The sequence below is a fragment of the Ovis aries genome, chromosome 1 (assembly GCF_016772045.2).
Source record: "Ovis aries strain OAR_USU_Benz2616 breed Rambouillet chromosome 1, ARS-UI_Ramb_v3.0, whole genome shotgun sequence".
NCBI lineage: Eukaryota > Metazoa > Chordata > Mammalia > Artiodactyla > Bovidae > Ovis > Ovis aries.
This window is the reverse complement of record NC_056054.1, coordinates 197,960,372-198,204,164: the sequence shown is the minus strand read 5'-3', so window position 1 is coordinate 198,204,164 and position 243,793 is coordinate 197,960,372. Positions and strand designations below refer to the sequence as shown.

At 39.3% G+C, this 243,793-nt stretch overlaps 1 protein-coding gene across 1 annotated transcript; it reads right to left on the bottom strand.

The window, feature by feature from the left end:
• Positions 1–24,811: 24,811 nt before the first annotated feature.
• Positions 24,812–202,142, bottom strand: P3H2 (prolyl 3-hydroxylase 2). Its single transcript, XM_015092503.3, has 15 exons — positions 201,505–202,142; positions 74,304–74,456; positions 71,935–72,124; positions 58,305–58,436; positions 55,864–56,006; positions 54,971–55,060; positions 53,097–53,137; positions 50,639–50,733; positions 43,287–43,414; positions 42,396–42,491; positions 41,682–41,832; positions 40,672–40,789; positions 39,158–39,233; positions 33,423–33,563; positions 24,812–25,813 (listed from the first exon to the last, which is right to left on the bottom strand). The coding sequence occupies exons 1-15, from the start codon at positions 201,976–201,978 to the stop codon at positions 25,727–25,729; spliced, it is 2,115 nt and encodes a 704-aa protein (XP_014947989.1). The 5' UTR covers positions 201,979–202,142; the 3' UTR covers positions 24,812–25,726.
• Positions 202,143–243,793: the final 41,651 nt, after the last annotated feature.

Sequence of the window (243,793 nt, the reverse complement as noted above, 5' to 3'; positions counted from 1 at the left end):
TCTTTATGATATCACTGATGAGTCAAAAAACTTAGAATTGCTGTAATAGCTACTCTAAATTCAATGTAAAAATGGACCAAACAGCAATATCCAGTTTTAAAGCTAATTCTCTATAGTGAAGAGCAGAGTTTCCAATGGATTTTAAGGGTATTGAAATGATATAAATTTTAAGTGAAATACTTATCTACTATACAAACAAAAGAGTTAGAAAATATAGTTTGTGGAGGCACTGGATTTGGGATTTTTCTTTTTTTATATTCTTTTGATCACTCAATTTAATTTAATTCTTTCCTTCTAGTCAACCACCCCCTTCACCACTAACACTTATCTGAATTTCAGAGTAAAAATGAAGTGGGTACTTAAAACACAGGGAAAGTACTGGTTAGTGTATTTGCAGTAACAAGGGTAGGACACACATCTGCTATTGGCTTTTCCATTCAAGTGCAACATAGAACTTAGTCACAGGAATCTGAATCATAGAGGCAGAAAGAAAGTAGTTAAGAATTAAAAGAATATTGGGTGGGGCTAATCATCTATAAACATATTCTTTCATTCATGATGTGATTTACTGAACAAATATTTACCAAGTTCTTATTATGTGCTAGGCCCTATGCTAAGTATATCGGCGATGAATAAACTGTGGTCTCCATGTCTTCAAGCAACACACAGTCAATAGAGAAAGATAAGGGATGTACGTAGATAATTCAAGCTCAGCACCTAGCAGTGTAGATACTCTCTGAACAATTATTGAGATCCATCTCCTGCCAGACATCATTCTAGGGGCTTATAATATAGCATTGAACCAAACAGACAGAAGTCCCTCCAAGTTACTTATATTATAACAGGGGAAGAATTTAACAGTATTGACAGAGAGAAAAGCTCCAAGTACCCTAACGAAAAACACAGATATAAAGTTAGTAACATCCTGTGCAAATAGGGCTTCTCCAGAGGTTCAGTGGGTAAAGAATCTGCCTGTAAAGCAGGAGACACAAAAGATGCAGGTTTGATCTCTGGGTCAGGAGGATCTCCTGGAGAAAGAGATGGTAACTTCAGTGTTCTTGCCTGAAAAATCTCATGGTCAAAAGAGAAGCCTGGCAGGCTACAGTCCATAGGGTCACAAAGAGTCAGACAACAATGAACACACATATTGACTGTGCAAATAGAGAGTGGTTACATTGGATTCAGGAGAGTCAAAGAAGGTGAGCTATAAATTATGGTTCTATTTTGTTTCATTATATTTTCTTTTTTTGAGATTCAAAAGAAATGCAACTCTAGCAGAAAAGAACAGGTGAGTCACAGTCTCCAGTGAGGCAGGCAGGTGTGTGTACTAGATCCTCAAGCACTTTGTTAGTCCTGTATTGTGGCCAGGTTGGTAGGATGTATGGTTGAGATGATAGGTGGAGAATTAGATGAGACTTTAGGAACTTTAAGTGCATGGCTATGTAGATTGGATTTTGTCTTTAAGGCAGAAGAGACCTAATGCTAATTTTAGAACAGAACGATGATAGTATCAGAATGGTGTTTTCAGAAAGCTGGATGTGTGAGTTGTCTTTGAGGACTAGAGAAAGGAATTAGAAGCAAAGGCTATGTTGATTTAAAATGGCGAGTAAATGTATATGGACCAGTATTCACTTAAGAACAGAAGCTGAAGTTTATCTCCATGAACTATGCATTAAAGTGTGTTATCTTGGAGAAGGACACCAAGATACTGGAAAAGATTATTCTAGAAAGACATAGCTGATCTCTCAATGTCTACCCTGAGACTTATGAAGCTTTTGAGGAGATTCTACTTTATCTACAAGGAAAATAGCAATGATTTAGGAATATGATCTCAACATCCCCACCATATGCTGAGTCGGGGGCGGCAATGATGACTCCAGCTTTGCTCATATCTGCCTCCAGAAGGAAGGGCATTCTGGTCTCCCTAAAATCTAATCCCTTTTTGCCACTGCAGTAGTGTTCCTGCACCTTATTTCTTATCTCTTTAACATAAAAAAAATAACAAAGAAGAAAGGGGAATGAGAAGATACGGCAACTTTGTTTATGATGTTATTCAAAGGAAAGGGAGAAAAGTGAGGAACATAAACGGTACGGAGATGATACAGACAAGGCAGTGGAAGGCACATAACTGTCTCCCAAAGATACCAAACAGGAAAGTTTACATCTCCTCATGCACCCAAGACCATATATTATGCTAGGAAGTGAGAAAACAAAATAAAACATAAGACATGAGGAATGACAGCATTAAAAAATACATATACACGCAGATAGACAGTGGGTGGTTCCCAGCCATCATAGTATAAAACTCTATCAATGGTGGAGTTAGCAAGTGTAATGTAAGATCACCCAGAGCCAGCCTCTGACTGCTTCTAAGACAAAGTGTTCTGAAGTCTTGAATGAAATGACAAGGGCTATTTTTTGAGTTTCAAATTATTCATTTCCCACTTGTTCACTCTTTTCCCTCTCTCATTCGCTGAATTGCTTTGGGAATACCAAACTTCTTCTTACACATGGGTGCAACTTCCATAACTTCAGAGAATGACATGGCTATGTCCATGTTATTAGTGAGCTATGGAACATTTAGAATGAAATTAAATTCCAGAGCTGAATCATTTACTTTGCCTTAATGGTTCCTATTTACTTATGTAAGTCCATTTGTCCTAACTAGCATACTTTTCTCTGTGTGGCAAACTCCTTGTCATTCTTTAAGACACAGCTCAGATTAATTCCCATGTGAAACTTTCACTTTCTCCCTTAGCCTAAAGCTTCACTGGACTTTGTAAATCCATGTTTGTTTGTTTTTATTTCATTTATCAAAATTATAAGACCTTTAACATTTTATGATCTATGTTTCCCTCTAACCAGACCTGAGGCCAGGGCTCTCTGATTCATCAATATTTGCCCCATGGCAAAAAGCACAACCCTTGCTACATTAGGGGCAGACGATATACACTAATAAAATAAACACGAGTCGATTGGACTCTTCCCATCTCTTCCTGACACTGTAGGTATAACTAGGACTTTTTCAATACTTTGAGGACCTGCCACTCCCATGCACTATCCTTGTAGCTGGCTCCGTGGGAATTTGCCTGGCCTTTGCCATGTAGGTGATCCCTTTTTGGACTGGAGAGTGATCAGACTGGGTGTTAGGAATGAGCGCTTCCACTGAGTCATGGTGCCTCTGGGCACTGTGGTTCTACTCCGTGTGAAAGGTCTCTCTGCAACATTCTTGCAAGATGATTTTTCTAATTAGCGTGCCCTTATAAGGTGCCAGAGGGGATGGCTGGTCATCCGCGGGGGCCCATGGGTGGGGAGACAGTGGTCAGAGACTTTGCCTAAGGCTTTTGGGTGGCTGAAGCCTCCCAGTTAACAGCTAGTGAGAACACAATGACTCAGCTCTCTACTCCACACCCCAGGTTCCCTTGCCCGTCAGCTCTTTTCCTTCTGCCTGGCCTGGACCTCAAATGCATGACATGGTGATGTGATTCTAGGACTGAGCTCCTGACTACATCCTGCAGTGAAGCCAGAAAGCACAGGCTTAAGGGACTTTGTCTTTAAATGGCTACAAGACATCATGCTTCACTGAGTACCCTTGAATCTGAGGCCTTCGTTTGAGGCTTCCTTTGGGGCAGGAAAAAAGGTGTTATAAGCCCCGAGAATGTACAGAACGTCAAGAGACTGATAATAACTGAATAGCGGTAACACTCAGATGTATTATTCCTTAGGACTGCTTAAAAGACTTGTATACTTCTGTATGTGTTTGTGTGTGTGTGTATGTGTGTGTTCAGTCATGTCTAACTCTTTGCAACCTCACGGACTGCAGTCCACCAGTCTCCTCTGTCCATGGGATTTTCCAGGAAAGAATATTGGAATGGGTTTCCATGCCCTACTCCCGGGGATCTTCTGACTCAGGGGTCAAACTTGCATATCCTGAATCTCCTTTTTGGCAGGTGAATTCTTTACCACTCAGCCACCTGGGAAGCCCATATTGCTATATACAGGCTTATGAAGTATGTAATTTAAGAAATACACCTTTTAAGATAAATTAATAAATTGTTCTGGGTTAAAAATTGAAAAATATTGAAAACACAAAGCATAAGTATTGATATTTTTTTTTATAATGCCAGTTGTTTGGTTTAGGTATTTTTCTTTATATATATACATGTGTATATACTTATAAAATATATAAATAAAATATGTGTTTATATTTTTATATAAATATAATATAAATATATTTATTTATAAACATATTCCTCCTTTCCGCTCAGTTCCGTTCAGTCGCTCAGTTGTGTCCGATTCTTTGTGGCCCCATGGACTGCAGCACATCAGTCCTCCCTGTCCATCACCAACTCCCGGAGTTCACCCAAACTCATGTCCACTGAGTCGGTGATGCCATCCAGCCATCTCATCCTCTGTTATCCCCTTCTCCTCCTGCCCTCAATCTTTCCCAGCATCAGGGTCTTCTCAAATGAGTCAGCTCTTAGCATCAGGTGGCCAAAGTATTGGAGTTTCAATTTCAACATCAGTCCTTCCAATGAACACCCAGGACTGATCTTCTTTAGGATGGACTGGTTGGATCATCCTTGCAGTCCAAGGGACTCTCAAGAGTCTTCTCCAACACCACAGTTCAAAAGCATCAATTCTTTGGCGCTCAGCCTTTTCACAGTCCAACTCTCACAGCCACACATGACCACTGGAAAAACCATAGCCTTGACTAGACAGACCTTTGCTGGCAAAGTAACATCTCTGCTTTTTAATATGCTATCTAGGTTGGTCACAACTTTTCTTCCAAGGAGTAAGCATCTTTTAATTTCATGGCTGCAGTCACCATCTGCAGTGATTTTGGAGCCCCAAAAAATAAAGTCTGACACTGTTTCCCCATCTATTTGCCATGAAGTGATGGGATCAGATGCCATGATCTTCGTTTTCTGAATGTTGAGCTTTAAGCCAACTTTGTCACTCTGCTCTTTCACTTTCATCAAGAGGCTTTTGAGTTCCTCTTCACTTTCTGCCATAAGGGTGGTGTTATCTGCATATCTGGGGTTATTGATGTTTCTCCTGGCAATCTTGATTCCAGCTTGTGCTTCTTCCAGCCCAGGGTTTCTCATGATGTACTCTGGATAGAAGTTAAATAAGCAGGGTGACAATATACAGCCTTGATGTACTCCTTTTCCTATTTGGAACCAGTCTGTTGTTCCATGTCCAGTCTGAACTGTTGCTTCCTGACCTGCATACAGGTTTCTGAAGAGGCAGGTCAGGTGGTCTGTATTCCCATCTCTTTCAGAATTTTCCACAGTTTATTGTGATCCACACAGTCAAAGGCTTTGGCATAGTCAATAAAGCAGAAATAGATGTTTTTCTGGAACTCTCTTGCTTTTTCGATGATCCAGTGGATGTTGGCAATTTGATCTCTGGTTCCTCTGCCTTTTCTAAAGCCAGCATGAACATCTGGACATTCATGGTTCATGTATTGCTGAAGCCTGGCTTGGAGAATTTTGAGTATTACTTTGCTAGCATGTGAGATGAGTGCAATTGTGTGGTAGTTTGAGGATTCCTTGGCATGCCTTTCTTTGGGATTGGGATGAAAACTGACCCTTTCCAGTCCTGTGGCCCCTGCTGAGTTTTCCAAATTTGCTGGCATATTGAGTGCAGCACTTTCACAGCATCATCTTTTTATCAGTGTGTGTGTGTGTGTGTGTGTGTGTGTGTGTGTGTATATATATATATATATATATATAAATGTTTATCTTTCTCCTTTATATGTATGTATGTGTACTTTTTCAACGTGGTTCCTGACACTGTACGAAAGGGAAGATTATGATTTTCATTTAATAGATGAAGAACTAAGACTGGAAGTTATCTGAAAGGGTAATTTAGGAATGGAAATATTAGGTAGTCTGACCATTTACTATGCAGTCTTGGCTACATCTTAAAGTTCCTCCAGATCTCTACTTTTTCCCGCAAAGAAAGTAAGGGAATTCAGAGCTACTGACACTACAATTTTAATGCCCTGAACTAAAAGTTGGTCTTTAAATTCCAAGTATTACTTTGATAACAAGTTCATGTACATTTAATGGTTAAAGACATGAGCTAAATTAGCCTTTAACTTCAGATGTCCTGCTGAGTATACATTGCTATATTTAAAATGGATAACCAACAAAGTCCTACTTTATAGCACAAGGAACTCTGCTCAACCTATGTGGCAGCCTGGACAGGAGGGGAGTTTGAAGAAAAGTGGATACATGTATCTGTATGGCTGAGTCCTTTTGCTATCCATCTGAAACTATCACAACATTGTTAATCAGCTATACACTGATAAAAAAATTAAAAAATAATTAAAGATATTGTCTTATGAATTCATTATTTACCATTATTAATTTTCATTCTGTCCATTTTTTTTAAGTTCTGAAGTCAAAGGAAGGAAGGGGTGATATAGTTCAAAAGATAATGAGATGAGGGAATCAGGCATCATTTTGATCCAGGAAATCACCAGTGAATGAACCATAATATCAACCAACCCCACACTAGTAATTAGCTATAGTCTAAAAGGCATTTTTCTGCATTCAAATGATCTCACGTCTTATGAGTTAAACATACGTATTCTGTGTGGCTCACATCTTCTCCTCTAAAGCCAGACATCATGACAAGGGAAATCCATCTAAAATAGACAAAGACTGAAGGAGATGGGGAAATGCCCACCCTTGGTCAAAGAATGGCACAGAGCTTCAGTACATATACCTCCTGACTGGAAAAGCTGCTGGGGCAGGAAGAGAAAAGGATTCTGGGCTTTCAGTTTTGCATTGCTGAACTGTGATCTTAAGATTTCTTGTTTGTTTGTTTTACCATGTCTTTATTTTGATTAGAAGTTGCCTTCTATTTTGGAGAAAAAACTTGGATTCTAGGGGCAGAATGACCAGGGCAGGATGTGGAGGAAAAGGGCCAGAGCTGGAAGCATTGACTTTGTCCTGGCCTCTGGTTTCTGGGTTCAAGGAAAGAAAGGATCCTTCCATCTACAATTTGCTGTAACTCCAGATTTGGAATGGAAAACAAGAGACTCTCAGAGCAGAAGTTCCTTTTAAAAATAAAGACTAGGCATTAGCTGGAGCCTCCCTCTTATCATAACCTGGATGGGCAGCAAAAGGCAGAGAACATCTCAGGTATATAATTTACAGAAATACCCAAACACTGTTGTTTAAACTAAACTCTGTTGAGTAATGGAGATGACGATGATGAGGTTGATTGTAATTACTCCTGTGGGGTGTGTTCGGTGCACCACGTGATGTGCATTATTCTCTATACAACCTTGTAAGTTAGGCATTATTTATCCCGTTTCACAGATGAAGATAATGTTCATATAGGAAGTACACAGCTCTTTCAAGATCACCCAGCTAGTTAGTAACCAGGCCAGAAAGTGGGGTTTGTAGTCAGTGAATTACTTTCACCACCTACCAGCCCCGGTGAAAGCCTTGGATTTGGTCCATTATCATGACTGCAGCCCCTCAGCAGAGGATGCAGGGAGCCAAGGCTGGGTTCTCTGGAGGCTTCTCCTCTAAACTGTCAGGGCTACTCATTTAAAAGGCCTTCACCAGTAGATCCATCTTCAGTAGGTGGTAGGGCGTGATGGCATTTTGTAGTCAGGACTGCAGCCTGAAGGGGAGGATCAGCACTCACAAATTTCAAATGACTTCCTAAAATAAGAAAAGAATGATATCCTAAAGAAATACAGGCAGAGAAGTGAGGCCTGAGAAGGATGGAGAGAAGGAACGATGGGGCCTGGGAGGGATACAGGAGGCCTGGAGCGATTTCCTATTATCTGTCAGGGCAGATCATACATTCACATCTTCCTTCAGCTCTCCCCAAACAAGTATCTTTTTTATTATTATTTTGAAAAGAGATTACGTTTAGACAGTGGCACCAATATCCTGCCAACCTGATTAAAAGCAGGATGAAGATAAAATGATTTCTCTATTCCTCATGGCCCAGGAAGCCAACACCTCCCAGGGAAATGGCCCTCTCCCAGCGGCAGCCTGCTCTCTACTTTTGAAGCTGCTTCTAAACTTGTTTGCTTTGGGAGCCCGGGTAAAATCTGTGCTCGCTGCCCCCAGGCTGGCCCTGTGCGACTGCTCCTGCAGAGATCATGGCTGGCTTCCCAGATGAACAACCACGACAGTGAATGATATCAAACCAATTAGAAGCAGGGCCCACCTTGTGCCAGCCAGGCTCACCTGTAGTCTTACCCACTTCTGGAAAAGGACCCCTGGGCCTTGGATGGGGGGATGGGGAAACTGTTAAATTGAAAGACTAAATGTTTAGTAGTGACCTCCTCTCAGAACCTCTTGTCTTAGAGATAATCGAGGCATCTGGAAAGAGACCAATCTCTTACACCATCATCTACTAAATAGGCTGTAGAGAATATGGTTTTCAGATTCTTCCACTGGATAGGAACACAGTCTTCCCTTAGCACCTTGTGAATGATCAGAGGTGGAGGTTTATCAGATCTGGCCCCAGTAATGAGGCTGTGTTTGCCCTGCCTCTCACAGAACCCGCACTAAGGATGGGCCACCTCTGTGGAAGGAGGGAGGGAGGCAGGGGAGTGGGGCCAAGCATTTCCCTTGGCTCCATGCTCTCAGTTCCTACCTTTAACAGAGAATCAGAAGTCTGGATTCAATGGTGAAGGGCTTCCCTGGTGGCTCAGAGGTTAAAGCATCTGCCTGGAATGCTGGAGACCTGGGTTTGATCCCTGGGTCAGGAAGATCCCCTGGAGAAGGAAATGGCAACCCACTCCAGTACTCTTGCCTGGAGAATCCCATGAAGGGAGGAGCCTGGTAGGTTACAGTCCATGAGTTCACAAAGAGTTGGGCACGACTGAGCAACTTCACTTCAATCACTTATTAACCCCTTACATTGTGTGACTTATGTAAATTCTGAGTTTTGGTTTTTTTACCTACTAAAATATGATTGCAAAGACTATAAGGATGGAGAACAAACCAGGGATGGCAGGGACCTGGGGGTAAGGAGAGAATGACTATAAAGAAGAGCTCGAGGTTGATACAACAGTATGGTGTCCTGATTGTCGTGACAGGATGCATTTGGTCAAAACTCATACCCTGAAAAGGGCGTATCGATTTAAAAGTAAATAAAATTTTCAAGAGTGAGTAACGTAACTTTTCAAAGGTTTGTTATAAGAATAAATATGATAAAAAGATTTGAAAAGACCTAGCACATTGAATGGCCCATACATGTCTTAAATATAAGTCAGGGATTTTTTTTGTTTGTTTGTTTTTTGTTTGTTTCTTTTTGAACTTATTGCTGTCATCCATAAAATGGGCATGAAAATATTATTTCTTATAAGCATAAAAAGTTTTATCTTCCTCATAAGTTTGGTGAAATGATAATATGAAATGGTGAGTGTAAATGCTTTATCAGCAGTTAAGATATAGCAGGGGATTCATTGATTCATTCATTTACGTTTGAATGCCTTTCCTGCATAGGTCCTCTGCGACAGGCGTAACAGAGCTTCCCCTGCTGTAGCTCATAGCCTAGGGAGGATGGAAACACCAGAGCAGTGAATGCTGCATGTGTGAAGTTCCAGTGGCTGAGAGATGTTTCTAAAAGACGTCTCATGCAGGCTCTTATCTAAGCATTTTCTGAAATAAGACTTGGAAGACGGGTAGCAAAAAGGGCCCCAGATAACAGGAAAAGAGAAAGGGTACTGCAGCCTGAGGAAACTACGTAGAAATATCTGGAAGTGGGGTGGGGGGAACCAGTGCTCATTTAGGAACCAAAGACCTTTCAGTCTGGTTGGAGTCAGGGATTCTTCATTTTGAAGATTCAAGTCTTAGACGGGAGGCTGGGCCAAGTGAAAATTAAGGGCTCTTGTAGCCTCCTAAGTATAGAATTCTAAGGCCATCCTTGGCTCCCTCTTTATATGCACTTGACAGCCACTTTGGGGCTTCCCAGGTGGTGATAGTGGTAAAAAACCTGCTTGCTAATGCAGGAGACATAAGAGATGCGGGTTTGATTCCTGGGTCAAGAACATCCCCTGGAAAAGGAAGTAGCAACCCACTCCAGTATTCTTGCCTGGAGAATGCTATGGACAGAGGAGCCTGGTGGACTACAGTCCATAGGGTTGCAAAGAGTCAGTCATGACCGAAGTGACCAAAGCCCACACCCAGCACACATGAAGGCAGCTTTGAGCCTGGTCCTTTTCTTTCCATTGAATATCTGGACCAGAACCTAGGGAAGAAAGTCTTTCCCTTAAAATTGAGCTCCAGGTGTCCTTGCATCTACTTCAGGATGATCACTCAGCTCCCAACCTGAGGTTTTCACCACCAAATGGGAGGAGGTGGAGCTGTGGAAAGGATTCAAGTCCTCCGAGGCTGTTCGGTGATGTCAACCCAATTACCAGAGACAGCGCTATCTGCCCGGCAATGCCCTTCAGGTATCTGCACCTGTGTGGCTCTGGGTGGAATTCTTGAATGTGACACTTGGCTGATAGAAATTCTGCCACTCCCTGCCTCTTTTTTTCCTCTCCTGAAAAGGAAGCAGAATCAGCAGTGGAGCAAAGCCCCAGCTGCCTTAAAAGAGTTTCAGCAACTACAAGGAAACCCTGCAACTTTGGGTGTTCTGAGAAACGATATTTCACTCTTATGTACCTGGATGGCTCTACCAGTTATTAAATAATTCCACCCACCCAACACCTGTTGAATCAGCCTAACACCTAGGACACAAGACACCTCAATTCCTCCTCTAGAATCCCTGGGACATCTTCATAATCCAGTAACTGACACAGTAAAGCCTTGTACGATGGCCTCCCTGGTATCCCGCCCCAATGCTTCATGTGTTCTGATTGTTTAGAATGTACTGATCGCTGTATATTGTAAATATCACCTCTCCGGAAGAAAGACAGCTGACCAACTGACTTCCCCAAGCAAATAATTTCTTCTTCCTGGGCTTCTATCAGTCAATAAAAACTAAATTTATTATTATTTTATTAAAAACATGGAGTTTTTGGATTTGTTGATTTCTTGGGTCTCCTCTGCCTTTAACATGCTATGATTTCATAAACAATGATGTTCAAATTTCTGTATCCAAGGTCTGGTTAGTTTGCATACTTTTTCAGAGGAAGGAGTTGATCGTACTTGTCTGATGTGAGTAGAAACATCTCAAAATCATAGATTTAAAGCATTTTAGAGTTGGAAGTGGCTTAGAGTTCACTTCATCCAGCAAGTTTTTTGGAATATGTTCCACTGAACTATGGGGAGACCATAGAGGCTGACAAAGAGGGAAGAATGGACAGGGCTGCACAGTTTCGGCTCCTGATTCAACCCAAGCAGACATAAACTATCTGGTTTTATGCAGTGACATTCTTCCCAAGGTTTTATGTGTCTTGGGGGGTAAGATGCTAAGATCCTTAAATCCTGGCTTGCTTGGCAGCTTGCTCTCACTAGGCCTAGAGGAAGTTACTTAATTCCCTTGAGCTCAGTTTCTTTATCTGGATGGCACGATTTGGCAAGGTTTACAGCATGACAAAGCACTCAATACAACATCTGGCAAGAACTAGGGGTCTGATATCTATTAGTTGGATCTGAATTCAATCCATGGTTACTTCCTTGAGGTGGAATCTAAGTTCCCAGAGCCACTTTGAAAAGATGGTAAACACACACATACACACCAGGAACTGCCGAGAGGATATTTCGACAGCAACAATTACACTTGCAACACTTGCTGGGGCTGTGTTACCAAACAAGGTGACAGCAGCAAAATCCTCTTCACCCACAACTATGGAGGGAGATGGCTGTGATAATCCCTGCAACACCACGTTTTGGTTACCGCCGAGCAACTCACTGACCTTACATCCTTACGGTATCGTACATCCTCACGGTAGCTGTACAGGAGAAGTTGAATAACCGGTCCGGTCCCTTGCACTCAGGGTGTGGCACCTGTAGCGCTTGAAATGGCTCCTTTCACTTGACTAATCCATTGTCTTCCACTCTCTTTCCAAGGACCCGCTCTAAGATGGGAGCTAATAGATTTCTCCCACCTGAGACAGGTGGGCAATAGAAAGCTGGGGGCATCTCGAATGACTTCCCTTTTCTGAAGGGAGAGTACTTGCCCGAATGGAAGAGTCTAGAACAGCCTCCTTGTGTTAAACGGTCTGTTCTCATATGACTAATTTGAGAATCCACCCACTCTGGGGGCCATTAGGTGGGTGTGCAGAAAGAATTTCCAAAGTAGCATTCTAATCACACATTGTATCAGCGCAGGGCTTTGTAATCAGATGGGGACTGACCCACCTTTGGTGTCATTTTCCAGACTGCTAGGATAATTTATCCCTGGGCTGAGATTCAGTCTTAGCCCGATGATAATGAATTGTCTCTGTCATCTTGGCTCAGCCACCTGCCTCCTTCGCATGGAATTCTCAGGTCTCTGGCACATATTCCCTGCCCCTCTCCCCCAAATTGCAATTTCCACTGTGGTTTTCTTTCCCTTCTTCCTTGTGGGCCCTGTTTAATGACAAAGTTGGATTCTGGTTCTTACACACCGTTGACTGGTGGACTTTGAGAATACCATTGCTTGGAGCATCCATCCTTAAAGAGCTCTGAGTCTGAGGTTTTCATTTTGCAGTTAGAGAAAATAAGAACTAGAGGGAGAAATTAGTTTGCTCAAACTCACCCAAATCCTATGTGGCTGAACTGAAACTTGTGACTCTCAGTTAATTGTCCTTTAATTGTGTGTCCATCCCTGCCTGTAATCATGTATGCATGCTTTCAGTTACTGTTTCTAGATTTCTGCTCTCTGCCGTGTCCTCCTTTAAGCCCTGGAACTACAGTAGTGAATAAAATTACCATCCTAAAAACTATATTCTGAGTGGAAGGAGATAGGAAGTAGACAAAATTTATTAGGTAAAATGTTAGATGGTGGTAAGTGGTATGAAACAAAAAGGCTGTGAAGGGAAGTGGAAATGGCAGCTGCAGGAATTCAAGTATAGAAAGAGGTCATGGAAGACTCCCCTAAGAAAGTGTGCTTTGACCTCAACCCCTTGGCCTGAGTGGTACACCATGTGCACCCCTGAGGGAAGAATGGTTCAGACATAAACAACAGTGTTTGCAAAGACCCTGAGGCAGGAGCAAGCTGGGTGTGTTCTAGAGTAGTCATGAGGCAGTGCCGCTGGAGCTGACTAGGTATGTAGGGAGTGTATAGACCCAAGAGTAGAGAGTAACTGGCTAAGCCAGTGAGATGGAAAACCCATCAAAGATTCTGAGCAGAAGGGTGACATGGGCTTACTTACATTTCGGAAGGATGACTCTGGCTTCTGTGTGGAGAATACACTTAAAGGAAACAAGGATGGAAAGAAGGACAGAAGTTTGGAGGCTTCTGCAATAATTCTGCAGAGAGACGGGAGACGGTGGTTGCTCGACCGAGGATGGGAGAGTGGAGGTACCACAAAGACATCTGCTGTGGAGAGCAGGGGCGATGCACCTCAACTCCGTAATCAGGAGAGTGGGAAGGGTGGCAGAGGGGAATGAAGGGTGGGGTGGACTACCCAGGAGGGAGTTGGAACTTTTAGCCCGGAGCTGTAGTGAATCACAGAAGGCTTCCTAGAGGAGGAAGGATGCAAGATAAAGGTTGATTCAAATGTAAGGTCAGTTTTTTATTTTACTTCCCCGTCCAGGTTTGCCAGGGACTGTCCTGGTTTGAATACTCCTCGGTCCCAGAGAACCAGGGACCATTGGCTACCCTCCTGTGAGAGTTTCCTGGTGAAGCTGGAGAAGTTTGGGGATGATGAGGGTGTTCTGGGAAGAGAAGATAGAATGTAGATACCTGAGCAGCATGAGCAGGCAGTGTGGGGTAGACTCAAGGAGAGGAGGAAGTCCACAGGGCTCCAGTGTGCATGGTTCTTTCACCGTAAGAATGGTGACACTGGTTTTTATGTCAGTGGAAGAGTCTTAAGTGAAGAATGATAACACTAATATCTTGGCAGTTTTATCCCTCATTCCAGTCTCCTTGTAAAAGAGCTATATGCAACCCCCATCACTTATAAGTTTCAGATGAAAAGTGGGATTAAGAAAATCAAGAAACAGAATAGAAAATATATTTGTACCAAAACATTCCCGCTGAGTTACTTCTTGGGAATCCTCCTGTCCAGTAAGGTCACATTCCCTTTGAAACCAGCTTATTTTTTTCCCCCTCATTTTCCTATTTGCATTATTTTCCTAGGCTCAAAATCTCAGAATCATGATTTTATTTTCTTTCCCAGTGATTCTGTCAGCCACCAAGTCCCTACTCTTCTTTTCTTCAAAATAGGTTTCCTCAGTTCTTTACTCTGAATCCCACTACTGCCAACCTGACTCAGGCTGTGCTTATGTTGTACCTTGGCAGTGGTGGACCAGAGGGTGTAGGGAGTGGGGGCAAGAGAGTAGTGGGTTTAGATCCCTGGGTTGCAGGCAATAAGGGGATGTGTTGTCTGTAGGGAATTTAAAACCAGTCAATGTGAAGTTAATCTGCTTTGCAGCACTATTTACAATAGCCAAGAAAAGGAAGCAACCTAAATGTTCATCAACAGATGAATGGATAAAAAGATGTGATACATATATACAATGGAGTACTATTCAGCCATAAAAAAGAACAAAGCAATGCCATTTGCAGCGACATGGATGCAACTAAAGACGGTCATACTAAGTGAGGTAAGTCAAAGTCAAATATCACGTGATATCACTTATATGTGAAACCTAAAATAAGACATAAATGAACTTATCCATGAAACAGAAACAGACACACAGACATAGAGAACAGACTTGTGCTTGCTGAGAGGAGTGGGGGACTCTGGGTGGACTGGGAGTTTGAGGTCAGCAGATGCAAACTATTATATATTGAATTAATAAACAACAACGTCTTACGATATAGCAAAGAGAACTATCTTCAATATCCTGTAATAAATCATCATGGAAAAGAATATGAAAAAGAATCTACCTATCTATCTACATATATATATATACATACATTTATGGGAAGATCCTCTGGAGAAGGGCATGTCAAACCACTCCAGTATTCTTGCCCGGGGAATCCTACGTACAGAGGAGCCTGGCAGACTACAGTCCATAGGGCTGAACAGAATTGAAAACGACTGAAGTGACTTAGCATGCATGTACACACACACACACACACACACACGTGTATATATATATATACGTATATAAAACTGAATCACTTTGCTGTACAGCAGAAACTAACACAACATTGTAAGTCAACTATATTTTAATTAAAATATTTTATTAACATATTTAATAAAATAAGTTTTAGAAACTGTAATGTCAATCTGCTTTGTATTATTATTTCTATGTGCCATCAATTAAAGGCAATATTAAAATTACCTCCCACCAGGAGCAGAGTACTTCCACTTGTTGCCACCCACAGCCTCAAATCCTGGCATATTTTCTTTTTTTATCTCAGTTTCTCTCCTTTTCTTCTATTCCCTCACAGGTCAGCTTTGCAATGCAACTGCAGTCAAAAACCACCCATCTCTAGTTTCCCCAAACCTCAGAAGCCTTTCTGAGGTTTACAGGATCAAGACCCAATACCACAGTCTAGCTTTCGGTCAAGCCCTCAGTAACCCGAAGCCAGAATGACAGCTGAAGCTTATCCTGTTACTCTGGATCCCCAAATCTCTTTGCTCTGAGAGTCTGTGTCATGAGAGCCACAGTTTCCTGCTGTATTTGCTGGGAGAAAAACTTGTTTGGGGATCCTAGCCCCAAGAGAGACCGTGACTCTAAACAAGTCACCTTTCCTCTAAGGGTCTCAATGTTTTTATTAGTCAAATTAAAATAATACCTATAGAGCTGAAGTGGCAGGATTTCATTAAAGGCCAAACAAGGTCATGGTTGTGAAATCCTCCAAGCACGTGACTGTGATGACTGTTTTTCGTTGTTGTTTTTAATTAATTTATTTATTTTAATCGGAAGCTAATTACTTTACAACACTGTGATGGTTTTTGCCATACGTCGACATGAATCAGCCACTGATGTACAGGTGTCCCGCCATCCTGAAACCCCTACGCACCTCGCTCCCACTGCATCCCTCTGGGTTGTCCCAGAGCACCAGCTTTGAGTGCCCTTCCTCATGCATCAAACTTTCACTGGTCATCTAGTTTACATATGGGAATATATGTGTTTCAATGCTCTTCTTTCATATCGTCCCACCTTTACCTTCTTCCACATAGTCCAAAAGTCTGTTCTTTACATCTGTGTTTCTTTTGCTGTCTTGCATATAGGGTCACACTCCAATGTTCATTGCAGCTCTGTGATGACTATTTTAAGAGGCAGAGGTAATACTCATCAGAGTAGTAGTTACTATGGTTATGGCGTCGATGTCCATGGCAATGCAAGACTCTTCACTTTTACCTTCTGCTTCTCCCATCTTTGCCATTCTATGTCCGACTCACCTTTTAAGGTACAACTCTAGACCAATCCCCTCAAAATTTCTTCCCAGTCTGTTGAAGCCTTCTTTGAACTCTGCTCTCTTCAAACCCACCTCCCCTGAACACCTGTTCTTTGTGTCTGTTCAGGCACCTTGCATATCATCTTTCACTATATAGCTTTCCCAACCGAACTATCAGTTCCCCTGTTGCCTTAGCTTTCCTCATAATACTGAACACACAATAGATGTTAAATCAAGACTCGTCAAACTGAATGAATGAATGCATGTTCAGAAGCGTATCTTTTTTTTAACCCCTTAAAGCAAAGTATGCTGACAGTGCCCTCTGCTGCTAAGCAAAGATTCTGTATTTTCTGCACAGTGGAAAAACAAGGCAGAGAATGTTTAGTAAAAGGAATACACAAAAATTATGACTTTCAACATGCTGGGACAGAGAGGATGGGGCAAAATCAGCAAGAAGTCTCAGTGCAAGGGAGGCTAGGAAGTCAGAAAGGTCAGACAAAGGGGCTACAGGAAAGGCAAGAATATCCTTTCTAGACTGATAACTGAGAGCCAATTTGGAATTAAAACACCCTCTTGATTTTGTATAACAAGTTTCTCTTCTCTTGTGTCCCTGCCCCATCAATAAGTATGTTATTTTTGGCCAGAAGTGAATCTTAAATCTAATTGTATGAAAGTTAACTTTGGCAATTCTGAAATGCCTCATGGGAGAACACATTAAAAAATGTTGTGATAGCTGGGAAAGTATTGCTAGAGAAATCATAGTCCAATCCATTTGTCTTCTGTTGAGGTGATGCAGTAAAAGTAACAACTGCTTTTGAACAAGAATCATTTTCCTTCTATTACCTCAGTTAAATTTCATGACAACGCATCACATAGGTATTACTAGCCCTTTATAGATGCAAACATGGAGAATGAGATGATAATAAATGCGACCATTATCAGAGACCTGGTAAAGTTAACAAGGGTTTCCAAGTCTGGGAGGTATAAAATCTGAGCCTTCCTTTTTATGGCACACTGTCTCTCGATATGGGGCTCTGGATGAGGGGTTGGGCTACCTGAGACTTAAGGTCAGATTTCAGCAGTAACTTTCATAATAAAGTTGGGTGAATAACTTTCTCTGGGCCTCAGTTTCCCCAACTCTAAAATAAGGGATGTGTGAATGGATGCTCTCTAAGGCCCCTTTCAACCTATGATCTGTTATTTGCAGCAATCTTCATTTGCTGTAATATCAGTACAAATCCCTATTTTGATCATGATTCTTCCTTGTGTTTCTGCTGCAGGCTTGACCTCCCCAGTCTAACCAACTCTGGACAGTTCACTGCGGACGGAATGGTGACTATGAGCACTCTGTGCTGAGCTTTGAGGACCTTTCAGTTAGCTTTCTGCACAATTTGTAAATCAGTCTGCATGTAACTGATGCATTTCTTTTCCCCATAGAGTTCAAAGCATGATGGATATTCTAGGCTGGTTTTGAAGGCAGGATGGTTGAAGTTTTCAGCATGTCAATTTGTCACATTTGATGTATCTGACACCTGGTCTTTAAGAGTCTTGGCAGGCAAAGTGTCCCAGGCTGGTGGGCACACTTTGGTAGAGCAGAGACCCAGGAACAGCATCTTCCTGTCCGTGTGGTGCTGAGCCTTTGAAGTGGCTCACTGGTGCTTCAAAGAGAAGTTCATGGTACAGGGAGCAGCATCAGATATACTTTTATGACCCTTAGAGACAAAAAACATTATTCAGAAGCCAAACGTCTGGAAGAAAAATCTATATCCTCAGCCCTGCGGCTTGAAAGTTCAGAGAAGACTCAGAGTGCTCCCCGTGAGGAAACCAGAGCGTGTTGGAACAGAGCTGGAATCAGACCTGGCACCCTCCCTGTGCAGTGGTATCAACCATCTTACTGAAGACAGGAACCTCCTTCTGGATTTCCACTGGAGTTTGGAGGAGTGAGGAGACCTGGAATCAGATCAACTTACAGTAATTCCTCCTGCCTCCTGACTTTTCAGAAAAAAAAGTGATCAGAACTGCAGAGCATCCTTAGTACACTTATTGTTTATTTGGGAAACTAACATCTATTGTGAACTGAAGTCAATTTGTTCATCTATTATGGGTTTCTTTTTCCCTCTGTGTGAATAATGGTCCTGTCTCCTGGGAGACCGTGGAACACTTAGTGACCACAATGCTAAACAATGAAGGAAAATGGAACACCCTCCAGGAATCTCGGCACTGTGGAGTCCATGGAGGCCCCGTGATGCCTTAATGCCTGTTCTTGACTAGAAGTAACTAAAGGCAGAATAAACTGCAAATTAAGACTTCTCAGAACCCAATTCTGCTACAAATATTGTTATAACTTTCTCTGGGATTATTGTTGTTGTTTAGTCACTAAGTAATGTCCAACACTTTTGAGATCCCTATGACTATAGTCCTCCAGGTTCCTCTGTCCATGGGATTTTCCAGGAAAGAATACTAGAGTTGGTTGCCCTTTCCTCCTCCAGGAGATCTCCCTGACCCAGGGATAAAACCCAGGTCTCTGGCTTGGCAGGTGGGTTCTTTACCACTGAGCCACCAGGGAAGCTCTTATCTGGGATGCTGAGAAGAAGAAAAACATCTGAATAGCATTTTTTTTTTTTTACCAATAATGACTCCAAATAAATATAATTCTAATTCATATTATCTCATGAAAAAAACGTGTCCTGAAACACTGAACTTCAAATACCACAAAAATCCTGGTGTATCTGTTCAGTAAGTGTTGCTAAACGGTAGAGTATTATGAGAGCTCAGAATATTATTCTGGTGACCAGAAGTCTTGAAGTTGGCTTCTAAGCCTCAGGTATTCTATAATTTATTCTAAAATCAAGCAGTATGATTGAGCTTAAGACCTTCAAAAGCATTTACAAGTTTTAACAAACCAAAAACAGGTACAGAGAACAGACACGATAAGTGCGATTGGACAATTTATTGCATGATGTTTTACTGGACTCTGGCTTTAAATGAGGTAGAAGGTCCCCAGCAATGTCTGTTGGAGACAGTTTGCTTCCAAGGAGTCCCAAAGCTGCTGAAACTCTGTTCCCTGCATGACAGTGAAGGAAAGGTCCTTACTAAAACATCCCATAGTTTTCTGGTTTTACAATAAGCTTGACTGATTTTACCAGATGCTTTAGGCTTTGCAGAAAACACACCTGAATATCCTCAGATGGGCTGCGATAGCATCATTTTTCCCATTTGTGAGATGAAAGGGTAAGAATTTGAGAGAGTGGCTGCCCCAAGGCATATGGAATGAGAGGTTTCTTGGACCCATGGACAGAGGGAAGAGCCACTGGGCCACTTCACGGATCTTGACCTGAAAGGTGAGGTTCCCCTCAGCTTTTTCTGGCACCCGCTGGGGCTCTACTTTTAATCAAGAAGCCTGATCCTTAGTGGCTTTGCTCCACCCACTTAAATAAACCTCCTGACAAGGGAATAAAATAAAGCCCCCTTTAAATTGGTATTTATTTGGATTTTCACAGCATTCATTCACTTGCATTCCCAGGGCAATTTGTAGTAAAAATCTCATCCCTCCCCACTTTCAAAACACCAACGTTAAAATAAACTCTCCAGGGACTTCCCTGGTGGTCCAATGGTTGAAATTTCACTTTCTAATGCAAGGGGTGTGGGTTTGATCCCTGATTGGGAGTTAAGATCCCACATGCCTTGCAGCCAAAAAACATAAACAATATTGTAAGAAATTCAATAAAAAGTTTTAAAATGGTCCATGTCAAAAAAAAAAAAATCTTTAAACACATAAAATAAACTCTCCAACTCTTCTGAAAGGTTAGTATTTTAGAACCCAAGAAACCAACAAGCTCAAATTAAACCCCCTTTTCAGCTGAGGCCATCGTGGCTCGTTTTTGCTTATTGGTGACAGACAGGCACTCAAGACCCAACGTAACTGCCACCTTCTCTGTTAAGCTCTCCCTCCCTCCAGCCACTCCCTTCTCTGAACTCATATGGCCTTTTTTGTACCTGCCTCTATTATAGCCCTCCTATCACCACACTTGCCTCATTTTATATTTTTCATTCCTTTACATCTATTTTTTCCACTTTGAATTTCTTAAAGGAGGGGATAAAATCATACTCATTTTTGAACCTTCTCTAAACCCACTACTAAGTAGCTGCTCACAAGGAATCTCAGGAATGAATTCCTAAATGACCAGAGGTTTCCTATACCTCCTTTCCTGTGCCTGCTCCTTTTCTCTGTTTACAAAATGGAGATTGCACTGATGTGTCTCTCGGGATAATTATGTACTTTCATTTGACTGCCAAGTGCTTCAAGACCATAAAAAAAAGCTTTGTAAATGCCACCCATGATTACAACCCTTTGAAACAATGGGACATATGATTTACAAGTGGAAAAAGATGAGACTTTACAGGTAACCCTACTTGTCTGGTCCCCATCTTTCTCCCCACCTACCATCAGATAGCAATTCAGAGGTAACAGCATTAGCTTGGGAGAAACGAGGATAATTTATGGGGGTCTAGGTAGGATTTCCAGGGCCTTGTTAGGTACCTCTGTCATGAGGGAAATTACCTGAATCTGATATGGTGGACCAAGGGCAAGTGTTCCCAGAAAGGTTGGATGACCCTCAATTCCCAGTTTCAAGAGGACACTCAGATGAACGGAGCTGATTGGAGTTTCCAAAGCAGAAGATGGCTTATAGAAGGGCTGTTAAGGTAGAAAGGTTGTCAAACCCATCTCTAGCCTCAATCTCTAATAGCCTAAACAAGGAAAGAAAGGGTGAAGCTCGTTTTGTTCACCTTCCCCTCAAGGGTATCATAGCAAGTGACCAGAAAAAGGGGGTTGTATATTGAATTAACAGAGCATTCAGATTTTCCTCCCTAGCAATGCATGTCAGGAGAAGAGAGAACAGGAATCTTTTGTTTGGCTATCTGTCTTGTGAGCCCTTTATAAGATCTTTCAATGCAGAGGTGAGTGACTCAGCCAGGTTTTCACATGGGAGATGCCATCTATTGTAGAGAAAGCCAGGATATAAGATCAGATTGTTCCAGACTTGAGGTCGTCTGGCCTCCGAGATCAGCAGCGGGGAGAGAAAACACCGTGACTACCTGGTGGGAGGTGGGAAGGAGGAAGCTCTGACACCATGAATCTGCAATTCCAAGCCAGCAGCGAGCCCAAACAGTGGTGGGTGTTATGTATCTCGGTGTGTCTGAAGAAATCATGCAGGTCTGGAACAGCAGGGGCCCTTACATCTCATGTTGGAAACATCGAATTATCTGGGAGTAGATTTGTGGGTGGGAAGAGGGACTGTGTGGAGGAGGTCACTTCACATCACAGATTTCTTGGCAGGCTGCAACCAGGATCATCCCAAGGGCCAATTTAACTTGTGGTTTGGGGGCGTTTTGCCAAATGGTTCCTGTTTCTGCGAAGAGCTTTGGATGTGGGACCAGTTCCACCTTTCCCCACTTCTCCACCCTACCATTGTCAGTCACCTCAGCATGCCTAATTCTTGGCATCAAGATCTAGTGAGGTGGCCCTCATTACCTTTCTTGACGTCAGTGAGGGAGATTTTCCCCGTGGCTGTCTTATGTGAAATAATTTAGCATTTGTACTTCAATTAAAATTCATAGATACATATTATTAAATGGCACTGACTCATTCCATGGCTTCTCCTCAGCTGAAAAAGTGCCAAAAAATTCTATGCACAAAGCAGTGACGAAAACCATGTTAAAACTAAAATTTCCCTGTCAAGCAATTCACATTCGGGGCTCTGAGGAAAGGACCCCCCACTTCTAAGAAAACGGGTCTGTTCTGAGTCGGGGTTTTCTCAAGAGGAAACAGAAGTTCCAGATCCTTTCTGCCTTGGAGAGGGTGGAGAATGGCACCTGACTAGAACCTTCTTCCCCTTTGGTGAGCGTCATGAAAGCAGGGCCCGGCACCTGGTGTTTCACTGGATTTTGCAACCACATTCAATCCCTCTCCAAGGAGAGAAGGGGAAATATGCCTTCACACATCAACGGGAAAATAAGAAAGGAGGAAAAGTTTAGGTTTGATAAAAATCTAACTCTGTTCTTTACATGAATGTACTACTTCAGAGGAGGCATGCCTGGAAGCAAACAAGCTGGCACTTGTTTTTCTTCCTGTTCAAAAGACTGCTTCTGCCTCAGACCTGCACCCTCTAAGCCCAGTGGGCATAGGCTCTGACTTCACTTCACTGCCCTCTGTTTCCTCTTCTGCCAAACGGGCCTCATAATCTGGACCCCGAACACCTCCTGGGGTTTCTAGTGTGAGAACCCGTCCTGTGTCTTAAGCATTCAATCCAACAATACAGGAGAAAGCAGAAGCTTTGTAATACCGTGAGCTTTTTACACAAGGCAGAGTCATCAGGGTGAGAGGTAGCTCCGCATGAGACAGAGATGAAGAGTCCTAGACTTGGAGTCATAAAAACTGGGCTTTTAGCCTGGGCTGTCTCAAGCACATATAGCACTTTTAAGTGAATTAGAGAAAGACATCACTTCTGAACACAGTCCTGCAGGTCCTCACTGAACTGCAGGTCCATCCATGGACTTATGACCAAGTACCATCTTTGGCCAAAGAGAAGAAGTTACCCGTCTTCTAGAGGACGCTGCCCTGGGCCAGTATTCTTGTACAAGCCAATTCAGAAGCCCCAGCTCTTCCTGCTCGAATTATGCAACCACATAAACATTTCTTCAACCTCTGAGTCTCAGTTTCCTCCCAGACAGAAAGACAGAACTGAATTGCAATTTCTACAGCCTCCTTTAGCTCTGAAAACTTAAGAAATTCTAATGAACTTTCCCATCCTTCTACACAAGGGGCCAGACATCACAGAGAAAGTGATTTCTAAGCCCAATCTTCTAAAAATCATCTGATGACACTCCCTAATATTTGAATGAAATTATGTATGGTTTGATGTGGGGCAGATTAGAACACAAATGCCTGAGTGTCTACGTGATGTCCCAAGTAGAGAACCCAACCCCGGTAGCCTGTACAACAGGAATAACAACTCTGTGTTGTCAGGGATGGTACAAGATGGGGATTTACCCTGATGCCCATCTCCTGAGGCCTCTGCTCACTGCCTGTGGGACGGAAAGGCAGACTCGGTGCTGGAGTCCTGGCCGCTCCCAGAGCACCAGGAGCACCCAGGAAGCGGGGACCACACTGAGCCAAAGACGGTTTTCTTTGTTGATGCCTTGTTGCCAGAAAACAGAAATTAGATCCTTGGCCAGAACCTCCTATTAGCAAATCTGAGCGTCAGCAAACACTTCTCAGTAAAGGAGCAGACAAATAGCAACCTCCTGTTCCAAAAGCTCAGGGAATTTCAGACCTAAAATTAGATTCCGGGTTTTAAAATCACATACACACATAATGAACCCATTCACAATTCTCCGAATGTTAGTAGAAGTAAATTTGGTATTTGTGAATATTTCTAAAATCAGAGTTTTAGGTTTGTTTTCTTTTGGCTTTGTTTTGTATTTAGATCAAGAGGGACGGTTTCTGGAAACAATTACTGGCAATGATGTCATTTTCAGAGGAGATTAAAGCCCAGAAAAGGAAAGAGACTAGCTCCGGGTCACACAGCAGAGCATATTTGATCGGGTTGGGATTATAATCTAATGTTCTTTCCACTGCCCCAACCAGAGGGTTGGGTGAAAAACAATTTTTCAGTCTCAAAGGATGAATGTTCTTATCACTACCCAAGGTCATAAATGGCAGAAAATAACTGTGATTTTTATCGATTTTTAAATAATGATTGAATATCTTGTTGCTATTTTTTAAAAAGTATTTATCTGGCTGTGCCGGGTCTTCATTACAGCATGTGGGAGCTTTGATTTTCACTGCAGCGTGTTGCAGACTTTCTTGCAGAACTCCTAGTGCAGGATCTTCATTGCAACATGTGGGATCTAGCTCCCTGACGAGGGATGGAGCTTGGGTCTGCTGCATTGGGAGTAGTCTTAGCCCCTGGACCACAAGATAAGTCCTTAGAAAATGCTTTTATCTGTTGGTTTTCTTAAGGGCTATAGCCTCTACCACTGCCCATCAAAAAGGTAGGTGATCTCCCCTGGCTTAGTGGAGCAGACTCTCTCGGTTAGAATAACCTCATTCCCCACCCCCGCAAAACACTCTCTTGGTAGTATCTTCCATAGAACCAGCATCAAGGACCCCAGAAACTCTCAGGATTAACACATTTTTGCTAACTATCCCTGTTTCTTCAGAAGGAATGTTCATACCTTCCTTGCAGCCCCAAGCCCCTGCCAACAAAATGAACCATGACCCAATATTATCCCTGGGTGGTCCCCAAAGCTCCTGTTTGGATTACCTGGAGATAAACCAAACATTTGTGAGAAGAAAAACAAATGCTGGATATTAAAACAAGCCTCCCTTTATTAAACAAATCAGATACAAACACTAAAATCCATGAGCTGGAGAGCACCAAAGGTGGGAGAAGGGGAAGGGAGGGGCTCAAAATACACTCAGATGAAGAGCAGAATCAACCAGAAATCCATTTTTTTCTCCCTGAAGAACAAAACATCCCTCTGTCGGGCAATGTAGCCATGGTGCCCACATTCAGATTCTTTCAGAATCTCTGGGATGAACAGCCATCCTACTTCAACCCTTGGACAATGCTTTTTAAAGACAACACTCCTAGGGCAGTCCTTTCTGGACTAGCGCATAGTGGGGGCTGAATCAAAGCTTCCAGTGTAAGAGTGCTATATGCTAAAAACACCAGAATCAAAAACTCCACCCAGGCCTGGGAAGGCTAACCCCTCCATCTCACAGTCTTCATCAGAGCTGTTCCTTTGCAGAGCCTGGGGGGCCCTCAGGGCAGTGACTTGAAGCAGTTGTGACCTCACCATGGACTCTTCAGAGTCACAGCCATCAGCTCTGGGAGACAGTGGCTGAAAGGCACGGAGCCAGAAAGGCCTTCTGAGTCCGATCACATTCTAACTTTAGATCTGGGCATGCATGGGAGTTGTTGTTTCGCCAGGAATGGACTTATTCTTTTTGCTTGAGTTTTAGGATCTGCAGCAAATGAAGTCTGTATGTGTGTGTGCAGGTGCACGGTGGGGAAGGGGTGACTGGGGTTTGAAAGACAATCTGCTGAGAAAACCAAGACAGACAGACAGACTGAGGCAAAGCAAGCATCCTTAGGCACAGAAGGGAGATCTGCTGACTCATATTAACTTGTTAATTTATACCGTGGCTCTGTACAAAAATAAAAAAGTTCTCATAAGATTAACAATTTAAATAAATATTTGATAGAGACTCTTTTTCTCGTTTTTATAGCTCATCTTTGGGATTGATATTGTGCTTCCCTTGCCGTTCTTGATCCAGGATTGCGATCACTTCATCGGCCTGTATTCGCTCCTATAGAAAAAAGACAATATAAACATCACTGTTACAAGCGATGCCAGTGCCAGATGCTCTCCCAGCATTTCCAGGCATCATCTGTACATGAACGGATGCTAAATCCAGCCTCATTCCATCCCTATCCAGGTGCCTTCTGCTGACTTCCCTGTGTACTCAGCAGTTACCTTCCAAGACTCCTCTCATGTCAAGAAATCTTATATATTCAACTGCAACTTCCATTTCTAATTTGTGGTCCCACAGACATCTCCAACTCAGTTCTCCAGCTCAGTGCTCAAGCTGAATTCTGCAGCTTCTCCCCCGCAGACCTACTCTGTCCTCTTCACAGAATTCCTCTCTCATTAAAGACCACCATGACTTCCACACTTACCCCAAAAGCCTGATGATGGTTTCTTGGATCTGATATACCACTTAGTCCTCTCTGTTCTGCCCCTTGTTTCTGCCCCTTTCTTTTCAGTGCACTTACTGTTGCCTAAGAGGGACCAGAGATCAAATTGCCAACATCTGCTAGATCATTGAAAAAGCAAGAAAGTTCCAGAAAAACCATCTATTTCTGCTTTATTGACTATGCCAAAGTCTTTGACTGTGTGGATCACAATAAACTGTGGAAAATTCTGAAAGAGATGGGAATACCAGACCACCTGAACTGCCTCTTCAGAAACCTGTATGCAGGTCAGGAAGCAACAATTCAAACTGGACATGGAACAACAGACTGGTTCCAAAGAGGAAAAGGAGTACATCAAGGCTGTATATTGTCACCCTGCTTATTTAACTTCTATGCAGAGTACATCATGAGAAACGCTGGGCTGGAGGAAGCACAGGCTGGAATCAAGATTGCTGGGAGAAACATCAATAACCTCAGACATGCAAATGACACCTTCCTTATGACAGAAAGTGAAGAACTAAAGAGCCTCTTGATGAAAGTGAGAGTGAAAAAGTTGGCTTAAAGCTCAAGATTCAGAAAACGAAGATCATGGCATCTGGTCCCATCACTTCATGGCAAATAGATGGGGAAACAGTGGAAACAGTGGCTGACTTTATTTTGGGGGCTCCAAAATCACTGCAGATGGTGATTGCAGCCATGAAGTTAAAAGACATTTACTCCTTGGAAGGAAAGTTATGACCAACCTAGACAGCATATTAAAAAGCAGAGACATTACTTTGTCAACAAAGGTCCGTCTAGTCAAGGCTATGGTTTTTCCAGTGGTCTTGTATGGATGTGAGAGTTGGACTATAAAGAAAGCTGAGCGATGAAGAATTGATGCTTTTGAACTGTGGTGTTGGAGAAGACTCTTGAGCGTCCCTTGGACTGCAAGGAGATCCAACCAGTCCATTCTAAAGGAGATCAGTCCTGGGTGTTCATTAGAAAGACTGATGCTGAAGCTGAAACTCCAATACTTTGGCCACTTGATTCTAAGAGCTGACTCATTGGAAAAGAACCTAATGCTGGGAGAAATTGAGGGCAAGAGGAGAAGGGGACGACAGAGGATGAGATGGTTGGATGGCATCACCGACTTGATGGACATGAGTTTGAATAGACTCCGGGAGTTGGTGATGGACAGGGAGGCCTGGTGTACTGCAATCCATGGGGTCATAGAGTCGGACACAACTGAGCGACTGAACTGAACTGAACTGTTGCCTTAGTTTAGGCCAGTGTTTCTCAAGCTTGGCCCTGCTGACATTTTAGAGCAGACAATAACTCTTTGTTGGGGGGGGGGGGCGGGTGCAGGCGGTGGAGAGGTGTCCTGTGCATTGAGAGTGTTTAGCAGCACCTCTGGCTCTGCCTACTGCGGGTAGCCAGTGGCTACCAAGTCCAAGTTGTGACAACCAAAAACCACTCTAAATTGCCAACTGCACAGTGGCAGGAAAAATCGCTCCTGCTTGAGGACCCTGTTGTCTCTTAATTTAATTGCTGTGGTAGCTTTCAAATTGATCTGCGTCACACCCCCTCCCACATGCTCCTATTGGACCCTCTGCACTGGAATCAGGACCACTTGCCTTTCCAGCGCACTGCTCACAGCCCTTGCATGGGTTCCCATTGCTGGATGCTCTGGGTCCACCTTTCTCGATGCACTTGTAAGGACTCGGACTTCTCTCTCTTCTTCAATTCACCTTGTCGTCTCCTTTCACCTCCCCTTACACTCTACCTTCCTGATTTACCTTGAGATCTCTGAATATAGCGCTCTGAGAAGGCCTTCCTCATCCTAGTCTAGGCTGAGTGTCCCTAGGATTTAAACGATGCTTCCATCACATCCTGTGTTTCTCTTACCGCTCTGCCACCATTGACCCAGTCGGCCTACTTCCAAATGACATCTCCAGTCCCCCACATCTTTTCACCTTCTCTACTATGACATGTTAGCTACAGCAGTCTTTCCTATCCTGTAATTCTCAGGACTGGGGGAGGCAGGGGAAAGGGTAAGGGACATGGCTTCTTTCCCATTGGGCAGGTCAAAAATTTTGTTCAGATTTTCTTCTATGCCACCTTACAGAATACATTGGAAGAGAATTCATGTTTCCTAAACAGCTCATCGAGTCTAACTGCTGCTTGTTCTGTGTTCTCCTTTCAGCCCATTCTCTACCTCGCATACCATGTTCTGGCCACCTTGGCTTTCTTTGCTTCTTGACCATTCTGTGTTCCTTCTTATCTTTGGGCCTTTACAACCTCTTCTCCCCTGGAACACTCCTCCAAAACCTTTATCATGGTTGGCTTCTTCCTTTCATTCGTCTGGAGAGCCCTCTCACACTTTGCTACCCTCTCCATTTTACTTTCAAATCAGTTGTCTTATTTTCTTTCCCATACATCATTTCTCACTACCTGAAAATCCTTCAGCTGTTTATTCTTTATTTACGTGTTGCCCTTTTCCACTAGAAGTTAAGCTCCATGAAACCAGGGAATCTTGTCATTGGAGGGGCACTGTTCTATTTCCTGCGCCCAGAAAAGCAACAAACATTTATCAGGATGGCTCAGTGGTAAAGAATTGGCCTGCAATGAGGGAGACACAGGAGACACAGGTCGTATCCCTGGTTTGGGAAGATCCCCTGGAAGAGGACATGTCAACCCATTCCAGTATTTTTGCCTGGAGAATCCCATGGACACAAGAGCCTGGTGGGCTCTAGTCCACAGGGTCCCAAAGAGTCGGACATGGCTGAGTGACTGGACACAGCACAGCACAGTATAATCGTTGATGAATAAATACATGGGTAGATGTCTAACATGCCAGAAATGTCTCTCCCCTAAGAAATCATGCTCGTCCTTTAAGGCTCCTGTTAAATGCCATCTCCTCCATGAAACCTTTGCTGGTTCCCTCTTTCTGCTCCATGAACACCATGCATTTTTGGCTCTAAGAATTCTTGCTGAATTTTGCCTTGGGTTTTAATTACTCAGGTCCCTGTATTGTCTCTTCACTTTGACTTCAAGTTCCCTGAAGATAAAAGTTATGCTTAAAATAATTTGCATCTCCTATAGGTAGTCTCCAGCACAGTTCCCAGCAAAGTAAGTGACACAAAGAACTTGATTATTTTATGACTTGGTAATAAAATCCCCTTTATTCAAGAGTTTATAATTGAGCATAATGTTGATATAAAAGCACCTACAAGGACCAGTCATGTCCGACTCTTTGCGACCCCATGGACTGTAGCCTACCAGACTCCTCTGCCAATGGGATTTTCTGGGCAATAGTACTGGAGTGGATTGCCATTTCCTTCTCCAGGGGATCTTCCCGACTCAGGGATCGAACCCAGGTCTCCCGCATTGTAGACAGACGCTTAACCATCTGAGCCACCAGGAAAGTCGCTCCAGATATACTAAAGAACAGAAGACCAAATAGTTGTCATAATGTCCAAATAAAATGTGTGAGTGTGTGTGTGTGCATGCTCAGTTGTGTCTGACTCTTTGCAATCCCATGGACTGCAGGCTGCCAGGCTTCTCTGTCCATGAGATTTCCCAGGCAAGAATACTGGAGGGGGTTGCCATTTCCTCCTCCATGGGGTCTTCCCAACCCAGGGATTGAACCTGCGTCTCCTGCGTCTCCTGCATTGTAGGCAGACACTTTACTTCTGAGCCACTAGCGAAGCCCCTGCATGAGTACTACTTTATTAATGCAGGGAAAACACCTCGCTGATTAGCAAATGGATGTAGATACAAAATGCTCCGATCTGACTGCACAAGAGACTGTTGCAATTTTGTCTCTCTTGAAAGAAAAGAAGTTGAAAAGAGAGATGGAACTCTCTAACAAGGAATCAAAGCTTCTAATGTTGGGCATCCTTAAGAATTTATGATGCTTAATACTCCTTGAGAATGTAATGCCTTTAAAGTAAACTCTAATGAGCATGTAAGTCTGCCAGCTCTGATGACGTCTTGAAAGGCAGGCTTTCTTTGCTCAAGGATTTAACCTGAAAGGAGGTGCCTAACTTCTGGTTCAAAATTGGGAAAGGAGTACATTAAGGCTGTATGTTGTCATCCTGCTTATTTAACTTATATACAAACACATCATGCAAAACCCGGGCTGGATGAAGCACAAGCTGGAATCAAGATTTTGGGGAGAAATATCAATAACTTCAGATATGCAGGTGACACCTTATGGCAAAAAGTGAAGAGGGATTAAAGAGCCTCTTGAGAAGGTGAAAGAGGAGAGTGAAATAGCTGGCTTAAAACCCAACATTCAAATAAATGAAGAGGATGGCATTGGGTCCCATCACTTCATGGCAAACAGATGGGGAAACAATAGAAACAGTGAGACTTTGTTTTCTTGGGCTCCAAAATCACTGCAGACGGTGACTGCTGCCATGAAATTAAAAGGTGTTTGCTCCTTGGGAGAAAAGCAATGACAAACCTAGACAGTATATTAAAAAGCAGAGACATTACTTGGCCAGCAAAGGTCCACACAGTCAAAGTTATGGTTTTTCCAGTAGTCGTGTAAGGCTGTGAGAGCCGGACAATAAAAAAGGCTGAGCGCCAGAGAATTGATGCCTTCGAACTGTGGTGTTGAAGTCTTTTGAGAGCCCCTTGGACTGCAAGGAGATCAAACCAATCAATTCTAAAGAAAATCACCCCTGAATGTTCATTGGAAGGACTGATGCTGAAGCCGAAGCTCCAGTACTTTGACCACCTGATGTGAAGAGACAACTCATTTGAAAAGCCCCTGATGCTGGGTAAGATTGAAGGCAGGAGGAGAAGCGGACAAGAGGATGAGATGGTTGGATGGAATCACCGACTTGATGGACATGAGTCTGAGCAAACTCCAGGAGATGGTGATGGGCAGGGAAGCCTGGCATGCTGCAGTCCACGGGGTCACAAAATATCAGACACGACTGAGCGACTCAACAACTCAGGGACTCTCAAACTTTGTTACACATTGAAATCATCTGGGGAATTTTTAAAACTTCCTACACCTAAATTAATCAATCTAGGATTTTTAAATGTGGGAGCCAAAATGTCAATAGTTTGTAAAGATCCCCAGTTGACTACATTGTGGAGCAAAGTCTGGGAATCATGTCATAGGCAAGATTTTCCTGGTAGCTGCCATAGAAGCTTTGGTCATTTTCTTCTGTGACCACTAGATGTCGCCACAGCCTGGAAACTGGAGGATTTTCCCTAGTACTTTCCAGGTTAGGAAGGACAAAAGAGAACTTTGTGTTATTTGTGTGTGTGTGTGTGTGAGCTTATTTTGATAGAAACAAATATCTTAAAGGAGAGGCTGAGATACTGAATAATAAAACAGATTAAATGTTTGTTTAACACTAAAGATTAAAAAACAAGAGACAATTCTCCAACAATGCTGTTATCTCCACTGTATACTCGTGTACCTAGATTCTTTAGTCAAGAAGGGGTGATGTGGGGAACACTGGCATTTTGGCCTTGGAGAGGTGAGAGGAGAGAGGAGTCACATGTAAAGGCGACTATTCAGTCCCTTGTGATGTTTTCAGATCTCTCCCTGCCCTGCTCCCTCTGTCCGGACTGTTCTTTCTCTCTTTTGTGCCCAGCTGTCATCCTCTGCTCTTTTAGGGTTGCCCTATGCTAACAATCCTGGAGAAGGAAAGGAAAATGGCACTCCAGTATCCTTGCCTGGAAAATCCCACGGATAGAGGCCTGGTGGGCTGCCCTCCATGGGGTCGCAAACAGCTGGGCGACCAACTCTTTCTATGTAAGTAAGTCTCCTTTGATATCTCCCTGCAAATCAGATGGCTGCTTCTCCCCATCATTCTCCTGTTGGCCTCTCCAAGCTCCTTGTGGTCAAAGCTCTGCCTTATTCAACCATGTGCCCCCAGGGCCCACCTAGTAGAGCTTTCCAAGCACACAGTAGATTTGTTATAAACATTTGTGAAACATGTGAAAGAATGTTTAGAAATGAGGCCTAAAAACTGAGTTAGGTTTGGATGGCAAAAATAGTATATAAGAAAGAGAAATTCACTTTAAATTCTTTCTGATGCAATTGGATCCAATTTAGGGGTCTAAAGAGGAAAACTGGTTTGCATGCCAGTTTAAAGACTAGAATTTCATAGCTTCATTAAGGCTCAAGGCTGGAGGAGACTTTGAAGTCATTTGGTGTAGCCCCTGCCATGAAGATCAGGTTCAGGTTCAGGCTCAGCTTTCCATGCCAAGAAGTTGCTGAGGCTGTGATTGGAGTCATCCAGTGACAAGTAACTCTGTGCTTCCAAAGAAGAGAATTCTACCAAATGGTGGAGATGGTTTGAAAGTTATTCCTTATGTTGAGCCTAGATATTCCTCTCAGGGGCTGTATCTACAGGATTTAATTCATTCCTCTATAGCTTCATGTGCTGTGCGTGCCAAGTCATTTCGGTCATGTCCAACTCTTTGCGACCTTATGGACTGTAGCCCACCAGGCTCTTCTGTCCATGGGATTTTCCAGGCAAGACTACTGGAGTGGGTTGCTATGCCCTCCTCCAGGGGATCCTCCCAACCCAGGGATCAAACCCAGGTCTCTTATGTCTCCTGCATTGGCAGGTGGCTTCTACGAGCGTCCCCTGGGCAGACTTACAAACACTATAACCTCTGCTCAGAACATCCAGAAGGGTGAGATCACAGTCTCTTATCCAGACTAAGTGTCCTCAGTCACTTCTAAGACAATGACAATATTTTAATATTTACTTAATGGTAGTAAATAATAAATTTTCATGTCCCCTCATTGTCTTTGATAAATGTTTCATAAATGATTCTGTGAACTTTTTAAGGGTTTGTTGAGACAACAAATCAGTCTTCCTGGTGGCCAGTGGAAAATGATTGCTCTCTCCTGATGCTACAATTTGTTAATAAACTCTGGGCTAATTTAGGAGAGTGCTGAATATCCCTGAGATGTCTATTTCTGCATTTTTAGAACTGCATTTTTAGCCCCTTTTCCTAAAACTTACAGTGCAAAAATCAGATGTGTATTTGCTAAGTCATGGATCTGATTAAGAAAATGTGTTCTTGCTTAGAAAACAGAGCCAGTATTGGAAAGCAGACAGAAAGGAGTCTGTAAAAGATTTTTCCCCCATGATCTCTAAGAAGGGTTATGAATCAACTCATAAGAATTTTAAGATCAATTAGTTCGAGAAGCAGTTCTATAGGGTGTCTCATTGACTTTCTGAGGGCGAGGGGTCAGAAACTCACCAATTCTCTATAAAGGGGGTCCAAGGTAAACCACAGAGCTACAGCACACCTCTGGCCCTTGGTGACTGCCTTCACCCCATGTGGGTTCTCTCCTCCAGACGAGAAGCTGATCATGCGCCCGCACTTTGGTTTTATAGAGGCCTGAGAAAGAAAGTGAAAACATGCCTCTCAATTTCAAAACTGTGAACATTTCTACAATCCCCCTTCTCTACCCTTCTACTCAATTACTTGAGTTAAGTTTTGTCAAAGAACAATGGAATCCTGGGGCTGAAGAAGACATAGACTGTTTCCAATTTCGTCATCTATAAGACAAAGATAAGGTTAAAATAACACCTAATTCAGGAAATAAAGTTATCAGGCGAAATGGTCATCACATTCTATGGAGAGAATGGAGAGAATCACCTCTCATAATTCAGGTATGTGGAGAAACAAACAAGTTCCACTGATAATGTTGCTTCTATGAGAAAATGTATTCTGAAGTTTAGCTAAATGATTGTAAACACACTTTTGGAACACAGCCCCAGTGAGTTTAGTTTTTCATGAAGCAAATGGAACTCATTACATTTTATCTTTTTCAAACTTGCAGAGAGAAACTAAAGTTCCTAAATAACTCTGTTTCACAAATATACTGCTGTTCAAAATAATCCACGTTTCTTCCAAGTATGATAAAAAGAAAGTTCCTTTTGCTTTATATCTAACTGATGATTAAAGTCAGAGAAGGCTCTGTGCTGTACTTGTCTTCAATAAATGTAAATCTTAAGCTACCAGTCAGTAATTATACAGCTTTCAGATTTTTCAATTTTTTTTTGGCTACATCACACAGCTTGCAGGATCTTAGTTACGTGTATGGACATGCTGCTAAGTCACTTCAGTTGTGTCTATTTGCAACCCTATGGACTGTAGCCTGCCAGGCTCCTATGTTCATGTGATTCTCCAGGCAACAATACTGGAGTGGGTTGTCATGCCCTCCTCCAAGGGATCTTCCCTATCCAGGGGTCAAACCCATGTCTCTTACATCTTCTGAATTGGCAGGCGGATTCTTTACCACTCAGTTCAGTTCACTTGCTCAGTCATGTTCAATTCTTTGCAACCCCATGGACTGCAGCATGCCAGGCTTCCCTGTTCATCACCAACTCCTGGAGGTTGGTCAAACTCATGTCCATCGAGTCGGTGATGCCATCCAACCATCTTATCCTCTGTCGTCCCCTTCTCCTCCTGCCTTCAATCTTTCCCAGCATCAGAGGCTTTTCCAAAGAGTTGGCTCTTCACATCAGGTGGCCAAGGTATTGGAGCTTAGGCCTCAGCATCAGTCCTTCCAAAGAATATACAGGACTGATTTCCTTTAGGAATGACTGGTTTGATCTCCTCGCTGTCTAAGGGACTCTCAAGTGTCTTCTCCAACACCACAGTTTGAAGGCATCATTTCTTTGGTGCTCAGCTTTCTTTATGGTCCTACTCTCACATCCATACATAACTACTGGAAAAATCATAGCTTTGACTAGATGGACCTTTGTTGGCAGAGTAATGTCTCTGCTCTTTAATATGCTGCCTAGGTTGGTCATAGCTTTTCTTTCAAGGAGCAAGTGTCTTCTTATTCCATGGCTGCAGTCACCATCTACAGTGATTCTACAGCCCAAGAAAATAAAGTCTGTCACATTTCCACTGTTTCCCCGTCTATTTCCCATGAAGTGATGGGACTGGATGCCATGATCTTCGTTTTTTGAATGTTGGGTTTTAGGCCAGCTTTTTCACTCTCCTCTTTCACTTTCATCAAGAGGCTCTTTAGTTCTGCTTCGCTCTCTGCCATAAGGGTGGTGTCATTTGCATATTTGAGGTTATTTCTCCCAGCAATCTTGATTCCAGCTCATGCTTCATCCAGCCTGGCATTTTGCATGATGTACTCTGTATTTAAGTTAAATAAGCAGGGTGACAACATACAGCCTTGACGTACTTCTTTCCCAATTCGGAACCAGTCCATTGTTCCATGCCTGGTTCTAACTATTGTTTCCTGACTTGCATACAGGTTTCTCAAGAGACAGGTCAGGTGGTCTGGTATTCCCATCTCTTTCAGAATTTTCCACAGTTTTTCGTGATCCACACAGTCAAAGTTTTTGGAGCAGTCAATAAAGTAGAAGTAGATATTTTTCTGGAACTCTCTTGCTTTTTCTATGATCCAATGGATTTAGCAAGTTGACCTCTGGTTCCTCTGCCTTTTCTAAATACAGCTTGAACATCTGGAAGTTCTCGGTTCATGTACTGTTGAACTGAGTTTTATCATTTCTCAGGGAGCTTTACCACTTCCCAGTAGCTTTCCCACTAGCTGCCTGGGAAGCCCCTTAGTTCCCTGCTGCTGCTGCTAAGTCACTTCAGTCGTGTCCGACTCTGTGTGACCCCATGGCAGCCCACCAGGCTCCCCTGTCCCTGGGATTCTCAAGGTAAGAACACTGGAGTGGGTTGCCATTTCCTTCTCCAATGCATGAAAGTAAAAAGTGAAAGTGAAGTCGCTCAGTCGTGTCCAACTCTTAGCGACCCCATGGACTGCAGCCCACCAGGCTCCTCCATATCAAATCCCAGTTCCAGACAGGGAGTCCTAACCACTGAATCACCAAGGAAATTGCAGATTTTTTGAAAGTAAAGAATTTAGAACAATTTTTTTTCCTTGTGGAGCCAAACGTTGGGGCATTTCCCTGCTCCAGAAATAAATCAATTTTCCCTCCAGAATCAAAGAGGGGAGAGGTAAAAAGGAAAACTACCCATTTCCCTTTGTTATTGGCACTGGTTGTCTCAGAATTTTAATTAGCTACAAAACATCCCCTAAACTCAAGCATATGCAATTCATCTAAAGTAGAACTTATTTCGGCAAATATATCTCTTAACTTGGAACTTTTTCATCAAAATGTTGTTTAAATTAGTACTTTTGTGTATAGTTACACCTTTATATTAAAAATATAAATATCTAAAAGGGAAGTAGTGTCCGATTTCACATCTTTAAAAAGCAAAATTACAGTGAGCCTGCATTCAGAAACTGGTGAATTCACATATGTTAGTTATTCATAAATTAACGATTTATACATAGTATTCCCGGCTGGTTTACTTTCAAACATTGGGCATTTCCAACTTTGGCCACTAGATGGAGAAGAAGCAAAGAAATCTTTCAACCACCTGTTTGCTTTCCCTTTCCAATTGTGTGAGATACAAGCATTTCTGAACTTGTTAACAGAGCTCAGAAATCAAATAGGTTCTGCACAGAGGATTTTCAAAAGGTGATAGTCATGTATCAGGATTTAAACTGAGTCCAGATCATCAGTCTTGATTTAATTTCCCAGTTCATGAAATATCAAAATGCTGAAATGTAAAAAATTAAGCTTTTTACCAAAATTAAAAAAAAAAAGTTTGAGGCACCATGACCATTTAAATTACAGTATATTAAACTACATGGAATATTTTTCTTAATTATATCAATATTTATGGACAATTTTAGTCAGAATTCCCATAAGTTTTCCCTTTAAATATGATAATGCAATTTTTAAAATGTCATCTGCTTAAACCCCAGTTGGTATGGCATGAATGATCCTGAGAAAAGAGTACAAAATATGAGGGAAAATGCATAAAACTCGCATAAGAGTTGTGGAAATAGCCTATATAATGGAAAACCCTTGAAGTTTATTACATACATGTTTCTGTAATTTTAGCTTTGCATAAAGGAATGAAATGTGGCATAATCTATTTACAATTCAATTATCTCCTCAATCAGAAATTCTGTTTTTTCACCATGCATGTTTTCTACATGCTTGTTGGACTTAAAGACCAAAGATTCTGGCTATATGGTTTATAAGCGCTTAGTAGGCTGGTTTTCCAAAGGCAATAATTTATTTAGGAACATTGTGGCTGACTTTAACTTTTGATTTTTAGTCTATGATGATTTGCTTAGAATCTCATCCAAAGTGTGAACATGTAACACATATATGTCTGTGTGAATGTATATATATCAAGTGTCAAGTATAGGTTTACTTACCACCAGAACTATGTGAATATATATATTTATACACACACACACATATATATATATATATATATATATAAGTTTTTGACTGTGTGGATCACAATAAACTGTGGAAAATTCTTCAAGAGATGGGAATACCAGACCACCTGACCTGAGAAAACTATATGCAGGTCAGGACGCAACAGTTAGAACTCTGGACATGGAACAACAGACTGGTTCCAAATAGGAAAAGGAGTACATCAAGGCTGTATATTGTCACCCTACTTATTTAACTTATATGCAGAGTACATCATGAGAAATGCTGGGCTGGAAGAAGCACAAGCTGGGATCAAGATTGCCGGGAGAAATATCATTAATCTTAAATACGCAGATGACACCACCCTTATGGCAGAAAGTGAAGAGGAACTAAAAAGCCTCTTGATGAAAGTGAAAGAGGAGAGTGAAAAAGTTGGCTTAAAGCTCAACATTCAGAAAACAAAGATCATGGCATCTGGTCCCATCACTTCATGGGAAATAGATGGGAAACAGTGGAAACTGTCAGACTTTATTTTTCAAGGCTCCAAAATCACTGCAGATGGTGACTGCAGCCATGAAATTAAAAGAGGCTTACTCCTTGGAAGGAAAGTTATGACCAACCTAGTGAAAGTGAAGTCACTCAGTCGTATCCGACTGCTAGTGACCCCATGGACTGCAGCCTACCAGGTTCCTCCATCCATGAGATTTTCCAGGCAAGAGTACTGGAGTGGGTTGCCATTGCCTTCTCCGATGACCAACCTAGACAGCATATTAAAAAGCAGAGACATTACTTTGCCGACAAAGGTCTGTCTAGTCAAGGCTATGGTTTTTCCGGTAGCCATGTATGGATGTGAGAGTTGGACTGTGAAGAAAGCTGAGCACCAAAGAATTGATGCTTTTGAACTGTGGTGTTGGAGAAGACTCTTGAGAGTCCCTTAGACTGCAAGGAGATCCAACCAGTCTATCCTAAAGGAGATCAGTCCTGGATGTTCATTGGAAGGACTGATGCTGAAGCTGAAACTCCAATACTTTGGCCACCTCATGGGAAGAGTTGACTCATTGGAAAAGACTCTGATGCTGGGAGGAATTGGGGGCAGGAGGAGAAGGGGACGACAGAGGATGAGATGGCTGGATGGCATCACCGACGTGATGGACATGAGTTTGGGTAAATTCCGGGAGTTAGTGATGGACAGGGAGGCCTGGTGTGCTGCGATTCATGGGGTCGCAAAGAGTCGGACACGAATGAGCGACTGAACTGAACTGATACATATATATATATATACACACACATATAGTAATTTGGATAATGACGGGTATGATGACCAATGCTCACTCTAAGCACACAGGACACCAGGGTACATGAAAGTCATTCTGTAGAGACATGTGACTTATCCTAGTAGTGGGTGATTTAAGAACAAGTGTTTTTATGTCTCCATCAAATTACTTGAAAAAGAATCTGAAGACCTACATTCTGGTTCTAAGTCTACCACTAACTATATGATCCTTAAAAAACATTCTTTAAATCACCCACATGTAAAATGGACAAGATTTTTTATTGATTCCATTTCTAACATTTTATGATGTATAAATTTACTGGATCTCTGTTCACCTCTTGAATTCTCAAGCTCAGGAATATCTGAAATCCAGCAGCCCTTGGAAAATGGCAAAAGTGAGACTGAAAAATGCTAGATAAATCTGCAAGAACAGACTTGCTTACAGTCACAGTCTTGGCGTCCATCTCAGTGAATATGAATTCTCCTCCTTCAAAGTCATCATTCATATATAGGAGAGCACTGTAAGAAGAAAGGGAAACCATTTGTCCTCTCATATGCCTGCACAACATCATCGCAGAATACTGGACACTGGACACGAACCAACCAGCCTGATTAGTAAGTTTCCTCTGAACTAGAGATGAAAATGATTGACCTTCCTAAACTTCAAGAGTAAGACCAGATGTAGGGTCATATAAGGTGAAAGTGAAAGTCACTCAGTCGTGTCCAACTCTTTGCGACCCCACTCCATGGAATTCTCCAAGCCAGAATTCTGGAGTGGGTAATAGCCTTTCCCTTCTCCAGGGGATCTTCCCAACCTAACGATCCAACCCAAGTCTCCCGCATTGCAGGCAGATTGTTTACCAGCTGAGCCACAAGGGAAGCCCAGGGTCATATAGGAAGTATTTATTCATTCTTACGTTAAAATTTTAATTATATTTCAAACTTTATCTCACATTTCACTTTCCAAATGAAAACATAACTAGGTTTAATCTAGCTCTTCGATGTTGCCCACAGAATCTAAAACTCTCTTCTTTTCTTTTATACTAGGAGAAGGAACTGGCAACCCATTCCAGTACTCTTGCCTGGAAAATCCCATGGATGGAGGAGCCTGGTAGGCTGCAGTCCATGGGGTTGCGAAGAATCCGACACGACTGAGCGACTTCACTTTCACTTTTCACTTTCATGCACTGGAGAAGGAAATGGCAACCCACTCCAGTACTCTTGCCTGGGGAATCCCAGGGAGGGCGGAGCCTGGTGGGCTGCCGTCTATGGGGTCGCCCAGAGTCTGAGACGACTGAAGCGACTTACCAGCAGCAGCAGCAGCAGCAATGACTCTGAGGGACGCAATTTTTCCTTAAGCAGCTGGAGAGTTCCAAGGGGTGTAGCCCAGCCTTGCAGGCAGGGGGCGCTCAATAAACGTTTTTGTATAGAGCACAGCGTAGTAATGAACATATTATAGGCATGGTGACTACAAATCTTGACTCTTTGCTTTACACAGTAAAATATCATTCAATAAGAGAATACATTTTTTCCTCCTGAGCTTCCAGTTGCTTATTTACAAAACGCAGACATAGGTAAATGATGTGATGAAATCCCTCTGCATGTTGAGATGCATCCCCTCTGTTCTCAAACTGAGATGCATATACCACAAGGATATATTTAACTGAAAGCCAAGTGAGAAAAAAAAAACAAACCATAAACTTCAGTTTTTGGTATGAAAACAAAACGGATGTTCTGTGAAATAGGATGCAACAAAATGAGCAGGGATTTTTAACATAAAAATAGGACATGCTGAAGGCACTTCTGGGTTGTGGCAGCTGCTTAAGAAAATTATCTGAGCATCTCTGCTTCATCGAGATGAGTGTGATGACCGCAAAACAGATCAGCTTTCTAATTCCCGTGGAGTTTTGATAACTGTTGGGCAAAAGTTTTATATTGAAGCAGAGGCTGGTGGTACCTATAGTCCCGGAATGTGTAAGCAGGAGGCTCCTTCCAGCATTCATTGGCCTCTGGATCCAACAGGCAGTTGTCAGCATGGATGGGATGACTGAGGTCATTTCTTCTATCCTGTTGACCTGCCAGAAAAGGGAACAGGGAAGCATGAAAGATGGAGTGCCATAACCTCCAAGAGCAAAGCTGACAATCTAACTGTCTTCTCTTGTGGATGATGTCCCTTGCAAATCTGAGAAGTCAGAAGGCAGAGCAGACTAAGAACACTGGGAAAGCGCAGTCAAGTGATTCTGATCCTGTTTTGATATGAATTCGTTGTAAAAAACTGCAGACAAGTCGCACCTGTCTTCTTCAGCTATAAAAGCTCTCTATAAATATACATGTGGAAATTCCATGCATTTCATGTGCTGTGCTTTGTGTGCACCAGTAAAAGGTTGAGGATAACATGCCAATGTCAAAAAGAAAAGAGTTGATGCAGCTGAGAATTCACAAGTGGAAAGTCTACTTCTGTGACTTCTTTGCCCCTTCCTCCTTAGGAGGGTGTTGAAAAAAAGACGTGCAGAAGAAACAGTGATGCCAGGGAGTGAGGAGGTCTCTGTCTTTTTAAAGATTTCTTTTAATGTTTCCTTTATCTTCCAAGCACTTCCCCTCAATGTTTGTGGACATAATGGGGACTGTAATTTCCAGGTTCTTAAACCCTGAAAAGGGAAACCTAGAGCAGAAAAGGGTAACCTAGAGCAGAAAAGGGTTTTTTTTTTTTTTAATGTGATTGAAACAAGCAGAAGCAATGGATTTGGAAAGGAACTTAGACAGAGTGATGGCCTTCTAATAGTTTAGGGAAGAGCAAAGTAGAAAAAGAGGGAAGGGAAAAGTCAGAATGAGTAAGCTTTTTTCGTTTTAAAAATGTAGAATTCTTCTGTATCAAGTCTGACGCATTTCTAGAGCTTTGTTTCACATTGTTTTCTTTCTCATTTCACAGAGAGTAAAAGGGAACAAGTTCAAACTCTGAAATCTCACCAGACAGGGCTGTGCGGCAGACCATGTGTGTATAGGAAAAATACAGGGTTGAGTTCAGCATGAAATAGGATTCTACAATCTTTCGAGCCTTCTCGCTGATGTCATAAAACAGACGGGCACTCTTCAGGGGGACTCGGCCTTCATAACCAAACTGAAGAAAAGGAAGAATATTAGAAACCACTGGGTTGATTGGAGGGCTTGAGGAAATCAGACGCCAACTATTGAGGAAATCATTAAGCCAATATAGGATGCTCAGCTCTCTGTTGGTTTGTGGGAATACTACCGCAGACTTGTGAGTTTCGGTTAGGAAAATGAGCCCTTGAAAGAAGCCTAATCACAGAGGGGAAGTTAAAAGCTAATCACCCTCTTTTCTCTCAGAACACTTCCATCACTCCTTTCCAAAAACATTTCTAGCAGTACAGAATGATAACTTGAGTATGTTTTCACCATTGTACCTTGAGCTCCTTGAGGACAAGGGTGTTGTGTATTATTCGCCAGATGCAAACTTAGGAAATAACAGAGTTTGGTAAGTTGATAACTGAATGGATTGATAAATGAATGATTACAAACAATGAAGGTGTCATTTCACACTTGTTCCCTTCAATGACCTGATAGTTCTATATCCTAAACCCTTCCCTTTCCTGAATCTGGCATTCCTAGAAGATCTTGCATTAACACTTGGGAATTTAAATCCAAAAGAGTTTAAGACTTTACTTTGAGTGCTTTCAGGACAGTTGCACCTTCAAACTTTTCATTGGGTGTATGGGGTGAAGTTTTTCCTCTGTATCCATCACCAACGAGCATGATCCCCTGGAAGCGAAATACAAGATGCTCTATTAATGATGATTATGGATTCATCACAACCCCCTTTCTGCCTTGACTGCCAGAAAACTGAGAACCAAAGTCAACAGTCAGAACCATCCCCATTTTATTCCAGGATTCTGGTATCAGAAATCTTCCAATCAAAACAGGGATCTTTACTTAACTTTCACCCCACATTTGTATTATCAAATGCCACCACCACATGCTGTAGAAATAGCTAGAATATAAATAATTGATATATTGACTGTGCTGTGCTGTGCTAAGTCGTTTCATTTGTGTCTGACTCTTTGCCATCCTGTGGACTGTAGCCCGCCAGGCTCCTCTGTCCCTGGGATTCTCCAGGCAAGAATACTGAAGTGGGCTGCCATGCCCTCCTCCAAGGGATCTTCCCGCCCCAGGGATCAAAGCATCCTCTCTTACATCTCTTGCATTGAAACGCAGGTTCTTTACCACTAACGCCACTTGGGAAACCCAATATATTGATTAATTTCTGTCAAATATAAAGGGATTTCCCCGGTGACTTCATATCATAGCGGGACACATGCTGGATACTGAAGTCCTAGGAATTAAGCCTCTAGCTCTTCCAGACCCAACAGCCATGTCCAGATCTGGACAAAACAACAATGACCCAACCCAAAGGCTCTGAAAGTGCCTCCACAATCAGTGTCCTTCTCCTACAGAAAGTGGTATTTCAGGCCGGTTCCCTGGCTTCAAGTAAGCCCAGGACCAAAGCACTCCCAGGCTGAGGCCAGGCCAGCTCAGCATCAGGCTTGCGGTCCTCACACTGGCCACGCTGTGCAGCTCCCGGCATTGCTCCTCCGACAGGACGTTATCCAGGAGGACGCGCTGAGTCCCGTTCAGCTGCTCCGAGTTGTAGACAAACGTGATGTTCTCATAGAGCAGAGGGCCACCTGCAGAGACAAACACATGGCTGTTCTTGTTATCTCTGTCCCTAAGCTGGGAAGGCTGGAACACCCAGCAGCTTTCAATGTGCAGTTCAGGAGAGTCGGCTTCCTCACTAATATTGAGGAATGCAAGGGCACAACCACACACTGGGAAGCTCGAGAAGCTCAATATAGATTCATAAAAAAAGGCAGATGTCTGGCTATCAGGTTTCTCCATGATGTCATAATTAATACATATTATTATATTTGTATAGGAGTTTCTATTTTTTTCACTTGATTCCAGGGAAGATTCTGCAAAACAGATTGGGCATCTCATGGGATTCTGCTCAGAAAATCATAGAATTTTCTAGAATTTTCTCAGCAGTTGGCCCCTCCCTTCTCCACAGCCTCTCGGTTCCTACTTCAGCTACAACATCTCATGCAATTACCGGATGACACAATCTCAAGGCAGGTGAAGACCTTTAAAAAAGACAGCAGGGCAACCAAACACTTGAGAAAAAAGAAAAGCATTTACTTGATGCCATATTTGTGCTGTCAGTTTCATAAGTATCTAGAGCAGTGCCTTCACCAGATAAGTCAGGGAATACGTGCACATCAGGGGAGTCACAGCCAAGTCACCTGGCTCCTTCTCAGTCTTCTTTCCACCACCTATTGATTCCAGATGGTCTGGCTTTTGCAATACTTATTTTTATGCACATGCGCACGCGCGCGCGCACACACACACACACACACACACACAGAGTTTATAAAATTAGCCCCACATAGACTCTTCAAAATGTGGTGCTCTGGGGCTACGTTTTATGTGGTGAAATTACAAAATCTAGATCTGACATGGTCCTTTCCTTACAGAGAACAAGACTGAAGGACAAAGCCTCTTATAGTGAAGAAGTCTTCCACTGTAGCAAAGTACAACCATCTTGGACCAGAAAACTGAACAAAGCAGAACTTGTTTTTCTCTTCTTTATAATACTCCTAAAGGACCTGATGTCCATCAAAACAGCAGCAGCTTACTATGGAGGACACAGGGGTGGCTGGGGGTCCCACAGTTGTTTCAAACAAGAAAGAGACAATTGAAACTGACGTCCACCCTCTGGCTTTAAATTAGATTAGTCAAACTAGGGAACAGCACTGAATGTTACTAGTCCAGCTGGGATAAAAGAGTCACTACAGCCCATGATTAATGGAATATTAAAATAATGAGTCAGTGTTTCTCAGTCTTCAGTAATGTATGGTTGTCTCTGCTGACAAATTATTTGCACTGCGATTTTACTTTCAGATTTGCAATCATAAAAGTATGAGTACAGTATTTATTTTTATAGCTTCATATAACTATCATATCCAAACCAATTTACAAGATTAGATAAAAGCAGGACCATAAAACCAGCTAAATTCAAATTAACAGTGTTAATAAAATGGCTAATGTTATTTTGTGGAAACTAAAAGGCAATGTTCCACATGAATATTCTACTGAGCAGTCTGGCCCAGGTTCTTCTGAGCCAGCATTCCTCAGAGCGCTTTCGGTATGTAATGAGTCATTCCACTACAAGTTTTCTCTGTTGAAACTACTATGGAATCTTACTGGACCATGATGAATTTTGGCCTTCATCTGGTCCTTATACATTATTCATAAGTTTGTCCTACTTCATTTCTTATTAGTCTTTGACCACTGGAGTGTTATTAACAGATGCCAAAGTGACAGTAACAGCATCCATACCCACTGAGGTATGAAATCTCATGGCATCCTTGGCTAGAAGTGGTTATTCAGATGATCCACTAGTTGCCCTTCTTAATTTTTCTAACCGGCCAGCAAAAATTATAAATACAGAATTTCTTGGGATCCAGGAAATATCAATATACCCACAAGCGCCCAGTTTTAGTAACAATCTTTTGGATAAACCAAAAATATACATATAAAGTCAACTTTTCAAATTCAATATTTCTCAAACTTTATACTACAGAGAAGTTTTTAATGAAAAAGAGTTTCTTGATCAAATATGTTTGGGAAGTAGTGGGATAAACAACACTTAAGAAGATATCTTAGAACTTTTAATATATGAACAGCCATTATAAATATCCTAAGCATCAATATAATATGCAGCAGTTCTCACCCTAAAGTAAGCATAATGTCCACCCTTTCTTCCTCTCCTCCTTGGTCTCTTCCTCTTTCCTCCCTACCTCCCTTGCTCCTTCCCTTCCTTCCTCCCCCTGCCCTCCCCCTCTCCCTGCTTTCCTTCCTATAGCAAAGAGACTCTAGGTTGACCCCTAATTATCACTGCCTACTGGTACTCATAGGTTTGTGTACTTCACTGCCCTCAAGTGTAGGTGGGGCGTGGACTTTGCTTCTAACTAGCAGAATATGGCAAATGTGATGGGATATCACTTCTTTGATTGGTTACATAAAATTGCAACTCCTATCTTCTGGTTGACTTAACCTATCACCTTCTCAGCATACACTCTGATGAAATAAGTTGCTGTATTGGACAGGCTCGCATGGCAAGGAATTGAGAGCATCCTTCAGCCAAGCCTGCCAGAAACTGAGAACCACAGTCCAATTGTCTTCAGGAACCAGATTCTGCTACTGAACTTGGAAGAAGATAGTTCTTCAGCTTTAGAAGGGATGTCAGTCCTGATCAACACTTGATGAAACCTTATGACAGATTCTGAAGAATGGACCCAGCTAAGCTAAGCCCAGAGTCCTGCTGTCAGAGACCGAGATAGTAAATGTATGCTGTTACAAGCTGCTACCTTAATGCTTGGAGAAGGGCATGGCAACCCACTCCAGTATTCTTGCCTGGAGAATCCCATGGACAGAGGAGCCTGGAGGGGTGTAGTCCATGGGGTTCCAAAGAGTCGGACACAACTGAAGTGACTTAACATGCACACACATACCTTTGTGCAATTGTTTTTTCACAGATTGGAATGGACTTCTTAACAAAAAACACAATTCATTTGAGAAAGGTTGCATATAGTTAAGATTTATAGGCAGTTTCTCAAATATTAAAAAGCAAACTGCATATTCCATTTCCATTCAGAGATATAGAGAAAGATGTTCCTTTAACAAAAAAGACAAGCTACTTGTATATTCACTGGAAATAATTTTCTAGTATAAAATTCAAATAGAAATGGAAGACAGACCCAGGGTTTAGTGGAACAGGTTGGTTTGTACTTTGCCGTTTTCTCATTCTCTATATTGAGAGTTCAGTTCAGTTCAGTTCAGTCCCTCAGTCGTGTTCGACTCTTTGCGACCCCATGAATTGCAGCACGCTAGGCCTCCCTGTTCATCACCAACTCCTGGAGTTCACTCAGAATCACATCCATCGAGTCAGTGATGCCATCCAGCCATCTCATCCTCTGTCGTCCCCTTCTCCTCCTGCCCCCAATCCCTCCCAGCATCACAGTCTTTTCCAATGAGTCAACTCTTAGCATGAGGTGGCCAAAGTACTGGAGTTTCAGCTTTAGCATCATTCCTTCCAAAGAAATCCCAGGGCTGATCTCCTTCAGAATGGACTGGTTGGATCTCCTTGCAGTCCAAGGGACTCTCAAGAGTCTTCTTCAACACCACAGTTCAAAAGCATCAATTCTTCGGCGCTCAACCTTCTTCACAGTCCAACTCTCACATCCATACATGACCACAGAAAAACCATAGCCTTGACTAGATGGACCTTAGTCAGCAAAGTATGTCTCTGCTTTTGAATATGCTATCTAGGTTGGTCATAACTTTTCTTCCAAGGAGAGTATATTACTTTAAATATATTTAGCTTATTTTAGAGCATGACTTCAAAAGTTACCTAAAACTAAGACCTTCAGAAAAATGCCTACCATGCTCTGCATAAGTATTTTTGATGATGATGATGATGATTGAATTGGTAAAATATGCCTGGTATACTGTGCTAAGCTCTGAATGAGATCTCTCTCTAAATAAGCACATGACATACTGGGGTAATTTTAAAAGCAGGCTTATAGTTCAGGCTATTTTCAGGGAAGGAATAGAGAGGCAGATGTGGAGAATAGATGTGTGGATATGCTGGGGAGTGGAGGGATGAACTGGAAGACTGGAACTGACATATACACACTGCTGCTGCTGCTGCTGCTGCTGCTAAGTCCCTTCAGTCATATCTGACTCTCTGCAACCCCATAGACAGCAGCCCACCAGGCTTCCCTGTCCCTGGGATTCTCCAGGCAAGAATGCTGGAGTGGGTTGCCATTTCTTTCTCCACACACTACTATATGTAAAACAGATAGCAAGTGGGAAGTTGCTGTTTAGCACATGGAGCTCAGCTCAGTGCTCTGTGATAACCTAAGTGAGTGAAATGAGAGGTGTGTGGGAGGCCCAAGAGGAAGGAGAGATGTATATGTATACACACACATATAGCTGATTCGCTTCATTGCATTGCAGAAACTAACGGAACATTTTGTAGCAACTGTATACCAACAAATACATTTTTTAAAGTCAGTTAAAAATAAAAGATAAAAGAGGGCTACTGAGATATTGCAAAATTTCCCCAACCATGCCATAAGTAACATCACAAAGATCAAGTTAAGGGACAAAGTGTAACATGGAGTCTAAAACACCTAAGCTCCAACAGGTTCAGGCAGAATCTATACTAGAAATCTGCCTTTCATGTAGATATCACAATCACCACTAAGCACAGAGTTTCATACAGAGGTTTCCCACATATACATTTAACAAAAGACAATCAAAAACCTACCTACTGATCAAAAGGACAAAAATATAAAAGGAAAAATAAATCCTGCCATTCAAAAATGCACGTGGTAAAAAAAATTCTACCAGCCTATGAATGACTAGTAGCACACTAGACAGAGAAAAACATTAAAATAAAAATAAAAATATAGTCCAACAAATTGTGGTTCCTGGGATCTGATTTGATGGGTTCAGCCAACTCTTAACCACAGCCCAAGGAAAGTTAGTTGAACAACTTAATTCTTCTCTCATTCATAAAGTATGTGCCTGGCTCTGGCTCTCTCATTGCAATAAAGAAGAATCATCTAAGAAAATGCTTCTGTGTTCACTGCCCATGACATAGCAAGAAGATCTCTTTTATCATAATACAACAAGGTCATACAAGCAACAACAGGAATGTGCTATCAAGCTCCTATATGAGCACAGTCCCTCACAGTTTACAAAAGACCTTCATGTTCATCCTCTCCAAAGAGTTGCTATTTTTCTGTTACATGTGAGGATCACCAAGCTCAGACAGAATGAGTCTCCAGTTACCCATCACTCTGGACAACATCAGACTAAGATAAGCTTCCTGATTCCAAGGTCAAAGTTATTTCTACTATACCCCCACTGACTCAGGGATTATTATCAAGCAGGGTTTTTGGAAAACCAGTGGTTGAAAAAAGAATGGATAAGTGACAGATGTTTTTAATAAGATGACATGCAAATTCCACGGACTGGAGTCACTCTGGGATGCAGGAGCCCTGAGTCACTCCCATCTAAATGCCTGGGAGTCATCCAATATGAATACTATTAAATACTGTTAGATAACCAGAGTAGATGACAATATTTTTGTGGAAGATGAGAAAAGGTGAAATATATTCTACTCTGGAAGCATGTATTCTTTTGTGTTTCCCTGACACATGCTTTCAGCCAGACTGATGTTGAAAGTGTTTTCTGGTTGGGAACTTAACCTCTGTCTACCACTGTACTTAATTTAGATCTTATTTTGATCTCCAGTGACTGCACAGAGCCTTTCAAGTAGTTTCCCAGAGAACATTCTAAGATCCTAAGATTAGCTCATTCAACTTCAGAAATGATAGAATTTGATAACCGAGTCAGTCATGACCTTGCTCCATCCTGTGTAGGCTTCTGTTCGGCTCTTCCCACTAGCTTTCCTGGTCAGTTTCTGGACATCAGATCCCCTGGTAGCCAGGTGAAGGGGCAGGGGAGAAAATGCTCTGAAATTTGGCGACTGTCCTAAAGTTTCCCAAACTTTTACAGTAAAGTGCCCAGCTTGCTGGCATGCGTTTCCTGGGTGATCTCTCAGCTCTAAAAGCAGCGTAAACTCTGGCTGACCATGAAGCTCCCTGCCGCTTGTAAAACAGCCTGGCCTTTGTGGCCACAAACTGAGGTCCAGGTCAGATTAGATGAGCATATTATCCTGTTTACTGCCTCAAACTGACTTGGAAGCTGAGGAAGGAAAAGGGCTGGGCAATGTGAGAGGTGCACAGAGCCAGATGTTTTCAAATCAGCTAGAGGAAACGTGCTGACAGCTCATCTGTTAGGGAAAGGAGGACTGCACTTCTTCTCCATGCAGGTTTTTGAAAACTTCTTATCTTGCAATTATTTAATCAATGGGGGATACATTTTGGATATCTAGACATTTCTATGTTCCATCATCAGATAAAGAGGAGAAAATGAGATTTGGATTCAAAATCCTCCTCATGCTAATACGAGCTCTGGGGCTTTGAATGGGTGAGTAAGTCTCTGTGACCCTCAGCTTTCCTGCCTGTGAAGTGGAGGACACTTGTCTCACAGGAGATGCTACCGGTATTAAAATGAATTGTATATAAATTTTCTGGGAAAATTGGGAAACATATAGAGGTAGTAAAAACTGTAAAGGATTGCTACTGTCATTTGTACTACACTTGCCAATAATTTATGATAACAATAATGTTTAACACTATTTAAAAACTACTTTTGGCAACACTCCATCTATATCTCCATTCATTCTGAAGTCATGCAGGTAGACATCTAATATCCTGTTCTTTCCTTCTCAGTGCCTTTGTGGCCTTTGTTGTATCCACTTGAATGGCTCCCTCCATACTTCTGTCAATCTGATCTAAATTCTACTGATTTATCAAAGCCCTGATCAGATATATGCCTTGAGGATCTTAGGTTAACTAATCCAATATCTCTGTGACCTGTCTCTTCAAGTTCCTCCCAATGCACAGTCTATTCTGTGAGTTTAGCACTCACCTGCCATGTGAGAGAGGCAAGACAGGTAACCTCTGCAAGCCTGGGGTACTCAGCTAAGGACTGCACAATCATAGAGTCCCTGCCTAACTCACAGGACTCCTGTGAGTGAATTTGGAAGCCCTTCTGGTGAAAATCAAAGGTATTAATATACACACCTGAGACATTCTTGCTACAATTTGCTTTCAGAATTTTATGAACTGGAGTGGTTTAGTCCTATTCTTCATTTTTCAGTGAAGACGTATTCTGCCCTGTTCTGGGTAACAACTGGCCTCGTCAACACTACTTACCCTCTCTCAGGTCTCGGTCTATCTTGGGCAATGACTTTTTCCCCATTGACAATCCATGAACTTCTGCCGCCTCCACATTCACTCCTGAAGGGACCCTGCCCATTAAAAAAAAAAATGTTGATATTTGGCAGAAATCAACACAATTCTGCAAAGCAGTTATCCTGTAATTAATAAATTTAAAATTTAAAGAAGTTGAAATAGCAATATCCTAGTGAATAAAATTGTTCAAAGGCAAAGGATACCTTACCCAAGTAGTCTATAACTTCATACATTTATATCATACGTAAGTCCCCATCTTTCAAGATCAAATTAGATGTCATTGCTTCCATGAAGCTCTTCTCTATTTCCCCAAAGAATGTGCTCCATTTCACTTCTCTAAATCTTCTTCGCAACTTTTATATTCCTTGTATCCATAATGTAACTCCTTGACATTAGACTTTGAAAACCAATACAGCAGGAAAAAAAAAAGATTGTGTACATGTTTATAATGCTAGGAGCAAGGTGTGTATAATGCTCAATGTGTTCTATGTCTTGAACATAGAAGAATGATCAAACTGACATAAATCATGTTTGAGTGTAGTGGGTCTTGAATTTTCCAAGAAAGAAGACTCAATTCTGTGTCAAACTTTGTAAACACACTCATGATAGCACGTTGCCCTTTCAATATACACAAATTGAGCAAATCCAAGTATGCATATAGCATTCTTGGATCTGGCGTGTTGTAGTTCACATGGTCGTAGAGAATGGGAAACGACTTGGCGACTGAATAGCAAGGGTTGAGCTCTTGAATCTTAGAGGAAGACCATAAGATTTTGAATAAGAAGATCTGGATCTGCCAGTCAGTCCTTTGTGCTGAGACACTGAGTCCGAGTCCTTTGCCCTGTCAGGGCCTCAGTTTTTTGATTTTGATAATAGTCTGGACTTCATGATCTTGTGGATTAAGAATGTATGTGCTGACTCTGACTCTCTGTGACTCCGTGGACTATAGCGCACCAGGCTCCTTTGTCTATGAAATTTTCCAGGCAAGAATATTGGAGTGGGTTGCCATTTCCTATTCTAGGGGATCTTCCTGACTAGGGGCTAAACCTGCTACTCTTGTGTTTCCTGCATTGGCAGGCAGATTCTTTACCATCTGAGTCACAGGGACCTCCTAAGATAGCTGAGTGCATATCAAAGGAATGATTTCAATGAGCCCAGGCACTTCCATCTTCCCAAACAAAGGAAAATGCTAAATTATCTTGAGATGTTTTTCTTTACCAGTTGTTTTTTGACGTTCTGACAACCTGGTTTTTATAACAAAACTCCTATATATTCTGGTTCCTCACTTAGCTCTTTGGAGTAGTCCCTCAGAGCAATCTTAGAGTCTGTATCCTGGGCTTGCAGTCTTCAGAAAATTTGCTGAATAAAACATAACTTTCAACTTTCAGATTGCATTTTTTTTTTCAGTTGACAAAATCAAACATATAAGTCCAATATTCTATGAGTCCTCGAACTTCTTGGAATATGTACATTTTTGACATCTATCATTTTTAAAAAACGCATTTATTCATTTCTGATTGAGTTCATGACACTTAATATTTTAGCTTGCAGGAAAACTTTCTAAGTGTGATGCTTTCAAATAAATGCAGTGAGAAAATTCTGCATTAAGAAGATAATTTTGTTTCTTTCTTTCCTATTAATAAATCAAAAACAGCATCCAACTTTCTCTGATTTAGAGTCATAGAATGTTTAGCTATCAGAGATTACCTGATTCAATCCATTCACATAAGGAAAAACAGGAGACCCAGCTTTGTCTTTTGTTTGTTTAGTCGCAAGTCATATACAACTCTTTTGCAACCGGATGGACTGTAGCCCACCAGACTCCTCTGTCCATGGGATTTCTCAGGCAAGAATACTGGAGTAGGTAGCCATTCCCTTCTCCAGGGAAACTTCCTGACCCAGGGGTCTAACCTGAGTCTCTTGTATTAGCAAGCAGATTATTTACTACTGAGCCACCAGAAAAGCCCAGAGACTCAGAGAGGAAGATAAATTATTTAAGGTCCCTCAGTCTTGCCTGGAAAATCCCATGGATGGAGGAGCTTGGTGTGCTACAGTCCATGGGGTCGCTAAGAGTCGGACACGACTGAGCGACTTCACTTTCACCTTTCACTTTCATGCATTAGAGAAGGAAATGGCACCCCCCTCCAGTGTTCTTGCCAGGAGAATCCCAGGGACAGGGGAGCCTGGTGGGCTGCCATCTATGGGGTCGCACAGAGTCAGACACAACTGAAGTGACTTAGCAGCAGCAGCAGAAATAAGAGGGAGAGCTGGGGCCAGAATGCAGAGTTTCTAATTTCCAGTTCAAAGCTCTTTCAATTATGTCCTGTTGCCTATTCCCTAGAGCCAAAGTTCTTTATGATAAATATAATTCCAAGTGTTTCGTCTCTTTAGAAATAAACATTCTATATGGAGAACTCACCTGTTCTCATCTTGTCTTCCTCCATAACGAATCCAATAATTCTGTTTTAAATTAAAAAAAAATACTTGGTGGTTTTGTCACTAAAATTCCATGTACAGAAATAAGATAAAATAAAACACTCAAAGACCTAAAATATTAGAAAACTTGCATATTATATAAAGCTATAATATACTTATTTATTTTAAAAGTTTAATGAAAGGGAAGGCTAAGGTTGATGCAATTTTGGCAAAGACAAATGGATTAAAAAAAAAATAGCATGGAATTAGCCTAGGCATCCACCTTTTTGGCAAAGAAAGTTATTTAGAATTTGGTGGCAGGAAGACACTTATAAAATCATTAAGTACAACTCCTATCCCTTTTATAAATAAAAGAAACAAAAAAATTTAGTTTGGTTAATCATCTGTATAGGATCATAAAGTAGGTGATTTTTTTTTCCTAGGGTCATTTAGGATAACATAACTTTCACAAATAGCAAGTAAGACTGGAGATAAACATATTAGAAATGTACATTAAAATCATCTTAATTCTGAAAATGTGCCAATAAAAATATAAACAAAAAGAGATGAAAAAATGTATTAGATATAGGATATATTATAAATAGTGCTTTTTAAATAGTAAGTATTAACATGTAAATATATAAATTACTTGTATAATAACCAACAGATAACAGAACAAAATACATGTTCAGGTAATTCAAATAAGAGGGAAAATAATCAATAATTATTTTTGAAAATTGATTTTTGCTGGTCATCAAAGGAACATAAATTAAAACAATAGTGATGCACTATTTTATACATAATATATTAGGAATGTGAACGATTTTAAGATGTTATTTCTCATTGCTGAGATGGTCAGGGTAAACTATACCATACACTTTATGTATTGTTAAGAATAATAAAGGTAGCAGAAAACTCTCTTAGCAAAACAATCTCAAAACTTTAAACCTCATATCTTTTGTTGACAGAGTTATCCCACTTCTGGGAATTTATTCTATGGATATATAGTTCAATAGAACAGAAATACTTAATGCACTAATTTTGACAGGAAAAAAGGCAAACCAACTGTTTAGCAAAAGGAAAATAATTAATTTCTTTATTTTACATCAACTGTTGTCATTTAGTTGCTAAGTTGTATCTGACTCTTTGCAACTTCATGGGCTGTAGCCCGTCAAGCTCCTCTGTCCATGGAATTTCCAAGCAAGAATGTTGGAGTGGGCTGCCATTCCCTTCTCCAGGGATGATCTTCCTGACCTAGGGATCAAACTCGTGTCTCCTGCCTTAGGCAGATTCTTTACCACAGAACCACTGGGGAAGCGCAACACCAACAACAGGTGTAACTAAAAATAATTTTGAAAGGTATAATGATATAGAAATTGCTTATGCTATCTTAAAGATCAGAACAGAAATCTGTCTATACTATGGCATTAGTTCTACAAAAGGAATATATTCCTTTGACTAATATTTAAAATGCAACATGGACAAGTGGAGAAAGACCAGCATGATGGGTAGTACAATTGGGTTTGATTTTGTTTTTTCAGCCTTTTTAATTTTTAAAATGTTTAAAAGAAAATACAAAATGTACAGAAGTTAGGAAATAAAACAATCCTGAGGCAAACACATCATGTATAAAACACTTCTTTCCCATGCAAATATATTTGCTTTGACTTTAGTGCTCAGTGACATGGAAATCTATTAAAGTTTGTTAAAAGTTCATCACACATACAGAGTAAACACCCTCTGCTCCCGGTTTTTTTTATTAACACAAAGTTGGGGGTTAGAATCATCAACAAATGCATCTGGGGAGTAAAATTATAAGTAAGAAGTACTCTGAATAGTTCTTTTAAATAACTGTTCCTCTCTCCTCTTTGCTCTTACTGGTTCAGTGTAAGAAAATCCCAGACCCTCTGCAGCTGATTTTATTAGTTCTGATTCCAGTTTATGTCGCTTCACAAACATCGCCAAATCCTATAGAAAAAAGGAAAGAAAACGTATATTCAAATAACAATTAAAGGTTAAATGCATGTTTAAATAACACTTAAGGTATGATTAATGTTCAAAGCAGAGACATTACTTTGCCAACAAAGGTCCCTCTAGCCAAGTCTTTCGTTTTTCCAGTAGTCATGTATGGATGTGAGAGTTGGACTATAAAGAAAGCTGAGCGCTGAAGAACTGATGCCTTTGAACTGTGGTGTTGAAGAAGACTCTTGAGAGTCCCTTGGACTGCAAGGAGATCCAACTAGTTCATCCTAAAGAAAATCAGTCCTGAATGTTCATTGGACGGACTGATGTTGAAGCTGAAACTCATTTGAAAAGACCCGATGCTGGGAAAGATTGAAGGTGAGAGGAGAAGGTGATGACAGAGGATGAGATGGTTGCATGGCATCACCGACTCAATGGACATGAGTCTGAGTAAACTCTGGAAGTTGGTGATGGACAGGGAGGCCTGGCAGTCCATGGGGTCGCAAAGAGTCGGATACGACTGAGCGACTGAAATGAATGTTCAAGTGGAAATATTTTTCTTTAGACAGCAAGAAATGAGCTAAAAAAATATCCACAGCTTCAAAAAGTATCTCTCTTTCCAAAGATTTGACAAGCTAGCATGTGTGTGAAATGCAGGCTTTTATGACTAATACTTAAAGTTAGAAAGAATTGAATCGTAGAACCTTTACTCCGTCGTTCGCTATCTTTAAAAGAAATGCTATATTTTTGCCAGCTCTCCCCAGAGCACCCAGCAGGGTAAAGAGTTTCTTCTCAGACATGGGTCTCACCTCTCTGGCCTCGACAGATGCTGGGTCAGTGCTGCCGTCCAGTAGACCCTCATAGTAATCCACATTGTCGAGGACATCCTCGTCATCCGGATGCAGCAGAAGATAGGCCTTGGCACACTCCAAGGCTTTTACATATTCGCCTACTGAAAAACCCAGGAGTCGGGGCATTAGAGTCAGCCTAGACTTTTATACAAAATTTTTAAGAGATATGTCAACATCTCTATGAAAGTCAGCATTAAGTGATTAAAACAGGGAAGGTTCTACCTACTGTACAGCCCAGGGAATTCTACCCAACACTCTGTAATAATCTATATGGGAAAACACTCTGAAAAAGAACAGTTATATGTATACGCTTAATTGAAACACTTGGCTGTACACCTGAAACTAACACAACATTGTAATCAACTGTACTCCAAGATAAAATAAAACTTAAAAGAGGGAAGATACTGTGAAGTTGCAAAAACAGTTGCAGATAAGAGGAAGTCTGTGATTTCAGATATTCCAAAAGTACTAATTTTGGTCTGCTACGCTGCTTGACGTCTTCAACAAATTATCAAAAGCCTACACCCAAAAATATTTGTTGGCAATTTATATTATTTAATCTTGAGCAGAAATTTTGGAGTTAATTCTGATTTCTGTACTGAATTTGAAAACATGATATCTAAGACCAACTTCAGCAATCCAAAATCTAGTAATTGCTTTTAAACATAAGGTACTCACTCTCTCTCTATTTCTCAATAGGATAAATGGAAATTAAAACTTTATGGAGATATCAGTTTTCACCTAATATAAGATTTGGGAATATCTAAAAATTTGATGATATATTTTGTTGCTGAGCAATGAAAAAGATAGTCCATGTGGAGGAAAAATCGGCAACATCTGTCAAAGTTACGAACGAATAAACAGTTTGATGCAGCAACTGTACTTTGGAGAATGTATTCTATACATGTTCATGTGCAAATGTAAGTGACTTGCATATAATATATATTTGATCACTGATTGTAAGAGTAAAATATTACAAACAAAATAATGCTCATCAGTAAGGAGACACATGAAATAAATTACACTATGATGATAACCAGATATAAACATGAAAAATTAATAATGAAGTTCTTTATGTATTGAAACAACTAGATTGAACCAAATAAAACTGCCAAAACTTGATCATTTTTAATCAAGCAAAAGGGAATTTCATAAGTCCAGTTTAACAAAAAATATCTGATACGTATTGTTAAGTGAAGAAAACACCGTAGTTGTTGAGTTGTGAAATCTCTCAGTCGTGTCTGACTCTTTGTGACCCCATGGACTGTAGCCCACCAGGCTCCTCCATCCATGGAATTTTCTAGGCAAGAGTACTGGAGTGGGTTGCCATTTCCTTCTCCAGGGGATCTTCCCAACCCAGGGATCGAACCCGGGTCTCCCACATTGCGGGCAGACGCTTTACCGTCTGAGCCACCAGGGAATGTAAGGGCAGGTATAAATAATGCATTATCTACTATTTATAAGAGGAAAAAATAAGTCAGAGACTGTGCTTGTGTATATGTGTGTCTGTGATGTTTCTGTATAAAATTTTGGAAGAGTAAATAAGAAACTGTGGATTGTAGGACCTGAAATTAGGTTGTGGGGAAAAGAAATAGAGAAGCTTTTAAATATTTAGTCTTTAAAGCCTGTGAGTATATTATTTTTAAAATTAAATTTAAAAATCACATGAATCCAGTTTCATCCATCTCATCAGAACTGATTCAAATGAATTCTTTTTAACGGCTGAGTAATACTCCATTGTGTATATGTACCACAGCTTTCTTATCCATTCGTCCGAAGTAAGCCAGAAAGAAAAACACCAATACAGTATACTAACACATATATATGGAATTTAGAAAGATGGCAATGACGACCCTGTATACAAGACAGGAAAAAAGACACAGCTGTGTATAACGGACTTTTGGACTCAGAGGGAGAGGGAGAGGGTGGGATGATTTGGGAGAATGGCATTCTAACATGTATACTATCATGTAAGAATTGAATCGCCAGTCTATGTCTGATGCAGGATACAGCATGGTTGGGGCTGGTGCATGGGGATGACCCACAGAGATGTTATGGGGAGGGAGGTGGGAGGGAGGTTCATGTTTGGGAACGCATGTAAGAATTAAAGATTTTAAAATTAAAAAAAATAAAAAACTAAAAAAAATTTAAAAAATAAAAAAAATCACATGAAATAGCAGCGTAGTATAACGTTCAGGGCACTGTCCCATTTGTGCACCTGTCGTTCCACCTTCTGCTCTTGCTCTGAGCTGCAGTGACATGAGGTGACAGAGAAAATGCATCCACTCCTATCTCTTGATTACAACTGAGGAAGGCAGAGGACCAACTCACAATTCGATGTCTGTTATGGTAAGCCACACCCCTCCCTTAGAGGTCCTCACAGATAATCCATGCTTTACCTCGATAGTAGGCAAACTGTAGGTAGTCATAGTGCAGGGGAAGAAAGTTCTCGATTGGAGAGAGGCGGCCGGGGCGAGTGGCAAGTTCTCTCACACATTCATGCTGACAAACCAGCACCTGCATGTAGTGATCTGGAAAACAAGAGCCGGGATGTGGGTCCCCCTCCACTGCTCAATAACCAGGCTTCACAGTGAGTGCCATGGCCACACTTGGTGCTCTAACCACACACTCTGAGAGCAATATCATCATTACTATTATTATTCTCACTTATGACCAGAGGTTGTTTTCACAGCAAAAAGAAAGTAAGTGACTTGCCAAAGCTTCCTAACCAGTGATCACTAGACTAATTACTGCTGCTGTGCTAAGTCGCTTCAGTCGTGTCCGACTCTGTGTGACCCCATAGACGGCAGCCCACCAGGCTCCCCCGTCCCTGGGATTCTCCAGGCAAGAACACTGGAGTGGGTTGCCATTTCCTTCTCCAATGCATGAAAGTGAAAAGTGAAAGGAAGTTGCTCAGTCGTGTCCGACTCTTAGCGACCCCATGGACTACAGCCTACCAGGCTCCTCTGTCCATGGGGTTTTCCAGGCAAGAGTATTGGAGTGGATTGCCATTGCCTTCTCCAAGTCTAATTACTAGTAGACTCCAAATCTTCTGGTTCCCAATCTTACCTCCATACATCACTCTTTCTTTCTGTGATCTTTTTCACGGCTCCTGAAACTGACACAGGTTATCTCATCCCACCCACACCCAGCTGAGTAGTGACTTCAGGTCTCTCTTTTTAGATTTAGATGGTCTGAGGCGTCCTCGAGTCGTGATGGGAAGTTCAGACCCCAGTTACTTTAAGGACCAGACGAGAGAAAGGAACTATTCTGTATGTGGAGAGATCATACAGAGAAGTGAAACCACGGTGCTCCTTTTCTTGGTTAGTATTTTCAAGCAACCTTTACTAAAGGAGAAATAGAAACAACACTCCTTTACATCTATTGAGCAGGAACCAATTCTTAGTTCAGTTCAGTTCATTTCAGTTGCTTAGTTGTGTCCGACTCTTTGCGACCCCATGAATCGCAGCACGCCAGGCCTCCCTGTCCATCACCAACTCCTGGAATTTACCCAAACCTCATGTCCATCGAGTTGGTGATGCCATCCAGCCATCTCATCCTCTGTCGTCCTCTTCTCCTCCTGCCCTCAATCCCTCCCAGCATTAGGTTCTTTTCCAATGAGTCAGCTCTTCACATCAGGTGGCCAAAGTATTGGAGTTTCAGCTTCAGCATCAGTCCTTCCAATGAACACCCAGGGCTGATCTCCTTTAGGATGGACTGGATGGCCCTCCTTGCAGTCCAAGGTACTCTCAAGAGTCTTCTCCAACATCACAGTTCAAAATCATCAGTTCTTCTGTGCTCAGCTTTCTTCACAGTCCAACTCTCACATCCATACATGACCACTGGAAAACCATAGCCTTGACTAGACGGACCTTTGTTGGCAAAGTAATGTCTCTGCTTTTGAATATGCTGTCTAGGTGGTCATAACTTTCCTTCCAAGGAGTAAGTATCTTTTAATTTCATGGCTGCAGTCACCATCTGCAGTAATTTTGGAGCCCAGAAAAATAGTCAGCCACTGTTTTCACTGTTTCCTCATCTATTTCCCATGAAGTGATGGGACCAGATTCCATGATCTTAGTTTTCTGAATGTTGAGCTTTGAGCCAACTTTTTCATTCTTCTCTTTCACTTTCATCAGGAGGCTCTTTGGTTCTTCACTTTCTGCCATAAGGGGGGTGTCATCTGTATATCTTAGGTTATTAATATTTCTCCCAGCAATCTTGATTCCAGCTTGTGCTTCCTCCAGGCCAGTGTTTCTCATGATGTACTCTGTGTATAAGTATATTAAGCAGGGTGACAGTATACAGCCTTGACGTACTCCTTTTCCTACTTGGAACCAGTCTGTTGTTCCATGTCCAGTTCTAACAGTTGCTTCCTGACCTGCATACAGATTTCTCAGGAGGCAGGTCAGGCGGTCTGGTATTCCCATCTCTTGAAGAATTTTCCACAGTTTCTTGTGATCCACACAGTCAAAGGCTTTGGCAAGTCAAAAGAGCAGAAATTGATGTTTTTCTGGAACTCTTGCTTTTTTGATGATCCAGTGGATGTTGACAATTCAATCTCTGGTTCCTCTACCTTTTCTAAAACCAGCTTGAACATCTGGATGTTCACGGTTCATGTATTGCTGAAGCCTGGCTTGGCGAAATTTAAGCATTACTTTACTAGCATGTGAGATGAGTACAATTGTGTGGTAGTTTGAGCATTCTTTGGCATTGTCTTTCTTTAGGATTGGGATGAAAACTGACTTTTCTAGTCTTATGGCCACTTCTGAGTTTTCCATATTTGCTAATACTGTTGGTGTTTTAGTAACTTGTGTCTGACTCTATGCGACCTCATAGACTGTAGCCCTCCAGTCTCCTCTGCCAATGGGATTTCTCAGGCAAGAATACTGAAGTGGGTTGCCATTTCTTTCTCCAAGGGATTGTTTCAATCCAAGGATTGAACCCTCGTCTCCTGCTTGGCAGATGGGTTCTTTACTTCTCAGCCATCTGGAAAGCCCCCTAATACTATAGAAACTGGTAAAATAGGAGAAGGAGGAAAAGCAAAGAATTTGAAGGAGCACTTTGTCTCTTTCTCTTTGTTTCCCTTTCTTTGTCCCCGTTCTTGTCACTTGCAAATGGGTGGGGATCCTGAAGTGTAGCAGTTTTCATGCTCAATTTATTAACAGCTCTGGATTCTAGCTCATTCAAGCAGAAGCTAAGGAAACACAAGAGGCTGATGTCCCAGAAAGAAAACCCTTCTTATACTTCGCCCTGGCTATTTTTACAATAAAGAAGGAGGCAGTCTTTTCCATTAAGAAAACAGTCCATTCATGCTTGTGCAGAGTGAGTTCTCTTGAGAATAATGATAAAACTTCCCTACTTTATTACTATATATTCTAATTCACAACTGCCTCCTTTCAAAATGCTCTCTATTAAGCAGAGTTTGGCTTATATCTGGATGACCTTGAAGACAGAACCCAAAACAAAACAGAAAGGAAATACATGTTTTCTGGTGTGCAGGACAATGTGCCAGTTCTCTAAAACCTGGCTAATCACTCCAATATAGGACAGATAATAGCATTACTATTATCCTTTGGTTCTTAATTCCACTTGGAGGGTGTGAGGAGAAGAACGGGTTTTGTTTATTTGATTAGTATGTTGGAAATAGGGCTTATACCTAGATATTTTATTTCCTAAAAAAATAACAAACAACTCTCAAATGTTTCTCCTAGTTTTGCTGGCCATTTGCTTTCCTCTTTACCTTGTAATACACACTACTAATTTCAAATGACAAGCAAAAGGAAAAGGTGGGAAATACACACAACACAATCTGAATGAAAGTATTTTTCAAAGCAAGGTATAAAAAGCAGTAAAATAAGAGTGGTAAAATTATATCTTTTAGGGCTTTCAGTGAACATGGCTAGCAATAAATAACTTCATTCAGAAGTCATTTGCAGTTTTCTCCAATTTTCAACATTCTTCTAAATCTAAAATTAAAAAATTCTGGCTTTCTAAATACATTCTGTAGTTTAAAAGCCAATTTTACTCTAATTGAAAATATTTTTGAATTTGATAGGAATTTACATAGAGTAATGATATCCTTTCTATTAGATTCTTTGCCTCTGTTCTATATCAAATTTTATTGTGCAGTTAATATATTTTAATATGTTTGAGACTCAAGATACTTGTATGGAAATACTTTTAAAGATTTATATCTCATAATAAAGTGGATATGCTTCAAATTCCCAAGAAGACAACATATTTCTGTAACATATAATATTTGATTGAACTTGAGGGACCATGATTTTTTTTATTGCTGTTCTTTATTGGAAGTGGGGTGATGATGGTGGTAGCTGTGTAAAGTATTAATAGCCTGAGTTTGCAGACTTCTATTCTTTTCCAGCAACCAACAGCTGTGGTGACCTCAGAAAATGACAAAATGTTAATCAGTAAGAATTTGTCAGTCAATTCACTTAAACCAGATATAGGACATTGCAAGAACTGTTCATTGGCCATTGCTAGAAGAAAGTGTAGAGACGAATGTGGGCATGAAAGCAGGGCACCTATCCTTAGAAAAACAGAAGATAGTAAACTTTAATAAAGGAAATCAGTGAACTACATAACAAACTTTAATAAAGGAGTCAGTGAAATAAAATCGACTGTAGTGGGTGAATTTAACTCAGATGACCATTATATCTACTACTGTGGGCAGAAATCCCTTAGAAGAAATGGAATAGCCATCATAGCCAACAAAAGAGTCTGAAATGCAGTTCTTGGATGCAGTCACAAAAATAACAGAATGATCTCTGTTCATTTCCAAGGCAAACCATTCAATATCATAGTAATCCAAGTCTATACCCCAACCAGTAATGCTGAAGAAGCTGAAATTGAATGGTTCTATGAAGACCTTCTAGAACTAACAACCAAAAAAGATGTCCTTTTCATTAGAGGGGACTAGAATGCAAAAGTAGGAAGTCAACAGATATCTGGAGTAACAGGTAAATTTGGCCTTGGAGTACAAAATGAAGCAGGTCAAGGCCAACAGAGTTTTGCCAAGAGAATGCACGGGTCATAGCAAACACCCTCTTCCAACAACACAAGAGAAGACTCTACACATGGACATCACCAGATGGTCAAAACTAAAATCAGATTGATCATATTCTTTGCAGCAAAAGATGGAAAAACTCTATACAGTCAGCACAAACAAGACCTGGAGCTGACTGTGGCTCAGATCATGAACTCCTTATTGTAAAATTCAGACTTAAATTGAAGAAAGCAGGGAAAGTCACTAGACCATTCAGGTATGACCTAAATCAAATCCCTTATGGAGTAGAAGTGACAAACAGATTCAAGAGTTTATATCTGATAGACAGAGTGCCTGAAGAACTATGGACAGCAGTTCAGGACAAGGTCCAGGAGGCAGTGATCAAGACCATCCCAAGAAAAGGAAGTGCAAAAAGGCAAAATGGTTGTCTGAGAAGGCCTTACGAATGCTTGAGAAAAGAAGAGAAGCTAAAGGGAAAGGAGAAAAGGAAATATATACCCATTTGAATGAAGAGTTCCAAAGAATAGCAAGGAGAGATAAGAAAGCCTCCCTCAGCGATCAGTGCAAAGAAATAGAGGAAAACAATAGAATGGGAAAGACTAGAGATCTCTTCAGGAAATTTAGAGATACCAAGGGAATATTTCATGCAAAGATGGGCACAATAACAGACCTAACAGAAGCAGAAGATAATAAGAAGAGGTGGCAAGAATACACAGAAGAACTATACAAAAAGATCTTCAGAACCCAGATATACACGATAGTGTGATCGTTCACTGAGAGCCAGACATCCTGGAATGCAAAGTCAAGTGGGCCTTAGGAAGCATCACTATGAACAAAGCGAGTAGAGATGATGGAATTCCAGTTGAGCTGTTTCAAATCCTGAAAGATGATGCTGTTAAACTGCTGCAATTCAATATGCCAGCAAATTTGGAAAATTCAGCAGTGGCCACAGGACTGGAAAAGGTCAGTTTTAATTTCAATCCCAAAGAAAGGCAATGCCAAAGAATGTTCAAACTACTGCACAATTACACTCATCTCACACGCCAGCAAAGTAATGCTCAAAATTCTCCAAGCCAGGCTTCAACAGTACATGAACTGTGGACTTCCAGATGTTCAAGCTGGATTTAGAAAAGGCAGAGGAACCAGAGATCAAATTGCCAACATCCGTTGGATCATGGAAAAAGCAAGAGAGTTACAGAAAAAATATCTACTTCTGGTTTATTGAAAATTCCAAAGCCTTTGACTGTGGATCACAAGAAACTGTGGAAAATTCTTCAAGAGATGGGAATACCAGACCGCCTGACCTGCCTCCTGAGAAATCTGTATGCAGATCAGGAAGCAACAGTTAGAACTGGACATGAAACAACAGACTGGTTCCAAATCAGGAAAGGAGTATGTCAAGGCTGTATATTGTCATCCTGCTTATTTAACTTATATGCAGAGTACATCATGCGAAATGCTATGAAGCACAAGCTGGAATCAAGATTGCCGGAAGAAATATCAATAACCTCAGATATGCAGATGACACCACTCTTATGGCAGAAAGTGAAGAAAAACTAAAGAGCCTCTTGATAAAAATGAAAGAAGGGAGTGAAAAAGCTGGCTTAAAACCCAACATTCAAAAAACTTAGATCATGGCATCTGGTCTCATCACTTCATGGCAAATAGATGGGGAAACAATGGAAACAATGTGAGACCTTATTTTGAGGGGCTCCAAAAATCACTGTAGATGGTGACTGCAGCCATGAAATTAAAGTACCCTTGCTCCTTAGAAGAAAAGCTATGAGCAACCCAGACAGCATATTAAAAAGCAGAGACTTTGCCAACAAAGTTCCATCTAGTGAAAGCTATGTTTTTTCCAGTAGTCATGTATGGATGTGAGAATTGGAGTATAAAGAAAGCTGAGCCCAGAAAAACTGATGCTTTTGAACTTTGGTGTTGGAGAAGATTCTTGAGAGTTCCATGGACTGCAAGGAGATCCAACCAGTCTATCCTAAAGGAAATCAGTCCTGAATATTCACTGGAAGGACTGATACTGAAGCTGAAACTCCAAAACTTTGGCCACCTGATGCGAAGAACTGACTCATTTGAAAAGATCCTGATGCTGGGAAAGATTGAAGGTGGGAGGAGAAGGGGACGACAGAGGATGAGATGGTTGGATGGCATCACCAACTCGATGGACATGAGTTTGAGAAAGCTCCAGGAGTTGCTGATGGACAGGGAAGTCTGGCATGCTGCAGTCCATAGGGTCATAAAGATTCAATCATGACTGAGCAAGCAAACTAAACTGAATAAAGGAAAAGCCTGCCCATTCTCAAATAAAAGAAATTAAGTTAAAAGAATATTCAACACTTGAAATATTAAGCACACATAAACTGACACTCAAGTGAGCAGTACTTTCAAAAATGAAGGTAAATGGCTCTGGCAGAGAGCAGGAAAATAAAACATTTTGAGGAAAATTTCCCAACAATTCTGCATTGATTTTAAATAAATTGAGTTGATTTTGGGTAACAGAATGTGTACGTAAGAAGTCACTTTGCAAATGATATATTTACAACTAGATGAATATATAAAGATGTGATATATATATCACATGTATGTCATATATATATATATATATATATATCTCCTGTGCAATATTACTCAGCCCTTAATAATAGAAAGAATGAAATTTTGCTAATAGCAACACCTGGATGGACCTAGAAAGTATTATTCTCCTAAGTTAGACACAGAAAGACCAATATTGTATGGTTTCACTTATATGTGCAATCCAGAAAGAAAATAAATATACAAATATAACAAAATAGAAACAGAGTTATAGAAAACAAAGAGGCCAGTGGGTCAGGGGTGGAAGGCAGATGGGTGAGGGAGGTTAAGATATACAAACTTACAGTTGCAAAATAAATGAGTCATGGGTCTGAAATGTACAGTATGGGGAATATGGCCAACAAATATGTAATATCTTTGTAGGCCCCTTCATGTATCACAACTTTGTCATGGCCAAGGGACTTGTGTAACTCAATGAAGCTATGAGCCATGTCGTGCAGGACAACCCAAGACAGATGACTCATAGTGAAGAGTTTTGACAAAATATGGTCCACTGGAAAAGGAAACAGCAACCCATTCCAGTATTTTTGCCTGAAGAACCCCATGGACAGTATGAAAAGGCAAAAAGATATGACAGAGATTAAGAAGAAGTGGCAAGAATACACAGAAGAACTATATAAGAAAGGTCTTAATGACCTGGATAACCAGGATGGTGTGGTCACTCACCTAGAGCCAGACATCCTGGAATGTGAAGCCAAATGGACCTTAGAAAGCATTACTACAAACAAAGCTAGTGGAGGTGATGGAATTCCAGCTGAGCTATTTCAAATCCTAAAAGATGATGCTGTTAAAGTGATGCCTAAAATATGTCAGCAAATTTGGACAACTCAGCACTGGGCACAAGACTGAAAAGGGTCAGTTTTCATTCCAATCCCAAAGAAAAGCAATGCCAAAGAATGTTGAAACTTCCATACAGTTGTGCTTATTTCATGTGCTAGCAAGTTCATGCTCAAAATCCTTCAAGCTAGCCTTCAGCAATATGTGAACCAAGAACTTCCAGATGTGCAAGCTGAATTTTGAAGAAGCAAAGGAACCAAAGATCAAATTGCCAACATTCATTGGATCACATAAAATGGAATTTCCAAAAAAATATCTACTTCTGTGTCATGACTATGCTAAAGTCTTTGACTGTGTGGATCACAACAAATTGTGGAAAATTCTTAAAGAGGTGGCAGCACCAGACCATCTTAGCTGCCTCCTAAGAAAACTGTATGCAGGTCAAGAAGCAACGCTAGAATTGGACACAGAACAATGGACTGGTTCAGACTTGGGAAGGGAGTATAACAAGGCTATATACTCTCACTCTATTTATTCAACTTCTGTGTAGAATGTATCATGTGAAATGCCAGGCTGGAATCAAGATTGCCCAGGGGAGAAACAGCAACAATCTCAGATATGCAGAAAATAACAGCAAAAGTTAAGAGGAACTAAAGAGCTTCTTGATGAAGGTGAAAGAAGAAAGTGGAAAAGCTGATTTGAAACCCAACATTAAAAAACCTAAAATCATGGCATCCAGTCCCATCGTTGTTATTGTTGTTCAGTCACTAAGTCATGTCCGACTCTTTGCAACCCCATGGACCATAGCACATCAGGCTTTCCTGTCCTCCACCATCTCCCAGAGTTTGTTCAAACTCATGTCCATTGAGTCAGTGATTCTATCTAAACATCTCATCCTCTGCCATCCCCTTCTCCTCCTGCCTTCAATCTTTCCCAGCATCAGAGTCTTTTCCAATGAGTCAGCTCTTCACTTTAGGTGGCCAAAGTACTGGAGTTTCAGCTTCAACATCAGTCTTTTCAATGAATATTCAGGGTTGATTTATTTTAAGATTTACTGGTTTGATTCCTCTTATAGTAAAAGGGACTCTCAAAGGTCTTCTCCAGCATCACAATTCAAAAGCATTAGTTATTCAGAGCTCAGCCTTCTTTATGGTCCAACTCTCACATCTGTACATAACTATTGGAAAAGCCATAGGTTTGACTAGAGGGGCCTTTGCTGGCAAAGTGATGTCACTGCTTTTTAATAGGCTATCTAGGTTTGTCCTTCCAAAGAACAAGTGTGTTTTAATTCCATGACCACAGTCAATGTCAGCAGTGATTTTGGAGCCTGAGGGGGGATGAAAAAAATGTCACGGCTTCCACTTTTTCCCCTTCTATTTGCCATTAAGTGCTGGGAACAGATACCATGATCTTAGTTTTTTGATGTTGAATTTTAAGCCAGATTTTTCACTCTCCTCTTTCATCCTCATCAAAAGGCTCTTTACGCAGGATGCAGCATGCTTGGGGCTGGTGCATGGGGATGACCCAGAAAGATGTTATGGGGAGGGGAGGTGGGAGGGGGGTTCATGTTTGGGAATGCATGTAAGAATTAAAGATTTTAAAATTTAAAAAATAAAAACTAAAAAAAAAAAAAAAAAGGCTCTTTAATTCCTCTTTACTATCTGCCATTAGAAAGGTATCATCTGCATATCTGAGGTTGTTGACATTTCTCCTAGCAATCTTGATACCAGCCTATATCAAATAGAGGTTGTATCAAATAGCCTATATGGCAAATAGAAAAGGAAAAACGTGGAAACAGTGACAGATCTTATTTTCTTGGGCTCTAAAATCATAGCAGACCATGACTGCAGCCATAAAACTAAGCAAAGGAGACATGGAGGTAAAGAACAGACTTTTGGACTCAGTGGGAGAAGGCAAGGGTGGGATGATTTGAGAGAATAGCATTGAAACATGTATATTACCGTATATAAAATAGATGACTAGTATAAATTTGATGCATGAAGCAGGACACCCAAATTCAGTGCTCTGGGAAAACCCAGAGCGATAGGGCATGGAGGGAGGTGGGAGAGGGGTTCAGTATGTGTGGGATGCATGTATACTTGTGGCAATTCATGTTGATGTATGGCAAAAACCGTCAAGATATTGTAAAGTAATTATCCTCCAATTAAAATAAATTGATTTAAAAAAACAAACACTTGCTCTTTGGAAGAAAAGCTATGACAAAACTAGACAGCTATTAAAAATCAGAGACATTACTTTGCCGACAAGTTCCATATAGTAAAAGCTACGATGTGAGTTGGTCTATAAAGAAGGCTGAACGCTGAAGAATTGATGCTTGTGAATGGTGTTGCTGGATAAAACTTTTGAGAGTCCCTTTGACTGCAAGGAAATACAACTAGTCAATCCTAAAGGAAATCAACCCTCAATATTCACTGGAAGGACTGAAAACATTGCTGAAGCTGAAGCTCCAGTACTTTGGCCACCTGATGTGAAAAGCCAAGTCATTGGAAAAGACTGACTGATGCTGGGAAAGACTGAAGGTAAAAGGAGAAGGGGGTGGCAGAGCATGAGATGGTTAGTGGTTAGACAGCATCACTGACTCAATGGACAGGAGTTTGAGCAAACTCTGGAAGATAGTGGAAGACAGAGGAGCCTGGAATGCTACAGTCCATTGGGTTGCAAAGAGTCACAATGTAGCGTCTGAACAACAATAATCTTTGTATCATGACATATTATAACTAGATTTATTATGGCTATCAGTTTGAAATGTGTAGGCATGTACATTTCTACAATGTAAAAAAATTGCCAGTCTATGTCCGACACAGGATACAGCATGCTTGGGGCTGGTGCACGGTGATGACCCAGAGAGATGTTATGGGGAGGGAGGTGGGAGGGGGGTTCATGTTTGGGAATGCATGTACACCCGTGGTGGATTCATGTCAATGTATGGCAAAACCAATACAGTATTGTAAAGTAAAATAAAGTAAAAATTAAAATTTGAAAAAAAAGGCCAAACAAATGCAAATTGATTTCCAGTTTATTTCCTAGTCTAAATTTTGATAGACATTTCCTAATTATCCCACTAAGAAACCTCAACACTTTGACTTATATTTTCACAAATACAGAGTATTATTAGCCCTTTTAATGTCTGCAATATGATTGATGGATGTATCATCTCCTCCCTTCTTTCCCTCATCCTTTTCGTCTTTTCTTCCTTCCTCCCATTCATTTAACAAATATTCACTGAACACCTGCTATTTGCCAGTCACTGTAAGTAGGCCATGGAGAAGGAAATGGCAACCCACTCTAGCATTCTTCCCCGGGAAATCTCATGGACAAAGGAGCTTGGTGGGTGACAGACCATGGGGTCACAAGAGTCAGACATGACTTAGCAACTAAACCACCACCAGCATAAGTAGGCACTGAGGATTAAGTACTTAAGAAGACTGGACAATAGCCAAGTGATAGAAAGTATTTTCAATTTCCTATGAGTGGAAATGAGTATGGCATACCCTAGGAATTAAAAGAAGTATAGCAGGAGTGGCTTAAAGAGGGAAAAAGAGAGGAAGAAAATGTATACTATCATGCAGTGATGAAAGTCTTTGTTACAGGTTTTGGATTTCAAGTGCAATGGAAGCCACTAGGGATGTCAGTATGTCTATAAGCAGAATTCCCGTTTTTTGAAACCTGTCCTGTCTGCTCTACAGAATAAAACCTGATCAGAACATGAGGACCAGGAGGGAGGCTATCACAGCAGATTACTTAAAATACACTGCTGATGTGAGCCAGAAAAGTAGCAAAAGGAGAGGAAAGAATTAGGAAATCTTAAATGCTATTAGGAAGCAACCTCCATCAAAGTTTAGTAACAAGTGGGAGGGGAATGAATAGGAATTGAAGGAAAGGTGGGAGTTAAAGATATCTAGGGCTTTGGTTTAAGCTACTAGATGAGTGATGTTTTAGATGAAGACAGAAAACACTGGAAGTTGGGGAAAGCAAATTGACTTTATTAATTTGGATTTCTATGAGTCTATGTGCAGGTGAACATTGTTTTTCATGCTTTTATAACCTGGAACATAGTATACACTCAACAAATATGCATTAAAGATTTATTATTGACTAAATAAACTTTGTCAATTTTCAGCTGTGTAGATCTTCAAAGTATGGGCTTCAGAGTGAGAAAATCCTAGGATTGATTCTCAGCTTCACCTTAATCCCATTACTTAATCTTTCTGAGGTCTAAATTCCTCATTTAAAAGGGGAGAAGAGGGTGAATAACAATACCCACAGGGAGTTGTTTAGAGGATTAAAAGAAATATAAAAGTGACATAACTATATAAAATGTATACTGCAACTGCTAAAAAATGTTGCTTATTGTTATTACTACCAACAAGCAACGATACACTGTTACTAATAATAATTCACAGACTGTTTAAATATTAGTGATATTAACTGTTTACCTATAAACATTTTGCAACTTTTCCACTTACCATTAAAAGTCAACTTGATTTATAATGTTTCGTATTTATCAACCTTTTAAATTCTATCTTTTCCTTCAAACTCATCTTTTGTCTGAGAACTAACCTTTTGTTATATTAATATCCTCTTACATTTTCTTCTAACAGTTCTATTTTTTATTATATTAGAATAATACAATTTAAACTAATACTGAACTAATATAATATAAACTAATATTGTATTAGTATAATACAATTTGTCTTTGTGTATTTTTTCATATGCAGCAGAGAACTCACTTCCCACCATAAAGTTAGGTTAGGTTAACTAGTTAACCTCCTCAGTCAATGTCACTTTGTGATATATTAAATCCCTGTATGTAATAAGTTATTCATTTAAGTAATTGAAGAAAACTATACAAAGTTATCAGAGAAGGCAATGGCACCCCACTCCAGTACTCTTGCTTGGAAAATCCCATGGACAGAGGAGCCTGGTAGGCTGCAGTCCATGGGGTTGCGAAGAGTCGGACACGACTAAGCGACTTCACTTTCACTTTTCAGTTTCATGCACTGGAGAAGGAAATGGCACCCCACTCCAGTGTTCTTGCCTGGAGACTCCCAGGGTCGGGGGAGCCTGGTGGGCTGCCGTCTATGGGGTTGCGCAGAGTCGCACACGACTGAAGCGACTTAGCAGCAGCAGCAGCATACAAAGTTATTCACTACTACATGGGTAAACATAATGAAAAGTTGCAACTTTCTCAATATTTATCAGTAAAAGACTGGTCAAATAAATTTTGCTTTCCCCATATGATACAGTAAGGTAGATCTGCATGTACTTACATGAGAAGAAATCCACAATATGTTGCTAAGCATAAAGTACAACAAAAACAAAACATATACTTAAAATCAGTATTTATAATATTGACTTATTTCAATAAAAATTAAATAATAATCATAGTAAATACATAGATATTTAAGTATGCACATGAAAAATCTTGGGAGCACCAAAATTTAAACTAGGGAAAATAATTCATGAGAGACATGATGTGATATGTACATGAGAATCTTTTTACACTGTTTAATTTTTACAATACATACTTCTACATTGTTGGAACAGTTTGGCATCTAGTGATCCTACAATCAGAAAATCAAAGAAAAAATCATCTTTACCTGCAATGGCTTCATAGAGACCAGCTTTGTACCCTAAGTATTCATATTCCTCAAATCTCTGAGGACCCTCACACAGGGCTCTGCACTCCATGTCTTCATTGAAATATTCTCTTAAAGCTTGTTCAAAGTACTTGATAGCTAGTTCAAAGTCATCGGCCTCATAATGTTTGACTCCTGCACTGTAACTCTCCTATAAAGAAACAGAAAAAATAAAAATTTGAAGACCACCCAAGAAGAACTTGAATGGCAAGATGCAGGCAGATTCTAGATCACTTAGGAAGTGGGGCAGGGGATTCTTTCACTGTGGAAGATGAAAAAGGGTCACACTGGGAGATAAAGGGTAACTGCCCTGGCTTCAGTTCAGTTCAGTTCAGTCGCTGGCTTCAACTCATTATAAATGAGAAAGGATTGACTAAGTAAGCCTACTGCTGCAGCAGCAGTCAATTTCATTTTCTTCCTGAGATCACTCAAGACTTTGATTTCTAACCTGTTTAAATATAGGTAGGGCTATGCAACCAAGGGCAGGAAGACATGTGGATGGATGAGATGCTCATTTTCAAGCCTGGTTCAATTTTTTAAAAAAGAAGAAAAAAGACTTCCATCTAAAATCTCCCTCTCTTAGCCTTTTCTTCAGTCCCTTGAAGGTCATACTTTGAGAATGGTGATTTCATTTAAAGGAATAATTGTATGCATGCATGCATGCTCCGTCTCTGCATGGCAGAAAGCAAAGAGGTACTGAGGAGCCTCTTGATGAAAGTGAAAGAGGAGAGTGAAAAAGCTGGCTTAAAACCCAACATTCAAAAAATGAAGATCATGGCATCCAGTCCCATCACTTCATGGCAAATAGATGGGGAATCAATGGAAACAGTGACAGACTTTGTTTTCTTAGGCTTCAAATATCACTGCAGATAGTGACTGCAGCCATGAAATTAAAAGATGCTTGCTCCTTGGAAGAGCAGCTATGACAAACCTAGAGAGCATTTTAAAAAGCAGAGACATTACTTTGCCGACAAAGGTTTGGATAGTCAAAGCTATGATTTTCCCAGTAATCGTGTATGGATGTAAGAAGGCTGAGCGCCGAAGAATTGATGCTTTTGAAATGTGGTATTAGAAAATAGTCTTCAGAGTCCTTTGGACTGCAAGGAGATCAACCTAGTCAATCCCCCAAAAAATCAGTCCTGAATATTCATTGGAAGGACTGATGCTGAAACTGAAGCTCCAATACTTTGGCCACCTGATGCGAAGAACTGACTCACTGGAAAAGACCTTAATGCTGTGAAAGACTGAAGGCAAGAGCAGAAAGGGGCAACAGAGGATGAGATGGTTGGATCGTATCATTGACTCGATGGACATGAGTTTGAGCAGGCTGCAGGAGTTGGTGATGGATAGGGAAGCTTGGTATGCTGCAGTCCATGTGGTCGCAAAGAGTTTGACATGACTGAGCGACTGAACTGAACTGATGCTCAGTCGCTCAGCTGTGTCAGACTCCTTGTGACCCTGTGGACTGTAGCCCTTCAAGCTTCTTTGTCTATGGAATTTTCCAGGCAAGAATACTAGAGAGGGTTGTCATTTCTTGGGGGACAAGAAATGTCCTTGGGGGATCTTCCCGACCCAGGAATTGAACCCATGTCTCCTGCATCTCCTGCATTGACAAGCAGATTCTCTGCCACTGAGCCTCCTGGGAAGGAATAATTATGTAGCTTTGTTGTTGTTTTTCAGTCGCAAAGTTGTGTGTGACCCTTTGCAACCCCTGGACTGCAACACACCAGACTTCCCTGTTCTTCATTATCTCCCAGAGTTTGCTCAAACGCATGTCCAGAGTCAGTGATGCCATGCAATTATCTCATCCTCTGTCATCCCCTTCTCTTCCTGCCCTCAATCTTTCCCAGCATCAGGATCTTTCCCAATGAGTTGGCTCTTTGCATCAGGTGACAAAAGTATTGGAGCTTCAGCTTCAGCTTTATGTAGCTTTAAAAAAATCAAAATTTGAAATGTATGGGTACCCTGTAAAAACCACTGAATTGGTTGCTGGGAAATCATGGGGTGCCTTTGAGCAATTCACATGGGTTTCAACTCCAGTGGGTAAAATAAAGTGCTGTGGGTGGGAGGCATGGGGGCACAGGGGAAGGCTGAGGCTCAGAAAGGGCTACAAATATTTACATCATGTCTTACTTTTCACATCATACTGCTTTTCTAAGTTAATTTTCATTTCTCTCTCAATATTTTTAACCCTGTACTACAATGTTTCATATAGATACTCTTAAATTATAAACATGGTACTGTATTGGAAATGCAGAATCAATGTGAGATATCCACTCGTAGGAATTTGCTCTGAATCCATTGAACCTTGGTAGCACTTAGCTCCTCACCAGGTGTGGTTTGGCCTCCTGGTCTACCAGCTGGAGGTCTTCAACGCCCGTCATCGTTCTGTAATTTTCGATGTTCTGCTGCATTTCCATGTGCTCGGGGTTGGCCATGAAAAATGTGTGTGCTGCCGCCACTGCCTTTTCCATCTGGTTAAGCTATAAAGAAGGGGGAAAAAAAAGACCAAATGAAGGCAAATATTTCTAAACCACATTCAGTACTAGTCCAAGGGTTCACAGACTGAAAGTGCCAGGGCTGGGTTCATTCCCTCCACCCAGCCTCCACACTAAAGGGCAGGAGGTTAATAAACAAGTGCTCCTAAAATGATATGTGGGTATGGGTATTTTGGCTATGGTGAAAATGGATAAACATGCTTTGCTCTAAGTTTGTTCTCTTCTCCCTCATTTCGAAGCCATCTGTGTTTCCTGGTAAATTGAATCAACATGCTTCTGTTTGTTTTGTGATTGATCAAAATTAAAAACTGCCAACGCTGTGCCATGTCCGATTCACATTTTCAATACTTTTGTCTTTTTTCTCTGATTTCCTTCTTGTTCCTTTTGCTTTTAATCCTGACAATAGAGGAATAAACTGTGACTTTCTGAAGTATGAGACTGGGGATATGTTCCACTATACCAAGTTTGCTATAAAGGCTTTAGAATATGAAGAACACAGATTTTAAAATAATTAATTATTCCAATCCATACGAGATGCTAAATATAGTACAGAAAATGTACTACTATATTTCTTTGATTAAGAAATTGATTCCAAACTTATAACTTGAATTCTCATTAATACAAAAAGAAAGGTTTTCAATAAAATATAAAGACACTATAAATCTCCTCTTAAACCACTTAATATGCTGTTTCCCATGTAACATGCAATGGTGTATTTTTTTTAAACGAAATGAAATTAAATTTGCTTGATTTAATACATTTTACCTTATGTTCTCTGCATGGAGAATATCTATAGACAGAGTCTGACCTCAATTCAGAAAAGTGAATAATCACACTAGCACTAGTCATTTTCAAAATGAAATACAAATTACATTAGATCTATTTTGAAGTGTCAGTTGAGTTCAGTCACTCAGTCATGCCTGACTCTGTGTGACCCCATGAATCAGAGCACACCAGGCTTCCCTGTCCATCACCAACTCCCAGATGCCACCCAAACCCATGTCCATTGAGTCGGTGATGCCATCCAACCGTCTCATCCTCTGTCGTCCCCTTCTCTGGCCTCAATCTTTCCCAGCATAGCGTCTTTTCAAGAGAGTCAGCTCTTCACATCAGGTGGCCAAAGTATTGGAGTTTCAGCTTCAACATCAGTCCTTCCAATGAACACCCAGAACTGATCTCCTTTAGGATGGACTGGTTGGATCTCCTTGCACTCCAAGGGACTCTCAAGAGTCTTCTCCAATACCACAATTCAACAGCATCAATTCTTCTGTGCTCAGCTTTCTTCACAGTCCAACTCTCACATCCATACATGACCACTGGAAAAGCCATAGCCTTGACTAGATGGACCTTTGTTGGCAAAGTAATGTCTCTGCTTTTTAATATGCTGTCTAGGTTGGTCATAACTTTCCTTCCAAAGAGTAAGTGCCTTTTAATTTCATGGCTGCTATCACCATCTGCAGGGATTTTAGAGCCGCCCAAAATAAAGTCAGCCACTGTTTCCACTATTTCCCCTTCTATTTGCAATGAAGTGATGGGACCAGATGTCATGATCTTTGTTTTCTGAATGTTGAGCTTTAAGCCAACTTGTTCACTCTCCTCTTTCACTTTCATCAAGAGGCTCTTTAGTTCTTCTTCATTTTCTGCCATAAGGGTGGTATCATCTGCATATCTGAGGTTATTGATATTTCTCCTAGCAATTTTTATTCCAGCTTGTGCTTCATCCAGCCCAGCATTTCTCATGATGTACTCTGCATATAAGTTAAATAAGCAGGGTGACAATATACAGCCTCGATGTACTCCTTTTCCTATTTGGAACCAGTCTGTTGTTCCATATCCAGTTCTAACTGTTGCTTCCTGACCTGCATATAGGCTTCTCAAGAGGCAGGTCAGGTGGTCTGTATTCCCATCTCTTTCAGAATTTTCCACAGTTTGTTGTAGTCCACACAGTCAAAGGCTTTGGCACAGTCAATAAAGCAGAAATAAGTGTTTCCTGAAACTCTCTTGATTTTTTGATGATCCAGCAGATGTTGGCAATTTGATCTCTGATTCCTCTGCCTTTTCTAAAACCAGCTTGAACATCTGGAAGTTCATGGTTCACATACTGCTGAAGCCTGGCTTGGAGAATTTGAGCATCACTTTACTAGTGTGTGAGATGAGTGCAATTGTGTGGTAGTTTGAGCATTCTTTGGCATTTCCTTTCTTTGGAATTGGAATGAAAACTGACTTTTTTCCAGTCCCATGGCTACTGCTGAGTTTTCCAAATTTGCTGACATATTGAGTGCAGCATTTTCACAGCATCATCTTTTAGGATTTGAAATAGCTCAACTGGAATTCCATCACCTCCACTAGCTTTGTTCGTAGTGATTCTTTCTTAGGCCCACTTGAGTTTACATTCCAGGATGTCTTGCTCCAGGTGAGTGATCACACCATCATGATTATCTGGGTCATGAAGATTTTTTTTGTACAGTTCTTCTGTGTATTCTTGTCACCTCTTCTTAATATCTTCTGCTTCTCTTATGTCCCTACCATTTCTGTCCTTTATTGAACCCATATTTGCATGAAATGTTCCCTTGGTATCTCTAATTTTCTTGAAGAGATCTCTAGTCTTTCCCATTCTGTTGTTTCCCTCTATTTCTTTTTATTGATCACTGAGGAAGGCTTTCTTATCTCTCCTTGCTATTCTTTGGATCTCTGCATTCAAATAGGTGTATCTTTCCTTTTCTCCTTTGCTTTTCACTTCTCTTCTTTTCTCAGCTATTTGTAAGGCCTTCTCAAACAGCCATTTTGCTTTTTTGCAATTCTTTTTCTTGGAGATGGTCTTGATTCCTGTCTCCTGTACAATGTCACGAACTTTCATCCATAGTTCATCAGGCAATTTGTCTATCAGATCTAGTCCCTTAAATCTATTTCTCACTTCCACTGTATAATCATAAGGGATTTGATTTAGGTCATAACTGAATGGTCTAGTGGTTTTCTCCACTTTCTTCAATTTCAGTTTGAATTTGGCAATAAGGAGTTCATGATCTGAGCCACAGTCAGCTCCTGGTCTTGTTTTTGCTGACTGTATAGAGCATCTCCATCTTTGGCCAGAAAGAATATAATCAATCTGATTTCGGTGTTGACCATCTGGTGATGTCCATGTGTAGTCTCCTCTTGTGTTGTTTTGAGAAATGAAATTCACTGTTACTGAAGTAAATATGGAATCATGGAAGGCATAAAATATTCAACTGAGTTGGCTCTTGACAGTCTGGCCCTCAAGTATCTGTAAGAAATCCTGAGCTATTTCATGATATATAAAAAATCTTATCCATCACTATAGAAAACATAAACTGCTCTATTTTAAGATCTGACATTCTTATCTTTGTCCAATAACAGTAAAGCCTTCCCTTTTAAATTTGCATACTCTTAGCCACTGCTCTTCCCTTCATTAAATCTTTCCTGATACCAGTTTTGCCTGCTACTTTTTCTCTTGTTCTCATGTCAGGGGTTTCAGGAATTATTTTTGCTGTCAAAAATCACTAATTTAGGATATCTTGTTTCTTCATTAACCAAAATTTCCTCAATTCCTCATACACCAACACAGACAAATATAAATTATATTGACTCTACATAATGACAAATATATAGATACAAAGGAAGAGGAATAGGTTTTAAATTGGGTATATATTTACACTGATTGAACAAAGGAACCTGAAAAAAGTCATTTAAACATTTGTGTCTTGGTTCTACATCAAGAAACCCCCATAACACCATCTACTACATAGGCTTTTGGAAGAATTTATTGATACTACATAGGATTTTGGAAGGATTTATTGATAGTGCTTTAGGAATCACTAAAACCTTGAAAAAATAAATAACAGGATACAATTTATATACGATCTATTAATTTCAAGGATGTAAATATATTCTCATTAATGCTGAGTATGTATAGTCTGCAACTGCCATAAAAATATAATTTATGAGGATATAATAAGGTACCTGTGGTCGGTGAAAATGGCCTCCAGTTACGAGTCGACTATAAGTTATGAACATAACAGGTTAGCATTGACACACTCTAGTTTTAAAACCCCAGCCATTAACATTGAATGAACATAGATAAAGTTCTATATATTTTTCACCTTCCTACATTCATGTTTTGCTCAGACTGCACCCTGATCTTGAGATCTTTTGTTTTTTGTTTTTTTCTTATTGAAATCTAACATATCCTATAAAGGCAAGCTTAAATCCTGGCTTCCCTAAGAGATTTTTTCTCAACCCTAAAGCTACAGTCAAGCACTGCTTATTATCTTACCCGTATTCCTCTGCTGACACTGATCAGACTCTGCTGTACATGGCACTTAGCTGACTATACTTGTTACTCCTAGTAAAGCTCTCTGAGGATAGGGACCACAGGACTTGTTTATCTTTTTTTCCATCTACTTTATAAACAGATGATGTCTCTGATATGTCCAAGTAAAGATAAAAACAAGTTCTAAGAAGCAAATATTTACACACAAATCAAAAGGTATATTACATATGAGTATGCTTCACAAGCTATAATGGACTAAAAAGATGGAAGCTTAATAGCAAAAATCTTTGAAATTATTATTCACACTGAGAGCTTCCAATACTGATTATCACTGATGAATGTGATTCAATAGCTCTTGAAAATGATCAGCCAACACTGACAAATTGGTTCCTTCTCTTAAATTTGACCACATTAGTTTTTTTTGCTTATTTGGTGCTTTCCATATTTATAGCCCATTATTAAACACAATCCCATGTTCTCCAATATAAATATAAAGAAGATTTCATGACTTAAGTTTAATCCATAAAGCTGGCTTTTAAATTACTGTGAACCAGTTCAGAAAACTAGCATTGCCTGCCAGAGACTATAAAATAAGCCATTATTTTAATTGGAAGCCCAATATCTGTGTAGACCTTTTTAGAAATTAGATACACACACCTAACACAGTAGGAAAAGTCCAGGTTAACATGTGTATGCTACATACACAGCTGAACTGTAGATGGAGATTATTATAGGGTCTTATAAGTATTAGGTTTCAGCTAAGGAAGACTTTACCCACTATTACACTGAAATAAATAAGAAGCTAACTGCCTTTAAAGGCTTCAAATTGGATTTCCTTTAAGAACAAATTAAAATATACCCTCAGGAGAGAGTAACTCTAATGTGAGGGTAACTCCATGCATTAGAAACATGAACTGTAAAATAAAGAACAGCTGGAGAAAGGGGGATGGTTCAACAAGATGGCATGACATGTTTAAGGGAGTTTGCTGCTCTACCGTGATATGAGAAATACTGTTAAGAAATGCCTTTGAGAAGCACCGAGCCATTTCATCTCAGGCTATGCAGAGCTAAGGCAAACATTTTTTCCTGCCAGCCATGCTGCATGGAAAAAAACTAATTAAATCAACACCCTGCTGATGTTCGGAAGTTACTCTTTCCACTGGTGAGTGAATCAAACTCTTGCTGTCGTTCAGTCGCTAAGTTGTGTCTGATTCTTGTGACCTCATGGACTGTAGCACACCAGGATTCCCTGTCTTTCACTATCTCTGGAAGTTTGCTCAAACTCATGTCCATTGTGTTGGAATCAGACTCTACTGACTCAAAAATGGTTTTTCACAGCAAATAATAAAGTAGTATTTTAAAAATATACATTGACTATTTAAAAACCTTCAATAGCTATCCAATGACCACCGGGGTTATTTCAGAAACTATGCACCATGGCATTCAAGACATTGCAGGATTTGGCCCCTACTCTATAGTTCTATTCCTATTCATCACTATGCAACTTTTCCCAGGAAATTTCTAGAAAAATTCCTAGAAATTTTATAATTTCCTATCCTCTTATTCAAGAAAACACAGATAGACCCAGAACTCCAGCCATACCAAGTTCTTGATTTCACTCATTCACTTATTCAGCAAATATTTATCTTGCACCAAATCTATGCCAGGCACTGTGAAAGTCAATGAGAATAACTACACAGCCAAAATAGACAAAACCCCACTTTCCAGGTGCTTATGGTCTCATCCAAGGGGACAAGCTTTAAATAAATAAATCATTAATGAAAGTAAGTGTAGACTGCACTGAGTGCTATGGGGAAATGAATGAACAGACAGTCCAGTACAAGCTGACTGGGTTGGGATAGGACTCCTTTAGATGAATTCGCCAAGGAAGGACTCTGCAGTGGGATTTTTGAGCTGATACTTAAATGCTGAAAAGCCGGTCATGAGCAGAAGAGGCGGAAGAGTGATTCAGGCAAAAGAAAGTCAAGGGCAAGAGCCCTAAAATGGAAAAAGTCTTGACATGTTTCAAAAGCAGAGTGGAGAGTAGGGAGAGTGACTTGAGAAGTCAGAGAACAGATAGCTTGTAGGCTATGGTAAAGAGTTTGAAAATGGCATCATCAACTCAAAGGACAGGAGTTTGAGCAAACTCCTAGAGATAGTGAAGGATGGGGAGCCCGGCGTGCGGCAGTCCATGGTGGCACAAGGAGTCGGACACAAGTGAGCGACTGAGCAACAGCAAAACTAAGCGCAAGAGGAAACCACTAAGGAATTTTAAGTAATACGTAATTCATATTTTCAAATGGTAATTCAGACGTGGAGGAAGATCTTGGGTAGCAGGCAGGAGAACATTTCAGTAATGCAGAGCAGAGGTAATGTTTTTACATAGCAAAATAAAAATAGGACAGCACAGGTTTGCCACCTCCCTCCTCCCTTTCCACCCATCCCTCTTCCATTCCTTTCTCCTCCTTTCCATTTTTGGCCCATTCTTGACATAGCAATGTTTCTCAATTCAGAAAGCAGACACATAGCCCAAAATGAAACAGTTCTAAAATGTTCAAACTTATTTTACGGAAGATGCACAAATTCCTTTGCTTCTGAATTAGCATAAATATGAAGCTCAAACATTTTGAATATGAGTTTAGAACAGCTTGTAATACTTGTGTAAGAAAGGAAAGGGATTGATTCTGAAACACATTAAAACACGTTGAGAACACTGTATACTTTTGAAACAGAATATTTAAGATAGTGTTGCATCTTCTGGAGCCTTTTTATACAGTCAGGGTAAAACATCAAGCCTGAAATAAGTAATTTCAATTCTTGTATTCAAGCAACATTTTCAATAAAGAAGGGAATTCTTTCTCTATTTTTACCACCCTCACTTTGGGAATTCATCCGATACCATGCATTACAGTTTGACACAATGCTATTAAAATATATTTTTATCTTGGCTCTTTGCTTAAGATTTCACAGTAGTAACTTAAGAGAATTTTACCAAACATGTAAATAGACAGTGAAGACGTCCCATTTCTAAGCCATAGTGGAATTTTTAAGCTTTGATTAGCAGTATAACCACACTAGCTGAAGGGAAGGGGAGTCACCAGATTATAGCATATCATGAAAACACTAAAAATTTATGGGCTAAAAACTTCCATCTTTCTTCTATGAAGCAGGAATTTTTTTTTTTAATAATAGTGATACTCAGTCTTTTCATAGATGTTTCAGCTCTTGTTAATGTCTCCAAATTTACCTCAAATTTTTGCTAACCCAAAGTTAATTTTCCTTCAAAAAACCACATCAGTAAATAAGTAAATTTTACATAATTGAATAACATATTAAAAGAAGACCGTTAAAGACCCACCAAATTTTCAAAAAAAAAATGGAAAGCAGTTTGTTCAAACCACTGAATTAAACTAAATCCTACAAATTACAGTGTTCCAAATGTAAAGACCAGGCTTTTCAGTGAAAATTCAAACTTAGGAAATTCCCCAACATTTCCATATAATGGAGTCAGATTTTCAGAGAGTCCAAAAATAGCCATATGAAGAATAACTTTACATTCTTACTCCACAACTTCTAGCGGGGTTACCGTCCTTTATGTTGCTAATTTAACTTGTAAAAAAGCCCCATACATTGAGCTATTTTCATAATTCAGCTATACCAGATAATTGTTTGATTTCCTAATTCATAGAATTAATTTTAGCAGACACTGAGAACTACGTGATAGTCTGTGTTGTCCTTGTTGTCTTGACTACTAGGAAGCTCAGAACTAAATTTTAATCTCATTTGCAGTAACTGTATTATGCGGTGTTCTAGTATATCAAACTGAAGCTAATATATTTTCATTCTTTTCTTTGAGTTTGTTTTTTTTTTTCCCATTTCAAAAATCTCCTTATAGAAATAATTGATTTAGCATGGTAACTTCAGTTCTTTTGGACACAGAAAAGGTATAATTTACTCAAAAGATAATGCCCCACAGTAAAGGAAATTTCTAGTAATTAAATTCTTTCCTACTTGTCAAGGTAGAACACATAGAATTTTTTAGCTTTAAAGAACATATATTAATTCACAAATTAGGTGTTCATGTTAATATAGAAAGGGAACTTATCTTTGCATTTTTGGAATATTAGTCTAAAGTGTAGTCATGGTTATGAGTAAATATTTGTAGCTTTCAAAATGCTGTTTGGGAAGGATTAGATGAGAAATGACACATTTAAAGAGTAACATTTTCTCTTGAGGAGTAAGTTGGAAAGGAAACATACGTGTTTTAAAGCACTTTCTTTTGCCAAACAGCTTATTTATTGTCCTGAGCCTGATTAATAGACTTCTGTTTTTTTCTAAACACTCTGGTGCAGTTTTAATCTTATGTTTACAACTTAATGTTAAACATATATAGTAACTCGCCACCATCAAATGAGCTCTGTGGAACAACAAATCTATCAGTTAAGCATGCTAGAAGATTTCTTATCTAAATAAAAACCATCTTTTAGGGTAAGGAAAACACTAAAGTAAAGAAGCAAAACTTTTAAACATGTTATTTCATATTGAGACTATTTAAAACAAACAGTCCTTGACTTTTTGAGGAACACACACACACACACACACACACACACACACACACAGGGAACTCAAAGTATTAGCCAAAAAATGTGTGTGTGCTTAATTTGGACCAAATCTCTCAAGCTGTCTGTGTATTGTCTAAGTTCCTAACAAGACAGCAGCCAAGACTTGGATGGCTGCTGGGTGAGGAGAGAGGACTGTCTAAGTGATGCAATGTGGACAAGTCCTATTTACCACGTATCAGATGAAATTGATGTGTGGTTTATTGGTATGCCACTGTTATTTTTGGTTTTAAACATTAGGACAGGGTAAGACTGCACTACTGAGAAAGCATCTCAGCCTCTGTGGTATTGTCCAGAAGTCTCCCTTGAGGTGTCAGAGAATGACTAATGGTTACCGAAAAGTAAGTTTGGGCCAAGACCTTTCCGACATTTGCTTCCTGCTACTGTTTTTGGAGACATAGCTTTAATCCTCTTTGAACATGTCTTTGGAAGGTGGCGGTCACTCATTTTCCACTCCAGTTTTGCCAATGTCACATGTCTATTGTAGTAGTCATTGCTAACATGTAAAGAATCTTATTCATGTCTGATTTTGAAAAAGAAAGAAATAAATAAAAATCTAATATTTCTCTGTGTCAGCTCAGAACTGCACTCTCCTTTGTGACTCCCATATATATGAGCACCATTTTGTTCATGAGCTTGTTAACAAGAATTTACCCTTGTATACTACTGTATAGTTTGCAACACACTTTACAATACTACTGATAAAAATTAAAATAATAAAATGATCATTTATCAAGTGTATATTCAATTCTTCTTGTGAAATTCTTTTTTTTTAAATTTTATTTTTACTTGAATGAAAAATGTTGAAGATGAACCCCTACCTCACCTTAGGTCCAGTACAAAAGTAGTTGGCTATTATTTACAAGAACACATTATAATATAAACAATGAGCTATAGCTTCATGGGGAAATAGTGCTGGCATAGACTGAGTGGCTCTTAATGAACTCGATGGTATAAAAACAAAGTTTGTTGTTCTAACTGTTCACGCATGCTTAACTTCTGCCTGGTTTTCATTATGATAAATGGAGATGAATGCTGGCTATCCCTAGTGACCCATTAAAAAAGTTCTAGCTAGCCATCACTTTGCTCAAGCCAACAGCCTAACTGCTTACAACCAGAGTTATGTCTCTGTAGCCATCAGCAGCCAGATCACATTTTTTTTTCACTCTGAACTGTACAAAGGTGCAATCTTTTTAATTTATCTGTCAAATGACAGACAAATGATTGCAAATGCAGATAAACTAGATTTGGGCTTTCTGCTTCAACGATATCCTTTAAAAATCAGCAGTGAAATAGCTTCATATAGATCTGACACTGATTTTTTATTTCTTGAGAATAGAAAAGCTTTTCCAAACTTTTCTGTATGGTAGTCACATGGTTTTGTGAAATAAAAAAGTGACAGGTATAAAATGCTTGTCATAGGTGAGAAGGAATGGGAGAACCAAGGACTGAGACTCAAAGTTTGCGTTTATGATCTGTTTCTCTCCTGAGCACTCAGGTATCCTAAGTGGACCACAGATGGAAGAGTATGTGTCAGGGAAAAGAAGCAACATAATGGGCTTTGCCTCAATAAAAATTGTAACAGTACTAGGATAGCACTAGAGATAGCTCCCAAAATTGATGACTTGGGGAGGGGCTTTAGAGTTTAGTGAGTATATAGAAAAATTCAGTCATTGCAATTTCTCTTTTTTTATTGAGATGGACCATTTTAAAAGTCTTTTGCTGAATTTGTTACAATATCGCCTCTATTTTATGTTTCAGTTTTTTGGCTGGGAGGCATGTGGATTATTAGCTCCCCCACCAGGGACTGAACCCACACCTTCTGCATTGGAAAGTGAAATCTCAATTATTGGACCACTAAGGAAGTCCCATGTTGTTACAGTTTCTAACATCTTTTCATTTTGGTCTCCCTTCCATTTTGCGTTTATGAAACAAAATTTAACTTTCTACCCAAACCAGCCCACTGTGAGAAATGTGAGAAAAGCAAACAAGCAAAGCAAACACTTTCACACGTGCACCTTTTTGGTATAAATATGCCATGTTCCTTACTCTTATAAGGGTGGAGAGACTTACTTCAAAAAGTATTTCAAAGCCTTCATTTCAGCTCATATGGAAGAAAGCACCATGGCTGCAAATCAAACGGAGAGTCACTCCAAAGACCAGTCTTGGAGGGTCCTTTCAGGTTTTTAACCCATCGGGCAGACTAATAGGGACTGTTAACATGACAGGCCACAGGGTCTTACTAAAGAGGTGGTTTTGATGATGAGTTCTTTCAACGTTTCATAAGCTCCTCTGGCATCATACCTGCACTCTGTGAAACATTCAGCCACAGCAATAACCTTGGGCTATACTGTAAATTAAATATTCCTGTATATGCACAGGTTAACTATAAACCGACATTTCCTCCATACCTCAGTCAATAGACTATACTGGAAAAAAGTTCTAGTCAATTTGAATTTCTGAGGAGGCTAAAGCTTATGGAGAATTTGCTTACTTATTAAACACATCAGGTAGCATCCATTTTCTGTTACTTTGGTGGTGGCTGCATTGGTCTTCTGAGAACTAATTTCTATTAACCATAGATAACCAGGGCTAGAAAGGCCCTTTAAATCATATAGTACCATTGCTTCATTTAATGTGTGGATAAAACTTTGGCAAAGAAAATCAGGAGCAAGACTATGGTTAGAATCTGTATCTTTTCTTAAAACATTCACAAACACATACTTGGGATTTTAATCCTGTAATTTCAAAGTAGAGGTGGGTTCATGCATATCTGGCCCATGTACAAAGTGTTTGCTGATCACCTCTTCCATAGAAAGAACTATGATAGATGCTCTCTGAGGATATAAATTGTTTATAATATTGTCCTCAATCATTTGTTAAATACAGCTCAAGAGGACAAGGAGACATACAGATTATTAATCTCAAGAATTAAGACTCTAGAATTAATTAATTAATCTCAAGAATTAAGAATTAGAGGGGAGAGTAAATTACACTCAACACTGTACTATAGAAATTGAAAGAAATTTGAAACCACAGTAACCTATAATGTACAGGAAAGAAGTCATTGAGAAAGTGTGATTGAGACTTGGTCTTGAAGAATAGAAAACATGCAGATATCTCAGATGCAGAATAGGATGAACTGAAAGAAATAGGGATGACTCAAATATTCTTATAGAATAGTAATTTGGCTGAACTGGCTCATGCAAAAGGTCTAGATTACACAGTAATGGAAAACAAGGTTGAACAAGGATGGAATTTGGCAGTCTTTGAACACTAAAGTGCTTTGATTTTTTATTCTTGGAGAAAGAGACTCAGATGTATCTATGTGTGCATGTATGTGAGTGTAGTCATAAAAACCTCCTCTGCTTCATTTCAAAAAGAATTTGGAAAATAGCAATTACAATATTTGAGGTAACTACAAAAAACTTTTTCTTAAGATTTTATATTTTGTAGCTCTTTTAAGTTCAGAGCAAGATTTAGAAGAAAAAAAAAACAACAAAAAACAGAGATTTCCAATATTCCCTATGCCACCAAACAAGCATAGCCTCTCCTATTATAAACATCCCTAACTATAGTGGTATATTTGTTACAACTGAGGAACCTATATCAACACACCATAATCACCCAAAGACCACAGCAATCACTCTTGGTAGTGTACATTCTATGGATTTAGAGAAATGAGTAGTGAGAAGTATATATCATTAGGATACCATATAGAGCATTTTTATTTCCTAAAAATCCTCTGTTCTCCATCTATTCAACCCTCCACACCCTAACCCTTGGCAACTATTGATCTTTTTATTGTCACCAAAGTTTTGCCTTTCCCAGAATGTTATATAATTATAATCACAGCAGTGTGTCTTTTCAGATTGGCTTCTTTCATTTAATAATATGCATTTGAGGTTTCTCTGTCTTTTCAAGACTTCATAGCTCATTTCTCTTTAGCATTTTTGGCATTAGTATCTGGATATACCACAGTTCCTTTAGTTATTAACTTACTAATGTATGTCACAGCTTCTTCTAAGTTTTGCAAATTACCAGTAAAGCTGCTACAAACATCTGGGTGCAGGTTATTGTGCAAAAACTAATTTTCAACTCCTTTGGAGAAATCCCAAGGAATGAGATTGCTGGATGGTGTAGTAAGAGCAGTTTAGGTTTGTAAGAAACCACCAAGCCATATTCTGTCATGGCCTCACTATTTTGTATTCCCATCAGCAATGAATGAAAGTTCTTATTGCTCCACCTTCTTGCCAGCATTTGATGTGAGTGTTCTTGATATTTGTCTAATAAAAGCATATTAGCATTTCCTTTTTCCTTTGATTTGCAATTCCCTGATGAAATATGCTGTAGAAAATTTTTTCATATGCTTATTTATTATTTGTATATCTTTATTGGTAAGGTTCTGTTAAGGTCTTTATTCATTTTTAAATTGGGATGTTGGTTTTCTTAGTTTTGAGCTTTAAAAGTTCTTTGCATATTTTGGGTAAGAATTTTTTATGTCAAATGTGCCATTTGCCAATATTTTTCCTAGTCTGTTGCTTGTGTTCTAATTATCTTCCCATTGTCTTTTGCAGAATAGAAGTTTTTAATTTGCATGAAGTCCAGCTTATCACTTATTTCTTTCATGGATGGTGCCTTTGGTATTGTATCCAAAAAGCTACTTCCATATCCAAAGTCATTTATGTTATCTTCTAGAAGTTTTATATTTGTGCATTATACATTTAGGTCTATAATCAATTTTGAGTTAATTTTTGGGAAGGACATAATTTTTTTAAAAGACTACCTTTGCTGCATGGTATTGCCTTCACTCCTTTGTCAAAGATCAGTGACTATATTTATATGGGTCTATTTCTGGGCTCTTTACTCTGTCCTATTGATCTACATATCTGTTTTTGTGCCAGTACCATACTATTTTGATTACCATAGCTTTGTAGTATAGTTTCAAATTTGAGAATGTGATACATCCAGCTTTGGCTGTGTTATGTTTGGTACATTTTTCAAGATTGCTTTGGCTTTTTGGGGTCTTCTGTGGTTCCATTCAAATTTTAGGAGGGTTTGCTTTGGTTTTGTAAAATTGTCCTTCATATTTTGATAGAAAATATATAAAATCAGAAATTAACGACAAGAAAAAATTGAAAAAAAATAAACGCATGGAAACTTAACAGCATGCTACTAAACACAAAATAAGCTGATGGATAAATGAAACAGGAAATTTAAAAAAAAATACCTTGAGACAAATGAAAATGGAAGCACAACTGTCCAAAATCCATAAGATGAAGCAAAAGCAGTACAGTGAGGAAAGTTTGCAGTGATACAGGCCTCGCTCAAGAAGGAAAATCTCAAATAAACAATCTAAATACGTACTTAAAGGAATTAGAAAAAAGGAGAAGAAGCAAAGCCCAAATCTAGTAGAAATGGTATTATAAAGATCAGAGCAGAAATAAACAGACTAAAAAATAAAAAAGATCAGAGAAACTGAGATTTGTTTCTTTGAAAAGATAGAGCATAATTGACACATCCTTAGACTCATCAAGAAGAAAAGAAAAAAAGAGAAAAAGTTCAAAGAAATAAAGTTAGAAATAAAAGAGGAGAAATTACATTGACTGCCATAGAAATTCAAAGGATCATAAGAGAATACTACAGATAATCATTTTACCACACATTGAAGAAATGTGAAAATGAACTTAGAGCAAATGGATAACTTCCACTGTATGTAGAATCATACAACCATCCAAGACTGAACTGTGAATACATAAAAAAATCTGAATAGACTGATTTGCTAGTAATGCAAAAGTTCCCCAAAATAAAAGTCCAGGTCCAGATGACCTCACAGGTGAACTCTAACAAACAGTTAAAGAGGAATTAATACTTATCCTTCTCAAAAAAAAAAAAAAAACTGAAGAGAAAGAAATATTTCCAAATTTATTTTATGAGAACAGCATTACCCTAAAACCAAAACCAAAGACACTACAAAAGAAGAAAATTATTGTCCACTATCCCTGGGGAATATAGATGTGAAATCCACAACAAAATATTAGTAAAATTTAGCAGTGTATTAAAAGAATTATATGGGGTTTCCCAGGTGACACAGTGTAAAGAATCTGCCTGCCAATGCAAGAGACTCAAGAGACTCAGGTTCAGTCCCTGGATCAGGAAGATCTTTTGGAGTAGGAAATGGCAAGCTGCTCCAGTATGCTGGAAAATTCCATGGAAAGAGAAGCTTTGTGGGCTACAACCCATGGGGTTGGAAAGAATTGGGCACAACCCAGCATGCACCCATGCATGCAAAAGAATTATTTACCATGGATCAAGTGGGATTTATTCCAGGGATATAAGAATGATTTAACATTCATAAGTCAATCATTGCGATGCACCACACTAAAAAAGTGAATAGAAGTCATATGATTACCTCAACAGATGCAGAAAGAGTATTTGACAAAATTCAGCATCCATTTACGACAGGAATTCTCAACAAACCACTCATAGAGGAAACATATCTCAACATAATAAAGGCTATTTATGACAAATTCACACCTAACATTATACTCAACCCTGAAAAGCTGAAAACTTTTCCTCTAAGATCAGTAAAAAGACAAGGATTGCCATTCTCAACACTTTTATTCAAGATAATATTGGAAGTCCTTGCCACAGCAATTAGAAATAAAAAGAAATAAATGGCATCCAAGTTGTAAAGGAAAAAGTAAAACTGTCACTATTGGCAGATGACATGATACTATATATAGGAAGTCCCAAAGACTCTAGTCCTCTTGAAAAAAAAAAACTAGAACTAATAAGTAAAGTCATTAAAGTTGCAGGTCCGTTCCCCCAAGTCACTTAGTCTCTGATAACACTAAAGCAAGTTAGGCACTGGTTAGTTTGTTTTTCCTGAAGATGAGCCTTGTTAAGAAGAACAAAGTTTCTCTAGTATACTTCAGAATGGTTTCTTGTCCTCTGCAAGAAGCATGAGCAGATTTTTCTCTAATACTTACTGTGATAACCCAGTTGAGTTCCTAGATGTAAATCTCACAATATTGAGTGTGCCCCTCTATGGCTGTCTCCACCAGCCCAAAGTTTTTAACTCTCAGAATTGTCCACACTGAGCCAAATGCAATTTGTTGACCACAGTTCAGGTTTTCCTACCTCTGCACTGATTCCCTGAATGGTTTCTGCTCATGGGTCTCTGCTTCATAAGCCAAGCCAACCTGTATTCATCTCTTCATCTTTCCCATCTTGGAAGCAGTTGGTTTGCTCTGTAGTCTCAACCTCTTTTAGGGATCCTAGTATAAGTGTTGATTTTACTGTTTAGCCTTTACTTGTTGCTAGGATGATATGGCAACATCCAAGCTCCTTACATGAAGACCTGGAAATCAGAAGTCGGAAATACATTTCATTTCTCATCAGGGAGAAGAGTATAAGAATGGTGCTGTATTACCAACTTGATAGCCTTCCTCTTGTAGAAAAGTTAGCCTGGTTTTTGTAGGATAATCTAGGAGTAAAGAGAAACTGGAGAAAAGGCAAAATTCCTGGGAAACATCATAATATTTTTCTTACAAAAAGAAGAAGCAAGTTGATTGTCTTGGCTTGAGCTGTTGTAACGAAATACATTGAATGGGTGGCTTAAACAAAAGATATTTATGTTCTCATATTTCTGGAGTCTGGATCTCTGAGATCAGAATGCAAGCAAGTCCAGGTTTAGGTGGAAACTCTCTTCTTGGTTTGCAGATGGTCACCTTCTCCTTTTGCCCCCACAAGTACTGAGCAAGCTTTCTGGTGTCTGTCCTTACAAAGACATTAATCCTATCATGAGTGCCCCACTCTCACAACCTCATCTAAACCTAATTACCTCCTAAAGCCCTCATCTTCGAATGCCATCAGGTTGGTAATTAAAGATTTAACATTTTAATATTGGGGAATCCAATTCTGTCAACTGCATTAGTCAAAGGAAATGTAAAAATTAAGAACATTCTTAAAATTTCAAAGACAGTCAATTTTCGAAAGTGATCAAAACAGCAGTAGAAATCAGCTTTTAGGTGATTCCAAAATTTTATTGTGGGTTGAAGAAAATAATCATTTCATTTTGAACTAGGTTGTGTTTGGTATAATTGGAGGCATGCAAAAGAAGACAGCTCTTCAGCAGTGAAGAATCTAGACTGGAGAACTGATCAGTTGAGGACTGGGCAAGGCCTTCACTTGAGGCACACGTGGAGTCTATGTCCAGAGAAAGTAAGAAAAGACTTTTGAGGATGAAGCCATGATCAGTTATTACAAGCAACTCACAGCAATCCACAAGCACAGGGAAAAAATGTAATAGAGTTTGTAGTTAATCTTTATCTTGCTAAAGAGTGTACTTTCCTGGATGGTCATGAGACATTTAAAACAAAAAGTTTTTATAGATAATTGCCTGATAAACTGTATTAAAGGGTAAACATTTAAATAGGGGAAGACTTTTAGAATCTTTAACATGCTACTGTGATTGTTCATTTCTATGAATGGAATGTATATATATACAATATATATAATTTAGCCAGAAAGCCACCTTCCTGTTTCAGTGACTACCAATCAATTTTCTGAGACTCTACTTCATTGGTATGTATATAGCAACCCACATTTTGGGTAAGCTCCATTACCTTTGATGAAAGAATGGCCTTAAATGTAAGTGAGCCCAGAATCACAAAACGCAAAGACTGAAATGATCCTTAGACATCATTTGGTGTAAGACTTCCTCCTCTATTATATTCACGTGATTAAGATAACTAAAAGATAGGGGGAAAAATTGTTTTCAGGGTCACATGAATCCTAATAGAAGTGTTAGATCTTACAGCATGGTCTTCTGATTCCAAAGTTAAGGGTGTTTCTAGTAAACTTCATTTCATGTAATACCAAGTGGTCAATACTCCATATTCAGCAGGAAGATGAAGAATGTACCATTTTAGACAGGGACATATAAAAAGTTCACCTAAAACATATCCCTCCAAAAGACATATAAAAGAATGTTTTTCTCCATGCCATCCAGAGTAAGCCAAATTAAAGCTGCCAAGTGGCTGCTAATGAGTACAGTAGAGAACTGTAGGATTGGGTTCAAATGAAGAACTGGTTTGAATTGAACTACAGCCTAGAAAAATCATGTCAAATAAACTATAAAATTATACTCAGTGGTTAAAAAAAAACTCAGGGTTTCTGATTTTGATTTTGTACATACTGTGGGTTTACACTGGCTTCTTTCCCCTCAAAATGTTACTTTGTGGCAGAGTTTAGCAGCTGCATGTTTCCTTTACTAAGAAAAAATTGTCATTATGAACTTCCACATATGGAGTTCAACGTTCCCACTTCATTTGCATAGGACAATATAAGCTTTGTACTTCTAGGGGAGGGTTTCCCAGGTGGCACTAGTAATAAAGAACTTGCCAATGCAGGAGATACAAGAGACTCAGACTCAGGTTCAATCCCTGGGTTGGGAAGATCTCCTTAGGAGGTCATGGCAACCTACTCCAGAATTCTTTCAGGGACAATTCCATGGAGAGAGGAGCCTTGTGGGCTACAGTCCATGGGGCTGCAAAGAGTCAGACACAACTGAGTGACTGAGAACATACATACACTTTTAAGGACACTGAGGTTCTGGCTACTTTACTTTGTCGTTTGTTTCAACCTGACCAACACTTAATGAGGTGCCATGCTGGGTATTGGGTGGGTGCAGATGGAAGGGGAAAAGTGAGATAAGTACTGCTTTCTTAGTAGCTAATCTGGGAGCAGGTGGCTTCCCAAGTCGCACTAGTGGTAGAGAATCCACCTGACATGCAGGAGACTTAAGAGAAGCAGGTTCCATCCATGGATCAGTAAGATCCCCTGGAGGAGGACATGGCAACCCACTCCAGTATTTTTGTTTGGAGAATGCTATGGACAGTGAAGCCTGGTGGGCTATAGTCCATAGGGTCACAGAGTGGTGGACATGGCTGAAGTGATTTAGCACGCATGCACACTGGTGGGTAGGGTAGGAAATCTGACAAACACCTATAACTCAGGGTTGAGTGTGGCACTATAAGAGAAATCAAAACATATATTCTAATTCTTCATGGAGATATTATTATTAATATGGCATTTGTAACAGACCCTGAAAGGTGAATGGAATCTCAATAGAGGCACCAGGAAGGACATTTCATCATTGGTAAGACACCAATAAAAAGTATTCTCCATGCATAAGGATTAGTTCGTTGGGAGTACAAGTGTTGACAGTGCGGTTTAGAATACATGAGAATACTTAAAAATTAGGCTGAGGCCAGCATGATACGGGTTTGAAGTTAATCACATATTTTGTCATACTCAGAGGAGCACTTGAAACTTCGAGAGCAAATAGAGTGACTGAAATCTTTCGAAACTCACTTCCCGAAACATCCCCACCTCGTTGGAAAGGAGTAAGTCTAGGTTACTAGGGTATACTAGGACAGTCTGTAGTGAGATCAGCAGCTAAGACCAATCTACTGAGCTCCAGGTGCCAGGTCACCCTTCCCCCTCCAAATAGGTCTTCATTTGGCCTTGGATCCTGATTATTATGGAATCAGGTCACATAATCACACTCTGAAAGTTACAACTGGTCAGGCATGCCAATTGAGTGCTAAATCGCTGCATTTCCCATTACTGAAAGACCAACTTTCTGTTAATATAAAGCCAATTTAAGGTTTTCAAAGCATAAAGCCTTTTAAAGACTCCATGGCAAGTCCAATTTTCAATCAGAAAGGAATCTCAGCCAAATTATTAAAATGAATACAGCCTTTCATTTAGGAGTTGCCATCTCTGCTCTTTCTACTCAGAAGAACATGTGGTCCTACTCCAAAATAAAATAAGCAGTGTTCATTCTTTTCATTTGAAAACACTCCCACAAGGCACTAAAGGAATTCTCCCTTGCCTTTCCTTAGAGACAGTGAGGCAGAGAGATTCTATTACATTTTCATTGATCTTTGCCTCATGCCCACGTGATCAGATGAAGTCTTATAAGAAAGGGCATATGAATTGCAATGATTAACCTTGTGCTTTCCTGTTCAGGAAGTGAGGATGCTGAGACCTATGAGTAAAATGGATCCCTAAATCCTACTCTTCCTACTCCCAGTTCTAGTGGGAACAGAGTTAGTGTGGCGTCTCAGAAATTCTGCTTAACAAAATTGGGATGATATTTCCCAGGCAGCCTTCTCTGTCTAGTTCTCTGGCATTATGGGTTTTCAGCATTTTGCAGGAACTTTACCAGCTAGTTAAAATAATAGCAAGAAAGTATCTTCCCTTTGGGAGCTTTTGCATTAGGAAAACTTTGTGCTTAGAATAAAGTGAAAGGGATACTTAGCGTTTCCTTTATAATTTCTCAGGATAAGACCAAAATATTCAAGGCAAAGGGATGCTTAGAGGAAGAGTTTTGATCAAATTCCGTTTCAGAATAAACCAAACTGAGAGGTTTAAGTACCATAAATTAAAACATCTGTACCATTCCAGAATGCCTGTGTGTGTATGCATAAAGGGCATCATATTTAAACGTAAAAAGGCACACAGTGTGGGGAACCTCTTGTAAACTCCTGTTACCCTTAATCTATTTACTGCATTGAAGCCAGAATGATGTTTCTAAAATGCAAATCTGATCTTATCTCTTCCTGGTCAAAATTTTCAGAGGATCCCTCACCCCACCCCCGTCTAAGGATAAATTCATATTCCTTAAGTATCTCACAAGCTCCTGCCTAAATAGCCCTGGTTTACCTGTGGAGATTTTCTCACTATTGTCTGTTTCTTTCTCAACTATGGCCCTGTTGAATTTTGTCTCAGTTCCATTTACACTCTTCTCTCTGAGTTTCTATGTCCCTTCTTTCAAAAAACTCTCCTAAACCTTTGCATCCTAATTTTTTCTTACTCATTTTTAATGGCTTGCTTAGACATCATTTCCTCTGTTGTGTCTGCATGAATAACCAAATCTCACATGCCTGGACAGACTCCTGAATTCTCCTCATAGTGCTTCCCGCAAAGTGTTGCAATCATTTCATTGATGTGCCTGAGTTCTCCATTGGTTCTCTGACGGGCAGAGTTCTGAAGATATTGTTTACCAGTAGACAAAAGAAGATTATGAGATTTTGCAAGTTTAAAAAATTAATGCATTGTAAAAAAAAATAGAACAATATTCTCTCTTTTAATTTGAAGATATACTCAACTCACAAAAAGCTGTGTCTCTCTGTAGCTCTGATTGGCTATTACATTGCTAGGGATTAACCTCCTTGGCACATCTTGGGTTTTTAGTAACTGGACAAAAGGCTGTTCATGAATTTGTCCACTCATCATACAGTGAAGAGTTTTGCTTAGTGTGTCACTGTAGGCTAGTCAGCAATTGCACACGGCAGGTATATGAGGTGTGAGTGTATCTCAACATATATCAATAACAAGAGAGTAAGAGATGATAGCACCATCAGAGGTACAATAAGTAGACAGACAATAATCAGATAGCCATGTGCAAAAGAGAATGATGTGGGAATGCAGAAAGAACACTTAAAATATGTGGCATTTATTATATCATCAATTTTTCAAATTATGGAAGCTGATTAAAAATTATAGCACTATCCTGATAGCTGTTTTCTGAAAGGAGTTTGGTTCAACGGGAACTAGCAAGTCATTCTGAAACAATTTTTTTAAAAAAATAAAGCAAGCTAATGGTAGTGATAAGGATCTGTTAGCAAACTGACTGAAAGACATTTACTCAAACAGGCATAGACTTCAGTCAGATCCCCGATGACAAATTCATCGCTGAAAAGACAAGCAGGTCTGTCTTCTTGCCACACGAGTTGGGGAAAGGGTGAGAAGGAAGAGAAAAATAGACAAATAAAACCTGCAAATTCCAACAGAAAACAGATTTTCCTTGTAAATACTTTATCTTAGGACTTCTGACATCTTTTAGGAAAATGATTGCTTTAACAACCCTGCCTTTGCATGCTGCTGGGTTTTCAAATACTTTTTCCAGAACGGGAGGGTAAATGAAACGGTCCTGACTGCCAAATGGTGATGGCTTCAAAATCCTTGATGAGAAGAGAAAATTAAGAGTCAATTAAATCATCATTTCCTCATTTTTGCATATGAAATATTACACTGAGACGAGGAATTTGGTTTGGTTTAAGTATCAGCAAACTGGATTTGATCCAATTTTTTTAACAGGAAAAAAATATTAATTTTTTCTTTGTATTTGTCCTCAGTAAAAATACTTCTTTGGGAATTAACTGTCTACGATGGAGAAAAGATTTTGGTGGCAAAATTTAGACAATAAATAGCTGATATATGAGGAGCACTGATTACTGACAGGTGAAGAATTAGGGAGAGATACATGAAGAAAAGTTATGACCAACCTAGACAGCATAATAAAAAGCAGGGACATTACTTTGCCAACAAAGGTCCGTCTAGTCAGAGCTATGGTTTTTCCAGTTGTCATGTATGGATGTGAGAGTTTGGACTATAAAGAAAACTGAGCACTGAAGAATTCATGCTTTTGAACTGTGGTGTTGGAGAAGACTCTTGAGAGTCCCTTGGACTGCAAAGAGATCCAACCAGTCAATCCTGAAAGAAATCAGTCCTGAATATTCACTGGAAGGACTGGTGCTGAAGCTAAAACTCCAATACTTTGGCCACCTGATGCAAAGAACTGACTCATTGGAAAAGACACTGATGCTGGGAAAGATTGAAGGTGGAAGGAGAAGGGGACAACAGAGGATGAGCTGGTTGGATGGCATCACTGACTCGATGAGGATGAGTTTGAGTAAGCTGCAGGAGTTGGTTATGGACAGGGAAGTCCAGTGTGCTGCAGTCCATGGGGTTGCAAAGAGTCAGACACAACTTAGTGACTGAATTGAACTGAACTGAACATGAAGAATATAATATGTGCTGGTCTTTGAGGAGAAGATGCGATTTGGATATGAGGTGTAGGCACTTACCAAAGGTTTGTTAAACCAAAACAATAAATTAATGAATGAATGAATACTTATTTCAGGTCTACATGAAACGAGAATTTCTTGAATTTTCTTGTCACCAAAATTACATTTTCCAGTTTTACTTTTTAATATAATTTTATTTTCCAGTTGCATTATTTGAGTAAATAAAATAATTTTTATTCTTTCTGATAGAAAATTAGACAGGGGATCAAGAGGTATGGTTATGTGAGAAAGCATATCATTGGGGAAAGACAAGTAAGACTATATGAAGGAAGGGAGGCTTGGGATCAACCTTGACAGATGGATAGGGTTTGACAGGTGAAAATGGATAGAAATGTGTTCTAAGAGAAGTAACTATAACTGAAAAAGCATGCTATGTATTGACAGAGAAGTCCTTAATTAGCAGCAGCTGAAGTTGATGGGCAGAGTGAGGAATTAGGCTGAAGGGGAGATTTTCATTGTGAATGTACTTGAATGAATGAACAAATGTAGACATCAACCCTGAGCCCAGAACATCCTCTGTGGCTTAGGTCAAAATGAGGGGTTCGCTGTCTTCTATACCATTCATGGGGTCTTATGACTTTTCCAACGTCTTGGTCTTAGCATGGAAATCATCTTTATCATTCTGATCTAAATCACTCTTCCCAATAGCCAGCATCATGCTCTCAAGCTAATGTCTTCAACTGCAGAAAGTTCTTTGCAGAGGAAAGAGGAAGGAGACACTCAAGTAACAAAGTGTAAGACCAGGACACAGGAGACTTGAATTCTAGTTCTGGTTCTGCTGGCAACTTGTTGAGTAACCTTAAATAAGCCAATCAATACCTCTGAATCTGCCACTTCACCTGTAAAATGAAGGCGTGGGGCCAGATGATCTTAACATGACTTCTAGCTTGCTACCTTTATGTAAAAAGATGATATAAATTTTAAGAATGAAAGGCATAAATAGCAAAATCAACTTAATCCATTTTAGGAACTTAACTGTGAAAAACTTAAGAGTATTTCAGTATATACAGGCTTTACCCAAAGACCCTTTGGTTCACCCTACCTCCCTACACTCAGTTCAGTTCAGTTCAGTCACTCAGTCATGTCCAGCTATTTGTGACCCCATGGACTGCAGCACGTCAGACTTCCCTGTGCATCACCAACTCCTGGAGCCTAGTCAAACTCATTCCCATTGTGTCGGTGATGCCATCCAACCATCTCATCCTCTGCTGTCCCCTTCTCCTCCCACCTTCAATCTTTCCCAGCATCAGGGTCTTTTCCAATGAGTCGGTTCTTGTATCAGGTGGCCAAAGTATTGGAGTTTCAGCTTCAGCACCAGTCCTTCCAATGAATATTCAGGACTGATTTCTTTTAAGATTGATTTGTTGGATCTTCTGGCAGTCCAAGGGACTCTCAAGACTCGTCTCCAACACCACAGTTCAAAAGCATCAATTCTTTAGTGCTCAGCTTTCTTTATAGTCCAACTCTCACATCCATTCCTGAAGAATAATTCATTCTCACCCCAGGCTCTTCCTTTCATGGCAATGAGACTGTATTCTGCTAGAAATACAACTTACCTAGGAATCTGGCATGAACTCTCTTTGTCTACCATTCTCATCCCCTTTTGACCAACCTCGAACTATTTCTTAAGCTAAAATATCTACTTGAGAATGGGTTCAGCATTTCTGGTCTTTCCCAAACTGGCATCTTTAGGATCTGGTTTAGTTCAGCATTATTGCACTCACCTGGGGCTCCCTACAGAAGTCAAGTTGGGGCCCTCACTACTTGAAACTTTTAAGGGTATTCCCAGAACTAGTTAGGGTTCAGCACCTTTGAAGAACCACTTTGGACAAATCATAATTGCTATATTCTTGCCTGGCCTTGGATTCTTCCCCAAGAATAGGACCAGAGATGAATGGTCTGCTGGAAGTAAACAGTTGGGAAAATCTGGATAGAGGAGTTTGTGCATATGTTTGTGGCGGGAGGAGAAGAAGTATTTGCATTCTGCTTCTTGAATGAGTATTTTCCCTTGGAGTTCAGGCATGCTGGTGGGTTTCTAGTAAATGCATTTCTCTTTAATTTGCTATTCCGTCTCCCAGTCCTCTTGCTCAATCATCATTCACTCTATCTCTGCAGGAGAAGAAACTCACAATAGAGATCACTGGTGGGATTTCCTTTTCGTTTGCTGATTTTGGTATGTGATGAATCATAATCTAATTGCCTGGTGTGTTTAATGAGAATAATAGTAATTTTTAATTTTTATTCCATTTACCTCATTTTTAAATCTGGAATATGACTTGTGGAAAGAATGACAAGATCCTAAGTTACAAATCTAATATAAATTTACTATACTCCCACTGCTTTTTTCCATTCAATCTCATTGCAATTGAAAAGATCTTAAGAGTCATTTGGCCAAAGCTCTACCCTCTCTTCTGGTGCTTAATCCTCTGCAAAGTTCTATCAATGATCATATGACTTCTACTCGAATACCCCCAGTGACAGGAAATTCACAACCGTCCAAAGCAGCCTATTTCAGCTTTGGACAGCTCTGGCTATTTCAGTGTCCTCTCTTATGCTGAGCAATATCTCTCTTAAAATTTCTACCAGCTGGTCTTCAATCCACTAGCCACAGTCATTTCAAATAGGTCTAAGATAGCCCTTCAAATGTGTGTACAAAATCAATGAGTCCTTTCAGCAAAAATGTGGTTCCCTTAAGAATACTTTACCAGTGGCTGCTAATATGCTATCTTAGATCTGAAGCCAGATAGGTGGCGGCCCTCTGTCATGGGACCTGCTCCAGCTTTTCCTTCTGTGTTCCGTTGCATTTGGTCCTCAGTCCCTTTCCAGCTGTCTTGTCAGTCAATATTCTCCCACATCCCAAACAATTTTGTTCACGGAAGCAGTATATCATATGGCAATGCCATTTATTTTTCCTTCATGAATCAGACAGCCGTGACTTAAGCAGTGCAGTGGAAATTCTACTTACAAGTACAAATTTAAGCCACCTCAGCTGCTGGTTCAGGAAAGAAAGAAAGAAAAAAAAATTACTGTTGGTTCTCCAGTTACCAAGTTTGGGAATCATCCCAAAAAACATTTCAAAAGGAGTTATTATTTCCAGAGTGTAAATAGCACACACATGGGATGGGAAAGTTTTGTTGATTCTATGGAGCCAGTTAACAGCACGGTAAATATGTCTAATTCTTGACAATAACCAAAACAATACCCAAAGACAGCTTGGTTAATGTGAAATGAATTTATGAAGAAATTCTCCTCTGGATTTCTCCTTAGCACATTCACTGCCAGCAGTACACAGTTACGTGTTTGCTATCAAGCCACACCCCTGAGCCACAACACATTATACATGTGGTATGAGATGTTGAGTGCTGTTGATGCTACAGCTCCTGTTAGTCTTGGAACAGGAGTCAAGCTTTGTTCGTGGATTCACAAGCAAACAGATGAACACTATAACTCTCCACAGTCTCTATTTTCTGAAACGTTTCTCTCTTCAACTTGATCTTGTCTTTGTGATGAAAACCAAACTTTTCAGAATACTGGAATGGTGAAAATTGATCCCAAGTGGTCAGAAAGTTAATGCCAGAGAAAACTCTCTGATGCCATAGACCCATATACACATACATATAAGTGTATAAGTGATTTGAACAAGTCAGTGAAAATGAATGTGTTTGGCTTATCTATCCCATGAATTGTCAGATAAGTGAAGACACAGTGGTCAGTTCTATAGTCTTTTTATGAAGTTATCCTCTTATTAGTCTGCTTTGACAATCAATTGTTTAAGAATTGTATGAAACTTTATAAGGAAGTGTTATTTTACTCAGTTGTGATAATTTCTAATAAGAGGACATTTAATTTATTTTCTTAGCCACTGCTGTCTGTTTTGCTAATTATTCACATTTCTCACCAGTTCAGTCTCACTTGTACACAGATGCATATTTCTGCAAAGTAACAATAATAATAGTAACAATAATAACAATAGTAATAGTTACTATGCATTGTACTGTTGTGCTGAACACTTAAAATATATTATCATATTTAGTCTTCTTAACATCACTATGTCGGGATTCCCAGGTGGCTCAGTGGGTAAAGACTCTGCCTGCAGTGCAGGATAACTGAGTTTAATCCCTGGATTGGGAAGATCCCCTGGAGAAGAAAATAGCAACCCACTGCAATATTCTTGCCTGGAAAATTCCATGGACAGAGGAGTCTGGAGGGCTACAGTCCATAGGGTCACTATAAAGTGGGTGGTAATAATCTCATTTTACAGATGAGAAAAACAAGACTTAAATTTTCAGGTCATTCTAACTTCACACTGGTAGTTTGTTTTTCAACTATAAGCATAAGATTTGTTGTTGTTGTATAGCTGTTAAGTTGTGTCCAGCTCTTTGCAATCCCATGAGCTATAACCCTACAGGCTCCTCTGTCCATGGGATTCTCCAGGCAAGCAGAGCGGGTTGCCATTTCCTTCTGCACGGTGATCTTCCCGACCCAGAAATCGAATCTGTATCTCCTGCTTATCGAGAAGCCCATAAGCATAAGGAGAAAATGAATTATAAGTGGTTGTGGATAAATTTTCAGATGTTAATACTTGGATTGTCACATTCCTCTCTTTAAGTTGTTCAATAATTTAGGGCAGAGTAAATGTTTATCTTTCCCTCTAATACAGATGTCTGCAAGCTCCTTATATGGTAATAGGTGAGATTATTATCAGAGAAGGAAATAGATGCAGAGTCCATAATGTCACTGTGACTAACGCAGGAAGAAATCATTAGATTCTGTACCACCCATTCCTATCCAAAATATTCACTGGAGACTCAGAACACAAAGGAACTTTAAACTTAGTTTGACCAAGGGCTCCCTTGAAAAAGCCAAGAGAACTGCCGTTCATTCAACAACTGGGAAGATTCAGTACACTCACTTCTTTGACCTGACATTTAAGGAAAGGTTAGTTAAACAAACAGGAGGAAAACCCCCATGGGGAACTGGCCCTCCCAGTGTCTGTGAACACAGACTCCTCTGAGGCAATGGAGATTAATGACACCAATATTACTTTTAACCACATTTCCCCCTAGAATAGACATCTATTTTTATGCCAAAATACAAGGTATTTCTTTCTCCAGAAGTACAATATCAGAGTTTCATATTCAGAATGCTTGGGGAGGTTAAGCTTAGTTTCCAGAACTGAGGAATGGTCAAAACACTCAGTGGTATTTGTTCAATGGTTTATTGATTCAGTCTTACATGAGAATATTCCTTTACCATAGATGGCAGGATGCTCACGGTCATTCCCACTTCAGCTAACCCTTGAACAATGCATGGGACCCATCCTCCATGAAGTAAAAAATTTCATATAGGTTTATATTCAGCCCTCCATGCAGTTCCCCCATACCCACAGTTCAGTATCTTGGGATTCAACTACTGAAACCAACATGGGTATAAGTGGACCCACGTGGTTCAAACATGTGTTGTTCTAGGGCCAAGTCTACTGTTAAGTCGACACTTTGCAATAGTAAGCAGACAGATGAGGTGCATCTGTCTTACATTTACAGAACCTTACCCAAGGCACCACACTTCCCTCCTAGTTTCAATAACCTCATTCATGAAATAGCAATGATGAGTTCTAGATGGTCTACTTTGAGGAGCTGCTGTAAGGAACAAATAGAATAATCTATGTGACTCTACTCCAAATCTCCCACGTTAATGCATATACGAACAAACATACAATTGATGTTGCTGCAGTTATTTCTATTTAAGTGTGTCTACTCTTCATTCTGATAACAAAAACTTGTCATATTTCCTTGTTATTGGATAGGCATTCAGTGGATGTTAATGATGATGATGAGAATGAAATCTATAATGACTTGCGCAGTAGACACAGTCCTGTCAGTAGTCATGATTACTGGCATCAGGAAACAGCACAAGCCTGAGGACTTTTATTAGCAAGGTTCACAGTTGGTCTACTTCTGTAATAAAGTAGGATTTCAAAGCTTCTTCCATTAGCTGTAGGGGCCACTACCTCCAGAAAGCCTAAGGTTTCTGGTACAAACAAAGGTAGTGATTCAAGAAACCTGTATCAGATGTCTCCATGGGCCTGGACACAAAATCAGCATACAAGTGGGTTGTATGAGTGAAGTAAAAGTCAAAGAGATTTAGGAAAAAGTAAAATCAATTAAAATATTCCCTTCGGGAAACACTGGAAGAATCTTCCCAAGAGCCAAGATGCTGCTTCTTTTCCATCTTAATCCAATCATATTTTCCTTTTTTTTTTAAAAAAAAATTGAAGCAGCTTACTGGATCCCCAAACATAGTATCAGCAGTAACTTCAAAGAAGCTACAATGAGTCCTTCAAGAACTTTCCCTCATTAGCATCGTTTTTATGGCTGAACAGACCTGACTTCCAGGTCTCATCTTAAAAGTCAAAGCTTTCCCGTTTCATGAAAGCCTGCTATGTGTGATCAGTCCCAACTACACAGCAAAGTTAAATAGGGTCACAGTTAAGTGTGGGTCTCTAGTGTGAAGCCCATCCAGGGGTGGGGTGATTTTTCCTGTGCAAGGCCTACTTGGGCAGCTGCCATAGACACATTTTGAGTATTTAAAGCCCACTGAAATGCCTGAAGCCTAACTGGCCTTTCATAAAGGCTTCCTAAGGAGTCATTTTTCCAAGGAGGAGTAGGCTCAGTCAAAAATGTAAAACAAAAGGAAGCAATGTCTACAGAATCCCAGTTAAAATGCTGGAGTGAAAACTGGTTAGTTCTGGAGTTGCAAGAAACTTTGAGGCATTGAGTACAAATCCCACAATTTTATAAAAAGAAACTGAGACTCAGAAAATGGAAATTATTTTCCTAAAGTCACTTGGGAAAACTCCATCCCCAAGACCCTAACTAATTATCTTTGCCTTATACTACTTGAGTCTTTCAAACGTTTAGTCTTAATAATGCCTAAATACTACAGACATTTGGAAACCCATGCTTACAGAAAACCCAACATGATATGCTTCCAAATAATAATACATTTGGATTGAAAAATCAATATAACAACAAAAAACATTTGGGCTATTTCAGAAATTTCACACCAGTTATATAAATGTTTTAATCTGCTGAAGTAAACATATTAGAAAGTACAAAAGTGGTTCCTTTTCTTATGCCATCATTGTGGCTTACTAAAGCAATAATAATTTGCTTCTGTCTCTGTTTATTTTTTGGCATTTCTTGAGCCTGGAAAAGTGAAATTCAATTGGCCTGTATCACTTTGTTTTTAAAGTCTTCCTTTTTTGAGATTGTCAGCACTGCTAAAATAGCTAAGTCCAAAACAAACACATTTTTTTCGTTCATAATTTCCTTTTTTAAAAAAGTAGCTTTCTTTTCTCTGCAAATATTTTATTCCTAGGTCATGTAAACCCTTTTCAGCCAGTTTTAAAAAATGAAGTCTATATTTAAATCTTAAATTGTACAAATTTATAATATTCCTACTGACAAATACTTATCCACCTGTCTAGCCACTGGCCATCCAGCTACTCATCCATTCATCCATCCATCTATTCCTTGACTTCCTTTTTGTTAGCTTATTTACTTAAAAATTAAATTCTTGAGAAATAGTATAGCTCCTCATAGTATTATTATAACAATTAACCTGAAATGAGCAGAGTTTTGTAAACAATATATCATATAGATATGACTTCTAACATCACAATATAGTTTTTCAGTCAGTGAAATTCATGGCCCTGATTATAAGCTCAATGAAAATTTACTGGGTATATAAAAGTATAATATTAAAAATTTAGGCTAGGAGAGAACCTCTAAATTTTATTTAAAACATTAGACTTTCTAAAAGCCAAGCCCATTTAGGTTATTATATGAGTTATTAAATTAACTCATTTAATCCACATCATAAACTGGGTACTGTTGGCATTCTCATTTAAATGCAGGGCAACTGAGGCACTGAAAGTTAAAAGAACTTGCCCAAGCTAACAGAGCTGGAAATAACAGAGCATATTTCCAATCCAGGCAGTTTGGCTCTGAGGCATGTGATTTTAAACTATGATGCTTAATTAATTCCATGTGCCACCTAGCTCTGGAGAGAGAAATGCCCAAATAGGTAATATCTTGCTATGAAGTACAGATGATATAAATCTGCCTTGTGGTATTACACCTCTGTGCTCTATCCATATGAGCAGTTAGGAAAGCATGTCACAGCCAGCTAATTCAAGCTCTGTGTGAAATTGCCAATGAGAGAGACGGGTTATCTGGGTACCCGAAAAGTCTGAACTAAAAGAATTCACTGTGAGGAAAAATGACCATATGATAAAACAACAGATTATAAAGAAGGAGGTCATTAGTTAACCTGTATTGTAAACATGCGTTGTATTTTCTGTAAGATAAAAATTAAGTAGTTCTCTAAATAAAAAAGATACTGTTAATATTACTGACTCTTACATGAGTAGTGGACTCATACACTATTAATTTCCAGTCATTCCCTGCTCAGGATTTCATGTAGCTGTCTTGCCTGTCTCCAAATGCCAGTGCGTCCACGTGGGCTAGGTTGCTTTAGTCACGTCCGACTCTTTGAGCCTGCCAGGCTCCATGGTCCAGGGGATTCCCCAGGCAAGAATATTGGAGTGGGTTACTATTTCCTGCCTGAGGGGATCATCCTGACCCAGGGACTGAACTTGCAGGTGGGTTCTTTACTACCAGTGCCGTCTAGGAAGTCCTCTGGATGCTGGTACATGTGCTTTACACACAGGAGGTCCTCTGTCCCGGGTCTGAGCAACCCTCTCCTCCCTGTTATCACAGAATACAGCTTTAAGACCAGGTTTCTGCCTCCTTGTTTGCCTATATTGCTGCCTGAAGCCTCTGTACTCCGTTCCTTAGCTTTTCATTAGATGTGACTCTCCTATTCATGTCAACAAGTTCCCTTGATTTCCAGAAGAGTGACTGACCATCCCCACAGTTTTCATGATTTGAAACCCATGCCTAATAAGAGACAAATAACAAATGTTAGTCCTTTCCTGAAAGGAATAATTACCATATTTGGTAAGAGACTAGGAAAGCCATTCTCATGCAGGATACCCAAAAATAATTCCTTTCAGTCCTACTTTACCAGAGCACAAAGCCAGGGTTAAAGTCAGGATTGGGAGGAACAGAGATACATGCTTAAAGAGCTTGCTGGCCAAGCGCTGGAGTCCAGAAATCCCCGATCTCTTCAATTGGCACACTTGAACAGGATGTTCTTTGCAAGAAGTTTCCATGCTGAGATGCCTGTATCCAGATCATTAGCCACAGATCAGACTAAGAGTCTGTTTGACCACAGATGTCTTGGCTTAATCTTTGTAGTGCCCTACACTGGGTTTGGTATGCAGTGAATGCTCCTAGAATTAATTGAAACTCTATGATCCTTAGAATGGAGACCCTGTGTTCTATTATGATATTGTCATTTCTGCTTTTATTTAATCAAGGCAATGGTTTTTCCAGTAGTCATTTATGGATGTAAGAGTTGGACTATATAGAAAGCTGACCACTGAAGAATTGATGCTTTTGAACTGTGGTGTTGGAGAAGACTCTTGAGAGTCCCTTGGATGGCAAGGAGATCCAACCAGTCCATTCTAAAGGAGATCAGTCCTGAATAATCATTGGAAGGACTGATGTTGAAGCTGAAACTCCGATACTTTGGCCACCTGATGAGAAGAACTGGCTCATTTAAAAAGATTCTGATACTGGGAAAGATTGAAGGCAGGAGGAGAAGGGGATGACAGAGGATGAGATGGTTGGATGGCATCACTGATAGACATGAGTTTGAGTAAACTCCAGGAGTTGGTGATGGACAGGGAGGCCTGGTGTGCTGCAGTTCATGGAGTCGCAAAGAGTCAGACATGACTGAGTGACTGAACTGAACTGAATCATTTTCTCTTAGTTTCCTACAAAGTCCATTTTTTAAAAATCCAAACGTATGTCTGAGATTATAAAAAAAGAAAACAATGATGTGTCAGCACCTGGGCTAAGCAAATCTAGGGAGAGGAGAGTGAGGAAGACAAGGGAGAAATCTCCAGAAGCCAAGATAGAGGAAGAAATCCTGAAATTACCACCAATGTCACTTACAGGTCTTTTTTATTTTTTTTAGGTGTTTGCCAACTCCTAGAAACCTGACCTGTGTTTCTTAAGTAAGTATTTTATTACCTCTTAAGGACTAGAGTGAGGGTCGATAATATTTACTGAGTGTCTGTGGAGAATTTAGCAACTTGCTGGCATCTCACATATACTATCTGATTTAATCGAGCTCTCAAAGAAGCTGAGACTATTGATTCAATTCACCATGAAGCCATTATATTAGGTGATGCCAACAGCTGAGACTGATTCAATTCACGATGAAGTGGGCTAAGTTGATTCAGTCCTATCCCACTCTTTGTGACCCTATGGACTGTAGCCTGCCAGACTCCTCTGTCCATGTGGAGTCTTCAAGCAAGAATACTGGAGTCAGTTGCCATATTTTCCTGCAGAATATTAGAAGTAGAAAGTGAAAGTCATTCAGTAGTGTCTGACTCTTTGTGATTCCACGGACTGTCCATGGAATCCTCCAGGCCAGGATACTGGAGTGGGTAGCTGTTCCTTTTCTCCAGGGGATCTTCCTAACCTAGGGATCGAACCTAGGTTTCCCACATTGCAGCCAGATTCTTTATCGTCTGAGCCACCAGGGAAGCCCAAGAATACTGGAGTGGGTAGCCTAGTCCTTCTCCAGTGGATCTTCCCAACTGAGGAATTGAACTGGGGTCTCCTGCATTGCAGGCGGATTCTTTACCAGCTGAGCTACTAGGGAAGCCCTATTAGAGGTAGACTTCTAATTTAATCTCCTGCTGCTGATAATTGTTAAGAAGAACATTTTAGGAGCTCGAGGAAATCCAGGAATTTAAAAAAAAAAGACAACTGCAGACTGTTATCCATAATTATTCTCTAATAGCTCCAAGTGTACAACTTCACTTGGTGAGAACTATATATTCGCATGTAAGATTGTGGTTAGTCCCTCACAAGTGATAATCCTCTAGAACTGCCAATAGGTTACAGGAAGTTAATGACTTTCCCTTTTATTTTTTTTAAATTAAAGTATCTGATCTGTGTCTTGCATTCAATTTAATTTTGGACTCAAAATCATATTTAATGATAAATATTAGAGAATTGTTAGCACAGTGCTATTAACTGTTATGGCAATTTGATCAATAAGTCAAGATATGACAAAAATTATAAAAATGAAAGTGACAAAATGTATCACTGAAGAAAATGAAACTTTGGTAAACTGTTAGATTTAATGAGTTCAATGAAATAATTGTATAAAAATTGATCATTTAAAGATATATCATTTTCCTATATTTAGTAAACAATTTAAATATATAAAGGTAAAAGATAGCATCTACACATTGAATATGCAAGCCTTTAAAATGATTACCTTTAGAAGTTATGTATTAACAGCTATATGAAGAAAACTATAAAATTTTACTAAGAGGTAGAAAAGATCTAAAAATTAGAAAACATAGATTTGCTTAGAGCTTGACCAAATGATTCTAATGTTCACTTAAAAACTGAAAATATCAAAGAGATGATATTTTGAAAATCAAAAGCAATGAGGCTAAACTTGCTACGAAAGACTCACAATTATGAAAATAATCTAGTAGTATGAGACAATTGGACAGAAATCAATAGAACAAATTAAATAGTTCAAGAACAGATTTTAGAATATAAAGGAAATTACTACAGTAAAACTGAGGCAATATCCATTAATGAGAATAGTACATGAATTCAGTTAATGATATTAGAAAAACTGGTTGTTATTTAGAAAACATCATTTTGATCTTTGCCTGATATCAAACTAAATAATAAACTGCAGATGAAGTAGAGTTACTGGCATTAAAACCATTACAAATTATATATTTTAAAAATGTAGAATAAAGATACATGTGAATATTTCTTATAAATATGTAAGGATGATTTTATTATGCTTAGAAGTGATAGAATACACAGTAAACTTGAAGTCAAGTTTAATTAATTAATTATATTTAATACCATAAAACAAACTATAAAACAACTAGAATAAAATACTTGTAGCTATTTCTGATTTTCAGATAACAATTTCTTATCTAAACGATAAAAAATACCACAAGTAAAAAGGTTTCAATGTTACTGTACATAAATTAGAAAAATAAAACCAAAATAAATCCTAATGTATATCTAATAAAACAATTATTCTGGGAGAAATATTTTAAAAGAAATGTAAAATCTTAAATATACATATATGGAGTTGTTGTAACTTTTAAGCCAAAAATCACTAAAATTAATAAATAAGAGCAGGTAACTCAAAAAGCAAAGCAGAAAAAGAAAGATATACCCATTTGAATGTAGAGTTCCAAAGAATAGCAAGGAGAGATAAGAAAGCCTTCCTCAGCAATTAATGCAAAGAAATAGAGGGAAACAATAGAATGGGAAAGACTAGAGATCTCTTCAAGAAAATTAGAGATACCAAAGGAACATTTCATGCAAAGATGGGCTCAATAAAGGACAGAAATGGTATGGACCTAACAGAAGCAGAAGATGTTAAGAAGAGATGGCAAGAATACACAGAAGAACTGTACAAAAAAGATCTTCACAACCCAGATAATCACAACGGTGTGATCACCCACATTTACCTAGAGCCAGACATCCTGGAATGTGAAGTCGAGTGGGCCTTAGAAAGCATCACTACAAACAAAGCTAGTGGAGGTGATGGAATTCCAGTTGAGCTATTTCAAATCCTAAAAGGTGATGCTGTGAAGGTGCTGCACTCAATATGTCAAAAAATTTGGAAAACTCAGCATTGGCCACAGGACAGGAAAAGGTCAGTTTTCATTCCAATCCCAAAGAAAGGAAATGCCAAAGAATGCTCAAACTACCACACAATTACACTCACCTCACACGCTAGTAAAGTAATGCTCAAAATTCTGCAAGCCAGTCTTCAACAATACGTGAACCGTTAAGTTCCAGATGTTCAAGCTGGTGTTAGGAAAGGCAGAGGAACTAAAATCAAATTGCCAACATCTGCTGGATCATGGAAAAAGCAAGAGAGTTTCAGAAAAACATCTATTTCTGCTTTATTGACTATGCCAAAGCCTTTGAATGTGGATCACAATGAACTGTGGAAAATTCTGAAGATGGGAACACCAGACCACCTGACCTACCTCTTGAGAAACCTATATGCAGGTCAGGAAGCAACAGTTAGAACTGGACTTGGAACAACAGACTGCTTCCACATAGGAAAAGGAGTACATCAAGGCTGTATATTGTCACCCTGTTTATTTAACTTATATGAAGAGTACATCATGAGAAACGCTGGGCTGGATGAAGCACAGTCTGGAATCAAGATTGCTGGGAGAAATATCAATAACCTCAGATATGCAGATGACACTCCCCTTATGGCAGAAAGTGAAGAACTAAAAAGCCTCTTGATGAAAGCAAAAGAAGAGAGTGAAAAAGTTGGTTTAAAGCTCAACATTCAGAAAACTAAGATCATCACGGCATCCGGCCCCATCACTTCATGGGAAATAGATGGGGAAAAAGTGGAAACAGTGGCTTATTTTATGTTTTGGGGGGCTCCAAAATCATTGTAGGTGGTGATTGCAGCTTTCAAATTAAAAGATGCTTACTCCTTGGAAGAAAAGTTATGATCAACCTAGACAGCATATTAAAAAGCAGAGACATTAATTACTTTGCCAACAAAGGTCTGTCTAGTCAAACCTATGGTTTTTCCAGTAGTCATGTCTAGATTTGAGAGTTGGACTATAAAGAAAGCTGAGTCCCGAAGAATTGATGCTTTTGAACTGTGGTGTTGGAGAAGACTCTTGAGAGTCCCTTGCACTGCAAGGAGATTCAACCAGTTCATCCTAAAGGAGATCAGTGCTGGGTGTTCATTGGAAGGACTGATGTTGAAGCTGAAACTCCAATATTTGGCCACCTGATGTGAAGAGCTGACTCATTTGAAAAGACCCTGATGCTGGGAAAGATTGAGGGCAGGAGGAGAAGGGGACCACAGAGGATGAGATGGTTGGATGGCATCACTGACTCTATGGACATGGGTTTGGGTAGACTCCAGCAGTTGGTAATCCTCCTCCATCCATAGGATTTTCCAGGCAAGAGTACTGGAGTGGGGTGCCATTGCCTTCTCCAACAGAGGAGCCTGGCGGGCCACAATTCATAGGGTCACAAAGAGTTGGAAACAATTGAGCAACTGAATACATACACACAACTAACAAAGAAACAAATGCAGGCTGGTAATAAACGTTTATTTATTTATTTATTTTATTTTGGAGGTCTCCAAAATCACTACAGATGGTGACTGCAGCCATGAAGTTAAAAGATACTTGCTCCTTGGAAGAAAAGCTATGACAAACCTAGACAGCATATTAAAAAGCAGAGACATTACTTTGCCTACAAAAGTCCATCTAGTCAAAGCTATGATTTTTTCAGTAGTCATGTATGGATGTGAAAGCTGGACCATACAGAAAGCTGAGTGCCAAAGAATTGTTGCTTTTGTGAATTTGGAAAAGACTCTTGAGAGTCCTTTGGATTGCAAGGAGATCAAACCAGTCAATTCTAAAGGAAATCAACCCTGACTATTCATTGGGAAGACTGATGCTGAAGCTGAAACTCCAGTACTTTGGCCATCTGATGTGAAGAACTGACTCATTTGCAAAGACCCTGATGCTGGGAAAGATTGAAGGCAAGAGGAGAAGGGGACAACAGAGGGTGATATGGTTGGATGACATCACCAACTCAATGGACATGAGTTTGAGCAAGCTGTAGGAGTTGGTGATGGACAGGGAAGTCCATGGGGTCGTAAAGTCAAATATGACAGAACAACTAAAATCAACTGAACAAACATTTAAATTTTCAGTTAAGATTAATAACAAACTTTTTAAAAGTTCAACTTCAATAATTGATCAGTACTCACTATATGTTCCAAGATCATGAAAGACAAATATTGACTGAGACACCATCACACACGCGTGGAGACTAAGCAGACGTACAACTGATACAATGTGGGATCTTGGACTGAGTCATGGAGCAAAATAGTGACAGTACTGTAAATATTGATGAAATTGGAATGAGTTCTGTAGTTTACTTCATAGCATGGCATCACATGTTAATTTCCTGGTTTTGATCATTGACTATACCATGGTTTTAGCAGTTAATAAGAATAACTGGGTAAACGACCTCTCATTTTTGCAAGATGTCTGTCCTATTTTTGCAAACTTTCTATAATTCTAATTAATTATTTCAAAACACAAAGTTAAAAATTAAATCACCATGTGACTAAAGGGGAAGAAAGAAAGCAAAAGAAGAAGTGTTGTATGTTACCAATAAAAATAAACTACAAAGTTTTTTTCAGAGAAAAAAAAATAGCTCAATTGCGTAAGAAACAAAGAATTACAAACAAGAATTAAACCCTGTGATTTAAGCAGTTTACAAAAGAGTACAGGAGCCCGTCTAGCCTGGAATCCCATGTTTATGTTTCTTTTCCCAAGCAGAAGGGAGTAACATTCACATCCTATCACTCAAGAAGTTTTCCCCCCTTGAACAGTTTTGTTCTTTCATAGTAAAACATTCAATAAACAGAAATTTGCATACAACAGTTCCCTCGGCAACCAGGGAAGCTCATATTTTCTGCTTTCGGATATATATTTAATTTCCTAACATAGTTCTCCCTACAATTTCATGTTCATGTTATGAAATACTTTTTAAAGTAGTACTCAAACTGAACATGATGTTTGGAAAAGATTTAATGTTGTTTCCTATCAAATGGCAACATAAGACTCCGAATTATCCAAAAACGTGAAAAGGAATTTACGTAGACCTCTACGTAATAATGCTGTGCAGAGGGCTAATTAAAGAGGAGGCTGATATACCTAACCACATATTAATAACTGTTCCTCATAATATCAATCAAAAGTTTGACTTAGTAATGATGGAGACACTCAAAAATAGTGACAGCTAGATTTCTATTCTCCATGGTGATTTTACCTCTAGACGTATTAGGTCCAGCCTTTAAGTGGTATAATTTGAACAATGATTTACCTCAGAAATTAGACATCACCTTTCACAATGAACATGGGAATTCAGCAGTTTCTACAGGATGGGAGTTTCAGATATAAATACGAATATAGGGAAATACAAATATTCCAGGTAATTCCAATCATTTAAAATATTTTTGAAAACCAAAAAGTGGACTCAGAACTTCAAGAATGTCTATAAATGAGGCTTTGATTTCACCTAAATATTGTTGAGGACTTTCCAGCTGACTCAGTGGTCAAGAATCAGCTGCCAATGCCAGAGTCACAGGAGACGTGGGTTCAAACCCTGGGTTGGGAAGATCTCCTGGAGGATAGAATGGCAACTCAGTCCAGTAGTCTTGCATGGAAAATTCCATTGACAGAGGAGAAGTGTGACAGGCTCCAGTCCACAGGATTGCAAAGAGCCAGACACAACTGAGCGCACACAGGCACAGAATTGTTGAAACTTGAGGAACAAAGAGATAAATAGTAGTTAGGAACTGGGGACAAGAGAGAGACTGGCTGTAAAAGGGCAGCATGAAGAATTTTGGGGGGATGATGGGATCTCTGTATCTTCATTTTGGTGGCAGTGGTTACTTGCTATCAAATTATCTATCAATTATCAAAATTAATAGAACTGCATACCAAGAGTACATTTTACTACATAAATATTAAAAATATATTTAAATATTTAAAATATTTTATTGAATATTTCTTCTCCTCATCTTCCTCAACCTTTTCCTTCTTCCTCTTCTTCTTTCCTCCTCCTCCTTCTCTTTCTTCTTCTGCTCCACCTCTTTCCCCTCTAATCCCCCTCCTTCTCCTGGTCCTTTTGTTTCTAATTTGTTTACTTTGCCATTAGAAATAGTTGGCCAAAAAAAGGACTTGGACCAGCATTTGAACTTTAACTCTTATGCTACTTGTTGCACGATGTTGGAAGAGCATTTTAACTTCTCTGGTACATTATGAAGAAAATGAGTAACAGGAGAATTGACACCCCACCCATACCATTGTATTTGAGAACTAAGTGAATTTATTGATCTAACAGACTATTAACATTGTCACATTTTATATGACTATAAAGCTCACTAAAGAGATATAAAAAGTTTTAATTCACTAAAGATTACGGGGTCTTAAATTCTTTAAAATTTTATTCTCTATTTTGAACTCTTGATTCCATCTTGGGAGACATCCTCTTTAACATTCCCTTTTGGTCCATCAACTATGATCTATAAATTAATTTCCTGTCACCCATCAAGGATCCTATGGGTTCCCTTTTTACTTCTGCTATTTTGCTGATACTGCTTACAGGACCTTTGCCTTAATTTTCACTAAAAGTACCAAGCGTGGAAGTGTTGTACTATTGATAATTCAAAGTTATTCTCATTTAAACAAAAGCAAATGACCAAGAACCATCTCTTGAGCTTGAGAGGATTGAAGGGTTTGAAGCAAATACAGATCTCATGTAGGAATGTCGTGTTGGGCTTTTCCCCCTTAATATATATGACTAATTATAAGTAAGATTTGGAGTCAGGGCTGGGAACAAGAGGTATAAGCAGAATATGTGCCCAGCTGTTAACTAAGTTTAAGTCATAGATGGTACGCTGAAGTAGAAGAGTCCCTGAAAACTATCTACCTACCAGTTGAATGAGTATCTTCTACTAATAATTTTATTCTATTACAATCACTGACTCTATTAGTTTTGCTTTTGCATCATTTGGCTTCCCATTTTTCCATATTCGGAATAAAATTTACTTCTGAAAGTCCTAGCTATCCCTACCTTCCTTTCTTACCTCTCTAATATGAAGTGGCAGTTTCTTTTTGTCATATAACTTTCCCTTTTCCAAATTCTGTCTCACTGCTCTCTCCTAGTCTCATTTGATAAGTTTGCTCTCTACTAATGATGCATCCCACTTATCTCATGTCTCCCTGATCAAATACTAAACAATGAGTATACAGAGACTACATATATATATATATGTGTGTGTCCAGATATGTATATATTCAACTATATATTTAAATAAATAAAACACTAGTTAAATCCCATCAGAACAAACTCCAAGAGAGTGATTCAGTAATTTCTCACTTTTGAAATGTGCTGAAATGATTATTTCCTTAATGATTAACAACATTTAAAGTAGTACATCACTTTATAGTTGACAAGCTGCAATCTATAGTTATAAATATTACATCATGCTTACTATAATCTTGTGAGATCATTCTTTTTATCTCTATTTTTAAAATAGCAATATTGAGTCTCAAAAAGAATATGAGAATTTAGGATTGCGTGGAGGAGACAAGGCAGGGAAGTCTACCCATAATCTGATCTCAAAACACATGCGTCTCCATTATTTCCACTTCTTCTTCAATCTCATTCCCTTAACCTACCATTAGCCTTTATTAAAAGAAAACAAAGTTAGTTCTTCCAGTTTCCCTTTGTAGAACCTGACACAGGCCAGTGATATTCCCAGCTCTGCCCTAGCGCATGGTCCCCTGCTCCTGCCCCTACTATAATACAGGCCAGGCAGTGGCCAGGGTATATTAGATAGTTACATTGATTCATTTAAAAACAGAGGCCTCCAAAAACATGGAAAATCTATAAAATGCAGAACCATTCTTTGAAAAACTAGGTTGACAAAACTGGCAAAATAGGAAGGATATGTTGACTTGATAACACAATATAATTTTTAACTAAAAAAAAAAAACGTATCATGGATTAGCAGATGCAGAAGCCCAAGTAACTTAAGACAATAGTAACAATCTCTATAACACATATCTATTATTATTGTTTATTCTGGTCAGTCACATAACCCATCTCATTTGACTCTCAGAAGGGAAAGGATTATCTGCCCACTTAAAAATAATGATGCTGTAGTAGAGTAATTTGTCGGAAGCCACACAAATAGAAAGGAAAGCATTAAGTACTATAATTTATGCCTTTTCACTCCAATTTTAGGAGCCTTTCACAAAGCACACTGTCTTCCCTAAGAGGAGAAATGATAAGTCAGATATGCATCGGTGATTCTTAACATTATTGTAATAGTAATTAAGTAATTAGGATCGAGTGTAGCTCAGTCAGTAAAGACCTATCTGCAATGCAGGAGACCCAGGTTTGATCTCTGGGTCAGGAAGAGCCTCTGGAGAGGGAAATGGCAACCCCCTCCAGTATTCTTGCCTGGGAAATCTCGTGGAGAGAGGATCCTGGTGGGCTACAGTCCACGGAATTGCAGGAGTGGGACATGACTTAGCAACTAAATCATCACTATCAGTGTAAACTTTAGAAAAATTTACATAATTTTTCTCATATATACATATGTGGATTTTGCATAATACAAGTGGATCTCATAGACTCCCTAAATCTCAATGAAAATACGGACTCTGAGGGAATATCATGCTGCTCTGTATAAAATTTGCAGAAAATAATAAAATACTATGATTTGAGATTTTAGCAAATGGATTATTTTTTACTATCAATCCTTTTCCCTCAGTCTTTCAAACGTATGCATTCCATTTGCACGACACTGCTTTCTTCATATAGTTATTAATCAGCATGCTTTTCAAGGTTATTTTAAATTACTGACACACAGTAGTTATTTGAAGTATGAATGTTGGTGATTCTGTGGAAAAACATTTTCATAAATCAAATCACAAGCAATTTAGCTATGGATGTTGTGACTAGCTCTTTTTGGTTGTTTTTTGCTTTCCTTCTGCTGTCATATATTGCAGCAGACATTCAATGTTTGTTAAACGAAATAACGATTTTAAAAAGGTGGTGGAGGGGCGATGGATTATTCCCACTGCAGTGAATAAACAGAGGCTGTGAGCTTCCACCCAGGGAGCTAAGTATACAGATGTGATAAGGGCGGCCCCTACCACAAGCACCCTTTCCTTCCCTCTCCTGACTGTGATCTGATGACATTCAACACACTCAGAAAATTCTCTAGTGCCTTTTGCTTATGTATTCTACCCTCAGTTCAGTTCAGTCGCTCAGTCGTGTCTGACTCTTTGTGACCCCAACAAAAGCAGTTGCCTATGGGTCCTCTCTCTCACTTGGTTCCCCCAGCTGCTTGGTTGCACTGGTCCCTCAATGTTCCCACTACATGACCCCGTCATGGTTTGCAATGCCTCTCTCTCTCTCTCCAAGCTGTGAATATGATAAATTTTGTTCTCCCAAACCTCTTTCTTTTCTCTTCTTGGAACCATACCCGACCAACGATCTCATGAAAAATGCAAAACACGCTCAAATGGTTTCACAAAATGTTCATCTACTGCACCCAGTGACACAGCAAGTCAAGACTGACACTGGCATGGAATCGGTCCCAAGCCTCCTGGAGACCATGAGTGAGTAACAGGGGAAGACACACAAGGTGAGAATCTTTCAGCACTGGACCTGCTGAGGTCTCTCTGCCTCCTGAGTATCCACTTTACCTCCAAACTTCAGGCACAACTCTGTATTATCTCAATCATCTCCCATAGATAAAAACTCTATTATCTCAATCATCTCCCTAGATAAAAACCTAGATATACACAAGAAAAACTCACTCCAGAGTGGGGGGGCGGGGGGAGTAAAAGGCACAAGCAAGAATCAAAGTAAACAGCTATCTAAAATAAAAGCTAACTATTTTTCAGTTTAATTTCCATTTAAAATTCCAGAGATGAAATAAGGATAGCAACTGGCATTGTAGCCTAAAGAATTGTTCCTCTAAGGTGTGTTAATCATCAAAACCAGAGATGGAAGTGACTGCATAATCCATTTATTTCTTCCTCAAGGCAAGCCAGAAATATACCTTATAGTTTCCTTCCTAAAGTACATACAGTATTTATCATATCCTGAATAGAACCATATGCCATTAATAATTCATATTTTATGGGCAAGACAGAGGTTAAAAGTTTGAAGAAAAAACTTTAGACTTAGTATCCTTCATTATAACCTTCTTTAATTTTTTTTAACAATTGAGCACTACAAGGAAGGAAAATTTTATGGGACATATGATGGCTGAGTTTACTAATAAGACTCCTGCAAGCCCTTCAAACACTATTCCCAGTTGTAGTTAAATGGCAACTGACAGTTAAGTGGAAGCACATATTCCATTTTAATATGAGTGATTCTGTACATCAGTATAGTGTTTGACAGTCGGCAAAAATTTAATGCATATTATTTTGATATCATGCAAAGAAGCATGTTTGAGGTGTGGTGAAAATTTTAACTTAAGACATGCACATCTTTTAGTTTGTTGGTTTTATACAAAGTGGCCTCAACTCACAGCAAACTGAATTACTGTCTGAAAAGCTACTGGCCTTGCAGATAGATTGAAATCATATCTATCATACTATATGCAAAAAATGAGTTAACCAATATGCAATCCATTCAACAAACACTTATTGAGCATCTACTACATAGCTCCTATGTAAGCCACTTGTAAAGCTCCATTCCTTTAGGGAAGCACTAAAATCTGCATTCTACACAAGTTCTTCATTTTTTATTTTCATATCCTGTTTCCTTTAACCTTATTAAGAGTACATTTTCACCAAGAGGGTGGAAATAAAGACAAGAAAACTTTACTGCCTACTCAGCAAAATGTTTAAAATCTCAGTCCAATAAAGGGTTCTGAGAAGCTCACAGCTGGCTTCAACTCAGTGCAATTATGGAATGAAAACAGTGCTTTTGTCAAAGCCTGCTTAAAAGTTTCCATGCCTGACTTGCAAATACTTAAAGGAAGTAAGTAATAGCTACTCTGCAACCTGAAAGGTCCCAAAGACCGGGGTCAATAGCTCAGCATCTGGTCTGGTCACTGTTTACCTTCTATTAACATTTTAAAACTTAAATGAACTAATTTCTCTCAATTGCTTTTATATGGCTTTATATGTCCCCCAGGACAGAGAGAGACAGTCTGCCTTTATTGGCCATAAGGACAATTCTGAATTGTTAAGCAGAAAGTAATACTATAAACGAAACTTAAACTTCATGATCACAGGAAGTTCAACTTTTTGAAATTTCTCACCAAAAGAAAGTAATTACTTTATTTTGCTTACCTAGTATATATATATATATTTTTTTTACAGTTTGGAATCACATAACACAAAACACATTCCTCAAAGGGAAATATGTTAATGTTAAAGTCTATAATTGCCTCAATGTCATCTGGCAATTAGCAGTGGTTGGAGCAGTGCAGAGAGCGGGAAGAAGAAAGATATTTATTTTGCTGAAGACCTATCTGGAATAGAGTCCCCTGATGTGTAACTCACCTAGTAAACATGAATAGGAATCTCAGATTCTATACTGTGTTGGGGACTGGGGCTCACTGGATATTTGCTGATTATGAAAAAACTGATCCAGTCCATAAAGTATGTTGCAAGTATCTATAAAATTGCAATAAAGAGAGCAGAAAGAGTACAGTGTCAGGAGACAGATGACATGGTTGCAAATTTTTTTTTCACATGTTTACTCTGAATTCTTGTCAGGACACTCTAAAAATGTCATAATGTGTGTGTGTGTGTGTGTGTGTGTGTGTGTGTGTAGGAGTATGTGTGTCCATCTGTCTCACAGGAGTATTGTGGGATACAACAAAGTATATCGAAGAAGGTTACAAACGCTGAAGCTAAATAGTAATGTAAGAGATAACTGTATTTGTAAGGAATGATTTAAAAATGAATATAACATCTTCCTTCAGAAAAACTTATAAATAAAACTATAATACCATATTTTCTATTTCACATAATTCCCAGTTCCTACATTAAAACTTCTGGCCTGGATTTAAAGGAATGTTTCCTATTTTACATTGGCATAGTTATTGTTACCTTTTAAGGGTATGTGGGATTCCAGAATGCTGACTGTTCTTAGTAACAAGAGGCAGTGAAAATTTGTCCCCAGAGCTCCACATTCTGGAGGAAACTGATGAAATCTTATGTTTGCTTTTCACGGAAATTAAGAAAAAAAAAAACAAAAACACCACAGTTTGGTAGAAAGCCCAAGTAGGAAAGGAAGCTGATGACTCTATTGAAAACGAAGGTAGGTAGAGATTTTCATTTGACATGGAATCATCAGAAATGGTCACTGTATTTTTTACCTAAAATAATCTCCAGTAACTGAACAGAGTCAGATATATAGCATTTTAGTGAAGGCTTGTGAGAGAGTAAATATAAGAAAGTGTTTGGAAATGAATGAAACAGAATTCCAAAATCACTTTTACAATATCACTATTATAAAAGAACAGAAATGGAAATGTGTGTGTGTGTCTGAAGATGGAGTCTTACATTTATCACATTTCTAGTTAACTTAATAAGATCTCATCTGAGGCTTATTATATGCCTTCAAGGAAATGTAGGCAGTTCTCACCTGCTAAGAATTGGAGCAACAAATCAAAATTAAGGAGCCATTGTATCTAACATCCAGAAGGCCACACGGGATTCCACAGACAAATGGAGATACTGAGGCCACAGAGTGATGAGTAGAAAGGGTCTTGATTTACTACAGGTAATTCACAGCTTTCAGCAACTTTTCATTCTTGAACTAGTACCTTATACTGGTGGAAACGACAAAGGCAGCTTGCAAGATCTTTATTGGGAAAATAGTATACCTCTATCAAGCCCTTATACTGTTCGTGATATTGACTCTATAGATCATGATTATAAATGATAATGAGAATAATGATAATCAATTCTCAACTGGAAGCTCCACACATCCTCAGCAATGTCTCCCAGGGTCCCACTGTCACTCTCCTAGAGTGACAGTGTCAGGGCTGCAAGGAAGCACAGCAGCCATCCTCTTTGATTTTTCTCTAGGGGACACTGCAGGTCAGGAGCAAATAGGGTGAGGACGAAAGGTTTGTTCAAGGTCTTAAGGGTCAATAGCAGAATCAGAGCTAACAGGTTTTCAGACCCTCAGTAAAATATTCTCTCTACTGTATTCACAGTCTCCTTTATAGTTTTTTATAACTGTGGGAAGAGGAAGGAGATAAGGAAATCTAAAGAATTTGACTGCTAAGTCAGCAAGTTCATTTTTAATGGAAAAGGGGGAAAAAGTTAAAACACTAAAGCTTGGAATCCAAAAGGACTTTGAATCTCAGTTTTATAAACTACTGGCAAAAGTACTGAGCCTCTATGATTCTTACTTGCTTGTCTGAAGTTTAACTAGGATATGACTTGTGTTTATTTTCTCTTCCTAGTTTCTAGGACAATATTTTTCATTTAGTAAATCCTTAGTAATTGGTAGTGCCTGAGGGAGGCATGATTTTTTAAAACGAATTTGGAGCTTTATAAATACTCTAATTAATTTCCTCCTGTATATTTGTATATACAACATCAGTGGACTGTCTGGGCTCTTGTGAGCTCTTTCAGGGATGAGAAGCTCACTGGGTTATTATAATAGATTATAAGAGAATATATAATTATAATACATTGGACCATGCTGAACTGTGACTTTATAAAATCCTCCCATTTGTTCTGATCTGACTTCTCCAGCCATTTCTAAGAAGTCTCATCTTATTTCTTCCTTATATTCACACTGAATATTGAACACAGCTCTTAGATTTTCCCATTTCTTAGACCTAAATGAATATACTATCTTATTTTCATTGGCAACTATTATAACATGTTTTATGTACAATGCAGGACAAACCATGCTCCTGAAGACACAGAACCGATTCAGAAGCCCATCTAACTGCAAGATGATTAATCATTTGATGACAGTTTTTCATCCTGCCCAAAGGAGTCCAAAAATTTGTATAAATGACATGTTGTTAGTTGGACCTCCATTAGCAACATTCCTCTTATTCACCATTTTAGGTTTATAGCTGGAGAAGATATTCCTTTTGTAATTTATAAATATTAGCAATGCTACTGACTATGGGTCAGGGTTAACCTCTTAAATAGTTAGCATATGTAAATAAATATGAGTCTCCTGCCTTTATCTATATTGGTGAAATTTTCTGGGAAAAGACTCAGCCAACCTAGTTATTTCATAATTCAAGTAATACTGGCGATGTAGGTAGGTGGTCTTTAGTGCACTGAAATACAAATAGAAAATTGCATTCTTGCAATTGTGACTTCATAAAAGCAAATGACATTTGGGGAAACTTACTCCTTCTAAAACTAAAACATTCACATTTGCTGAAAAGCAATCATAAATCACAAGTATTCTTTTCTGATAATTATTAAAAATATAATTTTCTCTTTTGAGTTCTATTTTGCTTAGTAACTACTTTCTATCCTGTTGTATATCCTTTTATGACCAACTGAGTAGGAGCTGGTGAAATTCTAAGTAGTCCATTTCCAATTCATAATTCTTCAGTTCAGTTCAGCTCAGTCGCTCAGCCATGTCTGACTCTTTGTGACCCCAGGGACTGCAGCCCACCAGGCTTCCCCGTTCATCACCAACTCCTGGAGCTTGCTCAAATTCATGTCCGTTGAGTTGGTGATGCCAGCCAATCATTTCATCCTCTGTCATCCCCTTCTCCTTCCTCCTTCAAACTTTCCCAGAATTAGGGTCTCTTCCAATGAGTCAGTTCTTTGCATCAGGTGGACAAAGTATTGGAGTTTCAGCTTCAGCATCAGTCCTTCCAATAAATATTTCAGACTGATTTCCTTTAGGATTGCCTCATTGGATCTCCTTGCAGTCCAAGGGACTTTCAAGAGTCTTCTCCAACACCAGAGTTCAAAAACAATTCTTTGGTGTTCAGCTTTCTTTATAGTCCAACTCACATCTATACATGACTACTAGAAAAATCATAGCTTTGACTAGACGGACCTTTGTTGGCAAAATAATGTCTCTGCTTTTTAATATGCTGTCCAGGTCTGTTATAGCTTTTCTTCCAAAGAGCAAGCATCTTTTAATTTCATGGCTGCAGTCACCATCTGCAGTGATTTTGGAGCCCAGAAAAATAAAGTCTCTCACTGTTTCCATTGTTTCCCCATCTATTTGCCATGAAGTGATGGGACCAGATGCCATGAACTTAGTTTTTAGTTTAGTTTCTAGTTTTCTTAGAGTGGACATAATCACTCATCCATTACCATTACTGCCCCTATGATATCCTGATAATCTATATAAATTCATGCTCTTCCTACCAGTGAACAATATAAGTGGTAGAGAAAATAAAGTACAACATATTTCATAAATATGTGCTGACTATGATATGCAAATTGTGCATTTATAATCTGCTTATAAGATGATGCTTTTTTTGAACACACACATAGCAGAGTGAAAAAAAATGAAAATCCAGAAAATCTAGCTTAAAATCAAGTCTTTGTTACTGAAATAGAAGTTTTGGAATATCATCTGGATGAATTCCAGAGAAAAATCAAAACAACAGAAATACCTTGCTTTACAGTCTTTCCCAGGTAAGAATAAATACTTTGCAAATAAGTATAAAATAGAAAAGAAAGTTGTTTACTTTTTATTTTACTTTGAGCATATTGCACATCTGTTAAAATATATCCAGGGTCAAACTAATGTTTTTAAAATGAAAGCAAAATAAAAGCCCGAAAAGGGAATGAAAGGTGTCCAACTTCATTTTCCAGATAGTTTGAAAATCATCAGCCCATTGTTCAGCACAAGCGAGAAGTAGAAGCTATTCCCTAGATAGTCACCATCTTCTCACAACACTTCATAATCCCAACACATTACATATTAGTTTCGGCTGAACCAGATGCCAAATGGGAGAAATTTTACAGTACAGAGGAGTCAGCATGGTGGAATGATACAGAAAATTTCAGCCAAGGCACATCCCCTTGGCTCTCAGTCCCCTTACAGCTGCCACAGTACTTCCCAGAACACATCGCATACAGTACACTCTCCTGACAGCTGCCTCCCTGTGGTCCCAGTGAGAATTCTACAGGCTGGTATATGATACTCCACTCAGGATTGGAGCAGGAGACGCCTCACCAGGGACACTTGATTAACTCTGCAAAAGCACACATTTATCAACAGAGTGTATACACATAAAACTTCCCAAAATAATATTCATCATAAGGCAGCTTACCATAAAAATGTATATAAGAGGAAAATATAGTGTTAGAAGGAAGGATCAAAATTATACAGAAGGAGTGATACCTGGAAAGATATACAGTAAAACTGAATAGTGGGATAAAGTGGATGAAGGGACCCCTTAAACTAGGTTGGCCTGGAAGACCTCTCTGAGGAGGTAATATTTGAGCTGAGACCACAATACCGAGTCCTGGAAAGAGAAGACTTGGAGAAAGGTATTCAAAGCAAAGAGAAAAGTGCAAAGGGTCTTAGAAGAAGTCCTTTGGTTTCTTTGAGAAAAAAGAAAAAACAAATGCTGCTTTGTCTGGAAACTCACAGGCTGGATAAGAAAGCAAAGTCCAGATCATCTAAAGCATTGCAGGCCAAGGTAAGGAGCTCAGATTTATTGCTAAATGATAGGAAAATTAATGTAATTTATACTTAGACTGAGCTCCCTAGAAACTAAGATCTTTATACTTGTTTTTCCCTAAACAAGGAAAAATAGGGCTGTCATTGAAAGAAAAGGCATCTGAAAAAAACAATCAACAAAAATATTCTTTTTTCCATTAACTTGCCTTCCTATTTACTAGATTTTATTCTTACCCATCCCCCAGCCCCCAGATTCTTTCATAAATCCTAGTTCCAATTACAGCAGAAAGAAAGGGACAAACAGAATGAAAACTAACAACAGAAGTGTGGTCAGTTTCATGTGTCAAATTAGACAGGCTACCATCCGCGATCAAACACTAACTTAAAAGTTGCTGTTAAGATGTTTTGTAGATGTGACTGATGTCCATAATCAGTTTACTTAAGTGAAGGAGATTATCCTAGATATTCTGAGTGGGCCTGATTAAATCAATAGAAAGGCCTTAAAAAATAAAATTTCTTCTTCCCTAAAAAAAAAAAAAAGAACTCTCTTCTATAGTAGCAGCTTCAGCTCATGACCAAGAGTTCACGTTTGCTCTTCCTGATGGCCTGTCCTGTCGACTTCATAGTCATCTGCCAGCTCCCAAATTGTGCAAGCCATTACCTTGCAGTAAATCTCTTAAAATACATCTTGTTCTTATGAACCTGACTGATCCTACGTCACACTTACTTTGAAGTAAAATAAAATCTATGCCAAACATCAAAGAGGTAAGGATAAGCATAATTCCTTCACTTCTATGACCACAGAAAACAGATTTATCTATGTGGAAGATGAAAACAGTTAACAGTCAACTCGTATAATGGAGCCAAATTCAAAACTCCTTAGTTCTGGACAGATGAACTCATGGCCTTCCCAGATGGCTCAGTGGTAAAGAATCCTCCTGCCACTACAGGAGACACAGGTTTGATCCCTGGGTCAGGAAGATCCCCTGGAGACGGAAATGGCAACCCACCCTAGTATTCTTGCCTGGGAAAACCCATGGGCTACAGTCTATGGGGCTGCAAAACAGTCAGACACAATTAAGCGACTAAACAACAACTATCAGTATCATGCTGGCAATTCAAAGCACCAACTGCTTTAGACTGAAAGCCGAATGACACGATGATCCTATCCTTTAGTGGGGAGGAAGAAAAAGGAATCTAGAGCAGCAGTAGTTCCTAGAGCTGGGGCACAAAAGACTCACCTAGGTAGGTTTTATTAATTTATTTATTTCAATATTTTGGATGCAAAACATTTAACATAATATCTACCAATTCAGGCCTTCCAAGTCTGTGAGCCCCAAACTTGTGTTTTAAAAAGCTTGAGATGGATCCTGAGACACAGAGCTGCTTGGGACATCTGACCTAACAATGTGTGTTTATGTTTCCCTGGTTCAGGATGCAGCAAGACTAAGAAAAACGAAATACAAGCTAAGCAATATTATCTTTAAAAAAAGAGGTAATTTTTTTGGCTATCGATCTAGATTTGCCTTATACTTAACCACAGAGAGCTTATTTCATCTGTCTTGATGCATATGAGACTTCTGATTTCCCATGTTCTAGAATAGTGGTGGTCACACCAAGTTCCTGGAGGTATTTCAAGGACTGTAAAACACAGAAGAGACACAATTTTACCACTAAAACTCTCTTCACTCATTGTTATATTCTTCTTCGTTTTTAAATTCAAAACCATTCAAGAATTTTCATTTGAAAAATGACTTCTGCTAATTTTAAGAAAAGCGGTTTGAAAATAATGGCTCCAGATTTTACATCAATTTTTTACAGATCTTTTTGACTTAGGTTATTGATGGACTCTGATATTAATAACTAAACACTTCAAAAAGAGAGAGTGAGAGAAGAGAAAGTACAGAAAACATAAGCTTGGTATTATACCTTTGACCTATTTGAAAGCTATTATTTTCCATTTCTTTGGCTAACGGTACTTTATGTAATATTTATATAAAATATTCATACACATGTTCTCCCGGAGCAGCTTATCCTATTTGAAGACTTAATGTCTGATTGCACTATAGGGACAACAGCTGGAGATTAACTGCAACATGTTTTCGAAGCACTGTTTCTTCTTGATCAGTATCACATCATTCACAAGTTTTAAAAAGTCCTGTAAGACACAGGGAAGGGATTCTTCTTGCTCTTTCTTATCCACATATACTCCAAGCCCTGGAATCTTCCAGAGGAACAAAAATAATAGTTTTTTTTAAAAAATAGCTTTGCAGGTGTGTGCATATGTGCCAAATAGCATTTCAAGAACTAAACAGCAGTATTAGAATTTGGTTCACATTTTGGCTTCAAATTACAGAAGACGTGAGTAAGGGCACGTCCGTGACTCAGTGTTCAACTCTTGCCAAAGGAGTAGTTTTCTAGGAAGAAAACTACAGTGGGGGAGAACCCAGAAAGTCAGAAAAAAGAAGAGGCAAAGAAACTGCTATGCATGTTGATAACTCATGCTCATAACTAAATCTTGACAATGCCATAAAGAGCACAGGCTCAGTGTTTAGAAAAGAGAAATACACATACATAAGGTCTACCCAATATTTTTGCAGACACATGGTTATTTTCAGTCACATTAATTAAGCTCTGTGCATGGTGCTTGCACATAAATAAAACCAGATGTTTAAGTTGTGGTTCAACTCTGTATTCTCTCACATCTACTACTGCCCTTCCTTACCACACTCCAGAAATTGGCTTTTTGCCTAAACAGCAAGGGAGGGAAGGAGAGAATTAAAAAAAAATAGTTCTGGGGTTACAGGCTTACTTTTCTCTTGACGAGCAGTTGATGTGTGGTTACTATAACTGGCTTTCATGACTTCTCTAAGGGAAAGTGGAGAATTGTAGTTTTCTCGAGGCAGTTGGGATCCTGAAAGGATATTTATTCATCATGCTATCAATTTATCAACCATCGAGACAACTATGTTTCAATTTGTCAGTTACAAGCATAACTTAAGACTCACTCTCTGAGGGCATTCTGCCAAGTAAAATAAGCCAGAGAAAGACAAATACTGTAGGATATCACTTATATATGGAATCTAGAAAATACAACAAACTAGAGAATGTAACAGCAACCCACTCCAGTATTCTTGCCTGGGGAATCCCATGGACAGAGGAGCCTGGCAGGCTTCATAGTCCAGAGGGTTGCAAGAGTCAGGCACAATTTAGCCACTAAAACCACCACCACCAGAGAATCTAACAAAAAAGAAGGAAACTCACAGATATAGAGAACAAACTAGTGATTACTTCTTGGGGATGCAGTAGAAGAGTAGGGGACTAGGAAGTGCAAACTAGGATGCATAAAATAAGTTACAAAGTTATATTGTACAACACAGGGAATACAGCCAATATTTTCTAACTATAAATTGAATGTAACATTTAAAAACTGTGAATCACTATAGTGTATACCTGTTACTTATATAAGATAGCAACTATCTGAATTAAAAAGAATAAATCAAAGCCTAACAAATTATATAAAAAATTCACTCTCTGATACACAAGCAGAAGAAATGTGCCCACGCGCGCACACACACACACACACACACACACACACACACACATAAATACAAGTGTTAGTTAACATGCGAATGTGGAGGGAATCCTTTCATGGCGTTAAAGTCATTAGGTCTGCCTCCTATAATAATGCATTTCTCAATATGTATTCTGAAGCACACTTGTTCCACAAAATGTAACATTGTTTTCAGGATTTAAGGAAGTTTGAGAAGTGCTAGGTTACACAGTTACAGAGATTTCTTTGGTGAGGGACTTTCAGAGCTTCTACTATGCTGATGTACACTGTGAGTATTCAAGAGAGCAATAGCCTGTATATTCTCTCTTAAACAGAGATGACTCAGAGCTTTGTGGTTTGTCCTGTGAGGGTAGTGATCTTCAGGACATGTCGTAAGAAATGCTAATCTCAGTTAACCTAAGATATCTGTCCAGGCTCTGGTTGAATTTTTCCTGAGTGAATTGCTACTTTCCAAAAAAGTCCATTGTGTCCTACAAAATATCTAAATCAAACATAATTTCGCTGACATTGAACCATAATCTACTTCCCTATAACTTCCACCACTGCTCTTATTTTTGTATTTTGAAAGGCCAAAAGCAGGCATAATGTAATCCCTTTTTCTAGTGATATATCTTGGGCAACAATTATATTCCCACACAGGCTTTCATTGTGCAGGGAAAAAAACCCTTTAGTTCTTAAATATAAAATGTTAAACTACATGCTCTAATCCTATCTGAATGTCTTCTTTAAGAGAAGGCACCCAGAAATGAACACAAATTTAGATATGCTTCAATAGATGAAGTCTTAGATCTTGTCAGTTTTTGTCTGGTGGACCTGTCTTACTGATTCCTATTAATTTACCAAAGTTTTTGAGTCCTCGTAAATTCCATGACAATGTGTGAATGTATGTATTGATTTTTTGAGAAATGTTGGGAGAATAAGTCTGCTAAATTTCATTTGCCCTTCATCACAGAAACTCTTCTGCATAATCAATTGGTTCTCTTTTCTCAGTCATCTTACCTCAGTCTCATGCACATTTTACCATTTATGAGAATGAGGTGTAGTGCCCTGGTGCATGCGTGCTCAGCTGTGTCTGACTCTTTGAAACCCCATGGGCTATAGCCCATCAGGCTCCTCTGTCCATGGGATTTTCCCAGCAAGAATACTGGAGTAGGTTTCCATTCCTCCTCCAGGGGATCTTCTTGACCCAGGGATAAAACCCACATCTCCTGCATCTCCTTCGTTGACAAGCAGATCCTGGTATTTTCTGCCAAAGTCCTCTTTCCAATTTAATACTTCTTCATTATCTGACACCATATAAATCCTTTCAAGCCATTACAAAGCCATACGATATCAATCAGAAAACATTTCTCTAGATGGTCATGAATATTAGAATATCATAAAAGGCACTGTTTGAAATAAAATGCCTTCTGAAATTAAGATATTGATCTGTAACTATTTCCTAGTCTGCAAACCCAAGTAGCCAGTCTCACAGCTGTAGATAATGCAATTCTAATTAATTCACCATGTATGGCATCTTTAACAGTACCATCACATAATTTGATATGTTGTGAATGTTATGGAATGGAATGGGACAATGTTAATTGTAGTTGATGTAAGTCCAGGTTAGGATTTGAAGAAATTGTGTTGTCAACAGATGACAGGTCACTTTGAATGACAGGAGAATGAGGAAGCAAATGAAGAAAACTATCACCATAGTCATGATGATAAGCAACCAGTACACAGAAAGTCTTTTGCTTTCATTTTTGTTTTTTTTTCTTCATAAAAAATGGGAATGGGAAAATAGGTGACATAGACTTTTATAGCATCAAAATAAATAATGTCACTTCACTCTTTGCTCAAACAATGCACTTTAATGTGAAAGGGATAAAGAATTTGCTCTGTCTTCTGTACTGCTAAAAAACCAAACACCCAAATGGATATATATCCTGGATATTCAGTAGCTACAATAATAAGATTTTACCTAAAGAAGAGATGAATTTGAAAAGTTATATAGCTTGGTCTACTTTCTCTTGAAAAATTAAAATAAGCAAAGGAAAACTGCCATTTGGCAGATTCAAGAGTCTTCTTGAATTGTCAGTCCTTACAAAGTCTCTCATCTGTAAAATCCCCAATGATTTAATTGCAACATTTAAAATAATAAATATCTGCAATACATGTTTGTCATTTTAAGAACAAACATTACTTTCAAATTACTTTTTCTCCCGAGGATTTAATCTGCCAGGTTTCAGCCCACAGTGAATTCTTGCAGCTGGGTTAGGATCCCTCAAGAAAGGGCGTTCAAAACAAAAATGCTGAGGGAGGCAATTCAGCCAAGGAAGGCATTTCAGCTGTGGAGGAGGTGGAGCGCTTCTGAGCACAAGGTTTTCCCTCTCAAGCCTGGAAATGCCATCTTACAAGGCTTTTTCACTATTTGTTCTACTCATGCTTCCACAAAAGTCAGATCTTAAACACACACAAACACAAAATACCAAAACAAAACAAACAAAAAATCCTCTAGAAAATAGTTCTTCTTGAGGGAACACAGTTTTGCTCCTGGTAACTGACATCCTCAAAAAAAAAAAACAAAAAAAAAACCGCAAAATAAATCAGAAAGGTTTAAAATAGATATAAATTATTACTATAGGGAAATAGCTTTATTTAGCATTTATTGAGTTCTTGCTCTGTGCCTAGCATTGTTGTTCTCCTTGAGGGAAATGATATTATATTGCCACTTTACACAAATATAAACTGAAAGCAGAGAGCTTATTACATTGACTAAGAACATGTGGTTGTGTGTACACAAGTGTAAAGAAAGTTTATGTATGTGAGTATGCATATGTGTGTGTTTATATGTGTGAGTACATAAACATGCATGTATATATAATCTTTACTGCTGTATAATTGGTGACCAACAAATTGCAATATTAAAGAACACAACTTGATAAATTTTAACATATGTATTTACCATGAAGGTGTATCATAATCAAGATAATGAATATATCCACCACCTCTACAAGGTTCTTTGTGTCTGTTTGTAATCCATCTTTTTTCCTTTGTACATTTTAAGGCAACTACTGATATGCTTTCTAATAGAAATTTCTATCCAATTTTCTATTCAACAGAATTTTATGTAAAAAGATTTATGCAACATATAATTTTGTAACTGGTTTCTTTCATTCAGCAGTTTGAGATTCAAGTATGGTGTTCCACATATCAGTATGTGAAATTATTATCAATTATTCCTTTTTATTGTTAAGCAGTATTCCGTTGGATGGCAATACCACAATTTGTTTTGTCATATTCTTATTGGTAAACATCTTCTTCCAATTATTAACAATACAAATAAAGCTGCTAAAAACATTCAGGTACAGGTTTTTAATTTCTCTAGTGATTTTTAATATCTTTTCAAGTACTTATTTGCCATCTTTATATCATCTTTGTTGAAGTGTCTGGTCAAATATATTTTAATTGGATTATCTTATTATTAAGTTGAAAGGGTTCTTTACATATCCTAGATACATATCCCTTGTCAGATACATATTTTGCAAATAATTTCCCTTGGGCCATGTCTGTCTTTTCATTTTTATTACAGTGTCTTCTGAAGAGCAATACTTTTAAATTTCAGTGGGATCCAAGTTCTTCATTTTTCTTTCAGAGTGTGAAAGATATGCTCTTAATCACTACAGAGAATTACACTCAGAGGTCATTAGCTAAACAACGAAGTCACTGAAATAATGCCTAATCAGAGCCCCTGACACCCATTCCGTACTACAGTTTCCAAAAGTCTAATTAAATTAAAAGACGTTTGCTCCTTGGAAGAAAAGCTATGACAAACCTAGACAGCGTATTAAAAAGCAGAGACATTGTTTTGCTGACAAAGGTCTGTATACTCAAAGCTATGGTTTTTCCAGTAGTCATTTACAAATGTAAGAGTTGGACCATAAAGGAGGCTGACTGCCAAAGAATTGATTCTTTTGAATTGTGGTGCTAGAGAAGTTCTTAAAGAGTCCTTTGGACAGCAAAGAGATCAAAGCAATCAAACCTAAAGGAAATCAACCATGAATATTCATTGGAAAGACTGATGCTGAAGTGCTAATACTTTGGACACTAGATGTAAAGAGCCAACTCATTAGAAAAGACCCTGATACTGGGAAAGATTGAAGACATGAAGAGAAGGGGGTGGCAGAGGATGAGATGGTTGGATGGTAGCACTGACTCAATGGACATGAGTTTGAGCAAACTCTGGGAGATAGTGAAGGACAGTTAGGCCTGGCATGCTACAGTCCATGATGTTGCAAAAAGTCAGACACAACTGAGCAACTGAACAACAAATAAATGAAGCAATTTAGGCAATGACAGTATCTGGTTTATATAATTATAGTGTTCAAAAGAAAATCATAGTCGGAGGAACCTGCATTTCGAATAATCTGCAGTGGACTGGCCTGGTCTCTGAGGAGCTGGTAAAGTTATCACTTGCTACTCAGTCTGACCTGAGAGCTCAGAAAGGATATTCAGCTTTGTCTTATCTTTGGGGTGTTGGGGAAACGCAGGGAGATTATAGAATCTCAGAACCAGTCTGGCAGCTCAGCTGTTTGACAACATCTTTATCATGCTGATACCTTTATTCAGTTAACAAACTTTGATTGGATTCCTACAAAGAAGTCAATTCTCCCATTCCCTTTCTCAGGGCAGCCTGATCATCTATGGAGAGTCCTCATTCTATGATCTTGCACAGAAGTTGCTTTCTATGCAACTTCTATGATCCTGAAATTCTCACCTATGAATCCAAGATTTGTGGCCTCACATGGATTTTACCTGCCTGGCCATCAGTCATATGAAGACACAATCAGTTACTGCCCTAATTGCCCTACCCCATTCACTGTTACTGGGGGGCAGGAACTAAGGAAACTAATCTTAACATTCCCCTCTCTTCACATTATAGAGTTGCATGCCCCTTACCATCTTGTTTTCTACTTTGAATACTTCTCCTTTTATATCAGTCTTAAATGATTAGCCCACAACTGAACACAATCTTTCAACACGGGTATCACATGGTAACGAGAACACTGACCTCTGTGCCTATAAAGAAGCTTTAATAGGGCATTTTCGAGTTAGAAATAATAACAAGATGTGCATAATATATGGTCTCATGTTTAGTAGTCTCCTTCTTACTTATCCAAGTTTGTTTTAGTTTGGATTAAACTAGACAGTTTAAAGTTGATTCTTCTGCCAAAGAGTGATGTTACATTTAATTTTTTTATAAATCTAAGTTCTGCAAATTGAAATTCACATTAATATGTTTTTAATTATTCTCCTTTACTTGAATAACAACCATATGTAACAAAATGTTTTTCAGTTCTTATAACAAGTACCTTTAGATGCTAAATAAAATGTAAGCAAAATTCTTAGATAGAATGTCTTGCCAGATACAAAGTGTTACTGTTCTCTTTCTCTAGTTTCACCAAATAGCAAAAGGCCCAGTACTTAGATATGTAAGGCATCTGCTAATTACATTTCAAGAGTCAGGCAATGGTCATATTTATATTTCACAAAACTATCACATTCTCTTGAGGGAAGTCAAAGATTATTATGTGAGCATTGAAGTAAGTATGAATAAAATAGACTCTGGTTTCCAAAATGAGAATATAGAATACAATATCATTCTCAATTTTATCCTTCTGGCTTTACTGAAATCTTTGATGAATGATAAAGGTAATATTTATAAAGTAATTCCAGGCAATACAACTCTAAAAATAGTCTATATCTTTCTTATTCTTGGCATGTATCATACTTTGCAATTAGGAATTATTTGTATGTTTAGTTGTGTTGTAAGGATGCTTGTGTTCCTCTCTCCCCTCCCCGTTCATATGCTAATATCCTAACCCCAGTGTGGCTACATTTGGAGATAGGGCTTTTAAGAAGGTAATTAAAATTGAATAAAGTCATAAGGATGGGACCCTGAGCCATAGAATTGGTGTCTTGGATCGGGCTATAAATCAGAGGTTTTTATAACACCCTCATTAGATTTTATTAATTTGCTGGAGCAGCTCACAGAACTCAGGAAAACCATTTTACTCACTAAATAACTGATTAATTATAAAAGAAAATAACTCAGGAGCAGCCGATGAATGAGAGGTCCCCGGGCAGGTATGTGGGAAGAGGCACAGGGCTTGCCCTCTTCAGTTACGCCACCCTCTCTGCATCCCTGTGTTCACCCAAAAGCCCTTGGGGGGCTGTCCTTTGGGACTTTAAAGGAGATTTTGGTACAAAAGCATGATTCATTAGTCATTGGCCATTGGCAGCTGAGCTCAGTCTCCAGGCCCTCTCCCCATCCCGGAGGAGTGTAAGCTGGGCCTGAAAGTTCCAATGCTCTAATCACCTGGTTGGTTCTTTAAGCAGCCAGCTCCCATCCTTAGGTGACCTAAGAGCTTTCAAGAGTCAAGCCATTAATATAATGCAAGGCATCTTCATCACCCTTTCCCTGGGAAATTTCAAGCATTTTTGAAGCTGTGAGGCAGGAACCCTGGACAAGCACCAACTGAGAAGTACATTTTGGTCATGTGAATGACCAAATATATATTTCTTACAAATCATAATATCACACTCTGAAAGGCCATATCTATAGGAAACATTATTTCAGGAGGGTATGGGTGATAATCAGGGCTAATTCTTGCCTCTTTAAGAGTCTTAGACCATAATTAAGTTTCTAGGCACTAACAGAAATAGCAGAGACATTTTCCTAGCTGCAGGCTACTGGATGCCTTAAACCTGCCAGCACAGTCTTATTTCATGAGTCCAGGAGACTGGAATAGAAAAGCACATGCAGCTGCTCAGGCCTCCCCACTTCCTCTGCCTGGGGAATGTCCTTAAATCCAGGCTCTGCCCAGACACTGCTCTGTCTTACATGGGCTACCCTTCCCAGGCCTCAACAGCCCAGACAGGCTCTCTGCCTTCACCACAGGCTAGAAACACATCTTTGGAAAATGTGACCTCATTCCAGGGTGACCTGGGTTCATTTATAATGGAGAGAACCCATGAAGCTGCTGCCAACCTTCAGACAAGGGAGAGGGGATAGAGGGAAACAGATGGTGATGTAGAGCAGAAAGAGATGGAACTCAGAACTACTTATAAATCAATTCTGAGACATTTAAAAGGTCTGACTTTAAATATCTTCTTATCCAGCTGCCTTTTACATAGTGATGAGTAACTTAGAGTCTTGCATCTCAGGTGTGATCCCCAGAGCAGAAGCAAAAATATCATGGGGGAACTTTTCAGAAATGCTACTGAATAGAATCACATTTTAATGAAATAGCCTAAGTGACTTGTACATACATGAAGGTTTGAAAAGCACGAGTTTTCAGGGTTAGGAATAAGTTGAAACCTACCAGTTCTGGTTCCCGGTCAGGCCCTGGATGAACCCTTTACTCCCTCACAACCCTCTCCTGAGACCTCTCTACATCAGGGCAGTCCCTTCTCTTATCCCCTGGGAACAGAATCTTGCATCACTCCCCCACCTGAAGCAAACACTTGGTCCTTTGAAGGTTTCCCATAGGTGTCTACCTAGGTTAATGATGCGGATGTGAAGAAGGAAGAAAGAGGCTTCCAAACCTCACAGATCCTCCTGTAGGAGACAAAATTCAATCAAACTTGCTAAGTTCAGTTCAGTCGCTCAGTCGTGTCCGACTCTTTGCAACCACATGAATCGTAGCACGCCAGGCCTCCCTGTCTATCACCAACTCCCGGAGTTCACTCAGATTCACGTCCATCGAGTCAGTGATGCCATCCAACCATCTCATCCTCTGTCGTCCCCTTCTCTTCCTGTTCCCAATCCCTCCCAACATCAAAGTCCTTTCCAATGAGTCAACTCTTCATATGAGGTGGCCAAAGTACTGGAGTTTCAGCTTCAGCATCAGTCCTTCCAATGAAATCCCAGGGCTGATCTCCTTCAGAATGGACTGGTTGGATCTCCTTGCAGTCCAAGGGACTCTCAAGAGTCTTCTCCAACACCACAGTTCAAAAGCATCAATTCTTCAGTGCTCAGCCTTCTTCACAGTCCAACTCTCACATCCATACATGACTACTGGAAAAACCATAGCCTTGACTAGACGGACCTTAGTCGGCAAAGTAATGTTTCTGCTTTTCAATATGCTATCTAGGTTGGTCATAACTTTTCTTCCAAGGAGTAAGTGTCTCTTAATTTCATGGCTGCAATCAGCATCTGCAGTAATTTTGGAGCCCAAAAAATTAAAGTCTGACACTGTTTCCACTGTTTCCCTATCTATTTCCCATGAAGTGATGGGACCGGATGCCATGATCTTCGTTTTCTGAATGTTGAGCTTTAAGCCAACTTTTTCACTCTCCACTTTCACTTTCATCAAGAGGCTTTTTAGTTCTTCTTCACTTTCGGCCATACGGGTGGTGTCATGTGCATATCTGAGGTTATTGATATTTCTCCTGGCAATCTTGATTCCAGCTTGTGTTTCTTCCAGCCCAGTGTTTCTCATGATGTACTCTGCATAGAAGTTAAATAAGCAGGGTGACAATTATACAGCCTTGACTTTCTCCTTTTCCTATTTGGAACCAGTCTGTTGTTCCATGTCCAGTTCTAACTGTTGCTTCCTGACCTGCATACAGATTTCCAAGAGGCAGGTCAGGTGGTCTAGTATTCCCGTCTCTCTCAGAATCTTCTACAGTTTATTGTGATCCACACAGTCAAAGGCTTTGGCATAGTCAATCAAGCAGAAATAGATGTTTCTCTGGAACTCTCTTGCTTTTTCCATGATCCAGCAGATGTTGGCAATTTGATCTCTGGTTCCTCTGCCTTTTCTAAAACCAGCTTGAACATTTGGAAGTTCACAATTCACGTACTGCTGAAGCCTGGCTTGGAGAACTTTGAGCATTACATTACTAGCGTGTGAGATGAGTGCAACTGTGCGGTAGTTAGAGCATTCTTTTGCATTGCCTTTCTTTGGGATTGGAATGAAAACTGACCTTTTCCAATCCTGTGGCCACTGCTGAGTTTTCCAAATTTGTTGGCATATTGAGTGCAGCACTTTCACAGCATCATCTTTCAGGATTTGAAATAGCTCAACTAGAATTCCATCACCTCCGCTAGCTTTGTTCATAGTGATGCTTTCTAAGGCCCACTTGACTTCACATTCCAGGATGTCTGGCTCTAGATGAGTGATCACACCATCATGATTATTCGGGTCGTGAAGAACTTTTTTGTACAGTTCTTCTGTGTATTCTTGCCACCTCTTCTTAATATCTTCTGCTTCTGTTAGGTCCAGACCATTTCTGTCCTTTATCGAGCCCATCTTTGCATGAAATGTTCCCTTGGTATCTCTAATTTTCTTGAAGAGATCTCTAGTCTTTCCCATTCTGTTCTTTTCCTCTATTTCTTTGCACTGATCGCTGAAGAAGGCTTTCTTATCTCTCCTTGCTATTCTTTGGAACTCTGCATTCAGATGCTTATATCTTTCCTTTTCTCTTTTGCTTTTCACTTCTCTTCTTTTCTCAGCTATTTGTAAGCCCTCCCCAAACAGCCATTTTGCTTTTTTGCATTTCTTTTCCATGGGGATGGTCTTGATCCCTGTCTCCTGTACAATGCCATGAACCTCATTCCACAGTTCATCAGGCACTCTATCTATGAGGTCTAGGCCCTTAAATCTACTTCTCACTTCCACTGTATAATCATAAGGGATTTGATTTAGGTCATACCTGAATGGTCTAGTGGTTTTCCCTACTTTCTTCAATTTAAGTCTGAATTTGGTAATAAGGAGTTCATGATCTGAGCCACAGTTAGCTCCTGGTCTCATTTTCGTTGACTGTATAGAGCTTCTCCATGGCACTCCACTCCAGTACTCTTGCCTGGAAAATCCCATGGACAGAGGAGCCTGGTAGGCTGCAGTCCATGGGGTTGCTAGGAGTCAGACACGACTAAGTGACTTCACTTTTACTTTTCAGTTTCATGCATTGGAGAAGGAAATGGTAACCCACTCCAGTGTTCTTGCCTGGAGAATCCCAGGGATGGGGGAGCCTGGTGGGCTGCCGTCTATGGGGTCACACAGAGTCAGACATGACTGAAGCGACTTAGCAGCAGCATAGAGCTTCTCCATCTTTGGCTGCAAAAAATATAATCAATCTGATTTTGGTGTTGACCATCTGGTGATGTCCATGTGTAGAGTCTTCTCTTGTGTTGTTGGAAGAGGGTGTTTGCTATGACCAGTGCATTTTCTTGGCAAAACCCTATTAGTCTTTGCCCTGCTTCATCCCACATTCCAAGGCCAAATTTGCCTGTTACTTCAGGTGTTTCTTGACTTCCTACTTTTTCATTCCAGTCCCCTATAATGAAAAGGACATCTTTTTGGGGTGTTAGTTCTAAAAGGTCTTGTAGGTCTTCATAGAAACATTCAACTTCAGCTTCTTGAGCATTACTGGTTGTGGCATAGACTTGGATTATGGTGATATTGAATCGTTTGCCTTGGAGACGAACAGAGATCATTCTGTCGTTTTTGAGATTGCATCCAAGTACTGCATTTTGGACTCTTTTGTTGACCATGATGACTACTCCATTTCTTCTGAAGGATTCCTGCCCGCAGTAGTAGATAAAATGGTCATCTGAGTTAAATTCACCCATTCCAGTCCATTTTAGTTCGCTGATTCCTAGAATGTTGATGTTCCCTCTTGCCATCTCGTTTGACCACTTCCAATTTGCCTTGATTCATGGACCTAAAATTCCAGGTTCCTATGCAGTATTGCTCTTTACAGCATCAGACCTTGCTTCTATCACCAGTCACATCCACACTGGGTATTGTTTTTGCTTTGGCTCCATCCCTTCATTCTTTCTATAGAGTTATTTCTCCACTGATCTCCAGTAGCTAAAGGGTGGGGCAAATAGAAATGGTGTGGGATGAGGTCTTTGTTTTAAGCAGAATCTAAATTCATCTACAGATTTCTTTGGTGGCCTTGTCTGCAATGCAGAAGACCTAGGTCGAGAAGATCCCCTGGAGAAGAGAATGGCAATCCACTCCTGTATTCTTGCCTGGAGAATTGCATGGACAGAGGAGCCTGGTGGGCTACACAGTCCATGAGGTTGCAAAGAGTCAGACGTGACTGGGCAACTAACACTTTATCTTTCAAGTTCATATGCATTCCAGAAAAATAAAAACCTTTGGCTATCAAGAGCATCTTTCCATAAAAACATGGGAGTGGAAAGATGAAAAGATAGGAACAAATCTACTTTCAAAGCATATGGAAAATAGGGAGGGGGGAATCACCATTACAGGATCCTCTCCCCTCTTCCCTTCTCTTTCTCCATCATTTCCAGCACTAATGCACAGTTGACATTCAACCTACAATAGTCAGAAATAGGAAAACAATGTGAGATCTGGCTGTGAAAAATGGGGGTAATTGAGATAGAGAAGCAGCTAGGGCAGATCAAAAAGGGGATGAAAAGCTATCCTCTGAGCACCCCTCCCCCAAAATAAAAGAGTACAAGGAGAGCATGGAAATTCCCAAGATCACATCAGTAGCCCCTGACTGAATACAACTTGAGAGTGCATATTCTTAACATGTACCCTAGGCGGGCCAGCACGGTGCCTTATACATAAAAGATTTTAGTCCATATCTTTTAACTGTCTTGTTGAAGACCTAGTCCTTTTCCAATAATATGGAGATATGCTATACTTTCCTATGTACTGTTCAGCTGCACTTATCAAATATCTTATGAGTCAATTCTTTTTAATTTCACAGTTAAGATAATAGGTCCTGATGATCCTTCAGGAGGTAAAAGTATGCCTGAACTAAGGCAAAATCTGCTGGGATCTACAGGAACTGCAAGAGACAGACTCCTGTTGTTTCAACTAGGGTCAAAGTTCTGAAGATGGAATGGGGAGTAAATGATCCCAAGAATGCTGGAAAAACTTGGTAACAGAGTGGGAGTGAGGGCAAGAAGGGGAATGACCAGGAATGGAAAGGATGACATGTTTATATCAGCTTAAAAGTGATGTATTGTCCTGACAGTTTCAACCACATGCTGGAAGCGGGAGGGAGAAGGGGCCTCCTGCTTTGCTGATAGACAGCAAGTTACAGGGACGATGTGAAAAGGTCAGCAAATTCAATCTTCATTTGAGCTACTGCTGTTATTTTAACTCTGTTGCAAAGGGTCACAGCATTCCATCCCAGATAATGAAAGGATGTTGGGAAAAGATCAGAGAAGGCACACACAAAATGGAAACTAACCAAACAAAGGCCAGATTTCATGCAGGGTGACATCAACTGGCTTCTGTTGGAGAGTCTCTGTAGTGACACACTGTGGCTTCCTTTTTCCTCTGCTGTCTGATAGTTTAATGGATTGTGGAAGAAGGACATTATCATTAACTATCAACAAGGCACATCCAGTGATGGAAGCTCCTCTTTAATAACCACTTTCTGGGATTGCCTCCTGGTACCCAGGACCTCCCTTGGACAAAGCTAGACTAGAGAAGACGAGTATCTGCTTCACGGCAGTCGAAGAGGCTGCAATGACTTCCTACCCTGCACTTCCAGAGGCCTGTTGGCATGCCTCTATTATCCATCAGTCAGTGCCACATAATGACTTGTCTTCACATCTGATTGTATGTTCTTTGAGCAGAAGATCTTGTACTTTCCATTTTATAAAGCTGGTGTACATTGCAGGTACAGAGGAGCCTGGCGGGCTACAGTTTATAGGGTTGCAAAGAGTCAGACATGACTTAATGACTAAACTGTAGCAGCACTGTAGGTGCTCAGGATGTGTTTGAGAAATATATCACAGAGAGACTGTCTCCATGAGTAAGGAACTCCGAGCACAGCTGCAGCAGACAGTTGCACACTCAGTTCAGCTGCACGAGGCAATGTCAAAAGTGCATGATTGTCATTCAACACTGGAGAATGAAAAATTGAGAAGGTTACTGGTTTCCATTATGGAGGTCCTTCCCTCCCTGCATCTCCAGCTATAATGGCATCTTGAAAGAAGCAAAGACCAAAGGAAGGTGAAAGCTACGAATTGTCAGAACTGGGAGGAAAAATGGCAATTTCCTCTTGACCATCATACCCTCGTTTCACTGCTCCACTTGACTCCCAGGACAATTTGCCTCCACTGGACCTGCCACCCACGCTCTCCAATAGCTCTGGACACCATCCACTAAAGCAGGCCTCCTGGTTCTGGGAACTTTTTAGGATGTGGGGGAAAAAATGAAACAACTGATGTCAACTAATGGACCAGGCCAAATAAATTCTTGAACTTGCTTTTGTATCCTGCAAGAAGCCTAACCATGCTCTCTTCACAGCACACATATGTTCATAAGTCTAACTGACGTATTATTTTCCATACTATGGAAGTGAGGGTTTCTTCTCATAAGCTGAGTTTTTGTAAGGCCAAGGAGTACCATCATGATTCTAAACTACATTGAAAAACCCTGACTAAGGGAAACCATACTTAACCCTGAGTTATGGTTCCCTTTATGAGAGAAAAGTTAAGTTTTTACCAACTGCAATTTAATGAAGAAATTCAAAGAAATAATCTTGAACTGCTGAGATATGAAGGTTTTGGCCAAAATAGAGATTTTTTATTTTTAACAAAATAGGCTTTATATGTAACGAACATTTCAAACATTTTGATGAAAACATTTTGCTTAAATCTAATCAAATGGCTAAGAAATACCTAGTTTTGTAACAAATAGCTGGAAATGTTTGTATTCAAGTAGTCTTTAGAAGGAAGCAACAAATTTACTGAAATTCACTTCTTTAGAAGTTCCTAAAATGGGTGGAAGTTAAGGGAAAGTGGTAGCAGTTAGAAAAATACAGTATCTGTCACTACTAATAAAGCATATGGCTAAAACCTAATCTAGGTATCTATTTTTAAATTAGGCTTAAGACTTTAAGGAAGTTCATATCTAAATTGTAACTCATTCAACAGTCAAAGCTGCCAAGTTTCTGAAGTTACAAGTGAACACAAAATCTATTCAAGCTCACATACTAATTTTGTAGGAATTGGAGGGACCATCAATGCCAAATAAGAAAAAAATTCCTGTATATTTTAAACAGTCATTGACTCATGGAAGTATTTCCCTCTTACTTGCTCTAATTCCAACTCTTTTTTAAGTAGTTGTTCGTGCTTTCGGTCAAGTCATCACTTCTCTGTTTTTAAGTAACTAAATGATATACCGTATCTTAGTCACAATAGCCTAATTTAGACAATGATCTCTACTTCCTAAGATGAAGTATACCTCCAAGGGCAAAGCAAAGATTTCATATCAAAGTATATTTTTGCTCGTCTATCTCATAAATGGGTGAATCCGATTATAAAACTTCAGAGTGGATTGAAAGCCAAAATCCACACATTAGCATGCTAGAAATGTAGAAAGAGGGTGGGATGGAAGGAATGACTGCACGGTTTGCTCTAGTTTGATTATCCTTATATAACACCAAGAGCCATTAGTAACATTCACTACTGATGGTGGGGTTCTCAGCACAGCCAATGCTGCTGTTTCTGACCATAGCACATTTATGGTCATTTATAAGTGAGATTGAGCTGGAATCAAAAACAAAACGAAAACATTTTCTTGCCCTGCTTTCCTTTTTTCTTTCCCCACAATTGCCTGATAATTCCTCCTCCAGTTTTTCTCTCAGCCTCAGGACAGCATTCATAAAATACACTGTGTTTGGGAATGCATCATGTCCTAATCTCAACTGAGGGAAAACGGATGTCCCATAAGACCACAGATTCCATTAAAAGGTTGATGTCATGAGTTTATGGGTAGGTTTTACTTACTGCTAGATGTATGGATGTTTTTTATCAAAAACACTAGTGATAAGGTAGAAGTGAGACCAAAGGCTCAAGGAAAGATCGGGAATTACAAAAACTAGCAGCAGGATGATGGGAATGGAGTTTAACCACAAAACCCAAAGATAGAGACAGGTCACTCAGTCTGTGTTTACCATGCTTCCGACTATAGCTAAACAATTGCAAACCTTGCAGATTTCAACTCCACATGTCCCACAGGCTGTTTCTTATTTCTGTTATTTTATCAGTATCCTGCTTAAGGCTACCAGTATCTCTCAGTCTTGCCTCCTTTCTACTCATTGAGCAAACTGATGCCTAAAGAGTAAATATACTCATGTATTCCTCTCTTAAGAAATCTTATGGGTTCCTGATTGTCTTCAGAAGAAATAGAGTATCATGGAATGAAAAGAACACATTAGGATCCATGCAAGTTTGGATTCCAATCCCAGGGTACTTCCTGCTGACCTTGGGCAAGCTCCTCAGTCTGTCCAGGCTTTGATTTTCCCCTTGGTAAAATAGAGAAAACAATAACTATCTGTGGTTGTGAAAATTACATAAGAAAAAGCATGTAAAATGCCTGGCCACCTTCCTGGTCTTTCATTCCTTACACATCCTACATCAAAAGTGTTCAAGTGCTATCCACCCTTCAAAATTCAACCAGAATACTATCTCTTTGTTCTCAAACACATCTCTACTTCCTTCAGTCTCATATTTCCTTGTGAATGTCATAGCTTTTTACATTTACTGTCTTTTGGCACTTTTCAATCCTGTGTCCTGTACTGTAGAGAGATGTATATGGTATATCATACTCCCTCCTGCTGGAAACTTGGATGCACATATCATTTTATTTAACTCTCTAATCTCAGTGTGTTTTGCAAGGAATAGCCCCATTTGACAAATTCAAGTTGAGTAAGTGAATAAAATTATTTCTTATTCTCAAGAACAGCTCTGATAACTGAAAGCCCATGGGCAATGCATTACCCACCTTTCCATCACTGAATGTTGAAAAACTATACTTATCATAGGCTTTATAGGTATCCAGTGAATACTTACTGATTATAATAATTCTAGCATTATTTTCATGTATGAGCATTGCATTTTAAAAGCAAAGCTACCATACCTATGTCGGAATCTTAGCTCTTCTATTTACTAACTTGGGCAAGCATCTTAGGTTTCTTAAGCTCTTTGTGCCCTGGATTGATCATTTGCAAAATAATATCTTGCTTCAAAGTGAGTAACTTTTTCCTCATAAATACAAATATTTCTTATATCTGCAAACCCTACTCTCTGCCCTAACCATTCCCAAGGATTTCAGTAGGGAGCAAGTTCCTGATAGAATGAACTTATGAGAAGAGAATACAGAATACTATAATACCAACACTGGGAGAAAAGCTAAGTGTGCGGAGGCAGGCGGTAACTGGGAGGTGGGCAGTAATTGGGAGCCACGTACACATCCTATGGGACAATTCTATTTGTGTTTAGTTCAAAGCTTCCATTCCCACAGATCTTCATGTCTTAAAAGAAGTTATGTCAAGCTATGTTTCTATTAAGCCAGTATACTGGGTCCAACCATTCTCCGATAAATGGCTTCTGAGATGTTTTACTTCAAAGTTGAGAGTTCTACCTTTACAAATTGCTTCATAATCTATGAAAAATGTGCCATGTGTGGAATGCGGCTACTGACAAAGGGCAGGTTGCTTCTAGTTAGTCAGTGATGAATAGTCTGCAGATAGCATGAGCTGTGAGTTATTGAAAGGTAAACAGTCATTCTGCCCTGGAGAGACTCAGAATTCATTATGTTCAAGCCCAAGCTCAGAATTCTAGTTCCCAGGATGCCAAAGGCAAAAGAAAATGTTCTTGGGACAAAGATATTTTGCTAAACTCTCATGCTGGTCAATGCATTTGGATATTACATTAAGGACAGACTGCAGTGCTAAAGGTTTTTTTTTTTTTTTTTTTTTTTAAATAGGACAACTCCGCCAGACATTGTTTGGTTAAAAGAAAAAAAAATGTTATTTTTAAAAGTCATGTCTGCAGTTGCTTCCAAGACTTCTGTTTTGCATTTTTTCAGTTTGAAAGGCTCTGTTTGAATGTTTCATGTTCTATTAAATACCAGGTATGTGCTTTGTCAGAAGTTCAGATGATAGTGCTTCAGTAAAATTTCCACCCCTGGTGTTCAGTGACTTGTGAGTGTGTCCAAGTCTCCTCCTCCTCATTGTCATGGTTGTTATGATTGTAGGTAATATTATTCTTGGAGTGAGTGAAGCCTCTAGTGACCAGCAGAGACCCTCCAAGCTGCCTCTGGAACTAAAGCTGTCACTCGGGATCTACAGGGAAATAAGTGGGAAGAGAGGTGCAGAGGTCTTAAAGGAAACAGCTCATTTCTTAACTATTTTCTGCAAGGAAAGAAATTGAGGAGCTTCCATTCTTTTCTTTGTGATGAGTTAGTCATGATGTTGTTTATAATTAACTATGTATCCATGTAAACAGTTAAATTTAACTCAATGCTGACTAAAAATTAAGCTGAAATAATTTTAGCATAAACACTCCCAACAACAAAATTCCAGGTCAAAATTAGGTCATTTTGTTTCTGATCCTCTCTGAGGAGTGGGGAAACAGGGCAATGCTGAATGGCCAAATGATCTGAATACTGAGAGACTAGAACTGACAGATTCAAGCAGGGGCACATTTTGTAACTTGATATAAATACAAACAACATCTCATATACCTGTCCAGTCTTTGTGTGTTCACATATGCATTTATTGTTTTGACCTAAGTTTACTGAGAATCAGGGTGTGCAAAGCACACTGCGATAGGCACCAGGAATAGATACAGAGAAAAACGGCAAAGCTCTGGGTTTTACTGAGATGATTCAATAGTCTAAATGTGTATATGTTAAAAGTCAGAGATGCTCACATTTTACAAAGATGAAATTCGAGCCATTCTGTATAATTTTGTAAATCTCCTCTAAATGAACATGGCATCTTAAGCATATTCCTGGTAGGGAAAATAACAGGAAGACCTACTGGAGGAGCACAGGTAAGCCTTCCAGTTTTATGCCAGGCAAGCTTCAGGTACACACAAAGCCTTTGGATACAGAAGAAATGCAAAATGCAATGCAGACATATTAGATTCAAACAGGAGACTGCAGGGGCTGTTCAGCTAAATTCATCTTCAAGGTCAAAACTGCTTTTGCATAGAGTTGGGCTGTAGGCTGGCTCACCCTGATTGGAGGCCTCCCTGCATAAAGATTCCTTGCTACAGAAAGCAAGATGTCCAAGGTCTCTAGGAAAGCATAATCTCTATGGAAGAATCCAATCTCTCCCAGGATCAGTGCAGACATTGCTAGTATTTCAAAGTCTGTCTGGCTTTTCATTAACTAAATCTGCTTTCCTTTCATCTTGAGCACAAAGCTAGAGCATATTTTCCAGCCCTTTTGCATTAATTGTTGCCACAAGACTGAATTAGGCAGTGGGGAAAGTATGCAAGAGATATGTCATTTCCAGGTTTGATCCCCCCAAAACCTTCCATGTAATCCTGGTAATCCTGTACTCTCTCTTCCCTTGCCTACCAACTGCCTGACCAATGTCAATTATCCAAGATGACCTTGGAAGCCATTGTGAAGTTGAAGATGGTATAGTATTCCCTACCACCCCCTACAACCAGCTGGACATTTTATGAGAACTAAACTTTTGTTATTTTAAGTCTTGAGATTTATGAATGTATCTTTTACAAAAGCCAGAGGTTATATTAATAAAAAGTGCAGAGGTTTATTTTTTTTCCCCTGTACCTGCTCTTATGGAAGTCTAACTGAAATTTCTCTCTTTCTTTCCCTCTCTCTTTCTAGTCAAATCCTTCATTGACATAGCATTCAAGGAGAAATAGTTTGATATATTTTACCATTTCCTTAATTTTATATATAACAGCCCAGAAATATGTGGTCACCATATCTGTCTTTGTCATCATGATATGAGAAAATCTTTCTGGGATACTGCAAGAGCTGGCACTTAATACTGGTATTTAATTGAGTCACACATCAGTCTGTCCTCTCACAATCTATTGTCTGTACAATTTAATTAAACAAATCTGAGAGTGACGTTCCTCTACTTAAAATCATTGAGTAAAATCATTACAGATTTCTTAATGGGTCATTCAAACTCATGGGCAATCTGGCTCCTACCTACATCTCCAGCCTTGCATATTCAGAACTCATGGAAAACAAAAACAAAAACTCCAGAGAGCCACTCATCTGGGCTTTTTCTCACATTGATCCTCCCACCTAGAATGTCTTCCTCTCCTACCTTTCAAGATACAGTTCAAATGTCATTCTCTGGGCAAAGCTTTCTCTGAAAGTCACTAACTGAACAATAATTCTCTTCAGAATGTTCACAAGTAGTTTATCTGGACATTTAGCTATAATTATCAGATTCTTAGGTCTTTGTACACACAAAGTGAATCTGACCCATCTTTTTAACTAGTAGAATGAATGGCTTTCAAGAACTATTTATTGAATAAATAGTAAATGAGGAGAAAGGGGAAGGAAGAGAAGAAGGAAGAAGAAATATGAATAACTGTGAGGTCCTCTTCCACAGTCTAGAAACTTAACTTCCACAGAAACAGACAAATCCTTTCGTCATTCTCATATCCCTTTTAGTTATTTTTTCCCTCCCACACACAAAAGAAAAGGAAATAATCAGTGACAAAAACTCCCAGTGACAAATCTTCAGTATCCTTTCCACCATATGGTGTCAGCTCAGTTTCTCTAGGGCTTTTCTTTTGATACTTAGTGGTTGTCTCATGAGGTTACTCCCTGATATTTAATATTAATTTACTTATGGTGCTGACCCATTTACCTATTAAGCATACACTTCTGATCTTTCTCACCCATAAGTGTCCAACAAAAAGTTATTTTTTTAGTATTTACAAAAGCATAAATGATTTTAGAAATATTTAAAGCATCCTTTCTCAGAACTTTAAAGAGAATTTATCATCAGCAAACATTTCGAAAGGACCTTGAGAAGGAAAGTAACCTGTTAAATTTCAATAGCCAATCAAAACTAAAAGCGACACTAAATAACAAGAATGGAAGAGCGTAGGCAGGTTACCCTTGTTCCATCCTCTGATCCTGACAAGACTCCAGATACCGCAACCCTAATGGTCACTGAATGTCCCCCATTGGTCTGGCCACACGAGGGAATGCTCACCCTGCTGAACACACATAGATGTTGGTGGGAAGTTGTCACCTAGTCCAGTTTGGTTCAGTTTAGTCACTCAGTCATATCTGACTCTCCGTGACCCATAGACTGCAGCATGCCAGGCTTCCCTAGTTACTAGGCATTAAAAATGCCAGATTTGGTAAACTGGACTTACTCTAAACCCTAACTGATATCAAAACTGGACAATTTCCTATTTTTAAAAATACATTTCTAAGAACTTGGCAAAGACACAAAGTAAAACTATGTAGTAGATTAGTCTACTTTGAAAAACTACCCTTTCATCAATCTACCAGTGCAATATTGCTGGAGGGTGAAACAGGAGCAGAGAGCCAGTTTTACAATAGTCAGAGTTGCAATTTCCTGAGTGAGAAGGCTTATCACTAAGAAGGGTCACCTGTTCTGCTCAGTGGAAAGACTGACATTTGCTGATCTATATAATGCAGTTTTCTTCTTTGGCGATAATTTTCAGTTCCCCTATATGTTGATTCTTTTACATCCAAAAACAAAATAAGTATAATTTTTAAGAATTTACTTTTTAAAAAGAAGTTGCAATTTCTTTTTTTCAGAGACCAGATATAATCTCCTATTATGACTCTCTAAACTTCTGCTACATATACCATTCCATGCCCAGTGGTATCCTGAGAAACCATGGGGAAAAAATGCTTCATATTAATGAGGTCAATATTTTCATAGGTGACAATTTAATTAGTTCCAACAAAAATTATATTCTCTGGCATATTTGTCCAAGACAGCCTCACCCATCAGTGCTTTCCATGAAGTAGAAGCTCAATAACTATTCAGGGAATTAAGGAACAAATGGTCTCCATGTGGTCTGGCCCCAGACCATAGAGTTGTACCCTTTGCAGATAGTACACCAAGAAGAAGAAGAAAGTCTATGAAAGGCTTTTGGTTTCTTTTCTGGAACATTGCTAAGATTTTGGTTCCCAATAAAACAAAATTACTACCTTCAGTGCAGGGCTTAATTAGCTCGGTAACCTCACCAGGTGAGCATCCTTTACTTTTCATTGATTTCAGGGCTAAAAACACTCTGAGGGTTCAGAGTCCCTAGAAATCTTTTCCTAGTCTCAAAGTAGATAAAACATACTTTGTGGGACATTTTAAACTTTTCTATAAATAAGTCTCCTCTTCTCCTCCCCTAAGTCCCAGCCAAAGAAAATTTCCTATAAAATTTATGGCATGGTCATCTTTCTTCCTTTCCCAGTCCTTCCTCTGTCTTAAAATTATACTCATCTCTTCAATGACTGAAATGTCCAAGCACTCAAAAATTCAGAGTTAAAGTAAAAGAGAAGATCCAGCAAAGGAGATAGAAAACAGCTAGTTAAATAGAAGGAATTCTAGCCAGAGTAAAGGAAAGGAAGGCTAGGGAAGGGAGAGTTTCCCTAGAGATACAAGGTCATGAAATAATCGCTGAGAAGTGAAATAATAGCTGAGAGGTCAAGAAAGTTAATTTGGATAACTGACCATCAGTTCTAAGAGGGTGTAGACCACTGGGGATGTTTATGAATGCATGGTATAGATGTAAATCTAGCATCAGCATTGACATAGGTGAGAGGAATTAGAGACAGAAAGTCCAGATCAGTTTTTAAAGTTGTGATAATGGAGGGAAAGTGAGGTCAAAGGTGGTTTCTTTGTTTTAAGATGGGTGAATTAAGGTAGGTTTGTGAGCTGACAGCAGTCATCCAATGGTTATAGAGAAACTGATGAAGAGAAAAAAGAATAATTGAACGCATGAAATCCTTTGGAAGGCTACGGGAAATAGGCTAGGGCTAGGGGAAATAGGCTAGGTCTAGGGTGCTAGTCAAAAATCTCGATAGCGTGTGACTTTGCATAGAGATTTATTTTATTTCCTTTCATGTTGTCATTATCGTTAGCATTAGTATTGAAATTGGAGGGAAGGGCTTCCCTGATAGTTCAGGGGTTAAGACTGTGCCTTCTAGTGCAGGGGGTACAGGTTCATCAGTCCCTGGCTGGGGAACTAAGATCCCACATGCTTCGTATAAAAACCAAAATATAAAACAGAAGCAATATTGTAACAAACTTAATAAAGACTTTAAAAATGGTCCACATCAAAAAACAAAAAAAACCTTTTAGAAAAAGAAGAGATAGGAAGGAAAGAAGCAGTGTCTATCTACCTACAGAAGCCGGTGGACCCATGGACTTGACTTTGACAAGGTGAAACTGTTCTCATCACATGATCTCTACCTCATTCTCTTGAAGTCATAATACATCAGTAGATGCAGAAGGAGTTTTGATTCAATTCAGTTTTCAATTCAGAAAGAATTTTGATTCAATCTTCTTGCCTTGCACTCAAGTTAATTGAGGAATTAACCCAATGAACATTTAGGGCATTGGGACAAAGGACGTTAAGAACATTGAGGAGTGTCCAGTGTGTTTCCAGTTACAAACATCGATGCATCCTCTGAAAGAGTATTGGAAACTTTGCTTAGTCCTGCTCTCTCTCCTTTTCTTCTCCTGCTTATCAAGAGCTGTAATCTAGAGCACCCCATCAAAGGAGCGAGTGCTTATACTTATAGCAAGGAGGCAGAGTTGACAGGAAAATAAGTCTTGACTATATATATATATAGCCAATTATCCCTCCCATGTTAAACATTCTTATTTCTAACAAGCCGTATTCAGTCTGGCTTCTCAAAACTTATCTTTAGCAACAACAAATTGTCTGCCTGAAGTGGTAATTTCCATTACCTCAAAACTGCCTCAAATACCAGACTTCTCTACAGCTTCAAGTATCATGTTATGTGTTGCCATCACTTCATTCCCTTCTGTTAATTGAGTCAAAAGTTTGGTCTTTAAGCTTAATCATATTACACAGAGACTTCTCAAGATATTTTTTCAATGATTTAAATGCAGAATAAATAAAATTAAGAAAAATAATTTATTAGCGAAATTTTAGAAAGTCAAATAACTTGGCTCTAATTCTAGGTTCTGAAACATTTTTTTCCCTACTAGCCTCCAAGAGATACATCAAATCTAAGTACCTAATTTCCTCAGTAAATCCCAACATATTCCTGGATGACATCTTTGCACTGAAACTGATGAACTAAGCAATGTTCCAAGACCTTGGCTTTAGCTGTCATGATTTGTTTTAAACAGTAACCAAATGTTGACCAGCTAAACGCTGAAATAAATTTCCTTTAAAAGGCTTATATTAATTTTGAAATCTTCTATTACAAACTACAGTAAAAAGGCTTTTCAGTACCAGTTCCTAAAAGAAATCTGTCACCTAGACAAAACATTGAAATAAAATATTCAGTAAGTTTTTCAAAGTAAATCAGCTCAATATGTGCACAGTTCTGAAGATATATAAATCCATGCTAACTTCTGTAATTACTAAATAACCCTGCATTGCATAATCAATGAGCAAATATGGGTTGACAGCCACTATCAATTTTTATTAGAAAGGTTAAAAATAGAATAATTACTACTTAAATTATTCCAATGAGAATTTTAAAATTACTGTTGGACTATTTCACTACTTTCCATTCCAGAAAAGATTACAGTCACTATCTTCTTGTACTATTCATGGGTCTTTCTAGGCACACATCTTGAAATCATAAAGAAAAAGTTGCAAATGTAAAACAGTCTTTTGAGACTGATTAAAAGGGGATTCATTTTTCTAGTCTTTAAGAGTTATTTCAAATTAGCTCTGGGTAAATGTTCTGATCTCAAGTCTGAGTTTGAGTGATAATTCAAGAAACAAAGACAAACAGAAGAATATGTGTAAGATTACTATCTCTTTAGTCATAACATAAATCCTATATAGTGATAAGAGAAATAAATGATGCCTCAGTATGATGGACAAAAGACATAAGCAATGATCAATAAATGTACTTTACAGATGATTTATATTGATAACAATGCATATGAAAACAAAATGAATTTTTTTATCCATTAAATTTTCATAGTTTCCTTTATTTAAGTATAATTTAGAAAGTTTGGAGAATGGCACTGAAGCATGTATAATATCATGTAAGAAACAAATCGCCTGTCTAGGTTTGATGCAGGATACAGGATGCTTGGGGCTGGTGCACTGGGATGACCCAGAGAGACGGTATGGGGGAGGGAGGTGGGAGGGGGATTCAGGATTGGGAACTCATGTACACCTGTGGCGGATTCATGTTATGTATGGCAAAACCAGTACAGTATTGTAAAGTAAAATAAATGAATAAATTGGGGGGGAAAAAAAAAGAAAGTTGGCAATGGTTTTAGGAAACAAATACTCAGCCTCTGATATTTAGATTACTAAGTGATACCAACTTTCTCAAGGGCAATTGGCAGTGTATATCAAATGTCTTAAGGCATGTATACTATTTGACCCAGCAAATCTACTCCTAGGAATGTATTTTCTTAAAAATGATGAGAAATAAAAATTTAAATTAAATAATGAGCATCATGTAATACTTATGGGACTGTAAAACTGAACACAGTTCAAATAACTAAGCAAGTATTTGTTAAATAAATTACGATATATTCATACAATAACTACATTATAGCCATTTAAAATTTTAAGAGATTTCATATTTTTAATTGATAAATGTTAGATAATAATTGCCTAGTATGATTCAAATCTGTTTAAATATACACGAACATGTGGTGTGTGTGTATCTGAGATGGTATACATTAAAGTGTTGTGAATGGTTAGGCTTAGGTGATAAAGTTGAGTAAGTATTGATTACTTGGATTTCTTTTTTGTACTTTGCTTCTTTGTATTTTTCAAATCAACTACAATGAACATATATTATTCCAGAAAAAGAAACATTATTCTTAAATCACTTAAGAATAAATATTATTATTAAACTGCTATTTTAACAGTTTCATATCATAGATACTACCTTCCTATACTATACTTAAACTGCATTTATATCACTGCAAATAACAAAAACAAAATCAAATGCTATACAAAAAGATGATATAAACAGTAGCATGTAATCAATCCTGTAAAAATGTTGATTGTCAAAATTTGGCAATAATGAAACAGACATATCTAATTTAGAATTTTGAATAGATTGCAAATGATGATAAATAGTCTGTGTGACTTACAATGTGTGCAATTTTATATATGTCATACTTCAGTGAAAAACATTAAAAGCGAATCCAGCCATTAACCCCTGGCTTGCTCTTAGAGACTCACAGCCGAGTTGGCAGGAAACCTGAAAGGTCACTCAGTCTACCTCCACACCCCACCTCCTCAAAGCTACAGATAAGAAATGCTGCAATGGCTTGGGAAGCATTCCATTGTTTAAACGGCCCCGATAAGACCTTACTCCTCACAATGAACCACAAACCATCTGCCTCCTTTCAACTTTCAGGCATAGTCTGAGATAATCAGCTACAGGCATGCTTGAGTGTAGAGAGTGAGAAGATCATCAACCACAAAGGCCGAGAATGCATCCTGTCACGTGGCCTGGGGACTGTGGCTGTCATCACAGCTCTGGTGGGCATGATCGAAGGATGATGACAGTTGTGTCCCCAGAAATTACAGTGCGGTCAAAGAAAGTAGGACAAGTGCAAACAGCAGGGCCAGAATGTCTATGGCTTGGCTGATGGTAAGCTGAATTTCTTTTTCCAAACCCAGTGGTGCCGAGGGGTATGGATGCCCCATAATCAAGAACTAAAGGAAGAGATGCTTGCGACAGATAGCGGAAACAGACAGTTCAAGGGCAGCTGAAGACGTTTGCTCCTTTGGAACTAAGGCCATACCTCAAATGAGCTACAAGTAAGACTGTTTGGTGAATCAGGACTTCACCTGAATTTTTAAAATGATAAAGAGGACTTACTAAGAATCCTTTGAGGGCAGTTTGTTTTTTTGACTCAGATCACTCAGTGAACAATTTATCATTAAATCAAAAAATATCCCCAGACCAACAAAAAACAGGATATTTAACCTATGATTTAAGATTGGATTTTACTCTTGAGTCTTTATTTAAAAAGCTATTCAACTCTAACTAAATTACTCGCTCTTGTATAGTTTCAACTTATTCATTAGGAAAGTGTCATTGAACCATTTAAGATCACATTTATTCCAGTGAGTCTGAAAGTAAATCTAGAACACTATGATTCTAAATTTGTAATCCCACAGTAAAGACATCTCTGTAAAGAGAAAGCAATCTCCTAAGATTTTTAAACACAACACAACTTTCATGTTTACAAAAGCTATATTGTGTATGAATATTATGGAACCAACCCCATCTCATTACAGTCACAAGGGGAAAGATAAAGAGAGAGAGGATATGTCCACAAGTAAAGGGCAACCTATTGCCTCTGTAGCCAATCAGTGAATCCCCTACATATGAATGAGTTCCATTCGGGGGCACATTTGTTAAGTTCAATTGTTCCTATGTCCAACAAAGTTAGCCTAGATATCTGACTAACACCATCAGCTATATACTACTGTACTGTAATAGATGTACAATCCTTCTCACACAAATAATAAATAAAAAAATCAACACACAAAATAAAGAAAACACTTTAAATCTTATAGTACAGTACCTTGAAAAGTACAGTAGTACCAGCTATATCACTGCTGTTTTTATGCTTGCTTCCAGAATCTTGGGCTTGAAGTAAAGATTCTGTATATCTGTACTCTATACAGTACTATACAGTAAAGCACAGAAAAGTGTAACTACTTGTATCAGACGCACACAGGTGACAATATACACCAGACATATGAAATAACTTACGTGACTGGACACGCGAATGCATGGTCACATCTTTGAAAGCTTTCAACTTGAAGGTTCATATGCAGGGGACTTACTGTTACTTTTGATTGTGCCATGCCTTTTTCTTTCACTTTCTCATGCATCCTCTTAGTTCCCTTTGATAAATTCAGGTCAGCTCAGTCGCTTGGTTGTGTCTGACTCTTTGTGACCCCATGGACCGCAGCTTCCCTGTTCACCACCAACCCCCGGAGCTAACTCAAACTCATGTCCATCAAGTTGGGGATGCCATCCAACCATCTGATCCTCTGTCATCCCCTTCTCCTTTTGCCTTCAATCTTTCCCAGCATAAGGGTCTTTTCCAATGAGTCAGTTCTTTGCAGTTCTTTGATAAATTACAAGACTATAATTAAGAAAGAAAAGATCTGGAAGTACAATAGAGAGAGGAACACTTGCAAAGAATTAAACCTTTGGACAATTAAGACAGCTCTGCCTACAATCACTTCCTTGTGAAACCTCTCTTTTTGGTTAGAATGGATTTGTCCTCTCACTTTGTACACTGCTGTTCTCCCTTCACCCTGCTTGAGTGCTGACAAACAGTACTTCCTCCAGATCTCACTCATCCACTCCATCACTTATTAACATATAATCCATTCATCCACTCCATCACTTATTAGCATATAATTAGCATACTTTGACCAAGGGACTCTGTTCTCAAGGAGCTAAGAGCCTCGTAATGAAGAGAAAACTGGACGATGAAAAAATTGATCCACAAGGTTGAAAAGAATAAATGCACTCAGAGATAAAATCTTGTGAGATTTCTGAGACGGGAAAACATTCTCCCAAACTGCACAGGTCAGAGAAAGCTTCCTGAAAGACAGATCACTGGAGAAGGGGCTTGAAAAGATGATAGAATCCAGACATGTAAGATGAGAGAGAGAGATACCAAGGGAAAGATGAGTAGGAAAGAGTTTGGGTTGATACCTGGGAGACTTAGGATTAGTGGAAGATCAGCCTGAAAGATAAGATGGCTCAGATCCTAAAAGCCTTGAATTCCAGACTAATTCAGACACTACACATGCCATAGGAATCACTGAAGATTTTACATTAGAGCAGCAATATGATGAATCTGTGCTTTGGAATGGTTCATCCTTAAACTTTTCCAAACAAAAGTATTTCTTCTGAAGATGTATCAGAAACCTTTCAAAGAAAATCCTCTAGGGAAATTTAAACACAGCTTTGTCTTATACTGCTCATGGTAACATAAACTGTTGCTCTGCAAAGTATTCAAAGGGGATTAAGCAGATTTTATTTCATCTATTCAGTTCATATTTCTTGGACAACTTTGGGTTCATTTCTTCCTGGGCTCAACCTTCACTGCCAGCATGGGTGGCTTCCAGCTATTTTAGGGTGTGAGATTACATATATGTTAAAACTGAAACAATTAAAGACAAGTATCCTTAATTTTGAGAGACTTATATGCTTTGGCAGGAGTATACTCTGGATTTTGAGAGCCAAGAGCTCCCTGCTTCCTGCAATCTTGACAAGTGAGAGAATGTATTTTACCAAAAACCAGCAAAAGCCAGAACATTCCCTGAAGTTGTTCCTGGCTCTAGGAAATGAAATGCTGAGCAGCCCTTAAATACATTGAAGTGCGAACTTAATCATGCAAAAATGAAGCAGCTATTATTATGGCTCCAGCAGAGTGACAGGACTTGCTTCAGGACTAACTCATATCATCTCCAACTTTACCTTGTGGTCCACATAGGATAAATGTAATTGATCAGGTTGGTGACATCTGTCTGTGGTCCTGGAATGAAATAAAGCTAAACATTTCAGAAGATATTGTCATCCACAAACCTGGCCTCAGTGATCTGAGTAAAAGGAAACCCACAGAGAAAAGATGACATGCATGACTGTAATGACTACTTATATGAGTACAGAGATGAATAAAAAGGGTATTTGAGTCCAGGTAAGAACACACCATGCTGTCTTCTCTTACAAACAGTACAAACTCAGTAATGATGATTCATTTGATCAATAACTTCAACTACCTCAAAGGAACTCTGAAAACAAGCAAGTTAAAAGTCTCTTTTAGCTTACTATTTTCAGAGAAAGTGTTTCTCATTTTGAATGATGGTTTAAAACATTTATAAACTTCTGCCTCAGCATGGTACTAAAAATGTCTAAGTATCCCATATTTACCACTGAATCTTTAATTACGGGTTTATACCTAAAAAAATATTTTTTAAAAAAAGAGAAAAAATAAAAAAAGAAAGTAGGAAAACTTTCTTGACTGCTTTTAGCTCTAGTTGATTCTGACTCAGCCTCACTGGCATGCGTGATTCAATAGTTTATGTCAAACAAGAATTCCAGCCCAATGCCCTCCATCCAGTGTGTTCTCATTCCTGAGCCTGACGGCAGAACTGGTCTCCTAGCAACACTGGACATTTTCTCTGCCTAGTCATCTGTAGCAATTGGCTCTTTTTCAAGGTTTTCTTCTCATTCTCTGTCCAGACAAACCAAAAACCTTTATGCCATTAAAAAGATCTGAGGTCTGGATTCAGGTCTGGAACATCCGTTGAAATTGAAATTTTTTTCTCTCCTAACTAGATCTCCTTTTCCTCTTTTCTCTAATCTCTTCTTCTCTCTCTCACTCAAATACACACACACACACACTCCAGCAAAGAGAGTGGCTGTTGATATGTATTCTGAGTAATGGCAGTATTGTGCTTACTTAGTCGCTTAGTCATATTTGACTTTTTGTGATCCCATGGAATATAGCCCACCAGGCTCCTCTGTTCATGGGATTTCCTAGGCAACAATACTAGAGTGTGTTGTCATTTCCTACTAGAATGGTAATATTGTCTAGTACAAAAACATGGAATGCTCGTTGTTGCTGTTTAATTTCTAAGTTGTGTCCGACTTTTAGAACCCCATGGACTGTAGTCCACCCCATCCATGGGATTTCCCCAGACAAGAATACTGGAGTGGGTTGCTGATTTTTTCCCGACCTAGGAATGGAACACGTCTCCTGCATTGTCAGGTGGATTCTTTACCTCTGAGCCACCTGGGAAGCCCAGGATGCTCCTTAACTCGTGGTCAATTCAGGAATCCTCTTCACCTCTTTAATTACCTCATTATATAAAACAAGGATGTAATATCCATGTCACAGAGTTTTTGTGAGAATCAAAGATACAATGAACAACAAAGGGTTTTGAAATAATAAAGGCTATATGCACATCATAAAGCCTTGGTTATAATTGTAGTAATTTGGTTATTACATTAACCAAATTAATTTTAACAACAAGGAGAGGAAGTATCCTTTAGATACATATTTAGGAAGAAAAACAAAGGAACAAGGCTGTGAAAACTAGTCATTATTCACTTAAGATCAAAGTTCTTATCATGACATGACCATAATTTACCATCTCTTCATTATCCAAATACCACATTTAATCAGAGCCTCCCAGAGAGTAGTGATCGGAACTGATGGGAATATGAGATCAGGAAAAGGAAAATGTTGCTAAATGTAACAGTTTTCAGAGGGTTCAAAACTCCAGTGGGCCCACGGTGAATCAATAGAGGGCCCTTCCAATTGCATCCAACATAGCTCAAGAGAAAATAGAGGTACAGTAGCTACTCTGAACTCTCTCCATCCCCTTCCTCAAGAGACAAGATAGTAAAACTGGAGTTTAGAGACAGGTGGGGGGCGGTGGGAGAGAGAATACTTAAGGGGAAGAGGAACATGGTCATCCTTCAAAGTCCCTAAACTGTAAACTTCATAAATCCAGGGATCAAGAGTTACTTGTTTGCTTTTTTCTTGAATTACCATTGTATCTTCATTGCTTAGAATAGAGTCCAGTATTTGGTAACGTTTTGATGAACATTGAGAGATGGAAAACATCTATTTCTGCTTTATTGACTATGCCAAAGCCTTTGACTGTATGGATCACAATAAACTGTGGAAAATTCTGAAAGAGATGGGAATACCAGACCACCTGACCTGCCTCTTGAGAAACCTGTACGCAGGTCAGGAAGCAACAGTTAGAACTAGACATGGAACAAGAGACTGGTTCCAAACAGGAAAAGGAGTACGTCAAGGCTATATATTGTCAACCTGCTTATTTAACTTATGTGCAGAGTACATCATGAGAAAAGCTGGGCTGGAAGAAGCACAAGCTGGAATCAAGATTGCCGGGAGAAACGTCAATAACTTCAGATATGCAGATGACACCACCCTTATGGCAGAAAGCAAGGAAGAACTAAAGAGCCTCTTGATGAAAGCAAAAGAGGAGAGTGAAAAAGTTGGCTTAAAGCTCAACATTCAGAAAACTAAGATCATGGCATCTGGTCCCATCACTTCATGGGAAATAGATGGGAAAACAGTGGAAACAGTGTCAGACTTTATTTTTCTGGGCTCCAAAATCACTGTAGATGGTAACTGCAGCCATGAAATTAAAAGATGCTTGCTCCTTGGAAGAAAAGTTATGACCAACCTAGATAGCATATTAAAAAGCAGAGACATTACTTTGTCAACAAAGGTCCGTCTAGTCAAGGCTGTGGTTTTTCCAGTGGTCATGTATGGATGTGAGAGTTGGATATAAAGAAAGCTGAGTGCTGAAGAATTGATGCTTTTGAACTAGGGTGTTAGAGAAGACTCTTGCGAGTCCCTTAGACTGCAAGGAAATCCAACCAGTCCATCCTAAAGGAGATCAGTCCTGGGTATTCATTGGAAGGACTGAAGTTGAAGCTGAAACTCTAATACTTTGGCCACCTGATGTGAAGAGCTGACTCATTTGGAAAGACTCTGATGCTGGGAAAGGTTGAGGGCAAGAGGAGAAGGGGACGACAGAGAACGAGATGGTTGGATGGCATTACTGACTCAATGGACATGGGTTTGGGTGGACTCCAGGAGTTGGTGATGGACAGGGAAGCCTGGCATGCTGTGGTTCATGGGGTCGCAAAGAGTCAGACATGACTGAGCGACTGAACTGAACTGAACTGAGAGATGGAAAAATTCAGTAGTCAGGTCTATGAAACTGCTCATTTTAGCAGTTTTGCTTACATTCACAATGAATTTGATTCAAACTAATATGATTAGTGCTGTTCAATCATTCGGCATTTAATAAGATCCTAGTTAGGGTCAGACATGGCTTAGCCACTGAACAACAACAGGATCCCGATAAATGGGAGCTGTTGTTGTTTCAACTCCTACTACTATCTAATTCAACCATCACTCCTCATTACCTACTCAAGGCAAGTGATTACAGGAAATTATATACTAGAAGCTTTATAATCTAGCAAAGGAGACTGACAAGCAATAACAGCCCCATGAGACAGGAGAGTATATACTAAGACCAATTGGTATATGCGTCCAGAGACTGGGAAAGGCTATAGAGAGCAATGCCAAGTATTAACTATCTTCACCCCTAATTTCATGGGGAGTTCTGATTGTACATACAGACTTCTCATTTTTTAAAATTTACTTATTCTTTCTAAGATTATCACTTACTTCCTGCAACTAAGATTTTGTACGTACAGGGAAGCAGCAATGAAGGCAACATATATGCCTGAATATTCTTATTTCAGTGGTGCAAGAATGGTTAAACAGCTCTCTTGGATTCTTCAACTGAAGGTGCAGGAGGGCAGGGGGACTGTTTGAATGAAGGCCATATGCACAGTGGTTGGAGGTGTGGGCTCTGGAGTCCAAATGCCCACCATGCCTCAGTCTGAGCTCAGTCATTCACTAGCTGGGTGACTCTGGACAGCAACTTAACTTCTCTGTGCCTCAATCATCCACTTTGCAAAGCGGGGACATAACAGCACCTACAATAAAAGATTATTGGGGCAATAAAGTTAATACATGTAAGCACAAGTGAGTAATAAATAGATTTTAATTTAAACTGGGTTTTTGTTAGGATATGATCTGGCAGCATTCCTTTAGATATATTCCCACAGCTCATGACACCTTATTTCCTGGTTTCCTGGGATTGTGTGAAGGACCTTGGGTGTCATTATCATGACACTCAAAAGTTTCAGTCTTTATCCCATTGTCTCCAGATGATCTTAATGACAAATCTGTCAGATAATTAAATTTGCATAATTTTTATAACCGCCCCCCACTATGGGTGGGAATAAAACGAGGGAAAAATCATTTTAAAACCCACTAATCCAGGCAGTGTCTGTGATGAAGAAATATGGGAGAACAAAATTAGAATAATGGCCTGCTGGATTCACAGACACCTTCTAGAACCTCTTAGTTAAAGAAAAAGAAGCATTCTGTTTCATTCCTTCACAGACAATAATTTACTTCAAAAGAAGTGCAAGGTTTGAATTACTATGTTTACGTGGACATTCATACCCAGGTAGACGATCTAACACGTACAGTGACACCCAGCAGAAAAATGGTACTTCTGTGCCTCAGTTTCTGAGTTTCCCGTGTAATAAGAAAAGTATACATATCTTTTTCACTGGGTTATAGAAATTATCAGGGTATGGTATTATACATTTAAATAAAGTCTTTGAGGTTTTCTTATCTGATTTATTATTCTTACTTTAGTATATAATATATAAAAATATAGTTTCATGTTACCATTGGCCCCAAAATAAATGATTATAATAAAAGGGCTTCCCACATTGAGTTGTATATTAGTATATTATATGTTCACAAAACTGAAATTGAATATAAGGGGAAAGAAAAAGAGTGATTTGAAAGGGGGGAAAGCCCTTTGCATTTTCTCAGGAAAGAAAGTCTGATTCCTAGAGTACATTATCATCTAGTTTGAACATATTTTGCTTTTTGGGCTGATAAGAACAAGAAATTGTTTCTAAGCCCACCATTCTAGTCTGGAACAGAAGCAAAGTGGTACATCTGCCAGCACTGTTTCTATGTCTGCCCTAGATATTATCATTTGCATTGTATCATTTTCCTCAAAATCTTAAAATGATCAGTTTACTTTAACTCGACTATCTTAGAACAAAAACTAGGTTATAATATGAAATGCAGAAAAACTGAAGGGATTCAAAGAATCAATGATAGGACTGTTCCAGTAGGAAGAATGTGAGAATAACTAGCCATCTGTCTAACAAAATTATAATTCATAGAGTTAAAAATGTTCCGAATTACTATGGTAGTATGAGGCATGCGACTCAAGACACTCAGCTTAAGAGGCTAAACAAATTCATGACTAAAACACAGGCCTTGCTGTGAGAGGACCCTCAGATGCCAGTCCTGAATTTGTCTTTCCTAATTGTATGAATGTGCAGAAGGCAGTCTGTTTCCTCAGCTATAAAAAAAAAAAAAAAAAGAATGCCTACCTCTAGACTTATGGGAAATAAGTGAGTTTCTGAAGGGGATGTGCTTAGCAGAGTGCTTTGTATAGAGTAAATGCTCATGAAGGATTAATTACCACTACTACCATCCATAAGGAAAGCCATGAAAAAACTAGACAGCATATTAAAAAGCGGAGACAACACTCTCCCAACAAAAGTCCATATAGTCAAAGCTATTATTTTTCCAGTAATCATATATGGATGTAAGAGCTGGACCATAAAGAAGCCTGAGCACCAAATAATTGATGCTTTCAAACTGTGGTGCTAGAGAAGACTCCTGAGTCCCTTGGACAGCAAGGAGATCAAACCAGTCAATCCTAAAGGAAATCAACCTTGAGTATTCATTGGAGGAACTGATGCTGAAGCTGAAGCTCCAATACTTTGGCCACCTGATGAGAAGAGCCAACTCATTTGAAAAGACCCTGAGGCTGGGAAAGATTGAAGGCAAAAGAAGAAGGGGACAAACAGGATGAGATGGTTAGATAGCATCACTGACTCAGTGCACATGGATCGGAGCAAACTCCTCCAGGAGATAGTGAAAGACAGGAGAGACTAACAACAAGAAACCATTCATCATAAGGGTAAATGGAAAATAACTTTCCATAAGAAACTAATACAAATACATTTTTTGATGAAAATTGAAATTTTATTGCAATAATATTTTGGTTAAAGAACACAATATGCCAAGTTTAAGTGGGTGAAAATATATGTATAACTAGAAACCCATAATGCAGAAAATCATGGAACTTACCTGCATCTGCCTAAGATCATCAAAACTGAGCAGCTAATAAGGGTGTCTAGGATTTCCTCTTTTGATAAAATTGATTTTCTGAAGTCTTGAAAACCAAATTATGAAAATAATTTGCAGTCTTCCTTCTTCAGCATTTGTCCAAGATCACATTTGGCCTAAGAAATGCAAAACCTCTTATGTATTTTAAGGAAAGACAGGGAGAAAAGGTGGGAGGCTCTTGTCAAAGTCTGAATAGCAGGAAATATTAAAGTCATCAAAAGTACTGGGGAGGAGGTGTGTCTCATGCATCCACATCAAAGGGAGAAAACCCACACCCTTTCTATTTTGGATAAGGAAAAGAAATCAACTCCCTGATGTGTTCTTTTCCACTAAAAACTACAGCTTGCATAAATTTCCTCAAGACTCAAAAAAAAAAAAAAATCCACATGTGAAAAATAGACCAAGCCATTTTCAAAGGGTTTTTAAATGTTAATCTTTCTACTGGGGAAAAATGAGGGGGTAGAAATTACATCTGTCATCAAAGGGTCCTCCCTTCTAAAATGTGTAATTGTGGTGTGGTCTGCCCCATCACTGGCATAAAAGCAGCTCTTAATAAAAGTACTTTCTAAAATCAACTATGTATAAAAATTCCCGAGGCACCCATAGAGACCAAATCCATCCTCAAATCACACACAGCCTTTCAGGAACATTTCAGATTAACATCAAACATTTTTTTCCCCTTTGCCAACTGCACTCAAGATCAACCCTGGGTCCATACAGGAAAATCATGCCCTGTGGCTCCCACTGGGCTTGTATTTTTGTTCCGACAAAGTAACTAGCTTGTTTAAAAGTGACAAATAAACAATAACCACAGACTTGTTTGGAATTTAAAAATGGGAATTTGGATATCTTTTTTATAGTAACAGTTGATAGATTAAAAGCCTTTTAATGTGTTCCATGCTCATTATTCTGAAAACATAATACCTATGCAAAAGATATATGTCAAATCAAACTTGAGTACTTAGCAGGAAGATAATTTGAGGAGTGGTGTGCTCCCTCAGTGATTTAGTTTGGGTCAAACAGCTGTAAAAAGGCAGAGTCAGGGTTGGAGTTAACCCATGAAAAGCTCAGGACTCAAATGAGCTGATTGTGTATTCTGTGCATACTGTGTGTATAGTTAGAATTCCTGAATAATTTCTCACCAGTCACCTCCTTTATTCTACAGCAAAACCTCCTCAATGTGTCTGTAGCTAATGAAGTTCAGAATGGAAAGATTTCATAAATAAGAGGTCTGTAATAACAATGGGAATGTGGGTAACAATTAATTTGAGGATTTTTTTAACCAAACTCTGCCATGATTTAAAATAGCATTTTTCCATCATCTAAAACATAAATAGCATTATTTTGTGTCTATCAGAAAGCTGTTCTAATTTTCCCCATTGCTTCGCCAGAAGATACACCTTTAGTTAGGTCATGTTATTTACTTACAAGTTCTTTTTTTTTTTTTTTTTTTTACTTACAAGTTCTAAAAGCATTTTAGAAAGGGTGAGAAACTCAACTTTGAAGACTCCATAAAAGCCAAACACCAGTTGAATAAAGGAATACGGTGAATGCTAAAAGTAAACATGATATTCTAACCAATGGCTTTGCAGTTGTAAAATTTCATTAAATGTTAAAAAACTAATCCATAAAAATATGTCAATACTATAAATTGCATTTTTCTCCCATTTCTTTATTCTTCATTTAATGAAACAAAATGCATGAGCTTTGGAGTCATACATACCCCATTTCCAATCTATTGTTAACTGAACGATTTGAGCCATAGTCTCCTCAGTCCTGGTTGTGGTAGGTGTGGTTTAGTCCTTAATATATGTCCGATTCTTGCAACCCCATAGACTGTAGTCCACCAGGGTCCTCTGCCCTGGGGCTTTCATTCAAGAATGCTGGAGTGGGTTGCAATTTCCTTGAACTTTCTGAGCCATAGTCTCCTCAGTCCTCAGTTCAGTTCAGTTCAGTTACTCAGTTGTGTCTGACTCTTTGTGACCCCACGAACCGCAGCACGCCATGCCTCCCTGTCCATCACCAACTCCCAGAATTCACCCAAGCCCATGTCCATCGAGTCAGTGATGCCATCCAGCCATCTCATCCTCTGTCGTCCCCTTCTCCTCTTGCCCTCAATCTTTCCCAGCATCAGGGTCTTTTCAAATGAGTCAGCTCTTTGCATCAGGTAGTCAAAGTATTGGAGTTTCAGCTTCAACATCAGTCCTTCCAATAAACACCCAGGACTGATCTCATTTAGGATGGACTGGTTGGATCGCCTTGCCGTCCAAGGGACTCTCAAGAGTCTTCTCCAACACCACAGTTCGAAAGCATCAATTCTTTAGCACTCAGCTTTCTTTATAGTTCAACTCTCACATTCATACATGACCACTGGAAAAACCATAGCCTTGATGAGACAGACCATTGTTGACAAAGTAATGTTTCCGCTTTTAATATGTTGTCTAAGTTAGTCATAGCTTTCCCTCCAAGGAGTAAGTGTCTTTTAATTTCATGGCTACAATCACCATCCACAGTGATTTTGGAGCCCCCCAAAATAAAGTCTGACACTGTTTCCACTGTTTCCCCATCTATTTCCCATGAAGTGATGGGACCAGATGCCATGATCTTAGTTTTCTGAATATTGAGCTTTAAGCCAACTTTTTCACTCTCCTCTTTTACTTTCATTAAGAGGGCCTTTATTTCTTCTTTGCTTTCTGCCATAAGGGTGGTGTCATCTGCATATCTGAGGTTATTGATATTTCTCCTGGCAATCTTGATCCCAGCTTGTGCTTCATCCAGCCCAATGTTTCTCATGATGTACTCTGCATATAGGTTAAATAAGTAGGGTTACAACATACAGCCTTGACATACTCCTTTTTCTATTTGGAACCAGGCTGATGTTCCATGTCCAGTTCTAACTGTTGCTTCCTGATCTGTATATAGTTTCTCAAGAGGCAGGTCAGGTGGTCTGGCATTCCCATCTCTTTCAGAATTTTCCACAGTTTATCGTGACCCACACAGTCAAAGGCTTTGGCATAGTCAATAAAGCAGAAATAGATGTTTTTCTGGAACTCTCTTGCTTTTTCCATGATCCAGCAGATGTTGGCAATTTGATCTCTGGTTCCTCTGCCTTTTCTAAAATGAACTTGAACATCTAGAAGTTCACAGTTGATGTATTGCTGAAGCCTGGCTTGGAGAATTTTGAGCATTACTTTACTAGCGTGTGAGATGAGTGCAATTGTGTGGTAGTTTGAGCATTCTTTGCCATTGCCTTTCTTTGGAATTGGAATGAAAACTGAACTTTTCCAGTCCTGTGGCCACTGCTGAGTTTTCCAAATTTGCTGCCATATTGAGTATAGCACTTTCACAGCATCATCTTTTAGGATTTGAAATAGCTCAACTAGAATTCTATCACCTTTTCTAGCTTTATTCGTAGTGATGCTTCCTAAGGCCCACTTGACTTCACATTCCAGGATGTCTGGGCTCTAGGTGATTGATCACACCATCATGATTATTTGGGTCATGAAGATCTTTTTTGTTCAGTTCTTCTGTGTATTCTTGCCACCTCTTCTTAGTATCTTCTGCTTCTGTTATTTTCCTCTATTTCTTTGCACTGATCCCTGAGGAAAGATTTCTTATCTCTCCTTGCTATTCTTTGGAACTTCACATTTAAATGGGTATATCTTTCCTTTTCTCCACTGCTTTTCACTTCTCTTCTTTTCACAGCTATTTGTGAGGCCTCCTCAGACAGTCATTTTTCTTTTTTGCATTTCTTTTTCTTGGGGATAGTCTTGATCCTTGTCTCCTGTACAGTGTCACGAACCTCTGTCCATATTTCATCAGGCACTCTATCAGATCTAGTCTGTTAAATCTGTTTCTCACTTCCACTGTATAATTGTAAGGGATTTGATTCAGGGCTGCCATCTATGGGGTCGCACAGAGTCGGACACGACTGAAATGACTTAGCAGCAGCAGCAGCAGCAGCAGTAGCATACCTGAATGATCTAGTGGTTTTCCCTACTTTCTTCAGTTTCAGTCTGAATTTAGTAATAAGGAGTTTATGATTGAACCACAGTCATAGAAGAGACTTAATATCTATCTCACAGATTTTTATTTAGATTTTTAAAAAATCAGATATACAGATTTTGGAGAAAAAATTTAGAATTATGTTAATCCCAAATGTCGAATTAGAGAGCACATGCAGGCTTGGCTTAAAGAATTCTGTTTGGGGCTTAAAGAACTTGGATATAAGTTATTCTTTTGTTTGCTCCTGGTGAAACTCTGTCATTTCATGGAAATAAAAACTGAGGTTCAGGAAAGAATTGAGATTTTTTTTTCAGAGTCACATCAAATAAGAGGAAGAGAAGGTGCTAGAACACAGTGATCCTTCTGGTGCACAGCATTGTCTAAGGATGCAGCCATTTTTTATGTTTGCTGTTTTCATTGGGGGTTTTAAGTGTAACCAATTCAGAAAACTAAGATCACGGCATCTGGTCCCATCACTTCATGGGAAATAGATGGGGAAACAGTGGAAACAGTGTCAGACTTAATTTTGGGGGGCTCTGAAATCACTGCAGACGGTGACTGCAGCCATGAAATTAAAAGACGCTTACTCCTTGGAAGGAAAGTTATGACCAACCTAGATAGCATATTCAAAAGCACAGACATTACTTTGCCAACAAAGGTCCATCTAGTCAAGGCTATGGTTTTTCCTGTGGTCATGTATGGATGTGAGAGTTGGACTGTGAAGAAAGCTGAGTGCTGAACAATTGATGCTTTTGAACTGCGGTGTTGGAGAAGACTCTTGAGAGTCCCTTAGACTGCAAGGCGATCCAACCAGTCCATCCTAAAGGAGATCAGTCCTGGGTATTCATTGGAAGGACTGACACTAAAGCTGAAACTCCAGTATTTTGGCCACTTGATGCGAAGGGCTGATTCATTTGAAAGACCCTGATGCTGGGAGGGATTGGGGGCAGGAAGAGAAGGGGACGACAGAGGATGAGGTGGCTGGATGGCATCACCGACTCGATGGATATGAGTTTCGGTAAATTCCAGGAGTTGGTGATGGACAGGGAGGCCTGGTGTGCTGCAGTTCATGGGGTCGCAAAGAGTCCGATGTGACAGAGTGACTGAACTGAACCAAAGTGTAACAAAGAGGGCCAAAATGATGATATACCTATCTTGTAGATGCATACATAACTTACATATAGCTGAAAAGGTCAGTTTTCATTCCAATCCCAAAGAAAGGCAATGCCAAAGAATGCTTGAACTACGGCACAATTGCACTCATCTCACATGATAGTAAAGTAATGCTAAAAATTCTTCAAGCCAGGCTTCAGCAATACATGAACCATGAACTTTCTGATGTTCAGGCTGGTTTTAGAAAAGGCAGAGGAACCAGAGATCAAATTGCCAACATCTGCTGGATCATGGAAAAAGCAAGAGAGTTCCAGAAAAACATCTACTTCTGCTTTATCGAATATGCCAAAGCCTTTGACTGTGTGGATCACAATAAACTGTGGAAAATTCTGAAAGAGATGGGAATACCAGACCACCTGACCTGCCTCTTGAGAAATCTGTATGCATGTCAGGAAGCAACAGTTAGAACTGGACATGGAACAACAGACTGGTTCCAAATAGGAAAAGGAGTGCGTCAAAGCTGTAAATTTTCACCCTGCTTATTTAACTTCTATGCAGAGTCCATCGTGAGAAACATTGGGCTGGAAGAAGCACAAGCTGGAATCAAGATTGCCAGGAGAAATATCAATAACCTCAGATATGCACATGACACCACCCTTATGGCAGAAAGTGAAGAGGAACTCAAAAGCCTCTTGATGAAAGTAAAAGAGGAGAGTGAAAATGTTGCCTTAAAGCTCAACATTCAGAAAACGAAGATCATGGCATCTGGTCCCATCACTTCATGGGAAATAGATGGGAAACAGTAGAAACAGTGGCAGGCTTTATTTTTTGGGCTCCAAAATTACTGCAGATGGTGAGTGCAGCCATGAAATTAAAAGACGCTTACTCCTTGGAAGGAAAGTTATGACCAACCTAGATAGCATATTCAAAAGCAGAAACATTACTTTGCCGACTAAGGTCCATCTAGTCAAGACTATGGTTTTTCCAGTAGTCATGTATGGATGGGAGAGTTGGACTATGAAGAAGGCTGAGTGCCGAAGAATTGATGCTTTTGAACTGTGGTGTTGGAGAAGACTCTTGAGAGTCCCTTGGACTGCAAGGAGATCCAACCAGTGCATTCTGAAGGAGATCAGCCCTGGGATTTCTTTGGAAGGAATGATGCTAAAGCTGAAACTCCAGTACTTTGGTCACCTCATGCGAAGAGTTGACTCATTGGAAAAGACTTTGAAGCTGGGAGGCATTGGGGGCAGGAGGAGAAGGGGACGACAGAGGATGAGATGGCTGGATGGCATCATTGACTCGATGGACGTGAATCTGAGTGAACTCCGGGAGTTGGTGATGGACAGGAAGGCCTGGCGTGCTGCGATTCATGGGGTCGCAGGGTCGGACACGACTGAGCGACCGAACTGAACTGAACCCCTTGAGATACTACAGGTCTTAGATATGTGTGTGCGTGCATGCATGCTAAGTCGCTTCAGTTGTGCCCAACTCTTTGCGACCCCATAGACTGTAGTCCGACAGGCTCCTCTGTCCACGGGATCCTCCAGGCAAGAATACTGAAGTAGGTTGCCACGCCCTCCTTATAAGCTTTTCAATGGAGATGTGTTGCCACCACAGGAAAGTGACAACTTCCCAATTGCTACGCAAATGCCTGCACAAATTATCTAATCATGTGCAGCTCTGCATAATCTAATAGGTTAAACATGCTTCTTGTAAATGAATGACTCTTCAGAATTGTTACTCTTAATGGAGCTATGTATTTTCCTGTCCATTGTTCGATAACAACTACTTTTATTTTATTTATTATTTATTAAGTAAGGTATCTTTATTTATTTATTTATTTTAGTTTTTTATTTTTTAAAGTTTAAAATCTTTAATTCTTACATGCGTTCCCAAACATGAACCCCCCTCCCACCTCCCTCCCCATAACATCTCTCTGGGTTGAAATAGATTAGAAAATCCAGAGAGAGAAAATACTACTAGTTATGTATAGAACTGAATTTTGAATTGGCATATTTAGTATGTTTGTTAAAGTTCCACTCCATTTTTTAACACGGATTATTAAAATGTGGTGTATTTTTACTTTGTTGAAAACTTCCTCCTCACCTTAAATTGAAAAATCCACACTTTGATATGTTCCCAGGAATTTTACAAAATTAATAATATGTAATGGTTTTGATTTGTAAGTTCTCTCTGGACAGGCAAAGAGAGATGAGCATATTCTATTGAGTACAGCAAAACATATTGAAAAGACTTAAGTCTGTTCTCTATTACTGCTAAGACAGTTATCAATATTAGCCTCACTGAATTTACTCCCAAAGGCATTATGCTATTTATTTGACTGATGGCATCACTAGCTGCATCATCACCCAAGCAACAAATGCTGCTATCTTCTTCAGCTACTCATCTCCCAAATTCAAACTAAATCTTTTTTTTTTTTTTTTTGGTTTTCTACTGTATTTATTTATTTATTTATTTTTTAATTTTAAAATCTTTAATTCTTACATGCGTTCCCAAACATGACCCCCCCTCCCACCTCCCGCCCCACAACATCTCTCTGGGTCATCCCCATGCACCAGCCCCAAGCATGCTGCACCCTACGTCAGACATGAATCTGTTTAATCTTCCTAATATATCTTGACCCCACTGTTTCCTCTTATTCTTCACAGTCCTCTAATTGGTGTCACTGGATAGTCTCTCCCTGGATGAGAAATGAGGATGGATAGCTCAGAGAGGTGGAGAAGGCAATGGCACCCCACTCCAGTTCTCTTGCCAGGAAAATCCCATGGACAGAGGAGCCTGGTAGTCTGCAGTCCATGGGGTCACGGAGAGTCGGACACGACTGAGTGACTTCATTTTCACTTTTCACTTTCATGCATTGGAGAAGGAAATGGCAACACACTTCAGTGTTCTTGCCTGGAGAATCCCGGGGATGGAGGAGCCTGGTGGGCTGCCATCTATGGAGTCACACAGAGTTGGACACAACTGAAGCGATTTAGCAGTAGCAGCAGCAGCAGCTCAGAGAGGAATCTCTAGAGAAAGAACCAGATTTTTATGAAAAAACCTAAGTACCATAGCAAGAGGTATTGGCTTCCTTGGGTATGCCCTAGGAGCACTGCTGATGCCCAAAAGCCCAGCTTTTCCTTCTACCTCCCACCCTGCAGCAGCCTTCCTGGTTTCCTCAGCCTGCACATATCGGAAGGGGCTCTAGTACTTTCGCTTGCACAGGAGAAACTTCAGAGTTGGTACAATGGTGGTTGTGCAGAAGCCTGAAGTCATGCAATATGGGTACAGTGTGTAAAATTTCATAAAAGATTAGGACTAAGGAAATCATAAATCTGGACCCTTCTCCCCAAAAGGTCAAGTGGGACCAGCTGTACCTCAGTGAACACCAGTCCAGGGACCAAAGTCAAAGGACTCCATGAGGATCTGGAAAAATCTTCTCTGCTACCAAGAAGTCACATTAAATCCTTTCAAATACCCCCCCAAAAAAGTTATATTACGTTTGAAAGTAGCATGGGGAAGAAAGGGAAAATCTGAAAGACTGAGTATTTTCCGTGAAAGACTGAATTATTTAAAACAGAAAAGGCCATAAGGGAATGAAATTACCTGGCAAGTTAAGTTCTTCTCCATAACCCAGTCCCTGGTCCACTAACTCAGGAGGACAGAAGTTTGTGAGGAAGGTTAGATCTCTTATGGAATATAAGCTTTAACTTCTTTCTGAATAGTAAGTAAATTTGTATCCTCTAATTTGAACTCTGCAAACTCTTACCCACCTACCCAGACCCAGTAAGGTCACCTCTTCTTATGAGGTTGCAGTCTTAAAAATACCACCAGGTAGGATAAATTCCTTTCTATGCATATTCTGCAACACTCTGCATGTATCTCTCTATGAAAATAATTTTCAAATTGTATCACTGTTCTTTAAACATCTGTATCACCTGCTTTAACAAAAGACCTTTAGGGAATGGTCAATGTCTTGTCAATCCACACTGCTCTGCAATATAAATATCTTAGTACACTGCAGGATCTCAATATTTGATGAAGAATTGATGAGGAATTCCAAATTCATATCTATCAAATTCCATAATGCTCCCAATTCTTGTGGGTTTTTGTTAGTTTTGTTTCTGATGATGATTCTTGGATAGAAAATGAGTGGGAAGAAAAGGCCAGGCAAGTGGAAGAAAGAAGAGAAAGACAAAAACTATCTGGATTACTATAAATTAAAGGGAAGGCTGACTATCCTATAGTGTCATAGACAATGAATCTGAAAGATGCCTGATCATATTTCACCAATAAATACATTTTAGAATAAAGGCATTGGTCCAAGTTTTTAACAAATTCTTGAAGTGATTGTCTTCTGACTCCTCAACATACGAATTACATTGTTAAAGTTTTTCTTATCAAAACTTACAGGCCAGATTTTCAACTTGACTTCAGTAAAGGTAAACTTAACAGAGACCAAACATAAAATTCCATCTGGAACACATGGAAATAATCTACAATTCAATAGATCTAAAGGCTCAGTTGTTGATAAGCATACATGTTAAAGCCTTTTTAAAGGAGTTCTTTCTTAGGTCCTTAAAACGAATATCTCCTTCAAACATTTTTGGAATCACAAAAATGTTATTTTCTCAGAACATGAATATACCTTGTATTGTATCTCAATAATCATGCTGTGGGGTAAAATCCCTTGGCAATAATGAGTGACATAACTGTACCGGACAACATTAGAAACTTCTGAGATGTCTTGGGTAGAAGGGAGAGAAGACAGAATATTCATTAAGCTCAAATTTTCATACTTCTTTGTTCATCTGGAAAATAAATTTGTGCTTCTTTCTACATTGCTGATGGTAAAGAAAACATATGGGTCTGTCCTATGGCTGGATTGTCAACAAAATGAGTTACATTTGGGGACAGAAGGATAAAATGTGTAACTAATATCATACCCTTCTTGAAAAGTTATCTTTACTTGATAACTGCAATACTGGGGTGAACATTAACACAACATATGAGGCCAGATCTAAAGAAGGATAAAGGGAAATTGTTTTTTCTCTCCTGAGTAACAGCTATGGACTTTTAAGAATATCAAGGACTGATCTAAAGGAAGATCCCTGCTTGGATCTCTTCTCACTTTAAAAAAATAAAAATAAAAAACTACATATATCTCTTTCAATTATGATTTCCTCGTTGTGTATGCCCAGCAGTGGGATTGCTGGGTCATAAGGCAGTTCTATTTCCAGTTTTTTAAGGAATCTCCACACTGTTCTCCATAGTGGCTGTACTAGTTTGCATTCCCACCAACAGTGTAAGAGGGTTTCCTTTTCTCCACACCCTCTCCAGAATTTATTGCTTGTAGACTTTTGGATCGCAGCCATTCTGACTGGCGTGAAATGGTACCTCATTGTGGTAAGAAAGCTGTGGTGCATATACACAATGAAATATTACTCAGCCATTAAAAAGAATACATTTGAATCAGTTCTAATGAGGTGGATGAAACTGGAGCCTATTATACAGAGTGACGCCAGAAAGAAAAACACCAATACAGGATACTAATGCATATATATGGAATTTAGAAAGATGGTAATGATAACCCTGTATGCGAGACAGCAAAAGAGACACAGATGTATAGAACAGTATTTTGGACTCTGTGGGAGAGGGAGATGGTGAGATGATTTGGAAGAATGGCATTGAAACATGTATAATATCATATATGAAACGAATCACCAGTCCAGGTTCGATGCAGGGTACAGGATACTTGGGGCTGGTGCACTGGGATGACCCAGAGGGATGGTATGGAAAGGGAGGAGGGAGGGGGTTCAGGATGGGGAACACGTGCACACCCGTGGCGGATTCATGTTGATGTACGGCAAAACCAATACAATATTGTAAAGTAATTAGCTTCCAATTAAAATAAATAAATTTAAATTTTAAAAAACTACATGTATTTTTGATTAATGAGATTCATTTTTATTAAAGTGAAAAATCTTAAGCAGCATTTTTATATATATGACTGCCAAGAAAATAGTCACTGTAATACTTGGGGATATTCAGTAATGAACTTGCTTCCACCCACAGAATGTGCAATACTTGACTCGCCTATATCCACCCTCCAGCTCCCCTGCACATACACTGTCCTGAGCACTCAGAGTGTATGAGAGCCAGAGGCAAAAGAAAAGCTAGACCTAGTTTTGTTAGAAGTCTTCCCCATAACCCCTAGTATCCCCAGGCAGATGTTGGGGGCTCCACAGTCATACCGCAAGCTTAGTTCCTTATCTCCCAGGATCCCTGGCACCACCATCCACAGATAATGACCAGCGAAACTTTCAACTGAGTGAATCAGGTGTTGAATTTAATAAAAAATGCCCAAGTACTGCTTTGAAACAAAAGCAGTATAGGATGGGACCCCATGTCCTGAAGACAGATTATCAAGAACTCCTTAATCTCTCCTTCCTTGTGACCTTCTCTCTCCACCCTGGTCCTCCTAGCCAGCAGCAGGACCAGAAAGATACTCTCTACCAACTCACGTGTCACAAATGCCTACCTGAGATCCCATCCTGTATCTCTCCTCTTTCTGTATCTTGTCAGTGCATGGATTACCTTTTACAGGAATAAGCCAGGGAGGCCTTTGAGACATTGAAAGGAAAACACGTCAGAAACTGGGAGACAAGTGCTTGGTTGTCATGCTGGGGCTTCCTAGCTCCATGGACTCATCATAGTCTGGGCAGGTCAAGAAGCGTGTCCAAGTTGTGAGGTCTGTTAAAAAAGACTTGGAAACCACAAAGCTACCACCCTAGTGCAATTTGGGTTTTTGATCCTGTATTTAGCTCTACGAATGCCTGCTTCCACATCACATTTCAGTCACAGGGTGAGGAAATGATGAATGGGGGCCTTTGTGGGGAAGGCGTTCCAGGCCTGGCACAGTCTCAGTGGTTGATGAGGTAAAGGACTTGTGGTCTGGTGTCTGTGCCATAAAGTGGAAAGAATGTGAAGTCAATGACTCTCTGTAGGGAGATCATCAAGGAGGACCTGGTGGGTAAGACTTCACAACTGCTCCCTCCTTCCTGCCCCAACAGTACCTTTTCATTTCTCATTATGCATCAGGTCACATATATTTCTTACCTAAATAAACATGGCTATGTCCTCAAATAATTGGTCATTTCATTAGAGGACATTACTTGTTTCCTTTTGCTTTTCTTTCTGGGGTCTTCCAGATCATAGGCACTAACCATGTTAAGTTAAATGTTTACTGAAAACAGAATATTAATCTGGTACACAAACAAAAATTGTATAGATCTCATTTTGCAGTTCTCACTGACCATATTATAGACTTGAAAAATCTTTACCAACTAATACTTTAGAAAATGGACTGTATTGTATGCCCAGTAGAGTTCCTCATTGGGCATTTAAACATCTCCAAGTCTTTATACAGGATCCTCCTCTTATTTGGATCCTGTTTCCTCTGTAGGAGGACCTCTCACTCATTTGAAAGGCATAACTTCAATGTCACTTCCCAGAGAAATTTTCCTTGACCCACCCAGAGTTATCCATCCCTGATGAGTCCTTCTCACATACTATTTTTAATCATGACTTATATGTCTGTGTACCCCTCCTAGAACTATAAACCTATAAAAGTTTTATAACTAAAACCTCTAAGACAGAGTCTGTCTTTTAAACAGTCATTCTGCTATGTTTAGTTTATGATGTTTGTTCTATAAATGAATTAAATACTAACCTAATTTTTTATTGTACAAATGAGAAGGACTATCAGCCACAAATAAATCATAAAGCAGGTAATCCAAAAATTATGTGTGTTGATTTTCTTATCAACACTTGAAGATACAACTTTACCTTCTAGGTAATGTTTGTCAAGGGATAACATCGAGCTTAAGTTTGCTAAGTGCCTTCTGGTCTGAGGTAAAGCATCCAGATTGATGGAAGTGATTCTAAGAGTCACATTTTTTGTCACATGGAAACACAAAGTGAACATATTCATCTGATTTAATGGTTACTAAATTTAATTAATATGAACTCTCAATTTCATGCTTCTCCCTAAATTACAATGAATGCAATCATACCATCCTGTCCATACCATACCATACCATACCATACCATACCATACCATACCATGCCATACCATACCATACCATACCATGCCCCAGGCTGCTTCCCAGTTCAAGGAAAGAGAGGGTTGTTACAAGGATGTGGCACCACCGACAACTTAGGTGAAGAAAAGAAATACCTCGATGTCTGTAAATGGATATTTGGCACTATTACATATGTTTATGATAGAAGATTTTTAATGCCATCTATAAAAGTTTAAGGAAATAGGGCGGAAGACAGACTTCTAACAAATAGACACCTTGGATAACTGAAAAGTATGATGAAGTTTTTAAGAATCCATAGACTTGGCAGAGCGAAAAGGCATCTTGACATTATGAGAGGAAAAAGATGCTGGAAACTCAGTATTCTGCGTCGAACCTAGACTGGCGATTTGTTTCTTATATGATATTCTACATGTTTCAAGAGGGATGGTATGGGGAGGGAGGTGTGAGGGAGGTTCAGGATTGGGAACACGTGTACACCCATGGTGGATTCATGTTGATGTATGGCAAAACCAATACGATATTGTAAAGTAAAAAATAAAGAAATTAAAAAAAGAAACTCAGTATTGTTTTCTTGTGTTTTGACATTCTCTATGAAGTGGGGAAGGCAGGAGATAAAGAGGCTGGAATATTAAAGAGAACATTATAGAAAATGAAGAAAGAAGCTGATCTAAGCTTTATGTGTCATCAAGGATGTGAAGCCACATTTCCCAGTAGGTCATTGTCAGACTATATTTCTACCAAAGAGGAAATGTGTGTCTGCTGAAATAATACACAACAGCCATGTAGGTAGATATTCAGGACAACTTGCTACTAAAAACAACCCAGTGCTGTGTGTCAATTGGCACCAACTCTGTCAATCTCCAACTTGCTATAAAGCAAAACCCTCCGAGGAGAGAGTTGGCTCAGCAAAATAGCTGGTGCTTAAGAAAGACATAAAAAGTCACTCTAGAAAATATTCCCATTAAGAGCTGTATCTCACCAACATGGCTATTTTTAAAAATAAGAGGAAGGGCAAAGGACATAGGGCATGTTTCCAAAGACAGAACGCTGCTCTAGTTATCTGACATTACAGAGCTTAAACTTGATTTATTAAGAGGATTATTCTTTCTGGTAGCCAGGACCTGAACTCTTTTTTTGTCTCTGGTATGTGCCCTTTTATTTTGGAAGCTCATTTATTTGAAGCAATAAATTATTCTATTTTATGAAAGGTAATTAAGCACAAATAATTAGACTTTTTACAAGAGCAAAGAAGAACAGAAGTGGCAAGGGAAATTCATATTCTCTCTCCCTACTGTACTTTCTTTAATATATTTTTGTTTATGTTCATGGAATCACAAACCCCAGTCTCCAAATCTCTGGGTCAGTTCTGGTCTCCCTCTTTTTCCTTTTCCTTCCTATCAACAAAAGCAATACAAATGCCTATTAATTTCACTTTCTTAATGTCTCATTAAGACATGCCCTCTCTTTTCTTCCCCAACACATCACTTTAAATACTGCCCATTATTAAGGCTTGCCTTAGTAATGTGGAAGACAAAGTTATTCCTAGAATAAAGGATTACATATTTGGGGACTAAAAATAATTCTGGACATCAACTCTAAGAAAAAATATTGAACACCACCAGCAGAAAACTTGCAGACAATATTAAAACCCTAGCTGTGAGCACACAGTGACAGGAAGTGGTAGACCTTAAAGGCATGGCTGTGTGACAGTATCTTCAGTGTTCAGCAAATAGGGTGCATGTGGGCGTGCTCCGCTGTGTCTGACTCTTTGCGACCCTACAGACTGTAGCCTTCCAGGCTTCTCTGTTCATGGGATTCTCCAGGCAAGAACACTGGAATGGGTTGTTGTTTCGTTCTCCAAGGGATCTTCCTGACCCAGGGATCGAACCCCTGTTTCCTGCATCTCCAGCATTGCAGGTAGATACTTTACTGCTGAGGGAAGTCTGGGGAAGTCTAGTGAATAGCAGCTGAGCCCTGCAAAGCTTGACAAGATGGAAAATTATGAAAAAGAGTGACTGCAATCTTACTACACTGCATATGCCCATAGGCCCCTATCCAAGGGGCCTAGCTGTCCATGGGGTTGGTTTGGACAGAAAGTTAAGTAGAGAAAGAAAGGAGGTAAGTTCTGAAATACTAGAGGGCTGGTAAGGGCAAAATCAACTAAAGATATTTGAGAAGATTAAAGGAAAACACTCAAAGCAATGCCCTTGTGATGGCTGCATTCACCAAGGTTGGTAGTTGATGCAAGCAAGGGCAGTGATAAATTGACAAACAAGAAGCTGAAGCCATCAGGAAAGGTATCCAGAACGGCAAGAGGGAGATCAGTAGCTGGCACTGGTGAAAATGTGACAGGATGTGGGGATCAAGTAAGTGACTGTACAAAGACTGTTTGTTTCCTTTGTCTTATTTTGGTTAAATATTATCATTGGTGCCAGATTAGCAGTGGATACATTAGAAATAACTGAAAAGTCAGTGGCTTGTTTTTAAGTCTTGCAAAACTTACCACATGGATCTTTAATAAAACTTCCATGAAAACTGAAGATTAAATACTATAAGTTTATATTGTTCACTGAAAGATTCCGTTGAAGTTATTTGGGTTTCCTTTCATATGATGAGAAACACACATCCTTTCCCCATTATCACCTCTGCTTTCAAGAAGAAAAATAGCACTGTGTAGCATAAACCAAGGTAACGTAACTTAATTCTGAGAATTTCACAAACATTGATACAGAGCAATGACTAACGATCTGATATACTGTTTAACCAAATTTGGGAATGTGCTGATCTGGCAAAATAATCTCTATTCTATTGCCTGCACCTGCGAGGCTATATACACTGCAATAAACACTAAACAGCAGTCTAATGCTACTACTATTCCTTCCACCCAGGAAAACAAAACCTTGGACCACATCCTCACATCTACATCCACATCCGTTTTGAGTTACGAGCAGGAAATCTCAAGCCATGAGCTACGTTTCCTATTTAGCTTTCTTCAGCACTACAGTCCTAGCCCTGGGATTCTTGCAGAAAGCATTACTTTGGGAAGTTTTTTTTCATTTCTCTTGCATATCTGATGTCCTTCAATTCTATGACCCTGGTTGCTGGTAGCAACGAGAACCATTCAAGACAGATCTGTCCAAATGTATGAAATAGTGAACCAAATTTAGCAGCCAAGTAAAACAGCCCACTGATTCACATTTTCCCCACAATTTCCATGGAACTCAGGCACAGTGCCAGAAAAACTGGGACAATGGTGGCCTTGGAAAGGCTGACTCAAGGTCAACAGACCTGATATAACAGTTTGGTTGTGCTTGGGTACAATATAGCAACAACAGTAAGGCACTAGATTCCTTTGACATCTTGCTCTGCCCAGCTCAAAAGCAGAATTGATAAATCTGGGATAATAAGAAGCCACATATACATGATATTTTGAAATATACAAAGTTCTTATACAGCTAATACAAGAAAGAAATATCTCCCTAATAATTCTACAAAGTAAGATGAACAAGTATAAGTATGCCACTTTTCTTTATCATAATAGAAATCTCAGATTAAAGATATAAAATTACTTGTCCAAAATCATGCAGCTAGAAAGGGAATGACCAGGACAATTATCCAAATTTCCTGACGGATCATCTACAATTATTTGGTAAATCAAGACAATTCTGCCATAGCCAAGCCAAACTAAATCAATACTACAAATCTGAAAACTTACTAAAAGGATAGACTTATTATTTCCCAAGGTATGATCTATTAATTCTACCAGAAAAGTTAGCATGTGTTTTATGCTAATAACTGGTTAGGCATATCTAAGCATTTTATATCAATTGGCTCACTTAATTGTCATAATACCTCTAAGGAGCTGTTCATCTTACAGACAGGAAAACTGAGGCTTATTATCATGCTCATTTTCCAGATGATACAAGTGATTCTTAGAGACATTAAGTAACTTGCCCAAAGTTACAAAGCTATACACACATAGGGGTTTAAAACTGACTTGTACCATCAGTCCAAAGTCTATGAAACATAAAGAAACTCCTCAGAATGATACAGTGTTCAATATTTTGCTTATAATTCCCAGTGAGAAAGAACCACTAATCTCATCCAAGACTTTAAGAGCAGGGATTTAAGCGGAAATTTCTCTTGGGCCACAAAGTGAGTAAGAAAAAGAGAGAGCTAAATCCATGAAGACACATCAACTTAGACGAAAACTCAAAAACATGTTGTAAATCTAAGTTATTACAACTCAAGGGAAAGACAAGTAAATGCATCATGAAAGGCAAAATCAAAATGAAAACAACAAAACCAAGTATAATTGTAAACCGTCTCTTTCAGTGTATCATCTTAGACTCTGAAAATCGTGTTGACCTTTAGCTGATCAGAGAATGGAATCCACATTGTGTATCAGTGTTTACGCAGAGCACAAGCAGTATGTTTACAGACGAAATCCAAACATATCCCAAGAACTGGACAAACATAATCGAGGACCATACAACTGTTAACTTCTTTTATGTGAAACAGACAATTGAGACTATTACCCAGATGGCTCAGGGAAGGAAGAGGGGGATGTGTATTCCGCCTCAGATGGGAAAAGCTTTGGGATGATCCCACATTCAGCTGTGCCATTGTGCTAGTTGCTGGCTGGAAACAGCATTCTCACACCCAGCCCCTCCCATGTTGTCATAGATCAGTGAGCACAGACACCCAACAAGGCCAGAAGCTACCCTATATCAAAGAGATGGCCAAATGACTGAATAAGACCCTTTTTAGCTTGGAAACACCATGTATCAGAAAGATAAAGGAACAGATGAGCTGCATCATGAGGACCTTGAAATGGAAACTTACTAAAATTGATAGCTTTGTGGTTACAAAGTACTCTTCAAATCTGAACAGAGAACAGCTGTGACATGTTGGTAAGAACACTGGCCTTGGGGCTGGAAAACCTCCACTGATTCACAGTGGACATTCTCTCAGTGTCTGACTGGACAAACCAGAGAACCTCAGCTTTCCTTCTCACAGGGTTGGCATGATGAAGTGAGGATGTGTGTATGAATGAACTTCGTCACTTTCTGAGCCTGATGCAAGGATGAGAGATGATTGATTTTCTTCATTTCTGTTGTCATTTTCACCACATGAAAACAAAGAGAGCCCAGTTCAGGAAGCTGAATGCAGGGGTATGTTCTGCGTATGCTGACTCTGTCAATGATACGCTGCCTGACTTGAAGGAATTGCTCTGATTTTTCCAGCACTGATTTTTTCCCATGTGTTTGAATGTCAGAAATAATGATGCTGGCTTCTTACAAAGCCAGTCAGTAAAGCAGTCAATAAAGAGACAGATAAAACAAACAAGTTATTAAAAAAAATTTTTTTAACCCTTTGAAGGCATAACTCTGATATAACTTCAACCCTATGGTTTTACCACTTATTGAAAACTAAAAACTACTGAGATCCCAGTTACTACACCATGGAGCCAACTCCGACCTCTCTCACACAGTCACATTGCTTCATTTCTTTCTACCTCCTGAATCACATCTGTGTGCTATGTCAGTCACTCAGTCGTGTCTGACTCTTTGTTACACCATGGACTGGAGCCCACCAGGCTCCTTTGTCCATGGAATTCTCCAGGCGAGAATACTGGAATGGATTGCCATGCCCTTCTCCAGGGGATCTTCCCAACTCAAGGACTGAACCCAAGTCTCCCTCATTGCAGGCAGATTCTTTACCACCTAAGCCACCAGGGAAGCCCTGTATCACATCCAGAAAGTCTCATTTGAAGGCGCAGTTTTGATTGCCTCTAGTGTTCCCACAAATCGTCAGATCATCTTTGGGAGCTGGTGTTATCACAGGAATGCAAAACAAGAAGCTGCAAATAGTCTAACCATTGGCCTTATCAAACAATTCCTGCTCCAAGTGTTGTTTCAAGCAACAGCTTCCACTCCCTTATTCCCCACCCCCCAGGGATAAAGGCATGCATGAGTCTGGAATGTATTAGACAAAGTCAGAGATCTTAAAATTTTCAAGGACAAAAAGAAACCTCTACATATGCTCTCTTAAGTCTACACAGCCCGTATTTGATTTCTGCAACCTCAAAAGCATTTGGAAAAATACTTTTAGGTCACATTATTAAACTTCATGGCTAGTATGGATGTTGTCATTGTTCAAGGAAAAATGAGTAGCCTAGTGTGGTAAAAAATAAAAGAGAAAGTCTTACTGTTATAGTAATAGTAATTTTATGACATAAAACAATTTACTAAAGAATTCATGTCTTAAATGAATAAGAAACTACTTGCTTTTACACTACATCTGTACAGCACTTGAAAATTTTCAAAATTACTTCCTGGATTCTCACAGTAATTCTGTTGCATAAATAGAGTAAATATTAGTTGTAGCCCCCATTCCAGAGAAAGGGAAATGGCCTCAAAGAAGTTAAAGACTTTTTCAGGGATCTGTGGAATCAGTCTATGTTTTGTAATCAGAATGTATACCATTTAGGACTTAAAGAGCACTAGGGTACACTCCAGTGTTCTTGCCTGGAGAATCCCAGGGATGGGGGAGCCTGGTGGGCTGCCATCTCTGGGGTCACACAGAGTCGGACACGACTGAAGTGACTTAGCAGCAGCAGCAGCAGCAGGGTAGAGTCAGGGCTTCCCAGGTGGCTCTAATGATAAAGAATATGCCTGCCAGTGCAGCAGATTCAGGAGATGTGGGTTCAGTTCCTGGGTCAGGAAGATTCCCCTGGAGGAAGACATGGTAACCCACTCCAGCATTCTTGCCAGTGAATTCCATGGACAGAGGATACTGGCTGGCTATAGTTCATAGGGTCGCAAAGAGTTGGACACAACTGAAGCGACTTAGCATGTGTGCAGGCAGGATAGAGTTAACCTCACACTACTAAATTAAAAACAAAGAGGATGACGTCCAAAAATTAGAACAGTCACAATTCTAAGGTTATATAAGAAATACGTGAGACAGAATAATAGATGATGGGCAACCCATTAGAAAAAGAATAATGATAATAATACAAGATCAGCAACAATTCTTATGTACTAAACGCTTACACTGTGAGCCAGGTGCTGTTTCAGGTGCCTGATGGGTATCCTCTCATAAATCCTCACAACATCTCTATGGACTTAACCTTGTTTAAAGACAGAGGCTTTAAGTAACTTGCTGAAGGTCACAAAACATCATCATATTTACTTTCTAGACCAGTATTACTTAAAATAGACCCATTGTCTATGGCTTATTATATGGACCACCAGCAGTTTCAGACTTAAAAATGATTTCGTTAAGGCATATTTAACTAACTGAAAATGTAAGTTTAACTACAATTTTCACAGAAATCTCTTTTTTTTTAATTGGAGGATAATTGCTTTACAGTATTGTGTTGGTTTCTGCCACACATCAACATCAATAAGCCACAGGTATCATTACGGTTTTAATAATCATGACATTCTTAAGGTCATACAAGCTCTTTGCTGCACCATTCTGGGAGTTTCCTATCAGCTACCATTCAGTTATCAAGGTGCGTTTAATCTTTCTTACTTTATAACATTTATAGATTGTTTTATCATTATTAAATTTGCCATTCTATTATCATTGCTATATTTTGATATAGCATCATTTTACAAATAGATAAATAAAAAACCATGGTCCTTTCGTGATTCACTAAAGCCTGATAGTAGAGATAAAAACAGTAATAAATACCAGAACTAAAAATAACATAATTGATAAAAAATACATTTTGCAAAGCTATGCTCTTTGTAGCAAAAATAATTACACTACATAATACTGCCAAGAAGTTTATACCAAAAAAATGCCTAACATTTATAACACATATTATGACCAGAAAGAAAGAAGAATGAGCTTCTGGAAAATTTCATTTTCAAGTGACTGCAAGATGGCACATAACAATACAATAATACCCTATGGAAGGACAATTATTATTATATGTTTTGCTATAACTATAATTTGTTGTATAGTTGGATAATCCATTAGAGAAGAATCTTACCTGGTCAACTGGTACATATGCAAGGAAAAAAGCGAGAGTAGCTTGTTTGCTGCTGCTGCTGCTGCTGCTAAGTCGCTTCAGTCGTGTTCGACTGTGCGACCCCATAGACGACAGCCCACCAGACTCCCCCATCCCTGGAATTCTCTAGGGAAGAATACTGGAGTGGGCTGCCATTCCCTTCTCCAATGCATGAAAGTGAAAAGTCAAAGTGAAGTCGCTCAGTCGTGTCCGACTAAAAGCCTGTGCATCATGGAAAAGACGTCAATGTTCTGGTTTAACTCATATTGTGAATCAGAACATGGATGGGTTAGAACAAGACACGTTGAAATCAAAATGAATGATAGAGCACCAAATTTTTTATGCAGCAAAAAACAGGTTCATTTCAAATAAGAGGTCTTGCCTGAACCTTGATATTCAAAGTGCTTTATTCATAGAGAACAATTGGTATTAACATTTTATATTCTCAACTTGACATTGTTATTGTCTTTGTCATTACAGGAAATAATGAAAATGTTGAATAAAAATGAATCTTAACTACTAGCTTATAAATTTTCAGAAGGAAGACTGTAGGACTGTGTAGTAAATATGTTTTTTCTAACATTGAATATAGAGAAGAGAGATATAGTTATTGAATTGAGTGATGAGATAAAAATATTTCTTCAGGACACTGATACTTCTTTAAAAAAAAAAAGACGTATTTCTTTGATTGCAAAAGCTTGCCTATTTGCCTTTCCAATACAGTCATTATTTTATATTGCCTGAGGTTACCATTTTAGTGTATAACATCAAAATTTTTAAAACTGAGGGGAAGATACTAGTAGTTACTGAAGTGCAAACAGTTTAATCACTGAAATTCACAGTTTACTAACTTTTAATGACCTGTTTTATCATAGGAAATATTCAGCCACACATTAAAATTTATTAAAGTTAGTAGAGACTTTCAAGATTATACATCCCAAACATTTCATTTATAAGTGGAGAAATTGAAGTCCAGAAAAGGAAAATTCATCATCACAATAGAGAGTTAGTGCTACAGTTATAATTAGAGCCACAGTTTCCTAGCTCCTTATTCTAACACTGTCTCCAGTGTACCCACCTAAACTCATGTTCATAATCATAAACTGACTTATAAAGTTGGCACCCCCATGAAACAGCCCACTTTAAAAATTATGACCAAGTGCACAGAATGGTAATTTCAAATGCCTAATCACAAGGAGTATTAATCCAGAAATTCATGCTGTAGGAGAATTGACAGTTCCATTTCAACAAACAAGTGTCAGTTCCTAGCAAGTGCACAAAAGAAATCAAACAGTATTGTTGGCCATGTCTGAATGTTGAGGTCAAAGACTTACACACAGTAATCTAGAACATGTGCTGGGCTGAGTCACCCAGTCGTGTCCAACTATTTGCAACCCCATGGACTGTAGCCCACCAGGCTCTTCCGTCCATGGGATTCTCCAGGCAAGAATATTGGAGTGGGTTGCCATGCCTTCCTCCACGGGATCTTCCCAACCCAGGGATCAAACCACATCTCCCACATTGCAGGCAGATTCTTTACCAACTGAGCCAGATTATGGGGATGTCATATGGATTTTGGAACACTGAGAAAAAAAAAAAAGAGAGAGAACTCTTTCTTCAGTTCAGTTCAGCTGCTCAGTCATGTCTGACTCTTTGTAACCCCATGAACTGCACCATGCCACGCCTCCTTGTCCATTACCAACTCCCGGAGCCTACCCAAACTCATGTTCATTGAGTCTGTGATGCCATTCAACCATCTCATCTACTGTCATCCCCTTCTTAGGAGCATTCTTTTCTTATTTTAAATCCTAAATAAACTAGTCTCCCACATGTAACATGATAAATAAATTTTTATTAAATATCCTGTTGGGAAAATGAACTGATTGCATATTTATTTATTTATGAAGAGTTAAATCACATTTAATCTAGTATACCAGAGGGGTCTCCTCTACAGACACATAAATAAGTAAAAAGGCAGGCAGGTAATAGCTTAGCCAAAGGGCTGGGATACTTTACACCTTTAAAGTCAAAGCAGGAAAGACTCTTAACAACTTGACATGAGCCATAACACAGACTAGTTGATCTACTTAAGAATGATTCAGTGGTGGTGAGATTTTTTTGTTTTGTTTTTACTCACTAGATCACTGGTTTACTATAAAAGGATATAACTCAGGAACAACCAAGTGGATAAGAGGCAGAGGGAAATGTATGGAGAAGGAGCACAGAACTTCGAAACCCTCTTCGAATGCCCTACTCACCCAGCACCTCTCCTTGTTCACCAACCCAGAGCCCTCCAGATCCCATTTTTTGGGGGTTTTATAGAGGTTTCATTATACTTATGATTGATTACTTCATTGACCATTGGTAAGTGACTCGACCTCTCGTCCCCCTCTCCTCTCTGCAAACCAGTGGGCAGGACTGATAGTTCCAACCCTTCAATCAAGGTTTGTTACCCTGCAACCAGCTCCCCTCCCCTCCTTAGGTGCTTTCCAAACTTCACCTCATTAACATAAATCCAGTTGTGGTGGAAGTGGTGGTGAATCTGACTAGAGTTTTGTTAGAAAGACTTTTATGTAGTTTTCTTGTGGTAAAGCATTGATAACACAGATTACTTTGAGTTTTTTTAAATCAAGCCCACTCAAATTGTATTTATCATCATTACTATAAAGATGACTTAAAAGAATCTGCATGAAGACTTCTAAATCTGAACAAAGTGAAATAAACTCATTTCTCCCTAGACTTTCTCTTGAGCACATCAAAAACCTCTGGACCAAAAACACAGGAAGACTCTGAAAGAGCCTGAAAAGGTGGGCAGGCTAAAGATCTGGCCCTTGAACATAGTGATAAATTTCCTGGTTTTTCCTTTTGTCTCCTATGTACCCCTTGGATAAAAAGCTATGACCAACCTAGTCAGCATATTAAAAAGCAGAGACATTACTTTGCCAACAAAGGTCCGTCTAGTCAAAGCTATGGTTTTTCCAGTAGCCGTGTTTGATGTGAGAGTTGAACTATAAAGAAAGCTGAGCACCAAAGCATTGATGCTTTTGAATTGTGGTGTTGGAGAAGACTGTTGAGAGTCCCATGGACTGCATGGAGATCAAACCAGTCAATGCTAATGAAAATCAGTCCTGAATATTCATTGGGAGGACTGATGCTGAAGCTGAAACTCCAATACTTTGGCCACCTGATGCAAAGAACTGACTCACTGGAAAAGACCCTGATGCTGGGAAAGATTGAGGGCAAGAGGAGAAGGGGACGACAGAGGATGAGATGGTTGGATGGCATCACTGACTCAATGGACATGGGTTTTGGTAAACTCTGGGAGTTGGTGATGGACAGGGAGGCCTGGCATGCTGCAGTCCATGGAGTCGCAAAAGTCAGACACGACTGAGTGACTGAACTGAACTAAGCTGATGCATCCTAGATTGGACGCAGAAACCCGTAACTTGGACATACCAATGGGAGCAGACACAAAAAGTACCCCCCACCCCAAGGCATGTTCCTTTTAGTTAAAGGAACAGAATATTTAGGACAATGGAAGAGGAACATCTGTGACGATACCCTCAGAACTCCAGCCAAATTCCAGGGGAAAAAATCTTGCAGACCCCTGACCTTGGTCAGCTCCTAGTGCAGGGAACCTGGACTTTCACTCCCCTCCTCTCCAAGGGTACCAAGCACTTCTGCCCCCCGCCCCCCAATTAAAAAGTAAGAAGGTAATTTCAGAGGAGAGAGAGTCAGATAAAGGAATTTCTTAAATATTATTTAGGAACATTTAATATTCTTTAAATATTCTTAAACATAATATTCTGGGCAGACCCCCTAGCAACTCATATGTGAAACTGAACAGAATTGACATTGGCAAAGGTTTCATAACTGAACTACAGTGTGGAATATGGCCAGCTTTTCAGTTTAGCCTCTGGATAGCACACAAACAGAGCAAATTAGAATAGCAGCTCCAAGGCTCTGTGAATGAAACTGGGTTTTCTGAGTATATTGTCCTTGCTAAGAAAGGTGCATCCACTTTCAATTTCTAAGCATGGATGCTCCGATCATTTGTCACCCACTTACCCTAAAACTGTCATTGGTCCTATGGAGCTGCAACTAAATCCTTTTCAGATGTTATCACAGCAACACTTGAGCCAGAAATCAGATGCCTGATGCAGATCGTACATATGGATGCAGTTACTGCTAAATATTCCATGTGTGTGTTTCCATGTGTGTTTTGAGGCCATGGCAGTTTTTTTGTTTTTCTCTTTTCCTTTATCCTTAAGTTATTTATAGGGAGTGTGCTGGTGACCCAGGTCTAAGAGTACATTAGCCAGAATTAAGAAGCAGGATAGAGAGAAAGCTGCACGGTTTTTCCAATGAAAAAAATCTTTAATGATATACCATCTGTGGATATAAGACAAATTTTCATTAATAAGATCATAGAGTCTTATTAACTCTGGATTGGAAAATATACTAAATCTTATCTATCCTATAGGCTCAAAGACATATTGTACAAGGAATACAATCAATATTTTCCAATAACCATAAATGAAAGTAACCTTTAAAAATGTATACACTATTTTAAAAATAGAAATACAATTAAATGATGTGTGTTGAAAAAAATCTTATTTCAACATCATTTTAATGTTTGAACCTTAAATGCAACCTCCCTATATAAGTATTTGTCTGACTTACATTCGAACACCTTCTTCTTGGGCTATTTATTATATTTGAACAGCTGTTAGTGTTGGGAAAGTCTTCCATATTTGAGCCAAGATCCCGTTTTCCATAACTTTTGTTACTTGGTCCTACTTGTTCAATTCCTAGGTGCCATAAAGATCCAGAACAGTTGTCTCAGATAATGATCTTTTCAAAGCCTTTTTTTCTTGTTTAGTTTATTCATCCCTATTCCAACTGTTTCTCATAAAACAGTTCTGAGTCTTTTATTTATATCTTTTAGTCCTTCCTGCTTGTGCCCTAGTTTATCTTGTACTTCTTAAAGTTCCACCAAGTTAAATATTACCATGTCCTTCTTCAAATTTTATTTTAAAACGATTGTCCAAAAATGAGGACTAGCATCAGATACACTGAAAGTATCTCTTGTTTTTTGACCTTTCAAACTTCCATTCTACCACTTTGTATTCCATTACACTATCTCATCATTTTTCTTATCCATAGATAGATTGTTGGCTCACTGCACCAGTCCATAAAAGTATTCAACAATGGTGTGATCCCTGGGTTGGGAAGATCCCCTGGAGAAGGGAAAGGCTACCCACTCCAGTAATCTGGCCTGGAGAATTCCATGGACTGTATAGTCCATGGGATTGCAAAGAGTCAGATATGACTGAGCAAGTTTCACTTTCAGGCTGAGAGATGTAGAAGAGTTCTTATAAGCCATCTAGTCCAATTCTGCCCTTGTCCAAATAGAGACCTAAAGGCATGAGAGACACCACTGGAGACACAGCCTAAATTGCCTGATTTCTGAACTCATAATTCTCTCTGTTTTATCTTTGCTACTCTCTCATTTGCCTGTCATACAAGAAGCAGTCTTATTTCTTGTGTCTGTGATGAAGAGATGTTTGTTGATTCCCAAACCTAGGCCATCTCCCAGGAGTACTCTAGATCAGGGTGGTGAAAAGGCTTAAAGCAGTTTAAAATTCCCAGGGTGTGTTGGTCTGTGGGAAGAGATTTTATCTGTTAATAGAAAACAGCAAAGGTTTGGAATGTGTTTGAACACAGTCCATTTTTGACAAATACAAAGAAGAGACCACAGTCTCATGGAAATTGTGAAATCAGGGGGATGGAGAAGGAAAAGGGGAGGAAGCAAAAAGACTTTTCTCAAAGCGGCAAAATACAATCTCAAGATATCAATAAGAAGAACTTTTGTTTTAGTCTGACGCTGAAAGGAGGCCAGTAAGCTTACACTCCAATGTCTAGGGAATTGAACTTGAAGTTAGGAGCTCCAACTGAGCAGGTCAAATTTTTGTTTTGTGTGTAATCAAGTTTTCTCTACCTACTCTAAGTACTGTACTGTACTTATTGTTTTAATTTATCAAAATGCCTAAGTCTTCTTTCGCCTTTCAGATGTCCTTACAAATTTCCTCTCTGCACAGCAGCTATGAGGCAAGGAAATAAGTTGACCCTTGAAAAATATGGAGGGATAGAGACTCTAACCTCTGTGTGGTCTAAATTTGCTTATAAACTAATGAAAACCTACTTTATAACACAGAGCTCCACTCAATGTTCTGTGGTGACCTGAATGGAAAGCAAATCCAAAATAGAGGGGATATATGTATACATATAGTTGATTCACTTTTCTGGACAGTAGAAACTAACACAGCATTGTAAAGCAACTACATTCCAATATATACATATTTAATCTGCATATAATTTATAGTTGGTCCTCTTTATCCATGGTTCTGAATCTGCAGAGTATCCTCATAGTTCAAACCATGCTGTTCAAGGATCAGTTGTACTTCTTTGTTAATGCTGACCTAGATGAACTCAAAATGTTTTTTTCTTTTTTAAATTAACTTCTCACAAGAAGCCGTTTTCCAAATAAGGAACTCATATTCACACATGTGAACTTTTCCAGTGTCATATAATAAAAGGGAGGATTCTTTTGAATACAGGCCTCAGTTCAGTTCAGTTCAGTTCAGTCACTCAGTTGTGTTTGACTCTTTGTGACCCCATGGACTGCAGCCTGCCAGGCCTCCCTGTCCATCACCAACTCCCAGAGTTTACTCAAACTCATGTCCATTGAGTCAGTGATGCCATTCAACTATCTCATCCTCTGTCATCCCCTTCTCCTCCTGCCTTCAATCTTTCCCAGCATCAGAGTCTTTTCAAATGAGTCAGTTCTTCCCATCAGGTGGCCAAAGTATTGGAGTTTCAGCATCAGCATCAGTCCTTCCAATGAATATAGGCCTGTTTCATGTCAAAACCAAAATTGTGAGAAGTGAATGAGAACTCGAGTTTTGTCACAGAAAAACCTGGATTCAGATTCTGACTCTACTTACCAGCTGTGGGATCTTAGATATACCATTTAGCCATTTAATCAGTTACCCTATTACGAAAAGGAGAACATTTAGCTCCATCTAGGATTTCAAAGAAACCTGAAATGGCAAAATGGCATTTCCCCTTAACATTTGGTAAACATTGAGTGCAGGTCATATAAATTCTCCCCAAAGACATCCCTCCCTTCTCTGTTCCACACAGAAACTGAATGGCTCTGCTACCCTGGGCCTTATCATGACAGAAATGTCTCAACTGAGTATGGGGCCTCTGGGTGAAGAACGACCAAGATCTGCTTCTGAATGATTGGTTTTATTACAGAGACATGAATTTCAGAGAATGCAGCGTCCAAGTTTGTTTTGTGTAAACTCCTTTCACTCACGGGGCCCTCTCAGACTTTACCTTACTGTTCTTGCCTTCCTTTATTAATTTTTGCTATCATCACTCTATCTTTCTCCATCTATTTCTGCATTTCCCTCTGCTATGGTATGAATGTTTGTGTTCCCCAACATTCCTATGTTGAAACCTAGTTCCCAAAGTATTACAAGGTGAGCATTTGGAGCTGATTAGGTCAAGAAGAAATGAATTCATGCCTTTATAAAAGAGGTCCAGAAATTACCCTGCAATGTGAGAGGTTACAGCAGAGCATGCCTCTCACCAGACAATGAACCTGCACGTACCATGGTCTTCGCCTCCCAGTTTCCAGAACTCTAAGAATTAATAGATAATTAATAACTTTTGTTTATAAATCACCAGCATATGGTCTTCTGTTATACCAAAGGACTGAGATACCCTCTGAGCTTCTCTCTCTCTCAATCTCACAATCATTCCTTTTTCTTCTGATCCCCTCTCATTTTTCCCACTTTCCAGTATCCTATAAGGTGGCATTTTGGGTTTGAGGCAAGCTGTTTTCTAAGAGCATATGTGATAAAGAACTAACCCCAAGAAAACTAAGAGTTGCAGTGGATTACTTTTAAATGACTGAGTTTGGGTACTTTCCAAGTTGAATAAAAAATACATTAATTCTGGAGTTTGGAGTTCAAGATTGAAAGGTGTTAGTTTGTATTGCTAAAGTAACCTATGCTGTCATATTCCAATAATAAGTAGAGAGAAGCTAATTACTCTGGTCTTTCCTGCAACTTGTACTAGCCTAGCCATGAGGGAAGACCAGCTAAGGAATATAAGCCAAGTGATTTGCATCTTGGAGAAAGAGACTCTATTTCGATTGGAATTCCCCTCATAAAAGGTATCAAGCTAAAGCCAAACTTTTTCATAAATATGATTCATCAGTGGGCCCAGTGCCATCTAGCATATGTTGTCAAACACTTGATTTATACTTGTCTAATCTTAACGTCCAGTTATCTTAAATATGGCTACAGGTTTAAAACAGTGGTTCTCAAAATAGGGTGATTTTGACTCCGAGAGACATGTTGCCATGTACAGAGACATTTTTGGTTGTCACAGCTTAGAAGCAATATGAAGTGTGTTGCGACTGCTGTCTAGTAGGTAAAAGTCAGGGATGAGGCCATCCTAAAATGCAAAGGACAACCTATAATGACAAAAATCAATCATCCCAAATATCAGTAAGCAGTCCATTCTGAAGGAGATCAGCCCTGGGATTTCTTTGGAAGGAATGATGCCAAAGCTGAAACTCCAGTACTTTGGCCACCTCATGCGAAGAGTTGACTCATTGGAAAAGACTTTGATGCTGGGAGGGATTGGGGGCAGGAGGAGAAGGGGATGACAGAGGATGAGATGGCTGGATGGCATCACTGACTCAATGGACGTGAGTCTGAGTGAACTCTGGGTTTTGGTGATGGACAGGGAGGCCTGGCGTGCTGCAATTCATGGGGTCGCAAAGAGTTGGACACAACTGAGCGACTGAACTGAACTGAAGGCTGAGAAACTCAAACTTAAATACCTACTGATCCAAAAACCTGCAGACTTCATTGTATGACTGAGCCCTTGGTCATCCTATAGAAACAATGACTGTGAAAATCTCCTTCCCTAGTAGCATTTCTAAATGCCTTGGGCTACAATCAAATGGTGATTGTTGATCCTGGATTCAGCCTGAAAAATACTACCAAGAAATAATTTTTACTTCAGTGGGGAAATAATTTTTATGGCTTTCTGGATTAGTTTTTGATACTATAATTTGAGATCATTTTTGAAACCAGCCAAATATGGCTTTAGGATAATCCACTGTGTCTGGTGTCCTAATTATGTGTTGATTTCTTCGTGCAAGCCTATTGATCTTGGCAAAGTGAAAACTAGAAATTTAGCATTCAAGCAGAAAGAATAAATCAAAACTGGCTCAGTTAGCTTTACTGCAATTCAGGGTTTGTTAACAGTTCCTCTGCTTTGTTTCAGATTTATTTATTTTATCATATCTTTTGCTTTTCTCCATTCCTTTTCCAGAGTTCCAATATAATTACACTGTAATCTTCAGCAGTGTCTCATTGCTTGCAGAAAAACTGAATCTATTATTTATAGATAATGAATTCCAGCAGAATTATTTTGATAGCCCTGAACTTCTGGAAAATCTGACATCTTGGATCTCCCTCTTTCTGGCTCTTATACCTCCTTTTCCCTTCCAAAGAAGATTCTTTGCTCATTCATTTCCATTAGGTTTATTGGAGGACAGTATTAATCCAGGATCCTGTTTCTGAGCTTTTTCCAGAAGTGGGCAGAACAGTAGTGCAAGGAATAACATTCATAAGGTAGCTTTTATTTTCAAGGTATATCTTATTTGGGAAATAATGTTAAGTGGCATGCTATGCATATGATATTAACCTTGGCAATTTCAGGTATTCAGTGTGTGTCTTATAAATGGTGGTCATCAGCAATGTCACAGAGGTAGGAATCAGGGTTCTTAGATTCTAATCCTGGTTATTCCATTAAGTTGCTGGGTACATGTGGACAACTTGATTCTTTTCCAGACTTTATTTTGCCTTCTCTAAAATGAAAGGGTGGGAGCACATACGCTCTATGAATGTGACAGGAAACAGTTGCAGAAAGATGGGGACCCAAGAGGAAAGGGAAATGAATACCTTTCCCAACATATACCCAACTCTTGCACAGATCGTATGGGTGAAAAGGACATAAAAAGAATTTCATAGAAGTAGATGCCTATGTCTATGTATCAAATTAAATAAGAGGCTCTCTGGGCTTCATTTTATTAGAACCAGAACCCTGACATTACCTGGACTGCTACTTGCTTCTCTCTTCCCTTGATTGATTTCCTCAACCTGCTCCTTGGCAGATGTAATTTCACTATGGAGATCATCAACAGGACAAGGAATGGGAAAGAAGAGAGAGAGATGCAGAAAGAAAGTAAAGCAGAGAGGGGTGTAGTCAAATGAAATCAGCTGCTTCTGATCACAGCCGGCAGCTCTCTTCAGTACTAAACCCCCAAAATCATACACACAGCACTGAAACATATCACACAGAAGGCTGACTCCAGCTCTCTCTCTTTTTAAAGGTGTTTGGGACATTTGGCAAATGAAGGCCAGCCCTCATGGAAATTACATAGCTAGGAAGTCAGCAGGAAAAGAGGGATGAATAAAAGAACAGAAAAAGAATTATAGGAGAAAAGCTGAATGGAAAAAAAGACAGGAGAAATTATTTTTTTCCTAATGAGAAATGCAAAATTTTCCACCAGACGACTGTGACTCTTGGCTAAGTGGCCTACATCTCATGTGAATGAAAATGCAGGGTGGGCGGGGCAGTCCAGGAAACTGGGCCTTGTGTCTGCTCCATCTCTGGAGGCACCAGGTCCACTGCAGGTCTCAGTGGCACCACTGATTTACCAGACTGCCCCTCTGGAGGTAACCATGCCCCTTCCACAGAGTCTGTAAAGAGCACTGTGTGTGCATCCTACGTCATTTCAGTCTTGTCCAATTCTTTGCCACCCCATGGTCTGTAGCCCACCAGTCTCCTCTGTCCATGGAATGGGTTGTCATTTCCTTCTCCAAGGGATCTTCCTGACTCAGGAATCAAACCAGCGTCTCTTACATCTCCTGCATTGGCAGGCAGGTTCCTTACCACTAGCGTCACCTGGGAAGCCCACAAGAGCACTGGACATTCTGACCCAGCTCCACTTGCTGATCCTCCTTGATTCATTATGGAACCTCTGAGGCCATCAGCTATCAAAACAAGGACAGACTTTATGATTTCTGAGGGTCCTTCAAGTTGTAGTATTTTAATGCTTTTAGTAATTATCACTCTTTATTCTTACAAGACCACATTTCTTAGGCAAAATACGTATTCCTCCCTCTCTCACCCTTACTTCACTGCCCCAAACCAACTATTTAACTTGAAGAGACAGAGAGTTGAACAAGATATTCCCTTGGAGTCCCTTCCAGTTCTCTAAGATCTTTACTCAAGTCCTTAGTAGTACAAAGAACCATTATTACACCAAATCCAGTGAGTTTTCATTTTAGATGAATCCATCCACCTTTCAAAAATTTTAAACTCCATCCACAAAGCAAGTTGACATTTTATCAAACATTCCCAAAAGAATTTCACACATTTATCCCTTTGGAGTTTATCACTGAGCAAATGATATTCATGACAGAATACATTTGAGTCTCAGAGATGGAATCTGTGAAGAGAGACAAGTCGTTTATTATTTCCTTTTATTAAAACCTATAAAGAAATCCCTTTATAGGTTTGAGATTTGGGAAAAGTTTTCACCAGACTAAAACAGGAGAAAACCTGTAAGAAATTGCTCCCTTCATTTAATTGAATTTTAAGCTACCATTTGCCAGTCACAATGGGTGATTGATAAAGAGCTGACTGGGCCTTCATAAAGTCAGCCTCCTAGCAGGAAACAATTGATATTCAATCTCCTTAGCTAAGGAGGACCTAAGAGCTGGCTACACCAAGAAGTTCCCAGGTTTCTTTCCTAACCAGTGGGACAGAAAGATGATGACTAGTGGATTTTGATAAATCAAGCCTAGAAAAAAAAAATTGTAATAAGAAGAAAGAAAAAAAGCCACATCCCTTGAGGAAAAAACCACTAGGAAATTTCAAAACAACTATTTCAAGAAGACATAAATTCAACTCCCTATTTGAAATAATTTGTGGACAAAATGTACGTAGTCTACAGATGGGTTAAAAAGAGATTTTAATATGAGACTTGGGAAAAGCTTTTATCCTGAACTAAAATAATATATATTAAGCACATATCATGTGATCTAGGTTTCAAACTCATTTTTCTTAAGGCATTCATCTAGAAGGAGAAAGAAATGGATAAAGAAGAAAAAGAGTGAGGAAAATCTTTCAGCTTGCTTTTTTTTTTCTTTTTTAGAAAACACTAATAAAATAAATTATGGTCAAGAAAAAGGAATTTGGGGGAGATGACTGTAGGAGGGAGATAGAATTGCCTAACTTAATTGCATTTCTCCCCTCACCCCCGCCTCTAATCTTAAGAAGAAAAACAAATGTCAAATGGCACACAGCTCCAGTTTAGAAACAAAACATGGAAGGACAAGCTTGTTTTAAGTAAAAATAAAAAAATAAAAATAAACAGCACTGGATATCTTTTTTTTTCCTTTTACTAAATGGCTGGGAACACTGACAGAAAAACAGATACTGTCAAAGTATTCCTGATTGTAAAGTACACAGATAAGGGAAAAAGAAAAGGATCTCTCTTATGTTTGTTTAAATTCCACAAATGTACATAAAGCAGGCACAGCGTGTCAAGAATTTTCCGAAGCATAGTTTTAGAAAATAAGGATTAAATTAGAGAAAAGATGGAGAGGGAGGGAAAGGAAGTTTGCAACATTAGCCAGAACTTGCAAATGGAAAAGAGTGAAAAGTCAAGCAGTCTACAGTTCTTCTGTAACTTTCTTCCCCAACTGACAAGCCATGAAATCTGATAACTAACATGAGAAGACTTCCTATCACCATGCAACAATCTTTCTCAACAATATTTTGTACACAAGCAACCAAGCTATCATTCATTCAACAAACATAAGCTGAGCATTTACTGCTACCACCCCCTGTTTTAGGTATTTGGTTGGGGTAGGGGGGATATAGATGCTGAGACTGAACTCAGACAGACCTAATGAACCTAAATCTCCAATTTTAAATTATATTTTTAATGCCCAGGTGATTCATAATATTCATCTATCTACTGATCTTCCAGATCTGGAAACTCCTTCGTTAGGAGGTACAAAAGTGACTCTGACCATTCTGTGATCTCCAGGAGCTCACATTAGTGATAATAAATACATGGATTTCTCCAAAATAATGTTAAAAATGAAACATGATATGAGAGGATCATATTCTTTACTGTGGATATTCAAAGGAGGGAGAAATAATGGACTGTTGGGGGCTGCCAATTGAGGAAAAGAGGATGTCACAGAAATAGGTGTATTTGTGCTTCTCACATGGTACTAGTGGTAAAGGACGCACCTGCCAATTCAGGAGCTCTAAGAGATGCAGATTCAATTCCTGGGTCAGGAAGATCCCCTGGAGGAGGGCATGGCAACCCACTCTAGTATTCTTGCTTGGAGAATCCCATGGACAGAGGAGCCTTCAGGACTATAGTCCATAGAGTCACAAAGAGTTGGACTCAACTGAAGTAACTTAGCACATATGCTCATGCTTGTATAGTTACCATCTGAACACATAGAGAAGGAGGTGGGAAAATCTACTAATCTTATTATAACTAATCTACTACCACTATAACTAAGTCTGCTACTATCATAATTAAACATATTATTATTATAACTAATAATAAGAGACACATTTCCAGAGTTTCTGGAAATAGAAATAGGCCCTGTCCTGGGTGTCTTATATAAATCCTCTCTTAAACCTAAACCAACCAGTTAGGTTCTATTATTTCTATTATCTACAAGACAGGGAAACTAAAGCTTAGAAAGCTTTTGTGAATTTTTCAGTCACAGAGCTGGAGATTGAAGAGCTAAAGTTCAGTCTCAGATTGATCCCATTCCAGAGCCTCTATGCCTCTCAAAGAAGAATAAACAAACCCAGATGTGCAAAAGTGTCAGACACAAAAGATTAAGCATCCATTGCTCCCTCTGGCTGAAGGATGGCAGAGTGGGGGAGAAACTGAGCCGGTGAAGTTAAAGGTCAGATAGGCTGCAGTAAACACTGTGGGCTCTATCCAGTAGCAAAGGGAAACCAGTGAAGGTTTCCAAGTAGAGACTATTCTGATCAAAGCTTTATCTTAGATTTTAGGATGTGAATTATGAGTGATATGATACAATCTGAAATAATAGAATTTGAAAGTCTAAAGAGTCTTGCCCTGCCTTTAAACAAAAAAGTGTGCTTGGGATCTAAGTAGAACTACCATCTCACCTCAGAGGAATTACCGGCATGCCAGGACTTAAGGAAGATTCTACAGAACAGCCCGGAACATAAATACAATGACTGTCTGTTACCCCACAGCACAAGGACTGACTCATTCCTGGAGCTGTCCAAATCTGGCAAATGGATAGCCCCAGGGACTCAGCATTCTGTGGGATCCGAGGTTACCCCAGGGGGCAGTGGGTGTGCACAGGCATGATCAATTGTTGGCAGAGCCCAGACCTCTGACTCCCAGTCCTATACTCAATTCATCAAGGCAAATCACTCGTGACACTGGGTAAGCCCCTTTTCCTATCTGGATTCTCCTTTCCTCATTATGATGAGAGAAATTGATATCAACAGGCCTTAGATTTCACAATTCGCAATCTCTCCCTTCCAATACTCTAGCATAGAGAATCCACTTCCATTAGTTGCTCACTAACTGGAATTTGGGGGAGCAACAGCATCTCTGGAGAGCTCCCAGAGTTTGCAAACCCCTAGCTGAGAACAAATATATTTCCTTGTCTCTAGGAAGTCTACTAGCTCTAACTGTATCACAGGATTCATGATCTCAAATCTTAGTTACAAAGTCTTCACTGAATTCCATCTGGCCCAGGATTATCCTTTTCAAGTGCAGAATGGATCACTGATGTCCAAAGTAAGTCAGCAACACAAGGTACCATGATCACATGTAGGCATATTCAGGGAACCCATCTATCATCAGGGAATGAACTTTACGATTCAAACCTGTCAGAGCCCAACGGTACTTTGTTATTTTCAGAATTTTGGTTTGCACTCAGAAGATTGTGTGTGTATGTGTTTATAAGTCAAATTCCCAAGAAGCCAAGCAAAGGCTAAAAGTGTGAATTTCTTGGGTGGAGGGAACACCTTATTTGATGTTCATAAAGATAGTTCTGATGACTCCAACTCACCAAAAATGAATTTCAAAAAGGGTCAGAAGATCTCCTCCTCAAGAGATCATCAATTCTATAGACTCAAGGCACTGTGCCTATTGGAGTAGAAATGAACAGGAAGAAGATGCAAGAGGTGTTCTGCTCTCAGAAACATTGCTGGTAAAACAGAAATTAGCACATGAACTCACATATTTTTTAAGGGACTTCAACTTCACTGGTTCGTCAGACCACACCAGGTAGTTTACCCACAGAACTACCCATGAGCGACTAACTCCTGTAATCAATTTACTGCAAAAAAACTAAGGCATGTTAAACCTATGGCTTCATCTTCTTTGACTTCCAACAGGAGATGGAAGCGGGAGCACGATAAATGTTAACATTAGCAGTGAAGCAAGGGTAATTACAGAACCAAAGACACATTCTGAGAATTACCTCACGGTTATTTATTTTTATAGGAGTGAAAATAAATACACATTCCTTTCCCAGACCTGAAAAAGGAAAATGTACCCAAGATGTGTGACAGAACAATCAGCGGGACTGCCAACCTCACATCTGAGACTCCTGGGAAGACAGTGTTGCTGGGACCAATCTGGACCACCCACGTTCTGCTCTGGGAACCCACCGAATGCACCTTCAGCTGTTGGATACTCACAGGCCCCTCTCTGCATACTATTGACTGATTTATCTAAGACTACCCAAAACTGTGATATTCATTTTAGAGAAAGCAGATTTATAATTAATATATGTCTCAGCAAATCCTTAAGGATGCACAAGCCAGTAGAAGACATATGCTGAAAAGAATTCAGGCTTTCTCCTTATTTCTTGCCCAAGATACTAAATCCAACACTTTAGCCAGGGCACTGTGAGTTAAGAGTGAGTTACGGTTGTGATTTCCTGAGCTCCACCAACAGCTGCAAATCTGCAAAGACCTTGTGGGATGAGCTGCAAAAGACATCATATCTGCACCTGGTGTGTATTGTCACCATCCCAGAAATGCAGCCCAGTCCATTGGCTGGCATGACCAATCAACCCCCAAAGCTGCCACTTCAACAGCTGGAGAAGAGACGTTGACAAAGGAACAAAGAAAGGCAAAAAAGGGAGAAAGCATAAGCTCAGAGAAACAAAGATAAGAAAGAGTGGGAGACTGAGAAACAGGCTAAATTGTCTCTGCTGAAGCATCCACATGCATCTTCAAAATCGTGACTATGGGGAAAATGTCAGTACACTGTTTACCTCCCGTCACAAACTTCAGGCAAGTTGAAGACAAATAAATAAAACCAGAAGGAGGGGGCATCTGATGGTGAACAACTCAGTACGATGCTTACTTCCAGAAACTAGAAGTGCTCTATCAAAGGACAAAGAGTCAGCACTCTGGATACTTCAAGTGAGACTACCTCGCACAGAACCACCTCTGACACATAACTCCTCTTTAACCTTTGATCTTCCCTTTTTGGGTAGGTGCAGGGAGAAAGAGGAATGGGATTCAGAGCAAGCCTACCTTTAACTCAGCTGTTCTGTGTTAAACTTCAAAGAAAAGGTGCACACTAGCCTGTACGAGGGATGAGGGAGCTGAGACTGAAGAGAAACGAGCTGAAGCTAGACCAAGAAACGAAGCGAGAGATCTTACACTAGATCCGGTTCTGCCAGCGTTCAGACATTGGTGCTGAATGGGTACATCTTATCAGTGCAGTCCTCTTTTTGAGAGAGAAGAGGATGCCTTAAGAACTAATGGCTTGCTCAGATTCATCTAGTCTTGGTTACAGAGCTCAGCTCGGGCCACCAGATATCTAGATTCACACACAGACAGAACCGTTCAAGGAGACCCAGTCTGACCCGACGGCCAGGAAGACGGGAGCCGCGGGAGGGCTCGAGACATCTCGGAGGCGCGGGAGGGCGTGAGGTGTGCGCTCTGGGTACCTTGATGTAGGCCCGCTGCAGGTAGTTGTAGGGCACTCTGCGCTGGAAGTCGCTGCGCACATCCTCGCTGGCGCGGTGGCGGGACGCGGGGCCCCCTAGGCGCTGGCTCTGGCAGCTGCGGTAGCAGCGCGCCCGCTCGAGCAGAGCGCGGAAGAAGGGCAGCTCGGCTCCCGGGCCAGCGCCGGGGGGCGCGAGCGGGCGGCGGGCGGCGCAGTGGCGGGCGCAGCGCGCGCGGATCTCCCGTAGGCGCCGGTGGCTGCGCAGAGCCGCTTCCAGGTCGCGCACAGCCAGCTCGTAGTCCCCGCTGTAGTAGGCGGCCACGCCGCTGGCGTAGAGCAGGTCGAAGGGCTGCAAAGGCCCCGGCTCGGGCTCCCGCTCCGGATGCTGGCTGTCCGGGGGGCCGCACCACAGCGGCGGCGGCAGCAGTAGCCAGGGTAGCAGCAGCGGCAGCGGCGCCCAGATGCGCTCCCGCATCCTCCGTGGCGGACGCGCGCCGGCCGGCCACGCTCGCAGTCGGCTCCCGGCACCTGGCGTCCGGGTCGCGTCTCCCGGCTCCTCTAGCGCGATGGCCGGCCCCGCCGCCAGCCGGCTGCCCTGCGAGCCTCAGGTGACCCGCGGCGCTCGGCGGACTGAGAGGCGGAGGCCGGCTCGAACGGCCGCTCTTAAAGGGACGCCCACAGCTCACACGCTCCTCCTGCCGCCCGAGCCTCCGCGAGCTGCTCGCCGGCGCTCGGCGCGCGCCCTGCAGGCTCGGGCCGCAGCCTCCCGCAGGCAAGAGGCAGACACCCTGGTGTCAGCCAGAGAGCCAGCGCACTGGGGGCCAGCCAAGGAGGGGCCGGGGAGGCCAGCCTGATGTATGGGGTCCCTTAGAGGTTGCAGAATGGATATGATGACTCCCTTTCCTTAGACAGGAAGAAAAGCCAGATTAGTGACCTTAGAGCTCTCATTTTTGTAATTTGTGATTTCGCTCTTTGTCCATCACCTTGTCCGTGTGAAGTACTGAAGCTCCAGCTCAGACTGTAGGAAAGCCCTGGAGGCCCAGTTGGCCCCTTTGGGAGGCTTGAGGAGGAGAGTGCTTAGTCCACGTTCACAGAACTGTGAAAGGCAAAGAAAGGAGTCAACCCCGGGCCTTTGGAATCAAAGCTTACTGCTCGTTCTCTTAGGAAAGGGCTCACCCTTGTTTCTCAACCCACTTTGTATGGGTGTGCGTCCGTGCATTAGGGCAGGGAATAGGGACAAAAGGACAAGAAACAGCCCACTTCTCTGTGTAGAGGAGGGCATTACAGGACCCAGAGAATTGTTGGTATGGTTATACTTACATCCTGCCTCCGTCAGGTTACCAACCCTGTAAACTTGTGCACTTGAGTCTAGTTTCCTCTTCTTCTAGGACAGACAAATATCCCAATATGTCCAATGGTTTTAAGATATAAATTATTTTTGCAAGAGCTGAACAAAGAGACAATTTAATAAATCCAGTACCCCCAGGCCTTAAGCAGTGAGCATCAGCCTCGGAATGGGAAAGCTGTCAGAATGGCTGCCAAACTCCAAAGGACTAGCTGGAGGCTTTCCTGTTCCTCTGTTTCTCCTCCCTTATAAATCCCTCCTGAGCCAAGGTGTTCCCTTCATTCCTGTTCTTTGGCTTCACACTCTTACAAGGATTCCTGAGAGCTTATGCACTGGACCCTTGACTCCAGTATGCCTCCTGGAAGCATTCCTGTGGTCTCCTAGTGTTTGTCGCAGTTTCACTGGAGTCTCCCTGGGCACTGGGATGGTGAATGAGAGAGAAGGGCAACAGGAAAGAACACTTATCACATAGTTGATCTGAAGTCCCCAAAGCAGGCTTTTATGTGGGATCGCCACTATGGCCTGAAGGCTGCCAGAGTTTCATGCCAATCCATTCACTCATTTTGTTGGGTTTGACCACTTTGGCCATAAACAGTCTTGGCTCTGTAATTCCAAGGGACCCCAAAGAATCTTGCTGTTATTACTTTCCTCCCCCAAACCTCACTGATGTGAGGCTTATTCCACTGATGGAGAATCTCCACTTTGGAGCTGAGTATGTACTGAATACTTCGGATGTTCAGTATTCCAGAATTTGAACTTGGGTCATATGCCCAGACATTTCCTCTAAGGATTGTCTCTCTTCTCAGTTAAAATCTCTGGAGTCCAGAGTTATTAACCAACTTGTGGAAGGTTTTGAAGCACAATGGCTAGGAAATCCTGCTATGGGACTGAGGGCAAAGCACCAGGATGCTTTACTATAGATTATCTCTACATTCTGTGACATGTACACATCATTTAATACATGCCATTTAAATTTACATCTTTGTATAAATATACTCTCAAAGTAGGTATTTTGGGGGAAGCGTTATAAGGTAGAATGCTAGACTAGATGGTACATGTTAGACTAGATTCAAAGTGCTTTAGAAACACAGAGCCTGCAAAGATTGAAAGCTTATTGGTTGTAGCCTTACTAAACTTTCTATTGATCCCCAAAGTGACGTGTGCTATCAAACCTTCTTCATGTTTTATTGTTATAAGGAAAAACACAATCTGACTCCATGTTGTATGTGTTTCTTTTACTTTAACCTTTCTTTCCCTATTGTTTTTGTCCACTAAAATGATACTGTCCATACATAATGGCTTGCCTTGGAGAACCCTGCCCCCTGCCTAAACAGTAAATCAGAATGCCTTTGTTCAAGACCCTGTCCACCTGTGGATGGTTACAGGAAGGAAGAAATTAAAAACATACTCTCCCTGAGGCTGGCCACATTTGCAAATATTTGCAACATTAATGGCCTTTTTGCTTTTCTTCCTCACCTCCCCTACCCCACCTCAGTTCTACAAAAGAACTTAGTATCTAGACCCCAGTAAGATGATTATATTGAGACATTAGTCTGCCATCTTCTCAGTCTACTAACTTTCTGAATAAAGTCATTATTCCATGCCTCAACACCTGATCTCTGATTTATTGGCTTGTTGTGTGGCAAACAGAGGGAGTTTGAAGTCAGTAAAACTATTATCTTATCTTCCTTGGTACAAACCCTATCCAATTTAATAGAAAGTGTTAGACATCTCAATTTTTCCTATACATTGGAATCATCTGAGAAGGCAAAAATACTGATATCTGAGTCTGATTCTGAGAGCTTCTGATTTAATTGGCCTGTGGTATGGCCTGATCATTAAGATTTTTTCAAGTTCCCTCAGTGATTCTAATATGAAACCAGACCACTGGTCTGGAGTCAAAGCCATAACCCAAAGCGTAAGTCTGTGAATCAGGGCACCAGGTCACATAGAGGATTCGTGAATCCAAGATGAGCCATCACTCAGATCTCCCCTCTCCATGAAGGAAATCTGATCTACCTTTTAAGACTCAGTCAGAACAGGAGTGCATAAATATATAGATAGCAATAAAATTTATTCAAGGTGAAGAATTCGATTCCAGCCAATGCTTTGCCTAATGGTATCAACTTTGTGTTGAGAAAAAGAGTCCTCCCTGGGTCTCTAACATTCCTTAATGTCTTTCTGAGTATGCCAAGAATGCACTTCTTTACTCAGGCAACTTCTTAGACAACTGGGTATCATCTCAGAGCTCCTGTTTCATCAGACCTTGAGTTGAGTTCAAAATGTGCATTTCTAACAAGTTGCTTGGTGATGCTGAGACTTTTGGTGCAAGAATCATACTTTGAGAATCACTTCATCAATGCAATTCCTCATGAACAGTGGTACTCAAACTTTGCTGTATGTGTAAAAGCTAATTAAAAAACAAAATACAGAGGCCTTATCTTTGTAATATAATCAAGTCTGGGCCATTATGTTTTTACCAGATTTCCCGGAGGTTCTGATACCCACCAAAGTTTGAGAACCACTCCTTTAATTAATGACTTTTTCACCCCATTTGACAATATCTGGAGGTACTGTTGGTTTTCACAACTAGGGGAGAGTACAGTTGTACTATATGCATCTAATGGATAGAGGCCAGGGGTGATGTTAACTACCCCTTGCTGAACAAGATAGCCTCCCACAAGAAAGAATTATCCAGCGTAAAGTATCCATAGTGTACAAGTTGAGAAACCCTTGGATAGAACATGGTTTGAGCACTGCAAGTCTTATTCAATTCCCTTACTTTACAAATGAGGAAACTTAGGCCCACAGGTCACATAGATAGGCAGTGTCGAACTAGTGTGCTTAATTTAGCATAAAACTAGTATGCAGAATATCATGGAGCACTGTTTGATAGTAGCTTTGTAACTGTTTTTTAAGAGAAAGAAAACAAATGACTTGAGAAAGGGAGCCATTGGAAATATAGATGTTGAAATTGCTGCTAAGATGGGTATGAACTAGAAGCTTGCAATTTTGCTTTCGTTCCCCACTCCTTACAAACTCAGAGAACAACCAAAGCACAAGAGAATCCATCCAAAAGTTCTAAGAGGGATTCAATCATTGTCTTTTTTTAAAAATTATCTTTGAAATGAGTCTTGACAGAAGACTGAATTTCCTTTTGACTTCTGTTTATAAAGTCAACGGCATCATCACACCCCTTGCATTTGGGAACCTCCAGCAGGAAGAATTCAGGAAAGGGAAGGTCTTCAAATGCTTCTTATTATCCCCCAAATCAAGTACTTTTATTATTTTTTTTTCAAAGCTAATTTTTCACTTTCCTACAAAATCTTTATGGAGCAATAAAAAGTATGCTCAGACTTTAGCAGTAGACTCAATAGACACTTTCCAAAAGCAAATCTAATACTCAGTTATTTTGATCATGTGTAACCAGATATCTTGCTTATCCCAAACATCTTTGATTCTCTTGAAATGAAAGGGATAATTCTCACTATGCCACAACCTGGGCCTGTTCAGCTGCTGTTGATTTTGGCCACAAGGGAACTGTTTAGAAGATTTTTTTTTTTCTTATTCAAATAGCATCATCTGAAATTTTTTTTCCTCCAAATATGTTAGTGTGAAAGGCTAGCCACCAATAATCTGTCAACATACGAGAGAAAGAGAAAATAAGGCCTCCTTGCAGGAAGAGGGATTTTTTTTTAGAAAAATTAATATTTAACTTACATTTAAAATCAAGCAGGAGCAGCCACATTCCAGGAATGTCTGTTCCTTTCAATTTTCCTTAATAGCTCTGTCCCTGTGCTTACCTTAATTCTTGATTGAGATCTAAAATTCCAAATCAAATAAAGCATAAAGACTGTTTCCACACTCTTGTCATGGAGGTGTTCCAACTTCATTTCTCAGGAGACTCACATGTTAGTTGAACAAGATAAAATAGTGAAATAAACAATAATAATTATTCCCCATAAAACTTGAACTAAAAACACAATATAGATTGAAATTGAGAATTGGTGGGCTTTCCCTAATCCAGTGGGCTGGGCATCGTGCCAGTTCTTTTCACAAACATTTAGTCATTTAACTTGCCAGGGTCTCTTTGAGTAAGGCATTAATTCGTATTATAATTTCACCAATGAGAAAGTTGAGGCTTATAAAAGCATGACTTACCAAAGGTTAGTTTGCAAGTTACAGGACAAGGACTGAAGCTTATTTAGTGTTTCTCCCACCGCACCACACTACCTCTTTCTAGGCCTACCTAAAATATCTTCATAGCTCCTCTCAAAATTCTGCTATGGTTAAACTTATATATACCACATTTTTTATTTAGCTACCAACTTTGTTTTATGTTCCTCACTCAGCTAGATTCACAGACTCATAAAATTTTTCTGAAGAAATGAGTGTGGACAAGGTGTGTATATGTATGTAAAACAATATATATTGTACAGAAGCTGAATATGACCAAAGTCAACCTGATAGGGTGATATGATGCCTATAGAAACAGTCATAATGATGCGAGTAAACAGGTTTAATTCATTCTTAGATTAGAGATGTCAGATAACTGTGCATAGATGCAAAGAAAAACCTTACCAATTGGAAATTCTGGGAGAGATGATCTGCATATGAGTGGTCTATCATTCTGAGATTGTGTGTGTGTGAGTCGCTTAGTCATGTCTGATTATTTGTGACCCTGTGGACTGTAGCCCACCAGGCTCACCTGCCCATGGAATTCTCTAGGCAATAATGCTGGAGTGAGTAGCCATTCTCTGCTTCAGGGGATCTTCCTGACCCAGGGACTGAACCCAGTTTTCCTGCATTGCGGGCAGATTCTTTACTGTCTGAGCTAGCAGGGAAGACCTATTCTGAAATCACTCTCACACCATCTTTGAGATCCCTTTCCCTTCTCCATCCTTGAATTCTCCATGTGAGATCCCATATTTCAGGCTCAGCTCTGCTGCAATAATTGGAGGAGGTTTTCTCCCCTGGCAAAGACAGTTTCACTGGTCTACTGGTCTACTCTGCCCTTGAAATCTGGTTTAGAAACCAATATCCTTCTCTTCTTCTGTTGCAAGATATTTGGGTTGATAACTAATAACTTCTCTTTTTTTTCCAACTACAGTTTCTAAACCATTTGAGTAGATTCAGAAATGGAAGCATAAATTCCCAAATATTACCTTTGTTACTGAAAAGCAGGTTTGGAGAACATGAGTTTTAATATGAGTAAATGGCCTTTCTGTACTTTCCAGGTGGCTCAATGGTAAAGAATCCACTTGCCAATGCAGGACATACAGGAGATGCAGGGTTGATCCCTGAGTCAGGAAGATCTCCTGAAGGAGGAAATGGCAACCCACTCCAACCCAACCCAACCCATTCTTACCTGAAAAAGCTCATGGACATAAGAGCTTGCAGGGCTACAGTCCATGGGGTTGCAAAGTGTCAGACACAATTGAGAACACATGTAAATGGTCTTTCTATTCATCCTGCCACCTAAAGCCCTCAAATCACACTTACCTGCCTATGCTCAGGCCAAGCTGGGCAACTTCTGAAACATTCTTCTAGAGATTTTTCTCAAGACAAAGAGAATAGGGACTCCCTTCCAACACTTTATTTATCTAAATAGAATAATTATCACCCTACTTCCTCTGAAATGGATCCCTGCTTGTTCCTGCTTGCTCTGAGACTGTTTTTTAAAACAATTCCCCTATTCCCAGCTTTTGGACATCACCGATGCCATTAACCCTGGAGAAAGAAATTTCAACCCTCTCCAGTATTCTTGCCTGGAGAATCCCATGGGCAGAGGAGTCTGATGGGCTACAGTCCATGGGGTCACAAAAGTCAGATACGACTTAATGACTAAACCAACCAATGCCATTAAGCTGCTTGGACCAGTGCCTAATTCTTGCTGACACTGTCCTTGTGGCTCCCTCTGTCTCCTCTTATAGCCACTCCTGAAGCTCACTGCTTTGCTTTGGGCCAACTGGTTGACTTTCACCCTGTTGCTTGCTCATTCTGTTATTGCTAAGCCTGGTCCACCAAAGTGTTTCTGATCTATTGTCCAACCTTCCATCCATGTCTGATTTACCCTACTTGTGACTGGTTTCCAAGCTGACACTGGAACCTGTCCTGGCTACAGCAGAGTTGTAGATATTCTCATCTCTTTGGTCTTAGCTTCATGGGGAAAGGATAGAGAAGATCACTTCAAAATGAATCATATTCCTTTTCAGCAAAAACAGCCTGTTGAAGTTTCCACATTTCGCTTCAGGATCTAGATGGAAAGCTAAATGTAGAAAACACAGGAAGAAATATTGATGTAAAGCTATCACTTCTTTGGTAGAGAATTTACATTAAATTCCCTCAAAGTATTAAAGTTTCATCTCTGTTCAAGTTCAGCTAATGCTAATTGAAGACATTTAATTATCTGAGACATTTTGTGATTTTATTTGTTCTTTGGAGTTGGGATTTAGGGAAAAATTAAGGATATATAATTATATAACAGTTGGAAATGGACATAGAACAATGGACTGGTTCCAAATTGGGAAAGGAGTTTGTCAAAGCTGTATATTGCCACTTTGCTTACTTAACTTATATGCAGAGTACATTACGTGAAATGCCAGGCTGGATGAAACACAAGCTGGAATCAAGATTGTCAGGAGAAATATCAATAACTTCAAATATGCAGATGACACCACCCTTATAGAAGAAAGCAAAGAGGATCTAAAGATCTTGATGAAGGTGAAAGAGGAGAGTGAAAAAGTTGGCTTGAACCTCAATATTAAAAAAACTAAGATCATGGCATCCAGTTTCATCATTTCATGGCAAATAAATGAAGAAACAATAGAAACAATGATGGATTTTATTTTCTTGGTCTCCAAAATCATTGCAGATGGTGACTGCAGCGATGAAATGAAGACACTTGCTCCTTCGAAGAAAAGCTATGACCAACCTAGACAGCATATTAAAAAGCAGAGACATTACTTTGCCAACAAAGGTCCGTCTAGTCAAAGCTATGGTTTTTCCAGTAGTCATGTATGAATGTGTAAGTTGGACTATAAAGAAAGCTGAGCACCAAAGAATTGATGCTTTTGAACTGCAGTACTGGAGAAGACTCTTGAGACAAATCCCTGGGACTGCAAGGAGATCAAACCAGTCCATCCTAAAGGAAATCAGTCCTGAATAGTCATTGAAAGGACTGATGCTGAAACTGAAACTCCAATACTTGGCCACCTGATGAGAAAAGCTGACTCATTAGAAAAGACCTGGATGCTGTGAAAGGCTGGAGGCAGGAGAAGGGGATGACAGAGGACGAGATGGGTGTATGGCATCACTGACTCAATGGACATGAGTTTGAGCAAGCTCTGGGAGATGATGAAGAACAGGGAAGCCTAGCGTGCTGCAATCCAAGGAGTCCTAAACAGTTAGACATGACTGAGTGACTAAACATGATTATATAAACTTTGCAAATATAGAAATTTTGGTAGAAAAAGTAAAAAGTTCACAGACCAAATAAGTTAGGGAGTCCCAACTTGAATAAGGCCAGAGCCCACTTTCCTGAAGCTCTTTTCCTTCTCCTGTTAGGGTCTCTAGAGGGTTTTTTTTTTTTTTAGTATCTGGTGATAGAGGTTTTTTTCTAGATAATTTCTTTAACCTTTCCGGTAACCTCCAAACTAGCTTCTGTTAGGATAACAGGGAAATTAAAAAGTCAAATATTTGTTAATAAAACCTCAGTTCTTTTTTTTGGCGGGGGATTTCTTTTTTGGGGGGCGGATTTCTTTGGAGGGAATGATGCTGAAGCTGAAACTCCAGTATTTTGACCACCTCATGCGAAGAATTGACTCATTGGAAAAGACTCTGATGCTGGGAGGGATTGGGGGCAGGGGAAGAAGGGGACGACAGAGGATGAGATGGCTGGATGGCATCACTGACCTGATGGATGCAAGTCTGAGTGAACTCCGGGAGTTGGTGATGGACAGGGAGGCCTGGCGTGCTGCAATTCATGGGGTCGCAAAGGGTCGGACACGACTGAGTGACTGAACTGAACTGAACTGAAAGCCTCAGTTGTCTTTCCTGGTGGCTCAGATGGTAAAGAATCTACCTGCCAGTGCAGAAGACCCTGGATCAATCCCTGGGTCAGGAAGAGCCCACTGAGAAGGGAATCACAACCCACTCTAGTATTCTTGCCTTGGAAATCCCATGGACAGAGAAACTTGGTGGGCTACAGTTCATGGGTTAACAAAGAGTCAGAAACAACACTGCCATTTTCACTGGAATTCTCAGCTACTAAGATCTCTGAATTCTAGAGTGGATGCTCACACTGTCTGCTTTGCCCACACATATCACCATTTTCCTCTTTTTGGACCATCTCCAACAATGTCCACATCACAAATGGTCCAGCCTCTTTTACTCTGCATGATGGCATCCCTGTTTCTCCAGATAGCATCTAGATGAGCCTCTGTCAGGTCTGCTGAGCCTTCTCACCTGTTCTGGTCTCCAGTGTCTGATAGGTACTAGCAGGCCTCCCAAACTGCTCCAGGAAGAAGTGAAGTTGCTCAATCGTGTCTGACTCTTTGCGAACCCATGGACCATAGGGTACCAGGCTCCTCCATCTATGGGATTTTCCAGGCAAGAATACTGGAGTGGACTGCAGGATGAGGTCTCTCCAAATCTCAAGGAGATATATCATCCTTCCCCACCCTAGCCCAGAAAGTTTAGTATTTCATTAACAGCTTTGTCTGTGGCAAAACTAAGATAAATTGCTTTGAAGGTAATATAATAATGTAACATATAATTTTTTATTTTAAATATATATAAAATATCAGTGCCCCATATTTTACCAGAATTTTATTTGCAGACACAAAGATTGACAATTTATATGATTTAATACCAACTATAGAATAAAAGGAAAATTTAGAGAAGAGGCAACATATACTATACAACCTGGTAGGAAAGAGAAAAAGTTTGTTTTTCTATTGAATAAAGAAAAGTATCCTCTGCAGAAGTTTTCAAACTGTTCAGTAAAACTTAGTTATCAAAATAAAATTAGCAAAGCTAAAATACCAAAATATATGCTTTTTAAAAATAGATTATTTTGCTTATCACATTGATTTTAAAGAATATATTCGAACAAAAACATTAGCAGAACTTGCCATAAAACTCACCAATGTGGCTCTGCTGGAGAACTTGTCACTCAATGTATTGGAATACTTTAGATTCTGACTTTAAGACTCATTTTGGCTCCCCTGAAAATAGACTCCAGCTTCCAGATTACCTGGCCACCTCTTCCTCTTCTGCAGCCTGGCTGAGTGCCTGCCTATGGTTTCTTTAACCATGCTGCCCTGGTTAACCAGTACACTCCTACTGGTTCTACTCCAAATTACCTTTCATTAACAGGACCTAACCTTGTGTAGATTATCCAAATGGAAATTTATTTTAGAAATCCTTAATGAACATCATCCTCTTACCCTTTGGGGAAGAAAGAGATTTATGAGATCTTAACACTGTGTTCTAGAAAATATTATTTGAAGGAGTGAATTTAATTAATACGTTTCAAAAGAAACATGCACATAGTATAACCCTGGACAGAAAGTCTGAATGCCCTGGATCTGATTCTGGCTCAGCTATGAAAGTCTAGGCAAGATATTCCTTCCTGGGTCTGCTTTACGTCCAGTCAGTACAAGAATTTGTGGAACTGGACTTCTGAGTTGCATTCCAGCTCTAAGTAATTTCTGATTCTTTCCTTTTAAAAGTGTAATATTATCACACTCTTAGTGGTTTTCCAAAGAATTGCTTCCCTTCTTCCTACATTTATCTCTGGGATAAAGCTAAACTCTGATTCCCAAGCAAATTTCCAAGCTCCCTCTGGGGTCATTAAAAGTCTCATCTTACTCAGAGCTTTTTGGTTTTGCCTTGAAATATCAGCCAGCCTTAGCCAGCAGGGCAGGAAACTGGAGTTATTGTTTTGAGGCAACGCAAAAGCAAATAAGTAAGTGTTAGTTACTTAGTCATGTCCAACTCTTTGTGACCTTTGGACTGTAGCCCTCCAGGCTCCTCTGTCCATGGGATTCTCCAGAAAGAATACTGGAGTGGGTTGCCATCATCCAGGAAGATTCAAGGGATCTTCCTGACCCAGAGATCAAATCCTGGTCTTCCTCATTGCAGGCAGGTTCTTTACCTTCTGAGTCACTAGGGAAGCCCATAGCAGAGTAACAATTCCAGGCACTGAAGAACTGATCCATGTGTCCCCACTCCCTGGGGAATCTCCAGCTTCAGTCTCTCCAGCATATGTATTCTCAGCTGTCTCCCTGCTTCTAACCCCAAGAAAGAATCATGAAGATAATCCAGGATTAGAGAAAATAATGAGTAGAGGTACAGCTACCCAATTCTCTGCAGAAGGTAAGACCCAAACTTAGTATAAAGTGGCTCCATTGGAAAAAAGAAAACCTTGATAAGTAATTGACCAAACCAATATCTTAACTCCTCTCCTACTGAGTCCGACCCTCTTGTCACCCTTACCCTTGGAAGAGGTCAGAATGTAAGTAGTATTTTGACTTGAGTCAATTTGCCTTTGGAGGAAGGGAGAGTTTGTGTTTACAGTTTAACTTAAATTTATCTTAATTATCACTTTAACATAATTATCTCCAAACAACTTTCAAATTTTTTATCATAAATTTTCAGGCACTGTAAAATATAGATATTTATACATATGATATATATATGTGTGTGTGTGTATGCTTAAAAACTTTTTAGATAACTTTTTCCCCTTTGTTTCAATGATGTAAATTAAATAAAATACATCTAAGAAATAAATAAATAATGTAGATTAAGTAAAATCTCCATTTTCCCCCACTTCAGTACTAACATACCTCAGGAAAATAGGGGACCCTAACTTGACATTCTGCATCTCAAAGACTGCCAGACCTTGGATTCTACCATGCTAAGTATAATCATATGTTTATTCATTAAACAAATGTGTCGATAGCCTTCAAAGTGGACACTCCAGATGTCATATCATATGCTGATTCCATTTATGATACCAATGTTTTGGGAAGGATTTGTAGAGAAATTTTGCATATTATTTTATACTCAAAACTGAATTTTTACTACCCCCCCCCCCGAAAAAAAGTCTTCCTTAACTTACTTTCCAGAATCAACTTCAAGTGACACCTGGATGTTTTCTGGAGTCAAGAGTGCTCTCAAAGAATACTCTCATTAAAAATATTGCAGTGACTGAAGCCAACCTTCCAATGGGTTAGAGACTTTCCTTTTGACTCATGAATAATTATTTCATGTATAATAATATTATTTTTTAAAAAATAACATCATCTTAATTTTTGTCATACTTGATCATTTTCAAAATCCTTCTATACACGTTAAATGATAGATTCTGTCTCCTCACCTGATCTGGTCTGCTGGGCATTTCCTATTCAAAGGGTTTGGGTCATATTGCAAAGCAAGGGAAATTTACAGTCTCACTCAGCTGCTAAGACTACTTTTAGCAAACCAGAGGCAATCTACTTGCCCGCATCCAGGGACTGACTACTCCAAAGCAATCCATCCCTCCTCTTTTTCCAAAACCTCATTCCATCTCTCATTGGAAACTTTAGCCAAGAGAGAAATAATTTTATTAAAGTAATATACTTAACTTTCTGAAGGTATTGTTGCATGTTGAGAGATAAACTTAACCAAAATGATTCTCAAATGTTGGGATATATGAAAGAGTTACTGTTGAATGTCCTATTCCTCTATTTTTGCCCACTTCATTCCTGATATACCCACAAGAAAACAAGACTGACTTCCACACTGAACATCTGAAAGACTGCCAGACCTCAGATTCTATCAGACAAAATTGGAAATTCTCTAGAGATCTGCTTCTGTATTATTTCAAAAGAGCAGAAAAGAACAGATGAAAACAGCAGCTTATCCTCAGCATCCCATTTTAATCAGCAAAACTTATAACCCTTTCCTTGGAAGAGTATGTCATAATTGTTAAAGGCTTTCTGAAAAGACTTAGAGACATTAAAAATCAGAGATAAAAACTTTTTTTCATTTATTAATTTTTCCACAAGTGGCATTAATCTCAAGAGGGTCTCTCATCTGACATTTTAAGAACAGATCAATGAAGCCAAATTATATATTTAGTCATAATCTTGATTCTTTTTCCATGAGGCTAAAGCAAAATTTTTCAAATGTTCCTGATAATGAAGCAGATCAGGACCTGAGGATTTCCATCATCTTCAATCCCACAGTGAGTATGGAACTAAGTCAGCAAATGAAGCTGGGTAACTAACTATCTGATGGTGGTGAGCCAAATCTCCAGACTCCATCAGGCTTGTCCAAAACTCCCACTACCTTCCCTTCCTGCCACGACCACACACTGACCTACCATTCAAAGTAGAAAATTGAAGAGATTATGAGCATCAGTCTTCACAGAGACAATCTGGCATAGTTAAAACTCACACTATGTTCTGGAATGAGAGAAGCTTTTAAGATTATTTAGTGCTTTTAAGATCCTAGATTCAACTGAAGCCTGCCAGGCCTAGATTGGAAAGTTAACACACAAGCATATAATGACTGATGGCTAATCTAGCATGGAAATACACTTTTGCAGATAAAGCCTTTTCTTGGGAGAGAGACCTTGTCAGGATTGAGGTTTGAACTTTTTCTTTCTAATTTGCTTGGGTTTCCCAGGTACGTTAGTGGTAAAGAATCCACCTGCCAATGCAGGAGACACAAGAGACTGGTTTGATCCCTTGGTCGGGAAGATCCCCTGGAGTAGGCACCCCATTCCAGTATTCTTACCTCGTAAATTCCATGGGCAGAGGAGCCTGGTCAGCTACAGTCCATAGGACCACAAAGAGTCTGACATGACTGAGAAATCCACCCAGTTGCTAATTTGCTTAGATTGTTAGACTGCAATCTGTGTGGATGCTTAGAGGTAGTAGAGTGCCTGAAACCTTTTGAAACCTCTGCTTCCACTTCAGCCAGAGTTCTTAGATTTTATTTGCATATAATGCATTAGAAAAAAATATACTGTGGTTTGAAAAACTCTCATTTCAAAGATACCACATCTTCAAGCAACATAACCTCATAAAAGTCCAGGCAGGATCTGACAAGAAGACATTCCTGAGGACAGAGAAAACATTTACATAACTTCTCAAGGGTCCAAATTTGAAAACATCAACATTGTTCATTTGCACAAGACTTCATAAATTAGAAATAAATTGTTTTTGTTTTTATTTTCAATTGCATTTGTGATATCCTCACATTTCTGTGGAAGAGAATATTATTTGCTTCTAGGCTACAAGTCAAGATGCCCAAGGAAACAAACAAAGCACCCTGAAGTCAGCAGCTCTGAATCTGAATCCAGCATACCTATTGTCTGAAGATTGATTGAGACACAATGAAAATTCAATAAAACATCAGGGATGGACTCTAAGAAATAATTTTACATCCAAAAGGCAAGTCAGATAAACTTGCAAAAACAAAGACAAAGCCACTAGGTAAATCCAACCTATTTTCTCCAGAAACACTATGTAAGAGAAAGTATGCTGGGAGGGATTGGGGGCAGGAGGAGAAGGGGACAACAGAGGATGAGATGGCTGGATGGCACCACTGACTTGATGGACGTGAGTCTGAGTGAACTCCGGGAGTTGGTGATAGAGGGAGGCCTGGCGTGCTGTGATTCATGGGGTCACAAAGAGTCGGACATGACTGAGCGACTGAACTGAACTGAACTGATGTCTTTATCAAGTTTTTCCCCTCAATTTCATTTGTTGTTTTCTGGTCTTCATATCATTAAATTTACCAATATCCATCTAATTGTTCAAACCAAAAATTCTAAAAATTATTCTTGAGATTTATTTTTCCTCATAGTCAATAGCTAATCATTCAAATTAAAAAATACATTTATTCATCAAAATTTTAAAATACATCTCTAATTCATTCCCTTTGTCTCCAATCCAGGCCACCACTCTAGAGTAATCACCATAAACTGTCACTTGGTGAATGGAAACAGCCCTTATCTTCTGGTCTCCCAGCTTTCATAATTGTTCTTCAATTTATTCTCCATACAACAGTAAAATGATCTATTAAATTCATGTAAATGTAATTTTGTCATTCCTCATTTTAATATTCTTCAACGTTTTCCCATTGTAGTTGAGGTAAAATGCAAAATCTTTAATTTTTCTGCAAGGTAATACATGATCTAGCCAATGACAAATTCAGTCTTATTTCTTGCAAATTTCTTCCTAATTTCTATTCTATGTGTACTAGACACCTTTCATTTTCTTAAATGTGCTCCAATATTTCACACCTCACATTGTTTCTACATGTTACTTGCTCTTTTTGGAATTCTCCCCATCTTTCAGTTATTTTGGGCTTCAAAATCACTGCAGATGGTGACTGAAGCCATGAAATAAAAAGACGCTTACTCCTTGGAAGAAAAGTTATGACCAATCTAGGCAGCATATTAAAAAGCAGAGACATTGCTTTGCCAACAAAGTTCCATCTAGTCAAGGCTATGGTTTTTCCAATGGTCATGTATGGATGTGAGAGTTGGACTATAAAGAAAGCTGAGTGCCGAAGAATTGATACTTTTGAACTGTGGTGTTGGAGAAGACTCTTGAGAACCCCTGGGACTGCAAGGAGATCCAACCAGTTCATCCCAAAGGAAATCAGTCCTAAATGTTCATTGGGAGGACTGATGTTGAAGCTGAAACTCCAGACTTTGGCCACCTGATGTGCAGAGCTGACTTATTTGAAAAGACCCTGATGCTGGGAAAGATTGAAGGCAGGAGGAGAAGGGGATGACTCAATGGACATGAGTTCGAGTAAACTCCAGGAGTTGGTGATGGACAGGGAAGCCTAGTATGCTGCAGCCCATGGAGTCGCAAAGAGTCGGACATGACTGAGCGACTGAACTGAACTGAACTTCGGTTATCAACCTAATTATTACTTTCCCAGAAGGATTTTTGTTGTTTCTATTATGCTAAATTCCTGCCATTATATTGTACAGTGCCGTATCATTTTATTTCATGCCCCTGACCACGATGTATATATTTATGTCTAGTTTTTGCTTTTCTCTTTATTAAATCATAAGCTCTTTGAAGGCAGGAATCTGACATTTTGTTCACCATCATTATCCAGCAACTAGAACAGCGCTTGATATTTAGCAACACTGTCAGTTCACTAGTTAACTCCATGACTCAGTGAAATAAATTGAAAGGTAACAAATAGTCAGTTGATACACACCTTGAAAACCTCAGGGAACACCTTTTTTTTCAATCTCTGACTGCAAGGAGATCCAACCAGTCCATTCTGAAGATCAGCCCTGGGATTTCTTTGGAAGGAATGATGCTAAAGCTGAAACTCCAGTACTTTGGCCACCTCATGTGAAGAATTGACTCATTGGAAAAGACTCTGATGCTGGGAGGGATTGGGGGCAGGAGGAGAAGGGGACGACAGAGGATGAGATGGCTGGATGGCACCACCGACTCGATGGACGTGAGTCTGAGTGAACTCCGGAGGTTGGTGATAGACAGGGAGGCCTGGGGTGCTACGATTCATGGGGTCGCAAAGAGTCGGACACGACTGAGCAACTGAACTGAACTGAACTGATGGCCTCTGCAAATTCCATTAATTTGTTTTCATCTTCCCTAATATTAACAACAGGAAGTGTTAAATCCATTTACTTGGTTTCTCTTTAGATATTTGAAATAACTCTTGTTTCTGAATTCTGTCATCTTTAGTAAGATATGTAATAATTGCATGAATTTAATATGTATCTCTTATGTTTGTTATGTTTAAGGGACTTGTTTGATTTAATGGCAAATGCAAGAGTATATAATAGACCTGTCCTCAAAAAGGACGATTTAGGCAACATAGAAGCAAGCACAATTCCAAGTGCAAGTTGATTTGTGTTTTAAGAAACTTCAAAAGTCTTCAATACTTCTAGCTTTTGAGGACTTCATGGAAGAGGTTATAGTTGAGTTGAAATTCTATAACAGGTAGGAGTGCAATAGAGTCATATGGGAGAAATAAAACCACACTTCAGGGAGAGACAAAAAAATGTTAAAATATGCACAACTTTAGAAAATATAGGACATGCTTTGAAAAGAGAAAAGAGCCCAGTTTTGTTGGAACATATGTTATAAGAAGCAGCTACCTTATGACCCAGCAATTGCACTCCTGTTTATTTATCTGAAAAAAATTAAAATACTAATTAAAAATAATAACAGAAAATACAAAATTAGGGCAAGTTGAGGGTAAGGGCTATGGTCCATGTGATCAGACTGGCTAGTTGTCTGTGATTGTGGTTTCAGTCTGTCTGCCCTCTGATGCCCTCTCTCAGTGCCTACCATCTTACTTGGTTTTTACTTACCTTGGATGTGGGGTATCTCTTCACGGCTGCTCCAGCAAAGCGCAGCCGCTGCTCCTTACTTTGGACTTGGGGGTAGCTCCTCCCGGCCGCCGCCCCTGTCCTTGGGCGTGGGGTAGCTCCTCAGCCACGCTTGTGTGCCGTCGCAGCCGCCCGCGCTTGTGTGACAAAGGTCCGTCTAGTCAAGGCTATGATTTTTCCAGTGGTCATGTATGGATGTGAGAGTTGGACTATAAAGAAAGCTGAGCACCGAAGAATTGATGCTTTTGAACTGTGGTGTTGGAGAAGACTCTTGAGAGTCCCTTAGCTTGCAAGGAGATCCAACCAGTCCATCATAAAGGAGATCAGTCCTGGGTGTTTATTGGAAGGACCGATGCTAAAGCTGAAACTCCAATACTTTGGCCACCTGATGCAAAGAGCTGACTCACTGGAAAAGACTCTGATGCTGGGAAAGATGGAGGGCAGGAGGAGAAGGGGACGACAAGGATGAGATGGTTGGATGGCATCACCAGCTGAATGGACATGGGTTTGGGTAGACTCTGGGAGTTGGTGATGGACAGGGAGGCCTGGCGTGCTGTGGTTCATGGGGTTGCAAAGAGTCAGACATGGCTGAGCAACTGAACTGAACTGAACTGAACTGATGGTTGGAAGGAACAAATAGTCAACAAACATTGACTTTGACATTTTGAATGAAGTTGGATTTTGTATGATGAGTTGAATTAAATCCATGCAGAACATAATGTATAATTTGAACTGATAAAATAAGCAAATATTTGTAAATGATATCAAATTGTGAGAACTTTAAATCTGTAAATATTTTACATCTGTGTATCCAAATTTTGCTATTAAACATTCTTTTTCCAGCAAACTGATTAAAAATCAAAGCACCTGAGGGTTATGTTTTACATACACAGCAACAACCCAAGATTAATTTCCAAAGATCCTCTGAAAAGGCTCCATTTTTAATGGAAAAAAACAGGAAAACAAAATTCTTCTCTTTTATTCAACATATATCAATAAAATTTCAACAGAATCAAAGTTAAATATAAATTCTTCTCTTTTATTCAACATATATCAATAAAATTTCAACAGAATCAAAGTTAAATATAAAATCTGTGCTACTGCTGCTAAGTCGCTTCAGTTGTGTCTGACTCTGTGCGACCCCGTAGACGGCAGCCCATGAGGCTCCCCCGTCCCTGGGATTCTCCAGGCAAGAACACTGGAGTGGGTTGCCATTTCCTTCTCCAATGCATGAAAGTGAAAAGTATAAGTCGCTCAGTCATGTCTGACTCTTAGCGACCCCATGGACTGCGGCCCACCAGGCTCCTCCGTCCATGGGATTTTCCAGGCAAGAGTGCTGGAGTGGGGTGCCATTGCCTTCTCCGATAAAATCTGTAGTCATAAGAAAACAGGAAAAAAATAAAAGTCAATGTTTGATCTGTGAGGGAGGAATTTCTGAAACATGAAAACTAGTAAGATACAAAGTAAGAAATTAATAGATTTAATAACATTTTAAATATGAAAATTATAAATTATTTATTCTGAAATTTTTCAAAGTAAATTATACACAGAGGATTTTTGTCTTAAATATAAAGAATTATTATAAATAATAGGCTGAATATTTCAAATGTTAAAGAGCAAAAGACATCCTAAGAAACCAAAATAAAGAAAAAACAAATAAATAGCATTTGAAAAAATGTTAAACTTTTTATATCCACTTCCCTGGTGGCTCAGAGGTTGAAGCATCCGCCTGCAATGCAGGAGACCTGGGTTTGATCCTTGGGTCGGGGGATACTCCATTTTCAGTCACCAAATTGGTGAAATGTTTAAATAATAGTGACTGAAAATTCTATGAATTATTATTCTCATTCACTCTGGGAAGGATTATAAATTCTTCTGTATCTGCAAACCCAAAACTCAAAGGGTTTTCATCTCTTATTTATTTGGCAAAAACAGACTGAAACTGATAGAAGGTTTCTGAAAATTTTAATTTATTCTACTTAGCGAGAGTATTAATACATTTTGTTTAAGGAACATTCGTGTATTGGATTGAAGTTTCTCTATACATAAAGAAGGATGTTGGGCTTCTTAGGTGGCCCAGTGGTAAAGAGTCTGCCTGCCAATACAGGAGACACAAGAGACGTGGTTTCAATCCCTGCCTTGGGAAGATCCCTTGGAGTAGGAAATGGCAACCTCCTCCAGTATTCTTACCTGGAAAATTCCAAGGACAGAGGAGCCTGACAGGCTATTGTCCATCAGCCAGCAAAGCGCTGGACATGACTGAGCATCTGAGCAAACACACAGCACACATACACACACAAAGAAGGCTGTAACCTAATGTAAGGTAAATGCAACATACTATTTTTCTAAAATCCTAAGATTTCTGAATTCCAGAGCATATATAATTCTAAGGATAAGGAGTTGTGTTAATTTTGGGACGAGGAACCATTTTTCAGCTGTTTGGCTAGTGTTTTAGAGAAGTTCTATTTTGACCTAAAAATAATAATACATGTAGGAACTTATTCTAAATAAAACTAGTTCAATAATATGCAGAAATATTTATAAGTAAGGATATCCATTAGTGTTATATCTAATATTAAAAAATTGAAAATAACCTTTATGTTCATCAATAGGAGAATGTAAGATAAACAGTGGTGCCAACATATGCTGAATACCATACTAAAAACATACATTCAAGCAAATTGGATGACAGGTACAAGAGCTGATGTAAGAACAAGATACAGAAGTATGCATGAAATAATGGTACCAACTGTATATTTATTAAAAAAAAACATATTTGAAGGAAATTATTAACTCTAAAAAAGTAGAATTATGGGTTGTTTCAATGTTTTTAAAACTTTACACTTACATTTTATAAATCCTCCACAAATAACTATGACAATTGCAAGCAGAAATAAGTGATTGTTTTTTAATTTAAAATTTTTAGATTCTTTCAATTATTGAATCTCAGAGTTTTAAAAATAGAGTCCCACCTTAGACATCTTCAGTAATATTTTCATGGCTGACTTCCTGACTTGACTAAATCACAGGCTGTATATTAGCCTTTGAAACTAAAAGCAAGTACCTTTCATTTAGCAATTATTGACTCAAGCGTATATTTCAAAGTATTTGATATTATTTGTCATTTATTGTAATGGAATGTAAAAAAGCCTCAGACATGGTTAAAACCTCATAATTAAATGTTATAATGTTTAGAACATCACCTTCTGTTTCTATAGCTTCTTAGAGTTTCTCAAGTATTTTCATGTATGTTTTCTAATGTGCTCTTTATGTGCATTTCTGCAGTTCTGGATTTTATAAAAAGATTTCATAAATGCAAAAAAGCAGAAAAAATGACATAAATTTCTGAGTTTTCACAATCTGGTGTTAATAACTATTAACATTTGCCATTTTTATAAATAACAATAAACACTCTCTAGATAAAATGTTTTCTGAATGTATGTACACATATGTACATACATAGATCTCTCCATGAATAATATATAATCTTTGTGTTGTGTTTCAGGGTTATTTTAAATTTTATACAATTTTATACTGAACATATTGTTTTGCCCCTTATTCTTATTTCAGTATTATAAGTTCTATCCTTATTACACACACACACACACACACATACCATTTGGGTAAACTAAACAAACTTTATTGTCATTTGCTCTTCAAAATAATCTTATAAACTATACAAGACAAAAGTTTTCATCCCACTTTACAGATATTTGCTGAGTTACCAAGATGTATGACAAGAGGCTTAACTGGAATTGTTCTAACCTTAGTCCTGTGTTCAGTATTTCTTCTCTGACAAAAAGCAACTTTAGATAGAAAAGCCAGACTTACATAAACATAGAAACTTACTACTAGTTACAAATCATGTTGCCCTAGAGAATATCTGGAGATTTGTCTCTTTTTCAGGGACTGAAAGAGCAGGAAACAATGACTTCAACTTTTATTAGTATAAGTCATATATTGAATTCATGACATAAATATGTTGCTGTATGTATTTCTTTCACTGTCGTTTACGTTTTAATCAATGGGAGTAAGTCTTCCCATGCTCTGCATAACAGATCCACAGGTCTCATGATTTCAGTTCTGGTTTTTGTTGTTCTTGTCGCTGTCGTGTCCGCCTCTTTTTCTACCCCCATGGACTGTAGCCTGCCAGGCTCCTCTGTTTACGGGATTTCCCAGGCAAGAATCCTAGAGTGGTAGCCATTTCCTTCTCCAGGGAATCTTCCCAACTTCCCAGTCTTAGGGATGAAAACGGTGTCTCTTGCATTGACCGGCTGATTCTTTACTACTGAGCCACCAGGGCATAAAGATAGTCTGAATTTAGATATTATAATGTTCTGTCCAAGATACTGGACAAATTTCTGAACAAAATTTCTGTTTCTTGACAAAGCAGCTAATTGATCCCTGGCCAAATCTAGATCTATTTCAGGCTAAAGACCTACAGTGGGGAGGGGCTGGGCTGAGCATGGTAAATTCCTTCTGCTTTCTGTTCCCTTCCTGCTTCCTTTTTTGCCCACTCATCAGCTATTTACAGATTTCCTTCTACCAGAATGTCAGCAGGAAAAGAAGGGAAGAGCAAGGATAGCACTTTTCTTACTGGGGTTTCTGTCATTCATAGGGTGAATGATAAGAGCCAAATCTTTTCCTGGTTAAGTTTTCATGAGTTCTGTAGATGTCCTTTGCTAGATCTCTCATTTAATTTTTCTGGATAACTCTATTCCAGGTGGCTAATATTTGTAATTCTTTCTTCAGCACCTGGTTATCCAGGTTACATGTTCAGTCTCTTCCTTGAGGTCTTCTTGCCATTCCAGGCAACCCTTTTGGAGAGGACCAAGAAGGCCCTTCACTGGCATTCTCTCATATGATCTTTATTTGAACCTTGGAAATATTCAAGAATCCCAAAGCCCTTAGTAATGGATCCCAATGCAGAAGTCTTTTCGGGACTCTCCCCACCAAACCTGAACTACTTTTGTCCTTTAGGATTCCTTGTTTGCAGCTTGATAAAGTTTTCTCAGGAAAGAGGCAGGCACAGTGTTTTGAACTGCTCAGTTTTTGAGGACACATTTCAAAGTTCTTTCAGGTATAACCTTCTCCTAATACTTGGGGTAAAATGTTAATTGTGTCCCTCTCCGCTAGTGGGTGGGGTGAAGATTTAGAATATAACACGATGTTTCCAAAGAAAACTCTCTGCAAATCCCCTCATCACACTTTCTCTTCCAGTATTTTTTTGTTGTTGTTGTTCTTGATCTGTCTGAGCGATTTCATGGCTCCAGTATCATTTCAGGTAAAAAATGTGTTGATAAGAAGGGGTTTGCTTTATACTTTGACAACCAATATTTATATTATTGGGCCCTCAGTCAAAACGAAGAGGGAAAATCTCATTCTAATATCCTGCATCACCTAACCAGATGACACAGGCATAATCATTGAACCACTCTGCAATTTCCGCCTCATTTAAAATGAAGTGTAAAAGAGGTATGAGATAATAGTAGTATTTAATTCATAGGATTGTTGTGATTATTACATGAGTTAATAATGTAAGGTTTTAAAACATATCTGGTTTGTCATAAGAACTTTGTAAATGCTATTATTAAACTTTGAAACTTCCAGTTATAAATTGAATGTCATAAGAATGCAAAATACAGCATGGTAACTGTAATCAAGAATAATATTTTGCATATTTAAAAGTTACTAAGAGAGTAGATCTTAAAAGTTCTCATAACAGGAAGAAATTGTATATTATGGTGGATATTAACTAGATCTACTGAATGGTGATCATTTCAAAACATACACAGATATTGAGTGGTGTTGTATGCCTGAAATTAATATAATGTTTTATGTCAACTGTACCTCAAAAAATAAAAAAGACAAAACAAAAGAATTTAACTCAGTTTCCACTTTCCTAACAAGTTTTTCGTGATTTATTGTCAGTGTTAACATGCCTTCTTCGGTGCTCCCAGAACAACTTAGGTGCATCTGTCTCTTTGTGTTTTGGAATTCAGGTACCACATTCCTATAAACAGGTGTTTATATATGTGTTTTCCTCTTTACTCATTTAAGCCAGGGATTTTGATTTATTCCTGTTTCCCAAGCATGTCTGATGGATGCACAAGTGAACATGACATATAAGATGGCTAGATACTCAAAAATAAATAGATCCATTTGCTTAATATTGTCAGCAGATCATCAGCTTTGCTGAGGTAGACAAATGAATGAATAAAACCTGAATAACAAACAAGTCTCTGAAAGCTCTAAAAAAGCACAGAAATATGCACAGTTTACACATGACAGTGCCAATATTTTCCTATTAAAGCCATAAGAATTTATAACAAAAACAGACTAAGAAAGCATTGGATCTTACTGAATGTTTAATGATCCAAGATTGTGTTCAGGAAGGAAAGCACAAAGTTGATAATCATCCCACATGATAATTTGTAGAAAGAAATATCAGTCTAAGAAATGGAGATAGCCATTGATCCCTATTGCTATTGGATAATTCCAGCTAGTCAATATTCTTTAAACCTCAAAGAGACAACATGGATACTCAAACAGATAAAAGTAGCTAGATGATGAAACTATTGAGTATTAACACTGAAAGTTATGATTAATTTATGATAAAATTATAGATAATATTTAATTATAATTGCCTTATACTTATAATGACTAAAGATGAGACTACAATAAGTAGATTTAAATATAGTACAATTAAATCTTTTTTATTTTGATTCATAAATAAATTTTAGTATTAAATTAATTCCTTAAATGTTATAAAGTTATTTGGGACTGAAAGTCACCCAAACAAATAAAATTGATTTCCTTGATATTCAAAAAGAATTTATTTTTTCAATATTTTTCAAATGGATACTTTCTTCAATGGTACAAGGCAGCTGCTAAAAACATTAGCAGTCATTAAGAGAAAATAATAGTGAAGAAGAGTTTTGCTTTTTTATGTGTTTTTCCTCTTCAAGCCGAAATGTTCCTCTTATTTAGTTCCATCAGATCTGAAACTTGGGAATGTTTCAGCCATAAAAAATAAAGTTATATTAACTTGTAATTCTCCATGAATTCTTCTCTGTAGCATGGATAACTACTTTGTAAGCTATGCTGAAACTTTAAATATGTCCTCTTGTGGAATTGTTATCCTGCCTACTTCAGTCCTAGTAAGTCCTGGTAATTCCCTTTAAAGGCGTGGATGGTAATATGAGATATGGGAAATGAGTTAGAATCATTCTGCCTTTGCTTTGCTATTTGATTTTGGGCAAGTTATTCAAGCTCAGCTTTAGTTATAAAGTGGGCATTTGTTTATTATTGGTAAATTGGAGATGAGTACATTTATATCCCAGAGTTATTTTAAAGATTAAGGTTAATCTTTATTCAAGTGCTTTGGAAATACCCACATACCCTGTAACAATAAGATTATTGCCTTAGAAATAGATTTTGATTCCAAGGAACAGAAACTAGTTCAAAAAAAGGAAGGATGAGTGGGCAGTACTCTGCAGGGAGGGCCAGAGTGAAGCGGGTTCAACTTTCCTCTGTTCTCAGCTTGGGATATATTAATACATTCAGTCCAGCTGAGACTTACCCTGTAACTGAGCAAGTTTAAGCACACTTACTTGGTATATGAAAACTTGACTCTCAGGGAAGACATTTAATGAACTCACAGTGTTGACTAGATGTACTGACTAGCTAGTCAAGGTGCAGAGTTACTTCTGTGGAAAACAGCTCTGAGCACTTAGATGGTCCTCAGGTCTTGCTGGTGTAGAAGTCACAGACCACCTATAGACTACTCCAAAGGATGGAGCCTATGAAGCATCTTCATCTCCTTTCTGTTTTCATAATCCTTCCCTTTGGACTTTCTCTTTGAGAAGTTCTCCTTCAGTTTCTTGTCCTGCATGGGCTTAACACTAATCAGAAAAAGTTTAATGGCCAATCAGATGGAGCCTTAAGACCTAGCAATACAAAATACATTTTATACCCTCACTGAATGCATAGGGTCAAATCATTAGAAACACAACTGCTACTCTTTGCCATCTGTGAGGGCAAAAGAGTGATTCATTTCCTTCTTGATACATCAAGAGGTGACAACTGTGGATTCCTGATAAAGCAACAAAATAAGTAAATACATAAAAATCCAAACATAGGTAGCTTCCCAGATGTTCAAGTGAAGAAATAAAGTACTAAACTTAGACCTCCCAGACAGTAGAATGCCAAGTAATAGGGAGACTATCTTCCAGCGCCACACCATTTTTCTCACTGCTTTTTCTCCCTAAATGTATTTGCTCCTTTTCCCCATTTATTATCCAACTCTTGCACATAGTTCAGTATGATCATTATTCTTGGCTATACATTGTGACTATTTAGGTCTATCACCTATCTACTGTTCACAACAATCTCTGTGTATCAGATTAGAGAGACAGTTAAATTATCCCAGATTAGTATCAACTCTCTGAAAATACCAGCAAGATAACCCAATGACCACCAAAGCAGCATCTTGATGAAGGAAAGTAGAGTTTGTTGTTGTTCTTCAGTCACTAAGTTGTGTTTGATTCTTTGCAGCCCCATGGATCACAGCATGCCAGGAATCCCTGTTTTTCATTGTCTCCTAGAGTCTGTGGGTTGGTGATTCCATCCAACCATTTCATCCTCTGTTGCCCCCTTCTTCTTTTGCCTTCAATCTCAGGATACAAATGAGGATTCAGAGGTGTAGTTTAAGGTAGATTGAACAAGTTTGTGACATACGATTTAGGGTTGATGGACACAGAGAAGTAAGAGTTTCTAAGGTGTTGAATAAATAGTCTTCCGATGAATCTACAGAAGTTACCTATTGTCTTAAGATAGAGTCAGAGTAGTAGAGCAGTTAGTTGTTGGGATAAATGGGTTTGGAAGGTAGTTATTGAAACAAACATGAAAGTCACTTGGAACTTCATTCTCTTGGACCAGAGTTTCCTGAACTCATGTTAATTTAGACTGTAACCTGTGTGTTTTCAATAGTTTTTTGTTCTCAATTCTCAATGCTGGCTGTTATTAGAATCACTTGGAGAAGGGAGAGAATTAAAAAACACAAATCATTTCACATTGGGATATTTAAATGTTTATCTTCAGGAAAGATTTCTTGGGCATTGGTAATTTTTAAAAAAAATTTCCCAAATGACTCTAACGTTCAGGTGTGTAATAAACCAATGACCCAGAACATCTTTTGAAGCCAGGCCACGTAAGTCAGATGTATCTGGTCACCCAGTGGTTTTGTTCAGCTGTCCATCAGTAGTGGTGAGGGAAGAGGGGAGGAGGATGCCAGGACATGTAAAATATGAGACTGATCCTTCTACGGGCAGTGGGTGTGGCCGGTAACTGGAAACTTGTCTGCTAAGAGGTATTTATCATTTCTAGGGAGTGTCTGATTTGAGTTGAACCATGGTTTGTACACGCCACTTACATTTTTTATCCAGGTGTTAAAAGACCAACACCCCTGGAAGTCATAGGGGTTTGAACTGCCAGGATATGAGTGTGTCAGGAGCCTGTGTAGGCTGGATACACCAGGTGCCGTGGTTGCTGCTGATGACTAGAAATGGGTGGAGGCAGCAGAGGCAATCTTGTTTTGTTCCTGGACTGTGGCCCAGAGGCACCAAAGAACAGACACTGAAAAGGTGATGAGTCAGCTAATCACTGTGGCAGTGCTAGATTATGGTCAGACAATGGCAGCGGGGAACGTTGGAGGAAAATGGACAAGTGGGAGAAAGGCTGGGGGTCTGCTAGGACAGAGAATGGGTTTAAATCAGTGTTCCACAGTACTCTTGCTGGCGAAGGATAAGCAAAGCAGGATCGAAATGAGGCACCAGGGAGAGCAACAGAAGGAATCCAATCATGCAGTAGCAGAGAAGAGAAAGGATTCAGCAGGGGATGGTTGCTGGTGGTGTTTTGATCTCAGACTACATGACAAAGGTAAAATTGTAAGGACAATATATGACACCAACCACGCTTAGCCCGGTATAGTAGGTTAGTAGCAGAAAGTTGGAGGAGACAACCTTTCAGTGTTTTCCTCAGTGAGACAAAAGACAGGTGAGTAAAGAAAACCTCAGAGAGTCGTTGTTCTCAGGGAGGACTCCGATGGCATCAGATCTATGAGTCAATTACTCATAAACCAGGAAAATTGGAAGGGAAGGGAAGTAGCCATACTATTGAATAATGATATTAATAAGGCAACCAGTTTGATAAGATTATGGAAGCACTGCTATGTCACATCACATGGGGAATTGAGGATGTAGAGAGAATGAGATTTAGTCCACGCTTCCAAGACACTTACAATATCTAAAGACAAGTATGAAGAAAACACACACACATAATTATAAAGGTAAGTATAAACTTTTATGGAAAGACATATAAAGAAGATATTAACTTTTGCTAAGGAACAGAAGTAAAAAAAAAACTACAATGTGGATAGAATATTTTAGATTGGTGCCTAAGAAAAGTAATTTTTTACAGCAGGCACAGAAAGAAATGGTGTTCATAAAAAAGAGCATAAATAAAAAGGCAGAGAGATACAACACTAAGATATTTTTAGTAACAATACTTAATATTGTGTGATTGGGCCATCTAGATTGTAGAGGGAAATGGAAGAAAATGGACTTAGAAATTGGAGCTACTTAGTAAAGAGCCTGAGCTCCCCTGGTAGCTCAGACTGTAAAGAATCTGCCTGCAATTCAGGAGACCCTGGTTCAATCCCTGAGTCAGGAAGATCCCCTGGAGAAGAGAATGGCTATCCACTCCAGTATTCTTACCTGGAGAATTACATGGACAGAGGAGCCTGGCAGGCTATGGTCTATGGGGCCACAAAGAGTTGGACACAACTGAGCAAAAAACACAGTAAACAGCCTGCTGCTGCTGCTAAGTCGCTTCAGTCGTGTCTGACTCTGTGTGACCCCATAGACGGCAGCCCACCAGGCTCCCCCGTCCCTGGGATTCTCCAGGCAAGAACACTGGAGTGGGTTGCCATTTCCTTCTCCAATTTATGAAAGCAAAAAGTGAAAGTGAAGTTGCTCAGTCGTGTCCAACTCTTAGCGACCCCATGGACTGCAGCCCACCAGGCTCCTCCGTCCATGGGATTTTCCAGGCAAGAGTACTGGAGTGGGGTGCCATTCTAGAATGCCATATTAAGAAGTTAGGGGTCCAAGGGGGCATTTCGGCAAAATAATGCTGCTGGTGATACGGAAAATAGGTTGAATTGATGTTAATCTAGAGGGAAGAATATAAGAATATTATCCATCAAGTATTACTAGATGTTGGACCATGTTTAGATGAAGTGTCTTCCAAGTCAGTCACTACAAATTTAGCCTTGGGTCATCAGAGGTGAACTAAGGGTCAGAGCTGGAAGGATTAGCCTACTCATGACACCCAAGAGAGAAGCCAGTACTGAAGCTCAAAATAACTAGAAAACTAGAGCACAAAGTTGCTCTTCACCCAGTGCAGAAAGAGTTCTGTTGACTATTTCTCATTATAAAGAAAAAATAAATATGTTTTTCGAGGCAAAACCAGCTTTCTTGAATGGTTCCACTGTAAACAGGAGCCCTTTGTAACTGCACTCTTAAAATTCCAGTCAACCTGCCAAAAGGTGGGTCCCCTTGGCTGGAATAGTAACACAGATTGGCTCCTTCACAGGAAAACAGAATTTGCAATAAACCATTAATGACCTTGAGAGCACTTGTTTGAGTGATATTGGTGGTTGTTATTGAAGTGACATTCTGGCTGAGACAGAGTTTTTTCTTTAGCCCCCACCCTGCTCTCCACACACCTTCAAAAGTATACTGTTCTGTTATGTCAGAGGCCTTTTTTTCCTTTAGTGAAACCCTTTCATCCTGTGAGTTATTTATAAGGTTGCTTCACCTCTCTGGGTTCCAGACCACCTCATCTGAAAGGAAATTTTATTTCTCTGAACTAATTGCATCTTGGTCTGGGAATACGATAACGTATTACTCAGAAGCTTGGCTTGACTCGCTCGTTCAGGGTCCTTCTTCCAATCCCTTCCACTAATAAAAGTGAAGGGAATGGAATGTTTCTGACGTGTCTCAAAAACATTCCTGGTGCCTTCTAGCCTTTGAGGGAAATGATGATCCAAATGTGGTTGCTGATCCGTAGAGGGTTTGGCATAGAGCAGTGAGTAGTTCAGGGCCCAACCAGATGAAGATGGGTGTAATTCAGCTGATCCCAAAGGATCAGCACCAGATCAATCTCCCATGAGTGTGTGGGTATATGCTCTGACCTTTTCAGCCTTCCTGAAGAACTCCTTTGAGGATGAGTTACCTGCTTGGCTCCACATCAGACTATTTTTATGGTTTTATTTCTTACATCTGATCCAAGCAGAGTCTTTCTCTTATGATGAGGTTGAAGTCCTTACCTATCTTACACCTCAGGGTTTTGTTAGTGAATTCAAAGTATGCCATATAAAGAAGGAATTTGAAACAGGTGATCTAAAGATCATTTCAAAAACAATCTTCTTAGTCTCCTCAAGATTCAGTGCTGCACTTAGGGGATGGAAGGCAGTGTAGAAAAAGCTTTGATACAGTTCTTTCATAAACTGTTAAACTTTAGGCAAATGATTTACCTCCCAGGATCTCCAATTTATTTTTAAGTAAAATCAGGAACACAGTGACCACATAGAAAAATTGTTACAATGGTCCTTTGGAGGAGAAGATTCGCTTAAGAAACCTTAGAGCCAAGAAGGTGTTCAGCAGGGCTTAGTTCAAGTTACTACTCTACTCAGTGTAACTAAAAAAAAAAAACGCTATTGCTTTCTAGTAGCAATCTTGAATTTTAAAATTGCTTTTACGTAGGTCATTTTCTTTCGGTTTCATTTTAAGATTAAAATAACCTTATTATAAATAGCTTATAGCAATGAGAATGTAACCAAGGAGGATGTCATGGGACATTAGGGGGTGGGGAAAAGGGCTCCCACCATGTCCTCCGCTTTAGTTTCTCCCTGAAGTGCCCACATAACAGCATCTGATGCACACTTCCTGAGTTGTTTTACAGACATGAACCCCCACCATCAAATGGAAGATGTTAACTGTTGACTATTTGATGACTGTGAGCATAGCCCCAGGCCTCCATGGGTACATGTATCTGTATGGCTGAATCTCTTCACTGTTCACCCAAAACTATCATAACATTGTTAACTGGCTATATCACAATACAAAATAAAAGGGTTTTGTTTTGTTTTTAAAGTGCTTTGCTGAAACCCTTCAGAGAGCTTGGGGTTTTTAAGGCCAGAATTTCCTTGCTTGGCCCTGCAATGAAACTTTCCCTGCTCCAAGCTTCAGTGTTTCAGTTTGCTTGACCTCATTGGGCATCAGGGCACATTAAGCTGCCTTAACAAGACTGTGAAAAATATGGGGGATGGGATGGCAATTTTACTTATTCATATTCTGATCGTCTCAACTGGCTTCACCACCGTCGATTGTTCTCATACCTCACAAGCAACGTATTGTATTTCTCTGGGACCTAAAAGATGATGCTGTTAAAGTGCTGCACTCAATGTGCCAGGAAATTTGGAAAACTCAGCAGTGGCCACAAGGCTGGAAAAGGTCAGTTTTCACTACAATCCCAAAGGAAGGGAATGCCAAAGAATGCTAAAATTTCTGCACAACTGCACTCATCTCACATGCTAGCAAAGTAATGCTCAAAATTCTCCAAGCGAGATTTCAATAATATGTGAACTGAGAACTTCCAGATGTTCAAGCTGGATTTAGAAAAAGCAGAGGAACCAGAGACCAACTTGCCAGCATCTGTTGGATTGTAGAAAAAGCAAGAGAGTTTTGGAAAAACATCTACTTCTGTTTTATTGACTATGCCAAAGCCTTTGACTGTATGGATCACAACAAACTGGAAAATTCTTCAAGAGATGGGAATACCAGACCATCTTACCTACTTCCTAAGATATTTGTTTGCAAGACAAGAAACAATAGGCAGAAGCGGACATGGAACAACGGACTGGTTCTAAACTAGGAAAAGAGTATATTGTCACCCTGCTTATTTAAAGTATATGCAGAGTGCATCATGGGAAATGCTGGGGTGGATGAAGTGCAAGCTGCAATCAAGATTGCCGGGAGAAATATCAATAACCTCAGGTATGCAGACAACACCCTTCTTATGGCAGAAAGCGAAGAGGAACTAAAGAACCTCTTGATGAAAGTGAAAGTGGAGAGTGGAAAAGTTGGCTTAAAACCCAACATTCAAAAAAAGAATATGTCATCCAGGCCCATTACTCCATACCAAATAGAAGGGGAAACAATGGGAACAGTGACAGACTTTATTTTCTTGGGCTCCAAAATCACTGCAGATGGTGACTGCAGCCATGGAATTAAAAGACACTTGCTCCTTGGAAGAAAAGCTATGACCAACCTAGATAGCATATTAAAAAGCAGAGACATTACTTTGCCAACAAAAGTCCATCTAGTCAAAGCTATGGTTTTTTCAGTAGTCATGTATGGATGTGAGAGTTGGACTATAAAGAAAGCTGAGCACCAAAGAATTGATGCTTTTGAACTGTGGTGATGGAGAAGACTCAAGAGAGTCCCTTGGACTGCAAGAAGATCCAACCAGTCAATCCTAATGGAAATCAGTCCTGGATATTCATTGGAAAGACTGATGCTGAAACTGAAGCTCCAATACTTTGGCCACCTGATGCAAAGAACTGACTCATTTGAAAAGACCATAATGCTGAGAAAGTTTGAAGGCAGAAGGAGAAGGGGATGACAGAGGATGAGATGGTTAGATGGCATCACCGATTTGGTGGACATGAGTTTGAGCAAGTTCCAGGGTTTGGTGATGGGCAGGGAAGCCTGGCATGCTGTAGTCCATGGAGTCGCTGTGAGTCAGACATGACTGAGTGACTGAACTGAACTGAACTGGAACTTCTTTATACCTCTCTTTGCTTTGGTCTTTCTTGATAGAAGCCAACTTTTGATTACTCTGTCTTGGCACCTGAGTAGTCAAAAGTAGCTGGAGAAAAGCAGGTACATATGCTGTAACTTATAGCTCCCTTTAGATTTATCTAGAGCACAAACCTCAGATATGACCTCAGGGCTACTGAGCAATCCATTATACTGCGTGAGTCAATACACCATTCTCTCTTTAGACAGTTTACACCTTCTCTCTCTTACCTCCTTACTGATGCATGTAACTTTATCATATTCACCTGAAAAACAAAAAGCTAATGAGAGATGTGACATTCTCCCGTCAGCAAACCAAAGCTGAACTGCAGTAGAATCTGTATTTTGTGCCATCCTTTCTGTTAAAATGATGAACTATCCCTGTTCATCATGTTAAAGTAGGTATTTTCTTGCATGCCAAACCCTATTTCCTCTTAACTTCTCAAGGAAGTTACTCATACATTATAAAGTTTACACTTTCTGCCAAAATATTCCTATCAACATAAACCTGCTGTAATATGTTTTATCTTAAGAGAACAGATCTTTATAGATCCCATGTTTTTTGCTCCTCGGAAATTAACCTATAGCTGCTGTCCTAGCCTGCTCTCTTCTGCTCCTCAACATGCTCTCATCAAGAACCCATTCCTCTGCTCCACTGAAACTACTTGTCAGGGCAACCAACAAGCCCATTAACCAAATTCAATGATCAGTCCTGTCTTTATATTGTTTACTTTAAGAACAGCGTTACCAGCGTTAATGTTCTTTTTAAAAATACTTCTACTTTTGGTTTTCAATATCGTCTCAATTAGACAAAGGTATTCTAAGTTTATGAAGGTTAGTAACCCATAGCAGCTTTGGAAGAATATAAGAATAGAGAGATTTTTCTCAAAAAAAATTGTGGATGTGACTTTTGGGGTAGGCAGTGACATCTAATCAATTTCAAGGGAAATGTATAAAATTTAAAAGAGACGTGCTAAGAAAAACATGACCCACGACCAACTTTGATTAAAGGAGACTAAGAGAGTCCAGAAATTAAAAAATGTATACCTTTGGACTCCTAAATGTCTATGGGCAGGCAGTAGGTTGAGAAAAATTGTCAGCTACAAACACAGGCCGCTTTTTGATGAAAAGGAAAGACATCTTAGAGATAGAAATGAGAAAGACAAAAACACTGGATTGGATATGAAAAGGCATATATATATGTATGTATTATATATATACACATATATATGTATACATACATATATAGTATATTCTGTGATGTGTATATATATATATATATATTATATCACTTTGTTGTACACCAGACACTAACACATGTTGTAAATCAACTATAATTTTAAAAAATCTGAATAAAACATTGGATTAAAGAACTCTAATTGGACTGGAAATGTTGGATTAAGGAATTCAGTTCAAAAATATTCCCTGCTCTTAGAGAAGGGAGTTCAGAGATCCTTTGCTAGCTGTATTTCAGAATTGCTTAGAGGCAATAATGGCTCAGCAGGTAAAGAATCTGCCTGCAATACAGGAGACACAGGAAATACAGGTTGAATCCCTGGGTCAGGAAGATCCCCTGGGAGAGGAAATGGCAACCCACTCCAGTATTCTTGCCTAGAGAATCCCATGGACAGAGGAGCCTGGTGGGCTACAGTCCAGAGGGTCTCAGACATGATTAAGCACACACATACACACCTGAATTACTCTGTCATCCCCCGTTCATCCTGGTTTTGATCAAGAGTGTCTATAATTGTTTTGGCTTTGTAACTTTATTGTTGAATAACTTCCTTTTTAAAAAATAGTTCCCTAGACTGGAGTTTTTGCACTATAGTTAAGCTTCATCTATATCTGAAAATAATGCAGTCACAAGGTTCAGCACTTTGAGTCTAATATGACTGGATGATATTTGAGGATCTTGGTATGGTTGAGTGTAATCTGCACGTGAGAGGGACAGATATTTTACTGGGAATGCTGGACTGGATGAAGCATAAAGCTGGAATCAAAATTGCCAGGAGAAATATCAAGAACCTCAGATATGCAGATGACACCACCCTGATGACAGAAAGTGAAGAACTAACGAGCCTCTTGATGAAAGTAAAAGAGGAGAGTGAAAAAGTTGGCTTAAAACTCAACATTCAGAAAACTAAGATCATGGCATCTAGTCCCATCACTTCATGGCAAATAGATGGGGAAACAATGGAAACAGTGACAGACTATTTTGGGGGCTCCAAAATCACTGCAGATGGTGACTGCAGCCATGAAATTAAGACATTTGTTCCTTGGAAGAAAAGTTATGACCAACCTAGACAGCATGTTAAAAAGCAGAGACATTACTTTGCCAACAAATGTCCATCTAGTCAAAGCTGTGATTTTTCCAGTAGTCATGTATGGATGTGAGAGTTGGACTATAAAGAAAGCTGAGCACTGAAGAATTGATGCTTTTAAACTGCGGTGTTGGAGAAGACTTTTGAGAGTCCCTTGGATAGCAAGGAAATCCAACCAGTCCATCCTAAAAGAAATCAGTCCTGAATATTCATTGAAAGGACTGATGCTGGAACTGAAACTCCAATACTTTGGCCACCTGATGTGAAGAGCTGACTCATTTGAAAAGACTCTGATGCTGGAAAAGATTGAAGGCAGGAGGAGAAGGGGGTGACAGAGGATGAGATGGCTGGATGGCATCACTGACTAGATGGACATGAGTTTGGGTGAACTCCAGGAGTTGGTGATGGACAGGGAGGCCTGGTGTGCTGCAATTCATGGGGTCGCAAAGAGTCGGAAACGACTGAGCGACTGAACTGAGCTGAAAGATCTGACTTCATACCAAGTGTCCACTGGTGAATGGATCACATAGGGAATTCAATCTTCAGATAAACAGTTGAACTAGATTAGAGGTTCCATAAACTAGTGATCTCAGCATAATTTAGATAAACTTCTTTCTTTTCTTTTTTTTTTCTAAAGTTGAAGTATAGTTGATTTACAGTATTTCAGAGGTATAGCAAAGTGATTCAGTTATATATATATATTCTTTTTCATTTTGTTTTTCATTATTTGCTTAATTTCTAAGCCGTGTCCAACTCTTTTATGATCCCGTGGACTGTAGCCTGCCAGACTCCCGTGTCCATGGGATTTCCCAGGCAAGAATACTGGAGTGCGTTGCCATTCCCTTCTCTAAGGAATCTTTCTGACCCAGGATTCAGGGATTGAATCCAAGTCTTGGCAGGCAATTTCTTTACCACTGAGCCACTAGGGAAGCCCATTTTTCATTATACATTATACAAGACACTGAAAAGTTTCCTGTAAGTCATTCAATCGTATCCAACTCTGCGATCCCATGGACTATACAGTCCATTTAATTCTCCAGGCCAGAATACTGGAGTGGGTAGCCGTTCCCTTCTCCAGGGGATGTTCCCAACCCAGGGACTGAACCCAGGTCTCCCGTATTACAGGCGGATTCTTTACCAGCTGAGCCACAAGGGAAGCCCTGAAAATAGTTTCTGATGCTATAGGAAACTATAGTAGGTCCTTGTTGTTTATCTATTTTGTATGCTATTGCTCAGGTGCTCAGTCATGTCTGACTCTTTGTGACCCCATGGACTGTAGCCCTCCAGGCTCTTCTGTCCATGACATTTTCCAGACAAGAATACTGGAGTGGATTGCCATTTCTTTCTCCAGGGGATCTTCCCAACCCAGACATGAAACCCAGGTCTCCTGCATCACAGGCGGATTCTTTACTGACTGAGCCGCCAGGGAAGCCCTCTACTTTATGTGCAGTAGGCTTATCAGTTCATCTCAAATTCCCAGATTAGTCCTCTCCCACTCCCTTTCCCCTGGTAACCATAAGTCTGTTGTCTGTGTCTGTGAGTCTATTTCTGTTTTGCAAATAAGTTTATTTGTACCATTTTTTAGGTTCCACTTATAAGTGATATTGTATGGTATTTGTATCACTCTGATTTATTTCGCTTAGTATGATAATCTCTTGGTCCATCCATGTCACTGCAAATGGCAATATTCCATTCTTTTTTTAAGTAGTTGAGTCATATTCCGTTGTATATGCCGCATCTTCTTCCATTCATCCTTTGGTGGACATTTAGATTACTAAATGGAAAAAGAAAATGTGGTATGGGTAACTTCTCAAAAATACAGATTTCTAGACCTTACTTCTTGATTCTACTGAATAACAGTCTAGAAAATGAAGGAGGGAGATCACAAGGAATCTAAATATTTCACAGAAAAATTCTAATGTAGACAGTCCACACATATTGACCAATTTAAAAATGGATTGAAAGACCAATTAATTTGTTTCAATAAAAAAATATAATGGCTGTGCATGATCTGTTGCTCAGTTGCGTCTGAGTCTTTGTGACCCCGTGGTGTGTAGCCCGCCAGATTCTTCTGTCCATGGGATTTCCCAGTATTCCGAAGGTACTGAAGTAGGTTGCCATTTCCTCCTCCAGGGATCTTCCCAACTCAAAGATCAAATCTGCATCTCCTGCATCTTAGGACAATCTTATATAAAATGAACTAATGGTATGCTCTCTTAATTTTGACATTTGAGGATTGTGATACTAGTCCTGTTCAGAACTTCCTAAAGAGAATGCCATCATTCAGAGAGGAATAATGCTAATCATAATGTTAGAAAAAACACTCCAACACCTCGTATACCAAGATCCAGAACTTTTATCCAGTGGTATTAAGTATCTTGCTTAACAGATCATGATAGGGACAAATCCTCTTTTTGAGCTTAGATGGCTTTGCTCCATTTTTACTCCATGTTTGAGTCACTACAAAACTATTGATAACAAAAAGGAAAGAGGTGAGAAAGCATAGTAGAAATAACCCATTTCTACTATGAGAAAGAAGGTGCAATCTGTGAACAATGGTTATTATTCCCATCCTTAACAACAAAAAATGGACTAATTGTGGACATTTTATTTCAGGTTTCAAAGTTGAGAAACAAATAGTAATAAAAATTGGACTTTTTATTGTTATATTAAGTAGTTTCTGGTTTTCTAATGGTTTATAGGTCAATCTGTTGTTAATGCCTAATAAAAAATGAGGGTAAAATGTTCTCTTTCAGAGGCAGAAAATAACATCTTTTTGAAGACAGATCATTAGAAATGGAGGCATTTTAGATTTATCTGTTTAATTTTCTTGTTTAACATGTATTTTCCCTATGTCCTGGAGAGGTAAGTGATAAAGTATAATTGGGAGAAATGGAGCTAGAATTTGTCTTCAAATTTCTGTTTGGTGATTTTTTTTTCTTGTTAAATAATACCTGTGCCAATTACAAGTCAAAACTCTATTTATAGTCATAAGATTATTTTATATAGATTTCAGAGCAGGCACCATAAATGTATAAATATTTGTATGTTTATTTTAAATACTAAAGCATGTGAACATCTTGGTGTCACATTTAGTTAAAAGCATCTTTCCACTATTTGCATATTAAATACTAACAAGTTTTAGGTAAATTCCTTTGGAAATTTGGCATTGCTTCCTGAATTAGAATTAAAAAATGTTTTCTCCTGAAACAACTGGAAACATGGTACACATTCTATTCATTGCTTTGTACCAAAGCCAGCCTTACAATTCCTTTTCTGCTTTTGTCCCAACAAGCCCAAATTAGCTACTACAGAACTAGCCCAGACACCCTTGCATAATCACAATTGGTTGGCACATGCGATGACAACTTTGGCAAAACCTCTGTTTTCTTGTGCTTTTATAAGTTGCTTAGTTTAAAGGGAAGTGAAAGCTAGACCATTGCTGTTTTCCTAATGTTACCTTCTTAGAATCAGACAGTGATAGAGTTTATTAGAACAAAAAGGTACTTTGGGGATCATTTGGTTCTCTGTTTCTGTGAAAAAGACCAGGTGCTTGGTTCTTTCACTCCACCACCCATCAAATATTGATATTTTTAGAAAAACAAAATTAATTAGTAGAAAAAATGATAAGCAAAATATGGGCCTTATATTTTATCACCTTTCCAAAAGAAACCTGATCAGTTTTATCAGTTTTCAAAAGACTGTATGAATGTGATTGAATGTCTTTAAATATTTGCTTTCAATTTCTGTACTCAGAGAAGTAACTAACATTTTAAGAATTGGCACTAGTCTGAGGGTCCTGCACTAATACAGTTATCTCTTTCATTTTATAGATAACATCCCTGAGATTCTTGGGGGAGAACTGATTTACGTGAGATTATAGGGCCAAATTGGTACCAGAGACAGGATCTGTTGCCATGTCCTTCAATATGTAAGCCAATGCCTTTGGTAATTTGTGCTGCCTGCCCTAGTAAACTCTTAATGCAGAACTTAAGGAAATCTTAGAAGTCTGTACAATTCAAACACTTGTGCAAGTCACCACCAGAATTCAAATGGATTAAAAAAATGTTTCACTTTTATATAAATTCTAAAACAATTAAGAGTTAAGTTCTTCAACATTTCCTCCATGGATAAGAAAGGCTAAAAAACTTTTATGTAACTTTTATATTTTTATTTTAAAGCTTAAGAGTATTATTTTTGTTAAGTGATTAAATTGAATGTAACAATTTTAACACTTGACTTTACCCAGGAGTTTAAAGCATAACAAGTCCATGTGAAATATGCATTTCTTTTTTTTTTAAATTTTTTCTGGATACACACTGATATTCAAACAGATGACCCTTATTTTTGCCTTCATAATTAAATTCTCCCTGAGTAATAGACTACCTAACTGAACTTGATAGTTTCTATAAGTGTCACAAAAGACTCACAGAAGAAGATAAAATATATTTTTAAAAAATCCACATAAAATTTTGCATGTTAAAAATGTGCTCCCTCTTAGACACCCAGTAACACCTCTTAGTTCTTAAGCTTTATTTTCGTGTTACTGATTGTTCAATGAGGATAATTAACAAGTTAATAATATCAGAGACATTTTAGTATGTGTTCATAAAATTATATTTGGTATAAATATTCAGTCAGTTTCTAATTTATCAATTGGCCGGTATATTAATGATATGAATGGTAACTTCAGTATAGGACTTTTCCAACTTATTTTTTCCTTAATGGAATGATATTGACTGTTAGAGTGATGCAGTCCCTAGTTTAATCAAGGATGAGTCAGGTTTATTCTTGCTTCCCTGAATACTGTGTACCGTAATTCGAAAGGGTCAGTTCTTCGGGACTCAGCCTTCTTTATACTCTGACTCTCACATCTGCAGATGACTACTGGAAAAACCAAAGCTTTGACTATATGCACCATTGTTGGTAAAGTGATAGCTCTGCTTTCTAATACTCTGTTTAGGTTTGTAATAGCTTCTCTTCCAAGGACCAAGTGTCCTTTAATTTTGTGTCTACATGCACCATCTGCAGTGATTTTGGAGTCCAAAAAAAAAAAAAAAAATCTGTCACTATTTCCACTTTTTACCCATCTGTTTGCCATGAGGTGATGGGACCGGATGCCATGATACTACTTTTTGCAATCTTAGAAAAGCTTAAAAGGAAGACTCAAATGGGTCAAACTGTTTCCAAGTAATTTAACATCATTCCAGAACAAAGATGGAGGATCATTATAAGAATACAAAAGTATCCAGCACAAATATCCTTTCCTAGCTGCCATACAAAGTACCAAACACTGTGTGGCTTAAAACAACAGAAATTCATAGGGCATTCGTCACATTGTATTAAGGCCCACCCTAATAGCCTCACCTTAATTTGATTACCTCTATAAAGACTTTTTCCATGTAAGGTTACATTCCAAAGTACTAAGGATTAGACTTTAACACATCTTTTGGGGGGAACATGACTAAACTCATAAAACGTACTCTACAATGTAAAATTCATGCTATCTGGTATCCAGTCAAAATGACTTGGCTTGCAAGTTTTCTTTAACACATGAGGAAATTAACTCAGAGAGTTAAAGTGAATTTGAGGCTATATACCCTTGAATAACAACCAACATTTATGATTTGGGAGTTATGATATAGCCTTTTTCTTATCTTAGACACAAGAAGCTCTATGTGACTGAAAAATATATAACATGAAGGCATTGCATAGATGGAGACATGTAAACAGTAGGGACATGGCCTATTTCCCTTTCAGAATTCTAGTGCTCTCCAGAATACACATTCTAAGACCAATGCAATGCATTTATTTGGGGTTTTATTGGAGACATGACCAGGAACATTCACAATAGAGACATTTTACAAGGTTTGGTCAGGAGACTCTGGTGCATTTTCCATGTGATACGTCTTTTAACTGAAGATGTGGTTTGAGGATTTAATTCCTCTCAGCAGTTATTGCATACTATAGCACTTTCTTCATTTGAAAGGCTTATAGAATTAAATGGTGGTAACTTGCAGTGAAATACAAAATAGAGAAAAACACTCCTTGAAGTGGGATATATGTTAAAGAAAAACACATTTTATTATCTTAGCCATTGGCTGGAAGAAGATAACTTAAATGAGCTTCTGTCTGCCAGGCCACAGCCTGTGGCACAAACACAGAGAAGAGTGAGGTCATAGAAGTAGCTCATTACCCCTAACACAATATTGATTTTAATAGAAGCCTGGTTGGGGCTTGATGTGATGTTGAAAACTGGATTGGAAGTCAAGACATGTGGGTTCTAATCCTAGTTTGACTGGCAACCAGATGTTAGCCTATTCCTCTTTTTTTGACCTCGGTGTCACTGAAACTGAAACTATTAGTCATTCAGTTGTGTCTGACTCCTTGCAACCCCAATGACTGTGTGACCCACTAGGCTCCTCTGTCCACGGGATTCTCCAGGCAAGAATACTGGAGTGGGTTGCCATTTCCTTCTGGGGATCTTCTGGACCCAGGGATTGAATCTTGGTCTCCTGCATTGCAGGTAGATTCTTTACCATCTGAGCCACCAGGGAAGCTCTGTATCACTATTTGTGAACAAATAATAAAGGGATAAGTTGAGATGAGGCACAGGACTTTTTCCAGCTTGGCAATCAATCAATATATATTTATTTAGCAATGATATGTGCCAGGAACTTTATTATGTTCTGGGAATACACTAATAAGCAAAGTAGACTTGCTGTTTCTCTTTATTTCAACATGAGAAAGAGCCAACAAATTAATGTAAAAGGTCTTTATGATGCCTTAAATATTCTTGAGGAGTTAGAAAGCTGCAGGAGTTCTATTGCTGTGCCTCAAGTGGGCTATATATTTGTATTAAAGTTTTACTGCAACTCCCCACTTTATCCTCTCATTAAATTTTGCTGGAGTTATTGTAACCACCTCCTCACTAGTGTCTTTGTCTACATTCTCAGTCCCTCTGTGAAAGTGAAAGTGTTAGTCACTCAGTTGTGTCAGACTCTGTGCGATCCCATGGACTGTAGCCTGCCAGTCTCCTCTGTCCATGGGCTTCTCTATGCAAGAATAATAGAGTGGGTTGCCATTCCCTTCTCCAGGGGATCTTCTTGGCCCAGGGATCAAACCCAGGTTTCCCACATTGCAGGCAGATTCTTTGCCTTCTGAGCCACCAGGGAAGCTGGTACTTCCACACAACCATATAAATTACTATCAGAAGTTGCTATCAGTGTTCCAAGAAAAGATTAATATCATTCCCTTTTAAAAACATTTTGTCTTTCTATGACCAGCAAAAGCATGCAGATTCTTTAAGATGAGATTCA

What these genes read in the sequence shown, in the direction of transcription:
- P3H2 (XM_015092503.3), bottom strand. Translation starts at nt 201,978, where the DNA reads ATGCGGGAGCGCATCTGGGCGCCGCTGCCGCTGCTGCTACCCTGGCTA. An exon ending in TCTCTATGAAGCCATTGCAG is followed by an intron (nt 58,437 to 71,934) that starts GTAAAGATGATT and finishes CTTGTTTTCCAG; the next exon opens with ATCACTACATGCAGGTGCTG. An exon ending in CTGTCCTGAAAGCACTCAAA is followed by an intron (nt 41,833 to 42,395) that starts GTAAAGTCTTAA and finishes CCTTTTCTTCAG; the next exon opens with TTTGGTTATGAAGGCCGAGT.